Source organism: Microtus pennsylvanicus, chromosome 7 (assembly GCF_037038515.1).
Source record: "Microtus pennsylvanicus isolate mMicPen1 chromosome 7, mMicPen1.hap1, whole genome shotgun sequence".
In the NCBI taxonomy this organism is placed as follows: Eukaryota; Metazoa; Chordata; class Mammalia; order Rodentia; family Cricetidae; genus Microtus; species Microtus pennsylvanicus.
Genome location: NC_134585.1, coordinates 101,655,438 through 101,943,795, shown reverse-complemented (window position 1 = coordinate 101,943,795; position 288,358 = coordinate 101,655,438). Strand labels below are relative to the sequence as shown.

At 35.5% G+C, this 288,358-nt stretch overlaps 1 protein-coding gene across 1 annotated transcript; it reads left to right on the top strand.

Moving 5' to 3' along the window:
* Window positions 1-86,941: 86,941 nt before the first annotated feature.
* On the top strand, window positions 86,942-277,601 carry Olfm3 (olfactomedin 3). The gene is made up of 6 exons (XM_075981551.1): window positions 86,942-87,514; window positions 241,851-241,997; window positions 250,172-250,327; window positions 255,983-256,202; window positions 273,290-273,396; window positions 274,596-277,601. The coding sequence occupies exons 1-6, from the start codon at window positions 87,446-87,448 to the stop codon at window positions 275,271-275,273; spliced, it is 1,377 nt and encodes a 458-aa protein (XP_075837666.1). The 5' UTR covers window positions 86,942-87,445; the 3' UTR covers window positions 275,274-277,601.
* The last annotated feature ends 10,757 nt before the right edge of the window (window positions 277,602-288,358 follow it).

The following is a 288,358-nucleotide window of genomic DNA, read 5'->3' as shown; positions in this document are numbered from 1 at the left end:
TTGTATCACATTTGCTTTTCTGAGACATAAATGCTTTCTCAAGAAAAAATTTTACTTGACTGTCAGGATTCACCAGAACTTTAAGTTGTTCACAACCACAGTTCTGCATAATGTAGCTATGTTCATTGCTCTATTTTTAAAAAGTAAGACGAGAGATTAGTAAAAAGAAAAATGGGGCTTTCTGACTTATAACTTGTTCTATTTGACTTCTGACTTCTGAATTTCAAGGTAAGGCATTTACATAGTGACATCTAGCACAAATTTTCATTCAGTGAAGAATAAAGAAGGTAGTAATTTGAGATAGACATTGTCAAAAATCAATGTTTTTGAACTTTATATAATTTCCACTAATTAAGCCTCTCATTTCCTAGTCTATTCAATAAACTCGTGGTATTTTTGTGTTTTTCCATTATTCTTTGTTCTCACAGTCTTATAATTGGAACTTTTGAAAAGAAGCTAATAAGAAACTTCACAAAGCCAATTATCTCTCATGCTTTGATCATTGACATCACTACACAGTAGGGTTACTAGTTCACACTCTTGTTTCCTTTGTCTTGCTTTCTTTTCTTTCTCCTAAATATTAAGATTTAACTTCTTTTTTGAAAATATTCCTATTATTAATTTACTATGACATATAAAGTTTCATCATGGAAGGATTTAAAGAGTATCGCTTTTCCACCTTACCACATACTTCACTGAGAAAAAATAAAGCATTACTAAGACCCTATAATTAGATAGTTCAGGACAATGTGTTTATTCCTATAATAGCACAAAGAGATTTTGCTTGCAAAAATGAAAATTTATTATGTATTTAACTTAGGACCTACAAGGAGCAATCTAAACTCAGAGAATTTCTTTAAAGTGAGCCACACCTGCGGAGATGCAGACTGACTTGTTCTGCAATAGAGAGAGGACATCTATACTTACAGCTCATGTACAGTTTTCCTATGTACAGTTCAATCTGCAGCATAGGTTTGCGCAACTGACTAAAATTTGATTCTATGCATGAAAGTCATTTGTTATTTATTTATGGGGAAGAATCTTTATAAAACTTTCCTCTTGACATCAGGGAATGATCTCTTGTTTCTGTTGTGAGATACTCAATCAAAACATTAGATGTTATTTTCTTTGCTGGTTACTGATTCTTTAACTCAGTAGAAAAGAATGCGTCGAAGTGAGGTGTTTATAAATTCATTTATCAAACATTTACCTGAAATTAATTTTTATTTTATTATACCTCTTGACTACTCAAGAAGAGAATGTCCTAGCCTACCTCATTTATTCAGGTTCTATTAGTTATTTGTGCTCAGTGATCCTTTGCATGATAGCATCCCTTTGGTTATCTCCATTTTTTTGGTAGAGATATTTATTCTGTTTAGGTGAGATTGGGTTTTAGAAGTTTTGTGATCCCATAATCTATGAGTACTGGGTTAATATTGCCCACCCTAAGGCTGTTACATAGATTGGCCCTTTTAAACATAACTTAACAGTAATAAGTTTTTTGCATGATCTGAATGCAAAAATAAGTAAATTGTATCACTATTAGTAATGAATTATGACATGTCTGTTTTAATATTTATCAAATTATTTTCTTTATTTTTATATTATCTTCTCTTCAGAATAAATTTATTAAACAAATGTAAGAAGGCTTAATTTATGGTGCAAAAATTAAGGATTAAATAGTTTAAAAGTAGAAAAAACTAATTGAATTTTGGAACAGTAATTTCACTACATAAAATGCTATATTGCACAAAGTATTTTGCTCTAATGAATATTAGTAATTACTATCCATTAATTGTCTAATGTCTTGCAGATAGACCTTTGTTGACCTCATATTTGTGCTATAAATTAGACATTAGTATTTAAACCTTTGATACAAGTAAGCAGAAGAAGAAATAATTTGCATAAATCACCTCTTCACAGTTGGATTGCAACTGTGCACAGCTACTTAGCTACTCAATAAGATTCTGAAGTGAGAATTAAGAAACAAACAAATGATGTGAGAGCAGGAGAGAGATAATAACTGGCAGGGAGAACAGGAGAGTATATATGTGCAGATGATCAGAGTGTATTGTTATATGCAAATGTGAAAATGTCAGAATTAACCCACTATTCTGTATAATTAATATGCACAAGTAAAATAAGTTAACTTAAAAATAAGTTATTGCATTTAATTGCTGACTGAGTTTTCTGTCCTGCCTACTTCCCACAATTGTTAAGTCCCAAAGAAATCACACAGAGGTCTACATTACTTATAAACTGATTGGCTCATTAGCTCAGGCTTCTTATTAACTTTTATAACTTATATTAGCCCATTATTCTTGTCTGTGTTAGCCATGTGACTTGGTACCTTTTTCGGTGAGGCGGTCACATCTTGTTTCTTCTATGGCTGGGTCAGGACTGCACACCAAACTTTGCTCTCCCAAAATTCTCGTTTTCTCATTGACCCACCTCTACTGCCTGTCTGGTTTTAAATTTATTTAAAATGTATATTATATATTATATATAAATTAAATATAAATTATATTATATATAAACATATACCATTTATTTAAAATATAATTGGTAAAATACAGACTTTTGTCCCATATTTAATGAGAATAAATTTATTTTTATTTTAATTTACAGAACCATTTTTTTAAAATGTGTCAGGTCAGTCACGCTCCCGCTGGCCTTGGTGAGCTCCCAATAGATCAGCCCCACTGTCTCCGTGGGTGGGTGCACCCCTCGTGGTCCTGCCTTCCTTGCTCATGTTCTCCCTCCTTCTGTTCCTCATTGGGACCTTGGGAGCTCAGTCCAGTGCTCCAGTGTGGGTCTCTGTCTCTATCTCCATCCATCACCAGATGAAGGTTCTATTGTGATATGCAAGATATTCGTCAGTATTGCTCTAGGATAGGGTCATTTCAGGTTCCCTATCCTCAGCTGCCCAAGGAACTAACTGGGGACATCGCCTTGGGCTCCTGGGAGCCACTCTAGGTTCAAGTCTCTTGCCAACCCTAAGGTGGCTTCCTTAACTAAGATTTGTGCTTCCCTGCTCCCCTATCCAACCTTCCTAAAGCATGGGATAAAACCAGACTCTCTGAACATGGCGGACAATGAAGGCTGATGAGAAGCCAAGGACAATGGCATGGGGTTTTGATCCTACTTCATGTTCTGGCTTTGTGGGAGCCTAGCCAGTTTGGATGTTCACCTTCCTAGATATGGACGGAGCGGGGAGGACCTTGGACTTTCCACAGGGCAGGGAACCCTGACTGTTCTTTGGACTGGAAAGGGAGGGGGAGAGGAGTGGGGGGAGGGGGAGAAGGGTGGGAGGAGGGGGAGAGAAATGGGAGGCTAGGAGGAGGCGGATACTTTTTTTTTTCTTTTTCTCAATAAAAAAAATTAATTAAAAATAAAATAGAACCAACCATAAAAAATGTGTCAGGTCTTTGGGGATCTTTGTACAAAAGCTCTAGATTTGTTCAAATGATAGAGTAACTACTATGAATCTTAAATTTTTAATTTTTAGGAAATCTTAGAGCATGGTGTTTATCTCACTTAGTACTTAATAATTAATTAATATATGCAATAATAAAATTTATATTAATTATCTTCATAGCATTTTACATTGTTACTGACAATAATGTAGATACTGGATAAATGAGCAAAAAGCGTTTATTTTTCACACTCTCTTGTTTATATTACAGAAATATATAATCTCTGTATTTAATCAGTGAATTGAATTATAAGTCAAATAATTATACTAGGAAGGAGTTTATATGCCTCTTCTTTGACAAGGATCCAACACTTAGATTTCAGGATAAAAATCACAGTTTTGGGATATGACCAGACACAACAGGTTTAAACTTTTTAAAATGGCATATTGAGAATTTCACATGAACAAACAGAAAATGCAGATTGTCAGAGAAACAGGACTAAGTAGGACAAGCTTATATATTGTTGTAAATGTATATTATGCTATTTTATCCATTGTTGGACCTATGCAATACCACTTCATTCAACTTTATAATCAAAGATCACAAAGCCATCAGCATGGCCAAGAACAAGTGAAAAATGCATGGTGAGTGAGTCCCTGAAGAGATGTCTACTTTAGTCACACAACTGCCCTTATTTTTAAGTAGCTGCTGGGAAGGCCCAGATGTGACTATTCTCATTAGCTATTTCTCAATCTCCATTTCAAGAATCTCTTAGTCTGCAAAGAAGTCTCTCATAGTGAATATTTTTACATACCAAAAGGGGCCAGCGTCAATTTATTTATATAATAAACAAGTGTATCTGAAAGCATATCCTATGAGAACATAGTCATATCACAAAGTTATTGCAAATAAGTTCTGAGAAGCTACATGTGCTGTAGCTCCCAGTGATTGTAAATCTTTATTGATTTATTGTAAATATGCATTTACAAACAGAAATCTAAAATAGATAATGTCTATTTCATCCTATTTAATGAGCATTCTGTTGACTCCAAAGCTTTTTAAGTATTACTAAAAGATATGGAAAATTAAAAGTTATTAATATATGGTATATTAAAATATTTGGAATACTTTTATTTTGAAAAGACTTTGTCAAGATTGTAGGAAGAATTGAATACTCAATATTTAACAGATGTCTAATGTACTAACTAAAAGGTTCATTTAAGTATACTTCATTTGAAATACATATGAGTATATAGTGATAATTATGATGAATCAGAATTTTTCTTAAGAAAATATATAACTAATATTTTCTGCAGAATTCTCTAAAGGAACATAATTTTTCATTATGTAATTTTCTAAAAAAAATAAAATTTTCCAGATGGTTAATATATGTTTGCTGTATAAACATATAAGCTGTCAATAAATTAAAATTTTAATGAGAACACGTTTAGCTATATGCATACTTATTACTCACTTTGTTCATAATTACTGACTAAGAAAGATATTTTAATTGAGTTTAGAATGGATTTTGATTCCAAGTCCAAAGTGTCCGTTATAGATGAGGAAGAGAAGTCAAGCCTCACTTCTTACTCTTCATTTCATCATCTCAGAGTTTAAAGAACCATTTACAGGGGCTGGAGAGATGGCTCAAAGGTTAAGAGCATTGCCTGCTCTTCCAAGGGTCCTGAGTTCAATTCCCAGCAACCACATGGTGGCTCACAACCATCTGTAATGGAGTCTGGTGCCCTCTTCTAGCCTTCAGGCTTATACACAGACAGAATATTGTATACATAATAAATAAATAAAGATTTTTTTAAAACAAAGAACCATTTACAAATTGAAGTTTACACATTAGAGCACGCAAAGATAAGATGCATTCTGTTCAGGAGCACTTTACTACAATACTTTTCTGAATGGGGTGAATGAATCATAGTGAATGGATTAAAATTCAGGGAAAGCATTTAAAAATTCTGACAAGACATTCATATAGAGAGACCTATTATGATATGTCATACTGCCATAATTTATATGGTATGCATAATTTCATGAACATTTTCATAACATGCAGTGTTTCTTATCTAGGATTTAAACAAATTTAGAGACCAGAACCACAACATAATTATTTACTTACCCATTCAAACCCCATAAGGCTGCTGAGATAGTTAACTCTGTATTTAAAGATGCTTCTCACCAAGCCTGACAACCTGAGTTTGACACTGGAATCCACATAGTGGGAGAAGAGGATCAATTCCTCCTGGTTGTGTTCTGAACAGCCCTGTGTGGGGGCAGACAAATGACTGTGGGAGAGTGGAGAGTAGATGTCTCTGTCTCTCTCTCTCTCTGTCTCTCTCTCTGTCTCTCTGTCTCTCTGTCTCTCTCTCTCTCTGTGTGCATTCTCTCAGAAATATGTAATAAATAATTAAATAAATTTAAAAAACCATTTGAGTAACAAAAGTAGCACATTGGGTGCTCTCCCCAAATTCTTCCTCACAGCACTTCCTATCCCAGATATTAGAAAATGTAAGTATTGATATTTTATAGATGATGCCTCTCCTGAGGATGCAACTGGTCTGTTCTTTTTTGGATTTAATGACTAATAGGGTTGCAAAGATTGATTTTTTTCTTCAAAATTTGCTACTCCTCAATTTCAAACTTTATCATTCCATATCTCTATATAGGGTTAAATTAAATCTACTTCAATAACCGCTGCTCTACGCATTGAACCTGTCTCAAATTAAGCACACTTTCCTGTATTCAAAAATTACCTCCTAGGTCAGGCAGTGGTGTCACACGCCTTTAATTCCAGCACTCAGGAGGTAGAAGCAGGCGGATCTCTGTGAGTTCAAGGCCAGCCTGGTCTATAAAAGCTAGTTCCAGCACAGGCACCAAAGCTACACAGAGAAACCTTGTCTTGAAAAAAAAAAAAACCTACCTCCTAGATCACAACATCACCTCTCCATCTGTTTCCCTCAGAATACCTCTCAGAACAGGCCTGTATCTTAAGAGTTAATTATAGTCCTTTGTATGATAACTTTTAAAACACCATGTTATTCTGAACTATAATTGCCCACTTCTCACAGTTATATGTGCTTACTTTATTGTCATATATACTAAAAGAAATGAGGTAATCTTAACTGCTAAAGCTTTCTGTGATAAGTGAAAAGTAGGTATTTCCGTGGATGGGCTGTCAGTTATAAAAGCTGCACGAACAGATCCTTACAATTTTTCCTCAGTCTGTGATGCATCCTAGATAATTGAGGCTGTGGGCAATGACAATAAGATAATTACAGCTTATTTTTAGCACATATTTTCTGTAAGTGCTAGGGGCCATGTAATTAGAAGTGCCTGCAAAAAAAGCTTGGCAACTTACAGGAGGCATGAACTCAAAAACTCTTATGGAAATGTCTGTGAAAAAGTGGTACTTCACATGTTAGCAAAGATACACATTAAGCATTCTAATCATTTGAGACACAACTCAGTATTCCAAAATTGGGTAAACATAAACATAATTAAAACCTCAATAATTACAACAAAACTGTTTTATATAAACAAAGGCATGAAGAGTAAGGCAAACTCCAAAATCACACTCCCCTACCTGCAAATCATTCTTAATGAATAAGGACATATTTAGGGTTACACTTAGCATCTGGGAAGTGAGATGGGAAGAAAGGCCATTAGGTAAGCTTCCAAAAATACAATGGAAATTCAACACACTCATGATGCACATGGCAACACTGCAATATAAATGAAACAGATGCCTTGGCAAACCACTATTCTAAAATTTTAATCTATACTTACTGTCAATTCTAAATTTTTAAGATACTGTTAAGGAATCTCATAAAATTGTATAGATCTTAGTCTGCCCTTGCAATCATATTCATGACAGAATGCTTCACCAGAATGTAGATGTTAGATGCTGAATTTTCCTGTAAATTTTGGTGCTTCAAAATGATTTAACCTATAAAAGATTCCCACTTTCAGAGTAGCCACAGTTGCTGCTGCCTTTTATGTGCTTATAAAATTCTGTAGTATAAATGATACATTACACAGAAATACTATAGGCTGAGGTGACTGGAGGGATCTTCAAAGCAATGAAAAGCTTCCTTTTGTGGGTGTGAGGGAAAATAAGATTTAACATTAGTTTTGAAAATCACATAATCAAATGATCAATCTAATCAAATGAACTAGATTTGCCTTACTGTTTGACAAGATAATCTGCCATAGTGTGTCTGTCACTGCATCAATTTTTGCCTGTGGAAATGCAAGCAATTGCAATTATCTTTGAGCAAGAAATGTGCCATTTAAAAAAGAATCCAAATATTACGTTTTAAGGAAGAAAATCAATCTAATTTTTCAAAATTATTTATAAAAAATATTTTAAATAAAATTTTTTAAATAAATCAAAAATAATTTATCTCAAACCTGTAGTAAATTATAATATATAAAGCAGATATAGACAATATGTGAAAGAAAAAGTTATTTAGATTTTCAATATCTTTCTAATTAAGGTAAGAAATATATACAAACTATCAAATTTTTACATTTAAGCCAATTTGAAAGCATTTTTATATACCTAGAATTTATCATATCTTTTAACCTCAGGGGAAAAAAAGTCTGGGTAAAGCCTTTTTCATATAGTGGAATACACTTAAAATCTCAAAGTAAAAACTGCTTGTTAGAGAGATGTAATAGTAAAATATTGTGAAAAACCAAACATAAAACTACCAATCATGTATCGTGAAATCCCAAACAGACTGAAATCATTTTCTTATAGTTCTGAACTGTATTAAATTTAAGGATGTCTTATTACATTTCCAGTATGAATTTTGTCTCTCAGACGATAACAGTGATGATATTTAATATGGGAAGGTAAACCAAGCTTTAAAGTTGGACCTCACATTGAAAACACAATATTTACCTTTTCAGTTCTTTTTTTGATAAACTGTATCAAAAATAAAGCCATAAACACTAACGATATTTCACATAATCACCATTGGATAAATTGTGTCATTTTAATTTAACTTAATTATTTAGTCTTGGACAATTTAACAATATTTATTAAACAAGGTAAAAATGTTTATCTCTTAGGTTAGTTGAAGTGTGGAGAATATAGTGCACCAAAAGCAGCTTTCTAAGAAGTCAGTTCAGCTTTCAGATTATTAAAATTAATACACTATAGGTTGTCTATACAGCTTACATTCATAAATTCTCACAGTGAACTTATCCTACAAAAATGTGTTATCTTGGAAATTTTACCAAGATTTAGAAGAGTCACCACTGTTGCTTTTAAAAGAAGGCAATACCAACTGTGGCACTTACCTGCACATTTATTCTTCACAAGGAACTTGGAAACTGAGTTTGACAAATCCCCTGTGTCAGCCCTCAATAGAGTGCAGGCTGGATGGGACAGAAGAAAAGGATTTTACTAGTGACTACACTTTGCAAGTTCCTGATGCTCAAGCAATTCTTTCAGTGCCAGCTTAAGTTGCCTGCAGCTTCCCTAGCACCCAGGGTCTGTCCTGGCTGGTTTATAACCTGCAAGAGATTCCCAAGGCATGGAGATGAGACCAAGTAGGTCACTTCCTGTGGGTAAATTGTCCTTGCATCTAAAAGACATCAATTTCCATTACCATGACAAAATAAGAGCTATGTCATTCGTAGAACTCTCAACAAAGCTCTGAACCTTAGCTCTGGAGGCAAAGGCCATCACTGGGCACTCTATGTTAAACCATAAAGTAAGACCTACTCATTAGATCTGCCTATATATTTTTAGTTTTCTTTGCTTTATTCAATATGAATGTCTTACTGTTCAACTTGATTATTTATATTACACTATACAAAATTATCATTTTAGTATTATGCCTTCTTAACATGTAAAAACTATTTAATTTTCAGTGTATATCAGGTACTTCACATCAAATATTTTATCCTCAAGTATTCAATATCATTGCATGATTTTCAGGAAATTCGGGATCAACCTACCCCTCGACCCAGCAATACCACTCTTGGGAATATACCCAAGAGAGACCCTATCATACAACAAAAGTATATGCTCAACTATGTTCATAGCAGCATTGTTTGCAATAGCCAGAACCTGGAAACAACATAGATGCCCTTCAATGGAAGAATGGATGAAGAAAGTATGGAATATATACATATTACAGTACTACTCAGCAGTAAAAAACAAGGACTTCTTGAATTTTGCATAAAAATGGATGGAAATAGAAAACACTATCCTGAGTGAGGTAAGCCAGACACTAAAAGAGGAACATGGGATGTACTCACTCATATTTGGTTTCTAGCCATAAACAAAGGACATTGAGCTTATAATTCAAGATCCTAGAGAAGATAAATAAGGTGAATCCAAAGACAAACATATAGGCATCCTCCTGAATATTAACCTTCATCAGTCAATGAAAGGAGACAGAGACAGAGACCCACACTGGAGCACCGGACTGAAATCTCAAGGTCTAAATCAGGAGCAGAAGGAGAGAGAGCACTAGCAAGGAACTCAGGACAGCGAGGGGTGCACCCACACACTGAGACAATGGGGATGTTCTATCGGGAACCCTCTAAGGCCAGCTGGCCTGGGTCTGAAAAAGCATGGGATAAAACCGGACTTGCTGAACATAGCGGACAATGAGGACTACTGAGAACTCAAAAACAATAGCAATGGGTTTTTGATCCTACTGCACGTACTGGCTTTGGGGGAGCCTAGACAGTTTGGATGCTCACCTTACTAGACCAGGATATGAATTTCTTTAACAAGCATCAGATATTTTGCATGTAGATGCAATGTTAGAGTCTATCAAAATAAGTTAAAGTATTTAATCAAATATTTTGAAAAATTATATTGGATAAACCCAGAATAGGCCATATGTGAATAACTATAGCTTAAATTAGGAAAAATCATTAAACTTAAATAAAATATTATAAACTTCTCTGCTTATTCACGGAAACTACAATGTGCCCATTGTTGTCAAAGATCCCAGGGAGTTCAGAGTAAGAGAGAACATAGGATACAATGATGTTAGAATAAAGCAAAATGTGTAACGTTAAATAACATGCATGAAAGGGTGACAACCAACATGAGAAAGTACAGAAAAAGGAATCTTTATTCTGTTCATAAGAGAGTACAGCGAGAGGGATTCACACTGAGGCTTCTTCTGACGAAGGAATTTTAATGATGAGTTAGAAAATGGCTTAAAGTTATAGATAATATTGAACCAAGCTAAAAAGACACATAAGTGGGAAGTTAGCACCAGGCTGCGGTTTCTTGCTAGTCCCAGAATGGCTCCCTCAATCAAGATATCTCTTTCCTTCCTTTCATCTCTGTCCTTCTTCCTTCTCATCCATTCTGTTCCCTCAAGTTCTTCTCCTCTTTCCTTTTTTCCCCTCCTCTTCCCCTTCTGCCTGTCTTTCTCCCCAAACCTCCATGCTCCCAATTTTGATAGGTGATCTTGTCTATTTCTCTTTTTCCATGTGGATCTATGTATGTTTTTCTTGAGGTTCACCTTGTTAGTTAGCTTCTCTACGATCACGAACTATACGCTCAATATCATTTGCTTTTCAGCTAGTATCCACTTGTGAATGAGTACATACCATGCTCAACTTTCTGGGTCTGAGTTATGTCACTTAGGATGTTTTTTCTAGTTCTGTCCCTTTGCATGAAAATTTCAAGATGTCATTGTTTTTACAGCTGACTAGTTTTCTAATTTGTCCTTCTGAATGTGGATGAGAGTTGTATGGCTGGGGCACACTGTGGGGACACTGGTAGTGGCATCAGGATCTGTCCCTATTGCTTGGGAACCTATTCTCTTTGGATGGATTGTAGACGGACACTAAAAAGAAATCCCACACTAGCTCAGAATTGAGTATAATAAAGTGTTATTTATTTATGCGTAGACTCACAGATCAAAGTCCTCTGCATGGACAGGGAAAGGGAATTGAATCCAACAGCCAGAAGAGAAAGTGAGCACACACTTTAACATTTATAGTATAAGAGGCCACGCCCAAGTGGGCTGGTATCTTAAAGGCTACTGGCTGAAAGAGTTCCTACAGCAATGGATACCTCCATCAGCCTAGATATAGTAGGGAGGGATTTGGACCTTCCCCAAAGCAATGTGCCTCACCCACTATGAGGAGAAGATGGGGGGACATTTGAGTCAGTAGCTAGTTAGCACTGTGGTCTTTATAAAAGAAGGCAGGCATGAACACAGGAAAGCCCAAACAAGAGTTCACTTCAAGAAAAAAAAAATGAATGATATTTCTTAATATCTCAAGGCCAAGATAAAGTCAAATGTTCATGTTCAAAATATGTTTTACATGCTGAACACAGAGGAGGACACAGGGACTAGGCCACAAAGATGACTTTGATGTGAATTAGATATAGACTAGAATGAACTGAATATTTACCAGGAGACTAGACAGTGAAATAAAGTCTGAAAGAAGGAAAGATATTTTTGTATAGAAAAAAAAATGGAAGAATTTTCAGAAAAAGAATTGAAGAATGTGCTAACGTTGAAAATTAATAATTGACTTATTCACTGAGTCAAATGTGGATCCTGGAGTAATTCTCTAACACTGGTAAATGTGTACAATTTTGAACTTTCATTATCTCTGTAGAGAATGGTTCTTCAGAACTTACATATTCTAATTGGTGCTATTTGTATTTTTATATAAAGAACCTCTCCTTCTAATTATACTATAGGCATCTTGATAATTTAGGACTTGTTTGCAATTACTTGTGATATCATCAGTAACTCCACACTTTACTCTTAATGGTGCTTTGATGTTGATAGAATCCCACTAAAATAAACTGAGATAATATAAACTAACACTTAGCACATTGCCTGGCACAGAATCATTGTTCCATAGTTGTTACTTTCTCATTATTAAGTCTATAAATATTATTTCAAAGGCTAGATGAAGGGGATTAGCAAAAGCAATCAAGGCAATGACAATTTGGCTTCACTAAGAGTGAATTTTATGGTGCTATGCTAAATAAAAGCGTATCTTAAAGTAAAAAGAGTATTGAACCTGGAAATAGAATAAAATGTGTGGGTATTTACATGAGTTTTTTAAATTTTAAAACTATGCCATATACACATATTGGTATATACATTAGATATCAGCATGTATAAACTAATGTATATATGTATGCATTAACAATATATAAAGTTTGATATTCTTTATGACCTGACCTCATGATTCCCTTACAGAGCTACATGTTCAGCAAGTGCTTTGGTATTGACCTATAGACTCATATATTGTTTCTTCTAAAGTTATCATATTCAATATGTTCTCAAGGAGATCTAAATAGATCAGTGGGATGTTACAGGGAGTGTGGGCCCTTGTTCCAGCTGCCTGGTTAGCTTACATCTGAAATACAGAAATTGTATTCATTTAAATCACTGCCTGGCCCATTATATCTAGCCTCTTATTGGCTAACTCTTGATTTAACCTGTTTCTAATAATCTGTACATCACCACAAGGTCGTGGCTTGCTGAGAAAGATTCAGCCTGTCTGACCTGGCAGCTCCATGGTGGCTCTCTCTCTCTCTCTCTGCTTTCTTCCTCCCAGAATTCAGTTCTGTCTTCTCTGCCTACCTAAGTTCTGCCTACCAGGCCAAGCCGTTTCTTTATTGATTAACCAAGGAAAGCAAATCATAAACAGAAGGACTCCTAAAGCAGTGGGACAAAATAAAAGTAAAACTTAGACCTACATATGTTTGAAATATTAGTTTTAAGTAAACTTTATCCCCAAACAAATGGTAGAAGAATACACACATAATTATTCTGTATTTACTGAGATATTTTTATTTTATTTTCTCCAATGCACTAATTGTTTTCAAATAGCAAAGCTGAATTAGATAATCGTACTATTTTGCAATGTGTTCATTTTCTGATTGTGTGTCCATGAACATGGTCATATGTCTGTGAATATTTGCATGCATTGCATAGATCAAAGTGTTACTTTTTTTATTCTTTGCTAATATCATACATGGATATAATGAATTCTAAGACTTTCATCCATTCTATTCTTTTACTTTCCTCATTCTCTTGCTGAAGCCCTTCTTCTGAATAAGCCCCTTCACTACTCTCACATCTTCCTTTTGTTTGTACCTCTCTGAGTTTCATTTGTTTTGTTTGTACAAGTGAGGGTAGGAAATTAATTACTGCAATATAGGCAACTTACCAGTGGGTACAGCACTAAAGGATATAATATCCACCCCATAAATCATTAACTGTCAATAGCCCTTATTGGAGGTGTGGTGTTGCCTCATGGGAACCTGTCCGTCTATGATGGAATGAAAATGGGTCCAGCTGTGTGTGAGTCTCTTGAAAATAACCATACCTGAAAACATTTATGAGTACAAAGTCTTTATCATGCTCAAGAGACATGTGTTTGCTACACATCACCCTTCCTCTCTAGCTATTGTATTCTACCTGCTCCTATTTTTTCAATGCAACATAAATCATGTGGGGATAATACAGAGGATCCATTTAGAGCCTTCTCACTACCCTTTATTTCATATTTTGAAAAAAAAAACTGTTTCCCTCTTTTCATATTAAACATATGATGTTCCTTTTTTAATTATTTGAGCAGTTGTGTCATTAATTATTAAGCAAAATTTGTAGATTTTTTAAATGGAGAACAGAGAGAACAGATGACATGGCGATCAAAATTGATAAGAGCTGCACATGAATGTATCAATTTTATTTGATAATCACAACTTATACTCATAATGACTTTTACGAAATAGGAAAATGACAAGGAAGAATTCTCTGGGCCTGAATTATCAATTCTAAAGTTTGCCATGGATTCGATTTGTATGCATTAAGGAGTTTAGCTTTTCATACTAGTGTTTACAGTTCATAGGACAGGAAAGCTTGCATATTTACTTTCTTAGAGGTAATAATATTTGAACTCCTATCATTAAACTTTTCTAAAATTATAACATATAAAAATTTGTCCTACATGTGCATTGGTAACAACTTAATAGGCAACTGCATCAGAGAGGACTGATTTCTATCTCTCCAAAATAGTTGTCAAGATTAATATTATTGAGAAAAGTGTGCCCCAGATCATACATTCATGATAAATTTTGCATATTTTATGTTTTGAGATTATCTGCTATCTGTTTTCTCCATAGAAAAGCTGAGGATGAGAGATGTAAACTACACTTCCATTGATCACCAGATTTTAAATAAAATCCTTAGGTTAGAAATTAAAAAGGATTTCCCACTAAGCCACTACACAGAATTTCTAATAATGCATGAGTTTGATACTAGGGACTATGCCTTAAAAGTATAGTCAGTACAAGCTGATACTGGGAAATGGTGGAATATTTAAAAGGTGGGGCTTGTTAGGAGGAAAAGTCATTGTAGGAATGACTTTAAAGGACACATAAGACTTAGCACCTTCTTATTTCACTCTCTCTGCTCCTTATTAGCCATAGCTGAGCAATTTCTTCTCTCATACTCTTCCATAACTATGCATTCATTGCCTTGTTATATTCAAAGAAGAAACAAGCAAAAAGATGATCTCTAAAACATCTAAAACTGTACTCAGAACTAAACCCCTGGGCTAGGGAGAGATAGTAGGAAGGGACAATTTCAGATTGAGTATGAAGACATGAGTTCAAAGCCCTAGAACTCCTGTAAGGCTGATGGGGTTTGGGTGACCTTCTAGCACTATGCTGTGGGCACAGAGGACCACTGAGGTTTCAGACAGCATGCCTATCTTCAGGATTAATGAGGGTCACTGTTTCAAGGGAAGGTGGCAGAGAGAAACTGAGCAGAACATCTGATGTCGTTGTCTGACCTTTGCATTCCCACTCCTGCACACAGAGCTGCACACAAATACATGTACCACCACATTCACATGCATACACACCCACAAATACACATGCACATACATACAAAATAAGTAACCCCCTTTTCTTTATTGATTGTTTTGTCTCTTGCATTCATTACATTGATAGAGGTGAAGGTAGAAATTCAACCTCAGAAGAAAGGGTGAGGATTCAGATAGGAATCGACAGCACAAGCTCCTTCAGTATGCAGCATGCAGACACAGTAAGGGTCTCATAAACGATGCTTCGTATTTTAATATTGGAAAAGACAGAAACCACATCCACTTTCTCTCCCACTGGCTATTTCCTATTATTTTCAAAATTTCATGTTACCTTTCTAACACAAATAATGAAGACAAGAAGTTGCTAAAAATTAATTTTAGAAATTCCACAGGAACAAAATTGCTAAAAATGAAGGTAGAATGTCTGCGCTTCAAATAGACATGCTCTACTTTTATACATTTAACTTCTTACTATTTTTTGTCATTTGGTATAAAGAGTTTTGCTGCTTTAAAAAAAAATGAGACCACTGAACAGCGGAATCAGGAGGCTTTCAAGTGCCTTAGATCCATTTCTGTTCATGACCCTATTAGCTCATTGGAAAAATTCTGGGAGGGAACAGTGGCTCGGAAAAAAAAGAGGTCAAGCAGTGCACAGACATTGATAAAGTGCTTCTTATTTCAAGTAATAGCAAAGTGTAGCCTGTGAGGTCAGACAAGAGGGCTTCAAAGAGCAGTGGTGCCCACAGAAAGTGAATGGTTGCTTCGTGAAGTAAGTTGGTGGGACACCAGGAGTGCCTGTCCTAAGCTAACCTTTCCAACCACCATCGTAAAAAAAGGCATATATTCCATTAAATCATCACCAAAGGAAGAACATGTATTTTTAAAAACACAAAGATTCAAAAAACAAATACAAGTGCCTTATTTGCTACACATTTTACTTGTCTTTAAAATAAATGGACAAATAACTATAAGGCCTACTGAAACGTGAATGTCCATTCATAACTAAACTTCTTGTGTAATACTCATCATTTAAATTTCATTTGTGTTTTGGTGTTTTTCCTTGCATGTATGTCTGAGAATTTGTATTCCTGGTATGTAAGGAGGACAGCAGAGGACATCAGATTCCCTGGAACTGGAGTTACAAAGGCTGTGAGTAGTTTTGTGAGCACTGGGAATTGATACCAGGCCACTGGATGATCAGTAGTGCTCTTCAGTGCTGAAAAAAACTCCATTCCCTAACCTAACATATTTTTATGTCATTTATTTAGTGGATCCAAAACTTAGGGATGTTTTAGATATTTCCATTGTAATATCCATTATGAAACAGGGAGATATTATATTTAAGTGTTTAAAATCCACTTAACAATTTGTCTATTTTTTTACAAATTGGTATTTAAAGATTTCTTTAAACTAAAGTCAAATTAAATAACAAACTCTTACATTGTGCTTCAAAACTCAGGGTTTCCCTGCATTGTAAGGGCATGGGTAGATTTCTAGGGCAAGACTTGTATTATTATTTTGCCTGCATGCTGGATATTTGAGACAAGTGATAAGATACAGACACAAGAGAAAGAGGTGCTTCAGCTTATCACTGATGTGTTTATGTCTGGGGAAATATATATATATGGTCATAATTTCTTCAATAAGAATCCCTTAATCACATGTCTTTTTAAAATTTATTTATTTTTCTCTCATACAACTCATCTTTAGCACAGTTTCCCCTTCATTCCCTCCTCCCAGTCTCCTCTCCCCATACCTCCACTCTCCACCCAGATCCAAGCAACTTCATTTCCCTTCAAAAAAGGGCAGGCCTTCCGAGGACATCAACTAAATATGGCATTTCAAACTACAGTTAGACTAGAAACTCCCCTCATATTGAGGCTGATCAAGGCAATCCAGTAGGAGGTAAAGGGTCCCAAAAGCAGCCAAGAGAGTTAGAGATAGTCTCTGTTCCCACTAATGTAGACTCTCTAATTATTGACTTAGCCTCCATGAACCATGAATGATTTGCGATTTTTCTTTTGTTATTCTTGACTTTGACTCCCACAATTCTTTCTTCCCCCCTATTTCACAGGATTCCCTGATGCCCACCTACTGTTTGGAAGGGGTTCTTGCATCTTTTTCTATCAGTTGCTGGATGAAAACTTTCTGATGGCAAATAGCATAGGCATTAATCTATGAGTATATCGAATATCATTAGGAATCATTTCATTGACTTTTTCCCCAGTCATGCTTAGTCCTATCTTAGGTCTCCAGGCAATCCAGCTGCTTGTTCCTGGCCCTCCAAGCAGTGTCATGGGTAGACTTCCTCTCATGACATAGATCTCCAGCTGGACCACTTATTGGCTGGACACTTCCAGAATTTCTGTGCCTTCTTGTAGACAGGACAAATTGTAGGTCAAAGTATTTGTAGCTGGATTGGTGTCACAATTCTTCCACTGGACATCTTGCCTGGTTACAGGATCTTTAATCCCCTTTACTATGAGTCTTACTTATGGCAACCCTTGTACAGTCCTAAGGACTTCCACTGCACTAGGTTTTTACCTTCCCCAGAAATGCCACCCAATACCAATTGTCACACCCAGCACTCTCTCCCACCAGGTTCCCCTACCTAATCCCACCTGTTCACATCCCTACCTACCCCAGTCCATGCCCCAAATTTCTTCTATTTCCTCTTCCCAGAGAGGTTCATGAATCTCCCATGGAGCTCTCTTTGTTTCTTAGTCTATCTGGGTCTGTGGATTTTAGCATTATTATCCTTTACAGCTTAAACCCATTGATAAGTGATTAAATACCAAGTTTGTCTTTTAGGGTGTAAGTCACCTCAGTTAGGATGTAATTTCAAGTTGTAATTTATTTAAAAGCATTACAAAGAGAAGTCATGCCATGCAACAAGGCTCATATAGGAGGTTTATTGGAAGAGGAGAGAGAAGGGGGAACAGAGAAAGTAGAACAGGACAGAGACTGGTCCCTAGGGATAAGAGTGGAGGAGGAGGAAGAAAAGGAGGAGGAGGAGGAGGAAGAGAGAGAGAGAGAAAGAGAGAGAGAGAGAGAGAGAGAGAGAGAGAGAGAGAGAGAGAGAGAGAGAGAAGGGCGGTGGTGGAAAGGCCCACATTTTGAAAAAGAACTAGCACAAGGGATATTCTTACTGGCCGTAACTGAGGACATTTTCTATCTGAACCCTAAGGGCAGGCCAGTATATATGCTTGAATACAAATACTAACACTAGTAGCATCCATTTACCTTTAATTTCATGATTATTTTTAGCAGATGAGTATCATTACATTGTACCATATTTTCTTTATCCATTCTTTGGTCAAAGGAATCTGGGTTGTTTCCAGTTTCTGGCTATTATGTATAAATCCACTATGAACACAGTTGGACAAATGTCCTTATGGTACATTGAGCATCCTTTGGGAATATGCCTGAGATTGGTACAGCTGAGTCTTGATGTAGGTCAATTTCCAAATTTTGGAGAAACTATTATATTTATTTCTAAAGGGGCTATACAAATTCGCACTCCCACTAACAATGGGGGAAGTTCCCCTTGCTCCACGTTTTCACAAACATGAGATGTCACTTGTGTTTTTGATCATAACAATTCTGAAAGCTTTAAGACAGAATCTCAGAATCATTTTAATTTGCATTTCCCTGATGACAAACAATGACAGAAATTTCTTGAAGTGTCTCTTGGCTATTAGAGATTCTTCTGTTGAGTATTATATGTTTAGATCTGTATCTCATTTTTAATTGTATTATTTGGTTTGTTCATGTCTACATTCTCGAGTTTTTTATTTATTTTGGACATTAGCCCCCTGGTAGATATAGACTTGGTGAAAATCTTTTCCCATTCTCTGCACTGTCTTTTTGTCCTATTGATGATGTCCTTTGCCTTACAGAAGCCTTTCAGTTTCATGAGGTCCCATTTATTAATTGCTGATCTTAGTGCCTGTGCTATTGATGTTCTGGTCAGGAGGTTATTTCCTGTGCCAATGTGTTCAAAGCTATTCCTCACTTTGCCTTCTGTAAGGTTCAGTGTATCCGGTTATATATTCTGCTCATTGATCCACTTGGACGTGAGTTGTGTGCAGGGTGATACATATGGATGTATTTGTGTGTGTGTATGTGTGTGTATGTGATTCTGTTATTTTGATTTTGCTAGTGTGAGATTATTTATTCCCTGTGCTTTAATGGATTTAGTTAGCTATCTTGGGTTGGAATTTCTTTGTAATTTCTCCTGTAGGACAGAATTTGTGGATAGATACTGGTTAAATTTGACTTTGTCATGGAATATCTTGTTTTCTCCATCTGTGGTGAATAAAAGTTTTGCTGGGCATAGTAGTCTGGGATGGCATCTGAGTTTTTTTACAGTCTTTAGACATCAATTCAGGCCCTTCTGGTCTTTAGAGTCTGAATTGAGAAGTCAGGTATAATTCTAATATTTAAGTCTTTATATGTTACTTGGCCTTTTTCCCTGGCAGCCTTTAATAATCTTTCTTTGTTCTGTATGTTTAATATCTCAATATTATGTGGTGGGGGACTTTCTTTTCCAGTCCAATCTACCTGGTGTTCTATAGTTTCTTGTACTTTAACAAGCATGTCTTTCTTTAGGTTAGGACATTTTTTTCTATGATTTTGTTGAAAATATTTCCAGTGCCTTTAAGCAGGATATATTCTTCTATTCCTATTATTTTTAGGTGTGGTCTTGTCATAATGTCCAAGATTTTCTGGGTGTTAGATTTAATATTTGCTTTGACTAATGTACCAGTTTCTTCTATTGTATCTTCTTCATCTGAGATTCATTCATCCAGCTCCTCTATTCTGCTGATGTTGGTTCTGTTGGGAGTTCCTGTATGCTTACCCAGGTTTTCCATCTCCAGGATTCCCTCAGTTTGTCTTTTGTTTATTGCTTCTCTTTCCATTTTGGGGTCTTGATCAGTTTTATTCACTTCCCTCATCTGTTTTTATTTTCCTTGGTTTCATTAAGGTATTTATTTATTTTCTCCCATTATTTGTTTGTGTTTTCCTGTTTTTTAAAAAGGTATTTATTTACTTCCTCTAATTGTTTTGTTTTTGTTTTCCCAGATCTAAAGGTTTTATTCCAGTACTCGGATGTGGGTCATTGCCTCTGTTCCCATCTGTTGTTGGAGGAAGGTTCTATGGTGATATTTAAAATAATCATCAGTCTGACTACAGGGTGAGGTCAGTTCAGACACCCTCTCTTCTATTGCTTAGGGTCTTAGCTGGGGTCATCCCTGTGGGTTCTTGGGCATTTTTCAAGAGCCAGGTTTCTTGCTAACTCCATAATGGCTCCCTCAATCAAGATATCTCTTTCTGTGCTCTCATATCTGTCCTTCCTCCTTCTTGACTATCCCATTCCCTCAAGTTCTCCTCAACCCCACCTCTTCCCTTCCTTCTACCTCCCTCCCCCCTACTCCCAAATTTTTGTCTGATTCCAATTTCCAGGTAGGCTATGTATGTTATTCTTTGGGTTCACCTTATTACTTAGTTTCTTTAGGATCCTGAAATATAGGCTCATTGCCCTTTGTTTATTACTAGCATCCACTTATGAGTAAGTATATACCATTTTCCTTCTTTTGGGTCTGGGTTAACTCACTCAGGATAATGTTTTCTAAAGAGTAGAAGGAGTGAGAGTACGAGCAAGGAATTAAAGACCATGAGGGGGTCATCCACTGAGACAGTTTGCTTGAGCTAATGGGAGCTCACCAACTCCAACTGGACTGGGAGTGAATGAGCATAGGAACAACCTAGCCCCTCTGAAGGGGGTTGACAGCTGGGGCAGAGCCTGATAGTGACACTGGGATGTGTCTCTACTTGCATATACCAGCTTCATGGAATCCTATTCTCTTTGGAAGTAAACCTTGCTCAACCTAGATGTAGTAGGGAGGGCCTTGGACTTTCCACGGGGCGGGGTACATGGCTCTCCCTTAGGGTTGGAGGGGTGGGAGGAGGGTCTGTAGAGGGAGAGGGAGGGGACTGAGAGGAGTAGGGAAGGGAGTGGGAATTTGGATTGGTATTTTTTCAGTAATAAAAAATAAAGGTTTTATTAATTTCATTCTTAAGGAAATTACTCTGTCATCTTCATAAAGCTGTTTTTAAGGTCATTTCCTTATACTTCAGCCATGTTAAAATATTCTGGGCTTGCTGTAGTAGGATAGCTGGGCTCTGATGGTACCATATTGCCCTAGCTATTGTTGACTGAGTTTTTACCAAGGTGTCTTACCATCTGGTTTTCTTATGAATATAGGTCTAGGAACCAAATTCTGAGTCTGTTTTTGTTGGATGGGTGTGTTTTTCCTTGGTTACTATTTCTTTTTTGGTCTTCTGATCTTTGTGGTCTGTATTTCTGGTCTAGCATTAGTCTCAGTCAGAGTTGGGACTGAACTTTTGGTATCAAGTGTAGCCTGTGTTACCACAGGGAATCTATGTTCCTCTGACTGGTGTGGCCTGAACTTGAGTAGAGGGTATCCTGCCATGGAGAGGTAGGGTCATGGCAACAGGGACAGGCCATGTTAATGTGGGTCTTTAGGTTCTGAACTCAGGGAGTGGGAGTGTTCAGATAGGGCTGTACCTCTTCTGCCTGGCAGGGCCTACCTCTGAGAAGGGGATATCGACCTGGAGGTGGGGGTGAGGGCATGGTGGCAGGGGTTGCTTTGAAGTGAAATAGATCCCTGTGGAGTGGGACTTTGGGATCAGAACCAAGTGTGTGGGAAGGTTCCCAGTACAGGTGGGACTCCTATCTGTTTTGATTAGTCTAATTGCCTTTCTTTCTTTCTTTCTTTTTTCTTGCTTCCTTTTAACTTTCCAGTAGTAATTGTTTTCAAAGGGAAAATAATCTTAAAAGATTTGTTGTTATGAAGGTTTGAAGAACACACTTACATCCCTTTTGTCACATTGCCTCTAGAATTTCCCAGGCACTTTGTAAATAGTTGTACTTGTTACATATTTAATAAAATAGATAGGTCACAGATTAGGAAGGAACACTATCTAACAGGTCAGCATAAATATAAAATAATCCATATAAAAATAAAACTTTCATAGGGTTGCCAATTTGGCATCTATTAAGTAAGCAATGCTCAAGAGAATTAATAATTTTTAGGTGTAAAATTTTTTTGATACATATATTTTGGTAAGCTCAAAGGAGAATTTTTTTGTAAGAAGTTTTTATTGCATTTTTTTAAATAATTTCAAGTACTTTATTAAATCTATGATTTACTAATTTCTATGTCATTTAATGAGAGAGTAGAAAAGCAAAATATTTGTTTTGAAGAACTTCAGACATTTTTAGACAGGCAAACAGACAAAATTCTTCAATAAGATATAGAAATAGCAATAGCAAAGCAAGTATATGCTGTAGTTGACTATGTGATAAAGAAACAACGAAGTTAATTGAATTTAGCCACTTGGCAGCATCAATGCCAGGTTGCTTTCAAGTGGAAATCAAATGGATCTATTGGCTTCAAAAGAAATTAAAAAATCATGATAGTCAAACAAGCCACTGTCTGATGTTGCATGAACACACAGCAGCAGTGGGTATCTACAAAAGACTAGGTCTTTCGCCATTCTGCCAGAAACTGAAAAAGTACTCACAAAGTCTGGTTCTACCCCTTCCTGGGCAGCTATCGGCTGGGTTAGGGGTGAGCAGTTGCAGTATGTCTATGTATTGAATGAAGTGAAGACAGACACACTCATGAACAGTGAACTAAAGCTACTGTCTGAACATGTTTGTTAGCTACAGCACAGGTCTAGTTTCAGTCAGAGGACTCTGAAGACAAGCAGTTTTGGGATGTCAACATTTGGGGAAAAAAACAGTCTCTAGTCTTTTGAAATTCTGGTGAGCCCTTCATAAACACCAACGCACAGACTCTGGCCATTTTTCTTCATCATGACGAACACGGGCATCAGCTTCTCCAATTTCACATGGGCTTGGAATCCTAGCCAGGTAATGCCCATGTGAAAAGACATATTCACTCAAGGCATTACCCACTTGGAGTTTCCTCTGCACTCTACTATGGGGAGGGTCATTTTTTCAAGGAAGTAGACATTGGGGAACCTACTTTGAAGAAAAAGGGGTCTTGAAGGATCTGAAGGGGTTTACCAGAAGGTAATGAGTGAACATAATCACAACACATTATATAAGCATATGAAAATTACTAAAAGAATAATTGAAGTATTTCATATTCTATGTGATCTGAGGTTAGATTAATAAACCCACATCCAGGTGCTCAGAATGACTGCAATTCCAGTTCCAGGGGGATCTGACACTACAAATCTTCACAGGCCCTGTCTCAACACACAGATATACAAACATATACACACACAATTTAAAACAAATCTTTAAAATGATGAATGCATTTTAATATATATAATAAAGATGCATTCTGAAAAATTAAATGGAAATAAAAGGAATATCTATACTATTGTATTAGGTCTCTGTGTCTATCTCTAATTCTTCTACTTTTTTTCTTGGACTATTTTTCTTTTGTTTGTTTCTTCTTTTCTATTTGAATGTGTTAGTTATTATTTTGCCTAATGTATTTTATTATAATCCCTTAGAATTATTTTAGTTTTCTAATGAGAGACAGAAAGGGAGTTTATCCACTGGGAGTAGGAGGTGAAAAGGAACTGGGAGGATTCAAGAAATGGAAACCATAATCATGGTATATTAAATGAGAAAAAAATTAGTAAAAGTAAAAATTAAAATAAAATGTTCAATACTAATATTCCTTCTTTATATATAAAAATCTGTATATAAAAATACTCTTTGATTTCAACTTCTCTTTATGAATTCTCCATTCTTTCTCCAAAGATAGGTACTCATATCTACATTACTATTAATTGACTAATGACATGAAACAGTAGATATTGAAAAATCCTGATATTTTATGTGAAAGAGATATTACCAATTTAGAAAAGAATATCTCTATTTTCATGACAGAAATTTGTTATATTTTTACATTTACATTGTGCATGTGTCTTGGGGGGGGGGTTGACCATGTAGGGGTCCTAGGACAACTTGAGCAAATCAGGTCTTCCTTTTCTTCCTCCCTGTGGATTCTGGGATTTTCAGGTCACCCAACATGTCGTCAGGCATCTTCACCTTCAGTCCCACCTTGCCAGGCTCTAATCTTTTGTTCTTTAGTATAAAAAATAATTAAAGAAAGAGAAAATTTTTCATTCACATGTCATTTTACAATCTTGTTTTCATTTGCCATTATATTCTAAAAATTGCTGTCCCATTAAGTATGTCTTGACTATATGATTTTTAGTAACTTCTTAATACTCTGTTTTGTTTACTGAAGATTGGATTTGAGGCATCTCAAAACCGAGTTCACAGAGATCTTTCACAACACAGGCGGATAATCTGAGGCATTGATTTGTGGACACCTCAGTTCTGCCACAGCACAGCAGGTTTCTGATGACTTTAATATAACAAACAGCAGAGTGAGAAGAGACACTTTCTGTTTACCAGAATTCGTCCTCAGAAGATATAAGTGACTGGCGACCACTAGAAAGCCTGCACTATTTTTCTTATCATTGTAATTGTAGTCGTTTCACATTGCTTCCTACTCTTTTGATTTTAAAATTGGACAATTTTATAAACATTTAAAAGTATTTATTCAATATATCTTCAGTGTGGAATTCCCTAGGTGAGCATTTCTAAGGCAAGTTCGTATGGATTAATTTATATAATTATTATTTTGTTAAGATTTTAATAAAAATAACTTTGTATTATTTTATTTATTATTTCATATACCTTTTATTTGTTTGCTTGGTTATTGGCATAGGGACACTGGTAGCTTACAGTGGCTTTGAGCCCAATATGCAACTGAGAACAACCTTGAACTCTGGTTCTCTGGCCTCCTCCCAGAATTCTGGGATTATGAGTTGTCTTAGTTAGGGTTTCTATTGCTGGGAATAACCATCAAGACCACGACAACTCTTAAAAGTGGAAACATTTAATTGGGTGGTTTGCTTACAATTCAGAGGTTAAGTCTCTTATCATCGTGGTGGGACATGCCAGTGTACAGGGCAATATGGTACTAGAGAGGTAGCTGAGAGTTCTATATCTTGTACACGTGACAGAAAGAGAACTGTCTCACTAGGCATAATTTGAGCATAGATGAGACTTCAAAAGCCACCTCCACAATGACACAAATCCTTCAGCAAGACCACACCAACAAAGCCATACTTTCCAATAAAGTATTGGATACGCCCTTTGGGGACAGTTTCTTTCAAACCAACACATGAGTGTATACCCTCAAACTTTTTATACAGTGTTGGAGACGCAAGCAAGGTCCATGCATTCAGGATAAGCACTCTGCCCACTACATATCAAACCATATTTTTATTTAAAAATACAAATTCATACATTTGATATCCTCCAAATATCACCCACTCTCTGAGAGGAAAGCATAAAAATACCTAGAATGTGTTTAAAGTTTGTTCCCTTTAAAGATATTATATAAAATTGTCTACACCGCTAAAATAATATTCTTAGATGCTCTAATGATTGCACCAACGAGAATATTTGATTCTTATTTTACTGGAAGAGTAATCACGAAAACACACCTCATAACACATACTTTTTCTAATATCCATTTCCCTGGGAGATTCTAATCATATGCAATGACCAAACGAGGTTAGTATAGGAAGGCACAGGCAAAGCCTAGTGCAACAATAACTATAAAGTAGCCCATTATTGACAGAACTGTGTTTTAAAAACACTGAAGTGACTGCTGTTTAAAAACATGACTTTCGTTTCTTTTAAAATGGGCACAGCATAATTACTTGAGATCTTTAAATTGTCAATTTCTCAAGTGACATCTCACCAATCTTTCACATCAAATATGACCTTTGCTGTCCTCATGAGGTCAAATGCATTCACTTTAAGGCTTGAGTGTCCGTGATGCGAAGCTAATGTTCCCAGGAGCAAATCTCAATGAGAAAATTCACAAATCAGGTTTTCTTTTTATACTTCTTCAGCTGGTGTTGATTGCTGCCTTGAAAGATGCTTTTTGACCTTCTTGATTAGAGTCGATGATTGTTTTCAGAGGACGTAATGGAGTCTAATCTGGGAAATAGCTTAGAATTAGATAGCTGAGCCACATTTTTAATCTAAATGTGGTAAATTAACAGTTGTTCAACTTTTCATACATTTCCATCTCACAAGAAGAACTTCCACAAATTGCTTTTATTATCCAGTAATTTTTCTGACATTCAAATGCCTCTAGACTTAAAAGTCCCCTTTCCCAATTAGGGATGTCTTATTTCCATTAAAGGAGGATTTGAATATTAATTTCTGGTTTGGGATTCTGGACTTATGCTTAGAGACATCCTTGTAGCAAAAAAGTAGAATGGGTAAAATGAATAAAAGAAAATAAAATCCCAGATTCATATTCTGAAATTTGGCACTGAAATGTTCCAGTCGCTAGGGAGAAATGTTAGTGACTGTGGAGAGGAGGAACAGTGAGTTCTAGTCTTGCTGGGAGCTTCAGCTTTCCAGAGTCAAACAACAAACCCCATGCCCATTCTTCAGCAGGAACTTCTGTGGCATAGTCAAGGGGCAATTAAGTGAAATTAAGAAAAAAGAAGACCTGTAATATTTTCACATTGTCTAAATCTTTGTTTTACAAACTAACAGTAGGGAGCAGAGATACAACATTTTCTACCATTGCTATTATCAATTACTACACTAGAAATGATTTGTCCTGTAGAACACAAACAGAAAGAGTTCTTGACAAGGTTAAAAATCAAGGTTTGATTAGCTTAGCGTGGTATTTACTATGAGCCAAACAATTTTTAAAATCTAAAAATGATAGGTTTGTGTTACTGTAATATTTGCTTCAGAGAACAGGAAAGCAAGGTAAACTGTGTTATCTCGAATCTTGCTGATAGAGTCTAAACTATCAGGGTATTAGCGATCAGAAGAGACGTGCCTAACAGGAAGGTTAGTCTGTACTCTTATTTTCAAAATTACTAAAGAGAACTACAGGGAAGTAAATTGGACGTTATAGTTGAGAACAAAGATCCCCAGGAGGGAAAAAATGTTTTTGTTCCTTTCTATCTCAGGAAAACAAAACAAAACAATAGTTTAAATTTTCTCTTTAGAAAGGGGAAGAAACTTGTCTTTGCATGAAAAAGTTGTTTGTTTGGGGGGCTTGATTTGCTACCTGCTGCCAGACTGCTGGGATGAGGAACACCTGCAGTGTTTCCTGCTGCCTCATCTCTCCTTCTATTAACAGCACCACCCATCAAACAGAATCTGCAATATCCAGTGTGATTTCTACCTAAGACCTGGATAGAGGTGGGCAGTCCTTGGGCTTCCCACAGGTCAGGGAACCCTGATTGCTCTTCAAGCAGATTAGGGAGGGTGACTTGATCGGGGGAGGGGGAGGGAAATGGGAGGCGGTTGCGGGGAGGAGGCAGAAATCCTTAATAAATAAATAAATAAATAAATAAATAAATAATTAAAAAAAAAAAAAGAAAGCCACCTCTTCCTATTTGTCGGAAGTTCTTCCCACCTGAGTGTATTGCTTGGGAGATGAGGTAGCACTGTCCCATTATTTGACCTCCTGCTGACGCCCCTAGACTCCCTCAATGGGAATTAACAACACTACCATCCATGACATTGATAAAGAGAGACACAGAACAGATCGTGCCATGAACTGGATTAGAATATACACTCCTATCCTTCTCACATACTTTCTCAAGAAAGGCTATTTGTTTGTTTAATTGTTTGCTCATTTTTGAAGAGATAAACAAGAAATTTCTTCAAATGAAAAACAAATAATTCAATAAAAGTAGGACCTCATCATAAGTTATTAAAATAAAATATCAAATAGAGACTCCCTATAAAAATATAAAAAATATCATTTGGGGTAGCTATTTGTAACTAAATGCAAATATATTAAGCATAATTTAATCAGGTCATCATTTTTATAATGCATACCACACACCAGCAAACACACTAGTTTCACTGAGTATTTCATAAATTTCAAAACATTTGACTAATAAGACAACTTTCCCCAGTGGCAATAGCATTGAATGGCAATAAATTATTTTAAAAGAGTTGACATATGAATTTCTAGTGATGCCTTATGAATTATTTTCTTTTCTATCAATATTGTGCTTCTAGACCAAGTTCTGATGGAATTTTCTAGTGCACACAATTTAGTTTTGTTCTCTATTATTATTTCTTCCTTGAAAGTAGAAGGATAGTGGCTAATCTTCAGGCTTACGCTTCTCTCTGTCTCTCTGTCTCTCTTTCTGTCTCTCTCTCTCTGTCTCTCTGTCTCTCTCTCTCTCTCTCTCTCTCTCTCTCTCTCTCTCTCTTTCTCTCCATAACCTCCTCAAGTTCTACTATGGCCATAGTAGAAGGTTCTCTGATCACCAAGGAAAGTCAATCATTAAGATCTATACACACAAACAAATTATAAATGATTCTGTTATCTACAATGTAACTTGTAATAAATATTTTTCTATTTTGGAGATAAATTTTGTTATTTAAAATGATGAAATAATAGAAATAGTGGACTTGAATCTTTTTAACTTCTCTGACCTAATAAAACAAATGCCCATACTTTCAATTCTGTCTCTTTACTACTGTAGCTTGCATGTTAACTCTATTGTGTAGCTGCAAATTTAATACCAATGATTACCAAAGAAATCACCAATCACATCTATAATAATATGATATCAAGTGAAGGGCTGAAGCAGAAGGATTTAGTGTCCTAGGCTGGACTATTTAACAAGTCCGAAGTTAGCCTGGGCCTAAAGTGATAATTATCCCAAAACGGAGGGGGAGGAAAGGATAAGAAAGGAAAGTAGGAAGGACATTAGAAAAAAAAAGGCGGGAGAGGAGGAGAAAGAAGAAATATATGTAATTTCACTTGTAATAGTGATGCCACAGTAGTTTCTGATTAATACACTAACACCTTTATAGCAGGGATGAAATATCTCAAAACTGAAATTTTTAAAATCTCCCACTCAAGTTTGGCTTACACTTAGCTTCCCATCAACCATTCATGTCTCAGCCAAAAGACAAGATGTTGTCATTTTTCTCTTCACCTTCCTGGCCTCAATAACAATAAACCTAATAAGCTTCTGCTGTTTATAATTTACCATGTATGTGGCATTGTTTTATAGCAAGTCAAAATTAACACACACACCAGAAGCTTTTTAAATATGGTAGCTTTAAGAAAGAACTGTCTTAGTTCTTTCCTTTATGGAAGTAAATAATGCAACGCCCAAGTAAGCCATCTTATATCATTTTAATTTAACTGCATTCACATATGTAGAATACACTCATGCATATACGTATGTGTGTCTCTCTCTTTATATACTGACTTCTCACACAAATAAAAGACATTACATTCAAATAATTAAAATAGTTCTACTTTCTAACAGTTTTAAATATGTAGTTTTACATGTTTGCTCTAGTATCGACCTTATAAGAGAGTTAATAAAAGTTTGCCTTTAAATTTATAATTTATGGTAATTTAAAATTGTTTTAAAATATTCAGAATTGATGGTAATTAATGACAATCAATTAGATTTGTATCTCATAACACATCAGTATATGTAATAAATATCTTTGGTATTTGTTTATATGTGTGAGGCTATATGTATGTATGTTTCTGATTATGGTGTATATGTATATGGCATGTACCCACATGTACATATGAGTGAAGATATGAGGCTAGAGGAGAGTGTCACGTGTCCTGCTCCATAATTCTCAACCTAATTCCCTTGAAATGGGAGTGTCTCACTGAACTCTGGTCTTCATGCTTGCACAGAAAGATCTCTTAGCCATTGAATATTTTTTCTCATAATCAGTAAAATTATTTCAGAGACCATTGATAATAAATATAAATGTATACAAATAACAATGTAAATGTGATCTCTGCATTAACATTAAACTAGTTTACAGTTTAAATGCACTTATTTTTTTTTACATTGCCTTTAATTAAGATTAGAGAATCAAGTATAACCATTTAAAGAAGGATACATATGACACACATACACACACAAAATATTCTAAGATTTTGCAATGGACATGTTTATTTTGAAGGGAAATCTCGAAACTTTCTATATGGTATGGGTCAATAATAAAAAAAAATTAAAGTAGTAATATTATCAGAGAATAGTAATTTCACTAAATTTGTTTGATGGAATTGTATGAATGCAGAAAACACAGTTGTTGTATCTTGAATAGGTTCCAGGTTTGAATTCTAAGTTATCAGCTCCTGGTTCTTTCTTGAACTTATGTAGAGCCTTTGAGGATATGGAGCCTAGCTGGCTCCAGTAGGGGAGGAATGAGACTTTGAGAGTACAGTGCCCAGAGCCTCACTGTAGCTGTCTCTGCTTGCTCTCTGCCACCACGGGAAGAAATCCCAGTCAAAAATCCTGCCTTCAGGCCTTCTCTGCCAAGGTGAATTGAATTAAGAGTTTAAATAGACTTCCCCTCCTTTTACTGGTTTTATGGTTTTTTGATGCACACCATTAATAAAATTAACTAAAACAATGGCTGTAGTTGACAGAAGGACAAAGGAAGAAAAACTTCATCTAAAAATATACGTAGGAGATGACATCAAATGAGACAAGCATCTGAGACATAATCCAAGCTCTGGACCTATTATTGACACAAGGCACAAAGGGAGTTAAGAAAATGTTCATACAGGAAACGTAAGAATTACTATACACAGTTGTATGTGTGGGCACGTTACTAAATAGAAGCCTTAAAGCAATATTTGACTATTTCAAGGATATAATATATTGAACTCTGAGTTTATAAACTCCTTTTAACAAAAAACGTTTGTAAGTCAACATCTTTTAGGAGAATCAATTTTTTTTAACTATTGATTTTACAAAAGATATTTTGAAAAGTAAAAGAGCCATTGGAGATAGATGGCAGCGAGATAAAGCAGCAGGGTTAGAATAAAAAGTACACAATTATTCGGGGAATCTACAAGCATCTATCGAGGAAATAAAATCAAAGGGGACCTTGGGAGCTCAGTCCAGTGCTCCAGTGTGGGTCTCTGTCTCTATCTCCATCCATCTCCAGATGAAGGTTCTTCTTACTTAGCTTCTTTAGGATCACCAATTGTAGACTCCGTGTCCCTTATTTATGGCTAGAAACCAATTATGAGTGAGTACATCCCATATTCATCTTTTTGGGTCTAGGTTGCCTCACTCAGGATAGTGTTTTCTATTTCTATCCATTTGCATGCAAAATTCGAGAAGTCATTGTTTTTTACCACAGCGTAGTACTCTAATGTGTAGATATTCCACACTTTCTTCATCCATTCTTCCATTGAAAGGCATCTAGGTTGTTTCCAGGTTCTGGCTATTACAAATAATACTGCTATGAACATAGTTGAACAAATGCTCTTGTCATATGATAGGGCATCTCTTGGGTATATTCCCAGGAGTGGTATTGCTGAGTCCAGTGGTAGGTTGATCCCGAATTTCCTGAGAAACTGAGCTCCCAAGGTCCCAATGAGGAGCAGAAGGAGGGAGAACATGAGCAAAGAAGTCGGACCACCAGGGGTGCACCCACCCACTGAGACAGTGGAGCTGATCTATTGGGAGCTCACCAAGGCCAGCTGGACTGTGACTGAAAAAGCATGGGATAAAACCGGACTCTCTGAACATGGCGAACAATGAGGGCTGATGAGATGCCAAGGACAATGGCACGGGGTTTTGATCCTATGTAATGTGCTGGCTTTGTGGGAGCCGAGCCAGTTTGGATGTTCACCTTCCTAGAAATGGACGGAGGGCGGAGGACCTAGGACTTACCACAGGGCAGGGAACCCTGACTGCTCTTTGGACTGGAGAGGGAGGGGGAGAGGAGTGGGGGGAGGGGGAGAAGGGTGGGAGGAGGGGAAGAAGGCTGCGAGGAGGTGGAAACTTGTTTTTTTTCTACTTTTCTCAATAAAAAAAAATAAAAAAAATCAAAGGGGACTAACTGAATTTTTTCCTAGTAAAAAACTATGACTGACTTTTTATTTTTAAATTTTGTTTTGCTTTTTATTTGTTTGCTTTTTAGAGGGAGAAATGTCCTAGTTTTCTAGAGACTGAGGAGCTGAGGCTTGCAAATATGGATGCACATAAGGAGCTAAGGGATGAAAATAGCACCCTCCCTCAAGAGGAAGCCCTAGGTTGAGTTCAAAAGAAATGTGTAGAAATTATATCCTCTCTCCCATTCTTTTTTCCTGCTCTTCCTCCTAGTCCTACACTCTTTATTCCTCTGTCCTCCCTCTTCTTTCTCTTCCCTGTGTTTCTCTTTTCTATCATTTTTCTGTTGGTATATATTCATGATGGGTGCTGCTGGGGTTATGTAAAGTCATTTTCAAAGAACAAAATGAAGTCAGTTCTTCACATTCCCCATCAACCCACTACACTTTCCCCCTCTCTTTAAATAGTTCCTTGTTTTATCTGGACAGTTTCTCTTCCTATTTTATAGGCAATGTAATTTCTGATTCTATTACATAAAATCATACGTAATTTTATGTGTTTATATAAAATCCAGAAACCAAATATCAAAGGAATTGTTCAATACATATCTTTCTGAAGCTGACAATTTGCTTAATGATTATCTCACCTCTACTTTTTTGCAAACTACATAATTCCATTATTCTTTATGGCAGAGAAAAATCCATCGTGTACATACGTATGCACATATTTTTCATTAATTCCTCTATTCATGGACACCAAGATTGCTTCTATGTCTTATCTATTTTGAACATTGTGATACAATAAATGATACAATAAAGATTTATGTGCCAGGGTCTCTGCAAAATGTTGACCTAGAGTAGTAATTATCATATATATATATGGGTGGCATGTTTGAGCCATATGGTAGATCTATTGTTTAGCTTTCCAATGAATTCCCCTGCTAATTTGACTGTCAATGGCCTTGCTTACTTTCCATTTATGCTACATAAAGATTTCACGAGGATACGTCCATGTTAGTTGTCATTTTCTTTCTTCTTTCTTTTTGAATCCATAATTTTTAATATTTATACTCTTCTTATAAAAGACACCTAGAGTATTTGAATATAAAATATTATATGGCATATTTAGCAATGACAAAAGACACATTTTCTTGGTATCCCTCACTGGGATAAACTACTAAAATCTTTAGAAGCTCACTCAGCCTTTTCACACTCATTTATTTCTTAAACCAACAAATAAAAAAGAAATGACAAGCCCTATAATTTTTAATTATCAACATAAGTAATTTAACAGTTATTGAACACCAAGAAATTTAAAGGAATAGCTTTAAAGCTAGACACATACGTGTATAAGCACACAATGTGACGCTGTCTGGAAATTCCAAATAAATAATAATCCTGCAAGATCAATTTTCTAGCAGCCTCATAACAACTCTCAAGAAGTGAAAATAAACACCAGAAAGTCCAAAGCCAAGTGCCAGTACAGGACATCAACATGCGAAGTCACGAGGCATTGGGACTCCAGGATGGAATTTACAAATCAGTTTCTTCATGGAGAAAACAGTGTGTCCTGATGAATGTAGAGCATCTCTCTCTCTCATGAGACACATGTATCTCACTGTTGCTGTGGTCACACTTTCTGATAATTTAGAAATTCAAATTTATCTTCAGAGTTTATAGCTTGAGTGAAATTTGAAGACCGAGTTTAATTGCCTACAACAATCTCATTTTAGCTTAAAGATACAGAAAAATCTGCACGTACGGAAGAAAAGCGATTCTTATAATAAAAACACCCCCAAAGTCCTATTCCACCTTCTGAGTTGCCTTGCCCAGCCATGAGTTGCGGATATGTGCCTAGTTTTATTGTGTTTTGTTATGCCAAATTTAGTTGTGAACCCTGGGAAGCCTACTCTTTTTCTGAAGGGAACTGGAGGAGGAGTGGATCTGTGGGAAAGAGGAGTGGGGAGTGAACGATTGCTGGAAGGAGTGGAGAAAGGGGAAACTGCAGGCAGGAGGTACTGAAAACAAAAGTAAATAAATAAATACAAATTTAATTTTTTTTCTTCATAATCAACATTTCTATCCAGGTTCCACATTGAGAATTTGTTTTATCATGCCATTTTTTTTGTGAATTTACAGGGTTAACATCAGTTATTTCTGGAAATACTACCTTTGCACAAACTGCTTCTTTGAATGGTAAACACTGATAATTCATTAGTTTCTGTAAATAGGGATGATAGAGTATGCCTTAAACTGAAAAGTTTGCTCTCTTATGATGTGTGTTTTCATAACACATAGAGTTCCTGTCAGCCTCGTGGTAAAACCTCATTTCAGGCCTCCTGATAAGTCCCCCATCGATTCTCCAGGAAAACACAATCACAGGTAAACACAGGAAGGTGCTGCACTGCTTTCATTTTCATGCTACAGATAGAAACTCCATGATTATGCAGTTCAACTCCAACTAGAGAAGTTTGTCAAGAACTTCAGTCTGTTCTTTGGCTCAGTTTCTCTGCATCCATAAGATCTATTGAACGCACAAACTTGAGAGACTCTCTAAGTAGCATTCTTTATAATCTGTTGTACAAGTTCAGTGATAGGTTTAAAAGTTCCATTGAGTGTCACCCTACGTTCTTCTTTCCTGCCACTCTTAAGCAAAAACTAATTTAAGTTTGCCATAGTTGTTGTTTTCATATCTTAGCTCTTTTATACCATTGAACTCAATTTCATATCCAGAGCCATAATCAGACCCTTAAAATTTTTTCTCTAATATTTATGGAAGAGATGGTATATACAGTTCATCAGCTTACTTCTCTACATTCACGGACTCTTTGATGTGCATCTTGGCCACTGTCAAGTTCAAGGACCCTAAGGAGAGTTCATCATTGTAGAGGTAAAGCCTAGGGGCCACACTAACAGGGCTGAGTTGAAGGAGATTAGGCCTCAACATTCTCATTATGCCTTTACAACCCTTTCTGTTATGTTTCTTTTTGTTTGCTTGGTTTTTTTGTTGTTGTTTTGATGCAGAATTTCTCTGTGTAACTTTAGCTGTCCTTGGTTGTCCTAGAACTCACTTTGTTGAGCAGGCTGGCCACAAACTCAGAGAATCACCTGCCTCTACCTCCTGAGTGTTAGTATTAAAGGCATACACACCACAGCCTGGTTGTTATGTACTTAATGTAGTTTTAGCTGGTATTTCTTGATGGGTAGTGAACTTTTATATTTTCACATCGTTTATAAGATATCCTTCATTTTTGACAGCTGTCTCCTCTCTTTTAAGACCCACTTTAGTCAAGACAGTACTTATGCTTTTCTTGTCATTAATAAACTACATATTATGATATGACATGCAATTATTCTTTCTCTCAGCATCATTTGAATAAATTAAACATAACATAATCATTGAATTCTACAGGAAAACATGTCTTTCATTTACTTCGAATATTATTCCTCTTGTTTCTCTTGCTTCTTCCTTTGATTTTTTTAAATTAATTTATTTTTTCTCATCTATATTTTGTAGGTGAGCCAATTCATTTCAAGATATTAAATGTCACACAAGGGAGGCATACACTGTAGCTTAATGATAGTGTATTAACCTGGCATGTACAAAACCCTAGCTGTGCTTACCAGTATTGAGATAAATAAATGTAAAAAATAGATATATTTATATCTATCTGTGACCATATTTTTTAACTCCAAGCTTGGGCACAATATGCTAGTCTACAGAATAGTCATATCAAGTCCATTGGTATTCATACATTTCCTATTATGCAAAACACAAACAGTGTGTTTGAGTCTTACATGAATGACTTACTTCCTTTCGTAAACAGCACCAAGTCTAAAACCAACTGCTAAGCAAAATACTGGGATCATGATTAGTCGTTCAATCCTTTATTTCTCCACGGTCCTCTTGCAACCAATTAAAAAAAAATCTCTACCATATTTGAAAAACTGTCTACTAATTAATGTGCTATGCTATTTCATCACAATCTCATGTTTATATTTCTGTAATTTCTTCCTAGTTCTTGCTTTGCTAATGGTTTATACTGCACAACAGTCAGGCTGATCTTTGGAAAAATGTAAATTAGATTACATCTTTTCCAGCTGAATTTGGCATGAAATTCAGAGTTTACTTGTGAAGTATATGAAGCCACAGATCTGAGCTCCTGCCTGTTTCTAAGCTCATTTCCCACACTTTTTCTTCATTCATTGTGGTTCAGTATCAATGGTCTCCTTGGTTCTCTTCCAACTCACTTAGCCTAGTTCCAAATTGTGTGAACCAGAGCTTAACTGGTCCTCTTCGCACTTAGGTGATGTGGTATTCCCATCTGTATGCTGTGAATACCATTGGTTAATAAAGAAACTGCTTTGGGCCTATAGCAGAACTATAGGGGAACAGAGCTAGATGGGGAAACTAAACTGAATGCTGGGAGAAAGGAGGCAAAGTCAGAGTGAAGCCATGTACCCACACCAGAGCCAGAGAGAACTTTAGCTGGTAAGCCACAGACATGTGGCAATACACAGATTAATAGAAATGGGTTAAATTAATATGTAAGGGTTAACTAATAAGAAGTAGGAGCTAATGGGCCAAACAGTGTTTTATGTAATATAGTTTTTGTGTGATTATTCCACAGCTAAACAGCTGGGAACTAAGTGGTGGCATCAATACAACACTTGGACCTGAAACAAAACATTTTCTTTAAAAGACTTTCAGTGAGCAGGCTATCTACAGGGCCATGCCGTCTTTCTCTATTGCTCAGAACTATGTATTGCCATCTTAATGGCCAGTACTAGGCATCATGCATTTCTTTGAGTTCATTTTCTTTTAGATTATTTTTATTGTTTCTAGAATATGTACCTGAGAAAGCAAGTACTTTCCTAAATTTTGTTCAGAGTTTCAGCAGTAATTTTTAGCAGAATACCTCTCAAAATTTTTGTCTCAGGTTGGGAGTGTTGCTTTCTGGTAGAAAACTTGAGTAGCATACATTGTACATTGTGTTCTAAATCATTAACAAGGTAGATGAAATTATTATTTAATGTCTTGCAGAATATTTAAAACCTTGTTTTTCCAAAGTATATTCTTTGTTTTTTCTTAATAATTATCACCTTTGAGAATGTATCTTAAAGATCTAGATATTTCCTTCTACAATCAGATGAAGAATAATTTGAATTTGCAGAAAACTTTGTATAACCATTATCATAATTTAATTTAACTATAAAAGAATTTACCTCTAAATAATTTTTCACATGTAATTAAATTGTTTATTTTATACAGAGATTAAATTTTAAAATTTATATTATACACACAAATTTATACGTGGCTCATTTTCTTCTATATTTAATGATAATTTCCTTTAATATTTAGATTATTACTGAATTTTACATTTTATTCATATATGATGTCTACTTTGAAAATGAACCTATATTAGCCATGTAGAAGGTCATAGAAACTAGTTTACTTTATTTACGTGTTCTCCTCCATGGGTTCTTCATCAGCTTTATAGTACCAGGCATGAGTTCCATCCAATTCAGTGAGCTTTAGATCAAAGTAGACAGTTGTTGTTTGCCCACAAGATACAAGGGCTACTATTGAACTTTGTGGGGATCATGACATTCCTGTCATTGTCGTGATTCTCATGATATATAGCTGTGGAGGATGGCTGATATTTTTCTCCCATTTCACCTTGCTCTATGAAAGCTGGTCCTTTGGGAGGAAACTTTCAGGTCAATACAAACTTGATTTCTCCAAGTTCTGTGACCCACATATGTATTCTTTAAAAATAGAGTCTTATGCAATGTCCTGTGAGCCAACCAAGAACAGTAACAGTACTCTTTGTTGTTTAGGTGTTCTCTCTAACAACTTCAATATGCCTCCCTTCAATATTCACTAGAAAAATTCAACACTGACACCTTTAAAAAAAAAGCTTCATCTTATATACCAGTAGAGATATTCACAACTGCTCAAAATGAGGAGAATGTGTGACAGTGCCTATCCCCTAATAGAACATTTGTAACACAACACCTCATGGAATATCACAAAAGAAGTGAAAAAGATTGTAAGAGATTGAGGACCAGAGCAACTGCTACTTGATGGTTTCTTCTGGGAAATATGGTGATGTCTCTCCCGTGATGTCTCAACAGTTATGACTACCTGTACAAGACATAAAATGACCGCAAAACCCAACATGACAACTTGGATAAAGCAAAGTTACAAAAGGCCCCCACATGGGTAAAAATCTACAAGGAGAACACTTGACTTTTTGTTATCTGTTTGTTTTCCAAAGATAAGATTCCAGTAATAAGTAGTCAAGCCTAAACACTTGCAAATAGGAGTAGCACTAATTGAATTCAGAAGATGGGTGTGTGTGTGTGTGCGCGCGTGCACGCGCACACACATGCAAGCAAGGTCATGCATAAACAAGAGAGAGAGAAAAAGGGAGAGAGAGAGAGAGAGAGAGAGAGAGAGAGAGATAATTTAATACAAATATTTTTTAAAAATTTTCTTGGTTTTCTGAGACACGGTTTCTCTATGTAGCACTGGCTGCCCTGGAACTTGCTTTGTAGACCAGGCTGGCCATGAACTCACAGAGATCTGCCCGCCTCTGCCTCCTGAGTGCTGGGATTAAAGAAATGTACCACAACCACACAGGAAAAACAAACGTTTAAGAGGAAATGAATTCAAGAGAAGATGGTAGAGGTCCATGGAAGGAATTGAATGGTAAATGGAAAGTAAATGAAAATGAAAGAAAATAAAGTTTGCCAAACCATGAAATCCTCAAGTAAATAAGTAGCAAGGAGTAGAGTGATAGCTAAGCAATTAAAAGAATTGACTGCTCTTTCAGAGGAGGAATCAGGTTCAGTTCCCAGAGGCAAGATAGCAGATGACAACCACCTATAACTTCAGTTCCAGGGAATCTGGTGCCTTTTCCTGGCCTCCATAGGCACCAAGCACACACATGGTTCACAGACATACATGCAGGATAAGCAGTCAAACACATAAAATAAAAATCTGGAAAACTAAAAAGAAAAGATTTAGAAAAGAAACCTGTATTGAGCCTACTGTTTTAATAATATATATGTGTATATATAAAATTATACTAATATAACGTGATATATAAATATATATAATACATTTAATAATATATGTATATTATCTTAATTGTATATCAAAAGATTCCACGTTTTTTTTATGTGTTTCCCTATTCCTCCTATGCTTATAATAATCTCTACATAATTTGGTATTTGTCAAAATTTCATATAAATAAAATCGGTTAGTAAATTTTCTCTTATTTCAAGAAGGAGTTATTTTAAGACTTCCTAGCCTTTAGCATATCAGTTATAGCTAAAGAACAATCTACTGCACAAAAATACTTTTATTTTTAATTAGGATTATTGTAAGTGTGACAGATTTAACAGAACACAATGTGGTACATCTTTTTAAGTTGTGTTGTTTGTTTGCAAACTTTTTATTTTATTTACTCTTAACTTTAGAGCTAGTTGAAAACGATAACTAAATTTATTATTTTTTATATATTCATTGTATATTTTTGAAACGTTCTCATTTATATTTGTTACCTTACAATAAAAATGCAATGCATTTAATGAATTTTCTTTTCTATCTATAGTTCCTACCTCTTCCTTTGCATTAGTCAGTGTTTTATTCTGTGAAGAGACACCATGGTCATGGTATCAATCAGTAAATTGATAAGAAATTATTGTTTGCATATATTTATTAAATTTTGTAAAATATAACAAAATAAAATAATAAAATATTTTATTCTATTAAAAGTCTATAGGAAGACAGTTTGTTGTGAGACTGTGTCTCCTAAGAATGTCAGAAGCTATACCCATGAGTTTTCATCAACAGGACTGCTTAAATATGAGATTATCAATGACTACAGCAACAGACATACCAAAGTGCATGGGGAAAGATCTGTTTGCTTTCTACCAAAAGAACTACAAGCAACTACACAATCCTGAAAGTGGGAGAAACTCAATACCCAAGGAAGAACACATTAATTGGTTATCCAGTACCAAATGGTCGGAGCTGAAAATATACATACAAGCGATGTCTAAACAGAAGGTTGTAGAAGCACACACACACACACACACACACACACACACACACACAGAGCATATGCATTCACACACACAAAGTTTCAATCTTTTAGAGTGAAAACAATATAATTTTTAAAATAATGATTCTTTCAACCTTTTAAATGTCTAGGACAATAAGCGTAGTGACCATATTTCTTACTCTATTCACCTCTAATTGAATTGTGTGTAAAAAAGAAAAGGAAAAAAAAGTTTTCTGCATGGTATTGGTTCTGATTCCTGCAAACTGAATTTTCATGAAATGGGTATGGGAAGCTCCAAAACTCAGTGTTTCTATCACCTTTGGTTTGCTTGAAAGTAGTGTTAGGTAGAAATTTTCAGAACAGCTCTTTGGAATATTAGAGAAAACCAGTAAAAGAAACTTCTGTTTTCTCTTAACAAGAGAAAATGCCCACTTCAAAATTGATTCTGCGTCTTTTGTTCTGGAAAGCATTATTGATCTATCACCCATTTGGACTGAAACATTAAGTAGTGTTTTGTTAATCCAAATCATCTCTCTTTTAGAATATATCAGGCTTTCCTTTATTGTGCTATACTGAAGTCCAGTAAGTCTGACAAAATGTTAGAAATCAGACAAAACCAATTGTGTATTTCCCTGCTTGACACAAAGCCTTGCTGTGTTTTATCTGAAGCTGTCCTCAAGCATGTAATCATCCTACTGAGACTGTAGAAGATGCCTTATGAGAGAAGTCTGCCATAATGTCCAGCTAATATTCAATTTTGGTGCTATTGATTGAATTCCTCATGTGATATAACAAATTATAAATATTTGTCATTTTTATTCTTCAGTTAAACATTAAAAGTCAACCATGTTGTCTGAAATTTGCCTCCTAGCCCAATACTTTTAAGAACAATAAATGACTATTTTAAAGTGTTTTGGGATCTAGAAATTCTTTGCCTGGCAGAATGTCCATTTATAAATATTATTTTAACGTATTTTTTAATTTTGAGGTTACAGTCGAAATACAAGATTTCTCCCTTCCCTTTCCTCCTTCAACCACTCATATTCCCATTCCCACTCTCCTTCAAATTTATAGTCTTTTTCACTAATTGTTATTACATATCTATATGCTCAGTCTGGTTAGTGTAACATGGATGTGTGTTTCCAAGGCTGAAGGTTTGACAGTGACAACAAACATATGTGTTTTTAAAAATTATAGAAAAAATTCTTAAAATGTAATGCTGCAAAGAAAAATATGAGAAACAAAAATAACTTCTAGAACTTATTTTGAAAGTGCTGGTAATCAGAAGATGGTGATGTTCTCACTTCTGCCTAATGTTTTCCTTTATCTGTCCAAAGAACAGCATGGAATCAAGTCTGTTTGAAAAATAACTTTATATGACATTATATGTATCATTTCTATCTTGATAATCTGTGTTTCATATTCTTACAAAGTCTTTTATGATTTTATCTTATTTTCCTTTGTTCTTACTTTCAGAATTAAATTTCTGCTTTATCACTCAAAATAATGTGCATATTAAAATTTGGTATTGTGATTCAGTCAAATTAAATTTAAATAATGTATTCAAAACATTAAATAATCAGGTAACTAAGATATTCTAACAGGTTGTAATAATTTAAGAAGCAAGGCTATTCATATGTAATAGAAAAGTATGTTGTAATATAATATCTGAGTTCTACATAAATATGGTAAATGTTCCAAAAGTTGTAAATATCTAGGAAAATTATATAATATATATATAAACATTGGAGAAAGATTATGTGCATCTCTCTTAGAAATGTAAAAGTTTGCAGGTAACTCTACTGTTTACATATAGATATTCTTTGATCAATACTTTGCAAAGGATGAATTTACTACTATACGCTTCAAAATTATATATAATTTTTCTTTCATTCTATATTGTACATATATAACTTTCTTGTTTAGTTGTGTCTGGATAAGTCAAATGAAATTTTGTTTCAGCCATCAGAGAGGTCTCTTCGTTTGGAAACTGTATTTCTAATCTAAGATATTATTTCAAACTTTTTCTTTTTATTGGTGCTGTCCTAGCTAAACAGAGCCAGTTCCCACAGACCTTGCAACTCTTTATAATTTCCTCTTGTCTTTACTTTTGGAAGCTATCATAATTTTTCTTTATTTCTTGAAAAAGAAATTCATGGTAATATGATTAGCTAATTAGTAATAATTCAATGTGCTGGATTAACAGGGTGATGAACGGAGACTGGACGAGTAGTTACCTGGCAATTGGTCAAAGTGTTTTATCTTTTAAGACAATGCTCACATAAAAATGGCCTATAAATCAAAAAGGTCGGTTAGCAGTGGTGAGAAGATTTTTACAAAAGAAAATTGAATTAATGAGAAGGAGGTTTTTAATGACAGGGAGTCACACCATTACTGATATCTTCCTCTTAGGACAGCTGATATAATGTGTGTCACATGGGCCTTTCAGTGAGTTCCTTCAAAGAGAGTAATAATGACTCTCCCTGGAATGTCTTTATAACATATTATGAGTAAAGTACTTTAGTAGAGAGGCAAGCAATATACACCAAAATTTAAGACTAAAGTATCTTTACATATTTTGAAATAGTAAGATTTTAGTGTATATATTTATATACACACATATCCACATCACATATTTATACAAATGTGTATACATTTATAATTATATAAATTTAAAGTATATTTAATATAAATAATTATACATATACTAAAATTTATATACTTATATAAAATCATATATAATTCTAAGTAATAATATATAATATAATATATATTAGTACCAAAACACACACATAGCACAATTCTGTGTTGACTACTTTTCATCATTTGGATATAAATTAATTGATTTATCATTAAGGCAGTGATTTCTTTCTATGTTTTTCTATGATTTCTGTGATAGTGGGGAGATGCCCAATAACTAGATCTATGTTTAACATTTTTCTATAATAAAGGATTAATGTAAAATCATAAATGTAATATGCATATAAAATTTGACCTGTAAGAATGACCCTACAGCTCTCCCATACTTCAGTCTCCTTTGATATTAGGGAAATATCTTTCCTTTGAACTAAAATGGAAAAAACACTAGAAATACTTTGCATGGAAAGAACAAGATAAAATCACCTTTTTAGTAGTAGGTGTTTAGAACCAACACTCTTGAAAAGGACACTTTAAGGACCATTAGTGCCCTTGATCAATAGAACTAGGTATTTTTATGCTACTGGCCTGAAAATAAGAAATAATAAATTATGTCTTTTTATACATAAATAACTTTTACCCAATAAATAAATTTACAGGCTTGATATTAGAAATGGAGACATTTATTTCCATTTTTATAAGGCTTAAATCTGCAATTATCGCATGAAGAAGCTGACACAAAATGTGATTTCAAAGACAGTCGTCCTAGCAATAACCATGACTTAAATCTGCAAAGTGAAGTTCTGCATCATTACAATATTGGGAACATTTAGCATAAACTCATAAATCAATTCTAAAATTCAATGATCCTGAAATGTCTCTTCTTGACAGAGTAAGAAAGTATAATAGGTACTTTTTATGTAGATATATAACAATTTTATATTGATTAATATCACTTTTGATGGAGTTGTCAATCTTTCTTTACAAAATAACTTCTTGTAATAATGAATATAGTTAATATCATTGTCAGAATTCAAGACAGTACATTGAAAGGAAATGGGAATTGAACACAAATTATAAATTATAACCGTAGTCTCAGTAAACTTAAGTAGAACATTTACAGTCGCCACCTACTTCTAAGGTTGGCCATTTTTGGAAAATTTATAAAAGAAAAAATATTTTCATTAAGATGATTTTGTGTTTGTAGCAATCAAAATAATAAAACTGGAATAGAAAATTAATCTATAATGGTATGTATTTTAAATAAATACCTTTATTAAGAGCATACTCCATGCTTTGTATTCTGATCACATTTACCTCCAACTCCTTTGGAAGAAAACTATTGAAATTTTCAACAAGGGAACTATTTCCAAAATGTATTGAAAAAACCATCTTCTTTTGTTCTTATCTTCATTTTAATGTAGTTTTAGCATCCAGTAAACATAATGAATTAAAAGCAAAAGCTTCTGGAGCAAAGAAAAACCAGTCTCTATGTAGGCACTCTATGTAAGAAAGTCAACCAAGTCATAGTCTTTAAGTACAGGATATATTTTCAACTACTTGTTCCTTAGTTATTCTCTGTTGTCTTATAATATACCAAGATAAAACTGGGGAAAAACATGGGGTTATTATCAGAGCAACACAGTCGAGGGCTTTTAGCTTTTTGATTGGAAGGATTAGGTTCTTCTGTTTTTCCTCTATGCTATACTGACATTAATTTTGATTACCTGAAAGGTATGCTACACAGCCAATCTAGCTAATTGCAGTTCTAGAATATGCTTCTTTTAAAGTTAATTTTTGTGTATTTCACTTCTTTCAAAGAGAGTTACAAAATGGGTTATTTTGGAATTGACACAATTGCAGATCTTAGTAGATACCAAGTTCAGTCTTGACAGTGGCCGAAATGTGCAAAAGACTTTCTTTCTATTAAGCTCATAGTGTTTTGAGAGTAAAAGAAGTATTAAATAAGACCTGGATTGAAAATTTTAAATGATTTAATTTTTTATTCATTATTGATATTTTGAGCTCTACTTTTTTCTCTGCTTCCCTCCCTGCCTCGCCACTCCTGCCTTCAACCCTCCCCCAAGGTCCCCATGCTCCCAATTTACTCAGGAGATCTTGTCTTTTTCTACTTCCCATGTATATTAGATCTCAGAAGAATTGTTACGGTTTTTAGCAAATTCCACATCAGCTGTGAAATATAATAGCAGAGATTTCTGTTATTTTGGTCTGTGATTTCTATATTGTTTCCAAATAGAACTTGTATTAGTCCAAACAATAGATTTGGATTGACATCAACACTGCACGACCCACCTCCTAAGTCCCTTGCCTCTATTTGACTTCACCAAAATCAAAATTTTAGTTTGTCATCTTTTCTTAGATGTTAGTGAGGAGGAACCTCAGAGATAAATGGATATGAGTCTCCAAGTAATTATTTTACTTTTGAAGGAAATTAGTAATGGACTCAGGTGTGATTTTGTTGTATTGTACTCATAATTTAAAATAAAACTTATTTATATGCAATAAGATGTTTTATGTAACATAATGTTCTATACATTAATAAAGGCTAATTTCAATTTTAAGCAATTGGTGGAAAAAACATAATCCTTCTTTTGATATAAAGAAGAATATATTTCAAAAATCATTATTCCACTGACTTCACCCAGCAGCTCTCTTGATGTAGATAAGAATGTATGTCCTCATTGTGTATACTTTAGACATCACATAAAATATTTATAATGAAAAATGCCCCTCTAATTTTCCATAGTGTTTGAACATTTTCAGACAAATGTTTCATTTTGTATTGTAAAATGATCAATTTTCAGTGAAGTCAAAGCTTAAGTTTATGGAGGTATAGAAAATAAAAAGCAATTGGTACATTTATTTGTCAGTGTTAGAATTATGCTTAGGGTTTGACATGCTTCTAGGAGTAAGCTCTACCACTGAGCAACACTTGAAGCTGACAGTTACTACTACTGCTAAGGCTGAAGGAAAACCATACTTAAAGGGAAAAGAATTTTGGCACAGGACCCACATTTTTCCCAGCTGAAAATAAGGATGTTTAAGGAAGAATTCAGGAGTGTGAGATATGAATAACAAGCTGATAGCAGCTCATAGGACTGAGATAAGTAGATAGATGTTCACTACAACAGTAATTAGCTTTTGCAATGCATTTAGGTCATAGTTGATCAGACAGGAAATCTTGAAAAGAGACTGACATTTGATTAGTGAACTTTTGACAGCACAGAAATTGTTTCCTGCAGTATAGATATTGCCGTTTGGACTATGCTTGTGCTAACCTGTGACTAAGATTTGTGATCATCAGGAAACACATCTGTGAACTGAATTCTAGTAGCCATGAAGACACATTTCTGAAATGCTCTGTGGCAAAGTTTATTGCTGTTCTCAGCAAAGTGTGTGTTTCTGTGTCCACTTGTTCTGTCAGCAGAGAGCATTCTTATGTTTTCTAAAGTTTGTGAATATTTTGTACTAAATATTGGACTCTTATTATGTAGTAAAACAACGGAAGGATGGTAAATAATAGTGAGGTAATGAAGTAAAACTTCTTCACTGAATTTCATGAGTAGATTGCTCATTTCTAAACTCTAGACAGACGTTTACTGATTCTGGATGAAAAATAAAAGAGAGTCAATAAAGACATTTTAACCAGATCTTGTCTAGATTGGAATAGTTAAAGAAAACGTCAACAAACCAGTAAATAGCTCTTTAGGCTACTCCATCAGTAGAGCAGGCTGCAAAGCTGTAGAGGAAGAGTATCTTGGGGCAAGCTGTTGGTACATTGTATAGTTGTTACTTGTCTATAAATGGATCTTTTATGGCAATTTAATACCATTCTCTTTATAAAGTGAATAAATACTCATCTTTTACAATGTATGTAGTGTTATAAAGTATTACCCTTATTAAATATTCCCAGATTCTGGAATGATGATAATTTTATTACACCATGAAAGAATGTGACAGAGGTTTTAAAAAAAATCAAGTTAACACTGCAAGTTTTTCTCTTTTTTTGACATTATGATTCAAGTTCTACCAACACGATCTTTGAAGTTCTCACACATTCAGCCCATGGTCAATGTCTGCTTTAGCTATAAATTCTATGAGCTTTCCTTTCCTTCTTTTCTCCCAAGAACACGTTGGTTGGCATTTCTTGTAACCTTTAGATAAAATATTAATATATCATTGAATTCACATTTGCCTATTTTAAGGTTCACCCAGATCTGTTTCATTTGTGGATGTCCAGTTCAAGTAAGAAAAGAACCAATTACAACTCTCTTACAATAAGCTACATTTAAAAAAAGGTATTTAATATCTATTATCATATATAATATTAATTAAAAGTGATTTAATATCTCTAATACATCATAGGTTAAAAGGCTACTATTAAAACTATCGAAAAGGCAAAGGACACCAGCACTCTAAAAAGGTAACAGGCTACAGAAGAGTAAAAGATTTTTGCTAACTACACATATAATCAAATACAATATCTAAAAAATATGAAACACGCACCCAAAAAACAGACATCAAAAACCAAACAATTGGAGTATATCTAAGGAGAAAGTTCTCAAAAGATGAAATACAAGTGGCTAAATAGCACTTAAGGAAATGTTCAATATTTTTTGTCATCAGGAAAATGCAAATTAAAACTATTTTGAGAGCTTTTCTTACACTAGTCACAATAGTCAAGACCAATAAAACAAATAACAATAAATCAGATAATGTGGTACATTTACACTATTGAATATTCTACTGTTAAAAAGTGAAACATTGAAATTTTCAGGTAAATAGATTGATCTAGAAAAAAAAATCATTTTCAGTGACGTAATCACAAGTCAAAAAGACAAATAGTATGTATTTACTTATTGTGTATCAAGTGCTTTTTAAGTAGTCTGTAGTCTATATAACCTCAGATGTTAGTTTTAGAGTACAGGACTGAACAATGGATCTATCTAGAAAGTAGAAATTGATTATATAATTTTGTCCTTCACTATCCCTAACAACTTCATTTACCTTGATTCCATTTTCTTCCCCTTGATTCTAATGTTAAAGTAAACATATAATGAAGAAGGGGGAAATAATCCAGCAGAGCAGCCTGTAGGACAAACAGGGCCAAATAGGACATTACAGAGAAAAGAATTCCAGCACAATTTTTATCTGTTTAAGAAAAATGGGCTCATAGCCAGATAATGAAAAGATGGGTAGATATGCAATAAAATTGTAGAAAATGTTCATTGCAGAGTCAAGGTGATGATGATAATGGACATCTTTTATAATTTAGGTATGTTAAGTTGTTCTCATAAGAAAGGATAAATGACATCCAAGAACAAAAACTGGTTTTAACCTGACAAATTTATTATGGACAAAACCATGTTTTGCTAGACTTTCCTGATCATATAAATACTTCTATTGACACATTTTTAAAGAAACCATGTAAATATATTAATTATTGATGTGGGATTTTCCTCTGTATGCTGTGATTACCATTGATAACTAAGGGAACTGCTTTGGGCCTATAGCAGAGCTATAGGGAAACAGAGCTAAGTGGGAAAAACTAAATGCTGGGAGAAAGGAGGCAGAGTCAGGAAGAAGCCATGGAGCCACTGGAGACAAACATGCTGAAACTTTGCTGGTAGGCCATGACCTCGTGGTGATTCACACATTAATGGAGATACAATGAATTAAGATGTAAGAGTTAGCCAATAAGAAGCTAGAGCTAGTGAGCCAAGCAGTGATTTAAATAATACAGTTTCTTTGTGATTATTTCAGAGCTAAGCAGCCTGGAACTAACTATCAGCCTCCATTCAGCAAACTATATTTATGACTACAAATGAGAAATTGACCTACAGGGGAAAAAAAGACAAACTTTGTAGGCCAGCAAAGGTATGGAAGCATTGAAAGTTAAAAAGGAAAAGTTTCACACAGTCTTTGGGATTCTACTTCTTATAGTGGGTCACCTTGCCCAGCCTTAATATGTGTGGAAATGTTTAGTCTTACTGCAACTTGATAAGCCATGTTTTGTTGATAGACCTGCCTTTTGTTAAACAGAAGTGGTAGAGATGTGGTTTGAGGGATAGGATGGGGGGGGGTGTTGTAGGGCTGGGAGAAGAGGAGAGAGGGGAAGCTGTGGCCTGGATGTAAGATAGATAGATAGATAGATAGATAGATAGATAGATAGATAGATAGATAGATAGATAGATAGATAGATAGATAGATTTATTAATGATAAAAATGAAACAAAACAAAGAAACAAAAGTATTGAGCAAATCTAAAGTGATACGTAATAAGCTGTGGGTACTGTGGAAAGATAAACAACAAATATGTAAAAGGTGCAATATGGTAGGGATGGATGGATGAATGCAAAAATATGTAGCAAGAAAGAGGCAGGCATGCTTAGACCAGATAAGTAAAAGCAAATTTTATACAACATGATTAGAGGAGGTCACTGATTAAAGAGCTATCAAATTATGCAGAACTTTGAAGACAATACTAAGGAAATAAAATGCAATCCTTTGCCAAATGTGGTGAAAGTTACTCAAAATCCTAGTTACTGGGGATACCAAAGCAGAATGATTGTGTAATTCAGAAGTTAAAAGACCAAAATGGGAAACACAGTGAAACTCTGAGAAAAAGGAATGGAGGATTTAGAAAGGAGATGTGGAGAAATGTCCCCTGATATGATTTCCTTCATTGGCAAAATTGACTATATGCAAGTAAAGAGCTAAAATAAAAAAATATCTGAGTCTGTCTCACTATCATAAAAGATATACAATATGGTAGAGACAGAGGTCTTAGGCAGCACTCAAATAATGGGCATAATTAATGTGTTTAAATATAGTCTTGATATAATTAGCTCATAAAGTTAATGTAAACTTCAAAATAATGGACATAAAAAATAAATAATTTGGAGGAGAAAAGGAAAATGATTACTATTTTAAAACCATTCCTACAATAATATTGTTGTAGAAATATATAATATATATAATATTATTCACCATTCTCCAGTGAAGAAAATAAAGTTGAAACAAGTTAAGTGAAGAATTCAAGGCAAATTATGAGGGAAAGAACTGGTTTTTAAAAACACATGCCTAAGTCAGATAGATGTTTTACTTTCTGAAATGATGACCCTATGATAAAAGAAAACAAGCTTGGGAAACTGAGGTGAATGTCAGTCCAAAGCTCAGAATGAACCACAGCTTCTTACATTATTTTCTGTAGACACAGACTAATAAAAAATGGAACTGAGAAATATGGAGTTAGTGACCTCCTTTGTTTTGGATATAAAAGTCATTTATAATTATTTCCAAAACTAGTCAAGTTCAATCTGAAACACTAACAAATATAAATTAGCATCTTCAAAAGGTACATTATCCTGATGAATGAATAGCCCAGTGGAGACTGATACACCATATGAACTTAATGCTTGCCAGGTCTTCAGTCAGGTAACCACACTGATTCGACAGGAAAAAGAATACCTCACACTTTCTACATTAGTCTATAGACTCTACATTTTAATGAAAGACAATACTTTAATGAGCTATTGATCATTTCATAAAGAGGAGAATCTCCATGGGATTTGCATCATTCAATTTATTGATATGAGGAGAATAGCAAGAACTCAATCCACTTGTTTGTAAATAGGACATTGGAGGTTTACAGTTTGCTTTCTTTTCTAAATTCATTTACATTCCGGGTTCCCTATTATTTCCAAGGGAACACTACATAGAACAGAATAGAAATCCTAGAAAGGAAAACCAGTCTAGCTCTACACTATCTGGAGAGATATATGACCACAAATGTCCTCATTTTGGGGCTGATGATCTTGTGACTTTAGAGATTCCACAGACTAATTTTGGGAAAAAATGAGATAAGAATTCACAGAAGAAAGCTGAATATAAAAATTACTATGAAATACATTTGACAAGCATCTGTTCTGTCATAGAAAATATGGCATGCATTAACAAACTATTGCATGAACAGATATGTGCAAATGGTATCTTTTCATTAATATGTGATAGTTTAATGAATTTAAACATGATCAAGAATAATGAAAATTCTTGAGTTAATTGCAATGTGCCATTAAAGAAATGTAGCTAAAACAATAAAGGAATTTAGGAGTGGATCTTTTCCCAACTATTCAGAGGACAGGTAGCATTCCTCAAAGATAATGAGTTGATATCCGGTGACTGAAAGTGAATTAAGTGATTAAGTAAAATATAAAGTAAGATCTTGGCAGTGCAAAATCCTTCTTTAATGACTCACCCGAGACTCTGGGGGGTAAAATCATGGTAAAGCCCATTGTACATTTCCTTACTGAAAGGAAGTCTAAATGAATGTCTCTAAAAGTGAGTCCAGATAACACGAAATAGCTTTTATATTATGATTCAGTTTCTTCCATAATTAGTCATTTATTCTTGTGTCTTCTAATGGAACATATATAATATTTACTTTGAATAGGATCCACACAGACTTGACGTTTGTTCATTAACATAATAACTAATGCTTGTTTTTTTAAAAAAGCTGTACAATCATTTTTATCACATATTTCTCCATAGTAGTAACAGAAATCTCTAAAATGACATACATTCTATAGGAATTTTAGAGTTATTTTACCATAACATGTGTCTGTTTCCCCATGCATGTGTTTAATGTTACAAATAAAATGTGAAGACAACCCTCTCCAAATATTCTTTTTTCAGATTCCATCAAATTTATACACCCCACCACAGAAAATAATTCCTTCTTATCAGTCTGCCCTTGTCATCATTGGTCACTTGAAACATTCTTAGCTGTGAGAATAAAGAAGTGATTATCTTCTTTTTTTTTTTGAGAAATTGTGGTAAATTTTTTTAGGAGCAATATGATCCAAAATTTCAGTCCTATCAGAAAGGAACATCTCTATAGATCTGATACTAGCTTTCTTAGTATGTTTTCCACTGTGATAACAAAGTACACTAGACTGGCTAATTTATAAAAGCTGGAAACTTGAATGTATTTGATTAGAGGTTGGAAATTCCAAGAGCAAAGTGTTGGTAAGTTGAGTTGTCTTATGAGGGGCTGATTTGCTTTGACACTGCCTCTTCTAGAGCAGTGGTTCTTAGCCTATGGGTTGCGACCACTTTGGTAGTCAAATATTCCTATCACAGGGGTTGTATGTCAGATATCCTACATTTCTGATATATACATTATGATTTCTAACAGTGTCAAATTTACAGTTCTGAAGTAGCAACAAAATTATTTCATTGTGTGTGGGGGGTGTCACCACACATGAAGAAGCATATTAAACGTTACAGTATTAGAAACATTGAGAATCACTGCTGTAGAGAGAAGGAATGTACATCCTCATGTGACTTAAGTGGAAGGACAATGTCACCTAATGCTGCCTAAACTCCAGAATCTAACTGATTCCTCAACAGTCAGAACAACCCCTGGCACCATGGATGTCTCATTAAGAGCAATGTGATTTGGTGTTACTATCAAAGTTGCAACCAAATCAGAAGCAGGAAAACTAGGGAATAGAAAAGTACAAGCAGAAGTGTTGGGAAGGAGAATGTTTACTACACTACTAACTAAAGTCCTGTCCACAGGAATATTGTGGGGTTTAATGGCAGGTCCTTTATTTTGTGGAAGTGACAAATGGATCACAATTATTATCCTGGTGCATTTGTAAAACACAGTGAAGCTGTCCGCAAGAAAGCTCGTACTTTCTCAGATTTTAAAGCAATTTATATGGGACATTTCTAGTTGATTGATAGGATGAACAGTTCCATCCATAATTTTATAGCTAATGGTGTGGTGAGTTATATATAGGAGCAATTAAAGAGGATAAAATGTTCAGATAGAATTAGATGCCTTGAGTGATCTTCTGATTCAGAATGATTTTCTTACCTAGACATTTCAGAGTATTCACAAAATTTCAGACATTACCTTCATGAGCACTGCCTGCTTTTGAGTTTAACATTTGAATTAAAAAAAAAACAGATGTAGAACTATAGTCTTCTTTGAAGGAGAAAAGAATGAACCTTGCTTAAGAACATGGTCCTTTCATACCCTTCCCAAAGTAACAAAAAATATGGACTTCATCCAGCAGACGAATCTGATATTACTTCTATGGGGAGGCTTGAGAAAAATGTAGAGAAAACTGACTAAAATTGCTGCCTCAATTTATTACCTCAATGTTGGGCAGTGCTGGTGCAATTGAGGGACAGAGGCAGGTAGATCTCTTTGGATCTTTGAGCTGTTACACAGAGAAACTCTTGTCTTGAGAAAACACAAACAAAAAGCAAAAATTATTGCTTCGATGCTGAATGCCAAAGGAAGAATTTTTGAACAATGTATGGGGACAGGAAAATAAGTGTTCACGAGCCGATGTAGCCTCTAGAAACAATTCCAAAGTTATTCCAAAAGACTACAGTGCCACTTACAGTGCAGGGAACGGGTGAACGAAAACCTGCATATTAAACTCTCTGTGTGTAAGAAATGTTTTCTAAGTACCACCTGCCTTCAGGTGGCATGTGGATATAAACTGTGTACAAGCCAGTTTCAGGCACGTTTTGTGAAAGCGAAGAAACCTAGCATTTCATGACACTTCTCACTCCATATTTAACACAGAAGGACTCTGAAATGAATGCCATGTGCATGACACTATTAACTAATGGCTGTTTCTTTTACTGGCTGTCCTTACATATACTCTCTATTTTCCTGTTAGCACAATGCTGGCTCATGGTTTCTTTTAAATGGGGATGCTAATGGAGCTCCCACAATGGCTGCAATTGGTCCTATGAATTTCGTGCTCTGTAAATCATGCTGCCAATGTCGCTCTCCCCAATCATTCTGGTCTGTGAATATAATGGATGGAGGTTTTCACACAGTATTGCAAGGCTTCATCGTTCCTTTTATGTGGCCACCAAATCCACTGCACGTAAAGAAACCCTTTCTCGCTAAGCTCAAGTTTCTCTAGGGTGATTGATGCTTGTCTATTCTTTAGAGGTTCCCTTGGGGTCTTAAATTCTTTCAAGATTAATTTTTGATAGCTGAGATTTAAATCTATATGATTCACATTGCATTTGTGATAGTAAAATTTCACAGTACTTTTGTTAACTCACTTCTTTCTTAGGCTTCCCCTAGCTACATCCCTGTGTGAAATTCCTGCTTCAATGTGGGTCACCTGATATGTGTTAGGAGGGAGTGGAGAACAGCCTTCCCCAGGGCCTTTGAACCAGATTTTCTCTCTGAGGTGCTTTGCAACCCTTTCTGTCGGTGCTATTCAGATTAGTGTTCCAAAATGAGGTCCCTGGGACATTCCATCTGTGAGGCTTCCCTGATCAGAAGCAGACTACCTCTCCATTCTGACCCACAGGGAATGGTATGAGCCATAGAAATGACCCTTCAAAATAGGATGAGAATAAAGACATTTAATTCCTGTGCCAGTAAACTCAGATTAATTAATACTTTTTCCCTTAATGTACAGTTCTATCTTTGGTTTCTAAAGACTTGCTGCCTGTCTTTCATTTTAAAGATACAGTCACACTAAGTAGGTACGACAGGCCTTAAATATGGTGATCCTCCTGACTCTGCTTGCTGTATTCTGAGATAAGACATTCTTTCATGTTAGAAAATGGAAGATTTATGCCCTTTACCCACAAAAATTCAGATACTTACTGTAGCCCTACCTCAAAGAGATGAAAGGATAGATAGATAGATAGATAGATAGATAGATAGATAGATAGATAGATGATAGATAATAAATAGATAGAAGATAGATAGATAGATAGATAGATAGATAGATAGATAGATAGATAGATAGATAGATAGATAGATAGATAAACAGATAAGTTTTGAGCACGGAATCAGGTGTTAAGAGACGTGTCGAAACAGGACTATTCTACTCAGTTTCAGACATTTCTTTTTTCTGCATCCAGTAGTAGACATTTGTTTTGTCATTTTTACTTTGTTCATCTCTATGCTTGATTTGAAAATATTATAATTGCTGTATCAGGAATTTGCTTATTTTTCTGCTGTATCTATTGTGTTTCAACCCCACCTGTACTGGTGTTTTATTTTTACTTTATAAATAAGGCCTGCCTGAAAACCAGAAGATAAAGTTAAGCCATTAAAGCTGGGCAGTGGTGGCACACACCTTTAATCCCAGGATATTGGAGACGGAGACAGGGGCGATGGATCTCTGTGAGTTCAAGGCCATCCTGGACTACACAAGATCAATTCAGAAAAGGATTCAGGTGGTGCTGACTCGTTACATACTTCTAATCCCAGGACTAGAAAGAAATATAAGGTGGGATGAGACAGGAACAAGTTTTCTTTCAGTCTGAGGATTTCCTAGAAGAAAGAGTTCTCTAGTGGCATGGCTGTTTTGCTTTTCTGATCTTCAGATTGAACTCCAATATCTGTCTCTGGGTTGTTGCTATCATGTTACACCCATCATATTTTATTTATTTATTTATTTATTTATTTATTTATTTATTTATTTATTTAAGATTTCTGTCTCTTCCCCGCCACCGCCTCCCATTTCCCTCCCCCTCTCCCTCCCCCAATCAAGTCCTCCCTCGTCATCCCAAAGAAAAAACCTGGGACCGGACTCGCTGAACATAGAGGACAATGAGGACCACTGAGAACTCAAGAACAATTGCACTGGGTTTTGATCCTACTGCACATACTGGCTTTGGGGGAGCCTAGGCAGTTTGGATGTTCACCTTACTAGACCTGGATGGAGGTGGGCGGTCCTTGGACTTCCCACAGGGCAGGGAACCTTCATATTTTTTATTTCAAATACTGTACTTGTTCATTTCCAGAAACTCAATTTCCATCTTTATTTTTCTGAAAATTTCTCCTTTTATTCAGTTGTTTAATTTCTAAGCATATGAAACTCACGATATCTCTTCTACTGCTCCACTGTTATGGGTCTAGTTTTCCTTCATCATACCCATTTCTGTATCTGTTTCTACTGATTCCAATTAACCCTACATGTGATTCTTCCCCTCTTGGGATTTGTCACAGCTATAAATTTAGCAATTCTTAATAGTGCATTTCTTTGAATATTTCTGGGTTTTCCAATGTATCACAGATTGCTCGTAATCAACTTGAGTCCATTTTAGGCTTTTTTCCCAACTTCAGCAAAGCAATTTCAGGCTTGCACTCCACATAGGGCATGTGTATCGGCCTCTAAATTTACAGATAATCTGAATGTGTAAGGAGCTGTATCATGAGGTGCTCATAGTGTAGCTATTAGGAAAAGCTCCGCTGGTTTCATAAATATCGGAGAGATGTGTTATACCAGACTCCCAGAAAACCCTGCTACAGACCTGCTACCACTTCTTTCTGTTTGGTTCTCAGCTCAACTAATTTGTCCCTTTCCATCCTGATTCTGCCTGCTTCATTAGAGCCTTCCAGGCTTGGGTCCTCCATCCTCACAATGTTGAATGTACACTGCTTTTAAGAAGGAAGTTGAACCTTGTATTTATGTGTCAATCTTTGCTAGAACAGTCTAATTTGACACATACTCAATCTCCAGGAAGCATAATTCCCGAAAACAGGTGTGTAGCACGATTATTAAAAACTCAGAGACAAATATTGGGGTTTCTACTTGAAGATCAGAAAAGCAAAACAACCAGCAATTAACTCTAAGTCTGAAATGCAGATCCTGCCTCCAGGAATCTCAGAATGAGACTAAGAGTTGTCTCTTTTTGTCTTATATTTCTCTCTAGGGCTGAGATTAAAGGTGTGCACCACTACTACCCAGTTTCTATGACAAACTAGTGCAGCTGCTGGGATTAAAAGTGTGTGTCACTACTGCCTGGTCTGTAAGGCTGGCCAGTGGGGCTCCTTTATGTTCTGAGCTTCAGGAAAGAATTATTTATTAAAATACAAAAAAAACATGAGTGGGTCAATAGGCATTCATTTCTCACCATGACATAAAGCAGGAATTCTACTCATAGTCTTTTATACAAAACAATACTGTGAAACACTAGTGATGTTACACTGATTAAATTTTTGAAAAGCCTGTGTCTATATACGATGATCCTCCATGTTGTGGCTTAGATTTCTCATGGGGAATTATTGTAAGAATACATGAAAGGAAAACTCGAAGAGAAAACAGGCAGAGAGAGGAAAGATATGTATGAGGGGGGAAATAAACAGATTAAAGATAACCATTAGCATTCGCTTACCTATTTTTTAAAAGTCAACATGTTCTCCACATTCTCAACACATGCTTCAGGAGAGAAAAAAATGAACAGAAAGAAGAAGCGTGGCATACTAGGGGTAAGAAGGAAGAACATTTGAAGTCAGTTTTGTTTCATTTGTCAGAGAAAGGTATAAAAAATGTGTGTTATGTTTCAAGAATTTCAAACCTTAATATGCAAAAGTTTTTAGCCTGTCAAATGTGTGGTACCCAGAGTAAATACAGTGGTGCTATTGACCATGCTCCCCTTCTAGTTCATAATTTATGAGCTATTCTTTCCTCTGGATGACAGTTTCTAACTTGTCAAGTCCTGATCACAATTCTATTTCCTTTCCAAACCTCAAACATCAAAGGCAGAAGTAAATCATAATGAATAAAAGAGATTTAGAAATGGATCCAGAATACCACAAACTGCCATACTAAATTTACAAAATGACATGTATCTTTATTGAATATAGTTCAATTCTGAAATATATTAGAACAATAAGACAATGAGTTTACACGTTTTAAAAAAGCTACACAATTAAAAGATTTTTGTATTTAGTAATTTTAATATTATTTCTATAATGGTAATTATAAAAATGATAAAAACATATCACACAAATTGTGCAGAAATAACTTAAAATATACACCTGTGTATACAAATTGTTATATTAATTATTCTACCAGAATATTGAATTTATTACTTTATATAAATTTCAAGCGATCCCAGAACCTTTTATAAAGATGTACTAAATCACACACAGCCCACATATTAGCCCAACCATCACAATTTTTTTGATTATTCAATATTCTTTCCTTAATAAGATGCATGGAGTGGAGAAAGAATGAAGTTGACATCTGCACAGAGAGACAATGTAAAGTATTTTGGTAAAAAGCTTTATGTTTATATGTCAAGTCTTTTTAGCCATTCACAATTTAAATTTCAAAAGAATTTCTTCAGAGTCTCTTCACACTACTGTGTGTTGATTTTCAGCCTTGTCTGTAAATTTGCAGCTTTTATTTAAAGCAAACTCCTTGAGGTATTCCTTTAAATCTATATGGGAAAAAAAGAATTATGGGTACTACTTTGTCTACTGATTGCATTCAATTCAGTTCAATACAGATTTTAATTTAGCACTTACCAGCTGCTTTAATATATTTTCTTAGGAATACCATACCTAAAGTTAAGGACATAATTTAAAAATAAAGAAGAAACAGCCATTTTGGAAATCAGTATAGTGATTTCTCAGAAAACTGGAAATCAACCTACCTCAGGATCCAGCATTACCACTCTTGCGCATATACCCAGAAGATGCTCAATCATACTGCAAAGGCATTTGTTCAACTATGTTCATAGCAGCATTATTGGTAATAGCCAGAACCTGGAAACAACCCAGATGCCCCTCAACCCGAGAATGGATAAAGAAAAGGGGGCACATTTACACATTAGAGTACTACTCAGTGGTTTAAAAAAAATGACATCTTAAATTTTGCCTGCAAATAGATGTAATTAGAAAACACTGTTTTGAGTGTGTAACCCCAGACCCAAAAAGAAGAATATGGTATGTTCTTACTCATAAGTGGATTCTAGCTATAAACAAAGAATATTGAGCCTATAGTGCATGATCCTAGAGAAGCTTAGTAATAAAATGAACCCTAAGAAATCATGTATAGATCCAAGTGGAAACGGACACGATTGCCTGATAAAATTGGGAGCATAGGAGTGGGGGAAAGAAGTGAGGGTGGAAGGAGATGAGGAGATGAGAAGGGGGGATGAGGAGAATTTGAGAAAATGGGACAATCGAGAAGGAGGAAGGACGGAGATGAGAGCAAGAAAGAGATAGCTTGAATGAGGGAACCATTATAGAGTTAGCAAGAAACCTGACTCTAGAGAAATTCCCAGGAATCCTGATGGGTGATTCCAGCTAAGATTCTAAGCAATAGAAGAGAGGGAGCCCAATCTTAACTTGCTCTGTAGTCAGACTGATGGTCACCATAGAACCTTCATCCAGCAACTGATGGAAACAGAGGCAGAGACCCGCAGTGGAGTGCTGGACTGAGCTCACAAAGTACAGTTGAAGAGTGGGAGGAATGAAAATATGAGCAAAGAATTCAAGACCATGATGGGTACACCCACTGAATAGTCTACCTGAGCTAATGGGAGTTCATTAACTCCAGCCAGTTTGGGAAGGAACAAGTATAGACCAAACTAGTGCCTCAAAATGTGGTTGAAGTTGCATGGCTGAGGCAGACTGAGGGGCCCCACGCAGTGGCACCAGAATTTATTTCTACTGCATATTCTGGCTTTATGGGAACCTATTCTCTTTTGCTGATACCTTGCTCAGCCTAGATACAGTAGGAGGGCTTTGAACCATCCCCAAAGCAATGTTCCTTACCCTCTCTGAGGATTGGATGGGGTTGGAGTGGGAGGATAAGTGGAGGGAATAGGAGGTAGGGAGGATGTGGGAACTTGGATGGTGTGTGAAAAACAATAGTTTGTTTTCTTTTTTTTTTTAAGAAAAGTATAGAAAAAAAGATAAAGAAAAAAAGCAAAAGGAAAAAGAAAGAAGACACTACTCTTCCTGAAGAAAAAATATTTTCTATGCATTATGGTAATGATCTGTCCAATATTCAAGTTTTATTGGGCATCAATATCAATTAAAATTAATTACTGATTGATTCTATATACCAGCTAGTTTAAATAATACACATAGTTAAAAGTATTCAAAATAATTATTCCCTGCATAATCGTGTGGATGTGACTATGAAGCTAAATAGTACCGAGAGAACTACCAGCAGAGTCCATAAGGAAATTTCAAATGCTAACGTTTCATATTCACATATGTTTTACTTACTATATTTTGAGATAAGATCTCCTGTAATTAATACTGGTCTTGAACTTTAGCACTCCTCTTATCTCAGCCTCCCTAGTACCAGAAATACACCCAGCTTTGGTTTTACAAAGACAAACGGCATAAACAGCAGGAACAACCGGGAAGGCAAAGCATGTGTAATCGAGCAATGGTAACACAGACACAACGGTAGACAATACATTGAGTAGAAGCACAGTTCTCACTTGTATAAAGCAAATGATGAGCAAGTGAGAGTTTCCTTAAATTGACAAAACCTTTCAAAAACAAAGTTAGAAGCAAATGCTTGAAGTTATAAAAATTTACATGTAACAAAAAATATATAAATGATTTCAAGAAAGAAGATATATGCTAGAAAAGATTATTGGTTTTCTTTCTTTTTTAAGCACTGGTTAGCTTCATTATTGTATTTTTCTGGTTATCTTCTGCTACCATTCAACCCACCATTTAACAGCTATGTGTCTTTGTAAAAATATTATTACTTTGCAAACTCCTAACAATTAAATTTGGGGACTGGAGAAATGGTTAAATGATTAAGGGTGCTTGGTATATTCCTAGCACAAATCTGGAAGCTAACAGTCCTCTGTAACTCAAGTTCCTGGTGATTCAATGGCCTCTATAAGGCCTCTACATGTACTGTATATATGTTAGGCACAAACAAGATTAAATCTAGATGAGAATTGTGTGTGTGTGTGTGTGTGTGTGTATGTTTTCTTTTAAGGATTCCATTCCTGGTGTGGGAGGTATTTCTGTCTATGTATTGCTTTTATTGGTTAATGAATAAAGAACTGCTTTGAGCCGATTGCAAAGGCAGAACAGAGATAGGTGGGAAAAGCTAGAGTGAATGCTGAGAAAAAGAAGGGCAAAGTCAGGGAGCCACCATGGAGCCGCTGCCAGAGTCAAACATGCTGAAGCTTTAGCCTGTAAGTCACAGCCTTGTAGTGATATATATATATATATATATATATATATATATATATATATATATATGGATTAAATTAATATGTAAGAGTTAGCTAACAAAAAGCTAGAGCTAAGGGGCCAAACAATGATTTAATTAATTTAGTTTATGTGTAGTTATTGTGTAGTTATTTTGGTTCTGGGCAGCAGGTGCTAACAAGCAGATCACCCCAACACATTTCCACAGTGCATTGCTAGTCTTTTGGGCCTCTTTCCAGTAACTCTATGTCCTGATACTCTGTTTCTAAACGTTTGCTGTATTTAGAGTCCACCAGTATTTCAATAAGAGTATCATTAGATGATAAACGTTTTCATGTGTGATGGAATGGCAACTGTGACATTCTCAGTCAAAACCTGTAGCAGCTATTCCATGTTTGTTTAATTACAACAAATATCTCAAAATAGATTACAATATATTCTCAGTACAAGTTTGTTTTTTTTTAAAACTCTCTTAATGTCCATATCAGGCTGAGAGTATATCTCAATGGTAGGATACAAATGCAGAATATTCATGGTCCTGAGTTTCATCTCTAGCACTGAGCAATAGAAGAGTGAAAGTTCAATCTTTATCCAACATTAAATACTAAATAAAGGATTTTATAATAAAGAAAATATTTCCATATAAACTGAAATTTAATTTTTGCTGCTGTAAAGTGTGTGCTGAATTTTTGTGGCATGTGTCTAACTGAAACCATAGTGATTAAGGCAGACTGGGTTTTCTTGATAAAATAGAATAGATTTTATTTTCTATAACTCTTCGATCACCTTAAGAGAGTAGGGATCAGGGTGAACAGTACTGGGGGAGACAAAGTTCTCAACTTGCTTTTAAATCTCATCATTCAAGGGCCACCAAATATCCAGGTTGGTTTGTTTCAGCTTAAGTAGTTCTTTACTACTGATGAAACCTGAGTTACCATGGTGATGTGCCTGATTATAACTTTACACCATCACTACTTTGAGAATAATCTGGTATAGGTTTCCATAGTATGTCAGAGGCAGTCAAATACAAAGACAATAATGCTTCATTGGTGCATATTAGCCTTTGTTCATCTCACAGTGCACATCAAAAAGTAATGAGTATTTTGAGATCAGAAAGAATGAACATGACTCTGTATTTTCTACAAATCAGTTTATTTTCCAAAAGACTTTATCATTTAGTTTATATTCATCACAGAGAAAATATTCCTCCCCAGTGCTTTGCTTGCCCTTTCTTTTCTAAAGGCAAATGAAAACTAATGACACAGGGGAAAAGGGCTTCTTGCTGCAGAGGACAAAATTCAGTACCACTGGCAAACAACATGCCTGAAAAACTTGAAAATATGTGAATAAATTTCAGTGCACCCACTTTTATTTATTCTAAAATATAATGGAAAATGCTAATATCCATTTTGCATAGTGTTAGTTTGGCATATTATTTAAAACTGTAGCAAATGAAAAATGGTTTAATAGTGAATAATAAATGTGTGACTAGGCAAAACATATTGTAAAGGCATTAGCACATATCATGCAAAATATATAATACATCATATTTTAAAATTTGTTTGAATGGTAGATAATGTAATGTTATTTAGAAAGTATGTCACAGTCTCTGGATCAGAACTTTAATCTCAATTATCAATACTTAGCATGGCGATATTGAATGGATACATTGTTTGGTTTCTCTGTATCTTAGATTTATTGTCTATAAAATAAAGGGGAAAAATCTAGTCTCCATTTCCACAGTGTGTCAGAAACATGGTCAACAAATAATCCTATGACTTTTCATTGGTAATTATTAGTCCTATTGCTTAAAATGCAATTTTTTATGTCACCAAATGTAGAAAAATCCTGCTGGTGCCCTGCTGCATATTTTAGCGTTACTGACTAGCATTCATTATCAAAATCCTCTAGCTACAAACCCTCCTACCTTCCACAGTGACCTGTTTATAAGATACATTGGAAACAGTAGTAGCAAAAGTGTTTTGCAAGTAACCACCACTTGGTTGGATTCTAGGCACACTCCTTTAGGTAGAACCGGTACCTGAATGGACACAAACTCCCATCCCTAAGAAGCTACTCGCAATTGATACCTGCTGGGAAATGGAAAATCAGTTTTTTCCTATTGAGTTTCACTAAGAATACCAACTATCTAATAAGGTAGGTTGTATGTGGGAGTAGTTGACAAAAACAAAATGTACTTCGTGTTTTGTTTTTTTTCTTTGTGTGTGTGTGTTCTTTCTGCTTATTTGCTTCTTCTCGATTGCTTTGTTTTAAGAGAAAGGAAAGAACATAAAATTGGAGAGGTGATTAAATATAATCATATCATATTTTATGAAAAAATTGAAAATTAAGACACACAAATTATACCTACATCTCCATGTAAGATAAATATGCTAACTACAAATGGTACATTAGCATAACTGAACTTCATAAATTGTAATCACTTTGAGTAGGAAGACAGTAACACAATAATGTGTCAAATGATACACACAATGAGAGATTCCTAACACATTGTTGTTAGTCAAAAAATAGCAAAGCGCTTGAGAAAAATAAAACACGAAACCAAAATTTAGAATTCTGGTAATATTGAAATAGAGAAAAGCAAGATGTAATAAAAGAAGCACTGAGCACAGTGTTCTAACTTAATGTGCCTGCGGTGGGATTTGTTGATTTTTATTTATGTGTATTTTATTTATTAGCTTGTGTTAAATATTCTATGACACTAAAAACATTAAAAAAAACAAAAATAAGTAGGAAAAGCAAAATTTTGCTACACAAGTAGCGACAATTAGAGTGATAATATGAGAGGCTGAATTGCCGTGTGTGTGTGTGTGTGTGTGTGTGTTGACTCTGAAGTTATAGTATATATTAGGAGACTTAATTTTTCTACCAGCCCCCAGGTTAGCTTCTTTCTTTCTCCCAAGAAACTTCTTTTGTGTTTAGAAGAACACCCCTATTATATGTGTGTATTTTTTATCCTGGGAGTAATTATCCAGCCCCTTTGCTCAGTCAGCAAGGCTGTATAAGAGGAATAGGAAGCAGGCTGTTCTACACAGATCATGAATTAATCCCCTTGTCTTTACCCACTACAGGATTAAGAAGAAGAAGAACTTCCTCAGCGAAAATGAGAAAATTTGGTTTCCTCTTCCAGCCTGTGGGTCATTCTCCATTCTCTCGAGTCTTCATCCCTTCAAACATTTTTGCACCTCTTATCTTGCATTTTTCCACTGACTCTTTTCTTTGGAACCTGTGTCCCTTACATTATACATTATTTTAAAAAGGTCACCAAAGTCTGCATGTTTAAAGGAGCAATAGAGGAGACAAGCAGTAAATAAATATGTTCATTCTGCTATCTTGAACCAGGTGCCATAATCATTTTCCAGTAAAAAAACAAATATACAAATAAAAGTCTCTCTCTCTCTCTCTCTCTCTCTCTCTCTCTCTCTCTCTCTCTCTCTCTCTCTCTCTCTCTTTCACACACACACACACACACACACACACACACACACGGGAGGGAGGCATACTCTGTGGTAGAGAGAGAGACACACACAAAAATATAAAAACATGCATACATAAATACATACAGACAGACAGCAGATAGAGAAAGAGTTGAATCTAATTGAATTTCATTTTACTCTTTGTTAAACTGCTTTTTGTCTCGTTCGAGTACTGGAGAACTGATCATGTACAATAGCAATTTGCTCATGATTAGAGAAAAATAATGCCATTGGGGGATGACTTTGAGGTCAAAAGCATTCACCGATTTTTCAAAGGATACAAAATTTTGGGTTTTGTTTCTTTTCAACGCCTATTTCCTATAGCTGCAGCTTCAGGAATTCCCACTCTCTTTCCTGGTTTCCTGGTTTCCATGGCCACTGCACTCACAGGGACAAACAGGGACAAACCCACACAGAGACAGGACCACGAGCATCATGAACACTGCATCACGGCCACTGCCACTGCTCAAGCAAAAATAATAAAATAGCTAAATAGAGATATTGAGAAATGTTTGTTCTAATTTCTTAAATCAGTCACTCAAATGGCATATTTCTTGGTTTTATTTAAAGAGTATCATTATAAAGACAACATATAATGAAAACCCGAGCATTCATAAATGCCAGAGAATGGGAAAATGTCCAAACCAAGTTTACCCAAGACCTGAGATCACTGAATGAACAGAACGGGTTACAACTGATAGGTTAAATCGGGATTAATTTTCAAGGAAGTAGTTCTATTTCAGATAAATTGCTTTGCATCTGAGCATCAGGATATCTCACAGATAAACTACACAAAGTGAGAATTGGATGAGATTCATGCCCATAAAAACATAAAATGTCAGAGAATGAAATGACATTGATATCGGATATTTTTATGTTTATCTTCTAAATTAATTGAAAACTCTTCTTTTATAATTAATTAAATTTATTTATTTATTTTGCATCCTGATGACTGTCATCCTCCCCTATTGTCTCCATCCCATTGCCCCTCTGCTGCCCTCCCCAATCTACTCTTCCTTTTTTCCTGTTCAGAAAAAGGGAGGCTTTTCATGTGTATCAACAAAGTATGGCATATCATTTTGAGGTAGGAAAAAGTATTTCCCCTTGTTTTAGGGCCGGGAAGACCACCCAGTATAAAGACTGGGTTCTCAAAAGCCAGCCAGAGTTAGAGATAGCACCTGCTCTCGCTGTTATGAATCTCACAAAATAGACCAAGCTACATATTCAAAGGGCTTAGGTCAGTCCCATGCATGTTCCCTGATTGTTGGTCTCATGCATACTTCCTGGTGGTCAGTTTAGACTCTGTAAGCTCCTATGAGCCTATGTTAGTTGATTCTGTGAATTTCCTTCTTGTAATGTCCTTGACCTGTATGGCTCCTATAATCATTCCTCCCTCTCTTCAGCTGTAGATCTCTGAATCTGCTTTCATCAATTACTGGATAGAGTCTCTGTGATGACAATTGGGGTGAACACCAGTTTATGTGTATAGCAAAATACCATTAGATATCATTACACTGACTTTCTTTATCCCCAGTAACGTCTGGTTCTATCTTAGGTCTCTGAATCATCCAGTCTCTGAGTATTGGTACTTCAGGCAATGTCAGAGGTGAACCCACTCTCCTGGCATGGATCTAAGACTGGACCAGTCATTGGTGAACCACTTCCACAATATCTATGGCACCCTTAGCTGGGATCATCCTTATAGATTCCTGGAGTTTCCCTTGTACCAGTTTGATCCCCACAGATGGCAAAATGATCTCCATTTCCAGTCATTTCTTTCAGCACTCTCCCTTTCCTTCCACCCTTCAACCTGATCCCTCATGTATCCATCCTGACCCAACCCTATCCACCTACAAAACCTATTCTATTTCCCCTCCCAAAGGGAATCAATCATGCATTCTCCTTTAGGGCCTCCTTGTTACCTGTACTCTCTGGGCCTGTGGATTTTTAGCATAGTTATTCTTTACAGCTAATATACACTTTTAAGTGAGTACATACCATGTTTGTTTTCAGAAATAGAGTCTTACCAGGTAGTTATAGTGTATAAGCAAGGAACTGCCAATAGATTGTGTTGGCTGGAAATCTCTGTGGCCGCAATGAACAGTAATTTAGAGAAAGCTATCCAATATTTTATACTGGGATGTTTCATTTAGTAAATCATATCTTCTGAGCACAATGTTTTTTCTACAAATTCCTAAATTACTTCATTTTATAGCTGAGTTTTATTACATTCGGTATTTGTACTTTTTCTCATGCATTCACCTGTTTATGGACATCTAAGTTGATTTCTTTCTCAAGCTAATATGAGTGCAGCAATGAATATGGATACACAAGTTTTCTCTGTAGTAGAATAAAAAAATCCTTAGACTGTATACTCAGGAGAGGTATACTTGGAACATATGGGAATTTTATTTCTAGTTTATTTAGGAAACCTTCATACTGGTTTCTAAATTGGTTGAACTAATATACACTTTCACCAATAGTGTATCCAAGTTCCCCTTTTACCACATTTACACAAGAATTTGTTGTCATTTGCATTGATGATGAATATTCTGACCCAGGTGAGCTGGAATCCTATAATAGCTTTAATTCGCATTTCCCTGATGGTTAAAGATGCTGAACACTTTGCAAAGTGTTTTTTGGCCATCTACATTTCTTCATTTGGGAATTTTTTGTTTGCTTCAATAATCCATTCTTAAAATTGTGTTGTTTAGTTTAACTTGTTCTTTGTGTATTCTGGACACTAATCCTTTATCAGATTTTTATCTAGAAAAGATTTTAGTCAATTATATGCATTTTCTATTTGCCTGCTTCAAAGTTTCTCCCGCTATACCAAATGTTTTTAAGTTTCCTGATATATCACTTGTATATTGATGGCATTCTTTACTGTGCAATTGGAATCTTATTCAGAAAAATTATTCTATGTGCATAGAAATTGAAGCGTACTCCCTTTTCCCCATTAAGTACTTTCAGGGTATTTGGTTCTTTGGTGAGGTCATTGATTCTTTTGGAGTTTTCTACAAAGTAAGAGCTGGTTCCAGTTTCATTTTTCTTCATGTTGAAATCCAGTTTTCTCAGAACCATTTGGTGAAAATGCTCTATTTTTTTCAATGTATGTATACTGGTTAAAGATAAAAAGACGATAGATAGATAGATAGATAGATAGATAGATAGATAGATAGATAGATAGATATAGAGATGGAGAACAGTAGTTGCATGAAATTATTATATTCTACCTTTAATAATGTTCTATTTATTTATATGTCTGATTTTGTGCCAATCTTGTTTTAATATTGTGACTGGTGTATAATTTGAAATAATACACACTGATTGCTTCTGCAGTACACCTTATATTCAGATTGCTTTGGCTCTCCTTTCTTTTTGATGCCTCCATATGTATTTTTGTTTATATTTTTCTGTCAGTCTTTAGGATTTTCATTGTGATTACAAGGACTATGGAAATAGCTTTTGGTAGGATAGTCATTTTCTTCAATATTAATTCTTCTAATTTATGAGCATTGGAGCTTTCTATCTTCTAATGTCTTATGTTTCCTGATTCCTTATTTAGCTTGATTTCTAGTAATTTTACTTCGTTATATTTATTGTGAATGGGAGAATTTTACTGATTTCCTTTTCCATCTGATAGCCATTGGCATAGGAAGTCTACTGGTTTTTGCTTGTTACTTTTTTCTATCAAGCCACTTTGTTCTAATTATTTAGCAGTTCCAAAAGTTTTAGTATTTCCTACGTATAGAATTTGATCATCTTCAAATAAATACTTTTACTTCTTTTCTTATTTATATTCCTTTTGTTTTCAACTTTTATGGTATTGCTCTAGCTAAGACTTCACACATACTATTGAAAATGTGTGGATAGTATAGGCATCATTGTTTTGTACAGACAGCAATCGGAGCTCTTTGAGGTTTTCTCCATGTAACATGATGTTTAATATGTTTATCACAAATAACTTCTATTATATTGAGGTATGTTCCTTTCATACCTATCATCTCCATGGCTTTTTTCATAAAAATACACTGGATTTTGTCAAAAGCTTTTTTCTGTGTCTAGTAAAATGATCACTTGTATCTATTTTGTGATGAATAACATTTACTGTTTTGCATACATTTTATCATGTTTGCATTTTGGTAATCCAACTGACCTGCTCATGATGAATGATCTTTTTTTTTTTTTTGGTTTCTCGAGACAGGGTTTCTCTGTAGCTTTGGTGCCCATCCCGGAACTAGCTCTTGTAGACCAGGCTGGCCTCGAACTCCCAGAGAACCGCCTGCCTCTGCCTCCCGAGTGCTGGGATTAAAGGCGTGCACCACCACTGCCCAGCTGATGAATGATCTTTTAAATAAGAGCTTGAATTCAGTTTTCCAGTGTTTAGTTGTAAATTTTTACATCTATCTTCATCAAGAAAAATAGGCTGAAATTTTTATTTTGTTTTTCTACCTGGTTTTGCTAGCAATATAATATTAGATTTTTAACCTCCTGTTCTTTTCTATTCATGAAACAATTTGTGTAGCATTGCTGTTAATTCTTCTTTAGTGCCATGCTATACTTTTGCAATAAATCCATCTGGTTCTGAGTTTGATCAGTTGTGAGATTATTTATTGCTACTTAAATCTTGTCACTGGCTATGGGTCAGTTTAAATTCTATATTTCATATTGGTTTAATTTGGGTATATTGCATATATATAGGAAATTTTCTATTTCTTAAATTATTTCAGTTTCACAGAGTCCTTGTTTTGAAACTGTGTTATGTTAATATCTACCCCAATAACTGCCAAGTTATGTGAGATTCCGCAGTGTATAGTGTGAATATGTCTTATTACCATTGGTTAATAAAGAAGCTATTTTGGTCTATGGCAGGACAGAATATAGCTAAGTGGAAAAACTAAACTGAAAGCAGGGAGAAAGAAGGCAGATTCAGGTAGATGACATGTAGTTACTGAAAGAGATAGATGCTAGAACATTACTGGCACACCACGGCCTTGTGGCAAAACATAGATGAATAGAAATGGGTTGATTGAAGATATAAGAGCTAGCTAGAAATATGTCTGAGCCATTGGCCAAACTGTGTTGTAATTAATATAGTTTCCTTGTGATTATTTAGATCTAGATGGACAGGAAGCAAAAGAACAGTCTCCATCTACAAAATGGCACCCAATGTTCAGCTGCTTTGGCTTATGGCAGGGCAGAATATACTAGTGGACAAACTAAACTGAATACAGGAATTGTAGTAATTTGAGCGGCGGGGCTGCATCCCCAACACCCCGGCTGCCTGGCTAGCTTATGCCCCAAAATAACAACACACAAACTGTATTCATTTAAACACTGCTTGGCCCATTTCTATCTAGCCTCTTCTAGGCTAACTCTCGCAGCTGGACTAGCCCATTTCTAATATTCTATGTAGTACAGCTAGGTGCGCTTACCGGGAAGATTCTAGCCTATGTCCATCCTGGGTCAGAGCTTCATCGCGTGTGTCTGCCCAGGAGAGGAGAGGATGGCGTCTCTCAGGCGTCTGCCCCCAAGAGGAGAGCTGTCGAGTCTCTGAGCTCACTTCCTCTTCCTCCCAGCATTCGGTTCTGTTTACTCCACCCACTTATGTTCTAAGCTATGAGGGCCAGCCAAGCAGTTTCTTTATTGCTTAACCAATGAAATCAACAGATTGATATATGACACTCCCACATCAAGGAATAAAAAAGGTAGACTCAGGCAGACACTATGTAACCGCCAAAGGAGATAGATGCCAGAATATTACTGGTAAACCACAGCCTCATAATGATTTAAAGATTAATAGAAATGGGTTAATTTAAAATGTAAGAGATAACTAGAAATATACCTGAGCTATTGGCCAATCCATGTTGTAATTGGTATAGTTTCTGTGTAATTATTCAAGTCTGGGTAGCCAGGAAATGAAAGAACAGTCTCTGTTTACAGCCAAGCATTTGTAATTTCATTTATTTGTCTAGTCTCTCCTTTTCTTTGAGTCAATTTATCTAAGGCTTTATCAGTCTTACTCATCTTTTAAAAGAACCAATTATTTGTTTCATTTATTCTCATTTATTTATTGTTTTATTTTTATTTTTTTCTTTCCATTTACTAATTATGGTTTGGATTCTTTTTCTGAGGCTTTTGGGTATATCACTATTACTTTGAGAAGTCTCAAACTTTTTGAGGCAAAGTCTTAGTGATATAATCCTTCCTAAAATGACATCCTTCATATGCTCCATAGATTTTAGTAAGTTATATTTTCACTCTTACTCAATTATAGGAAGTTTTTATTTTCTTCTTGACTTCTTCAGTGACCCAGTTTTTATTCACCAGTGTATTGTTTATTCTCTATGATATTATATACTTTCTGTAGTTTTTATTGGAGCTGATACATAGAATACATTTTCACAAGTATAGTGATTTGCTTTTTGCCATAATATGTGATCAGTTTTGAAAACTGTTTCATGTGTTGATGAAAAGAGTATTTATTCCTCAGTATCTGAGTGTAATATTCTGTAATATGTATTACCGTCATTTGATTTTTTGATGTCATTTAACTCAAGTGTTTCAATGTATCACTCCTTATACTAAAGGAATGGTAAACAGGGCTCGCTTCGGGATGCTACAGTGAAGACTATCCCAAAGTCTTTAAGGTTGCTTGCACACTTACATTCCTTACTTTCTAAAAGCCTAAATCACCTTCTTGCTCACTTCAGATTGTTGTCATTGTCATATTCTAGTGTCTATGTGCTTCCCATGCCCCACTTTAACTTCAAAGCAAATAACAGTGGCAAAAGTCTTTTTATACCTGGTCCCTCTATCCTTGCTAAAGTCTCCCAAGATCTAGATGACCAGCAGAGGCCAAAATCCCCAGCAGTGATAGATAATTACAAGCAAATTCATATGAAGCAAGCATCTACTTTTTTTTAAAAAAAAAGCATCTCAATTTCTTAGTTGTCTGCACTAATAATTTTAGTTCGTCTGTTTATTATTCATATTCCAAAACTCCCCATTCACTCTTCTTGCATTAAAGTGTTTCTTACTTTACATTTTATTCATATACCTTTTTGGTCAGAAGTTGCTTTTATATCTATTCTAAAATGTTTAATTGCTTGCAATTGTTAAAAAATATAGACTAGTCTTTCAAAGATTATTTAGATGCTCTTACTATTTCCATAATTTGTGGGTAAAATTTCAGGGAATTAATAGACAATGTCATAATAAGTTAATCTAATATTAACTAAGAGATTTTTACGTGCCATCCTCAATTTCCAATCTGTGACCTTGTTATTTCTTTTCTCAATGCTATGCTAATTTCACACCTCCCCCCCGAAAAGAAAGGTTGTTTGTTTTTTGTGACAAGCATACCTTTAAAAATGCTTGGTAATTTTTCTACATATTTGGGGTTTTATTTCTTACATCATCACCATGAAATATATGCCTTCAATCTTTTAACCAAACAATTATATAACATTCTCATTTTCTATCAAGAACACAGGTTTTATCACATTTGAATTGCTAAAAACATTTATGCTAATCACTCACTTGACAAATACATATTATGTTTCATTGGTTCATCTGAGGCTTTTACAGAGCATCCTTTTAGCTTTTCACATGCAGTGAGATTCTCTACTCAAAAATAAAATTATTGTTGGCTTACATATTGGACACAGCCATTATAATTTAATTGAAATTACAGTTATATTGAATTTGATCATATTGAATCAAATTGTAATAGGAAATGGAGAGTTCTCTATTGTTCTTTGATTTTTTACAAAACAAAATCATCAGTCCAGGGTAATTATGACAAAGGCACCCTAAGGAGATGATACTCAATTATTTATAAAATTTGGATAAATGAATACATGATTTGCTCTGGAACTTATTCATATAGCAACATGGTGGAAATTTAAAATAATCATCTGAAAGATAAAATGTATTTTATGAAATATATTGGGAATATTATAAAAACCTTTAAATTTACTGAGCATCAGAACAATGAAATAATTGAAGTATTTTGCATTTTGAAAAGGCTATTTACTCAAATATATTGATATGACATATATGTGCTTCCTCATATGCTGATAATCCTGTTTCTCCAAATGACATAAACACTTAGTCATCCATCTCATATAAGAATTACACACATTGAAAAATTATCCAAATGTTAAGAAAAATAAAAGTATGAATCACACAGGTAAGTATTTCAACCTGGAAACAATAATTCTGAGTGAGGTACCCCAAGCTCATAAAGACAAACACCATGTTTTCTCTCATGTGTGTAATGTATTGAGTCTTCAGATAGCTGAATTCCATATGGAATACCCACCTAGGTGAAGAAATTCATAAGTGGTGGATTTTAAGGTAGTGAAAATTGAAAATAATCATACACAGAGTTAAGAATGAATGAAGAAAAGAAAGAGTTAAATAGGGTAATGGATAAGATGGCAGAATAGAGTAGATAATACAGAGATAGAACCTAACACTAAAGGCATTTTGAAAAAGTTGTATAGAATTCTAATATAATAGAAGCTTCCTAAATATACATATACACTTACATTAAAAGAGTTTTAATAGAGTTACTCAACAAGGCTCCTACTAGACACCACAGATCAACAAATAACAAATTCATTAATAGTAGTGAGATTTTTTTTGTGGGGGGGAGCTTTTGGTCACTAGGTCCTATAGACAGCCCTAAACATTACAGACTATTCCCAATGGTCTTTGTTTCTAAAAAGAACTTGACAATAAGACTCCATTGCTTAGGTCGTCACATACTTGAGTCAAAGAATATAGAGAAATAAAGCTGGTATGCACTTGGGACTGTCGTGCCTGATGGCTAGCTTTCATAGTGCTGGAAGGTGCTATGCTACCAGAGGAGGAAAAATAGTCACCAATGTTACCCAGCGATGAACCTTGCAAGTTATCACAGCTACCTGCCTGAGAAGATAGTCCCAATAATGTAATAGTGACACAAACATTATGGGAGTAATCAACAACTTTCGTATTGGATTTAATGCCAGTTCCACTATTTGTAATTGATATCTGGCATCAATATGAGCCAAGAATATGTGACTGAATGAGTCGTAGACCTAGGAAAGAAAATATTATTTTTAGTCTGCTAAATAAATCTATCAATTGACTTCTGATGGTTCATCATTTCTGTATAGATTCTTGCATTTCTCAGTTCTTCTAAGGAAAGCTCCTATTTGGAAAATATGTTGATTAACATAGAGAACTACTAGGCAAACAGAAAGAATATGGGACTAAGAAAAATCTACCCTTAAACAGGACATCTATATCACACCCTCCCTTCTCAAGGCTCATTTGCAGATAGGGAGTGGGAATATTTTAAGAGTTCAAGCTTGTAGATGGTTTAAAAGAAATAGTATTTCCTAGACATATCAGGGAAGTTGCACATATTACTTCACAGCAATTGAACCAGCATGCAAAATAGCTGTAGAATTTCAAGGCAGACTATGTCCAAGCATGAAAAGGAGTGGTGGGTATGAGGTCCCATCACTACAGAGGAGCTACTGGCAATTGATAGCTGCTGAGATCTGGAGAATTAGTTTGAGTTAAAGGTGTGGCCCTGATGGGTTCACTATACTCCACAATGATTCTCAACTTGTGAGCCACACATTTCAAATATCCTACATATTAGATATTTACATTGCAATTCATAACAGTAACAAAATTAAATTTACAAAGTATCAATGAAATAATTTTATGGCTGGAGTTCACCACAACATGTGATTAAAGTATCACAGATTTAGAAAAGTTGAAAACCACTGCTCCAGTGGGTAGCTACATGTATAGATAGCATTAAATACACTTGATTGGTTAGGGAAAAATACGCAAATTTGGATAGAAGCAATGGATAACCTGGGAGGAGGTGAATGAGGGAATCAATATGATTTAACCTTGCATGAAATAATAAAGAAAAATTTAAAAATAGGAAAAAATTCACATACAATACTCATACATATTACTTATGACAATTATTTTTAAATAATGTTTGCATACTAATCCCAATTCCTCCTCTTTCCCCTCTTCCCCCTTCCCCGACTTTTCCCCCATCTCACTCCCCATTCATTCCTCAGAGAGGGGGAGGCCTCCCATATTTTATGGCTTTGCTTCATTCAATCCAAGTACTTTTTGTCATTTAAATATATCTTTTTGCAAAATATTTTAGTGTAATTACTCAGTAATACAAGTGTGTCCTTTTCACAGCAATGAGTGAGTATGTAATGTGAATCCGTAGTGAGATAAGTCAAGGTCCACAAGATGTTTAATGAGGAGACAGAAAAATAAAATCAAGAGAAATGAGATGAATGAGTTTTTATATGGCAGTATTTGAGGAGTAGGGGCATCCCTGAATTTGTGAAGTCCTGAGTATATGTTGTCATGAGACAGTCTATCAAGGCCCAAAGTCTTAGGACATGAAAAATTGCCAAGACATTCCTTCCAAAGGTGAGGCTCAGAGGGATAGTAAGCCTTCCCTTTAGTCTGTGTGGGGATGGCCACGGTGTATGCCGAAAATGCCCTCTGCAGCTTTTTTATCCTGAATATTTACAGCCCAAGCACTGCTTCCCTGTAAAGACTGCTCCACTGATTTAACTAAACCTAACTCCTCTGCTGAGCTGTATGCAATAACCCCAACTCCCTGTTCAACTGTATATAACAAACCTGAGGTGCTGCAGCTTCCCTATCATAGAGCCCAACTGACAGATCTCAGCTGTCCTGTGTCCCTGTGTTTGTCTTTTTCTCACACCCTCACCAGCCCTTTCTGGCCAATCCCTGAAGCCACACAAGGATACAGCAGTAGAGAGCATAGGCAGACTGCAACACTTGCTGTCTTCAAGTATGTGCAGTTGTTTCCTCCAAATTAACCTGTTAAGCATCTTTAAAATTCATGTGTAAACTTTAAAACATGATTGAAAACAAAAATTGAAAATTTAAAACATGATTGAAAACAAAATTGAAAAGTTTCTCTACTCGTAAGGTGTATCACAACCATTATTCGGCAAATAAATTGAAAAATTTAAAAGGCGCGCATTGTATTCATAGAGTATTCATAGAGCTATGTGGAAACATTTTGATAAATATTACTTTCCAAAAAGGCTAATCAGTCATAAAAATCAACACTTTTAAAATCAAAGAAAATACTAAACTATCTACTTGATTGAAAATATTCAAAGAAATACAAGGAAATATTTATTACTGTCAAACTGATAATTCTATTAAAATATTGACACATTTTAGTAAATACAGTTAGTCACTTGGTGATCTTATATTCATATTTATTACACTTAAAAATTAGATATAAGGCGAGTTTGCCAGAAGATAGAAGTTGACACCAATAATGTAGGTGTACTATCATTTGAGGGATTAATTAATACATGAATATTAAACATTTCATTTCAAACTCTCTAACATAGAAAAAAATAAAAATACCTGTACTCTTAAAAATGCTCTGGTTTTATATGGGAAAATAAAATATCAAGGATATTTTAATGCTTCACAAAATTTTAGGAACATTATTTGATAAATATATTTTTAATTTTCTGTTTGCCATTCATTTTTATCCATGTAGCCTCCTGAATAAATTATTTACTTGCTCAGAATTTTTACATAACCATAGTAATTATTTAAATCCTTTTACATATTCTCAGTTTGGCCAATAACATGGTATTGATAAAGCCTCTAGTATCAGTTAGAGACAGCATTATTACTCTTTGAAACTTTTCTGTTTTTTTTATGAGGATATTCTTGGCCCATTTTCTACCTTTAGAAAGAGTTCTAGAATTTATAGTTATTCCACTGAACCTAAAATTATAAGAGCATAAATGTATGTATATGTCATTATGATTATAATTTTGCATACCCAAATATATGTTTGTATATGATGCATTAGTTACTTTTTAAAAAATACATTTTTTTTTGCATTGCTGTTCCAAATTTCAGAATGAGTAAGAATCCAATCCTTATTAGTCAGAGGCTCCCAACAGAACTCTAAAGAAGGATTAAATTACAAAAATAAGAAATCGAAATTTTATCTGGCTAAATACAACATAGATAAAAATAGCAGGTTATTTGTAAGACAGTCAAAAGTTGGAAGAATTGAAGTATGAAAAGAGGACAGGAGACATGCAGATAAGAGCATAGAAACCAAACAAAGGAAGCCTGAGCCATGGAGGGCAGTGAAGCACCATGGCCAGACAGAACCCGCATTCAAAAAAGACTTTTCTTGTTCTGAAAACACCATAAAGTAAAGATCTGCATTCCACTCAGGTGAAGATACATCTTGGGGGTTAGCAGGTACCCTGAAAATAAAAGAAACTTAGCCATTTGGAAAAACTGATTATTTAGACTACAGAGTATTTGAACCTCCTTAGAAGACAGAAACTGGTATGCAAATTCATCAGTTTATTACCTGAAAAAAAGTACCACCCTTTCAAAAATCCATAAAGTTTACACTATATATCACATTTAAAATGCTTACATCCCATGTATGTAAGGAGGTAGGAAAATGCACCTCTTGCCTTGAGAAAATTAGCAAATTCAAACAGACTAAAGTATGTTGAATGGAATAGAGTTACCACAGCTCTGTTCACGTCGCTCAATAGGAAGACTTGTAACCACATAAAACTGGATCTCTAGGTGATCAAACTCTTCTGATAGCATCTACATGAACACTCATACATACATACACACACACACACACACACACACACACACACACACACCATAAGCATGTATACACACATACTCTCTCTCAAACACACCACATACATATAAAAATAAAAGCTTTTTGAAGTAGCATAAATAAAATATTCACTTCAGATATATTTCTGTGTGTTTTTCTTTCTTTCTTACCCATTTAGGACTCCACCTACATCAGAAACAGAAACACAATGTGTACTTGACGGTAACCCATACATCTTAGCAAAATCATCTGTTTTTAGATTTCATTCATTTTTCTACATGCAGTACATATTTCCCCAGGAGTTCACATGACATAATCATCCCCCAGGTAATCTAAGTAGATAAATTACTGAGCTGTTTGCATTTTAGTAGAGAGAATAAACTTTGTTGAATCTAGACTGCAGCTTCCCTACAAAGAGCAGCCGAACTGCTTTTCTTGTGTCCTTTGGAGTCCCTTATCTTTTCCGTGGTAATTTCAGTGGGTATCTGAAACCCAGTATATCTTTGCCTCTTGAGTCTCATTTGACTGTGTGGAAAAAAGATAAATTCTTTCTGTGACTATTCAGTCTATCTGATTGTCCTGCGACATTGTTGATAATCAGAATTTGTTCAGATACTTAAGATGGGAAATCAGCTGTTTTCTACTCTACTGAAATTCATTTTGTTATCCAACCTCTGCTGATCTCTTTTCTCGACTCAAATTTTAACCTAGCCCATCCCTGTCTCCCACTATGAGCGAATAGGCCCAAATAGAGTTGTATACTACCTATGAGATTTTGAATTCCCATATCAGAATAAAATAGTTATTTCCCCTCTTAATAGAAATAGGTTCTTTTCTAATATACTATATCCTGATTACACTCCAAGTCTCCCCAGCTCCCATCTCAGCCAGTTCCACAACCTTTCTGTCTCTCCTTGGGAAAGAACTGGATTCTAAGAAATAACAACAACACATGATGAAATAAACTATAATACGCTATCACAAACACCATCACATTGAATTTGCACAAGGAAAATAAACCAAAGGAACAGAACCCGTACAGAAGGCACAAGAATCTGAGACCCCTGTGTTCACACACTAAGGAGACCTGTGAAAGTAATAACCTGAAAGTTATAACATATATGCAGAAGATCTGGTGCAGGTCTGTGTCAGCCCTGGTTTGATGCTTCAGTCTCCGTGAGTCCACGTGACATTTGCTCAGTTCATTTACGAGGCCTTGTTCTCTTCTTGTCCTCCATTCCCTCTGGCTCTTACATACACCCACCTCTATTACTCAGAGGTCCCTGATATCTGAGAGTTGGAATTTAATGGAGACATTCCATTAAGCTGTTCCAAAGTTTCTCTATGTAATGTCTGGCTGTCTCTGTATTTGTTCCAATATGCTGCAGGAAGAAACTTCTATGGCTGAATAAAGTATATACTAATTTAGGAGTAGAGAAGAATATCATTAGGATTCAACCTACTGTTACTTTTTTTTATAGCAGTAGTATTTGGCTTTATCTCTAGGCTATCTAGTCTCTGGTTCTTGGCCATTCAAGCACTGTTAGATATGAGCTCTGTCTTGTAGAATGGTGCTTAAGTTTAATCGGACATTCTGGTGGGTTACCCTCAAAAGCATTGAGTCACAATTGCCCATGCGTATTTCTTGCAGGATCACGAACTTTTGTGGCTGAGGTGATGTTTATGTTCCTCTGTTGGTAGCATGAAAAGTGTGTTCCCATACCAAAGTTGCTAGAATGTAGAGGTGCAGGTTCTATGTAGGCAGCAGCTTGACGTCTCCATGTTCAATGAGTTATTCGTTTGTTTTCTTTTGCAGTTGGGCAGTGCTGTAAGTGTGTGGAGAGCAACCTATTCTCTTGAAAACAGCATAGATTGTTTGGGGATTTTCTCAGGACCTCGGTGGCCAATAACTCAATTGAATGTTAGCCAGTTCCAGCACGCTACGTTTCACCTGGTGAAAAAATACGGCAAACAGGGCTCTATATCCGTCATTATTTGGAGAATTCGTTAGGATCAATTTCATATATTTTAGTAAATTTCCACTATTTTATGTTTCTATACCACCCATCAAATGCCTTTCCTATCTGTTTCTTCTGTCATTCCCCTCTCAACCTCGCCTCCTCCTTTCTCCCTGATCCTCATGTTTCTGTTTCCCCATTCTCCAATCCATGCATAAAATTAATTCTATTCCCCCTTCAAGGGAGATCTATGTGTACCCCTCTAGTCCCTTCCTCTATACCTAACATAATGGTCTGTCTCTTTAAGAGACAAGCCCCGCCCATTCCCCCCTTCAGCAGAGACTAGCATATTTAGCCTCAGCTTCCAGCCTGCTCTCTGCCTGTCTCTTTAGAAGAGGTGATTGTGGTCTCCTCTCCTGTCCCACATCTCTCTTCTCTCTCTGTTTCTCTCCCCCTTTCCTCTGTTTCTCTCTCTCTCTCTCTCTCTCTCTCTCTCTCTCTCTCTCTCTCTCTCTCTCTCTCTCTCTCTCTCTCCCCCACCCCACCCCGGTTCCCTTATTTCCATAACCCACTAAATAAATACTCACTCTGCATGGTGTGCCTATCCATCTCAGCCTCTCACCGGATATGGCTCTTCATGGGGCTGATTGCCCCTCTGACCCACCGAGGTCTCTCACCGCCTGCCTCTCACCAGCCTGGGAGCCACAGAGACCTCAAGTGGTAGGTCTGGCTGCCCCTCGTAGCCAGCTGCTGCCCTCCTGGGAACCACGCTGCAGCGTTTTATCTAAGCCATTTCTCCTAAGCTTTCTGGGTCTTCAAACTGTAGCTTTATTTTCATCTATTTAGTGGCATCATGAAATGTAGAGGCTCTATTTGTAATCTAACTCTGTCTCTCATTAGCCATGCCTACCTAAATTAAAAGAGAGAGTTTTTAATCTTTCTTCAAATATATAAGGTTTAAGTTCCCTTGTCTCACAAATTGTTATGATATATAAATGTAATTATCATTCAACCATCAATATTTTACTTAGTAACATCTTTAGGTAGCATGATGATGGTTGTAAAAAGAGATGTAAAATATACATTTCTTAATATTCAAGTATTCCAGAGCTAGTGAGTAAAATGGGGATTAAGAGCCATGATTGCAATGAACAGTGGTAAATGCCACAGGAAAAGGAGGAATTATATGTCAGAGACAAGGCTGTATTAAAAACCTGGAAAGAGATTGGCAGTGAATTGAAATGTGAAGTCAAATAAAGACAATAAGAAAAGAAACTGAAAGAAGAAAGTGTTGTTTATAAAGATGCTGTGGAGAAGATACATGGTGTTTGGGAAGAGTTATAAGTAAATCAGTAGAGCTGGAATATTTTCATCTAGCAATTAGTGAGCTGATTCCAGGGAGACCAGAGTCCACACACATAACCTGTGTTTTGTGCTAAGGGACTTACATTTTTGCCATTGAGTCAATGGGGAGCCACTAAAGGATTCAGAAGGATCAGATTTGCATTCGGAAAGAACCTCTGCATTCTTATTAAACACTCAGCTGCGATTATATAAATGATCATCTCTTTGCTGAACCTGAATTCATGGATTTGCAAAGATTAAAGTTAATTAGAAAAAGACCCATAGCATAGTCTCATTAGCTTAAGAACTTACCAGTCACATTTCTACCTTCTGACTAAATCATAAAGAACTGGACATTAAACTCTATGAGCCATTAGAAGTCACTGCAAATTCCTGCTGTCACTCCGTCAGGCCTTGTGGTCTACAGCAAAGTTCAACACACTTCATCATTTGCTAGTACTTCTACAATACCATGCTGTGAATTTCTCCAAAATAATCTTTATCAAGAGAATATTGTAGGGTGGAAAGGAACACTATTGCTGGGAAGATCAGAGTGGTCGATAAAAAAAGTAAGTTTGTAGTGGGGCTATAAATTCATTTCGTATAATCTTGTTTCACTAATTTGTTAAATCAATGACATTGTTTTCATAGCCCAATTAAAAAATTATTGTCAAATTTCATTGGCTTTAATTAGTATGCCATCCTGATATAAAATAAAATAATATTAGGTTTACCATGTCAGCTTTGCATAAACTTCCACTGATTGTTACCTGGTGTCTATAGTCATGAAGTTTTGTCTAAGCTGACAGATGGTTTGTTCCAGTAGTGTTGAAAGAGCTCTGTTAAAAATGTCCATTGTGTAACCCCAAATGTTTTTTGAGCTCCATTGTACAAACTATAAATCATCAACCAGCTTTGTCTTTTCCTTGTCTGGTGGTAATTCTAATAATTTCCAATGAGTACTTAAATGTAATTACAAAAGTATTTTGAAAAAGAAGATATATATACTGCTTATGGAAATGTAACTTAATCTAGCTACTGAGAAAACAGAATGGAAGTTCTTCAAAACACTAAAATTAGTCCCTCCCTATGGCCCAGTTAAACCCCTGCCGAGCATTTACCCAAAGGGCACTAGGTCATCATAGTCCAGAAATGTTTGCATAACAACATTTACTGCAACAATTCAGAATAGCTGAGTCAGGACCCAAACTAGGTATCTATAAACAAAGAAATAGATAAAGACTTCATACATTTACACAATGGATTTTTTCATCCATGAACTGAATTAAATTATGTCATTTTGATGGAAAATGGTTATAGCTTGATATTATCATAAGAATCTAATAAAGTCAGCCTCAGAAATACAAATTTTGCATGTTTTCTCTTACTTGTTGATCTTTCCCTTAGTACATATAAAATCATGTAAAAATATGATATGAAACTATACATGAAACTGTCAGAAACAAAAGAAACTAAAGGATGAAGAGGGTAAGAAAGGGGAAATTGGAAATTTGGGGGGCATGTGTTCAAACCATATTTTCTAGCAACCACAGCATGCTTATAACTCTCTACCATACACTGTGGAAATAAGCCAATTTCTTTGGAAAGGAATTTAATGACCTTAACATAAATGATTTAGGATTTCCATTAGTGAAAATGTTTGTGCTGTTTACAAGAGGACATTATGAAGAACAAATGCCTTGTGCCTGGTGAAATGGCTCGGAGTGCAAAAGTTCTACTTATACAAACCCTATTGCCTGAATTCAAGCAGAGGATCCCATATTAGAAGAGAAAATTTACCTCACAGAGTTGTGCTCTGACCTCCACAAATAGACCCAAACTCACACAAACACAGTATAACTGCCCCTACACACACACACACACACACAAATAACAATTAAAATAAAGTAAAAAAAAAGAAAATTAATTCTTATAGTAAGAGACTGGCTGAAATTTGGATACAGATATCAGTTTGATTTTATCTCATTAATCGAGTATTTAAAAATACATTAATAACTTCATTCTTGGATAATCTGTTTTCACCTCTAATGGTGTTGAAAACCAATCCTAGGGCCTTGAATATGCTGAGGAGGCTATGTTACTGGGCCATACGCCAAGCTTAGGACCTTGACTTCCTCACTAACTGCTACCCTCTACCACAGGTTATCTTTTCTTTGTGTTTTAAAGACACTATCTAAATTTTTCAACTTTACAAAAGGAAATATACAAAGAGAGTAATTAATAGATTGTATAAAAACAAAAATTCAACAACAAAATGATTAAATATTATTTTTTTCATTTTATGTTGCTAACTAAATATGCCATTTCTATCTTCTTTGACTTTCAGGCCTCTCTACAATAGGGAAAATCATGTCTCAAACTCATACAGTAGAGGTACAATGTTGGCTTGAAATACTGATTTTGAGGTGCCTAGAGGAAATTAATCAGTGGCATCTAGCAAACATTGCATATGTAAATACTGTATATTAAGTAATTGGAAAATTATCTCATTCATTTATTTAATCACCAAACATTGTTGATAAGTGACACCCAAATGCAAGACACTGCTCTGGATGCTTGAACTCAAAAGATGCTTCCCAGAATATAATCTAATAAAGAAATAAACTGAGGGCAGTAGTGGCGCACGCCTTTAATCCCAGCACTCAGGAGGCAGAGGGAGGCGGAGTTTGAGGCCAGCCTGGTCTACATGAGCTAGTTCCGGGACAGACACCAAAGCTACAGAGAAACCCTGTCTCGAAAAACCAAAAAAAAAAAAAAAAAAAAAGAAAAGAAAAGAAAAGAAATAAGCCATATAATAATTAGTAGATATAGCAGCAATAAATTAATAGATAATTATCAGATTCTTAATTTAGAACAGTTACAATCTGTGGAGGATTAGATGGAAATAGTTTAAAAATAAACAATGAAAACTATTATCTAAAGAAGTGACTAGAAGAGCAGAAAAAATAAGAAAAAAAAGCGGTGGGACCTTAGGAATTAAGTCAACAGCAATTTTCACTTATATAATGAATGTTAAAAGAAAATGTTGACAGGTTTGTCCTATCTTTCAATAATTCTCATTTTTATTTAAACATAATGAAATCTCTCAATGTTAGTAAACAAATGAAACCAAAACAGTATGGGGTTTTTCTTTAGTACACTAAGACATATTTAAAATATGAAGATATCATAAAAAATATGTAAGAGATATACCATAGCCTCTCATTCAAACAATACTGAAATATTTAAAATGGTTTTTAATGAATTATGCAAATAAGGATTTCCTTTATAATATCAAGTACACACATTTTATTACTTTCAATTATTCTTAGTATTACCTATGCATACAACTTTATTTTTGAAACTAACACTTTTAATGCTACTAAATAAAGTTATTGTAATGCTGTATAGATTTCAAAATAAATTATGTCTATTTTTGGCATAACAGGCTAATATTCTGAGGTATTTACAAGAATATAATATGTTGGAGGAGGTTGCTTTTTCATTTTCTGGTCACCAAGACTCCCAAAATAAACACACAGAAACTATATTATATAAATCACTGTTTGGTCAATCACTTTAGTGTATTGCTAGCTAGATCTTATATCTTAAATTAACCCATTTCTATTATTTTCTCCTTGCAAGTTTCTGGCTGGCAGCTCATGTCTTTCTAGTCTGGCAGCGCAATGCTTCTCCTTGACTCTGCCTACTCTCTCTCTAATATATCTCCTCCAGCCTGGCTAAATTGTGTAAAGCCATTGGCTGAAGAAAGTAGCTTATTTATTAACCAATAAAAGCAACATATATACAGGAGGACTTCCCACACCAATAATATTTTCATGCATCTACTTAAATTTCAGGATTTATTAACATTAAAATTGACATATTTTGTTAATATTTTGGAATATGTTTTAAGGTGACAGTAGTTATTAATCTGAAATCACAAGACACTTCTGAAATAAAGTAGACACTTCTTTCCTATAATTGAATGATTCTTTAGATGAACTAAGGTAAAACAAAATACAAAGCACTTCGTGGACTTTTCCCCTTACACAAGAAATACTCCATGGATGACTATGTACAGATGCATTGCACGGTATGAACTCAGTGTCATTAAACTAATTGTATGGAAGTGTGATAAGTATTTGACACAAAACAAATGACTAAGTAAAAGGCATAGAAGTCTACTTGGAGGAAAAAGCAATTGCGCTGTTTTATTTTAGCAGGGAGCCAGAGGGAGGTAGGGAGCTTGTGGATTTCTGTTGCTTTGTTTAGAGCTCTGTTGTACCGTGGCAGGTTTAGTACAGCTTTGATTTATTACTGAATTTGATTGTTCTCTACAAATGACTGAGTTTCTCTTGAAGAAGTGTGCTGTAAGGATGCTCTGATCATCTGTTTTCATTTGTAATATAATTACCCCACAGTACTTAGTTTAGAGCCCTAGACATCATCATCCCTCCCTATCAGTTCTATCTGGCAAGCGTTCCCGCACTTAGTTTTATAAAGCCTGTGTTACAAATGCTACCCCAATGCTGAAAAATGCAAAAAATACAGAGCTACAAGGGCAAATGTCCACACAGAACTCTTGTCCCAATTATTAATACAGTGAACCTAAACTCAAAGTATTTTATTTCTACAAAAAGAAATGTTGCTACAAGAATACCTTTTGATCTTGAAATTTACAATGTATAATGATGTTTCATCATATAAAGTAGATATTTTATGGTATTTAGGAAGAGAAAATTTATCTAAATACAAGTAGTACAATTATTGTTATCTAATCAGTATTACATGTACTTGCAGACTACATAAAAAAAATAAACGTTCTGCCAACCATCACATCTTGATAAAAGTTTTGAATCTTCAGTCTCACAGAGGATTTTACATTGCTGAGAATAAGAATTCTAACTCTTATATATGAATTTCTAAAAAAAAAAACCTTTTTATAATACCATGTTAATAATAGAATGGAAATAGGTTTTCTTTAAAGATGTAAATTTAAAAAACAGCTATAAAGATTCTCTAGAAAGTTATCCCAAAGTGTGTGGGCACAACGGCAGTTTCAAGATAAATACTTTCAATTTTTCATGCAAAAATGAATTGTAAATTATAAATGTGACTTTGATTGTTGGGTTGTAATTAATTAAGTAAATAATTACTAAGTAATTTTACCCCTTCTCTATTATTCTGTGGTCACTTCAAATGCACAATCCATTCCTTTGTAATGAAATTTTGAGATGTAGTTTGCTTTCTGTTATCTACATTCTGTAAAAAAAAGAATCAAAATAGTTAATACACAAGTGCAGAATGAATAATAACTTGATGAAAGAGAGACTATGATAAGAAACTTTCATAATTATACCTGTCTAAACATTTTTTTTCTTTTTTTTTTTTGAGACAGAGTTTCTCTGTAGCTTTTTGGTTCCTGTCCTGGAACTAGCTCTCCTAGACCAGGCTGGCCTCGAACTCACAGAGATCCTCCTGCCTCTGCCTCCCGAGTGCTGGGATTAAAGGCGTGCGCCACCACCGCCTGGCCCCTGTCTAAACATTGAAATCCTAATGGTTATGCTTATATTGAAAATAATGGCGTTGCTTAAGTGAAAATTTAGAGGCAAATTTTGTACACAATATGCATCTGATACCTCAACCAATTTCTCTGCTTAATGTGAAAATACACATAAGCAAGGCCATAGCTCTGGTTTGCATACCATAGCTCTTAGGAAACATTGCTTCTTATAAAAATAATAAAAGCTGCAGTATGCTGATTTTATGAAAACATTTTTTTCTAGTGGATGTCAAATTCTTTCCATTTGTTTATCTCACTGAGGACATTTGCATTGTTTGAGTTTCAGAGAAATAATGTTGTCTGAGTGCGGTCATGTTTCAGTGTGAGCGAAGACTCCTTGCTCTTCGTTGCTGCCTAGTCTCCCCACTCCCAACCCAGGACTCCTTTCTGGAAAACAAAAAAACCAGTTTGATTAGTTCAAAACTTAGAAATCACTTACTCTGTAACACCATTGTGTACCCACATGAAATTTTCTTCAGATACAAGCACAGATCAAGTTGACCAGGAGACTAGATTTCAGGGATGAATAGGGAGAGATCAGTTGAGGGGACTAATGGAGTATATCTGTACTAAAAGAAACTACAAAGGCACGTCATTTATTTCTACAATGTATTTTCAGACTTGCAGAATTCCCCCTAAATAAGTGTACACTGCTTTACCCAAATCATTTTCCAATTAAGTGTCCATCAGTGGCTATACATATCTCTGAACAACCAAATGAGTCTATAAAACATGTGCCTTGAATAGAAAAACCAAACCAAACCAAAGCCAAAAGAACATTGTCAGTCTAGTTGCAAACTTTATCTAAAGCACCAATTGGAAATCGAGTCCTCTATCAATGACAGAAGGTTCCAGTGTGGTGCCTGTTTCATAATACTGTGTACAGCTGACTCTCTGCAGCTCAAGTTGCCAGCAAAGCCTGAACTGGAGCGTGAGAGTCCTTTGGTTAACAAATTCCCGCAAAATACTCCCCCACCTACAAAACCCCAGGAGCTGTAGTGATGTCATATCCGTTGCTCAGGTCTCCACACCTCTCAGCAGTTACTCCTTTTATCTTCTTGGGTCAAAACTTTTGAGGTGGGCTGGATAGCTAGCAAAAGGGGAGAGGGTAGACCGGGGCGCACCAGGTGGAGGCGCTTCAGCACCTCGGCCAGCGCCCGCTGCAGCGGGTCCCAGCCTTCTGTGCTCCCCGACTCCCGACTCCCCACTCTGAGATGCCTGCGGAATGATCGCCCCCCAGGGCGGCTGCTGCTGCTGCCTCTGCTGCTTCTGCCGTCGCTGCCTCTGCCTCTACTCTGCTCTGACTGGCAGGCAGAAAGTGCAACTGACGTGGGAAAGGTCTCCGCAGTGAGTGGAGTGGCTACATAAAACAGAGTAAAGAGAGGCAAAAACCCACATCAGAATGCAGGCGAGGTCCAGCCTTCTCAACCTCCTTCTTCTATCTTTACTTGCCGGATTAGATCCTTCCAAGGTAGGGGCAATATTTTGACTTGTTTGAAATAAATGTGCAAAATGTAATGACTTGATGAAGATGGGGGCAAAATGTCCAGTACTGCATGGGGGACTTCTTTCGGCTACCCTGTGGTGCCTGGTGCATCCACAGTGCTCTAAAGATAACAAGGTGAACTACCAGAGGGCTAGCTAGCTTCTTAAGGTAGAGTCCTGCTGTGAAGTGGGGGAGGAGGGACCGGAGGCGATAATGTATATGTGTAGCGGGCAATGCGGTTCTCCGGGGAATTTAGCTTATTCGCTGTCCAGCTGCTTAATGCTCTCTTCTGAAGTAGGACGGGCCATCCGAGGGAGTTTGCAGTAGAAACAATGCAGTTTATACGCCTGTGTTAGATGGTGAGCGGTCTCTTTGTTGAAAGCAGGGAAGCGTTTCCAGCTGATGCTGGTCAATAATATTCCTATCGCAGACGTGCTGCGGTTTGTGTCCAAAACATTGGGGAGGCTGCTTGTAACCCAAGGCAGAGCAGCAAAGCTACACTATCTGCATGGCTAAAAGACATTGCTGCTGCGAGAGGGACTTCGTGTTTCCTTCCTTTTACTGAGGAAAATAGGGAATCCCAAGGAAGTTCTGGTGATCCTTGTTGAGACGGGAAGAGAGAAGCCTCTTAAACTAAGGAGAGCAATAGAAAGGATGAGTTACGATATAGCTGTGGAACTCTGTAAATTATCCAGCAAGGAAAGTGAACGCTCAGCTCCTCTGGTACAAAGCAGAGATGGATGGAAGCATGTTTTCAGCGATGTGTGAGGAAAACCTTAATGATAAAGGCTGGTCATTTCTGAGAGGGAATCATTCTAAGAAATGCATAGTTCTCTAGAGTCAGAGAAAAGGCAGCTGATAGAGAAAGGGAAGAAAAGCATTTTTCTTTCCGTACTTAGCTGGTGGCCAGCACTGTGATGGGAGTGGGAAAATTATGCCGTATTATAAATGCATTTAGTGCTGTGTTTTGAGTCTTGTAAAGTTATTTTATTGGCTGGCATTGTCTGTTTAATTAAAACAATGGACTATAACTAAGATATAACCAACTACAATCTATCATTGTGACTGTGACATTTCAAAGCCTAACCTAATATATGGTATAGAATTATAGTGGTATAATAATACTGCAGGGTTTTCATATTTGGAGAGATCTGAGGAAAATAAAACAATTTCATTTTCAACCTATAGTTGTCCTGAAGCTGACATTCTGAAAGCTTCAAACAACATGTGAGAGCCATCTTAATAAGCCTAATGTCACATTGCGTTTACTAAGGTATAGCTGTAAAACATTTTACACCTGATAAGACGTCACCACTCTGTTTATGTATTTTTTTATTCTTTCCCTTTATGCTCCTGCACCTATAGTGACATATTCTATTCTGACTTTCAAGTGATACTGGCTAAAACTTGCGACTACATGTTCTCATCTATTTAATTGTGAATGCCTTGCAAAAGTATACTTTTAAGAACACAGTTAATAAATTAGTACTGAATAAGTTCCTGAACTTAACATGGGCTATGGCTTTTCTTAAGAATTTGGAAGGGCAAGTTCTTATTGACTGCTTATCTGATGGACTGAATATGACTAGAATCTTTATTGTAAAAATACCATCTTTGTCAGCAGTTAGTTCTTAATATTATGCTAAATAAAGAGATGACTTCCTCAAATAAACACCTTCTTTTGTTAATTTCATCTTTGTTATTTTTTTATAAAATTTCTGATTATACAGTGTTTAAAACTTTCTGATTAGGTCACTGGCAAACTCTGAATGCCGTAGAGTTGAGAAACTCATTCACTTTACAAACTGTTCTCAGCATCCAGATGTTTCCAGACAGCATTCAAAGACGTCTTCATGATATTTTGCTCTATATTTACATGAAATAACAGAGAATATTAAAAATTCTGTACCAAGTAATTCAATATATGAATGTTTTGGATTCATAGACAAAATATCACTTTTATGGAAGTGAATAGAGCCTAATTTTATGTTTATAAAGTGTATTTGCTTACCAAGCTTTATAAAACAGAACATTTCAAAAAGTAGCATTGTGCCCTCAAAATAACTGTCAATCAGCCTACAGAGTAAACATTTTCTCAACGGTGGTTCGGCTCCGTTCAGTTAAGCTTAGAGTTCTCAAGTTCAGAACTGTGAAAAGTTGCCTTTGATGTTTGGGAACATACAGACATTTCTTAAGAAATATAATGGAAATAGAAAATCTAACCTGCTTCTTTTCATATGCGTGGAACACTAGAGCAACATAAATTTCAAGAATGAATTTCCTTTCTTTGATGCTCAACCATCTTATAAATTATGTTTTGATTGTAAATATAAATATAACCATGTATGGGTACAGAGAAATGGCAAAGGAGAAGATCTCTAGAATTCAAAAGTATTTTAAGGTATACGATTCTATCTACATCAGATATCACCATTCTAAATCTCTGCCTGTTTTCTTGTTTAATTATTAAGAAAATAATAACTTGCTATTGCTACTACCAAATTTCATCTTATGAAAGACTATATAATGTTCGCATCTATGGATTCCCCTTCCCCTGCTGCAATCGGGGTTTATCTGTCTTAATTATAGTCTATAAACTGCCTAGATATCCCCATATTATAGTAAATTACTTGGAAACAAATTTTATTACTATTTAAAATGTTTGAACATCTATATTCATAGAATAAACTCCACTTTCAGCATGTACTCAATTTCTTTCTTCTCATTTAATGCATTACAAAATTGGAAAGATTAGTAGTTACTTGCCAAAGAAAGGCAATTCACCACTAATTAATTATTTGTATTTTTATATAGAAATATTGATTTTTTTCTCAGAAAATTCATTTGAATTATGTGTTCTTAATTAAAGTCTAATTAACAAGCTCCAAGATCATTTTAGAAAAAAAATATAAACTCAAAAGCATATGAGATTACTTATTTTAAGAGATGTCAATCAATTCCATGGTGATGAAAAATCGGAATCATAGGCAATATGCCACACTGTCAAAAAAACAGTACAATCTTAAAACAGAGCAGTGTACAAATTGACTTAATTTTCAGTTTCTTCGACACAGCAGCATGTCTGGGTAGGAAATTCCTGACAATGGCTGCTAGGTGGCATCTCTGTGCTTTTAAAGTGAAGGCATTGAGTTCAGTAATAACCTTGATAGGAGAGTGGGCTTCTTTATTCTTTTACAAAAAAAAAAACTTCAACAGATCATCATTTGAACATTATAGTAAAACACAATCCCCATGAATCAGAGCACAGAGTGTTCTCCTCTGTAGTGCTGAGCCATAAAGATGGGACAAAGTCAATATTTCAGGGTAGGCTGCAAACAGGGTGTTTATACTCAAGTCCCACTTGAGGAACAGCTCAAAAAAGGTGAAATGAACATGTCTCCACAGTGCTGAGACTTGTCTACTGTAAGGACATGATAATTATAGTATGAACATTTTTTGCAAAATGTCTTACTAAGAGAACATTGCTTGAACTGAGGGTGCACTCTTCTCAACTTAAAAAATTATGCTCTGAACTTAGCTCCGTAAAGCTGGTTCGCATCGCAGGCACAAACTATAACTATGATTCAGCACTAATCCCCGCACCAAACTATTTTGTTCCAGCCAAGAAAGCATAGACAGAATTCCTGCCCTAAATAAGAGAATTGCAAGAAAGCAATATGAGTGTGATGGAAATGAAAGGAATTTCAATAGTTATATTGGTAAATGTCTCAAAATACCCATTCAAATGATCACCCTAAATTAGAACAGTACAAAGATCAATGGTATTTGGCAAGATTATATAGATTCACACCAGTACCCCTGCAATAATAAATAACTAGTGTTCAAGGTAGCCCTTCTATATTTGAAAAAGAAAATAAATCTCTCTGTTCTCACTTTGTCTAAGTCGTCTGTTACCTAATTGAACTTTTACTTTGGAAAAGTAAATATTATTTCCCATTCTTCTTTCAGGAAAGTTGAAAAGGTTACAGCGGCACTGATTTCCTTTATTTTTCTTTAAAAAGTGTGTTTCCTGAATCTTTGCAACTGATTCTTGTGTGATTACTACTCACTAACAGAAGAAAACTCTTGGGTCCGTTATTTCTGTTTCTGGCTTTTCTCTTGATATGTATCACTTTTCATGACACTGTGAAAAGCATGATACCAGGGCCCTTAATATGAAATCGTTAGGCAGTCTTATGTGTGTGCATGTGTATGTTGCACGTGCATGTGTACATTCATGTTCATATAAATACGGACAGATACACATGAAATATGCATGCAGGCATATGTGTGTTTGTACCTGTGTGGAGATCTTAATGTAGAGGTCTTCCTCGACCTTGTTTTACTTTTTTTTTACTTAAGGGGGGTTTCTTACTGAAATCCAAGCTTGCTGATTTGACTTTTCCCAAAAGACTTCCTGTCTCTACCTTCAGAATGTTCTGAGATTATTGGCACCCAAGAGGCCCAACACATGACGATCAGGACACTGAGTCTGACTCTTACATGGTTAATTCTTTATGAACTTAGATATCTTCCTAGCTTCATATTCTCAAAACCTTTTTGTTACACCATACAATAACTCTCTCATTCTACCATAATGTTTGATACTTCATCAAAATTTAATCATTTTCTTTATGGGTTATACTTAGTGAGATCCCAACATTAGAAGGCCTGAGGATAAACCTCTAAAATAATAGCACGCTATTTCTACTCTTGTAATTGGAATTCAGAGCCTCCAATTGGTTGATCTCTACACCACAGTCCTGTTCTCCTATCCCCTCATATGTGAAATATGGTTTATGACTTCTTTGTCGTCACCTATCCATCAAACCTGACAGGATCATTTACCTGTCTACTGATGCCGAAGGCCAACATTTCCTACTTCAAGAAAAAATGTGTTATTTATTGAAACATTCTCTTTGAAAAGCAAAGTGAAAACTTATTTCCTCTCTAAAGAGATTTCTTCTCACTGAAGAGAGGTGGGAGGTATGTGAGGGGTCCACACCAAAGCTCATAGTCTGTAGCAGATTCTCCCAAGCTAAAACATGTCCAAGAATTTTCTAAAGTCTGGAAATATTTAGAAAAACACCTCAATTTTTATAATAAGAAAATATGTCAGGAAACTGGATAAAATTGCACACGGTATAATAAGGCATTCCACCTGACTAACTTAAGTGTTAATTAACCAAAATTTTACCTAAAAGCAATCAAAACTTAATTGGCAGTAGTGAAGCTAAGAGAAGAGATTCAAAATCAAACTGCTGTCTTGATAGTTGATGTAATGTTACATTGGGTCATTGAGATGATCTGTTAATTGGAATATATGAATAATCATTCCCGGTTGGTCTTAAAGTGTTCCAGTAAGAGCAAAGGGTCTTTAAACACTACCCTTGTTTAAATTCAAAAACATGGTTGAGATATGGTCGCTGATCATTTTAAAACAACAAAAAGTAGTATTTTGTCAACTCGGTGTATGACACTTCTCAGTTAAAACCTTAGAAATTGTTTTTTGATACAAAAACAATTTGATATGGTTGTAATATTTATTTAAAATTTTATTTGCTGCTTTCTCAAAAAAATTTTGCTGCTTGCTGTACAGTACATTGAAGTTAAAACATTTATAAAATAACTTTTAAAATACAATTTTTAGGAGGTGGAGAGGTGATTCAGTGACAAAGAATACTTACTGTGCTAATATGAGGACCTGATTTGAATGTTCAGAACCCATATCAAATTCAACATAACTAAACATGCCTGGAAACTCAGCTCTACATGAACACAGTCGGACTCAATGTGGCCATGCCAACTCAAGCATGCTGTCCAAGACGGGGCAAACTTTTGGGTTCATTGTTGGCATGTCTCAAAGTAATTAATCAGAAAGCAGTAGTCTGGACGCTACATGGGCACATGTGGCCAAGGACACACACACACACACACACACACACACACACACACAGAGAGAGAGAGAGAGAGAGAGAGAGAGAGAGAGAGAGAGGCAGATAGGCAGACAGACAGACAGACAGAGACAGAGAGACTTACTGCAAAGACACAAAATATGTAGTTTTAAATTACATTTCTCATCTAGTATGAAATCAGATAAGTATCGTGAAATCACAAGAATTGTCTTTTAATTCTTCAACATTAAACTTGCCCATGGTCAATTAACTAGGCTATAGCTCATACCTATAACTAATATCATGGCAATGGAACTTCCAGAATAACTAATAACATTAAAATATATGAAGATACATTTAAACTGTAATATTACCTGCAAATATTATAATTCTGCCAATGGACCTTTAATCAAAATTAAAACCCTTTTGCCTCATACATTAAAAACTCAGAATCATTCAGAGTATCTCTCATGCCCCTCTTCCCTTGCTGTTACCCTTTCTCAACTTTCAGAAATGTTAAATTTATGAAAAGTTCCTCAAAGCCAGCCTACAGTTCTTGTGAAAATTCCAATTGAAACCCATCATGCAGAAATCTACATTTATACTTATTCCCAACAAAATGCAAACGGTTCCTTAATTTCAAAAATAATTCAAAGTACTTAGGCTAATTGTGAGCAGATCACAAACAAACTGGATATACAAACTCAAATTTAACCTATATGTGACACTGCTTTGTACCCAGTGTACAAATTATAGGTTTGCATGACTATACACAGCGTGGCACCCATAAAGTAATTAAAATTCTGTGATAGTCCAATGCAACATTTAAAAAAAAAAGAGATGAGGAAAGGAATTTTTGTCATTTTCTGAATCTCAAAATGTTCAAGGCAAGAAGGCCATGGAAAAAGGACCACATTTACGTGGAGAATTGCTTTGTAGACTTTTTTTCTGTCTTCCTTTGTATTTATTTGTATTCTTAGTTACTTTTTATAAGATTTTTACAAAGTTCTTGGCATCATCTTGCCTCTTGTATTTTGTAATAGCATGTATATGGGTGTTGTTCATCAAACAGTAAATTCATCCGAGGAATTTATGACTCCATTCCTTTCTTCTAACCCAACTTACATAAATTATATGAAGAACAACAAATACATAAAAGCAACTGAATAATATTGCTGATAGAATTTGTTCATTGGTGTAGGAGGGCCTTCCACTTATGTGTTGCTTTCATTGGTTAATGAATAAAGAAACTGCCTTGTCATGTTGATAGGACAGAACTTAGGTAGGTGGGGGAAACTAAATGGCATGCTGGGAGAAAGGAGGCAGAGTTAGAGAGATGCCATGGATCTTCCAGAGACAGATGCTGGGATTTTTACCCCCTAAGCCACTGCCACGTGGCAATATATAGTTTAATAAAAATTGGTTAAATTAAGATATAAGAATTAGCCAATAAGAAACTAGAGCTAATGGACCAAGCAGTGATTTAATTAATACAGTTTCTATGTGGTTATTTCGGGGCTAAGCTAGCCAGGCAGTTGGGATGAACAAGCGGTCTCTCCTTGCAATAGTTCATAAAGAAGGAGTATTAAAAAGATAATATTAGTTTAAATTGTTTGCACATTGTGCAATAATGATGTTTACATGACCTCAACTACTTGTGATAGAATGTGACAGGCATAGAACTAGCATAAATTTAGCTCTCTAGAAAGCATCATGCAATTTTAATGTCATTAACAATAGCTTCCAAACACTGTTGAAATAATTTTAAGAAATTTTGTTGTTAAGCATGGTGGAAAATGTATGTTATCCCCAACACTCAGAGTGATGGGAAACAGCATCTCGAGTTCTACACTAGCCTGGTATTATGTAGCCAGGTCCTGTCTCAAACAACCTCAATTCACCTGGCACAACAATAAAATTAAAATGTTTCCTAAGAATGTATATCTCTTCTTTTTTCCAAAACAAGGTGCTGCAATGCGTTCAAGCCAGATCTTTTGTCACTATCAAAGCAAACCTCCAGGAGAACAAAAATAAGTTCAGTGAAGAAACTGCAAACTGTGGTTCTCATGCTTTGCCCCTTCCAAAAAGAACTTCCTTTTCTCCCGTATGTCAAGATTTTATATAAATTAAATATGCAGCTCAAATATAACATTTTCTATAAAGTCTTGTGTGGTATTCCACTTGAAAAAGAAGTAATCCAAATAAAGTAACATTAAAAAGAGTGCTTTATCTCCCTCAAAATCTATAGCCATGGACATTATGTCTATCACAGAATAGCGACAGGAGAATAGGAATTAGAATGGATCTTTTTTCTCTCCCAAATTTACATAACAATTTCCAATGAGTCTTTAAAAATATTTATACAGCATTTATTGCTATTTTATGTTACAATTGTATCTCTTTTGTTAAGTAATAAGATGTTTATTATATTATGTATCTTTTACTCTGTGTGTGTGGTATTGGGGGTGGTGTGTGTGTAAGGAGGGGCGATGTGTGTGTGTGGTGTGGTGTGTGTGTGGTGTGGTGCGTATATGGGGGGTGATGTGTGTGTGTGATGTGGTGTGTATGTGAAGGGTGGTGTGTGTGTGTGTGCTTGTGCACAAACCAGAGATCTTCTTGGTGTTTTCTTCAATCACTACCCACCTTATTTTTATTGAGAGAGATGTCTCATAGTAACTGTATCTCACTCATTTGACTTAACTAGACTGGTTGACAGGCATACTTGAGGGGTCCTCCTGGTTCTGTCTCCCCTGAACTTCCATTCCCTGCATTTTAGAGTTCTGGTTAATGGTGATGTAACTCATATCCTTCGACTTCCATGGCAAATCCATTATAGACTAAGCAAAAGCCATCCTCTGAATCCTTCCCGTCCAAACCCTTAGGGCAGCCTCTGCGCTCTATGTCTTCGCCACTCTTTTGTCCTGTACTAGCTAATAACTATCTCAGCCCGTTATCCATATATTAAGTACTTATTGAATGAATAAATAAATATATAAAATAACAAATTCAGAACATAATCCAAGAACGGAGTGAGAAGAATTCTTAGTCTTTATGAGAAAACTGTAAGAAAAGAAGACAAGAGTCTTGTAACCTCAGTTTCTCCAAAAAACCAGAATTGTTCTCAGGATGTGTTTTTGTGCCACTGCCAGGGGATGTAGATAGAAGTGAGTATACTTCAGTTATTCATTACAACTCACTATTGTTATTTGTTTATATGCCTTTATGGAAAAGCATGTTTTTGCAATGTGCAGTTTGCCCTTGTGAGTACACATTACTCATGTGACTCCTCTTAGCCCTCAGAGTATAAAGTGTCTGATTCTCTGAATAAAGTTGGCTATTAAATGAGACTTTAATCCTCATTTACAGGCTCCATTCTTCCAGGCCCCACCACCTCTGGAGTAGTCAACAAGGGAATAGTTCAATTCTTTAAAATTGTTTGAAATGTAGCTGTGTCCTCTATTTAATAAATTCTCCCACTAGATAAGTTACAAAGGATGGGGGCAAGACTGATCGTAGGACTTTTATTTTAAAGCCTTTAAAATTTTGTATCAGCTTATTTTGACTAATGCTGAAAAGCATCTCTGTAATTTTTTTTTTATCAATCTTCACTCCCAGCTGAACATCTTAGCACAGGCTCTCTGGAATGAGGCAGACTGCATGATCTCATGGCTTTTTCCTCCCTGTTTCACATGCCTTAATGTCAAGGTTTACATATCTACTTTTCCTTATATGGTTTTCTTGTTTTAAAATGTCCATTTTCTTTATCTATGTTTATAAATCTAAATATTTTATATCTAAACAAATGTGTGTGTGCACATGTGTGTATGTGTGTGTGTTTCTCATAGCTATTTTTTGGTTATATAATGTCTTAACTTTGTTTAATAAGCCAGCACATTACTTATTGCTTCAAAAATCTAGTCTTTTGAAATGCTTCTCAAGATCTATGATCATAAGGACCTACATGGCATTATGTAATGTAAGACAAGGCTTCTTTAATCTTACTATTTGAGGTTAGCACGACTCTATAGCATAATAGCTAATTATTAAAGAAATAGGTACAGTAATGTGTATATAACTCACTTATATCAGATAAAGTAAGCTTTTTCATTAATTCTGTAGGTGAAAATGCCCTGAAAAGATATGCCAGTAATAAAGTTGTTTAAACATCACAAAAAAAAAAGCCAGTTATCTAGATAACCCAAGGAGGGGCATGAATTGAATAGGCAGTCCTTTTAATTTTTCCAACTAAGTTGAAGATGATTAAGAAACATTATCCCAGGATGATTTAAATAGCAGTACTAGAGGGAGCAATTCCAGATGTCAGGAATTCTTCAAATAGAGAGTCTGTATTCAAAGTGTTGATGCACTGGTAACAAAATGCCACCGGTGAAATATTACCTTACAGAAGATGCCATCACTTCTGGGAATGATCTACCTCTATTGATGTGTAGGGAATTGCATATCTGGAACTAGCAGCAGAGGTTAATATTTTCACACCTAATGTGTTTCAAGACACACTGACTAGATCTTAGCAATATGACTGCCATTCAGAACAAACTGAAACCTTACCTGGCTCAAAACTCACTAAAAATTTAATTATTATAATACAGGCAATGTTGCAGAAATATTCTACAGACAGACAGGGGTAGACTAAAGTGACTTCAGTTTGGTTATCAAATATATTATAGCATTCAGTGATAAGTTTGAAGAAATATACATAGTTGAAAAGCTCATCCCAAATATAGAGCTCTTACTATACCTAGAACAATGGCAATGGGTTTTTGATCCTACTGCACGTACTGGCTTTGTGGGAGCCTAGGCAGTTTGGATGCTCACCTTACTAGACCTGGATGGAGGTGGGTTGTCCTTGGACTTCCCACAAGGCAGGGAACCCTGATTGCTCTTTGAGCTGATGAGGGAGGGGGACCGGGGGGGGGAGAGGGAAATGGGAAGCGGTGGTGGGAAAGAGACAGAAATCTTTAATAAATAAATTAATTAATTAAAAAAATTCCCAAAGAACTAATAAAACAATTTAAAAAGAAAAAAAAACTGGAGAGAAAATAGCTGAAGATAAAAAATTGAGTCAATAAAGGAAGCCAGGTGTTTTATTCATGGTGTCTTTTTTTTTAGTGAAATCCCATCACAAATTTCTTGTCAATCAAAGCAAGGCAAGTCCACAGGTGTAAGTATCTGACCTAAAGTGAAAACAAAAACTTAATAAAATAATGTAATTATAAAACAGTACAGCAGAGAAATAAAAGCAATCAGGATTAAATACAAATGAAATAAGTGGTGCCTGTGGTAATATTTGAAGCCCATAATCCCAGCACCTGGAGCATTGGCGCTGGAAGACTGATAGGAGAATCAGGCCTGCCTGGGTTACCAGGTGACCTCCATCCAGGTCAACTGTGGCAATAGGATAAAGGAAATTAAAAGGGGGGAGGGAAAGATGATTTTAGGGAAAGTGTTTGTTTATATTTAGTGATGGCTTGAAGCTTGAAACCCTCAGAAGTGTATACAGGTACAAACACCCCAATAATATCTACTTCCTTGTACCAACACTGTGCATTCACATATTATTATAGACATTAATCTGAGACATGGCTGCTTCTCACTTCCTTTCAATATTCACCTTTGTAGTAAAGTTTTCATAGTTCAATTAATTCATAATGCTTCCTAGTAAGAAGAATAGAAGACAGAAGAAATATTCATTATTAAGGACATTTTCTCTTCCTTATTTGCACCTTGATTTGCAAAGAATGAAACTCAAAACACTGAATTACATCCTGTCCATTTGTACATAATCATATTGATAAAGTTACAGTTTTCCTCTCTCAAGAGGTTCAATCAAATTATTATTAATTCTGCATATAAAATGGAGACAATGGAAGAGAGCAACCATATCAAATCAGAGAATTGCATACATTGACAGGAAACAGGAAAGTTTATGTGGAATGGAACAATGTGAAATTAGTAGTATGGAAAGCTAGGGCCTGAAACTACATCTAGAACACTCTAAGAATCTTGTTTTGGGAAATCTCTGAATGGCTTACTGTTTCAGTTTCCTAAAATACTAAATGTGCACAATGAATAGCAAAATGCCATTCTTAATACACTAATAAGTATTACTTCTCAGTATTCAGTTCATTATTCTACTCTCCTTTTGCTTCAGTCTTACAGATTATTTAAATGAAAACTAAAGACTTATATTTGCAAAAAAACATAATTAGTCTATTACAAAATCTTTATAGATTTACTATATATGAATAATTATAGACACAAAAATATTAACAAATGAGACATCAAGCTATGTTATATATTTGAATCTAATTCAATGTCTTTCGCTTTCATCGCCTCTTGAAAATTCAGTTGGAAGAGGAATGAGTAAGTGTCATAATGTTTCTACTGTCTTCATATACCAAAGTCAAAACAAAATGATTCATCTATAAGGAAACAGGGAGAACAGTATTCAAAAAGGGCTCTGATAAAGGCTCTTACCACATAATCCTCAATACTTGAGTTTGAAACCCAAGTACTCAAAGTAGAAAGGAAGAACCAACTCCTGAAAGCCTTCCTCTGATTTCCACATGGGTGTGCACTCTCACACACGGGCAGAGGCTCACAAAAATATAAATAATAATATACAAACCAGAATCCTCTCCTGTCAAATATTCACCCTCTTTCTGTCTATGTTACGCATATAAGGAAATGAGGCTTTATCCAAGATACCCAATTTGCTTTTAGTCAGATATAATTAGAAAGTCCATATTATTTGTGCTGTTGATATTTGCATGATTATAGAGTCATCCACTGGAACATGGTCAATCTACCAAGAAACACATCTTCAAAGAAAATTAATTCTCTCTCCCATAGTGTAATATTGACTGGCTTCATCTGCCTCATGCAGACAATCACAAATTCTTTGTATTCACCATGGCAGCAGCTCTATCAACTCCTTAGCACATTTTGACCTGGTACTTCCCAAGTGCTAAGGAACCCATTCTCTTTGGATGGAAACCTTGCTCAGCCTAGAAATAGTAAGAAAGGCCTTGGCCCTTCCCCAAAGTAATGTGCCTTATCCTCTCTGAGGAGTGGATGGGGGATGGGATGGGGAGGAAAGTGAAGCAAAAGGGAGGAAGGGAGGGAGTGGGAACTGGGATTGGTATGTAAAATAAAAAAGATACCTTCGTTTCTTCCTTAAAAACATAAATTTAGGATCAAAAACCCATTGCCATTGTTCTTGGGTTCTCTGTAGTCCTCATTGTCCACTATGTTCAGCGAGTCCGGTTTTATCCCATGCTTTTTCAGACCCAGCTGGCCTTGGGGAGTTCCCGATAGAACATCCTCATTGGGTTTTTGATCCTACTGCACGTACTGGCTTTGGGGGAGCCTAGGCAGTTTGGATGCTCACCTTACTAGATCTGGATGGAGGTGGGTGGTCCTTGGACTTCACACAGGTCAGGGAACCTTGATTGCTCTTTGGGCTGATGAGGGAGGGGGACTTGATGGGGGGAGGGGGATGGAAATGGGAGGCGGTGGAGGGGAGGAGGCAGAAATCTTTAATAAATAAATAAATTAAAAAAAAGAAAATATGGGAAAGAAAAAAATAAAAAAGCAAAAAAACCCATAAAATTAAAAAATATAAAAAGCAAACAAAAATAAACCCAATTTTAAAAAAGAACTGAGTGATTTGCATTTGATTTTTTGCTGATAAAGAAGTTTTCAAAGCATTTGATGATAAGTGTTGTTTCAATTATCTCAACTATTTTCAATGGATATGAAAGTGAAGAGGCAACTTATGACTCAGTACTAGAATGACTATGACTTCTTCATCTTCCACGTGTTAGTGAAAATGTGATGAACAAAAGTAATGGCAGGCTTTGAAAGTCATTTGTTTGGGGCGAAATGGATGTGTTATATAGACCATATACAAGCAGTTTGGGGGAACTTCTTAGTCACATTCTAGAAGTGTGGACAGGCTTCTCTCTTTATTATCATCAAAGAAAACATTTTCAGCTTAGCTTATGCAATCTTAAATCCTTTTTTAAAATATTAATTTTAAAAGTATTTAAGTTGCTGCTAAAGATGGCTAAGTTGTAAAGAGGACTTGCTTCCTCTTCAGAGGACTCTCCTGGTGACTCTCAAACATTTTTAACTATAACTCCAGTTCCACAGGACTCTTATGACTTCCATGAGATTGTATGTATGTTATGTATGTACATACATCCAGGCAAAACACGCATGTTTCTAAAATTAAAATAAATATATCTTTTAAAAATATAAAGCAAAGAAAGCCATCATTCTATAAATCAGTGATGCAAAATGATTTCACTTAAAACAAGGGATAGACAATTTTTACCCTGAAATAATTTTTAAACAAATACTCATGGAGACCTCTGTTTTAGGAATTAAGAAATTTTTTCAAAGGTGTTATAATTGCTAAATCTTACATCCCATCTCCTTTTCTACTGTAGGATTATCATAAGTTTATGTGTACTTGAACTGGACAATGCATTTTATGACAGAGTATTGTATAGGACACAAGGAGAGTATAGGATCATGGATGATTTCCTATGGGAAGAGATACCTAAAGAAAAAAACCTAGAAAATGAAGATAGGAATATCTAGTGCATCAAAGGGAAATTGCATGTAGGAAGTCATAGCAGACTAAAATTCCATGTGAAGGAATGAATCCTTTTCTATGTGAATAGAGTTCTGTTATTCCTAACTATGTCAGAGACAGACGTTGATGCAGATGGAAAGGAAGAGAACTTATAGAGACAATAAATGGCAGAGAAATGATTATCTAAAGTATTCAAGACAAGATCTACATCATATAAAAACATCTTTGAGAAGTTTAATTATCTTAACTTCAAACAAAATCGGAAATCAAATAAACGGGACACAATTTAGTTATGCTATTTGGAGTACTCAGAAAAAAAACAAAACTAATGTATAAATGACATATATATGTGTGGAAGAGACAGAGAGAGAGAAAAAAATGTAAGACAGAGGATACAATGACAGCGGCAGATTTACTCTAAGGAATTTGCTTATGGGATTATGGAAGCCCAACATTCTCTGTTGGCAAAAATGAAGACACTGGCAAGGTGCCAGTGTAGTCCCCATGCAAAACCTCAGATTCCAGATATGGGGAGAGACAGGGTTTTAGTTTTATTTGAAGGTAGAAAGAGCTGAAGATCAGCTCAAAGTAGTCTGGAAGTTCCAATTATCACTTGGCACACTTGTTCTAATAGACCTTCAACACATCAAGTGTGATCAATCCACATTTAGGAGGACAAGGTTTAATATCAGATCTATTACTCAAAATGATACTCTTATCTAGAAGCAGCCACAAAGACTCGTTTAAGATAATGTCTCACAAAATATCTGCAATCTACTTCTAAGTATAGTACATAAAGTAACTATGAGACTAGTAATGTGAAACTTTATCCCTACACTTATACAACCAAGTGTGCCTGTAATAGCCACTTGCTGCATTCCTAACTAGCTAGTTTTGGGTTCACCTACCTTTTTTGGCCATCAAAAATTTGTTTCTCTTACCTTAGTATATCTGTCAGCCCTTTGAGATTGTTACTATCTGCTCCATCCAAATCCTGAAAGTTGGGTTTTCATGACATTCTCTGCTGGAGTGTAGGGCCGTGCTCTGCGTCTTCACAACAAAATGTAACACAGCTGTTTAAAGTGTTACTCAGAGCAGAATAAATGGTTCAATGATTAAGATCATGTACTGTTCTTGGAAAGGACCACAGTTTTTCTCACAGTGTTGTACACATATACATACAATACATATATAGACAGACAGTCAGATAGATAGATGTGTGTATGTAAAATATTATCAAATTCTTAAAGGCATCATATATCTCATTGTGACAAATAAAGGATTTACTCTACTCCTATCTAGTTACAAGATAGTTCTATTAAATCAGCCTTAAGTTTGTTATCACCTAAAGTTTGGTTCTGGCAGCAGGTTGATTTTAGATTCTATATACAATTTAATAATCTTGTTGGTTTATCTTAAACTAAAAGAAAATTATTTATTTTGACTTTTACTCAATTCTCATATGTATTAACTTTAAAAGTTCTTCTATATCTCAAAAATGACAAAATATTCTATTGTAACATCAAAATTAAGTTTCAGTACTTCAAGCCACACAAAATAAACTGGTGTGTCATAGGAGAAAATAACAACGAGGGGAACAAGCTTGCTCTACAATTTTGTCACCTCTCTCCAGTTTCACAACTGTACAACCAGGTCCCAGGAGTCAATGGTTTGGTGTTATTTTAGGTTGTCTGACATGTGTCTGGTAGCACTAATATTTAAGAACACAGCATTAATTAACAAAACACAAATGGTTGTCTCTGCCGAAACAATTAAAGTCGTTAAAAATAAATCTGAGAAAGAGCAAATGTATATGAGATATTAGTGCCTTGTATGGTGGACAAACAAAAGTATAAAAAGCAAAGATACATTTTATGTTAAAAAACAAATGATCAGAATGGACTTCATAGTGAATTTGATACTTTAGCAAAGAACGAGAAAGATGTACAAAGATGAGTATGAAGCAACTTTTCAGAACAGAAAAATATTTAAGTACAAATTCAGTGAAGCACAAGTGCCTATGGCATCTTTAAGGAGCGACAAGAAATCTAGAAAACATCAACTGAATCTGCAAAGAGGGCTTTCAAGAACAGAGAAGAAAGATTTGACTGCTCAACAAGGCGGATGCCTGAAGGGGACTTTAAGGATTCTGAACTAAACTGGAAGATATCCAGAGGGGTTTAAGCTTGAATGTTGCATGGTATAATGAACATGTCAAAAGAAGCTTCTTACTTGCTGTGAATATGGTTTAATTTGCATAGCAAGGAAGGAGGGAGGAATGCAATGACTACATAAATATGGAAGCTAGCAATGAAATCCGTCAATCAACTCTGACTTTTATGACTTGGATAATAAGAAAGAAATATCTTTCTTGAGTTTGGAAATGTTGGTAGAGGAGCTAATTGATCCGGTTGTGGACATGTAGGTCTGATCTGAAAAGACTTTAGAACTCAGTAGAAGCCCTTATCTCAATAATTAATAATTAACACATTTCTCCTGAGGACAGGAACAAGTGGAAAAAATAGACATAAAAAAATAAACCTTCCTGGTAGGTCTTCTGTGCAGAGAAAAAGAAATAGAATATATCTAAAGACTATTCTATGAAATGAAAAGTTGATTTTGTTTGAACTCTTAAACGGAACAGATAATATCATGCTAAAACAATGGCAGAAATGAGTGTTTATTTTTCTGTGGGGACATAGAGGCTTCCTCCATGGGAACAGGTAGGGAAAGCATGAAGTATAAATTAGGCTGAAAGCTTAGTAGAGGGCAGGCGGACACAAGTAAATGATCCTGTAACTCTTCATTTTCTCAGAGAAATAACCAGCTCGTTGAGTAGCCACGGATGTGAATGAGTTATCATTACAGAAATGAAAGAGTGACCTGAAAACTGGAACCTGCATGGCATCCACACTGAAGTATCCATGTGTATGGAAAGACAAGCTTGGATTTTCGCCCGTATCTAGCTGTTTTTCTCACTGACATCATGCAGAGGCGCATGTAGCCAAGTTCTCTCTTGATGTGTAAAAATGAACAGAACCACTAACTGGACAAAATCCAGCACCTTTTTTAAGAAACGGAAGGTGAATCATTCTTCTGCCCTTTGCTTTGGGCCAAATATATACTAGATGGCCAGGGACATCATACTGAAAGGATGGCCCCTCTGTGAGGTCTTTGGAAGTAGACACTAGTATAGAAGAAAGGCATTGTTGACAATGGCTAGGTTATGTATTTTAAACATCTTGTCAAAATATTAGGCAAAAAATATTTTATGAGGGACATTTTTAAACCAATAGAAGAAAACTGCAGTCAGCTGTTGTGGACTGTAACAATCCAACAGCCAAGATAACTCTCTACCACCAAGCCTGCACAAGAGTTCACTTTTTCTTCCTTCATAAATCTCATGGCAAAAATTAAAATCTAATTTTACCTTATTATATTAATGGAAATAAATTTGAGGCTCGTTATAATTAATGATTTATTTCTGTTCTAGCATATGCCTAAGGAAACGGGACTTACATATGGCTCTTAATCTATTATATGATGTCTTTCTAATTAAATACCAAATACAAAAAAAAATAAAAATGTTAAACTTGTTTTAAAAGAATATAGCTCACTGGGGGATGGCTTTGTAAAGAAATAAGAGGAATATGTAAGATAATAAAATTGGTCAAGAATCAGAAAACAGAAAAATTAAATTTTTTAACTCTCAGTAGCACAAATAAATATTTAGTGTTAAAGAACAAAAGATTATGGAATGCTTGGCCCTAAATAGGATATCTACATCATGCAACTTCTTCTCAAGAAATGTGAAGAGGGGGTAAGAAGACTGTTGTAAGAATGGAGGCAGAGGATGATTACATGAAAGCAATGCTTTCCAGACACAATACAATAGTTGCCCATGTGAACTCATGGAGGTGATTAAAGCATGCACAAGACTCAGGCATGTTCAAGCAAGACAAAAGGTTCAAGCCAGCAAAGGAAGGGAAGATAGGCAAAAAGTTTCAATTTTAGCTTAGGAGTTACTGACAAAGGCATATGGAGAGAATCAGTTTTCTTCAATGGAATGATCCCTGGGAGGGAAATCACAATGCTATGGAAGGCCCTAAATCTAAGAGTATATAGGCCAAGCAAGTTAGAGTTGGTGGGTTTAAAAAAAGAAAAAAAAGATAAAAAGGTTGCATGGGTAGGAAAATTAAACCTTGGGTGGGTGAATATGCACCAAATATATTGAATTAACAAGATTTGTAAATAAGTAAGAAAAGTTAGAATTTGAAGTCAATAACTAATAAACAAAACTTTCAGCAGACAAAGTGACAACGAGTAAAGTTAATAAAGAGTATGAATTGCAGAAAATATATAGACACAGCTGGGTTATCTCCTAGTATGCTAATTCAAAAAATCTTTTTTATATAATAAAAAATAAAAAAAAATATTAGAATTAATAAGGATAGTTAGGATATTTTATAAACTATATGTAACTACCAAATCATCAAACTAATGAAGTAAGCATGGATAATTTAAAATAGTTTCCCAAGTGATTTAACTTCCTGTGGCAATCTTGTTAACATCAATGAGGTCCGCACCCTTCTTTTCTTGCTATTTTATGACAGGAAAATATAATCTTTAACCTCTGTCACAGATATTATATGGCCCACAAGATATGAAATTGCGATAAATAAAATTGCTTGTTTGAAACTGCAATAAATAACATGTCTCATTTGAAGTCCCCTACTTTTATCCAAATAACACATTTTAACTGAAAAAGAATGCAGCCTTCATGGGGTCACGAGGTAGTTAACTAATGTTTTATTTATTTATATTTATTTTTTAACCAATCTTTTTTTTTATTTGACATACCAATTCCAGGTGTCTGTCCCTCCCCTCCTCCAGCTCTCCCCACCTTCCCCCACCCTACCACCATCTACTCCTCAGAGAGGCTGAGGCTGGGATCAAGGTGCTCAGCTCAGTGATTAGCTACAGATCTCTGCATCTGACTCCATCAATTACTGGATGAAGATTCTATGATGACAGTTAAGGGATTCATCTATCTGATTACAAGGAAAGGGCAATTAATGCACCCTCTCCACTAGTGTTTAGATTCTTAGCTGGGGTCATCCTTGTGGATTCCTGGGAATGTCCCTAGTGAGGTTTCTCACTAACCACATAATGACTCCCTCTACCAAGATATCTCTTTCTTGCTTTCCCTCACTGACCTTTCTCCAGCTTGATTTTCCTGATCTTTCATGTTCTCTGCCCTCCTCCCTTGCTTCTCTCTCCACTGCCCTTTCACCTTCAAACCTTACTCCAAGCTCCCAGTTTACTCGTGAGATCTTCTTTCCCCTTTCCAGAGAGAATCCATGTATGTCTCTCCTAGGGTTCTCCTTGTTTCCTGATTTCTGTGCGGTGGTGAGGATCCTCCTTATTTTCTGATTTCTCTGTGGTGGTAGACTGGTTATCATTTTCTTTGTGTATTATATCCACTTATGAGCTGGAGGGAGTACAAACTCATACAGCCACTTTGGAAACCCGTATGGCAATGTCTCAGAGAATTGGGAATCAACCTATTTCAAGACCCAGCAATACCACTCTGGAGTATATACCCAAAGTATGCACAATCCTACAAGGAAGACATTTATGCAATTATGTTCATAACTGCATTATTCATAATAGCCAGAACTGGAAACAACCTAAATGGCCCTCAACTGAAGAATGAAAAAAAGAAAATGTAGTACATTTACACAATGGAGTTCAACTCAGCAGTAAAAAACAACGGCATCTTGAAATTTGCAGGCAAATAGATGCAACCAGAAAAAAAAAATCGTGAGTGAGGTAACTAACATCTTAAAATGTTCCGTCTACCTATGCAAGCAGCCACTTGCTTTTCAGTAAATTAATATTATATATGTGGCTTATATCATATATTCTACTGTTTAATTGATACACTAAGTTTATAACTGATATTAATTTTTCAAGTAATGTTTAATCTAACTTTTGAGAACTTCATATATGAGTACTGCAGTTACATCATTCTCTCCTCATCTATTCCCTGATTTTCTTATGTTATCCCTCCCACTCTTCAAATTCATGACTTTTAATTTTTTTGAAATCACAAATTCCATAAATAATTTTACTTAAAAACATTATAGATCTCAAATCATATATTAAACACCAATGTCTTCCAATGACCAACCTGGTAGATGTTCTTTATATGTAATAAGTAAGCAGAGTTTGAGAGATGGGGGAAAAAGAAAAATAACACACAGATTAGAATCTTCCACATATTTTTGTTTGAATCAAAATCAGCACCAGTGAGTTAACAAAGAACTGGTTCTTTTTTTTTTTCTTTTCTTTTTTATTCTCAGTGGAGCAAACAGCAGCAGGCAAACACTGCCATTTTATAAAATACTAATAGTGATCAAAGACAAGCAAGTAATTTTGAGAAGTTGACATTAAGCAGGTGAAGACTGTATTTTCCCATGCAGGGAAGTCTCAGAGGTGGATCAAACCCTTGTCCACACCTCTGACAAAGGAGCATTTCCTGACAGTAGGGAGAGCAAGACAAGTCAGTCCTGGGAGTGAGATTGTTGGGATAATAGCTCAGGCAACTGCAGCTGCTGTGGAGGGCATTCTGGGCCACTGAACATTTGTGGGCTCAGAGTCACACTGGAGAGACAAGCTTGTGGCTGAGCCATGAGCTGTGTGTGGGCAAGATAACAATCTGAAAGCAACAGAAGCTAGCAACTTAAGGGCACTGAGCTCAAATTAGAGAAGCCAGAGAGAGAGAGATAGAGAGAGAGAGAGAGAGAGAGAGAGAGAGAGAGAGAGAGAGAGAGAGAGAGAGAGAGAGAGAGGTTAAGTGAGCTAGGCAAAAGCCTACTGGGAAAGTTTTTGCTCTTGACCTGCCAAACTGGACCCATATTAACATTTTCCAAAATCGCTAACACCTGCTGTACTAGGAACCCTGACTCAGAGGAACTTCTACACCTGATATTCCATGCAAACTCTAAAACTATACTCTGTGAGTTCGAGACCAGCCTGGTCTACAAGAGCTAGTTCCAGGACAGGCTCCAAAACCACAGAGAAACCCTGTCTCGAAAAACCAAAAATAAATAAATAAATAAATAAATAAATAAATAAATAAATAAATAAATAAAACAAACTAAACTATGAAAAATCCATAAGAAAGATGAGTTGGTGGGCTGAGTCATATCTCGGACCTATGAAACAATGAAATGAACCCTACACAAGCTCACATCAGAAGCTGAACTGTCTACTAAATCAAGATCCTAAACAGAATCCATAGTATACAAGATACATGCTATTCAGCACTGCAGCCCTCAAAGGACAGACAGAATTGTCTGAGAATAAACAGGAATTCAAAATGAAGAAGACAAAAGCCATCAATAATAAGGAACTGAGAATTCCATGTTGAACATTGTAGAACTGGATATTAAAATATTTCATAAACTTTACAGTATCCAGATAGTGCATTTATATAACTTGTGGGGCCGGGGCTGTTATATGGGGATTAATATGATTCCATTGCTGTTAATATCTCTTTCCACCTACATGGATTATTTAATATTTATTATATACATTGTGAATCCTCTAATTACACTTAACTAAAAAAGTCATTATTTCACCAAAACACCAGAGGATATTTTCTCTAGTTTTGGCTTTTTTTTTTCTTGTAGCTCTTTGAAAAAATTACCATACAGTTCTTAATTCTTCATTGCTTTTAACAACAAAAACAGTGAATTATCTCAAGCTTTTCTTCTATATATAATTCACCTTTTTTCTAATATTGAACAAATTATATTAACCCATACTCATGTTTAATAAGTTACTTTGCTGTACATGACATTCACATTTCAAAGAGAAAAAGTTTCCTAAATTTGTGTTGTTTTCTGTAACTGCTACTTAGTTATTTTCCTTAGAGTCGTCTTTTTTCGCATGATGTTTTATATTTATACAACACTGAAGCCATATTTTTCCTTATTTGTAATTGTTATATATCTTTATATATGTACACACCACACACACACACACACACACACACACACACACACACACACATATATATATATATATATGACCACAACCTGCTGAGATCATTTATTTTTCCTCATATATCTTTAGAGCTGACCTTTTAGGATTGACTAGCCTATCAGGAGCCACATTCCTGAGGAAGACTAATTCTTCCTCATTGGTTAACTGTTAATTGCCTCCAATTTTTCCTCAAGGAGTAGAGCCTTGCGCACATCCCCCTGTCTACATTATCATGTCAATCAGTGCTATCAGCTTTAGGCCTTGTATAGGCAAAGATGCTGTTTCCATTTCCTGGGTGTACTTTCCCTGCCATACATAGAAGACTGTCTGACAGGAGATGTCCCATACTGGTCCTCCGGCTCTTACATTCTTTTTGGCCTCCTCTTCTGCACTGTCCTCTGGGTCTTGGTTTAAGGATTGTGTTGTAGAGATATCAGTGGACTGGGTACTCCAGTCAGGTGTTCTCCTCATTTTGACCAGTTGTGGCTTTGTGTGATGATTTCCATCTGCTGAAGAAAAGAAGTTGCTTTGGTGCAGGGTGAGAGATGCTCTTATCTGTAAGAATGGATGCATATTAAGAATGGAGCTAGAACTTACACTGGTTTAGTTAAGCAGCAATAATAGGTTTTCTACTAGGGCCTATGGCCTCACTGTAGCTGTGAGCTAGATTTGCAATACCAGGCATTAATTCCCTCCTACTAAGCAAGACATATCCAGCTAATCTTATTCATCATTCCCTAAGTCCTGGCATGTGTTGTGAGAAAGGACACTTTCCTTTTGTACCTTCTCTCTGCATCGAACCCCTTATCATAATGTTTCATGTACCTGGCCTATCTTTTAAAATGCTGCTGTTCAAAGTGGTTCCAGTGGGAATAAAAAGAGAAAACACAAATGGTAGCTTGAAGCAGGATATGGGGTTTACTTCACAGTATATCGATAACTAAAAAGACAACAAGATAACCAGTGGTTTTCCTTAAGTGTTGAAAAAAAAAGAATAGTAAAAGGAGGCAATTATAAATCTTGTCTTTAGGCATGGATTATCTCCTATCTCTTGAATACCACTTCTGGTTTATACATAAAGTATGAGAGAAATGGGTAGCAAATGGCCCCCTAGGTCTCCCAGTACAAAGTGTATTTCAGTACAGCGTCCGCTTTGCTGAGGGCACATTGAGCTCAGTTCTCTTACATATGTGACTTTGATTTGTTTAGATCCTCTGTGTTGTTCCTGAACTAATGGCCCCTTGGTGTTTGTTCAGACTCATAGTGCACATTCAGGGAAAACACACTTCTGGACAGATCTAAATTTCAGTTTATTTGGTCAAAGAAGGCAGAGGTTAATTTTAAGTGATTGGAATAGTGTGATCAGTTAGTTACTAAGTCTGAGAATTTTCCTGTTACATTTATGTTTTCAGCCTCAGCAAATGGTTTGATTGTGTCTCACAAGTGAATCTTTTTGATGAGATTTTTTTTTAATTCGGCTGTTTTAATAGAGAATGTTGATTTTACCTCTAGTACATTGCTAAGACACATAGATACAGACTACAGTTCAAATTCTCAGAGGGTCTAATGTTAGTTTTGTTATTTGCTACATTTACTGAAAGCATTCCTACTAGTGAATTACTCAGGACAAGTTACTGTTTGTTTTGCGTTTGCTGTTAGCATTTACTTTTTATAATTATTTTTATAAATTTTAATTATAATGTAATTATCTCACTGAATCGTCTCTTTTCCTTTTTCCATTTTTCCATTTTCCCTCTCTCCAACTTCTTCCACGCCTCCTTCTCAGAGAAAGTTTTAAAAGCGTATGTCAAAAATGTTTGCACATGAACTAAGGATCTCAATTACAATGTTCTATCTTCCATCTTCTATATTCTTAATACAATATTCTTTTTTCGTTAAAATATACACTTTTGTTCTTTAAGTTTTAAAAATTAAAACATAATTATGTCTCCCCAAATCTTGTCACCCTCTTTGCTTCCTTTCAAATTCATGACCTTATTTTTCTATTAGAGATACAGTGTTATGATTATATATATACATGCATGTAAAAATAAATATATAGACACAACTTGTTGTGTTTTTTAGTATTCTTTATTTATTAGTCTCATAACAAGTAAGTCTATTAGTGAAATTTAAGTGTCTCAGGAAGTAATTAAAAGTAAAAATGCTTTTCTTTTATGGAATAAGACACATGATGAAGGTCACAGTTTTCAAATTTAGAGTCTATAGAATATGTAAAATATAGCGCACACTTAAAAATCTATCATATGAAGCTTTAATTATTTTTAATTAGCTTTAGAATCTTCAGAAATTACTAACCCTTTGATACTTTGATAGTTATATACAAATCAGGAAAGTAGGAAATCTGTGGAAGGTATATGGGATAGAATTTCCTGGCAGTTGCTGGAACACTGAATGACAAATATAACCAAAAAGAACTAACAGCAATATTAGCCAGTATGGCAATTCTACAATTATCATTAGAGTTTGTACCTCAGCATATCCATTCAATCCTAGGCTGGCATTTCCATAAGTCCTCTCCACTGGGTAGTAGAGTGTGGGTGCAGCTAAATATTAGTAACGTCTGTCTTGTCCTGGGCTTCTATCCAGTGGCCAGATGGTCACTGCAGTCCACCTGCTTACATGGGGTGCTTTGGCAGACAGAGCCCGATCAGGGCTCCTTAAGTGGACTTTAAACACAAAAGAGGACCATTTATAATTATCTAATTATGTCTTACGTAAATTTATCTTAAAATATCAATGAAACTGTAACCAACCCAAATAACTGTTATTTATTAATACTAATTGAATCCTGTATTTTAACACTGGGAGCTTTTATCGTTCATTTGTTTGTTTGGTTTGGTTTAGTTTTCTTTAGGTTTTTGTATCTTAAGTTTGTTTACCAACCCCTGTTAATCATTTTCAAAGCACTTGAAAGTTTTCAGTGAGGTTTAATAATGACTACTTAACAGCAGCTGTGCTTTGGTTGGCTTACAGCAGACTTTTTAAATCTTCCCTTTCCATCCTTTCCCTTTGCTTCTTAGCTTTTATGCTTTTTTTTTTTTAAAAAAATCTCCCTCTGCCCGTGTATTGCAGGTGTCTTTTCCTTGCCTTTCTCATGTACTCTTCTAGATATATTATCCTCGTTCACAGAGCTGAGCTGCTGCTCCGAGCTTTGCCATCTCCTTCGGGAAGCTAAGATCTGTACGGCAATCCCAATTCCTTTGGAAATCTCCAAGCATTTTACTGTGTTGCAGGCAACACCCATGAAATGTTCACATCTAATGGCGGTGGTCACTTGCATTTCTAAGTGGCATTTTCTTTGCTAAAATTAGACTCATTTTATCCTTAGCAAACTATTGATATTTTGAGTAGAACAAAAGGCTGCCTATGAGTCAGAGAGTCACCGAAAAACCTGCTTACTAACCACAAAGCAAATCATTTCCTACATCCCAAAACCTGCTTTACCAACAACAACAGTGTGTGTGTGTGTGGGGGGGGGCATATATATTTTATATTCTTGAACTCTTTATTTTGTTTTTTAACGTTTGTACATAATTTTTCATGTCTGGATGTTGTATTTCTATAATGTTGAACAGTTACATCCAACTGTATTTTTGAAACCCCAAATCATGTTTGTTGTCATCTCGATAATTATGTACCATTCACATGACTATGTAGGAGTAGCACTCTGTCACTTCCAATGTTAACCTAAATATTATCTGACAATCTCTGCATCACAATGTCCAAACAGCAACTGCCTGCACAGGAGAAACCTGGATAGGGAGTTAATTTCAGTTAATGAAATGCTTTGTTTCCCATTGAGCAGGGGGAATTACTTGACTTGTTTCCATCTGTAATGCAAGTCTCTTCACAGAGTAGGTGTTGATGGCCCCATATTGGCTTCCTGTTGGATGAGTCAAGTCATAATCAACAAGAAAACAAGGGCCCTGATGTTGCCATTGAGAAACTACCTTCCTGACGTTGTCCACAGGGAAATCAGTACCATAAATAGTAACAAAAGATACACCTGGAAAGCAGAAGGTGTTTTCATGCTCATTTTTTTTTAAATTTAATTTTCTCTTCTTATAGAGACTTTGATCCAAAATTACATGATGAGCAGATCTGTCTCAAGGAAATTCAATTATACTTCTGATATTGGAACAAATTAAAGATAGATAGATAATAGATAGATGAAATCTATTAATATGATAGACACGGATAGATAGCAAAACAGCATAGCATTTGAAAATTATCAAGAGCCGGGCGGTGGTGGCGCACGCCTTTAATCCCAGCACTCGGGAGGCAGAGGCAGGCGGATCTCTGTGAGTTCGAGGCCAGCCTGGTCTACAGAGCTAGTTCCAGGACAGGCTCCAAAGCCACAGAGAAACCCTGTCTCGAAAAAACCAAAAAAAAAAAATGAAAATTATCAAGAGACTTCGGAGCATATGATGAATTCAGTTGTGCAGCATTATATACAGTAAACCCTAAGAATTGGGTTAAAGCAGAGGTTCTCAACCTATGGGTCAGGATCCCCTTTCACAGGGGTCGCCTAAAGCCACTGACAAACACAGATATTTACATTATGATCCCTAACAACAGCAAAATTACAGTTATGAAGAAACAACAAAAATCATTTTAGGGTTGGTGTCAGCACAACTTGAGTAACTGTATTAAATGGTCACAGCATTAGGAAGTTTGAGAACCACTGGTTTGAAGTAATGCCTTCCATCAAGAAACCTAATAAAAGCAGAATATATTAATAGGACATAATTAGTGTCTTTTATACTGAAAAAGCTTTGGTAACAGCTCACAATGGTATGTAATTATTAAAGTAAAACAATATTCCAACACCCTTTAATAAGAAGTGAATTACGATGGTGTGATTGTGTTAGTAACCAAAGCTCTATCAAGCTGGGGGATGATGCCAAAATATTTACAGTCTAGTTATCACTTTTGCAAATAATTAGCTATTTAGCCGGTTGACTTTAGACAATATGCTGTGTACAAAACAATCAAAACTCCAGCAAATCTTTCCACCCACTTATTAATCTGTGCACTTGGGAGCTACCTACACATGTGGAAATGCTAATCGTAGGCAAATAAACATGAAATAGAATCTTAGCAGTGGGTTAAAATGTTTAACAATAATGGATTATTTTGACAAATAGTGCTGTGTTTCTATTCTGTGTTAGTCACTAAATTAATAAGATATCTTTGAGATGAGCAATGATAAAAGCCAACTATTAAAGAGTCAAAAATAACAAATATATTACTTGAAACTGATTGGAACAGAATTAAGCAAACAATCAAAGAAAACCTGTGATCTTGTAAAGGTGGATAGAGACTGATTTCAAAATCCCTCAGAAAATGTAAAAGGTAAATCAAGACTGTTTCCCATCTGCTCATAATTTATACCTTGAATAATAAAATTTCTTCAGACTCTGTCCAGAAATTCATATGAGATCCTTTACAATACAATTCTCTCTTCATATAATTGCTTTGTGGTTCTTGTAGTGATATCAAAAGATATGCTAGTGCCAAACATTTTGTTACTTTTTGAACAATACCTTTTAAACTTCTGAGGGTCCTGTGATGACTAGCTTCCCATGTCAATCTTACTAAGCTAAAGGGATGCCCAAATTGCTGGTGAAGCATTTCTGGGTGTGTCTGTGAGGGTGCTCCAGAAGATATTGTCATTTGTGTTGTAAACTGAGGCAAGAAGATCTAGTCTTACCAGTGTATGTTAACTTCAAACTCATTCAGCCTGAGTAGAAGAAAACAATGAAGAAAATATATCTTCTCTTCCTATCAATTGCCCCCAGTAATCTGAGTTGCTGCTCCATTTTCTCAGTCCTCAAGTGTCAGATACAAAGATCTAGTAGAAATCAACCACTTAGTTTTAAACCTTCAACATCAGAGTAAATTAAGCCACCAGCTTCCATAGGGTTCTATTTTTAAGATGGCACAATGAATATCATCTGGACCTCTATAATTGTATGAGCCAATGCATGATAAATTCTCTCTCTCTGTGTGTTTCTCTCTCTGTTTCTCTCTGTGTGTCTCTGTCTCTCTCTGTCTCTCTCTCTCTCTGTCTCTCTCTCTTACACAAACACACACACATGTAATCAATTGATTCTGTATTCTTATTTCTCTGGAGAATCATGACTAATACAGACCCACAAATTTTGTTTTTATTTTTAAAAGGAAAACCCTTTACTAGAATGTGACCCAACTATTCCACTCCTGGGTATACACCCAGAGGAACTACATAGCCTACCATAGAGATATTCGTGTGTCTATGTTTGTTGTTTCTCTATATCATATAGCAAGAAAGTGGAAACAACATAAGAGCAGGTAATAATAAATATGGCACATTTATTAAATGGAATATTATCCAGCTCTAAAAATGAAATCACATTTTTTAAAGAAAATGCATAGATTAAGAATGTATAATGCCTAGCAACACCATCCAAACACACATACAAGAAAAGCAAGAAAGTACAGTGCATGTTCTCTCTCCAACTCAGATAACACACACACACACACACACACAAACAATGAAAGGAAAGTGGTTATGGATTAGAGGGGCAGAGAAAGAAAGGGATTACATGAGAGGTGGAAAAAGAAAGAGGGAAATAATGTAATTATAACTTAATATTATAAAAGAGTAATAAGATAGTTACTATATAAAACCCTTAGTGAACTTCCTGGCTTCAGAATGGCCTTTCTAATTTCATAGAAATTCGTAGGAATATAGAAGGTTTGGAACTAAGCAAGTGTTTGAATACTTGCCTTGATCTAGTTGTGTGATATTTACATGAATTCAGTTTTATTTTTGCTCAAATATTTAAAGAGCATTATTTTCAGTTATATCTACATGTATGTGATTCACTTGCAAAACTCTCAAAACCAGAAATTGTATCCTGTTTGTTTGTTCTCAACTTCCTGACAAGAAGCATTTGGTATTTCTGAGGTGGTTGTTGAATGATTTTAGATCTATAGATTTAGAAACTCTCAGTTTAGAGCAAACATGTCTAAAGGCAATACAGCATGTAACTTCCTACACAAATGAAAAGGTATAAGCTTTTAAACACAGAGATAGATAGCTTCAGAAAATAGGCTTAGCTAATACAATGTATATATTACAATAACAATTAAATACAGCATTATTTTTATAATTATACATTTTCACTGTTAAGATCCAAGCTTGGGAATATACCAGAGAGGACTTCAGGACACTGGGATTCTAGCCATGATCCATCACATTGCTTAACACAGTAATCCTTCCTGCACTATGTGAATTTCATCTGAAAATTAAGGAGCTGGACTCACCCTTCTGAAAACATTTACACAGTAGTGCCCTAATGTCTAATCTGAAGAATTACCAGAGGGAGATGGCAGGCATTTCACCCAGACAAAATTAATCTGCTAGAGAATGCTATTGATCACACAGCAGGAGAGGAGCCTCTTTGACTGAGTAATCAATGCACTCAAGATTTTGCCTCTGAAATCTATGAAGCTAGCAGCATTATCATCAGGACATTTTGTCTTCAAAAGGCATAGGATTCAACATGAGGTCACCCTTAGAAATAACAAAAGGCAGTTTTCCATTGGAAGGAAACAACTGCCCAAGAAACAGCAGGTACCACGTTGTCATTATGTTCTCAACAGAATAAGAAAATTGTAAAATGAAATGTTGGTGATTGGAAACAAATTTCACATTGAATTTTAAAAAGTACTCATTATGGGCCTGTGGGAGAAAAGTGGAATGCTGTTGTTAGGTTTTACAATGTGAGTTTAATCCCTGCAACCCCATGGTAGAAGGAAAGAACCCTCCGTTTGCCTTGTGATGTCCAGAAGCATACAATGGCACATGCATGCACGCACACACACAAAGTAAAAATAAAAAAAAAAATATTTGTTGAAAGTATTATGATGTAGGTGTAGATCTGAGAAGAGAAGAATAAACTTAAATAAATACTCGCAAATACTAGGGACTGATGAGAGAGCTAAGTAGTTATGAACTAATATTGTTACTTGTAGCTTATCTGATTTAGGTCCCAGCTCCAGGAAGAAGACAGGTAGCTAAGAGTCACCTCTAAGTCTAGCAGTGTCTAAGTCAGACACTGCACTCACATGTGTCAGCCCACACACAGACTCACATAGATGCACGTAACTACAAGTATAAACTTATCACTATAGACTCCAATGTTAATGTTTAAAACATTTCTTCATAGTTAATTTTCTATTTATATTTTTGCATGAATATATTAATTAAGCAAAGTGTGTTTGTGTGTAAACCAAATGTGTAAGTTTTAAATTGCTTAAAGCAGAAGTATATTAAATTAGGACTCTGTTGGCAAATCAAGTATTTAAAAAAAAGATATCTATGAATTTATATTTGGAATTCTCCACTCATGCACAACAGCTTGCCCGATAGTTACAATAAATATTAAAATAGTTAAATGTAATACAAGCAAATAGATTTTTCTGTCTGCTGTAGTTTCTTAAACACTTTCATGTCTTGCTAAATTTTTATCTGATCAGACTTCCAAAGAGCGTTAGTACTGACAAAACCATATGCATTCCAGTTGAATCATTTATCATTTCAGTTTAGGTTTTCTGAACATCACCTGGTTATTAAAAATGTAGTCTAGTTATAAAGTACATGTGAATAATAATGCCTCTCTCTCTTTTGAAGATAAGATTCTTTTTGTTGCCAGACATTTGTACATTAAGATCTAACATTCTAAAATCTTCACAAATATTTGCTCTCACATTAGGTAAAATTTAAAAAAAACAGTCAAAATGAAATGTAGTAATATTTGGTTTGTATTTTAATAAATAAAACTTGCCTGAAGATCAGAGTGTAAAACAGCCAAGCTACTAGAAGAGTCTTATCCCTGCCAAAGCTGGGCGACTGCAGACTGGGCTCTGAACCTCATTTTCCTCCTGTCCTATATTCCTCTCTAGTGCTGGGATTAAAAGTGTGCACCACCACCTCCCTGCCTCTGTGACTAACTACTGTGACTACTAAGATTAAAGGTGTGTGCCACCACTGCCTGATCTGTATGGGTGACCAATGTGACTGTTTTACTCTCTGATCTTCAGGCAAGCTTTATTTATTAAAATACAAATGAAAAATCAATACAGTGAAACCCTTATGGCCATCTTAAATCTTCATGCAAAAGTTATCTTAAATCCCTCTCTTATCTTAAAAACCACATCCAAGTAATCATTAGTCTACCCATTTGCACTGTTAATATGATATAATCCTGTCTCTCCCCTGAAATCTTGTTTTACAGTTTTGGCTCAGAACCTCATGTGCACAGCCCAGAACAATTGATGTCTCCTGTCGCCTCTGCTATATTTCCAGAGCACCATCAGTTTCTGATTTACAGTAGTTCACCTCCAGATCCTTAGACTTTATGATGGTGAGAAAGCATTATGCATTCTGTGAAAACCCTGCTGGGAATTAGAATTTAGTCTTATCCCAGAAGTAACAAAATGGATTCTTTCTGACAAAGATGGGCTGTGAAGCAAGAGTTCTCAGTTAGCTATGTGACCACAGTTCATCCAACTTGTGCAGTAGACACTTTGACTAAACACTGGCGTGAGGCAGGTTAGGTGTCCTAAATGTACTATTTATGATATTTACAAGCTACAATTGGTTGACACAATGTGAGTAACATCCATTACTAAGTCAAGCATCCTCTACATTGTCGCCACCGCTGTCGGCAAAATCCTCCTAACCATTACTGAAAATGCAATTATCTCAGAATCAAAGGCTCCAGAATATTTTGCTGCCTCACAAGATGGAAACTCCTACATAGGGTGTAAAAAGCCTTTTATAAACTGTTTGTACTTTGCTCACTATGCATCACTCTGCTGCCTCATGCCTTAAATTCAGCAGCGCAGTGACTTAAAATTCAAAATGTGGTGCTTCTGTCCTGCCTCTTTATATTACTTGCATTGCTCTTCTTGATAATGGGACTACACCTCTGCTCTATTATTCTTCCCTGAAAACTCCCACTGTGTTTCAGCTCTACCTGTTCGTTTTGCATGAAATTTAATCCAGTAGTAAATGGAGCATGGGGATCTCTTTCTTTTGGGGAGGAAATCACTGTCATGTTATTTTTTAAATTTTTTTCTTACTTATGTTTATAATTCTTACTTATGTTTATAATTCTTTTCCAATTAGAATGTGTCTATCTTTAAGATATGAAACAGACCTCTGACTTCATTATTTAGCTCTCCAGAATCTGGCAGAAATCCCAAAAGGAAGCATGCACTTAGTAAAGATTCATTATGTGTTAGAAAAGGAGGGAGAATAGAAGGAACAGAGACAAAGAAGAAATAGAAGAGAGGGAATAATAAAGAAGCGATTCTATCAGAGTAGTGTTATGTAAGCCATTTGTCTTAATTTTCTCCCTCCTCTTCTCCTAACCCTAATATTTTTCTTAACTATCTTCAAAACACTAAGTACAGTCTTGAAATTGATAAGAAAAGGAATCTCCCCACAAAATGACAATGTATTGATTTAGAGTGTAAGAGAAGATAGAGAGGGAAGCGACTTCCTGGTAGGAGTAATGAGTCCTTGTTCACATTTAAATAACTGCTATGATGTGGAATATCTTTTTCTGAACCTTCTGCCCTGAAACTGATTTTCATTCTGACTATCATACTCCCTCTAGGGTCCCTTTTCCCAATGAACACACAGACATTTCTTAGACATGGTACCAAGGGGAAAGAGAAAAACCAACCAACCAAAACAGAAAGGCATATGCAGAAAAGATCAGTAGTAAAAACATCTCACAGATTGATATACATATGTATAAAGAAGTAGGAAACGCAATCTATCATGTTAGAGCTAGATGCCTATTATTTGAATCTGAACAAGAAAGGAAAGAGATGGGTGACTTAAGTGAAAAATAAAGCCTTGAGAAAACTGTTATCCTTTAAAAAAAAAAAGTTAGTCTTTGACAGTATCAAGAAACTACTGTTTTATTTTGTTTTGTTCCTTTTTTTTTGTTCACACAAAGGTGGCGATTATTCAATCATGTGATATCTTTCTTACTAGTATATAATCACTGGGAAACTTAAATCACTTCTAAGCGAAATCACTTTGTCTGAAATAATTTCTAGGATTCACAGTTGAATTTGGTTAGAAAAGATATCACAAGGGAATGTAAGAGTGTAATATGTGGGCAGGCATGACTTTTACTTTACTTTTATTTTTGGCTTTTCCTTTCAGCAGTCTTAAACTAGGAGGAGTTGGAAGCGCTTTAGATGATGATATGGGAGTTTATGCTGCTAGCTTTCTGTCAAGTTGGCATCAGCCAGAGTCATCTGGAGAGAGGGAACCTCTATTAAAAAAATGCCTCTACCAGATTGGACTATAGGCAAGTCAGTGTAGTATTTTCTTGATGGATTCATCAGGAAGGGCCCAATTCACCTTGAGCGGTGCCATTCCTGGGAAGGTAGTTCTGGCTTGCAAGAAAGCAAGCTGAGCAAGGCATGAAGAGCAATACTGAAAGCAGGGTTTTGCTTTAATTTCGGCCTCCAGGCTCCTACCCTGACTTTTTTCAGTGATGGATTGTCACTTAGAAGTGCAAGATAAAAAAAAAATTCTTTCTTCCCCGAGTTGTTACTGATTTACCACATCAATAAAGAAGTAAAGTAATACCAAGATCTAAAACAATTTCTTTTTTGTTTGTTTTCCTCAATAAAAAGAAAGGAAATCCTCTTTTCTCCAGTAAAAGTTGCTTTACTCAGTGACATCCTATTTCTAAGATCCACAGTTAAAATTACCTACACAGGGCTGGAGAGATGGCTCAGAGGTTAAGAGCACTGAATGCTCTTCCAGAGGTCCTGAGTTCAATTCCCAGCAACCACATGATGGCTCACAACCATCTGTAATGAGATCTGGCTCCCTCTTCTGGTATGTGGGAAGCAGAATGTTGTACACATAATAAATAAATTAATTTAAAATAAAATAAAATTACCTACACATTAGTTCTGCTATTGATTGACTATAATTCTCTGGATTAATTACATTATTTCTATGAAATTATGTCCTTTGAGTTCCAAGCAACTGTTGGGGAAATGTCCTAACATAATTCTTTATGATATGAAGTTTTTCCCAGTATGATTAAAGCAATTGAAAGAAGGGATAAAAGATCCTTTCTTTGCCAAATGTGTAGTGGAACTATTAGCTCATAGTAATAGAGGCTTCAAAATTGCTTGAAATTATTATATTCTGTTACTTCCAATACCAGGGCTCAATGATAACTAAAACAGATACCATGTTTTTTTTTCTTTGCCTTACTGAAACCAAGATATCACAGAACAACTGCTAAATGAACAAATTGAGGATCAGAATTTAGCTCAACAGGAGAACAGATTCTTATCAGGAGGGAAGTAATGAATTCATTTTTGAATTCATTCACCCATCACCAACAACCACACACAAACACAAAAAAATAACGAGGTGGTTTTTTGGTTTCCTCGTACCTGAGGCACATGAAAAGAAAGATATGGAGCACTCAATATGCTCCATCCAAATCAGCAGCAGCCAATCTTTAAAGTAAAGAATTTCTTGTTTGAAGTGGGGAAGAACAATGCTCTTGAGACTTTTTTCTCTCATTGGGCTGCCTTATCTAGCAACAATTTCACTTTGTCTTATTGTATCTTGTTCTGTCCTGTCTGGCTCTCATTTCTTGGAGGTCTGTTGTTTTCTGAAGAGAAAATGGAGCTGAAGAGGATCTGGGGGAGAGGAGATGTGGGGTATGAGCTGGGAGGAGTGCAGGGGGCCAACTGTGGTTGGTATGTGTGATATGAGAGGATATATTTTCAAAAGGAAAGAATGAGAGCAGCTGCACAAAGCTAAAGAATGTTGCTCCAACCAAGCCTCTCTGAAGGGGGCTGAAAGCTGGGGCAGACAGAGGGGCCACTGATAGCGGCACTGGAATATACCAGCTTCATGGGATTCTATTTTCTTTGGTGTAAACCTTGCTCAACTTAGATGTACTAGGGAGGTCCTTGGACTTTCCACAGGGCGTGGTGCATGGCACTCCCTTAGGGTTGGAGGGGTGGAAGGAGGGTCTGCTGAGGGAGAGGGAGGGGATTGGGAGGAGGGAAGGGAGGAAGAATTTGGATTGGTAAATTTTTAAGTAATCGAAAAGAGGGAAAATGGGGAAATACATCAAATATTTAAAATATTAAAAAAAGAATCCTGCTCCAAAGAATGTACTATCCTCCCAGATTCTTTGAGGGAAAGGTAATCAGACTTATTGAGTCCTATATCTTCATAGATGCCAGAATGAAGAAACACTAAACTGGCTGGGAAGGAGCTTGATCCAATACCAGTTTCACAATTACATACCAGCCTTCAGTCTACTTCTGCTTCCTGTGGACATGTTATTTTATTTCCATGGCATGTCCTTGAGATGGGGATACATATTTCTCATTTCCTTTTCTTCTCTGGCCAGAACAGAAGTGTTAAAGCACTGTGTTGGGAGCCAGTGGATCCAAAGGTGGAAACTGTATGTGACGAACAGAGACAGACCTCTCTGTTAGGAGCTGTAGACGACTGATTTTTATTTTTTACTATTACATAATGGAAAAATAAACTCTACCTTCCTTAAACCATTATCTTTATTTTACTTATATATTCTCTTTTGTATTCAACGCTAAAATTGCAATCTATTAAAAGAAAGGAGGTAAAAAATATGATCAGTTTATGGAAGCCGTCATTTGAGGAGATTGTCAAAATTAAAAGTAACATTGCTAGAATTTTAAATAGATAATCTCTTTCCACATAAGCTTTTTAATAAGCGGATCATATACATTTAGTTAGATCAAGCCTAATAATCACTATCTTGGAAAAACAAAAATAAAAAATTCAAAGAAATTTAATAGACAAAGTATTCACTCAAATATAAAACTGTCATGAAAGATCATCAAGAAAGGGAATAATTGCTTGTGGCGTAAGGAAGCAGCTAAACCCCAAGGTTGCAGAAAGAAATTAACACTACCTACCTAGAAAGTGAGGTCCCACTGAGATAGGCTCATCATTGAGACTTTTGGTAAAGACCAAAAGTGAAATATGTAATATATATATATATATATATACTTTGCTGTTCTTTAGTCATTGCTGTCCTACCACTACCTCCCAGTGGACAAATCCAATGCAAAGTTGATGGCCATCCTCCTTCTTCCCAATCACATTGCATGGAATGAGGGCTTGATTATAGCAGAGTAAATGTTATCAATAAAAATATGTCATTTGAACTAATGATAATATAAATTAAATTGATTCAATGGACAATGTTGTAACTTCTCTCCAGAATTAGATGTCTGTGGTGCTCGGTTTGATACCCAATGACTCTAAACTCCACATAAAGACTCAGGACATCTGGGCTTCCACATGTGTACCAGATGGTGTGGGATGCTCAAAGATCTGGATAGCTAATTTTATAGAGTAACTACATCTAATAGGAGTTTTATATTGAAACCTCTGACATTCTTTGCAAAGCAGTTGTATTGGTAATTCTGCTTATAATAAATGCTTGAATTAATAGCTAATTCTCCAGAAATTTATGTTTTGAATATCATCCTTCAAAATACTTGCTTTATTCTGCAGCTCTTAATTGTACAGTCTTCACTCTTTTGAAACATAGCTCTCCCCTAAAAGGAATTCTGATTAACCTAGGTATTTAAATATCATATTGTTCACTCAAGAAATTTGAAGATTTTTTCCCAAAAAACACTCTTTACCAAATCTCAAGGAAATTCTCATTGCTATTCTAGCCCAGAAACCACACCTCAGTCTCCTGAAAGCTGGCCTCCCCAGTCAGTTTTCTCTGCTTTTAAACTTTATCATGATTCGTAGAGGTATTTCAGTATTTTCCCCCTTTTAGCCAGACACAGATTTGAGTTTCTTTTATTAATTTGTTGTTGTAGAAACCTTTATTTGTACGTTACCCACTTGATAGCCACACCCTCATGCAAACGAAAATGGGTTTTGAAATTCTACCTCTTGTCAGGTTTGCCTTTCATCTGATTCAGTTTCTACTTTCTGCCCTTGGTTGCTACTAACTTCTGTAAAACTGAGACACATTTTATCTCAGTATGCTGGCACACTGATGCTTCTGTACTGGCTTTTACTTGATTTCATTCAGAGTTAAACCAGTACCTAAAGAAAAAAGATTCACCTCCAGTGGAGGATAAATATAAATGGAGGTGGAGCTTTGTGTACAGATCACGCGATCCCAAAAAATCATACAGAATCTTAATTACAAATTGTTTGACCTATTGATCAAACTTATTGCTAACTAGCTCCTACATTTAAATTAACCCATTTCTGTTAATCTACGTGTTACTACATGATTTATGGCTTTACCTGTGGTCTAGTACATCTTGCTGCCTGGCAGGTACTGGGCATCTCCTTGTATCCACTCCTCCTCCTCTGAGTCCTCAGTTTGATTGTCCCTCCTAATAGTATCCTGACTTGTCATAGGCCAAAAGAGCTTTATTATCAACCAAAGAGAAACACGGATGGATTCACAGGGAAGAGCAGGACTATCACACAATAGGCAACGTTTTCAGGGTCTTCCCTTCCTCAGACAGAGGGACAGCATCTTAGAAGCAAGCTTAAGCAACCATTTCAATTTTTTCATGTAAAAATAAAAAAAGGAAGGTTGCAATATTGGTAAATGTACATTCAATGGTTGATATATCTTACCAATGAAACGCGAGGATTTCTTGATTAATATTTAAAACATATTGCACTTATAATGAATGAATTTTCTCTTTTATTTTCACTTATAAATTCATGAAAATATACCCTATTTTCAACCTGTTTTTCTCCTTAGAAGTTATCAAACAAGTATATGCTAACCATCAATTACAGATTCTCAACACGGCATATAAACATCCTATGATAATGTTTTGATTCTTGCCTTTCCCATCTACCATAAGGCACTGAAATTTTCAAGGTTTTTTAACATCCCATTTTTTTACATCTTCATGTTTTGGTACTAGCTTATCCCTTGAAAATTCTTGCCACAAAATTTTCTCATGCACATTTATAACCACCATGAACGTCTTTGATCTGATTCAAGAATCAGGTAGGCTCTTTCCTAAATACTTGGCAACTGCCAGCTGAATGGAAAATAAAAATGAATCAAAGGCCGAACTTTAGGTTGTGAAAGTTAAAACGCTACTATGGACACAATTTGTTTATCTGCCTTGACTATTATTAAACAGTCAGTTATTATTGCATTCTCATGGTCTAGCCACTGCCCTACTAATTGGCAAGGTAAGAGAAGCAAGACGATTCTGTGTTTTCTAGAACACAGCATCCTGGGTGGGATGGACACATTTCCACATCAATTTACAATGAGTTTCGTAGCTGTACATTGTTAGTTATTTGGGTTTTAATAATATTTAGGAAATATTATTTCTAAAAATGAACAGAAAAGTCAATGGGAAAATTTGTAGCCATTCTAGGTTTTTGTTAAAAAAAAAAAAAACTGTGAAGGTTAGAGAAATTGCCCAATGGTTAGGCATGGTTCCTGCTATTGTAAAACACCCCTGTCGATAGTTCACAGCAACATGTAATTCTAGAGGATGCCCATATGCCTTATCTGACTTCCCCAGGTAACCTAGTCTTATGACATACCCACACATAGATAAATAGATAAATATACATGCACATATGTAAATGCCAAATTTAAATATCTTTAAAAAGGAAAAAAATGAAATAAGGCTATGCAGACAAGAAATTAACCTCAGCATTTCAAATATAACACCTCTGGAATTGTATACTCTAGCTTTTTTGTTTTTTGGGGTTTTTTTTTTGGTTTTCTTTTGGTAAGGTATATATTATTTTTCTTTTTAAAAATATATTATATCTTACTATTGACTTTCTGGTGAACTTCTTGCCCATTATCTTGGATCATTTCCTAAGTTATAGATTTCAGTCCAAAAAAAATAGCTTGGTTATTTTGCAACCTATCAAGAAAGTATGCTTTTTTTTTTGATGGTTTTATAAAGCATGATGGGAGAGAAAGAAAGGGGGATTTGAATTTTTAGGAAGTTCTGCTTTCAGGGAATTTAGTTTATCTAATTTAGATTTAAATCTCAAAGTTATAGTATACTTAGAAGGTAGAGAGGGGATGAGGAACTGTGGTTGGAAAGTAAGATTAGTAAAAAAATTTTAAAAAACTCATTCTATGGTATTGTTGAAGAGGAAATCAGAAAATGAACATCAGCTGTGAAATTCTATCTACTGTAGCTTTCGATGCTACCGTTAGAGAATTCAGAGCACCTCTGGAAATTGCATTCCAATAGCAAATCTAAGACTAAGGAAGTGGAGAAATGGTGAGCCATGGCTCCAAATACAAGATTTACTGAGCAGCACAGTGTACAATATATATTTTCTTGAATGTATGGTGTGAGTCTCATGACCAATGTAGTTGACATACCCATCAACCTGCATTCACATTTGTTCCTAGTGGCTATATTTGAAATATACAGTCTTAGCATTTCCGAAGTGTATTGTTTTTAAACATTTTTCAATTGAAATAGAATTACATTACTTCCTTTCACTCACTTTCTCACTTTTTCCCATACAACCACTCTTAACTACCCTCCCTCCAAACCCTCCCACAACCCTTCTCAAGCTGACAAATTCTTATCTTTGATTATTATTTAAAAAAAACATACATGTGTATGTGTGTGTTTGTATATGCGTGCACACACACATATATACAACCTACTGAGACTGTCTTTGTTGGTGGTTCATCTATGGTTTCAAGGATAATTAATTGTAATTAATTAAATAAATAATTAAATAAAAATAATTTTAAAATAAGAGCATTTAAGTGATTATTCTTATACTATTAAAGAGTGAAACAAATTATCACTTTTCCTCAACAGTGCACTTTAATACAAAATATATTACAGCTAGCAAATTGTTCTAGTTCTACAGATGTGCTCTTCATCACTAGCATGACTGCACACAGTTATCTAAAATATGATGGTATAAAGCTACTATATCATGAAGAAAATTTACAAGAAAGCCAATCTTGTGATCAACTTAGCCTCAACTATACAGTGCAGTGTTACAGACTGCATGAAACAGCACAGACTTTATAATAAGTGTGTGAATAGGACAAAACATCAGACATTGTTAACTTGTTTCTCAAGTGAAACAAGATCAATGACGCCAGCTATCTCTACCACTTGACTGTGACAGAAATAACCACAAACATAGTGGAAAAAACAGGTATATTACACTCCAAAAATTCCCCATATCACTGTAATGTAAGGCCCGAAATAATCACACAAAAACTGTATTACTGCTTGGCCCATTAGCTCTAGCTTCTTATTGGCTAACTCTTATATCTTAATTTAACCCATCTCCAATAATCTCTGATCACCATGAGGTCGTGGCCTATCAGCAAAGATTTACTACATCTGTCTCCAGCAGGGGCTCCGTGGCTTCTCTCTGACTCTGCCTCCTTTCTCCCAGCATTCAGTTTCATTTTCCCTACCTACCTAAGTTCTGCCCTGCTACAGGTCCGAGCAGTTTCTTTATTGATTCATGGTAATCACAGCATACAGAGGGAAATCCCACATCACTGTAAAGTGTCAATTATTTTCTAAATCAAATTAAAATTCCCATGCTAAAAAGTTAGCATACATAATCAACATGTAGTGAGATCTATCTTTACAAAGTAAAGTAAATCGGTTTTGTTTTGTTTTTCATATTCCAGCAAACTTCTAGAAGAGTTCCTGAAAATAGGGTAATATACTACCACCTGAAAATCTGAGGAAGAAATCGACTTCTGAAGTTCTCACCAGTGCCTTTCTCTGAATGTTACTCCAATAGTTCATTCATTCAGACACATAAATCATTCCATAGTCACTGCTTCCCTTCCTGCTGTGGGCTGGCATTTTCCTCTGGTTGTCATTTAAATGCGTGCATTATGCTGCCACCTACTCTTTCTCCTGGGGGTATTTCCTGAATTAAATACACTGAGGGAAAAAGGAATGTCTATGGTTTCTCTAATTCCCATTCTTGCTTCCTTAACATTCCCTGATATATGATACTCAGAGCTGGTGATTTGTCAATTTTAATAGTCTCTAACCTTTTAAGAGCCACAGTGCAATCCCATCACTCCCTAATTATTCAGTCTCATCCCATGGAGACCAATTCATGTAACATTTCATCATTTCAATTCTCTTAACTCTCAAGAAAGAAAGGGAACGTACGTGTGACTCATTAGCTTATCTTTTATTTCAGTGGCCGTTGCATGGCACCTTAACCAACTGCATGTATTATGATTTTAAGCATAATAACAATACAATTATTAAAAGCTACATTTATAAAATTTTATAAAATTCATAAAAACTTCCAAATAAATAAAAACATTACATACCCAAACTATCCAGCCCAGACCCAAAATCTACACAACTTAAAAATTTCTCAAATATATTTTCATAAGATCATGTTACCATTTTTTTTGTTTTTAAACCACTTCCTCCAGTTTTAATTTAATCTGATTTTCCATTTATTTGGAAGGTAAAGGCGCTTTTCATTGTGTATTCAATGTGCCGTGTAGCCTGTGTACTGTCCTTTTGTTTTATGTAGTTTAGCTTTGTTTTCCTTTTAGATTTTTGAAGACAACATTTCGCTGTGTAGCAGGGAACCTGTCCTGAAACTCCCTCTGTAGCCCAGGCTGGCTTTGAACTCACAGAGATCTACTCACCTCTTCTTCCCAAGTGCTGAGATTAAAGGTGCTTGCCACCACCACCAGGCCCCTTGTTGTTTCTTAATTTACTCTTCCCTACCCACCCACACACCTTTGACTTTTTGCTTCCTTTGATACTCTGGTAAAGTACATTAAATGAACATTCATGCTATGTGTTCTTTTTTTAATAATTAATAATAATTATATTTATTTACACATACACAGTCAAGACATGAGATAGAATATGTGTCATGTTTAAGTGTATGGGCCACTTTCTTTTTTTTCTTTTTTCTTTCTTTCTTTCTTTCTTTCTTTCTTTCTTTCTTTCTTTCTTTCTTTCTTTCTTTCTTTCTTTATTTATTAAAGATTTCTGCCTCTTCTCCGCCACCGCCTCCCATTTCCCTCCCCCTCCCTGAATCAAGTCCCCCTCCCTCATCAGCCCAAAGAGCAATCAGGGTTCCCTGCCCTATGGGAAGTCCAAGGACCACCCACCTCCATCCAGGTCTAGTAAGGTGAGCATCCAAACTGCCTAGGCTCCCACAAAGCCAGTACGTGCAGTAGGATCAAAAACCCATTGCCATTGTTCTTGGATTCTCAGTAATCCTCATTGTCCACTATGTTCAGCAAGTCCGGTTTTATCCTAGGCTTTTTCAGACCCAGGCCAGCTAGCCTTGGGGAGTTCCCGATAGAACATCCCCATTGTCTCAGTGTGTGGGTGCACCCCTCGCGGTCCTGAGTTCCTTGCTCATGCTTTCTCTCCTTCTGTCCTGATTTGGACCTTGAGATTTTTGTCCGGTGCTCCAATGTGGGTCTCTGTCTCTGTCTCCTTTCATCGCCTGATGAAGGTTAATATTCAGGAGGATGCCTATTTGTTTTTCTTTGGGTTCTCCTTCTTATTTAGCTTCTCTAGGATCACTAATTATAGGCTCAATGTCCTTTATTTATGGCTAGAAACCAAATATGAGTGAGGACATCCCATGTTCCTCTTTTTGGGTCTGGCTTACCTCACTCAGGATAGTGTTTTCTATTTCCATCCATTTGCATACAAAATTCAAGAAGTCCTTGTTTTTTACTGCTGAGTAGTACTCTAATATGTATATATTCCATACTTTCTTCATCCATTCTTCCATTGAAGGGCATCTAGGTTGTTTCCAGGTTCTGGCTATTACAAACAATGCTGCTATGAACATAGTAGAGCATATACTTTTGTTTGTCTTTAAATGTCTTCTCTTTTTCAACAGGCAAACCTGTCAATAAAAGACACTTCACTAAATCAGAGAAAATCCCCAAGTATGGAACTGGGTAACTATTATTATCAGATGACATACCTGATTGTTGGCATCAGACAGCAATTAGTACCAGGGCCATCCTTTAAATGCCTGCATGCATAAATATATCATCAATATTTCTGAGATTGCCTACTGAGAATAATGAACCATTCTAAGAAGATCCCCAAAATGCCAGATTGTTTATAAGATACATTTGGGCATCCAAAGCCACAGGACATTTTCACAGACTCCGTCAACAATAGATCACATAATTGAATCTAGCTGTTTGTCAACATAATTTTGTTATCATGAGACAGTAGGTCAAATCATGACCTGGAGGATTATCAGAAACTGAAGGAAGGGATAGAATTCTCTTCTCAGATCTGTGAAACACAGGGAAACTTTACTCTCTTGACTTTATTCCTCTCATAAGGAACCATTAGCTAACCTTCAGTGCTCTGTGAAGTTTAATACCTCTGATTATTTACACATGCTGTTCAATTAGGAACAATATTGCTCGATATACTTGAAAGAAGGTTCCTTATGATATCTGTTACAGTTTTCTCTTCAGGAACTTTAGAATCACCCATTCAGTGAACTGTTTTCTTCCACATAATCTCATGGCATTTATTCCTACTTCTAGTCTGTCTGTCTGTCTGAACAATGATTGGAAAGGTGGCATCGTTTTAGCCATCTTTGTTGTTAGCTCTAAGCCCAGTATTATCAATTGACAACAGTAACCATTAACAAATACTTAATTCAAATATAGTAATATTCTTTTTAAGTAGCTAACTAGCTGATTAATTAATTAGCTGTGTTTATTGGTTGTAATTTGAGCTATAAGCCAACATTCATAAAAATTACTTTGCATCTCCCCTGAATAACTTAAATTTAATATGCTCAAATAAAAATTCATGGATATCTAGTTTGTAGCATTAACATAAACTTTTTTGATATTTTATTTTCTAGTGAATATTTGCATTCTTTCATTTGTTCAAAACAGAAACATTAAAATCAGCTGATTCCAGGTCATTTACTGTTTCCCATAAAATTTTATTTAAGTATTTTATTTTACTTCCTGAATATTCTTAATCTTTTTATCCCCTGTCCCTCTACCTCACCATCTTAGTATGAACTACCAGACCTATTGGTGAGCTTACAGATACAAGTTAAAGAAGAAAAGTAGAAAGCAAGGGGAAAATGAGTGGCATTATAAGGTCTTAATTAATAAGGTATAATAAAATAGGGCAAGATGTTAAACAGTCACAGAATCTCCATTCAATTAGGACAAGATATGAAATTTTGAGAGTTGACTGGACATTGTGGTCCATGCCTAGACTTGCATGTATTCAAGAGTCCAGTCAAGAAGGAAGTATCCAGGCCAGCCTAGGAAATCTAGTAAGATCCAATGTCAAGAAAATAAATAAACAGTTTTGATACTCTCGGTGACCATATGCTTGCATAAAATATTTGCGGCTCTAGGCTCAATTCCTCATACATGGATGAAAGAGGAGGAGATAGAATGAGAGATAAACTTGGAATCTAAAATTACATCCATCACAGACATCCCAAATATACCATTCAATTGAAAACTGGAAGTGCTTTTCCTTGTTTAGTATGTCTGTGAACTCTGAGCACCATTGTGAGACAAACTGCTGTTGAGAGACAGAGAGAGACTCTTGTGTGTTGTGAGAACAACAACAAAAATTACTGCTGGGTACTTTCTCAATTGAGTTTTCTTGTAAGGATTTGTCTTCAATATTGACTAGCCCTCTCATCAGCAATGTGAAATGAAGATTTCTCTTTGCCCATCAGTAGTCTAAACATGTATAATCTCCGATGAGGATCATCTTCGCCAATGGGGAAGGGAGAGAGATAAAGCATGAAATGCTGTACTGTTTGTAAGGATCAGATATAAGAGCACAGCATTGTGCTAACCAAAGAGAGGAGGAAAATGTTCTCTCTCCTCCTGGTATTAGTTCCTGTAGGTTGTGTTTGGGGAGGTATTTTCAAGAGCAATTGCATTATTGGCTTTGCTAAATTACCAAAATAGACATTTGACCAACCATGAAGGTTCATGTGAAGCACCTGAGTGTCCATATTGATATTAGTTAACCTGTGTGCCTAAAGACTCCAATATTTCAAAGGCAGTTGTGTGTGGTGTGTGTGTACACACACACACACACACACACACACACACACACACACACACACACATATTAACACAGGGAATGTACTTTCCTGGAAAAAGTACTGAGAAAAAAAACACAATGATTACATAGTAAAGAGAAAATATACGTTCCATAAGAAGAAAATTTGAGATTAGTATTTCAAGCCCCAAAATATAATGTAAAACAGCTAAAGTTTTGAAGGTCAAGAGAAAAAGTAATATAGTTGACACCAAAAATCTTATGCCTCCAAGCATTAGAATGAAGGTGAATTAGGAAACTGACCAGCATAGAATGCAGATGCAAATGCAAAAAGGCTGGATATAGTACATTAGAATTTAAATTCCATTTTATGAGCTAATGGAAAGTTTAAATATATTTCATTTTAAGTAAGATCACTATGGCAACACCATGAAGTATAAGACTAGTAACAGAAAAGAAAAATATTATAAAAATGGTACTTTTTAACAAGTGGAATTATGTTGAAAGGAGAGATGGCAGAAAGTAAAAAGAATCAAAAAGCAAAATTACCAGTTTGGTGACTAGTACTGTGTGAACTGAAAACATAAGACAAGTATCTTTGAAATAAAGAATAGAAGAAGAAATAGATTAGAAATGTGCTGGTGAAGAGATATTGTAAGGTTTAATTTGGTACCTACATTTATGTGAGCCACCTGATATATGTCCTGTGAACTGTATTCCAAGATTCTTTAGGGATAGTACATGATTTTAGCTTTTGAGCCACCTAAGTGTTTTAAGAACCTGGGGCATGTTTGAGAAGCAATTAAATGTATTATATTGAGTTTGAAACTTAAAATGATGACCTGACAGATATCAACATATTGGAGGTGGTTGAAAATGTTTAATAAATGAGGAAATGTACATGCATAAATGTAGAAATGAAAAACGAAATATAAAAACCCAACCCTGTTACTACTGATGGACAGATGAGTAGAAAATTTCAGCAAACAAGACTGAGCACCAGGGATCACAAAGATAAAGGACAGTCAGAATTCACTCTTAAACAGTAATAGTAAAGAAAAACAATAAATAGATTCAGAGCCTTAATAATGGTCTCATGAAGTATGTGTAACAGTCAGATAATGTTTGAAAAGCAAAAGCAGCTATTAAACACTGTGATCACAGTTATTAGAAACTTTAGTGTTCCTATTGTACAGCAATGACAAGTTAAAAAAAAACCTAAGTGTCTTCTAAAACATTGAAACCTTTCTTGTTTTTTTCTTTTTTTTTTTTTGTGTGTGTGTGTGGGTTATTGCTGTTGTTCTCTTGTTTTTTTGTTTGTTCTAGACATGGTTTCTCGGTAAATTTGGAACCTGTCCTGGAATTTAGCTCTTGTAGACCAGCCTGGCATCAAATTCATAAAGAACTCCTTGCCTCTGTCTCCTGAGTGCTGGGATTAAAGGCGTGGACCACCAACACCTGGCAAAATCTTGCTTGTACGAAGAACTATAAATATATTATTATTATTTGAGTTACAAATGACCAGATTAATAGTACTTTCTTTAAAATACATTATATGTTCTGAATAGGTTAATCTTGTCCTTTTATTTATTGTTCAGCAACAAGAGATCTCTGACTCCTATCGCAATTTAACAATTATTTTTCTCTTTTGTGAACTCAGTAGAAATTAGGTGTCACCACAGAAAAACAATCTGATATTTTTATTTTGCAACCTGAGGTTTAAACATAAATTTTGCAGGTCAAAATTAATCGGATAGAGATTTTATAAAGTCCTAATCTTTCGAAATGGTCTCTAAAATCATAGAACTGGTTCGATCTCAGTCATCTCCAGCATTAAAATATAGGTTTATATTTTTTTAAAAGAACACCATATTACCCAGATCACAGTATTCTGACCGCAAGCATGTCTGGTAGAAAGGAAATCCCCATAAGGGGTCAGTTTTCATAATAGACATACACAGCTTCCTGAAAGTGCTCCGAGCGCTACCCATTGACTCACAGCCGATAAAACGCTTTCAGTTTGTAATGACCTCCGCCACCATTCCTCTGTGCTTAGAACAAAACGGGCAGATAAGTGTGCTCATTGAGAAAACGACACAGAATCAGTCTTTAGAGACACTCCTGTTTCTCTTTGCTTTTAGGCAATCCTCACATATGTCCCATACATGAAGTTCAAAGTACAGTTGTTTTTAGTCAGCGCTATTATCGATAGTGAGGGTGAGATCTTTTAAGGAAATCTATAAAATCCTCAAGAAATACTATAAGTTTAAATTAAAGAATTATGGTACATGTTCATTGCAAATAAGAGACAATGTATCCTATAACAAAAAATAAAACAAAATTAGCTGATTCAACAAAATACTTATTATTTTGTAATTCTTTATACATACATTTATCTTCTGTACTATGAAATTTTACACTTTTTATTTCTATTTTTTCCTAAAATAAACATTCCCTATAGGAGAAATTATACCTTGCTATACTAAATTTGATGTAAATCTTACAATAAAAATTGACAGCATAATACATTTAACTCTATAACACATACTAGAAAAGGAGCCTTCTTTTGGAAATAATTCTACTAAAATGAATGAACAATTTGGTCAGTTCTTAATTATAAAAGAAATAGTAATGTCTTCAAAACAAATTTTAATTGAATAACCTAAAGATCATTTAAAATTTATATTGAAATATATATTTTAATACTTGCAATCAAATATGAACAGGTATCCTAGGAATAAAATCTCAATTGGATGTAAAATATTAACACTGTAATTGATGCAGATAAAACCAGAAAAATCCAAATAACTGAACCATTGCATTTATATCTTGTCTAAGAAACTCTCCTTCTTTTCCCTCAAGGCTTTCTCTAAAGCCTCTTTCTGTAGCTCAGCATCTGAGCAGGTTGTTTTGTCACATGTACCATATTTGTGACACTTTCATTTACTTTTTATATTTAAGTTAAATCTTCTTTATGCGATACTAAACTGTAAAAATTATACATACTGACAAGATATCATGCACAATGGACTATGGTCATCATATAACTTTCAAATCAAGTTAAACATATTTATGTCCTCAATGGTTATCAAGTATTTATGGTGAAAATAACTACACCCTTGCTTCCATTTTTAAAGCACAAAAAAACATTATTATAATCTTCGGTCACTCTATGGTTAAATATGATACATCAGCATTTATAACCCTCATACAACTGTAGCTTATTATCCATTGAATAGTCTTTCGTCTCCAAAAATCTCTGACTTATGTTTGGTTCTATGGAACTGAAATGGGGCTACATGTGCGGTTCCTAGAACATTCTGGCTCTGATGTAACCCACTCTTGTGGCTCACAAATTGGAGAGAAATAAAATCCTAGGTCAGTATCTGTTGCCAAGGAGCATCAGCTGGACTTAATTGAGTACCTGCTCTATAAACCAGATCAAATGGCCTGGCCCTCTTAAAAGTTCTGAAAATAGGATGAATCATGTTGTTTGGAGAAACGCAAAGATCTGTTTCCTTCTAAACTTTAACTAATTCATTGTAAATTAGTAGTGCAGATGTCCAAAGAGAGCCAAAATATTATAGAAGTCTAGAGCAGGAGACTGCAGACTTTCCGCTAAGGACCAGATACTGAAGGCCTTAGGATTTGTAGCTATAGAGCATCTCTCACTATTCCTGATTTCCCCTGCTGGAGCAGAAGAGCAGAACAAATATACAAGTAACAGCTAAGCAAGATTTTGTTCTAACATATTTCATTTTAAAACCTGGAAGATGGCTGAGCCACAAACCACAGTTGGTCAATTTCTGTCCCAGAAAATTAATGTCCAGTATTTATATAGCAAAAGAATCAGATGTGATATACCATTTTCTAATAGCACATGAAAAACTTCAAACAAACATTTTTAGCATTGTGTTGTGTTATGCTGTGGGATAATGGCTTTACCCTGCAAATATTTGTTTCTTATACTTGTTTAATAAAATGCGTATTGGTCAGTAGCGAGGCAGGAAGTATAGGTTGGATGACCAGGCAGGAAGTAGAATGGGGCAACGAGAACAGGAGAATTCTGGGAAGAGGAAAGGGCAGTCTGCCGTCGTCATCCAGACACAGAGGAAGCAAGTATGACTGCCTCACCTGAAAAGGTACCAAGCCACGTGGCTAAACAGACAAGAATAATGGGTAAAAGTAAGATTTAAGAATTAGTTACTAAGAAGCCTGAGCTAACAGGCCAATCAGTTTATAATTAATGTAGACCTCTGTATGTTTGTTTGGGGACTGAACAGCTGCAGGACTGGGCCTACAGGCCATCATCTCGGTGTGCTATTTATGAAAACATTATTACAATGCATAACACTTGCTTTAAAAACTGAAAGTTGACATGAATGTCTTTGATCTTTGCTGCTGCCTAAAGCCATGTTGATGTCCATAGGTCGGGCTATGCAAGAGACCATATTGGTGTCCTTGGCCTATGTTGCCACTGATGGTTATGATGGTGTTTGAGGCACTTACTGTGACAGTGGATTGTGTTGTTGTCTGTGGTTTGTACTGCTAGGGAGACCATGCTGAGGTCCACTGGGATTTTGGCCATACTCCAGTGAGTATAAGGGCACAACACAAATTGAACTTGTTTCTCTCTCTCTCTCTCTGTCTCTCTCTCTCTGTCTCTCTCTCTCTCTCTCTCTCTCTCTCTCTCTCTCTCTCTCTCTCCCTCTCTCTCTTTTTGTTTTTCTTTTATGGGGGTGTCATTAGGGTAGGGGGCAGACATGGGAGTACTGGGAAGTGAATGTGATTGTGGTTTATAATATGAAATTATCAAATATTCAATAAAACATTATGTAATAAAAAGAAAAAACAGAAGGCTAAAGGGGTGACTCAGTGATTAAAAACCCTTACTGCTCTTCCAGCGGGCACAGGTATGACATTCTTTATCTATAGGGCAGCCCATAACCTTCTATAGTTCCCATTCCAGGGAATCTGAACACTTACCTCTGAGGGCACCAGCATGTGCATGGTATACAGACATACATGCAGATAAAACACTTATTCACACTAAATAAACAAACAAATAAACAAATAACTGTCTTAAGAAATTGTTCATATTTAACATTTATAGTACCCTTCAGTTTTGAATACACACTAGCCAGGAGCTAACATCCACTATTGACTGGAGACTATTACATTGAATTCTGAAGCTAGATTATGAAATAGATTATGAAAGTAGTCAATTTTCTATGTTCCTAGGGCCTAGAGTTTTTCAGTTACATAATTTTCCAAAAGACATCCTCAAATATAATGCTGGAAACCCCTTCTCACAAAAAGCTTTAACCTAATCTTTGAGGAAATAAATCAATGTGTGACTAGCGATGAATGCTAACTGGTAACTGGATAGATCATCCCTCACTGCCTGTTTTATTCAGCTTCATATTTTTATTATTTTCTATAAAGATTTGAAAGAAAAAATGATTGGTTGGATATGTTCATTTTGCAGTTTCCCTGCGTACCTTTTCTTATTCTTTCCACAGAGATACTCAAAAAATATTATTGATCAGCCCTCAATGTATATATAGTCATTATGTTTACCATATATTCATGAAAATGTTTGAGTTCCTTTTAAATAAATCTTCAAAATGTGATAGTCAGTATATTATCATCTATTCACAAAATGCCTCGCGTGGCTCTAATATAAGTCGTTAACTCTAACACAGAACATTCAAATATCAGGAAACTTAAAACTTGAAATGACCGTGTAAATTAGTCAAGAAAAAAATGACACACAAATAAGTTGGTCATGGAAAAGAAGAGGAAGCCACTCCTCTTGCTGTCTTTAGAGAAGCGATCTTTCTGAATCCTAGTCCTCAAAGCTTCTGTTTCTGTGAAAATTAAAAGAGCTGTTTGGATAGGAACTACTAATCAAAAGTGTTAGTAGAAAATTAAAAAGATCAAGTAAAAAAGGGAAAACACAAAGAGAAGGGAAAAACACTTCTAGGAATGAGAATTTTATTTAAGATTTTTTTTTATTTTTTAGATTCTTTGGAAAACTTTAAATGTTTGCACATTTTAGTTTTACTTAAAAAAATGGTTACCCCAATCTACTATCCTTTTTTTTCAGTTGACAAACTGCCTGTTTCTTAAGGACAGAATAAGAAACTATCGTCTCAACCAAACTTAGGTATTCTGTCAGTAAGGCAGTTTTTGACTGTATGGAGAAACAAAAGCTGAATTTTGATAATTTTGCTGACTCAGACCCTGACTGTGCCCTTATTTTAAAACTAGAAGATGATGTAATTTATGATTTGGAAAGAAACCTTTTTATTGATGCAGAATATTTCAAGATTTATCAAGAATAGAGTGTGTTTGCAGAGGAAATGACACCTTTGAAATCTTGAATATGGCTGACCTTTCAGGTTTTTTTTTCACTTCCTCAAGATAAATGGCTACAGAGTGACTAAGTGTTGAAGAGGGGAAAAAAAGCAATAGAAGTCCTTAGAATTCTGAAACATTTACAGACAGTAGATCATCCTCTTTTACTTTTGGAACCCTTGGCAATGTCAGATCAATATGATGATTACTTTAAACTAATCATGAATGATTCAATAAGTCAGTCTAGTATCTTATGAGATCTAAATGGCATACAGCCAGAGGATCAAAATAAGAAAGATGCATTGTATTTCTTTATGTATATTTGCTGAAGTGTAGGTTAAAGCCTCCCTTTCCCTTATAGAATAGTATTGCATTAAAAGCTTATAAAAAGCCATAAATACACAGCATCCAAACTTACTATTTCAGAATTTATTCTTTTACTCAACTGATGCAATGTAGTGACAATTATCCGTGTAGCGTGTTCCACTGTCTCATTTTAAGTAGATGCTGCAAGTTAGATTTCCTTTTGTAATTTGAATACAGAGACTTAAATAACTTGGTTCAAGGGTGCACTAAGTTGAGGACCTAGAATTCATTTCTTTCTCCAATCAATAAACACTTATTGGCTTCATTTCCTGACCTTTCCACTTTTCTAAGCAGTCAACAAAATGGGCAATGTTCTTATTCCTCTGGGAGATTCAAGTAGGCAGATATATATATATATATATATATATATATATATATATATATATATATATATATTCCTAACAAAATGGATATGGGGCGGACAAGTCATCTTTAAAGGTGAAAATTGTAGTTAGTGTGTGATTTTATCCCTTAAGGTTGTGACTGGTTTCTGTGAAAATGGCATTTGAGTGGAAATGTGAAGGAATCAAGACGAGTGTTCTAAGGGGAAGAAAGGCAAAAACTTTTGGATGAATTTGTTTTCGTGTGAGAACAAGAAAAGGCAGCAAGCTTGGAGAAACTGTGAGGATGTTCTGGGCTAGGAGATTCTTTAGGGCAGAACTCCAGACGACCTTGAAAACTGTAAAACGTGAGATTAAATCAATATACATTACAAGCATCCAGTTGTTTGCGACAGAGAAGTGATTTTCGTAATCCAAATTTCAGTTATACAAACAATACCTTGATTTCCTTGTAAGCCATAAAAAATACATAAAACATGGGTAGGTACCAAACAATCAGAAGCAAGGGCTGAAGAAATGTCTCAACATTTGCACTTTTTGAAGAGGAACTGAGCTCCATTCCCAGAATCTACATGGTAGCTAAGAACCAACTGTAATTCTAGTTACAAGAAATTAGACACCATCTTTTGTCTTTTATAAGGTACCAGGTAAATATGTAGAGTACAGATATATATGCAGGCAAACACTTATACATATGTAGATAAATAAATATTTTTAAAAGCAAAGATATATGTTAATGCAGGAATTTCTGGACCAGCATAAGTCACTATGTGTAAGTGTTTGCAAGGAGTATAAATAGATTTCATGGAAATGAGATGACTTGTGGGAACCTCAACATGTGTATGATATGTTTAGATTTATATGATTGAATAAAGTCATGTTTCTACTTGGAAACACTGAGTAAGAATTGACAATATGTTTTCACGGCCTCAGGATTGAGTACTGCAACATTCAGATGGCAAAAAGATGAGAAAAAGTGGAAAAGAAGGTTGGGAAAGAATGAGTAGTTGAATTCGAGGGAGCAAAATGAATGATGTCCTAGAAAGCACAATGGAATTACAAAAATTAAAATGACAAAATTCTGAGTGTTTAGAATGAACCCACAATTTAGATAATGTTATAATAGTAGTGTTGTTAAAGGCTATGAAAATAAAATAAAATAAGGGAGTGAATTACAAAAAGTTTTATAAACATATTACATTAGGAAGTAGAATTAGATTATACGCCTTTCTACATTCACTTCCTACATACGCAATATTATAACGGCAGTATTTTTATTTGTTTCACTATTGTTGAAATACATACACACATAGTCGCATAACTACTGAGATAAAAGTCATATTTTCTTTACACTGATGCTAATCAAGGACTTGAAATGTGTATTCAGATGAAGGAAAAATAGGTGTTTTGGCACTGAGTTATTTAGACCTCACCATGATGAAACAGACCGAAGACATGCACACAGACACATACCAGTGTAATTAAGGAAAACAAAGACAACTCTAAAGTGAAATGTGAGCGTTGAAAGTTAGGAAAAGTCATGAATTATTTGCAAAAACATTTATTTAACACTAACTAAGATTCCGTAAGGCAAAATCTCCAAATCTTTTATAACTCAAGTCCTAATGATGGGGATGAAAATTAGAAGAACAAATCTTCACAAATGTCCCTAATATTTCTTGAAATATTTTAAAAATATTCATTTATTTTACATGTATGCCTGTATGTATGTGTTCCATGTGAATGCCAATAGACTTCAGAAGAGGGCTTCAGATAGGATTGAACCATCATGTGGGTGCTGGGAATCCACTGTGGGTCCTATCAAGTGCTCTTAACCTCTGAGCCATCTCTCCAGTACCCTAACTCAAGTATAAAGGAGAATAAAAGAAAACAGATCTATTTATTGTATTAGCTAGTATTTAATTTCTTTAAAGGATAAATAAATAACAGAAATAAATTTATTAAAAAAATCATCTAGTAAGTTCATTTAACCAACACCATATACTATTGAAGGTAAGTGAATTGATTCTAAAAGAATTATTCTAATAAGGATAATTCTAAAAGAAGGTAAATGAAATAATTCTAAAAAAATTTTAAACTCAGTATCTTCAATTACATGACAATGAAAAACAGAAATGATAAAGTCTGTCTATGTTGGATTATATGTTTAGTCTTTGTTCCAATTTTGTGTTTCCTTTGAATGTATTAATACTTTAAAATTTTGCATGCTCCATATTTTAGTACTCTTGTTTGTCACTTTTAAACATCAGTTATCATTTGGTTTCCATATGACTCTCCAGACCTGTTGCAAAAATTCCACAAGGATCCAGATACACCAGTACAATACCTACTGAAAACAATGGAATTATTTAAATCAACAAGTTTAATTTCTCCTTATGACTTTCATATCAGATAATAAAAGAAATATTTTAAGCAGATAGAGCTTTCTAGTCATTAATATGGATGATAGGCATTCTTAAGGTAATTCATAAGAACTAAAAGTCTCTACCTTAGAGAATATACTTAAAAATAAGACTTTAATATTTTAAGAAAGTCTACCAAAATATTAGTATGTTGAGGACAAATGAGGTCTTGGGAATGTGTGGTTCTGAGATAGATACTAAACTGTGACTTCTGCACGTAAAAGTTAAGTTCTCTTGTATAATTAATATAGAACAAGTACGCTTTAATTAATATATCAGAACAGCTAGATTTTACATATAACTATAGCCAATACACCTGTTTTTTATAGAATCATCATAAATATCCTTTCTGCCTTATCATTATTTTTTAGTTGTACAAAACAATAGGTTTCATCATGACATTTCAGACATGTATATAGTATATACTAATCATCTTCAATCATTTAATATCATATCCTTCACCCTCTGTCACTGTTAGTTAGCCTATCTCTACTTTCACTCAGTATCACTCTTATATTTAAATTCTATCTTACGGTACCATAATTCAGCACATGAATGTGTTTGGAACACTTTATGACATATAGGGATGTGTACTTTATCTCTGCAATTTGAGGTTTTTATAACAGTACTGAAACTGTGCATTATTAAATATTAAATACAACAATAAATAAATATTCAAATGACTGTATAACTAGAAATGTACAGCCTATTGAAGGAACACCAGTTTTTAATCTTTGTAACTTTTCCACTCAAATTTTGTCAACTCTTAAAAACACAGGTTGAATAACATTGTCAAATAATTTTCTCTCTTTAAAAAAGGGCTTTAGATAACTTATTAATTTGTAATTTGGTTTACTTAAAGATATAAAACCAATAAACTTTTATTATCAGTTTTCTTAGCAATGTTTCAAATTGTTTTATAAAAACTACATTCTTTTGTTACTGGCATTTTCAAAAGAACAAGGACAACAGTTAACCTTCACATTTTAAAGTTTGCTAAGTATCATCTATGTAATGAATGTAATTTTCATGCAGTGATAAGATCTGTGATGGTAATAGTTGTGGATAATTTAAAATTATTATATATGACTTTTTAAAGTTATTATATACTTACATTTTAATTTTCATTATTGAGGCAGGGCATAACCCCATAAAAATGCCCAACCTGTTTACAATAAAGACCTTCTGTATCAGAAACTCCCTGAGTCTATGCCATTGCTTCTGCGTCTTTTCATTCCCTGCCCCATGGGAAATGGGGACCACACAATAGGCAGCAGCAACAAGCTCAAAAATATTACAAGTTATGTCTAAATTTATTTCATATTATATATGATAAATATAGTTGTTTCTTAGTAATATGAATAATATCTTTTAAATAATGTTGTTTTGAAATTACTTTTGCATTATTAAGAGATGATGAAAGAAACAATGATTTTTATCTCAGTCTAAAACTAATAGTATTTGACATAAATATGTTATATTCATGAAGTTTTAGTAAATATAACCAGATATGATATTACTAAACATACTACTACTACTAATAATAATAATAATAGTAATAATGATAATAATAATAATAATTCTCTTTGTAACACTCCAGTAAAAATATATTTTGGAAGTTCTTTGACAAAGATATAGATTTAAATTAAGTGATGTTCATAGGGATGCATACATAGATATCTACATACATACATTCTTGTTTCAGTTAATAAGCTATTACAGGTACAATGTATAGATGTCACATTTACATGTTACAATAGTAGACAACAATACATCTAGAATAACATCTTTCTTAGCTCAGAACAGTTTAGTATGTTAGAATCGTCACACTACTCTCATACTCAGGCACAGTCCTTATGATGTAATGGTCTCTGAGGAATAAGATGTTACACAAGAACTTATTTCTCTGCTCAACTGATATTTACTTAAGTTCTTGCGTCAGGAAGTGTTAATTACAGACAGCAAGGAGCCTATCATAGACTTCTCTAAAAGAATTGTTTTGAAGCAAATAATCAGGAGGGGAAGAGACTGAAACCCAGGAAGGGAGGAAGATGTTAGACCCAAGAGAGTCTCAACCAATTAATATGAACTCATCCAAACTATTGAAAAATTTGTGTTACTTAAACCAAATGATTATGAAGTTTTATCATATCTTCAGACTATCATCCCAGCACCAGATCTACAATTAAGTGAATCCTTCGAAACAGCAACCACGTTTGGTTGACCAGTAGGGCATTTCAATGCCACATTGTACAGTTAAGGTGTAAGACACTAGAACACAGAAGGGACTTAACACTTTCATATGTTATTAAGCTCTGGCATTTACAGATCATTTCACTCAAAAGTCCTATATAAACAGTGAGAGTGGTAAATAATTGTCTGCAGTAGTTACTGTTTTTAACCAAAGAGGAGGCTGTAATCTAATTTCTGAAAGGCCGAAAGGTCATTCTTCATTTTCTCTTTGTTCTTACAAGAACAAAGCAAGGATAACAGTATAGCTTCTCCTATTGCAATTCTATTATTCAAAGATCACTCTCCAGTAATTTATTCATTAACTCTGGGCGAAAAATAATTTGAAAGTCCTCATACTGTATAGCATGCATCAAAGAACAGTGCAGCCTAGAACTACCAATCACGACAGCCAATTGTCTAGTCATAATTGAAAATATCCTAAAAGGTTCATAAAATAACAGAACTATAAAGCACGTTTCAAATATCAGCAAGATAGATACGTCAGTAAGAATAAGAAAACAGGAAATGTATTTTAGCAGCAAATACAAAATACAAAAAAAATACAAATACAAAAAAGTAATTGTATAGAAAACATTGCTCTACAGTAAACGGAAATTATTAATAACAGCAAAGAACTCTAGATGTAATAGCATAATCAAAAAATTAAAAACCTTAAGATGTTTCATTTGAATATGAATGTACTAACTGTACATAATTGTTGAATTACCTCATATACTACTTATCAACTGTGACACTTGAGACATGCAGAATATACCTGAATATTCTAGGTGTGTTTCTAAATGAATTCTGCATTGGTATATTTGTGCATATTTATATAGTCTTCTAAAGAATGATTACCACTTGCTTTAGATTCTCGAATATGCACCACGCTAACACTATTAACATAAAATAAATTATCCAGTCATAGCTAAGCAGAGCCCAACTATTTGACTAATAGTCCATGTGCTCTCATCTCTTCCAACCCTCTGTCCTTTCAACCAAATCAGGATACAGATAGCTTTTAAAATAGTAATAAATAAAGCCAGGTGATTGTCTCACACACCTTTAATTCCAGCTCTCAGGAGGCAGTTGCGGGTGGATCTCTGTGAGTTTAAGGCCAGGCTGGTCTAAAGAGTGAGTTCCAGGACAGCCAGGACTACACAGAGAAGTCCTGTATGTAAAACCAAAAATGAACAATCAAATAGAAATTAGTAGTAAATAAGATGATGACTATGAATCTGATCTGAAGATTAGAAATATCTGACCAACGTTAATTTTACCTCCATATTCTTTACAGTGAAGTAGAATATCATTGGTCTGTCCTCTGAGAAATGTCTCCAGGAGTCCAGAAATCTGGAGTAGCTGATGTCAGAGGCTTAGGGCTTCTTAGCATCTGTTACATAATATTCCAGTGTAGAAAACCCTTAACCTCATGTTACATTTTCTGATAAGGGAAGAAATTTTACCACATTTTTGTTTTTTCACCATTTCTGAACTTTCATTCTTTTAATACTTCATCAATAGGTTCTTGTATAAATCAGTCTAATAACAAATTGCTTAGAATTGATCATCTATGTCTCTTTCATAAACATCAATGAGGCCTTTATGACGTTGCTAACTTCAAATAAGACAATTTTCTCCCAGTTCTAACTCTTACATTCTTTTCATGGTAGCACATCACCAGGAGACCCCAGTGAGAAGCTAACACTTACTAATTTCATCTGGAAAAATAACATCTTTATTATGCTTACTATGTACCCCATCCAGAGACTACTTTGCACCTCTCTTCCCTCCCCCACTCTCCCCCTATTTCCCCTCCTCCCCTCTCCTCCTCTTTTCTCCTCTTCTCTCTCCTTTGCTTTCCTCCTTCTCCTCTTCCTCTCTTTTTCTATGTCTTTTTCTTTGTCTCTCTGTCTGCTTCTTTCTGTCTGTCTGTCCCTTTCTCTGCCTCTCTGTCTCTATCACTTTTCCTTTTTACTCTCTCTCTGCTTCATAGTCAGTTCCTTCTCACATTTATTTAGTGGTATGAAAACCTTTCTGAGTCATCAGTTGTTTTTTAAAAAGATGTAACTGTATCCGAATATCAACCCATTTCATTCTTTTTATTTCCTTCTATGTATCTTCCTGTTCATCCATCTAACTACATGTCCATTATCTGTCTACTTTTGTGGAGCAGCAAATCACAGGGGAAATGAGAGGAGAGGTATATAGAGGAAAGGAAAGGAGAGAAGAGGAGAGGAGAGGAGAGATTTCTACTATAAAACTAATCCATATACCACTAACCCAAGAATGGTATGGCTCTATAACGTTCTTAAAAATAAGTAACACACTAGAAATGAAAGTTCTGTTTATTCTATGTCATGAACTCATTTATTGCCAAGTCTCGTGATTTCTGTCTAGATAGAAATGACTTTGTACAAGTTATTTCAAAACTTCGGAGAGTAGCATTCATATACATACATTCACTTTTTCTGACTCTTTTCCTTTGGACGAGTTAAGATCCTGAATCGTGAATAGAAGCATTGAGAGTTAATCAGATTTTTACTTAGTCCATTATTTACTTTATAGTGTGTTAGGAATTTATTTTTGTGACTGTTAATAAGCTAAATAAAATTATATTTTGGAAATAATGCAGGATGTATAAAAAGAAGAAATGGCATACTATGTCAACATGAAGTTTGACCATCCAAATACATAAAACAACTTAGCACCAATACAGAACAGAACAGTAACTTCAAGTTTTATGTTTCAATTCACCTGAAGACCTACCTCTGGGAGCTCTCTACTGCTTAAGGAAACTCATTTTTTATCAGTCTACTGTTGTAGAATATTCGAGTACACTGCGTGAAGAAGGGTCACTGTGATTGGTTCAGTAAAACACTAACCATCCAATAGCTAGGCAGGAGGTATAGACAGGACTTCTGAACAGAGAGAACTCCAGGAAGAAGGAAAGCCGAGTCTCCAGATGAACACAGAGGGAGAAAGACATTCAGGTGGAGAAGTAAAATCCATGAGCCGCATGGCAACACGTAGATGAATAGAAATGGGTTAACAAATTATTAGAGCTAAAGGGACAAGCCTAAGCTATAGGCCAGGCTTCATAATTAATACGTCTCTTTGTTGTTTTTTGTGAGCTGTCAGACCAAAGAAAAATCCAACTACAGTCTATTTGATGATCTCAGGGTTGCTTCTCTCTGAGTTTTCCTTCTGAAATAACTGGTACTGAGCCTCCTGTCCTGTTATGTGGCAGCCTTTCACCATGACAACAAATATTCTGTGACTACTGAATTTTTCATCTCTCTCAACTGTCCCAGATAATTGCAGCAATGTCATCCTGCTCATAAAAAAAACATTCAAGTATGTTAAGAAGTCTTCCAAAATATGTAATTTGGATTTAAAAAGTGCAGTATGCAAAAAAAAAAAGTGCAGTATGCTTAATCACTAATGAGCAATGCACACATTTTTTGGATGAACACTTGAATGAATAAGCATTTTCAACCTCTGAAAAAAACTGTGCCTGTTATTTGCTTCCCTGTATGAAATCATTTCTTCATGCAGTTTTCATTTGTAGTGAATGAGAAAAAAAATAAACAGAATAAGCGACATGAAATTAACTTCTTTGTCACAAAAGTCACTAAAGATTTAATATCTAAATTGAAGAAGTTCTCTTTACCAGGATAGAGTTATAAATGCTATTTGAAATTCCTTGTTTTCTAAAGAATATTTTAAGCATTGCTAGGATTTTATAAAATGAGGCCAACTTTGGCATTATAAGAGGCAATGAAATTAGGACTGTGGAACAAACCAGAACCACCCGCATCACCAATCTCTCCACAAAAACTCCAGGTGGGCAGGAAATTCATCCCAGATAGAGAAATGAGCCATCTGGGGTTTTTCCTGGTCCATGTGTGGATTCTCAGCATGGGAGCATGCTTTGGGTGAATACTTGATAGAGACACTCCAATTCCTTTGAGTCTCAGGGGAACTTGTTACCAGTGCCTAAGCAGAGGCAACATCAAAATCTGACAGGGTGGGGCTAGTAAGAGGGACTAGCAATTACGCACTGGGGAGCAACTTCCAAAGCAGAGAGGAGGGACAGCAAAAACCCCAATAATCTTTAGCCTAGATGGCCAGAGCTCCATTCTTTAACACAAACAACAAAGCCTAGTTGCACAACATAAAGAACAGTTGTGTTGAGGATAATTATGGAAACAAGAACAGGCAAGTCATCATCTAGTGTCCACAAAAAGTCTGAGTGACAAGCAAGGCCATCAGAAAACATATTGAAGGCAAGCAAAAGCAGCTCAAGGGAAGGAATGTCAGTGGTCATTCAAGGATTCACTTGCTTCAGGGAAATAAGAAGGCTAATGGGTTCCCAGTGATAACTTGCTTAGAAATAGAGACGTGAAGAAAGGTTAAGAGGCTGTGAGGTGACTTGATAGTTAAAGGCACTTGCAGCCAAGTCTGACCATCAGGATTCAATCCCTGGAATCTACGTGGGAGATGGAGAGATTGATGCCTGCAAGTTGACCTCCAAACTTTATGTATGCACTGTGTATGCACACATATACAAATACATACAATGAGTACATATAAATGTAAAGAAATTTAAAGAGTTCTTTTCCCTTTTGGCTATATTTAGATATAGATTTTGCCAGAAATATCTTACTAGCAAGGTTTATGTAAATAGCAATCAATGTAAATGTATTCAGTGAAATTAAAAGCCAAATAGTATACTTTACTTGGGAATTATAGCAATGATAACGAAGACTAAATATTAGGAAGCACAATACACTGAGGAGTGTTGGAGTGATTTGTTAAATATTAGTAATGAAAGAAATCCTGCATTTATTGCTTCATCTCATGAGGTAAATCAAAGAAAATATTTAAATGTATTTATGAAATATTTAGTTAGTAATTCCTAAGTGCCAAATAAAGATCAAGAAGGTCAGGGACCATCAAGCTCCCCCTTCAAGACTTTACATAATAGTAGGGAGAAACAGACACAAAGAAGTAAGCAACCAAAGTGTATGATATGTACTATGAGTATCACTTTGCAGAAAGAGAATATAACCAAGAAAGACCAGATATTGTTTAGCTGTTGAGAATTCAAGATATACCCATAATAAGGAAACATTTAAAATGTGAACAAGAAAAAGTGAAGTCTTCATTTATCTGAGATGCAGTCTTCCTAGTAGAGCCTAGGGAAGAAAAAGTCACTACAAATGGTTCTCCTTCTGTTTTAGGAACAGCAAAATCATGTTAACTATAATAGCTAGGTTAGGGATACAAAGGTAAGAAACGATTCCTGGATATCAGTGGGTAGTTGAAAGTATGTAGTCCCTGTATGATTAGAGGTTACTCTGGGTGGGACAGTCCCCACTAAAAACAAACAAATACTTAAATTTCATGATAGAGATGTGACCAGGGAAGAGGAATAGAGACAAATGTTAAGTATTATTCCTTAAACGACCAACCTCTCCACCATTGCAATAATTTCAATCAGACCAAATTAGACCAAATTAGAAAATGCCCATGTTTAATGGCTGCCAGCACCCCTGGGTGGCCCCTCAGGAAAACATGGAGAGGGAGACAGAGAACCAAAAGACCACAGGAAACCAGCAGGAGACCATGTGTTCATTCTCTGGGGGGCAGGTTAAATAGCCTGTGGGAATGATCTTGACCTTCCCTCAGGAAAGGTCACCCTTAGCAGGCTTTCTAAGAGGTAGAGTTTGGTCCTAGGCAACTCCCAGGGGAGGGAGCTTGGAATGGAGTTTTTTCACCCAACATTCCAAAACTGGATGCCAGGGGGCTGAGGTGAAGCCCTCTAACTAAATAACAAGTACCTCTTATATATGAAAATGTAGGAAATATTTGAAAGGATTTAAAACTATAACTATGGTTTGGTGGAAAGTGTTATGAAGTGTTTATAAAGTTCAGGAAAAAATGATAACATTGGTAACTTTGAAATTATAAAATAAGCTATATATGCAATTTCTTGAAAACATTTTTTGAATGTATGAGTGTCTTACCTGCATGTATATATGTATATTACATACTTGGTGCTTACAAAGGCTAGACTATTTTAAACTGAAGAAAATTTGAGTTCCAGATAATTGTGGCATGATATGTGGATGCTGGGAACTGAACCAAGTTTTCTGCAAGAGCAGCAGGTGCTCTTGACCACTGGGCCATCTCTCCAAATTCAACATGCATTTGATATTATTGCTCTGCCTTGAAATAAAATACAAGAAAACAGTTATGTTTAGTTCAACAAGAATAAAACAAATTTTGTTAATGAATTTTCAAATATTATGATTATACTAGTTAAGAATAAAAGAAAATATACAGAGTCCCAGCAGAAAGGAGTAACATAAGCTAACATGAATTAATAATATGAATTGAGTTAAAAACACATTAGGAATCTTCTCATGTCTTCCAGGGATTATAAATAAAAGGACAAAGAAAGATCTTGTTCTGAAAAGGTCACTGCTTCATGACCTTGATATTTCAGTTCAGAAGATGTTTTCATTATATCACCTATATACCATGCATTATATTAGATGATAAGGGCACATCTATGTGAAAAAGGGAAGCCATGTGCAAGCTACTAATTGTCAATGATATATTTTTTGTTTATGGAATTAAGCTTTTCAAATGTCCTTTATCACACAACAGTTTAACATTTAACGAATAGTTATGCCGAGTTTTATACTGAAAAAACATGGGACATATTTGTGAATAAAGGTTGTAAAATTATAAATATTCCATTGTCAGGAATGCTCATTTAATATCTTATGCTACTTACTAGCTAATGCTGAATAAAAGTTGCCTCTGTGTGCTTTATATGCTCCATGTTCCTATGATTAATGCAGAATAATAATAGAATCTAGTATTTTACTAACAGTGATATGTATTTCCAAATAAAGAATTTGTATTGAGTGGATATTTCACAAACACTACTCAATATCAATGTCATTATCATAATACAAATTTTAAACCACCCAAATCTTTTCATGACCAATAAGCTGAATAAAAATTCTAAAGCAATTTACTAATATTATATGCAACATAAAGTGTCCTCTTATCCATTTTTTCATCTACTCATTCAGTTTTATATTTGAATAGTTATTATAATCCCATCACTGTGAAAATACCCTGTTTCCTTCAGATTTAATAAATAAGATTTTTTTCTCTTCAACCCTCACATTCTTCTTCTAGAACAGCACATGATTTTACATATAATTAAAGGTTAAAGTAAATACAGAATACTTAGCATAAAAGATGATGGAAAATTATATATTGTCTCCTGACTCCTGGTGTCAGAAGAAAGAGTTTGAGAAATTACAGTGAGGATGAGCAGGAAAAAGAATCTTAAAAGGTGACATCAAAATGAAACAAAAATAACAAGAAAAACAACAAATCCTCCAAAGGAAGAAAATAGGGAAGAAATTAAATTTTTGATGATAAAACTGATTACACATTATTGTTTCATTTCTTATATTATATACACAAACATGTTCCATAACATTCCCTCACTTGAATCAACTCTGATTTCCCAAATGATTTAGACAAAGTCAATAATAATAATAATAATAATAGACTCTTAGCTACAATGTGCTTAACTATGGAGGAAAAAAATTCTAGGAAATGTGCTCAAATAATTGATGACATATGAAATACTTTTATAATATAAATAGAAATAAAAACTCAAACAAACCAGAATAAACAAAACAAAACAAGAAAAGGTGATAAACTTACGGCCTAGGAGTAAAGTGAACAAAGACTCAGAAATTTGTTAACAGTATAAAAGATTTTATATATGCAGTTCATTGTAATTGTACAAATCATACTTCTTTGAAAATTATAGTACAAGTTTAAAATGGATTTTTTTAAAATTTTAAAGGCTCACATTTTCTGGAGATATAAGGTTTTGTTATAAAATTAAATATAGGATCATATATATATACTATATATTATATATACAATTGTATATATGTATATATACACACACATACACACACAATATAACTCCTATATTATATTCTTGGTAAATTGAAACACTTTACATAGTTTCTCCTTTACTATACTCAGTGGCTTCCATTAAGAAATAGATTTAAAATATGAAATCCCTGATCCTGCACTTAACTAATAATCACATTTTCTTAGATTTGAGTGTAAAGCAATTATAAAGCAGCTCATTTATATCTGAGTAATATAAAAATATAGATTTCATAAGGAAAAATTTTCAGGTAATTTCTGATTCTTCATCATGAAATAAAAAAGCAACGGAAAACTTCAGTTAATAGCAAAGTAAATGCCAGGTGGTGGTGGTGCATGCCTTTAATCCCAGCACTTGGGAGGCAGGTGCAAGTAGATCTCTGATTTCAAGGCCAGCCTGGTATAAAGAACGAGGGCCAGGACAGGCTCCAAAGTTACGCAGTGAAACCCTGTCTCAGGGGAAAAAGAAGGAAGGAAGGAAGGAAGGAAGGAAGGAAGGAAGGAAGGAAGGAAGGAAGGAAGGAAGGAAGGAAGGAAGGAAGGAAGGAAGGAATATAAAAACAAAATTGAACAAAAAGAGCAAAGTAAAGGGTAAAGAGTAATTGCTAGTCAGCCAGTCACCATCACTCTAAATACCTCCACTCACTGACTGCTCATCACTAAGGGACTTTTATTTTAATTTTGCTTATGGAAACAGAACTCTCAGTTCAGAGCACTAATCTTTTGCTTGATAATTGTTTGATTTGCTCAGCAAATATTTATTAAGTGTTGCTTTTTGTCCTCATGCACAGTGCAAAGCAATAGAGATATCAGACTTAGCAAACTTCTTCAGGTTTACTGTTGAAGCTCCCTGATGCAAAGGCTACCTGGAAGGGTGCCCATGGTTTGTTTCCATTGTGATGTCAAAAGCTAATAAAGTTAATCTTCAGCTAAAAGTCAGGGTAAATCCTGTGCTGTAGAGGCATGGGTAATACAGCGAGTCAAGCTTAAGTGGGATTTCATGAGGAACAACAGTTGTTTCTTTCTGTTTTTGTTTGTGATATGTGAATTCAGAGTGGTTGATTGTGACAGCATCCATGTTGTGACACCTGATGGGGGAGGGTTTGGATGGGGCTTGTATCTTAATAGGACAGGACAGACCATTACAATCAATCTAACCTAGAACAACAAATTATAATAAGACTAGACTCCTCCCCTTATATCAAGGCTGGAAGAGGCAAACCAGTGGAAGGGAAAGGGTCTGAAGAGCAGACAAAGAGTCAGAGATTCTCCTACTCCCATTGTTACGGTTACCACGAGACCACCAACCTGCACAACCATAAGGTATACGCAGAGAACTTAGCTCCGATTCACACAGGCTCTGTGATTGTCATGTCAGTCACTGTGAGCCCCTCCAAGCACTGCTCAGTTGATTTTGTAAACTGTGTTCTTCAGCTGTGCTCTGCCAATCTTGCTCTTACTATCCTTTCTCCCTCTCTTTGGCAGGATTCTCAAAGCTAATGGTTGACTGTGGATCTCTGCATCTGATCTGCTCCCAATAGTTTCTGGATGATGTTTCTCTAATGACTATTGGGCTAAGCTCCAGTCTATGAGTATAGCAGAATATCAATAGAAATCATTTCATTGACTTTTTGTTTTGTTTTGTTTTGTTTTGGGACAGCTATGTTTGGTTCTATCCTGAATCTCTGGGTTATCCAGCCCCTAGTTTTTGGACAGCCAGGCAGTGTCAGTCATGAACTATTTCTTGAGGCATGGGTCTCAAGTTGGATCAATTATTGATTGGTCTCTCCCAAAAGTTCTATGCCACCATTATCCCAGCTCATCTTTCAGGGAGGACAAATTGTAGGCTGAAGGTATTCTGGCTGGATTTATGTTCCAATTCTACCACTAGAAGCCTCCCAACCAAAATAAGCCCAGGGCCAGATGGTTTTAATGCAAAGTTCTACTAGACTTGCAAAGAAGAGCTAATATATCACTCTTCAAATTATTCTACAAAATAGAAACAAAAGGAGCATTGCCAAATTCATTTCATGAGACCATAGTCACCCTGTTGTACAACTGACACAAAGATCCAACAAAGAAAGAGAATTTTAGACCAATTTCCTTCATGAAAATTGATGCAAAAATACTCAATAAAATACTTTCTAACCAAATAAAAGAACATATCAAAAAGACCATCCACCATGGTCAAGTAGGCTTCATTCCAGAAATGCAGAGATAGTTCAACATATAAAAATTCTTAATGTAATTCACCATATAACAAATTAAAAGAAAATCCCCACTTGATCATCTCATTAGATGCTGAAAAAGTTTCTGTCAAAATCCAACACCCCTTCATGATAAAAGTCTTGTAGAGATCAGGGATACAAAGAACATACTTAAATATAATAAAGGCAATTTACAGAAAGCCCGTAGTCAATATTAAATTAAATGGAGAGAAACTTAAAAGAAATTCCACTAAAATAGGGAAAAAGACAAGACTGTGCACTCTCTCCATATATATTCAATATGAATAGTTCTTGAAGTTCTAGCGAGAGTAATAAGGAGATCAAGGGGATACAAATTGAAAAGGAAGAAATCAAAATATCACTATTCACAAAAGATATGGTATTGGTATATGGTATCATATTGCTTATGATACAATACACAATCCTAAAAAGTCTACCAGGGAACTCCTACAGCTAATAAATACTTTCAGTGAAAATGATGGATGAAAGATTAACTTAAAAAATCAATAGCCCTTCTATATACAAATGATAAATGGGCTGAGAAAGGAATTAGGGAAACAACGCTCTTGGAAATAGTCACAAATAATACAACATATCTGAGGGTATCTCTAGCCAAGCAAATGATAATAAATGTTTAAAAAGATTTATCAAATGCAAAATAAAAGTTCCAGGCTTAGAGACTGATTAACTGGTCACAATTTACTAAGTATAAGATTTTCAAAGAAGTAATAACAACCTGATATGGTTGTTCCCTCAGCTGTATAATGGAATATACACAAAAATCAGAGAGTAGTTATGACAAAGATAAAGTATATTTATGCACAGCTCTTAAGCACCCAGCATGCCCAGCAAATGCTTACTATCTCACTGGATGTTCTCTGAAATGGTTAGCAACCTGAGAGTCAAAATTAAAATTTTTGTCTCAAGATTGTGTTTAAAATGTATACTACTGGAAGGGCTGGGGTTGCACTCTTGAGGTCCTTGACTAAGGAAGCTGTCGGGCTTCATAGTAGGAAGCTGTTTAGAAAGGCAAAACAAAAGTTTATAAAAGGAAAACATCTGATACTTTTGAGTACGATGGTGGTCTTACTAAGTGAAAACTACCTGAAGGCAGTGAGAGCAGCTCCCCTGACCTCCAAATAGGGCGGATTCCAGGAGGAATCACAAGAACTGAACAGTAGAAAAAAAAAATATAGGATGTACACAAAGGAAAAATTTAGCATCAGTTTTTGATTATAGAAGCTTTGAAATCAATCAAAACAAACAAACAAACAAAACATTCTTTCTTCTTTCACATATATTACATGCAAAATAATCTAAGCCATGTCTATTTTCTGTTCTCCAGAGTAGAGGGTAATCTTATTGGGCCATGTGAGAAAAAAAAAATAAATAAACTTATCTCCAGTTGATAACTTACCACTTTTGAGAAGAAGAAATTTCTGTATTTTGGTTCTATTTATTTTACTATCCAATAAGCTTCTAAAGGATTCTTGAGCCTATTTCCTAGACACTTCAAGCAGATTGGAAATTTTTATTAGAAGGTCTTGCAGAGCCTTTTCTACAAGGTCTACTGGGGCACAAATCAAAAACTGGGTGGATTTTGAAGAACAGGCACAATCTTCCAATTTTCCCCAAAACTGTGTTCAATGTGGCTATCAGTGCCTTTATTTCATTTTCTCTGTGAAGTCTCACTGTGGCTATCGTGTGTATTCTGTCTCTGGGTAATAATGCAGAAATGCATGAACTGTTATTATGTTTGTGATGGAGACAAAAAGAAAGGGAGAGATGCACTAGGTCATACTTAATGAAGACAAACCTTCCCCAGTAGCTCTGCCATAGTCTAGGAGAAAGTGCCAGATTCCTATGAGTTGGACCTATAGGTGGTTGTGAGCTATCAAATATACGGCCATGTACAGAATGGAAGTCCCATGCAAGAGTTGTACATGCTATTACCCCACAAAGCCAACTTTTCAACCTGAGCAGTCTAAAAATGAAATAGAAATAGCATATTTTATTTTTGTTGAGGTAATTTGATGAAAGAAATTCATGAAAGTGGTCTGGAATCAAAATACTTCTTAATGCAACTAAAATATGCTTTGCATGCAGCTTTTTTGCGTTTGTATATTTCACAATTAATAACAATGCGTAATTACAAAGCAAACACCACTGTGTATGCAAACCCCTGAGATGCTACAATATGCATCTTCCCACTAGTGTAAATGATTCCTTTAGGTCCTATTATTTTGATAATCCCTTTCAAAGCTAACACAGAATTGATAGCCTCATATAAAAATGCTGGAACCTGGCTCAGCCACTTACACCACTGGGACAATTATTCAAATGTTACTAAGTTTTTTTCATTTTCTCAACTGTAAAGTAAGACGTGCAATGACAATCTTCTCCAAGAGAATCATCTGGAGCCCCACTAAGGTGTATCGATTCCTCTTTAAGGCTCGGGTCTAACCTACAAGGTCTTTTGATCTTTATACATGCTAAGCTTCTTGCCCACTCCCTACTCCTCATGCTGTATACATGGAGAGATGGGTAAACATCGGATAGTAAATAACTATCAGATCAGAATTGGTGAGCTTCTCTGTGAAGAGCTCACGCACAAAACAACACAGCAGCAGATTCTCTTACTATTGCTCTGTAGATGTGAAGGCTTAAACACCGAAAGGTCAAATACTAGAAAGTGGCAGGCCAGGATTAAAAAACCTCAGCTGTATATATATTTTTTTTCACTCAGACATGCAGACTTCCTCTTGATGTCAGTTCCCATTAGAAAACTCTTGGAACATTTCATTCATTGCCTGTGGCCAGGACTGTAATTCCTACCTTTAGTGTGAGATGTCAGTAATTGCCTTATCCGTGGACTCTGATGAAGATTCACTGGAGACAAACTCACTCACTACTGACCTTTGTGTGTGAATGCATACTCTCTAGTTGAATAAACAAATGTAGAAGTGAGAATTGTATTTTTCTAAGGATGTGGCAATCATTTTGGAGTTATTTTAAGTGTAGCTCCATTTCTGACAAAGAACAAAATTAAATGGTCCAAGCATGAAGACTGTGTGCCCTCTATAGAAAATTCAATGTTATTTCATTCCCTTATTTTTAAACAGGTTCTGTACAAATGTCATTTTTCTTTCTTGTATACAAGTTTCCACAAAATTATTATAAATTACAAAGCAGCTTCAATAAATTTATCATACAAAAAGATATTCTTTACATATTCTTTATGGTTTACAAATACATTTAATATAAGACCTTAAAATCTTTAGAATAAACTAAGCAAGGAAATATTATAAAAACAATTATGTAAAAAATAATGTGGAGAATTCTGCTTCCTCTTACTTTCTGATAATTTGGGATGTTTCAAACAAATTTCATTTGACAGAATGTTTGAAATGAACCATTCTGACCTCCACACATAGTGTTTCCAATTTGATTTTATAGAGCCCTAAATGGTTTCCTAAGTTATTTTTAATTCATGTGAATTACCTGGATAGGAGGTCCATTAACTTTCATTACACTGTCTAGGGAGCCTGCTAGGTGGCAGGTTTCCAAACTCCTAAAGCCTGAGGGGTTCAGACAGATGAGGGACTGTCAGTGACTGGAGAGAAAAGAGAAAAGCATTCCTCCATCGCTCTCTCTGCATTCAGATGAACCCAGCCGTGGGTCCCTAATCCTCTAACACTAGAGAATCAGAATTAAGAAAAACAAGTAACACAAAAGTTTTTTGTTTGTTCATATGTTTGTTTGTTTTTCAAAATGTCTCTGTCTAGAGTGCGTAGTTTGGTGGGGTTTGCCATTGCTCTAATGCTTCCTGATTTCACCTGTCCAAATGTAGCAAAGTAATGAAAAGATAGTTACGCTGGGAGTGCTCATGACATTTTACAGTGCCACAATGATTGAATACCTGCTTAGTTAAGAAGTTTTACCTGCTCAGTCGCTACTACTAGGAATCCATCACTAATGAGTTCAGGCCCATATATCATAGCAAGAGAGCATGCGACAGTTTGAGTACAACCTGAGGCCTAGCATTTCAGTATTTTATTCTAATTTCCAGAGAATTTCCCAGGGTGTGAAGCCTCCTTGTATAGAAGGAAATACCAGCAAATGAAGCCACAGAAACAATGGGTAGTGTGTAATAAATTTATAAAATAAAACATGCCCAATAGACAATATGCTTAGATTTGAATCTGAGTCTCAGGCCAGTCATCCATCGTAACCTTGTAACAGACACTATAAAATCTCTAGACCTCCCTCAATAAAAAAGAAGTTGCCCTGTGTCCTGCCCTGTGTAGTTTTCTTTTAGATGAATTAAAATTTTAAATGTATATAGTAGAGCTAATCATTTGGTATTAGATAACCAATTGTGCTCCTCCCTGCAGAAGATTATTTCTCACATTCTCCTTGATAACCTTTATTTACAATTAACATAAAGAACGAGCATGTTGTATTTATCTTTATGAACACATACCCATGTATGGACATAAGAGATAATTAAAGGAGGCTGTAAATTTCATCAAGAGCAAGGGGGTACATGAGAGGGATTTGAGGGACAAAAGGGAAGGGGAGGAGTAAAGCAATTTTATTATAATCTCAATAAAATAGACACTATTATTTCAAAAACTGTACATATGGGCTGGAAAATGAGATCACGAAGACTAGAGTCAGGGTCCCAGCAGCCATGTAACAAACCAAGCACCTAATGCAGGCCTGTAATCCTACCTTCCAGGTGTAGCATGCAAATGAAGGTTGATGGAACTTGCAGTTTCCCAGCCTTCTAGAGAAAATATGAGCACCACGTTCAGGGAGAGATCCTGCCTCAGAGGGGTATATGGAGTGTGATAGAGAATGACACCCAACACCCTCTTTTTCCTTTGCTGTACATGAACAGAGCAATGAGTCCTCACACGTGTATATTCACACACGCAGAGAAAACCACATAAATAAATTTTAAATTGTATATATAACTGCCAGCCACATAATTGGTCTCCATAATGTATTAGTTGTTACTGACTTTAAAACACATCATACTTTTAGAATTCTTCTGCCTATAGACACCATAATAAATGATACCCTAAAATTCTAGGTCTCAGTGACTTTCACTAGATCATCTATGCTGTGGAGGGAAAAGTGATTATGAATTTAAGCAAAAGAAAGCATATCCTATGAAGCATTCCTGAATAGATTTTCCAGTAAAACTTTTTTCCAACGGAAGGCAAGGGCTCAGATGAGTGAGGCTCTTTTCCTCTTACTTTGAAAACGCAGATAAAATATATTCTCATGAACAACAACAAATGCCTAGAATCCTGTGAAAAGAACTAGGATAGTAAACTCAACATGCTTCTTTTCATGATATCCCCTAACAAGTCACTACATTTCCAGAGGAAGGCACTTGGTGGTGGTAGCAAACATGCCTTTTTCTGTGACAATGGCCAAAGTGGTTAGCACTGCAGATATTCCCACACTGAGTGAAGACCTTACATACCCTCTAAAAATAGTCTTTAAATTAGTTGTCATCGATTCCTTACTACTCTTATGTATTCATAAAAATTATCAAATGTTTTCTCTGATGGAAGCTTTGGGAGACATGACTGCAAACAATGTAGAAACAGCGCCTGTGTTAGTGGAGTTTCTACTTCATTACCCTAGTCTATGTTGACATACTACTAATATTTAGTTTACTTTTTGCATTTTTTATTGTGTGTAGATCATGAAGCATACATAGAAAACAGGACATTTTGCAGAACTTGTCTCTCTCCTTCTACTATGTGTGTCTCAAGGTTCAACTCAGGTCTTCACACTTCAAGCTATCTCACTCATTATTACACCGAATTTTAAAAGGCTTCTCTAAAGATGTTTATGGTTTTATATAAAATGCAAAAATATAAAATAGAAAGAAAAATAATCTCTTAGGATATTTTCTGCAATTTATCACCATAAATTAGCCATTTTTACAATATATATCAATAATTTTTCACTATGCATCTATACATAAATATATGTGCATGTTCTTTTGAAAAATGTGATGGCAAATATTCTAGTGTTCAGCATAATGATTAATAATAATATAGGTCCTGAATTAAGTAGAATTTAAAATGAAGGTTACTCATCATGTACCAAGTTATAGTCAGGAAAGAAAAGCAAATTCTGCTTGGTAGAGTGACAATACTGAACAATAACGCACCGCATACTTCACATGTGCTAAAAGAATGCTCTCAGTCATTTATTTTCTCAAAAAGAATAAAAATATTTAAGAATATATATGCTTATCTTAATTTTAGCATTACGCAATGTATACATCTACAAAATTGCAAACTGCATCCTATAACTACATGTAAGTTTTATGTGTCAGTTGAAAAGAGGAAATTAAAAATAAAATGAAGGGGATTAAGTGCAAACTTAAGGCTTTAGAAAAGCCAAGTAGCCAGCCCTCAGAGACTCATGAAAGAGAAATTTCCACAGAACTGCCAGCTTTAACCTGATTATCCTCTCACCAAATACCCGCTATTCTTCACATCTTAAAAGGTAGGCTGACTTCATCAGTCGTGGCTTCACAGGGAAACTTTTGAGTGGCATGAAAAGTCTTCCTCCATGCTGGAAGATGGCTTTGGCTGGATTATTTTTGAAAGAAGGATCAAGAAATGTTATAGATTAATAGGAAGGTGCTTCTTTTTTATCTCATTCAAAAATATGAAAGACAAGTGAAAATCATTTCAGGGGGAAAATGCCGCTTTATAGCAATCCATTTCAGGCAGCCTTTACTTCTTGTCTCGCAATCCCTTTCTAGGGCTAACAGCATTGGGTATAGAACATTGCCATTCACAATCCCTTCTCCTTTCATAGGATGGCAAAGTGGCTATCTGGAAAAAATAATTTCCACTCTTTCTTAGAAATAAAAATAATTTCAAAAAAAAGAATCTCAATCTACGTTTCTCTGTGGTGCTCTTCGAGCCTAGGCAAGACTGAGTCTTTCCTTTCGGCAGGCAAAAGTGGTTGGACTTTTTCCTCAATTCCTTTAATACTGGTACAAGTTTTAGCAATTTAATACTATTATCAAAGAACTTCCTTCCAGAAATAAACTAGGAATACCAAATGCATTCTGAAATCTTAGAAAGATTCATTGCATTCTTGTTTTTTAATGTTCTGTATTATTTGAGATATAATTGTCTCCCATACATGAAGCAAACAACTATGCTTATAATCCACCATTTTAACTTTGTGTACTCATGAATACATTGGTAAAAAGTCATCACAACTTAGACTTCTGGTTTAATAAGTAATGAAACTCAAAAACTGATTAGAAAGAAACTCAAGACTTAAACAGGCCAGTTACCTGAGAGTTGTTTACTATACTTCATTCAGATCCATTGACCAAACTGAAATCTTTAGCATTAATTCTGAGCTACAATAATTTTTTCCAAACTCACAAGGAAGATTAATTTTACATCTGCAGAAGAATTTTATGTTACTGCAGGGATCTTCTGACTACACCAATCACACCTGTGGGTGTGAATCTGTCAAGAACTTCAATAGATACAGCGATGACTTAAATAAATAGAAATGGCTTAGGTGAATGAACTATATTGTAAAAGCTAAGAACTTTAAGATATAATCAGCATGGTAACGTCATTGAGATAGACTACCCTATCAGATACACATTAGATACTAGATACAGATCATCACTGAATCAGTCCCATCTCTATTGCTAGAGAAAGAGAATAAATGGGCAAGTAGTTCAGAGACATTAAAGTGTCACAAGGCGTTCATCAATACGCTACTCCTTAATAGCACACTACAATATATTCATGAAATTCTTCGAAGCATCCCCTAAATTCCACTTCATTCCCTGCTATTTTCTCTGACTAGTCTCCGACTCACATCTCTGCAATACTGAGATGTAATTAGCATAATCATTAATTGTTTCCCAAGCATCTTCCATAGTGTTGGTCACATCTAGGAATTTATTTCCCTATATTCTAACCTGCCATAGGCCAGCTTCTTTATTAACCAATGGTAATCAAACATATTCACAGCATACAGAGGAGAATCCAACATGCAACAGTGAGAGAAATAGTCTTCCCCAGGGAAGAGCTTGCTAATTAGGTTATCCAATATTGATCTACGTTTATCTACCGCCACTTAAACCCTATGCCACACAACCACAGGACTATTCTGTCCTTTTCCCAAGCAGTTCATTCTTTATAATATCCTGTGATGCAGCCTGATTCCCTGCGTCCTCCGTTCTTCATGCAAAACAAGTACTCAGCACAGACTGGATCATGTCCTACTTTGTGCCCCTCAAACATTCACAGCCGTAAGACATTATATCCATTTTCCTATGGTCTGCATCATTCCACACATATCTATATCATGCTTTTCCTTTTATTGTCATATATAAATTGATTTCTGAGTTCCTGTATCTTATATTTTCTTATCACATTATTTAATCCACTTAGGAATAGAAAAATACCTCTTGAATTTGGAGGAAGACTTATTTGTTTTGAACTTTGACGTGATTGGAAATGTCAAAATAAAACAGACAGGAATTTAAAAATGACCCACCATGTAAATTTGTTTTACAGGCCTAAGAAGTAAACTTTTGAATGTGGATGGAAAAGTATAACCACATCTCTGAATTTACTTTGAAAGGCATATTACCTGAACTTGAAAAAAATAAAGCAAATGAAAACTGTTAATAAAACCAACTCTATCCCACAAAGATATGTAAAGTTATCACACAAATGGAGATCTGATAAAATACAGTTTATTATCCTAAATGAAAACTTCGGTAATGGTATTTTGAGTATTGTAACACAATGCAACTACATATTAGCCTCTATGACACTCTTGTCTTGATATTTCTTTGCTAATATTATTTTAATAATGAAAACAAGTGATCTGCTTGTTATCAAATGAAAAAAAATAGAAAAATAAAAGCTTTAGGAAGTACTGATTCCTCTATAGGTTGTATATGGTATTATGCAAAGGCTTCAAAAAACCATTTTAGTAATTGCTTCAAAATTAATAAAAATCAAGTACTTTTCAGTTTAAGTACAGCAAGGGTTATTAGCTTTCTAAGCTCAAGATAATTAATAATGATGCATCAAATATTCTTGATAGGAGGTATATGATTTCTCTTTTGTAGGTAATAGAAATAGTTTTTGCTTCGGTTCTACACAACTGTTTACTATACTTTGGTTCTGTGTAGGCCTTAAGGGTAGTGTGAACATTACAAAAACCATGTGGAAAGCTGTGATCCTCAGCAATTATACTCAGCAGTCATATAGTCTGTTCAGTGTTTGTATTATTACATTTGTATTTTTGAGTGAATTAAAGGAAAGGATAATTTTAAAATATTCATAAATACGTTGAACTAAAATATTTCAGAATAAAGCCACCAGGATAACACAACTGCAGGCTACATGTGAAAGAGAGCAGGGACAGGTATGTGATAGGATTTGCTCAGAGGATAGAGAAGGGCAAAATGTTATAACCAAAACACCATCCCCAAAATAAACTAAGTAATAATGAAATCATGGAGGATACACAATCTCAAAGCAAACTCATTGAGTTTCTGCTTTTATACTCTCTCTACTACCTCTCCCTGCTTTGTTCTCTGAGCTTTAGGTGCAGGCGCTGCTTTGAGGATGCATTTGTTGGGACTGGGCTCTACAGCTCAGCATTTTGATAGAGTTCACTGTGAGACTGTCTATCCTAGTAATGCCAGCAGCTATTATTAAGTCTCCCCAGCATGACTACCTAAATATGAGCTCAACAAAGACAACAGTAGAAATGATAAATAGGCTTGGCAAAGACCATGAAGCCACAATATTATACAAAGAACCACAGGCAACTAAAAAATTCTGAGGGTGGGAGAGATAACCTTTCCCAGAGATAGGGCAAAAACAAATGACCAGACCAGGTTATATTTAGGAATGCATTCATTTGTGTGTGTGTGTGTGTGTGTGTTGTGTGTATACACATATATTCCTGTAAAAATAATTAATTTAAAAACAGGGCATATACTTGAAAGAGAGCAATAAGAGGTATTGAAGGCTTAGAATGAAGAAAAGGGCAGGAGAAATGCAATTATATCTCAAAAGATAAAAGTAATAATAAAATAAACCTGTAACTGTATCTGCTTAAATATGGTATCTCTGTAAATTCCATTAGGAAATCACAGGAAGTAAATGTGATGTTATCCAGATCAGTAAAATGTTTCAGAAACTTTGATCTTTTGGACAATTGACTCATTTTTTTCTCTTTATTTTTGTGCATATGTGAGAAACATATCTTATTTTTGAGATTTAAATAGGCCATTTTCCTTGGCTTACTAATTACATGAACCTTTAAACAGATTTTATTCACTTTCATCATTCTCAGCCCCACTAGTAAAGTAAGGCTAAGAATACACTTGCAACATCAGTGTTTCTAGCATGCCCAGATTTTAACAAAGCAAAAGTGTTTTCAAATCCCCATTGTTCGAAAATGCAAGGGAAAAAATAAGTAACCGGATTGAGATTATAAATATACAGGTTTAAAAAGATGTGACACTGGAGAATCTTAAAATATTTATGTATTCTACCAGATCTCCACATACGATATTCAGGAGCAAATATTCCAAAGCATAAGAGTACTCTCACTGGAAGTAGATTCTTCTGAAAATTTTAAAAATTACCATTCTTTGGGGCAATCAGGTTCAAGTCAGTCATCTTAAAGAAACATGCCTAAAAAATAAAAAGCATTACCTGCTATTTCCTTTTCTCCAGAATATGCTTATACAGAATCCACTAGGCTTCCTGCCTAAGCCACAAAGCATCTAGTCAGATGACATAGATATTAACTAAATTTGGGCTCCACGAACTTTACTAATTTAGTTACTTTCTATCTGTGACATCTGCTTAAGTCAGCTTCTCTTATATTACTCTTTAAATATAGTAACTATAGTTCTTATTTAATTTTACAGCATTGATTAAGAGCACTGCTGTTAGATCCATGATTATGTGTGATATAGCACTGTAAAGAATATTCCAGCAAATAATACATTGTCAGGGGGTGATGTGGTACTACAGGCATTTTAATAACCCTTACTCCATGGAAGGTTCTTTTTTTAAAATAAGAAAATCCAGAATGGAATTCATAAGAATAGTTGGTTATGAGCAGATTCATACAAAGAAAGAACAAATAAATGCATTTGTCAGGACAATGGAAGAAAACTATAATGGGAGACAAACATGACCCGCCTGCTTCAATCTCAGCCAGCTTTGGTAGGCAGAGCCATGAGATGATGTTCCTGATTGTCAGTCTTATGACACAGTTGTTTTATACTGACAGTGAAATCAGCTGATGAATGAACACATGCTCTGAATAGACTGGCTCTTGATGAGCATATATATATTGAAAAAATCCTTATGTTTTACTTATTAAGTACAGCAAAGACCAAACAGTTTCCATGGACCAAGTGACTTTAGAGATGAAGGAATGAGGCAAAGCATCATTGCATCTTTTCTAAGGAGCACAAATGACAGTAAATGGATTCTGTGTTCCCCTCCAGGAAGTCTGACTTTAGAGACCATGTCCTTCCCTTGTATTAGAAATTTAGTGAATACTCCATAACTCATAATTTTCATTTGATTGCCAGTTCTCATAGAGTTTTGTAGAGATGAAATCCAATAACTTCTTTTATGTATTTACCATGGTCAACAAGTACTATCTGAAATGCTTCTCCATCAAGAATTCATTTAACTGTGGCTGATAGATTTTTAAAGAGTATTTGTTGCATTACTCATCTCAAATGGAAATGCATATTGGTTTTGCCTGCCCACTAAGCATCTCTGAGAGCTCCACAACTGTCCTACTCAAAGCAGGCTAGAGTAAGGTTCCTTCAAAGATGCCACGTTTTTATTGAAAATAGACTCTTCTCTCCCATCCCAGGCACAATTTCTCCTCCTTCCACTCTAAACCCATCCAGCCTTATTCAAGATCTACTAATCTCTGTTTCCCTTCAGAAAAGAAAAAAAAAACCTCAAAGAAACATTAACAAAACAAGATATAATAAGAAAAGGAAAAAGCTCTCATATCAGGGCTAGAAAAGGCAACTCAATAGGAGGAACCGAGTCCCAAGAGCAGGCAAAAACGTCAGAGAAATGCACACTCCCACTGTTAGTAGTCCCACAAAACACCTAGCAAGCAGGTATAACGTACATGAAGAAGGCATAGTGCAATCTCATGCAGGTCCCATGTTTACCTTTTCATTAATGGGTTGGAGATATGGCTCAGCCACTGAAGGCTAGGTTTACAATCAAAACTATAAAAGATGCTACTTTTAACTACACTTTCCTCCTATGATTTCTCTATCCACTGCCCAGTAAAAATTCATATATGAAGGAGAGGCAAATACTTGCAGCATCCTTTGTTCTTCCAAATAATTCTCTTGGTATCTGGACTACTGATCTTATTTGTCCAAATGAAATATTTCACATTTACATCTAAAAGTCTCTCTATAGAAAAAAGGGTTATAGCTACCTCTCTTAAGAGAGGCTAATGGCATTTAAGTTACATAAAAATATGTATATATATACGTACATAATAATAAAGATAAAATTGGACTTACAAAAACATGTTATTAATAATTTATGACTTATTCACATAATATAAAATATATGAAGACATTTAATTATTATATATTTCACTCTAATTGAAGCATCTTTGATAACAAAAAAAAGCAGTAAGAATATCTGCATATGGATAATACACATGTGGAAAAATCCAATGAATGAAAGAGAGGGTAAGTTGTATGAATAACTAATTTTCACATAGTACTATGCAATAGAAATACTACAGATACAAGAAAGCAAACTTTTGAGAAAAAAAAGTTTGAGTGTGTTTAGAAATTTAAATTACCTTATAAAACCAATAGGTTGGTGTCAAATAGAATCCACCTATTAGATGTTGGCAGAAGTTGGACTGTCAACAAGGAAATGGTCCCTGGTGTTTACAGAAACACAGGAGCAACTTTGTTTTGGCTGTTGCAAAAGTTCATTCATGGATAGAAATGTACCTGAGGTTAGCTGGTAAATGAACAGAAAGGCACCTGATTTCATATCTCTAATCCCCATCACAAGAACCCTCACTGGAAAACTCCATCAAGCTGCTAACAACCTGCTATTACGAAGTCTGTATATCTCCATGGACCCTGCTGATGACCAAGAACAGAAAAATAAACAGACTCTTTTGTTAGCCTTATGTTCTCTGAGAGGAAGAGGAAGATTTGACTAGAATTTACGTCATATTAAGTTTCGGGTTAGATATGCTCAACCATTGCATAAACCGCGAGAAGCATATGGAAAACCAAATGATTGTTATAGAACAACTTAAAGTTTATTGAATGACATAATGGTTGAAATTTCTTTAAAATTTAGTATCTCATTGCTGTAACATCTAGTTACAGTTCTATCACACTTGACTTGGCCTCCTGAAAGCAGGACTTTTGAAATAAAACAAAAGTAAATTTAAATAATTGACATGTCAATAATCTTAATATTTGCACGTGCTTCAGTTAACACACTCAGTCCATTATCAATTAATTTGCTTCCTTGTTTTGAAACTTAACATGGAAATATTCTTCTTGCTTATATTACTTAATATGTTAAGCTTTGAACTTCATAATTTTCCAGCAAACATTTAAACTATTTTTAATATGAATAGATTCAGATTGCCATTATGAGGGCTGTAGAGATGACTCAGTGGTTACTTGTTACGCCTTTGGCCTCCACAGACATATCAAACACAGATCCAGTGCACATCAATACATGCAGGCAAACACTCATGCATATAAAATAAAAATTAATATAGAGAATAGAAATTAGGATACAAATATCTTCAAAAATAGTAATAAATAAAGCCAGGAGGCAGTCTCACACACCTTTAATTTCCAGCTCTCAGAGGCAGGGATCTCTGTTAGTTTAAGTCCAGGCTGGTCTAAAAAGTGAGTTCCAGGACAGCCAGGGCTACACAGAGAAGCCCTGTATGTAAAACCAAACCAAACAAACAAATAGAAATTAGTAGTAAATTAGATGGTGACTATGAATCTGGTCTGTAGAAATATCTGGCCAATGTGAATTTTATCTCGATATTATTCACAGTGAAGTAGAATTTTATTGCTTTGTTCATTTAACTGAATAATAGTAACAGACTTTCCTCTGTGCCTGTGACCTAGAACCTCAGGTTCTTAGCCAATTTATCACTGTCATGTATGGGTTCCACATCATGGAGTCAGCCTTCAATAAAAAGAAAAAAATGTGGGCTTGGTTATTGAAGCTACAGTTCTTTCCAGCCTTGTCTCTCTATTTTTTGCAGATCCCTAGAGTAACCATATAGGTGGTAGTTGCTCAATGAACAATTGTTGAATTTCTTTAGAAAAATAATTAATATTTAAACAGCGTACCAAAATCAGAATACTAATTATTTTAAAAGTCTGTGCAGAAAGAATCCTTAAAGGGAAGAACAGTGAAATGTGAGATTTGCCATCAACATTCTTCCCAGAATAAATGAGTTTATGAACACAAACAAAATCATTGTGGGTAATTATAAATTATGCCATCATTCTTACTCAAAACAATGTTCCTTATACTGTCTCAACATCAGAAGAATTTTATTATTTGATTTCTGCAACTTTTATACATGAGCTATAAAATTGTATGCTTTCAGTAATGAGAGCAGTAATTCAGTAATTTATTCTTTCTTTAAAATTTCATAAATGGTGACTACTATATGTAAACTATGGTATTGCTTATTACTTTATTTTGTGATGAAGTATCAAAGAAAAGGGAAAATGATAGTTTATCTATTAAAATACATTTAAATAGCTTCCCTTATTATAAAAAACATTTGTGACTATATTCTCATTAAGCACACTCCTGACATATAACAGGAAATTATAACTAAAGGAAAATATCCAACTTTTATTTTGTTTTTGAGATAGGAACTCACTTGGTAGCGCTGGTTGTTTAGGAACTCACCCTGTAGACTGGACTTGTCTCAACCTTCCAGAAATCCACCTGCCTCTGCCTCCAGAGTGCTGGGATTAAATATGTGCATCGCTACACCTGACCCCATTTTTGTATTTTACAAGGAATATGAATCTTTTTGTTGAGCTTAGCAAATCAGTGAGTTATTGGGGTTGATTATCGGAGAATGGGGAGGAGCTACTTACAGGCACAGAAATAACTCAACGTCAACTTTATCATGAAATGCCCATGATGACAGCCCATGAAAGCTGAAAACCAAGGGTGCACTGCACACTCTGCAGACAGGTAAACAGGTTGGAGAGTATCCATACCAGGCAGCTCAGTTGTTATGATTTTTATGGGTAGTTTGACTTCTCTGATTCTTGCAGGCAGATTGGGTGGTATACCTCTTTTAGATAGTGCAGTTGATTGCAGGGTGTTCTAGGTATCCCTGTTTGTCTGAGAGTGTCTTTCAGCAGTTCTTACTGCTCACACATGCTTTAGGAGGAAATGTCTAGTAAATCTTACCAATATCAGGGACTTCTTGAAGCCTTGAGTTGTTTATTTTCTAAGCTTCAATGTGCATTTTTTAAATATGTTCTGGTTTGTGGTTTCTGCAGCCCTAAACTTCAATATAAATTTGTTTTTAGTTCAGTGGGGATTTGTGTCATAGCAATATTAAGAATGAAAGGCCTACCTCGATGATTTACAGAATAGCTTAATGGATCCATGATTATAGCAATATAATTTATGAACTGTTTTACCTTAAGACTTTCTCTTTTTTACGTAAATAAGCTCAATATGTTGCTTAGTAACTGGATTATAATAGGAACATAATAATAAACCAATTACTCAGAATCTCAAATAATTATAGAAATTATTCAATGCTAAGTGTTTGGTTATAAAAAGGTATGTGTTTAGTTATGACAGTCAATTAATACAAAAACCAGCCTTTTTTCTTTTCCATATAACCCCCCCCAAAAAAAAATCCCACAAAATAAAAACAGAATAATGGTACTTTGAAACTGGAAGAACTTTCAATCAAGCCTTCAATTTTTTTTTCTTTTTTCTTTTTTCGGTTTTTCGAGACAGTGTTTCTCTGTGGCTTTGGAGCCTGTCCTGGAACTAGCTCTGTAGACCAATTTTATTTCATCCACTCATTCTTCTAAGACAGGAAGTTTACTTGTGTTTTTGAAAAGTACTGTTAATGGCAACAAAATTAAATGTTCATCCAACCAGAATGCTAAGCATGCAACCCATCTCTCCTGGTAATATTAATTTTCTGAGGTCATATTCAAAGCTATAAAAATGAATAGAATTGTACTTACTTTGTGGAGAAGGTATGAAGATTAAATGAAGTGGTATTTAAAGGAAAGAGTTTGGTCTTGGGAACAAAACAGATCTAAGGTAAAAGTGAATTTCTTCACTGTTGCGGACTTTTGTGTCTTCACCTGGAAAATGTAGAGGACAAAAAGAAGTCTTTAAGGCTTCATTTTTTTGGTTTTTTTTTTTCGAGACAGGGTTTCTCTGTAGCTTTGGTGCCTGTCCCGAAACTAGCTCTTATAGACCAGGCTGGCCTCGAACTCCCAGAGATCCGCCTGCCTCTGCCTCCCGAGTGCCTCCCGAAGGCTTAGATTTGATCACATTCATCATGCACTCTTTCTCTTATCTTCTGTACAAACCATCACATCACCCACTCCCAAATTTTGGACTCCTTAAAGGTAAGCTAGACAAATTAAATAACACAATGTACATGCAGAGAGCACAGAAATGTATTAGGAATGAGAATTAAAAATTCAGAAATCTTAAAGAAATGTTTTGTACATGCTTTAGTACCTTTTTACTTGGAAAGGTTCCTGCTGTGAAAACTGTAGTCCTCAGCTCTTTTACTGACTCCGTCACTTCTGTCTATATGAGTCAGTTTCTGCGCGGACATAAAGACCATAGTGCAAGGCTGTCTCTGAGTTGCTGAAAGAATTAAATGAGACAATCCAAATGCAAGCTCTTTGAAATCTACAAAGTGGGTTATTAATAGCTGTGCTAACACTCATAATAATTTTTAAAACTAAAGATAAATCTGGCTAATTCAATGGTGACTCTTCCTACTGAGGACATTATAGTGATCTATTTTGGGGGATAGAAAGTTCCCAATGATTTGGCAAGTATCTCGATACGAACTTCTGAAAGGATGCCAATTCTGGAATATCCTCAGCACGATGTGCTTTCCAGCTCTGTTCTACCTTGTGAGGAGAATCATTTCTTTATTTTAGCATTCATCTATTTCTCCATGTTTTGAACCTTTGCCAGCTTATTTCTTGGAGGTGATTTTAACTCCCTCAGATCCAACAGAGGGATTATTTATTGTGCTCTAGCTCCATTAAATAATTAACATTGCCTTTAAGGTGGCAAGTGCCAGTTTTTAAAATAATTATGAATTTTAGGATAATATTCTTCATTATTTCATTTACTCCTCTTTACTATGAAATAACAGCACTGTCATGTGGTTTATATTGTTTTTTTTTAATTACAGATCAAATGCTATGGACATTGCAAAGTAGAAATGACCTACAATAATTTTAAAACACTAAGCTTTTCATATTATTTTATATGTAATAACACAAGCTTAAATAAAGAACACACGAAAAAAATCAAATGATTTTTATCTTGAGAGCATAATGCTGCTAATGTACATAAAATACTGATGTTTTCTTAGATACTTGGAGGATAAAATCTTATTAAACAACAGCTGACTAATCAAAGGCAGAGAATAAGTCTCGCTAAATTCTGAGTTTGAGGCTGAATCACACCACCGAGCTTAACCATGTTAGATGAGTCATTACCATCTGTGACGTCAGTGTGCAACTTGTGACATCAGTGTGCTACCATGTTGTATATAATAAGGTCAGTTATATTCTGGTTCTGTTTTAAAAGACTAGTGTTTATTTTATTTCACTTTTTATTTTTCAAACATAGAAAATAATGCGATGAGTTGCATTATAGAATTTTTAGTCATTTATTTTCTTCTTATTGATTATTCTCCTTCTTGCAGCTCCCCTTCATCTCCTCTTTAGCCCAGTTCTCCTTTCATGTCACATTTTTACTATTATTCATTGTTATCCCTTTAATATCTCTTCCTCACTACCATCATATGGATTCTAGGTTCACCACATGCACTCACGTGTGCGCACACACTCACACACACACACAAACATGCTCCACATTTTAGCTAATGAGAAATGTCACCATCCACACAGATGTTCAAGTATCTCTATGGTAGGATACAACTATTTCTGTATATATTCTAGATTTTTATAGCTGGGTCATGTGATAGTTCTATTTGACATTTTATTTTTTTAGAAATACCCATGATTTTATGATAGCTGTTGCAGTTTACACCCCAAATAGCTGCATTCTTCTTTCTCATATCACTGCATGCATGTATGTATTGGTCGTTTCTCTTGATGGTAGTCACTCCTGTTGGGGTGGGATGAGGCCTGAAACAACTTAATACACATTTCTGAGACGGATATAGAATTAAATATTTTTAAAATACTTATGGAAATATTCTGTTTCTGCTTTTGAGAAGAGAAAACTCGGGTTTTCGGTCCGCTTATTTATTAGATGATTTAGTTATTTGGTGTTTAGTATTTACAGTTCTTTATACTCTCTCTATACTGATCTCCATCATAGTTGGAAAGGATTCCTTCTGGTTTTGCAAAATGTTTAATTATTCTCATGATTGTTTCCTTTGGATCACTCTTCTCATTTAACTTGGTCCTAGTTGTCGATTTTAGAGCTATTAAGTCCTTCTCAGAGAGCCCAAGCCTATGTCTCAGTCTTGAAAATTTTGCCTTGTTTTTCTCTATCAGTTTCAGCTTTGCACTTCTCATGTTAAGATCTCTGATCTATTTTGAACTGATTTTCCTCACAGGATGGAAGATATGGGTTTAATTTCATTCTCACGTATGTGGATATGCCCTTTTCCCCAGAATCATTTGTTGAAGAGGCTGCTTTTTTTCTCTAATTATACCTTGTCGGAATTAGATGGCTGTAACCATGCAAGTTTATTTCTGAGTCCTGTGCTCTACACCTTTGATCCTTGTCTTTCAATGCTCCAGTACCACGCTGTCTCTTTCCTTGTGATTCTATCGTATTATTTGTGGTCAAGTATTGTGATAACTCCAACATTGTTATTTCTTGTTGGTATTGTTTTTGCTATTCACTGCTTATTATGATTCTATGGGAATTTTTAGCTTGTTTCTATGTCTGGAAATTGGAATTTTTATGGCTATTGTGCTGAGACTGTAGACTTCATTCAACAATATAGCTATTCTAGCAGTATAGTTTTTCCAAACAATGAATGTGCAGGTATTTCTATTTTCTATTACCTTCTTCAAATTTTATTCAGTTTTTTTTTTTTAATTTTCATTGTTAGTGTCTTTTCGCTCCTTGGTTAAGCATATTTGTAGGACCTATTTTTGATTTATTGTTGTTACTGCTGTATTTGCTTAATCTACATTAAATTGGGTATTTTTCCATAGTTTTTTTGAGTTTCTTAGCGAGTTTTAATATAGAAATGCAAATAATGTTTATATGCTGATGTGTGTTCTCATAATTTGCTGAAAGATCTGTTTTCTTGTGAAGTCTTTAGAGCTTTAAGAATGACCATTGATTACAAATGCAAATAGCAATAATTTGAGTTTACTATATATTTATATAACTTTTATTTTTTCATCTTGCTTTATTCTTCTATATAATACTTTAAACAGGATATTGAATGAGAGTCAAGACAGTGGGCACCCCTGCTTTATATTTACAAATACATATATATATATATATATAGATATGTGTGTGTATTAATTAATATCATGTATGTGTGTATTTATATATTAATTATATATATTAATAAAGTGCTCCTTTTTCTCACTTTGGATAATTTTTCCAATACATTAGTCATATGATGTGGGAATTCCCCTCTGTATGCTGTGAATACTGTTGGTTAATAAAGAAACTGCTTTGAGCCTACAGCAGAGCTAAAAGGAAACAGAGTTAGGCAAGGAAAACAAAACTAAATGCTGGGAGGAAGAAGGACAAAGTCCCAGCAAATTTTTCACAGGCTTCGAAAGAACAGTACTCAACTTCATATAGAAAAGCAAAAAACCCAGGATAGCCAAAACAATCCTGTACAATAAAAGAACTTCTGGAAGCCTCACAATCCCCGACTTCGAACTCTACTACAGAGCTACAGTAGTGAAAACAGCCTGGTATTGGCATAAGAACAGACAGGAGGCCCAATGGAACAAAATCAAAGACCCGAATGTTAATCGACACAAGTTTGAATACCCGATTTTTAACAAAGAAGCAAAAGAAAATTTAAATGGAAAAAAGAAAGCATATTTAACAAATGGTGCTAGCATAACTGGATATCAACATGTAGAAGAATGAAAATAGACCCGTATCTATCACCATGCACAAAACTGAAGTCCAATAGGATCAAAGACCTCAACATAAAGCCAGCCACACTGAACCTAATAGAAGAGAAAATGGAAAGTACACTTGAATGCATTGGCACAGGAGACCACTTCCTAAATATAACCCCAACAACAGAAACACTGAGAAAAACAATTAATAAATGGGACCTCCTAAAACTGAAAAGCTTCTGTAAATCAAAGGACATGGTCAACAAGACAAAACGACAGCATACAGAATGGGAAAAGATCTCACTAACCCCACATCAGACAGGTCTGGTCTCCAAAATATATAAAGAGGTCAAGAAATTGGTTATCAAAAGAACAAATAATCCAATAAAAAAGATGGATTACAGACCTAAACAGAAAACTTTCAAAAGAGGAATCTATAATGGCTGAAAGACACTTAAGGAAATGCTCAACATCCTTAGTCAGCAGAGAAATGCAAATCAAAACAACTCTGAGATTACATCTTATACCTGTAAGAATGGCCAAGATCAAAAACACTGATGACATCTTATGCTGAAGCGGTTGTGGAATAAATGAAACAATCCTGCATTGCTGGTCAGAGTGCAAGCTGGTACAACTTCTGTGAATATCAGTATGGCGATTTCTCAGAAAATTAGGAAACAATCGTCCTCAAGACCCAGCAATACCCCAAGGATGCTCAATGGTACCACAAAGACTTTTGCTCAACTATGTTCATAGCAGCATTGTTTTTCATAGCCATGTTGCAGGGAGGGCTGCTTGTTTGGTTCCCCAGTGTTGGAGGAGAGAGCTGCTTGTTGGTTCCTGCTGCCCAGTTCCCAGCCGCCTGGCTAGTTAGCCCTGAAATAATCACACAGAAACTATATTAATTAAAACACTGTTTGGCCCATTAGCTCTAGCTTCTTATTGGCTAACTCTTACATCAATATAACCCATTTCTATTAATCTGTATTTCACCATGTGGCAGTGTCTTACCATCAAAGATTCGGCATGTCTGACTCTGGCAGCTCCATAGTGTCTCTCTGACTCTGCCTTCTTCCTCCCAGCATTCCGTCCAGTCCTTTCCACCTACCTAATTTCTGCCCTATTAACAGGCCAAGGCAGTTTCTTTATTTATTAATGGTAATCACAGCTCACAGAGAGAACTCCCACATCCTAGCCAGGACCTCGAAATAGTCTTATTTATAAGCTGAGAATTTGAGAAGTTCAGATCATTTATTTTGGTACATGTTTTAAATTTTATATCCTTGATTCATGGAAGCAACGTCCCATTTCCAAGAAGTGAAATCTTTCTTATAAAAATTCTTAGCCTTTTGTCTACTGTGATACTTTATGGCTCAAATTATTTAATATAGAATTAGTAACCTCAAGCTATGCTGATATAGCGTACTCTTAACCTTTCAATTAAAATGTCTGATGCAGAAAATCAATAACTGTAGTTATACAATCTGTAGCCTTTCATAAAAGAGAAGATGGTGCAATTATGACTAAGCCAGATATGTAATTATTTCTTTATATCCTGGCTAAAGTTAGAAAGCTAAACTTGGAGTGCTGCTGTAGAAGTTGTTTGCTTCTTAAATACTCTCAAGACTATTCACATGAGAAGGCTTTCCTGCTAATTAAAGTTATTTCCTTGAAATTTCACACCATTTATAGTTACCAGTAGGGACGACTTTAAAGAAAATAGTTGAAAGTGAAATTTAACATTGTAGCTCATTTATCTCTTTTGGTTGAGTTTCCTTTCTGTGTGTGTGTTTTTATTTATTTATTTATTTGTGTGTGTGTGTGTGTTTATATACCTAGTTTTGTTATTTTAAAACTATTTCTCTCACGTGGTGGACAACTTGCACACTTTTTAATAGATTAACATAATAATTTCCAAATTTGTATTGGAAAGATCATGAAGGTCTCATAAAAACACCTAATTGTAAACAAAGCTATTGTAGACTGTCAGAAAGTCTGTGGGTAGAAGGTACCACCTAGATGTTCTTCAAATCACACCAAGTTAAAAGATACCACATGCTACATACGTCATGTGTGTAGTGTGGTCCCTTGTACACACTTGTATATGTCTTCTCAATCTGTGCCTGTCTCCCTCCAGCCAACACATGAAGCCCTGCTGCTTCTGCTGTGTGTGAAATGTATACTCTAAATTTTTGATTAAGAGATGTTCAGCACCTTGTTTTTCATCATTAAATATTGGTCTCATCACGTTTAAAGTAGAAATACATTCATCACACGAGACTGTTGTAAAGATTCAGTGAGTAGCACAAGGGAATTCATATTCCATCAATCTTCTGACAAGTCATGTATTGACTCATGTTTCCCATTGATTAATATTTGTAAACTCCTTCCAGGTGGACATGTGTGAGGCCAAATAGCCTTGCAGATTCCCATAGCCAAAAGATAACTCCTAAAGGTCAGGTGGTACAGCCAAGAAAATAATATACATGCATAACCATATAGATTAATTCCAAAGCAATAAATAGAATAAATGTGATGTTCAAAGACTGTTAGCCATAGCCAAGAATGTTTAGAAAACAAGATTCCCTGGCTGAGGATCTACCATGCCTTATTGCATAGACCTCAGTACCTGTGGCACCTTTAAGATTAACAACTTACATACTTAATGTGAAAAATACAATTTGGACATTAAGTCCGGCACAGCATTTTCTTATTATCCAGTGAAGAGATATCAGAGCTTGAAGTTATAAAGCAGCTAAAAGGAGTAATTTAATTGTTATAATATGCATGTGACTACTCCAAAAAAGTGCCCTGACTCACATAAATATATCTCCTCTTCAAGACAAAATGATGTTTTCTTGTGCCAACTTCTTAAGTTCAAATAGCAGTTGTTGTCCTAAAAACCACAAATCTGGTTAAAACAGGGTACCTCTTTAAAGTATAAACACAGAGCTTTCTAACTTTACTTCTCTTCTTCCAGGTGTTAATGTTACAGAGGAGCCCACACCATCAGCATCCCTAAAGTAAAACCCTTTTCCATGGCTAACAACAGGTCTAAAACCCTAATGTTCCACTCAATTCTTTTACCACCAACCAATATTTTCATCCTCAACTCTGTCTAGACTTGAATGCTATTTTGCTGGATAAATTTTCTTTCAAAAATACTATTATCATTCTTTGTCTGAATAAATATTTCATTCTAACTTTCTACCACTTATACCTCCTATCTTTTATTATCTCTCCAAATATATTTCTTCTAAGTTGCTGGAGATCATGACTTTACTGTTGAGATATTTGCTTCAGTTTTATTCAAAGGATACCAACTATGTCCCCCAGTAAATCACTGGCATGTTTTATATTATCTCTATTCACAAGGAAGCTCTGCATGAAAAAATAATGAGGTTCATAAAATATTACCATTGCAAATGTCTGTGCCATTGTTCTGTTTTCCTTTCAAACACCTTAACACTATAATGCCAATAGCTCTGCAAAATCAACATGCATTTTTGATGGTGAAAAATACTCACTAGAGTTGTAAACTCCCCAAAGGCCTTTCTGAATCTTAGTTTTTACTAATTGTCCCATTTTGGAATGTTTAAACACAGCCTTTATGTAGTTTAGAAATGTGGTGATTTTTATCAGGGATTTGGGCATAACTACATTCACTCTTCAAAAAGAATTTTAAAGTACTAATTCTGAAATTGTGCTATATTAAGGTCTGTACAAAGAGAATTATTTAAACATGAACCTAATCCCTAAGGACTTCACCATCAAAGAAAACACTAGCAAGCAAAATTATATAAAAAGACTTTTAAAATACTAACCAGAGCAAAAGGCAGGAAAAATGACACAGCAAAGCGTGGTTTAAAGTTTAGTTTTTATATTTTGTTGTTTATGTCATTTGAGGACATAAAGTTGCATTTATCCCATTTATAATATCCCTTGAGAATGTCATTTTCATTTTTTTATATTGGCTTTTTTCCTCTCTTTCTCTCCTTCCTTCCTTCCTTCCTTCCTTCCTTCTTTCCTTCCTTCCTTCCTTCCTTCGTTATTGCTCCCCCTCTTTCTTTCATTCTTAACTCTTCCTGCTTCCAGTAACTTGAAGCAGTAATTCTACTGCTTCATGTTTTCTGTGGCATTGCCTTCTCAACTGTGTCTGTCACCTTCTGAATCTCTTAGAAGAATTGTCCTTTTTTCTTTTTTGTTGTTTTTATTGAGCTATATATTTTTCTCTGCTCTTCTCCCTTCCTCCCTTGTCACTTTCTACTATCCCCCATGATCCCCATACTTCCAATTTACTCAGAAGATCTTGTCTTTTTCTACTTCCCATGTACATTACATCCATGTAAGTCTCTCTTAGGGGTCATCTTTGTTGTCTAGATTCTCTGTTATTGTGAATTGTAGACTGTTTTTGGGTTTTATTTTGCTTTATGTCTAAAAGTCACTTATGAGTGAGCACATAGGATATTTGTCTTTCAATGTCTGGGTTATCTCACTCAATATGATGTTTTCTAGATCCATTAATTTGCAAACAAATTTCAAGATGTCATTTTTTCTGCTGTGTAGTACTCCATTGTAAGAATGAAAATATTTATCCATTCTTCAATTGAGGGGCATCTAGGTTGTTTCTAGGTTCTGGCTAGGACAAACAATGCTGCTATAAACATAGTTGAGCACCTGTCCTTGTGGTATGATTGAGCATTCTTTGCTATAGATGACTGATTTGGGAAAAGTGGTATTTCTGGGACTTGAGTTATACTGATTTCCAAAGTGGCTGAACCAGTTTGTACATCCACCAGAAATGTAGGAGTGTTCCCTTTACCACACACCCTCTCCAATCTAAGCCGTCATCAGTGTATTTGATCTTGGCCATTCAGACAGATGGAAGTTGAAATCTCAGAGTTGAAATTTAGATTGTATCTGAATATGGGGTCAACACAGCCAAAGATATTTAAAATTATAATTTCAAAGGTTTCGTAGATGGGAATATTTTTTTGGAAGCCACCATTAAGTTCAAACAACCACTCCTATTCTAGGATCTGATCTTGTTTTATGTCTCAATGTGACAAGCAAAAAAATCTCCAAAAATATTCAGAACTCATTCAGATGAGCCCTATTTCCTCAGTGAGAGCCCTATAGTCTACAGGTTGCTTATCTATACTCTCCCTTTTCAATGAAAATTACAAGATGATTTATGGTCTCTTAACAAACCATTTATATGTCCCACTGTTGTTTATTTTTTTATCAGAATTCTTTATCTTCTGCATTTTAAGCTGTAGATAATTTTTATGATATTTATATACAGAAAAAATAAGAACAATTAGGACATTGTGACAGGATATAATTCTATCATTTTCCAAATCAGGTTATCTATACTTTCTCTAATTTATTTTCATAGCTATGAAATTAAAATAGAAATTTGTGAAACAAGACCTGACTTTGAACCTAGAACATGCAAGGAGAAAAGAAAGAGAACCAGTAGCAATTAAGGGGGCAAATCTCTTTATGAGTAGAACACAACTGTATTAGAGTGATACATTTTTGATCATTTCTATTTGTTGAGAAAAACAATTCTAAGTGAATTAATGTATAAATATTAAATCTCATCATCCCACAAAACACTTTTCAACTAGAATATTTGGGCTGGTGCATAAAAGAGAATTTAAAAGTGGGTAGAATATTTCTAAATACCCAACTACCTTCTTCCTTTTGCCAAAGGAGTCATTTGAACTCATAACACTTAACCAGAAGACTCTCCAGGTTGACCAGACACTTTCCCTCTTGTCCGTAGAAGTTAGTGTTATAACAAACAGTACCTAAAGCAGCTTCCATTACTAATGTCAATGATATGTGATCCAGAATAGAAACTTCCAATGTAGTGTTTACGAGTTTGAAGCAGGAAGTTTGCTGCTATTTTGAGGCTGACCTGAGCTACATAGTGAGTTCTAGAATTCTAGATCAGCTTTTCTAGAGAACGAGACCCTGTATGAAGGTTAAAGAGAAAGACAGAGACAGAGGAAGAGACATAAAGAAGGACACACAGAGAAAGACACAGACACAGAGACAGACACACATAGAAAGACAGAGGAGGAGAAGGAAAGCACATACCAGGAGAAGGAAGGAGGAAGAGAGGGAGATATGAAGCAAGGAAGAAAACAGAAGAGGTAGAGGGTATAAAGGAATTCAGAGAAGGGAAGGGATGGAAACAAAAAGTAAGAGAGGGGAGGCAGGGAAGGAAGGGAAAGAGAAACCTTAAAAGCAATGATTAGAAAAATGTGATTTGTCTCTGATACACATGTGTGCTCACCTGGTAGCGTAGGTTGCTTCTACAATTCTGCTTGTTAATCCATAGCAATAAATATGAAGACCAAAATGACATGAATTACTTTTCCCTGTAGTCTGTGCAGGCAACACCAAGTAAGCGCAAGCAGTTAACAGAATGATGTGTAGTTTGAAACCCAGTGTCCCATAGTCAGTCTTTAATATGATCTAATGCAATTTAATATCTTTAAATATATCATTGCTATTGAGATTATTTCTCACTTTGGCATGTATAAAGAATCTTAACAATGAATGTTGACTGGAGTGTCTCTGTGTGTGTGTGTGTTAAATATATTCAGTGTAGAGGTAAAAAACTGAAAATCGCTTTGTATTTCCTTCCTTCCTCACATTGACTATGTAATTATCTCAATCAGCTTATTATTTTTAAAATGACTTTATTTCATTTATCTATCTATCTATTATCTATTCTGTGTATGGTATGTATGGGTGTGAGAGCACTTGTGGAGATCACAGAGAAACTTGTAAGAGTGGGCTTTCTCCCTCCACCATGTAGGAGCTAGGTTTTAACTCAGGTCACCACATTTGGTTGGAAACACACTTATCACTGAACAATCTTACAAGCCTCAGCTTTTGATTGAAATTCAATGTAAAATTAAAACCAAAAGAGGTTCTCAAATTTTCAGTTGCTACAATAAGATCTTGTGCCAAATAGCTAAAACTGCCTTTTAGCTCAATTTCTACAATTTACTTTGCTAAAGAAAACTGAGCATCTTTTCCTTCAAAATTGTGAGTTTAAAATATAAAGAGTAGGAAATGTGAATACGAAAATAATTACAACCTTACTTTAATTGCAAACAACATGTGTATAAGCATCTGTGTTTATGTATGTGCACTTATATGGATTGTAATTTTCAGATATAAATGACTGCATATGGTCATGTGTTGAATAAGGATAGAAAAATCATCTAGGTAGAACATTGCTGGGTTAATGTCTTAACTGTGACAACACCATACAGTATACTTACACAAACACAGTTAAGAGCCTACTATAAATCTCAATTATGTGAGATATAGTTGTCTATCTATATTTATACCTGATCCATTGATTTTTAAGGCCATGGTCAACAAAATCAAATGAGATTAAATCAAGCAGAGGTAAAAAGAATACCACCAATGATACAGAAACATGAATTTATGAGAATGCTGTCAGCATAATACAACTCATTGTTATAGAGTAAAGATACTTTTAAATAGGTATATTTATATATTCATGTGAATATGAGTATGTGTGTATGTGGTTATGCGTGAAGGCCTGAGGTCAATGTTGGGGAACCTAACTCCAACTTATTTATTTATTTATTTATTGGTTTTTTTTTTTTTTGAGACAGGGTTTCTCTGTAGCTTTGGAGCCTATCCTGGAACTAGCTTTTGTCGACCAGGCTGGCCTCGAACTCAAAGAGATCTGCTTGCCTCTGCCTCCCGAATGCTGGGATTAGAGGCATGTGCCACCACTGCCCGGTTCCCAACTTATTTTTTAAGACAAGTCTCTCATTGAGCCTAAAACTTGTCAATTCATTCAGATTGGCTAAATAAAATGCCTTGGGGGTCTTGTCTCAACTTTTCCAGTTCTAAAATTACAAAGGTATGTCTCCATAGGTAGTAATTTCAATGAATGCTGGAAAACTAAACTAAAATCCTCAAGCTTGCAAGCAAGCTCTTAGTCAAATTAGCCATGTCCCCAATTCTAATGACTCCTTTTAAAATCTTTTTAAAAATATATTTTAATTGAAATAGGATTGCTTTCCCCTTTCCACCTTGTTGCAAGGAGAGGGTCCCTTGTTTGTCCTGGTCACCCAGCTAACTTATACCCTAAATAGCCACACAGAAACTGGATTAATTAAAACACTGCTTGGCCATTAGCTCTAACTTATTATTTTTACTATGGCTAACTCTTACATATTAGTTTAACCCATTGCCATTAATCTGTATATCGCCACATGGCAGTGGCTTACTGGAGATTCTAACCGACATCCGCCTCAGGCAGAATATCCATGGCTTCTCTGTCTCTGCCTTTCTTCCTTCCAGCATTCAGTTCTGTTTTCTCCACCTATCTAAGTTCCACCCTATCAACTAGGCCAAGGCAGTTTCTTTGTTCATTAACCAATGACAGCAACACACAAACAGAAGGAACTCCTACATTACCTCCCTTTCCTTCATCTGCCTATTTCAGGTACCTTCCCTGTAATCCCTCATATGTTTGCTTTCATATTAATAGCCTAGTTTTTTATTTTTGGTGTAACAGAGATATATGAAATATGCACAAATATATAAATGAAAGATGAGCCTATTTTTCTTGACAAACCCTGACATTTTTTGAAATTAAGATTTACATTTTAAAATAATAAAAAGTATATTATATGACAGGCCTTGTTAAACTTCTTCCAATAGTTACCCCATATACCAAAAGAAAAAATATTTTAAAGCAGTTATTTGGGTTGGCTAATCAGGTAAAGGTACTTACTCCAAAGTCTGGCAGACTGAACTTGATCTCCAGGTTTGACGGTCACCTGGAAAAACTAGTAAACCAACTTCTTCAAGTTGCCTTTGATGTCCACACATACCATTATTCACTCTACATATAATTTTGCCATTTATTAAAGGCAAAGGCAAGTTTTCATACTCATGAGAGGGGCATGTTTGTTTATTTTCATGTAAAGAATTAAATCTTGGTTCAATATTTGGTACTGTGGGATGTAACGCCATTTTCAGAGTTGATTGATATTTTGGTTTTGTAATTTTTGATGCTGAAATGCTGCTTCACATAAATCGCACAAAACAGCAGAAGTGCGTTCAAAGCTATTTCAGAAATGGTTGGAAATCCTTTCCTAATTCCAAGCCAAAATTTATTTAAGACCATTTCAATGAAACTCTCCAGTCTGAAACTTAAAGAGCAGTTTCTGGTGAACAAACATTCCAAGACAATACAGATATGTTCATTTCCTGTATGTTAAGTGGGAAAATATTAAAGTCTATATTTCACGAATAAGCCATCATATTCTTATAAAAACAAGAAGCTTTGGATGTCCAGCAAACGACTGCAATTCCTGACACATAGTAATCTCTAATCTAAGTCAGGATGCTTCCTGCAGCATCTGGCAGCTGGGTAAGGCATAAGAGCATGCCCAGTGCAGTGTGCATGCCATGTGCCCACAACCAAGGCTGCAGTCAGGCCACAAAAACAGAGTGAGCACATCCTGAAACAGTTCAGGTTCATTATGTATTAATTTTTAAAGCAGCGTTTTTGAGTTATTTTCTGGCCATTGTCCGTTTATTCACAATTTACTGTTGCCACAGTTTGACCAGTCCCCTCATTTAGTTATGCAGCCCCACGTAGGGTCACAGGCCAAAGTTTAGGAAGCTGTAGTAATACCTCCATAAAGCAAAAAGAAATAGTCAATAACATAATATTCAGGTATTATGTAGCATACATAACTGTACATGTTTATTTTCATATGACTGGGAAAGCAGTAAGCTTTTTACTCCAACACTGCCACAGGCAGGCAATGCGTTTCACTCTGATCTGATGGCAGCTGCGCTACCATTAGGCCAAGGGAATTTCCATTTGTACTCTAAAATTAGGAGGCTATTATTACATATGTGCCTAATTGTTGACAAAACATTATTAAAATATTATAAAGATATGTCATATTTAAATCTGGTCACCAGGAAGAATGAAGACATTTAAAAACCAGTGGCTGTATCTATCAGTCACATATACCAATGATTATGGCAATTTTCCACCTCATCTGCCAAAATCTTAGCTTTTATCAAGAGGGCTGTGCCGTATCCGTCTGCGATCCATTATTTCTTGCTTCAGGAGGCTCATTTTACTCCAGCATCCTGGGCACTCAGAGGCCTGACATTCTTCTATAGTTTCCCTGTTTGGTTTTAAACCATTGCAGGGCTACCTTTAAAGGAGAAAACATTATTATGCTAGAATTAAAGGATGCTAGTTCTAGACCCAGCTTTTGGTTTCTTATCTTTCCTGGACATGTGAGTAATCGCATGTACCTAGGGTTTCTTACACATCTACAAAAGGCAGTAAAGATAAATTGCCTCTAGGATCTCCATTTTAACTTAAAGCTTCCTATGCAGGTACAGTATGACGTGTCATTTGTCTTCAAATATTTGAAATGTTTCACTACTTCTAATCCTTGGATTAAACAAAGGTTCCTATTATTTGTAAATACGTGGGTATTGCAACTCGGGAATTCAGCAAATATGTAAAAGTCACGTGTGTCATAACAACAGATAATTAAAATGAGGCAGCAGGGCTCTAAAGTCCTTTCCATCAGAGTCTGGGGCTGGCTTATAACATGATCTGTGCGTTTACCTCCAACTTCTAGGCCAAAGGGTAGCTTTTTCTTACCTGGCTCCTCAAGCAAGGAAATACTGCATACAGTATGTTTTCTGATCTCCTCACTAAATAGAGACACAATTGGGTGAGTTTCTACTGTCCTTCACTGGCTGTTAGTCATTGGAACAGGTAGTGAACGAAAATGAAGCTCACAAAGAATTAACTTTAGGAGAATAGAAGCAACCTCGCCACACCAGAAGCCACTGATTCAAATCAGGTGCAAATTATTTTCAGATATGAATTACTCATCAAACCTAAACATAACTTTGGACCAACTGTTAAGTTTTGCATAGATTCTTGCTATGGACTTTAAGTGCCTTGAAAGTCTCTACTGCACTATTGTAGTGACAATTGACAATCACCATTCTGAAAGCCACCGTGGTCATAGTTTTAAAAGCCCTCTCTCATTTGGAATGTAGAAATGAAGGGTTTAGATTCTGTTTACATCTTGAAAACCAGCTGGCAGCTTGACGATAGTGCCACACTGAGAAATTCGCTTATAATTGTTCTTAAATCGACAGGGGAACCCTTACAGAGCAAACAGCAGGGTCCTTTCATATAGTAAATAGATGAAAAAAAAAAACCTCTTTGAGCAATATAGCATAGGCATGTGTGAGTTAACAGTTTCCCTCACCCAGTCTGGATGCAGAGTATTAAATCACAGTTGGCCCACTTCCATAACGGAGAGAATCTTAAGTTACATTCTTACTCAGTGGCAGCTTTTAATGAGATTTTGATATTCCGGGAAGTTTAGTTGAGTCGATTGCAATCCAATGAAAGCTTCATTGGCTACAGATCACTCACTGCTCCAACAGAAGGGAGGTGTTCTCTTCCACTGTTGCGTTCATTGTGCAGTAAGGAAGGATACATGGAGATGTAAAGTTAAAGAAGGAGGCAAGGATTGGGCACATACTTGTGGCAAACAAGATGGTACTGATGAGTGCATGACAATCAAATTTCTCGTTGTCACAAATTCTAGATAGCTTTTATCTTACCCAAGAGGAAGATAAATTGACAAGCACTTCCTTAGGCTTTCCTATATTCTATCTTCTCTTCTGTTCAGACTCCGAGTTTCATTTGTGTCCTACTATGTACCGAAAAGAGCCTATTTGAGACATTACCTAAGCATTAGTGCTGGCCCTGGATAAACAAACATGGAGAAAGAGAAGTTGTTATAGCAACTTCACGGTTTCCAGGTCACTGATTTCCAAAAATGTGATGATCATTTTTAATGGAAAGTAGATAAGTGGCCTGCCTTGGTTTTATTTTCATTAATTTTCACTTTCTAAGAAGTAATTCCAATAAGAAAATGAGATGTGTTGCAATCACTGAATTATGTTGCTGGCCACTAGGTTTTGCATTTCTGGCCAATTTTGGTATGCTGCAGATTTTATGTAATTATCTACTATTAATCCAAATGTCAAAATATTTCAACTTTCCTCCTCCCATAAAAAAATCAGTATATTCTGAATTACTTAAAGATTAGCAAACTCATTTTCACTCATTCTTCCCAAAACTTTGTAAACCATCTCCAACTCAGGGTAGACAGCAGCTGTATCTTCAGAAATAACAAATCCATTTCCCTCTGTTCTTACACACAGATAAACGTTACACATTACTTCTTGCTAGTTCTTAAAATAAAGTCAAGATTTTTGTTTCCTTCCTGTCTGACATGATTAGTTTTGAAGTTCTGTTCCAATCTGCTCTAATCATGACTTCTCTCATCTTCAAGCACTCAAGAAAATTTCCTTCTAGCTTCTTTCACTTTATTTTGATCATCTTAAAAAGTTTCTTTAAGTTAAGTGTGTGAGGGTAGATTTATTATATAAAGAACTATGACTGGGCAGACAAGCAAAAAAATACAACTGCCCACATTTTCTAGTAAATAATAATAGTTTGTCACTTGAGGATAGATAATGACCACTGCAATCTGGAAACAATTGAAGTAAAGAATAGTTTTGAAAAGTTAAGGTTTGGGGACTGGTAAAATAGTCCAGGAGGTAAAAGTGTTTGCTAACAAGCCTTATAACCTGAGTTTGATCACCAGGGTCACATTATGTGTTGATGATAGCTGGCGACCATACACTGGCCTCTGCCTTCCACACTGTGCACCTGCATCCACAATAATCTTTATACACATAATCATCTTTTAAATATTTAGAAAAAACATTAAGCTTTGTTGAAATTAAGACATAGCCTGTTCCTGTGTTCACATTGTTCTCAAAACCAATGCAATCCTAATTTAGAAAGGGAGTGAAGTGTCTATCATCAAACTAGCATATGAAACACTATTCTTAATTGTAATTAGACCTTTATTTCTAGATGGTAACTATGCTCCTATTGCATTTCATTAGTAATGAAAACAATTTATACAAGCATAAGTATTAATATTATGAAATAGTATGCTTAAAATATATTTTGTTTGAGGCTCTTTGGGAATCGAATTTCCTTCAGAAACACACACACACACACAGACACACTTATATATACATTTTCACAGAGCAGTTTTAAAATGTGTTCTTCCTTAAGCACGCCAAAAGTCAGAGATTCTAAAATAGAAGTTGAAAACATTAAGTGATTAGGCATCAGGAATAACAAACGAGATTATGAAGTAGCAAGAGCAAACTTCATTGCATAAAATCTGAAGTCAACATCATCTGCTTATCAAGTCAGAAGTTAACCTGCTACACTGGCTGACACCTTTGTGTCTTTGGCCTCACGTTCCTTAGTTTCCTGATGGCAGTGACCCCACCTCAATTATATCTTCGTCACATTCAACCTTTTATGTCAGGCTGTACCAGGATTAATTAACCTTTGAATGTGCTATGATTACCACAGTGACACCTGCTTTTGAAGCCATGAAAACCTCACGGTGTATTTCCCTATATTCCCATACATAATAACTTTCTTTGTGCTAGTGAGGCTGTGAATGTACTTGTCCTCTCTATAGCCAGTTAGCCATTCCCCCACAAGTATCCCTTCTTTTCCTCTCTAGATTGAACTCTATTGTCAGTCATTTCAAATTGATATCTACGTTCACATTAGATTTTTCTCCACTTTGTGCTTCAAAAATATTGGCCTTATAACTTCTAGATTTCTCTAGGAGCTTCTTGATTTGATTCTGCTGGAAGTTACAAGACCTTACTAAATGTGATGCCTTCCCAAGTAAAATTTCAAGCAAATCATTACTGCTTCTAGGAGACTCGCTTTACATCCTAGACTGTGATAAGTCCTTGGTCCCAACATGGTCACATCACGATCTCATACACTGACCATGGTAACCTACAGCATGAGCCATGGAGGCAGAAATAGGTTGCATTCTGAAAACTGTCTCTCACTGGAAACTTGAACAGTTCCATTCCCTAAAAATTCAATTTCTTACATTGAATTTTTAAATTAGGATCTTTTACTATGCTCACTCCATAGAGCTCTTCAAAAGTTTTAATGAGTTCATACATGTAAATCGCTAAGCTGGGTCCTGGCAAGTAATAGCCCTTAAACAAACACTAGTCTTTTTTTTTTTCATTGATTACTACAATTAAAACCAACCAACTGGTGTTTCTTTAACACACTGCTTATTCCTGGAACTTCCCTTTCTCTTGTTGTATATATGATGACGGATGATTTCTTGCAAACATTCCTCTTTCAATAGTGGTTTTGGCCTTGCCTATCCTAAATTTTCATATTCTTCTTAGTTTCATTTACATTCAGCACCAACACCCCTCTCTCTCATAGTCCCTTTACTTTGGGGTGAAAAATTCCCAATTTATTCATTTCCTCTCTTTGCATCTACTATTTCAAGCTTCTACACCATCTGTCCCCTACTTTGCTGCCAAAGTTATAGAAATAGATCATCTTATGATGCCTCCACTTTCTCAGAATTTCTTACTTCTCAAATTTAAGCCTACTGTCAAAGCTCAGTCTGGGCTTATTATATAAAATGGGTGTGTTGGTTATTGTATTGAAAACAGTCTCCAATATAACTTTGAAGCTTTTGTCTCAAACCTGCTGCTGACATACTAGTTAATAGGCAACACCCTTCGCACAGTCTCTCCCCTTCCTTCCATAAGACCCAATTCATCCACCACTCTTCTTTATAAACATGTCTTGACCATTTACGGTACTGGATTCTCTTTCTCTGTCAGTCTTTCAATAGAAATGTTTCTTGTCAAAATGGCTTGTAGTTTTACTTTATCTCCCCTCTAGTAGCTGATTATTTTATTCATTCTGAAGATTTTGATTCTTCTTTCATGAATCTCAAGCAATAATTATTATCTCACTCTAGAACTTCTAAGTTTAAAATCAGTTAAGGTATGGCACCTTCGTTTTTTTTTTATCTTTAATACTTTCAAATAACTAAGAAACCAAAAAATTTAACAAGCATAGTACTTTCCAATTGACTTTCCATATTTGTTAGGTGTCACTCTCGTCACATTTGAGATGTGCAACTCAGCTTTAACATCTCTCTGTCCATGTGCCCCACAACTGCATGCATATCATGGCTTCTAATCATAGCGGTCTTTACACATCCAAATCCTGTCACCCACTCTTGCGTCATTATAACTCAGAATGGAAATGTTACAATAGCCTCTTAGTTCAGTTTCTTCCTTCTAAATCTGCTCAATTGTTGGCCTTTGATGTTGCTGATCATATAGTTGGCTGTCTCTAAGATGTCGGTAGGCTCACTACCTCCACATCTTTATTCCGGTACACTCATTCTTACGTCTTCATTTGGGAGTATCCATCAGCACATATTTTATATCAGCTTCCCCAGCTCCATTCAGACTGCTCTTTCTTTGCCAAATGTTTGCCACATTTTCTACAAGATTTTTGTTGATGTTTTTCTTTTTTTGTTTTCCTGTTATATTTACTACTTTGTCTTACAATAAAACTTTGTGCATTTTTCAAGAGCCCACTCAAATATAAATTTCCAAAGAGTTATCCAAGTTTTTTACAGTTGCTATAACAACTATTTAATTAGCATGTTCTAAACAATGCAAGCCTCTAATGGCAATACTTGTCTTGCCCAATATTCATCTAAACCCTTGTATGAAGTGAAGATATTTTATCTTGTTTTTCTTTGTATTTTTTATACTATTTATTAGGATTTAGTAAAAACAACAAATTGAGCTGTGGAAATGAACTTATACATAATAATGCAATCAAATTTAAATAGAATTAAGGTCTTAGAAACACCAATAAGTGTCATAACCAACCTTTGCATTTCAAGACATTTTTAAAATATGATTAACAAACTGTTTAAACTTAGGCATCAGCTTATGTAGAAAACTTCTAACATTTACTAACTCTATTTAGTTCACATTCTAGAATGACTTTCAAATAGATTTATTTCAACTTTCATCTCCAAAAAATTTTTGCCTCTAATACTGATGGCCAATGCTACATTTATCATCTTATTAACCAGGATATTTGAAAGTGACATAATTAAAAACTGACTACAGTCTTTTTTCTCTTCCTTCCCTTTTACCTACTCTTACTACCCTTCTAATTTGAGGAGTGATTGTACCTAGCACGATGTAGGTTGTGCTAGGAAACATCTACCAGTCAAGGACTAAACTTCTTTTGTCCAATTATTAGCTGAGAAACAGCACCTTCAGTCTAAAAACCGCAGAGGCTCTGGACACTGCCAAAGAAGGTCTTTCCTCAGGCATGCATTATGTGATCAAAACCCCATTCCCGAGCATAGAATTTTAGAGACATTGAGACAGAGGCACTCACCTGAACTGAGCCCAAATTCTTTGATGCAGAAACTGATACAAGAAATATTTGCTTTTGAAACCAAAATGTTTTTGATACAGGCATGATTCCCTACATTTTGAGCACTGAAGACATTGTTCTCTTACAAACTGAAGTTTTGTGGCAATCATGATAGAGACAGTTCATAGGTGTCCATTTCCAATTAGTATGTGTTCTCTCTCCGACTTACATTGAAAAATCTCAACATATTACAACTTATAATTATCATAACTATTATATAATGATCAGTGATAATTTGATGTTTTATAATTGGAGGAGGCAGTTTCATGAACCGTGGCTGTGTAGACAGAAACCATAATAAATGTTGGCTATGTTCTGACTGGTTGAAGATGGCAGGTGAGACTGTCTTGCCTAGAGTATCTTCTCACTGACTATCTGCTCACTTTTTCATTCCTTTGCCTTCAACTTTCCTATTCCCAAGCAAATCAGTGTTGAAACAGTGCTCTCTAAGTATACAAGTGAAAGGAATTGCCTTATGGTTCCCATTTTGTTTAAATGCAAAAAACAAATTGAGACTGGTGAAAAATAAAGACAAACCAATCTGCAAACCAAAGGCCTTTTATAGCAAACAGTCAAGATCTGAATTCTTGCTAGCATTTAATCAGAATGCAAATGAAAAGCTCTTGAAGGAAATTAAATTTTTGACTTTAGTCAATGCATGAGTGATTAAGAAAGAAATAAAGGAAGAAATAAAGAGAGGAAGGGAGAGATGGAGGGAAGATGGAAGGAAGGCACTGAGCAACATGCTTTGAAGAAAGTTTTAGTGGTCTGGAAATAAAATCAAGCGAACCATTCCCTTAAGCCACAGCCAAATCCAGAAAGAAAAAAAAATGTCTTTTCAATTCTGTGAAGATTGGAACAGGTGGAAAGCTTCAGGCAGAGTGTTTGAGCTAACGGAGGTTGACTTCCGACACATACAGTGGGGAAAATTGTCTTTAAAATGTAAAAAATCTAGAGTGAGGTAACAAGTGTTGATTTCAAAGCTACAAAGAGTTATCCAGAATACCCAGTAAGTGTGATTGAGGTAAATGGCTACACAAAGAGCAGATTTTCATGTAAGATTCCATGTAAGACTGTCATGTCTAGAAGGATACAGTGACTGATTTTCAGCTTCAAGGGACAGGCAAAGCACACTGTGGCAGTTGAATGCAGTTGCTAATTTTAGGTTGGAGTGACAGTCCCTGTCTAGGAATCAGGGGATCCTTCAGAATTATAACAAATCTCTTGTTACAATAAACAAATGCCACATCTTATAAGAGAATATAAAATGTGGTTTTTCTGAACATTTTAAGCCTGCTTTGAGACTTAAAAATCAGAACTATTTAATAAAGCCAAATCATATCTTTCAAAATAATGTTACTTTGCAAGTAGTTATCAGCATACCTGATGAAGATAGATGATACAATTGTGTTAGTTATTTTTTTCCTGTTACCGTGACAAATTATCCAACAAAAGCAGAGAATTGTGTACTTCAGCTAAAAGTTAAGTGTTCAGTCTGCCTGAGAGATCAGCCATCATAGATGTTGATATTATTTTTTATGCTTATTAAAACAACACCCATGTTCAGGACAAGAATCCTAATGTAATTTAGACCTTCAGATCTTACTATGTAAAAAACATATTCATAAGGGTGTCAGTGTTATAAGTTAACAAAAATGTCTGGAGAGAATTCACTGGCCTAAACGTTAATAATATTCATGATTTAATAGAGGGAGTCAGAATATCAGCACTAATAGGAATGAAAGAAACCAATTCTCATTCTTACATGTGACTTTGAGACATTTAGAATTCAGGAAAAACAGTGACTGCAAATGTGGAGAGAGAGAACTAGAATTAAACATGTAGCCTAAATATGTGATAAACTTAATTCAACGTCATGATATAATTTTATGGAATGAAGAATATGAGAAATAATTTTGACTGTCAACTTGTTGGCATCAGCACTCACTAAGAAAACAAACATTTAAGCATATTTATAGGAGAGTTTTTAGATTGGATTGGTTGAAGTTATAAAACGCTTCCTATGTGGGCAGCACTTCTCCATAGGTCTGGGTATGGGAACAAATCAAAAGGAGAAAAGGTGGCAAGCACAGTATCCTCTGCGAGTACAATGCAACCTACTCCTTCATGGTCCTGACACCATGCTCTCTCTGATGTGATGAACTGGAGCCACAAATTGTGAGTTGAAATTAACCCTTCCTTCTTTCTGGTTTTTCTTTTGTCAATGATTTTGTCAGAGTGATAATAAAATTGAACACAAGGAGTCATATCTTGTGGATGTACATAAATAAATGAACAAATAGTTCCTTGAGATAGAGTCTATTCCTATGGAAAGTTCTCTGCACAACATTGAAATAAGAAAACGATTCAGAATCCTGAGGTAAAGTAAGTTGTTGAAGCAACAAGATAGTCTGGGAGACCAGACTCTAACTTAGAAAAGACAATCTATAGTGTGTAAAACTCAATCACATGGAAATATATGTTACAGAGATGTCCTTTCTATAAAGAAGCGGTCAATGATTTAAATATTGTTGCTTTTGTTTTGTTGTTTTATGAAATCACATAGACACTTTCATTTTTCTCTGACTACCACCCTAATCAGTCAGCAGATTCTAGGACCAAGGCAAGATCCTCTCACAGCAAAGAGATCGCAGCTCACTGAAGACTCATTGATCATTAGTAGCTTTAGCAATAGAATATTTTTAGTGAATTATATGATAGGCTTCAGTGCAAGATGTAATACCATACTGAATACACTACAGTGAATTGGAAACCATTTAATGAATATGGTGAAATGAAAAACGTCAGGAGACTTTCTTTATTGCAATAGTCTCTTTGTTTGCTGTGGTCAGAAATGGAGATCATAGTAGCTTCAAGTTAAATCTGTATCACTAGCAATCCTTTTTCTCTTCTAATATTTTATGGAACCTGTGTAAATATTTGCTGCCATCTAACTTCAGCCTTTCTGAGAAGCAAATACTGAGTGACAAAAAACTTCCTTAAATTAGCTGGGCAGTGGTGACACATGCCTTTAATCCCAGCTCATTGGAAGCAGAGGCAGGCAGATCTCTGTGAGTTCAAGTCCAGCCTAGTCTACAAGAGCTAGTTCCAGGACAGGCTCCAAAATAATTTGTCAAATTACTGAGAATATTCATCTAAATGGGGAAAAATGAAGTCAGTCTGCCATTTAGAATCATAGTCCCTCACAGTAACCAGAAAAAAATTTGAATGATTTCACAAACAAAACTGCTATTTGCTGTGTGTATTATGAATCAGCCCAACATCAAATCCTGCATCTGCCAGTTAGTAGAATATGACCTTGGGTGAGTTCTTAACCTTATAAATCTTGGTTTCCTAATCAACTGGAATGAATTTATATTATTCACCTCAAGAGGCTTTTTAAAGATTAAGTGCATTAATATTTCAAAGCAACTGGCAAAATGTTCTACCAATAGTTAGCAAAAGGCAGCTGTCTTGATTAAGGCTCCTGAAAGACATTCTGAAAAAGAAGATTCTTATTCATAAACCTTGAAGATCAGACGCAATGTTCCGCTTTGCCTGTGCTCTGCTCGCTAGCTGACATAGGTCACAGCTACTTCCTTAATACAATTATATTGGACCCTGACCTTTATAAGTCAGGAAGAAATATAAAGTTTAGAATTGTCACAAAACATTTGAAAAGATTCATTTTTTTAAGGTTTTGTTTACTCATTAGAGGTTTGTCAAGTTGTAGAAAAAACTCACAAGGTTTTCTCTAGAATACAGCAAGGCCAATGCACATAAAATTGTTACTAATTTTTTAGATTTAAATTACCTAATCCTCTATTTTCCTGAAATTATCATTTAAAACTTGTATTATATTGGGAAAACTTCAAGCAACTATTTTTTTTTATTATCCTCCATCTGTTTCTGCCTTTTCTCTTTGTATGAGGTCCTTTCTTTATAAACTATAAGCAGAAGGTGGAACGTCCAATGTGTGAGGATACCGTTCTCCAAGTAGAATCACACCAAGGAACTAGTGCAATGTTTCTCAACTTTAAAGCTCCTTCCAACGAAGGAAGTGAGACAACACATTGAATTCTATGTTATATATAATGCTTGTTTCCTATATTTGCTGTTTAAGAAAAAAAAAGTCTAAAACTGAAAGTATGAGCTAACATCTTCATCTCTAATCCATTTTTTTTTTTTGAGACAGTGTTTCTCTGTAGCTTTGGAGTCTGTCCTGGAACTAGCTCCGTAGACCAGCCTGGCCTCGAACTCTCAGAAATCCCCCTGTGTCTGCCTCCCGAGTGCTGAGATCAAGGTGTGAGCCATCATCTCCTGGCTAACATCCCTAGTCTTTTTAATCTAAGGACATTATTACTTATCGACAAATGTTAGCGGTGAATGTATATATATATATATATATATGTGTGTGTGTGTGTGTGTGTGTGTGTGTGTGTACATGTATATACTTGCATATACATGTATGATATACATGTATATGTGTGCATATATGCATATATATTTATTATCTTATATATTATTTTGTATTCTATTCCACTGTAGTACCTGCAGCTTCTCACAGCCTAATAAATTCATTTAATAACCTCATAGTTGTGAACTGACAGAATTTGTAAAGCACAGCTCTGGCGCTACCCTGAGAAGTGTCTTGACAATAATCAAAAATGTGACTCAGTTCTGATGGAGATAGTTTACAATAAAATGTAAAATAATTTTAAAGCTATTGTTAATGTATTAGATTTATATATAATCCTTTAAAATGTGAATGAAAAGCTTATTTTAATGGAAGTCAACATGGAATAATACATTAGCTTATGGTAAAACATGCACATATAATTTAAATAGAAATTTCATCAGAGTGGGTTGCTATGCAAAATGTCTCAGCAACTAAAATGGAAGTTCAGGTTTCTAGTAGAATTCAAAAGGAACAAGACAATAGATTCCTAACTCAGATAGAGAAATTTATTTAAGTACAGGGATAAAATGGAACAAGTAATAACTCCATTAATTGAGGATATAAATAACTGCTATATAACTCGTACAGGCATATGATAATTCTCAGAAAAGGACCCACATGAATTCGAGTACATTTGTCTCCTTTAATCACTTTTGCCCTAGCTGAGCTGAGGCACACCTTTAATCCCAGCACTAGGGAGGTGGATATAGGAGCAATTACCGCTGGACAGAGAGATGAATAGAAAAGGGAAGAGACAGAAACTCACTGGAGAGTGTGCAGTCTGAGGTTTGATAGAGATACAAGACAGGATGAGGATCACTCCTTCGGTATGAGCATTGGTAGAAGTAAAAGGTTTCTCCAGTGGCTTACTGTTCTGCTTCTCTGATCTTCAGTATTAATACCCCCCCCCCAAAATAGAAAGAACTGTTCATTCTCCAATCACTTCCATACTTGGCTGTTCTCTTTTTGGAAGAGGGACAGTTGAGTGTAGTTTTCCTTTCTACATCCTCATTTTTGAACCGAAGGCCCATTTTGGGTGTTTGTACATTATATGTAATTTTTCATCTACATTTAAGGCAAATTTTTTCAAGTAGGGTAAGGACACATTTAGATATATTGGCTATGCCCCATATTATTAGTATTGGTATTAGTATGGAATTTTAATTAACAAATATATAAAGTGATCAAATTATAGTTAGGTAGATACAAAATCTTTGTGTTTGGAAGTGTGTACTATCATTGTAAAAGGAATCATTGGCACAATTTTAGTATTCCGTACTTCACAGAACTTGTTGCTAAACTATAATATTGTATTGCCAATACTGGCACAGGTTTATTTCTATACAAAAGTAATAATCAATCAAAGCAACAATTTTATAACAAGTATTTTAGGTTTTCAAAAAATAGACCATTTCTTTGACTAACTGTGTTGCTATAGTATGCCTTCATATATCCACACCACCCACCTTCTAACCCTCCCCCATGACCCCTCAAACACATGTCATTCACAATGTCATATCCTCTTTTGTTTTATTTTTTGCTAATAAATTTTAAGTCCTCACTGCTCTCACGAAAGACCTGAGTTCAATTTCCAGCACCCACACTTGGGAACCCATGCTCACACACGACTCAAAGCTCTCTGCCACATGGTCTCCATGAGGGGTAGCTCACACATGCGTATACAAACAGTAGCCACAGAATAGTAGAGACTCATTGCAGAGAAGGTCCCATTCCTCCTCAGCAGAGTCATAGAAAATATGAAACATGAATGTTTGTGAAATTGAAAGTCTAAATAGTATTAAAATGCTTTATTGTATTTATTAAATCATTATTTCAAATTTAAAAATCCACGCTTAATTTTACATTCCATAGTACAAATAAAGGCAAATTTGAGATTCAGGGAGAAATATGTATTCATACCAATTTGGTCATATTCAGCATTTATATCTTTAAATGTAGATAATTTCATTTAGTCTGAACACAGTAAAATAAAACTGCATGTTATAACTTTTAAGGAATTAGTTTTCCTAATACATATGAAATTTTAAATACTGGTAAGGAATATTAAATTAGGTAGTTCTGCGTATCCTCTTCAGAGTCATTCACCACCATTTGTAGTAAAGAATTATTTTTGGCTGGGTTATAGCCAAAAATAAGTGACAAGCTTGTTGTACAACTGTGAGGACCTGAGTTCAAGGTGCAGAATCCATGCATAAAGGTGGATGTGATGGCCTGCTCTGGTGAAGTTGGTACTGTGAAGCTGGAGACTAGAACATCTCTAGAATTTGTTGAGCAGGAACCAAGCCTATTTGTTGATCTCTAACTCAGAGAGGGACTCCATTGCAAAACCAAAATGTATAGACCTAAGTGGTAGTGCCCAAGGTTGATTTCTGCCCTTTGAAGGCATATGTATAAATATTTGCACACAGTCACATGTATGTGTATCACACATATAAACATGTAAGAACATATACACCCACACAAATGGACATCATCTTTGTTCTGTTAAAAACAACTGACACTAATATAGATTATCTGATGTATATAAATATTGGTTTCTATGATTTATCACATCATAAAATCATGGAGTGGATTTGTGAATCTAGGTGGAGAAAATACAAATTCACCTAAATATATATTTACTATAAATATGTATTTAAAATATACACTTGTTATAAGAAACAATAGTTAGTAGTTCATGAATATTTGTGTTCTTTTTTTAAAACTTATTATTCATCAAGAAATAACTATTAGCCAGGCGGTGGTGGCGCACGTCTTTAATCCCAGCACTCGGGAGGCAGAGGCAGGCGGATCTCTGTGAGTTCGAGACCAGCCTGGTCTACAAGAGCTAGTTCCAGGACAGGCTCCAAAACCACAGAGAAACCCTGTCTCGAAAAAAACCAAAAAAATAAAAAAAAAGAAATAACTATTATGTTATTTATATATTATCTTTTTCTGTTTGCAGGAACAATTGGTAACGTACATTATTATTTCTTATAAAATTATTGACCACTTTGAAAATTCCCCCTTTGAATCTCTGCAAAGGATTTAAATTGCTTTTTTTTTTAACACAACCAAGTAGACACTGTAAATTTTGCATGCTAAATTAATTATTCATGAAGTGGATTAACTAATACACATTTAAAGTCTCTAGAGAAATCCCCCTAACCCCTGAAGGAGAGCTGAAAAAAATGCTCTTTCATACTGAGAACTGTGCAGGGTGCTGACATTAGCTCAGCCAGAGGAATTATGAGGATAAATTAGTTAAATTACTCTGAAAATAATATGTAAGGAATAGTTTACTTGAACAAAGGTCATTCTTCTTAAATCTGATTCACAGATTATTCAAATATTTAGTAAGCCTAAAATTATTTTACTTTATATAAAGATGGAAAGATTAAAGCTACCAAGTAGAAAGTAGAAATTTTTGTTTTTAAGATTAATTGGTTCTACCTGTGTTGATCTGTAGTGTTATCTTGTTTGTTTAACCAGCCTTTATTTTCTTGAGTAAAGAAAATCAGGATCTCCAACTTTTTGAACTGTGCTTTTACAGCAACTTACAGAGCGAATCAAAGAGGTTTTTTTTATTTTCCATAATTCAAGAGTTTCTGTACTTTGTCACAAACAAAATAAGACTGGTGAAATATTAAGTTGCTTAAATTCAATTAAATAGGCTCATAGGTTAAATGTGTGAAATAGGCAAGATTCCTAAAGAATGAGCCCAAAATATTGTATTATGGTATTTTCTTTGGATTTTCATATATTCTTTAGAAGATACATAAATAAAATGAATATTAATATTTAAAAAGGTGGAAGCTATAGAAAAGTTTATTAAAAAAACTCAACACTAGCAAAATTTGATCTTGATACTTCCTGCAAAATGTTTCCTTCCATGTATGTACGAGTGTGAGAATGTGTATAAGAGCTTAGCTCTACATGGCTGACTGAGCCTTAAGCCTTATTGGAAGCTGACTGAATCTTAAGCCTTATTGGAAGGAAGCAGTGACTACTCTTGCCTTTCTTGATTACCTCACTACTTCTTTTCATTAATTTTTTTTTAGTATCCACATATATAATCTTTAAGACTGCAATAGTAACTTGCCTGGAAAACTTTCTTTAATATTTATGTCTGATTTAGTTATGGTGTGTCATGGGTTTTCATGTTTACTCTACGTGCTTTCCAAACTATCATAATATGATTTCTGAATCATGGAGTTAAACCTTCAAATCATGTAAAAAGATAAGCTATTTGAGATTACGAATCTAGTTATTTAAATACTAGATACAGATAGACAAAACCATTTTCTTTTGTCTAACCTGTGACTCTCAAGATAAATATATGAAAGCATTTCAAATTTACTTTCATTGAGAGGGTTTACACTAGTGTGTATAGACATTAAATATCCATATTTCTTATTTATTATTCCATTAGATTCTTCAAGATATTAATATAGAAATCTAAAATTTTTAAATATGAAGAACTTAAAATATTTTTCTTTGTCATAGATGGGCACAATTTCTTTTCCCCAATGTATTGTTTGTAGATTTCCTCTATTGATTGCATTTTGTTGTCATAGTAAAGTTTTAATGGGACTTAAATCACTACTTTTTCACTCCATTTTTTTTTTTGTGGTTTTTTGAGACAGGGTTTCTCTGTGGTTTTGGAGCCTGTCCTGGAACTAGCTCTTGTAGACCAGGCTGGTCTCGAACTCACAGAGATCTGCCTGCCTCTGCCTCCCGAGTGCTGGGATTAAAGGCGTGCGCCATCACCGCCCGGCCACTCCATGTTTTTTTATCTTATTACATCACCTAGTAGGTCATAAAAATATTCAATCTAAAGCATTATAATTTATTTTATGTAACTCAAGATTTTCTGCAGGCAGTTTACAATAGATATAAATTAATCTATTGCACTACATTAACTTTGCTAAGAATAAATCATAAAATATTTAATCCATACTCCTCTGCAAGAAATTTTGCAATTGAGAGTAAAATTCTACAATCAAGAGATCTACCAAAGAGAAAATATACATATGATATTTTGTAGCGGCGTAAACGAATGCAGACAGTTTGTAAAAATATATATAGTTTTAATGTAGAAATAGACTTACAGAACCACCGTTCCCGCAGAGACTAGGAAAGTAAAAGCGACAGCTCGGAGCACGCTCGCCAAATTTATAGGCAGACATTAGCCCGAGGCGAACACGCCCCCTAAGGGGCGGGACTTATCCCTACAATATTTATCTTATGATACTTAGAGGCTGCTGTGACATTTAATACAGTTTTGCTGAATCAATTGAAACTGATTAAAAAATGAAGTCCCTTTATTAACTAGTAAAGATATTTGCCCTGAGTCTTTTTTATTGCATTATAACAAACAAGCCACACCTAAATTTTGTGCTTTCATAAATTTATTTTATCGCATAGGTCTAAGTGTTATCGGGTTTTATGTGAAGGTATATGCACAAAGTTTAATTAGTTACACTCAGAGGGTACTGGGATCAACCTGTATGACTTCCTTAAGCATCTGACTCCTAGCTGGAGTACTTGTAAGCCTCAGCAACTGGTTTCCCCAAGCCAAACGTCTGTGTTCATGTGCTCACTTCTGTTTCCAATTTAGTTGAATTTATTTCTAGTTCTGGGATTCAGGCAGGTGTGAAATGCCAAGTCTTTATTTGATATATGGACCATCTTCACTATCTACCTTCATGCCAGCTTCCTGTCTTTCCAAGACTTCTATGATCATCACATATTTAAGCTAAAAAGTTCTTTTAAGCAACTTAAAACTGAAAACTCAAGTCCTTAAGTTTTTCTGCTTCACTTTCATATTTCTGTCACAGGCTTTTTGTCTTTCCTCTCCATCACCTCTCTTTAAGTTCAGTTCCAAACGTCAGCCTAGAAAGAATTCTTCTTATTTTGAATACACTTGGGAAGGAAAACTAACATGTCCCACTTAGTACAGTTGAGGAATCATTTGCTCATTTCTCAAGTTTAGCTTCAGCTTAAATGTTATCAACTGGAGTGCTTTGATGATTACTTTTTGCAAGACTCTAGTTTTTAAATAGCCTTTGCTTTTGTCTTTGGTATCTGTATATAAATAGAGGGGAAATGCTATGATCATTCTAATTACTCTAGGACCAAAAATCAGAAGCTATGTTATTAAGGTACGAGTAGTGAAATATGGAAACTGTGAACATAAAAAAGAAAATTGTAAAAAATAAAATAATAAAATAAAAAAAAAGAAAATTGTAAAAGGAAGAAGGCAAAAAGAAATTAGAACATGGAGAATTTTAGGCTCCAGGAAAAACGTGGATAGACATAGGAAAGATATCTAAGAAGTCAAGAAAAATAGTCTTCTAGACAATCACTGATGCTGGAAAAAAAAAGCATCAATAAATGTAGGCTACCTACTTGTTTATAATAATTCTGGTGATAATTAGATATCCCAACAATCAAAAAAGACAATATAATGAAGAGAAAAGAAGAAAAATAATAGGCTTTTTTACCGCCCTTTGGAAGGTTAAATGTCCTTTCCCTTTTTGCTAGTCCCTTGCCATATACATGTGTTGTGGAATAATACTTTTGTACACTGCAAAGATTTGCCACTCATATAGTTTATTAAAATTTTGATTGGCCAGTAGTGAGGCAAGAAGTATAGGTGGGGCAACCTTACTAAGAGAATTATGGGAAGATGAAAGACAGTCCATCAACAGCCATACACAGAGGAAGCAAAATGAGAATGCCCTACTGAGCAAAAGATACCAAGTCATGTGGCTAATCATAGATAAGAATTATGGGTTAATTTAAGTTTAAGAGGTAGTTAGTAATAAGCCTGAACAGTAGGCCAAACAGTTTATAATTAATATAAGCCTCTGTGTATTTCTTTGCGACTGAACTGCTATGGGACTGGATGAAACAGAAACTTCTGTCTACATATATATGAGAAAGATATTTATGACATATGGATAAATAAATAAAACATATATACTGAATGTAATAAATGTATGAACATTGTTGCTCTTTCTGCATGCAACCTATAACTAACTCTAAAAATATAGATACTTGAGATGCAAAAATATAATTATATAATTACATTTCTCCTCTTATTAATTTGCTGCTCTAGCCAATATAAAGTGATAACAGACAGTTAAAATAAAGTTTCACTTAACAGAGATGGAAATAGGCATGTTTTTGTAAGTCAACATCCCAAAATTTGTAATTGAGCATTGTTAAGATTATTAGAAGCTTTTATCTGACACTTGTTAAAGAAGATGGGTTACTGAATACATGATAGAGTATACTCTTCTGACCACATAGAAGTCAGGTAGCTCATAGCACAGTGCTGAATGCCTCAACTTATTTTTGTGACTACATTATTGTAGTTTTTATTAAAAGTCAAAACAAAAAAATCTACTCTCACCTTTGCAATAAATAAAGCTAGTAAATGTTGTCAACATTCAGTGTTCATTCCAGATAGGTTCTCTGTAATCAAGGCGCAAACAATAACCACAGCTTTATTTTTTAATTGCAAAGATTTCATACATTCTCTGTCCTAGTACACTGATAACAGCCTCCAAGGCTCTCTGTGGAGTAGAACATGCAACAGCAAAGAACCGCAGGCTCATTTGGCCCTCACTGCTTCTGTCTTTGGTAACTTCCTTCAAGACCCCAGATAAAGAAACAATTACTAAATTCCAGACACAAGAAGCCTATCCAGAAAGTGCTAGACATTTTCTTTGGAAGAGATCTGCATTAAAAACATAATATCAAAATGGAGAAACTTGACAACAGAAGCTTCATTTTCCCGTCTGCAAACACAATTTGAGATTCTGAACCATCCGTGATGGTTAGTGTGTCACATCAAGTGCAAGGCGTAGGTTAGTGTCAGGGAAATACTATCTGTGATGGTGGGTTCCTTCACCTTTCTCCTTTGTCCTGAGTAACTAGTGTCTATGTTTTTATACTGTATCTTGTTATCTTAGATAAAGAAAACAAAAACCAACTACAACAAAGGAACCATCTATTAGGTGAATTTTAAGTTCCTCCACAACTTATAAATGATTAGCAGGTAATTTTGGCCCTGTGATAGTTTCTATAGAAACATGCTCCAGATAATTAATATTTTATGAATACTGTTGTGTTAGTCTAAAACCAGTACCCATTTCCCCCCTTTACATTATATTTCTTATTTCTTAAAGGGCCAGGACAGATGTGAGCGCTGTTAAAAACATTAACAGAAAGATATATGGCCTTCAGTTTCGTTTGTGAAGAGCTGTTGCTTACTCTAGTTTCTGTAGAAGCAGTGAATCATCAGAGGCACTTCACAGCTGCACCATCCCTGGCAGAGATCCCTGCTTTGCTGCCCTTGTCAGCCATTAATAGTGCTGTCTCCTGGCAACTGTGGTCAGTGTCATCCAGCCCTGTCTAGGGGTTTGGATGCTATCTTCTGCTGAAAACATGAAGTACATGTCAAACACATAGCCAGCCCTCTCACTGTGTTTCTACAAGCCCTGCCAGCTGTATTCAACTGGTGACAATGCAGATAGGGTAGCCTTCTAGTTTTCATGGGGTCTCACAGAGGCAAGCAATGCTATCCCTTAGACAGACACAGCTCCAGGATAAGGCCACTGTACTGATTGCATTTGCACAGACATACAACTTTTTTCATGGCATCTTCAGTCATTTCAGTATAAAATACATTTTATATATGTATATATGTGTAAACAAAGTATTTATAACTATAATATATACATATATGTATACATAAATATGCATATGTAACAACATATATGTTTATTGTAACAACAATAAGGTTTAAAACAATATAATGCTATTTTGCTGATACTAACAAGCATAATTTAGATACGATATTTCTGAAAATTAGATTAGCAACAAATATGTATATGTGTAATATATATATATAATATATATATTATATATATATATATTACAGTGGCCTTCCTAAAAGTATTTATCTTAATATTGCATTTTCTACTAACATTTTTGTATACATGTGCATAAATAGTTAATGTTCTCACATATATACATATATGATTCACATATTATATATATTCATATGCCATATATCACTTAACTATCTTTCATGCTTAGCATATGAAACTAACGAAATTGTTTTGTCTAGTATGAATTTTCCTGATATTTAAGGAAACTTGCAATCAATGAGAACCCATTTAGTAGGTTTTCCACATAAGCAACAGAATGTGAATATAAACTTTAGATGAAATTCATAAACACAGAGGAGATTTTTGACAGTGGATGGTCTGAGGCCTACAGCTGCTCTCTGTAAAGTGCCATATTTTAAAAGATGGCAGAAAGAATTTTGTCAGATTTTCAAAAAAAGGGCTACAATAACATATATTTCTTTTAGATAAAAAACAATTTAGTGGAAACTTTGGTTTTAGGGCTTTTAAAGGCTCGTTACAGATGCATGAAGTGCCTTCTTAGTCTGGAAATATTTAGGAAACTTATCAAATACATTTACCAAGTAATCTTTTCTCAGCTTTCTGAAAAGTTTCCCAAATACACTATAAAAAATGGCTATTCATAAGGCTTTCTATTGAAAGAAATTTCTATCAGCCCATAGTTAAATCCAGATTTTATACAAATACACTTTTGTTATGTAAGTTAGCAATGCTGCAGCCATGATAAAAGATAAATGAAAAAGATTTGGAACCAAGACTCAATATACTATATCAAAAGGCAAAATAACTCATTAAATACAAGTTGGACTTACAAAATAGCTTCATATCAAAAGTCATAGCATTTCAGAAGAAAAGATAAAATAGTAAGAGCTTAGCATCGTATAATTTAGCATACATCAAAGCAGCTAAAATCTGGAACTGAAATATTGTGATTTTAAAGAATAGGTCCCCATTTGTGTGAAGGGCAGATGTGATCAAAGACAGGAAGAACTGTGGATTAAATAGGAAATCCATCAATCAAACTATGCTGTGAGTCAGGAGCATGCCCAGGATACACCGCAAAACTGCTGCTGACAGGAAGCTAACGTGATTAATTCATAAGCGCCAAGTCACATTTTTTTCTGGCTTTTACACAAAACAAGTTTCTCATTAGTCTTTGACAAAAGAATCCAATGGGATTTGATGCTATTCTCTGGAGAAATGTCACAGTTCTCTGTGACTTCATTAGAATCTCAATGCTAAATATATATATTTTATACAATGCTATCCCATATCCAGTTTGATCTTATTGGTAGATTCTTTATTACACTAACAACCATTGATGATTAATATTTCAACCCAGATATTTCAGACACATATTTTTCATTTTATTTGGCTCCTCTGAGAGGCAACAGTTACTGATTAAAGTTGGAGAAGACATACCCAAAAATTATTTCTATAACTGAGGTATATTAATTGAACTACAGCTGATCATCCTAAAGCATACGGAATCATACTTAAGCAAATTCTGCATCACCTTTTCAGGACAGTGGTGGTCTTGTGTTCTAAAGGTACATTGCGACATTTTTACCAAAGCATTGACCCAGAGGATGCATTGCTGCTCTAAGGCAAGCTTACACACAAGGGCCACCAGCACCTGTACAGGTGAATTCTTGCCTTCCTTATATCAACCCTCATAATGCCAAAAGTCATTGATCTGGAAGAAGCATCTCATGTGACACTATTGCTCATTGTTGAAGTAAATGTAGGATACACGTTTAGCAGCTATTGGGATACAGTTTCACATTGATGAGGTGGTTTAGTATTTTGACTGAACATACATAAATATCCATGTACTTTTGCGCCCAGAATTAAAAATTAGCATTGTCTTCCTATGGCATTGAAGAAATTCCATAGACAACACCCTGCTAAAGGTAACGCAAGTGTACCAACCATAGCATCGATGCGTAGCACCTAATTCTGCAAAATGTAGCCCATGCCTATTAACATAATAATGTGGTATATGAAATCCTCTACGACACCTTTTTTTTTTCAGAAACATTACCAAAATTTCTCTCATGGTGCCTCTTCTAAGGCATAAAATCTAAGTTTGAGTCTTCCCAAAGACTCCTACATTTCTCCCCATCTTCTGTAAACTGCACTAGAATGAAAACCATGGTGTCCCACTTGAGTTAATCTAAGGCTTGCATGAGGGAGGGCACTTAATTCAATCCCACTATGCCCATGAAGTTCTCTGTGCTCTATTTGGATAGCACTATATCAAAATCAAGACTATCTTCTATGAATATTTTATGCCACCATTATCAAATTGCAAATCCTTATCCAGTACACGCTGAGGGATTCTGAAAACAATACAAAATTTTTATTACAATGATATTAAACATCAACTTAGCTTAATGAAAAATGTATAAATATAATCTAAAGAATATTTCACTAAAGTTCAGTGCTAAATGTCATGTAATCAACTAATTTACATTCAAATGCTAAACAAAATGGCATGCTAGTAAGCCTGTATATATAAAATTTATCATTATCACTTAATAAAAATAGTATATTTTGAATAAAACAGATTTTTACTATTCATTCTGAATATTAAAAATGTTAAGAAATCATTTTCTCACACTCATTAAAATATACAAAGTCATCATTATGCTGCTACTGTGTCCTACATAATTTTTTGATATACAATTCCTTGAAAAATTATTTTTTGATACATAATTCAAATAAAACCAGATAATATTTGATCAGAACAAAATGTATCTTCTGTACTTTCATCTTTTGGTCTCAGACTTGGAAATTAAAGTTGAATGGGTTAAACATGGCCAAGATGGCACACACCTTTAATTTCAGCACTCAGGAGGCAGAGGCAGGTAGATTTCTATGAGTTTGAGGCTAGCATGGGCTTCAGAGCTAGTTCCAGGACAGACAAAGCTACACAGAGAAACCCTGTCTCAAAAATGATAGCAACAACAAAAGATGAATGAATTCTAACCAGATTCAGGTGATCTTTGGGAGTGGGAAGAAAGTAGATGGAGAGACATCTGGTTTTCTACACAGCACAAAACACTGATGGTGATATTATTGGACAACTATTTAAAATTAATGACAAGCTAGAGACTATAATGTTTTGGTCCAGCTCCAGTAGGTTTCAGATCATCAACAAATACAAAATATCAAGGTGATGTAATATTACTTTCAATTTTGTAACCACCTACACATGGAATAATTAATTTTATGTATGTTACTGCTTTCTTCACAAAATTTCCTTATGTAAACTTTCTTTTCACTCAAATTAATTCTGTGAAGGATTCACTCACCAACAAGTATATTACAAATATTGAATAAGAAGGTTGTGTTCTCTTTTTTTTCTTGATAATCTTAAGATTTAACACAAGTTAACACATCTAAGAAATGAGTGGACTTCTATAAGAATCTAGAAAATTATACATCTGTCATTCATCTCACAAAAAACCAACACCACTACAATACAATACGAAGGCAGGCACACGATTCAGTATTCCTTACAGCTGAAACTAAAATCCAGGATAAATGGTTTTGTTGTAAGTGGCTGCTTGTTTGTTCCTGGCCACCCACACTAGCTTACACCCGAAATAATCACACCGAAATTGTATTAATTAAATCACTGCTTGGCCCTTTTACTCGAGGCTCTTATTGGCTAACTCTCACATCTTGATTCAACCCATTTCTATTAATCTGTATATCGCCACATGCAGTGGCTTACTGGGAAAAATTCTAACCATCATGTGTCTAAGGCAGAGGATCCATGGTGTCTCTCCTACTCTGCCTTTCTTCCTCCCAGCATTCAGTTCTGTCTTTCCACCTACCCAAGTCCTGCCCTGTCAAAAGGCCAAGGCAGTTTCTTTATTCATTAACCAATGAAAGCAACACATAAACACAAGAACCTTCTACACCATGGTTCTCTACAATTTTAGCCCTACAAATTTCAAGTAAGGTGACAAGATAATCTGAGCACAGGAAATATGAAAAAGTCCAACATGCTAAGTGAATGATAATCTAACTTAAAGTTCAATTGCAAAAATTACTTCTAACTTTAGTCAAGTGTAAACGCGCTTCTGTCTAAAAACAACTATGTACTGGGTTGAGAACAGAGCGAAATCTGCTTAACAGACACAGAAAACGTCTGTGTATAACAATTATGACATGAGTCTTTCTTCAGACTTAGAGATAATGACAACTTTAAAAGTATTTGGGAGGGTGAGGGCTGTGGAGTGGCCAGAAGTCATCATTTCCAAGAGAGCACTCTTTGCCTGATGCTTTGACATTTACATTATGGAAGAGGGAACTTGAAAAGGCAACTATCACTTGGCATCACTGTCTTCTACCATTTGCCAACTCCCTCCACTTCCCTAGGTGCCCAGGGTGGCCCCAAGCATGTGGTTTCCATTGTAAGGAGACAGTTGCAGAAAAATATTCATGAAATAAATATTTATGAATGGTCCCAATCTTCATTTTAAGTATAAGAGGAAATTAAATTTGAAAGAGTGAACCTTAGGAATTACTGATCTGAGGCATCATCTCTTAACTATTTACTATTGTGCTGTGTTACTTCTCATATCCTTTTCATCTGAAGTAAGGTAAATAAATTAAGAGAGCAAACCTGAATCTGCCAAAGAATTCTAATCAGTTCTCTCTTAGCGGAACAAACCAGTCAGCTATGAAAGCAGCTCGCCCACCTTTTACCATATCTCCTCCTAACAAAGCTAAATTGTGTTATTATTTAACTGAAACCTAGTTTGTGGTTACTGATTTTCATGAAGGTATTGAAATCTTTCCTGGAAATTGTTTCATATTTCCCACAGCCATTCTAACTAGATGCCTGAGACATAAGCATGAAAAACTATGACATTTTCAGTTTTGTTTGTTTACATACATTTACGGAGCTTTTTCTCTGGCTTTAACATGGGGAGAGTACTCTGGTGACAAACCAAAACTATTTAAAATAATTTGTTAACAATATGCATACACTTTATATCCATTCATTTAACCCATTGTATGTCTTAAATATGTTTTCTTAATTAAAAAAAATCATGGTAAGAGTAGCATTCAGCACTCTGAAATGTGACTGTTCTCATTTACTCCTTCTGGTTTACATGTATTTGTCCTGCTATTCTTGATGAAATTGTATATTGATGTGGTACACTTTTTGCAATTAATGAACAAATACTGATGTAGCATTAACTAAAACCTACAGTTGACAATGTAGTTCACTATCAGTGTGGTGTATTCCATCCAGTCTGAATAAAATATAATGTGTATAAACACCATTACAGCATCATAGAAAATAGTTTGAGAGCCTTAATAGAGATGCATTTAATTGCTTTTTCAGATAATTTATAATCATCTAAGTCCCCTGCCTGCTAGGCTAGGAGAGATTGCTTAAAAATTGTGCTGTACACAGAGGCATCCCATTTTTCTTCATTCACTGTGAATTTAATGAATTTCATAAACTAATTTCTTTAAATGGATTTTGCTCAGAACTACAGGGTCAGAAATAATTGAGCTAAATGAAATTGTTAGTCATGAAGGTGTCCCTAACTCAGAGGGTCTATTTTCTAAATAAGAGGAACTGGAATTGACAGTTCTACAATGACTGTGAGTATAAAGTTTATCTTTATTTATGTCACTGTGGAAAGTTTCAAACAGGACAATTGGCTGTAGTAAGGAGGCTGCTTGTTCGTTTCCTGGCTGTCCAGACTCTGGAAATAATCACACAGAAACTATATTACTTAAATAATTATCTCTAGCTTCTTATTGGCTAACCTTTATATCTTAATTTAACCCATTTCTATTAATCTGTGTATATCCACATGACTGTGGCTTACTGGGTAATGTTCCCTCTGGTGTGTGACTCTGGAGGGGCTACATGGCTTCTCCCTGACTCTGCCTCCTTTCTCCCAGCATGCCGTTTAGTTTTCCCCACCTACCTAAGTTCTGCCATATTAACAGGCCCAGGCGGTTTCTTTATTCACCAATTGTATTCACAGAATACAGAGGTGAATCCCACATCAATTGGTAGCTACATAGGAAGGAAACATAAGATCTGTATTCCTATTTATTGAAGTTAGACTGTTCCCCTTTACATTCAATACCTCACAGGCTGTCAAAACATGGAAGAATACTTATATTTGTAGCATACTGTGGTATCCTGGATGAGGTAGTTCATGTGACTGAACTTCTCATTTGAACATATTAAAGAATTATTTGTCTCATTTAAATTCCACAACGGTCAAATTATTTTTATTTAGCTTATTTCAAAATCATCAACATTGCTCCTCTTACTGGACTTTGGGAGTTCAGCCCAGTGCTCCACTGTGTGTCTCTGTCTCTGTTTCCAACAGTTGCTGGATGAGGTTCTATTGTGACCATTAAGATATTCATCAATCTGACTACATGGCAAGGCCAGTTCAGTCATCCTCTCCTTTATTGCTTAGAGTCTTAGCTGGGGTCATCTTTGTGGATTTCTGAGAATTTCTATAGTACCAAGTGTCTTCTAGCCCCATAATGGCTCCCTCGATCAAAATATCTCTTTCCTTGCTTTCATCTCTGTCCTTTTTTCACCTCGACTATCCTATTCCCTCCCTCTTCCCCCCTTTCCCTCCTTTTTCCCCTCCATCCCCATGCTCCCAATCTTGTCAGGTGATTGAGTGTTTAGAGTATTTAGATGATACAATTCAGAATTTCACAAACAGAACTGCTAAAATTGTATTATATCTGTTCAATGTAGCGCCATAAAACACAACCACTTTAGTATAAATGAATGCAGCACAATTCTAAATGGCATTCATTTATACTAACGTGGTTGTACTTTATGGCGATACATCTCTTAATCTCAAAGTGTTTAAGCAACATGTCTCCCCAAAGCACCCATCACCTTGTGGTAAATTAAGTTTCTCTTTTTAAAAGATTCTGAAAATCAATACTTTTTTCCTTCATGTTTTCCTAGGATTTGTTTTGCATCAATTTATTATCCTACTGAAAAATAGTAGAGTAACTACTCTAGTAAAAATGATAGAGAAAACTCGGGAGGCAGAGGCAGGCGGATCTCTGTGAGTTCGAGACCAGCCTGGTCTACAAGAGCTAGTTCCAGGACAGGCTCCAAAACCACAGAGAAACCCTGTCTCGAAAAACCAAAAAAAAAAAAAAAAAAAGATAGAGAAAGGATTTGGAATTTGTATTAATATCAGAATGTTCATTTTAAGCATTAAGGTATAGTAATATGATAAAAAAAATCATACTCATCTTATTTTGTCTGGTTTGTTGATACCAAGTTAAAGTTTCTTAACAAAGTAATTATTCATCATTTAGCTTGGAAAAAATCTCACCTCCCAAGAAATGAGAACAGTTGAGATCTTGAGGAGAGATAAACAAGTAAGTGCTACAGACAGTATTTTTAAAAAGTGAAAAGTAAACTGTTATTACCAACAAATCTCCTCTAAGAAAAAGTGCTTAACACCTAACTTCTGGCAGACATACTTACTTAAGCTGACGTACATCAGCAAAATAGTGAAAATTGTTGGAAAACTTCTAACAGTGAAAACAACCCAAAGACTGACAAAATTGACCAAAGCCCGTCTCACATATAGTTGAATTCATATGAGTTTGACCAGGGTCTCTTGCAGAAATGGGATTTAACAATGCCATCACCTGAGGATGAATTCATGAGCTACTAAATCCCTAAAACTAGAGATCCGCTTCTAGCCTCCTCTATCTGTACCTGTGTGTGCTTCTGCTCCTATGATCTCAAATTCACACCATCTCTCAAGTTCTATCTGTGACAACTCCCATTTTCCTTCTTTAGTTCTTAGGTGTATGTGCACTTCTCATGAGTGATTAAATCTCTACCTCCCACTCCACCACCCTTTCAAGTCTCTAGCCCACATTTCTCAGAGGAAACAGTTACACTTGGCTATTGATTTCTTCACGTCCTTTACAATAATTTTCTAGCTTTTGAAAATACTTCTGCTCACTTATTGTCATGTACATATTACTGATTACAAATCCACTCTCAACTCAACTACTGAATTCTTGACTAAAATAAACAAAGGAATGAAGAGGATTATGCCACTATCATAAAAATCTTTGAGGCACACTTAATGTCAGTCACTTCAATTTGCATATACTCAAGATTCTTTACATATCATTTCAAATCTCTACCTTCCTTCCAATGAATCTGAAAATCTCATTTACGAACACTCTGAGAACATTGAGTTTCTCACTTTCTGTCTCTGTGCTCTCGGAACTGATGTTTCCATCTCTAGAACCATCCCATCATTTTCAGATATCAAAAATGAGAGGTGAAATTTCATTTCTCTTATACATTTTATAACTACTCTGCATAAAGCAAGTTCTTTCTTTTGAGAATCCTGAAGAAGAATTTCTTCTTCTAAGCATAAAACTTTCCTTACTATTTTGTCCATGAAGAATTCCAGTGTTCAGTGTGCTGCTCAAGCTCTTCTCAAAACCGGCAGAAATATTCTGGTTTTTCTTTTCTTTTTTCTTTTTTTTTTTTCATTGCTGCTAAAAATCACAGCATGCTCTACTGAGCTCTAACTACAGCTATAAAATGATTGTAATGTAGATTATGTTTTTTACATATGCTTAGTATTTAGCAATGCATGTGCACCTATGCTTTTTATGCATTGTCTTCAATGTTTCTCTAGGCTTTGGTGGGATACTTATGCCATGTTGCAGTTATGGCTATAGCAAGACAACTTGAAGGAGTCTATTCTTTCCTTCTACCACACAGCTTCTGGAGATTGGTACTCTTTTCCTGTTGGTAGCAAACTCCTTTTTCTCCAAAGCCATCTTCCTGCCCCTTTTTGAGGATTTTTGAGGGAAAGTCAGATTCTGCACTTCAACATGGCCAAACATTTGCTATGTAGCTGAAGATGCTCAAAGTTCACTGTAAACTTTGTGTCTTTAAATCCTGAGTGTGGGAACTAGAGGTGTCAGCTATATGCCAAGCTTAAGCCAGTGATCTTTAAAAATAAGTTGCCATTTAGATGCAATTTCCTTAGTATGATACAGGTTTTATGTGTTTTGTTTTGCTCTGTTGTTCTTGAGTGGCATATCTATGGGGATGTTTAACTATTTTAGGATCTGTGTCTATTTTAGTGTTTTTGTCAACTGATCGGCTGTCAACTCTTAGGATGATGGCAAATCCTTCTTCAGAAGATGTAAACCAAACCCGCACATTTTAAACACATGTTACTGTGAGAAAACAAGAAAAACAACCTTATTATCTTTTATTTTGTATATATTGCCATACACAGTGAAAGTGACTGATAATCAGGAGCTTTGTCATGAAGCAAAATATTTGAATTTTATTTTTTATGGTTGTTTCTTCTGACTGAACAACAATGGCAAAATAGTGCATGCATTTTATTTTTCTATCTGAGGTTTATAGATAAGTTACAATAAATTAAGGAACATGATTCATTCATTCATAAAGCATATTCATTCATTTGTGAATCCATTTAAAAACACTGATTTCCAACAGGCGTTTGGTACTGTAATTTTATTTTAATTAAAAGGGCACAAATTAAAAGGATATATAACAATTGACAAACACAAAAATAATTACAAAGTAATGTGACTTACATTAACCAGGTAGATATAAGAAATACAAGATCAAGATCAGTATTTCTTTATAGGATCAGAAAAAAAAGAAATACTGGGTGTGCCATTAAAGTAACCTGGCAAATTTTTGTATTGTAAATATTTTGACTCAGCACATGTGGCTCAAACTACTTTGAATGAATATGATCATTTTTACTTAAATCTCCAAATGAACTCAAATGAAAGAAAGAAAAAACTCTCTTATCCTTCCCTTATTAGGAAAAAGGCGAAAAGTTGTAGAAATCCATAGCTGAATTTTCTTGCGGAAGCAGTCTACTAATATTTGTGAGAAACAAGTAATTTTTAAGGGCATAGACATCAGATGTATATGATCCGGTTTGAGTTAATTTGAGACAGAAAGAAATGAATAAGAAGCTGAGCACCAGGCAAAGAGTTCAGTGAATTACCAAAAAGTTCTCATCCTGGCATCATGAGGCAAATATGTTTTGGGTAGCTAATCTGAAACTGGGTAATTTTCCACATACACTCTCGATGATGCCAACAGGGGAACATGACACCAGCAATCACTGCCTAGCACTTTAACTGCAAACATGCTTGGGGATAATCATAAGAGACAAGCATGAATATGATGTTGATGAAATATAGAACATTGTACAGGTAATTAACAACATCCTTGGGGCTATTGGTGTCTCCAAGGCTTTGCAAATTTCCAGGTGCAACAAAATAATATCTACATGGTGAGGCAATTGGTTTATAATTAACAAAAAATATTTTCATAATTATTATCGAACTACACTCTACTTATTCAGAAAATTACTCCCCAAATGAGATGGGTATGTTAAAATAAATATCAGGTCATGGTTGTTTTTTTTTTAATTTATTTATTTATTAAAGATTTCTGTCTCTTCCCCACCACTGCTTCCCATTTCCCTCCCCCTCCCCTAATCAAGTCCCCCTCCCTCATCAGCCCAAAGAGCAATCAGGGTTCCCTGCCCTGTAGGAAGTCCAAGGACCCCCCACCTCCATCCAGGTCTAGTAAGGTGAGCATCCAAACTGCCTAGGCTCCCCCAAAGCCAGTACGTGCAGTAGGATCAAAAACCCACTGCGATTGTTCTTGAGTTCTCACTAGTCCTCATTGTCCGCTATGTTCAGCAAGTCCGGTTTTATCCCAGGCTTTTTCAGACCCAGGCCAGCTGGCCTTGGTAAGTTCCCGATAGAACATCCCCATTGTCTCAGTGTGTGGGTGCACCCCTCGCAGGTCATGGTTTTAAATGTTAATCTATGTCAGACATTGCACTAAACATTTATTTCATCTGGCCGGTTACCCCTTAGTAACTCACAGAGTAACTATGAGGCATGTTCTTCATTCCTCCAGGAAACATAAAGTAGTTGAGATATTTGCGAACTCTTCAGCCATGAATCACTATGTCATTTAGGAATCCATAACCATGGCCCTCATGTGTTTCTGTCAACAGAGCATGAAAGCATCACAGCTAGGAATCATGTTCTAGTGTGGATTTACTCTAGCGACATGCAGTGTCTGTTAAGGAAGGTAACAATCCTTCAGGAATGTTCTCCCTAGGACAATAACTGTGGCAGTAAGAGAATGGCACCCTTGGAATGTTCAAGTGGCTGTTGAATTTAGATTAGTCATAAGATTTTAATATTGTAAAGCCTTCAGTTCTAATTTAATATGATTAGGTAGAAAAAAAACCTCTCTATTACATAAATCAGAGAGTCAATATTTTTATATTTTGTACTACTGTGGTCCATATTTTCTTAAATTTAATCAGTGCTAGTTATTCATCATTAAGATAAGTTTCATGATATGAATTGATCATAAAAGTCTGTTTGTTATACTGCAATGCAAAACTCATAAGAGCATACGAAATGAAATTTTGTCTAAGTGTTCCATCTTAATGTTGTCTCCGCCTGATGATAGTAGTACAGACTAGCAGCTCCGCATTGTCTATGTCTGCAATGAGCTAAAAATTCATATCACCATTCGTTTTATTATTTATCTATTATTTGTATTTTATAGAAAATTATATTAGATAAATTTAATATATTATGTATGTTATTTCGCCTTGATTTTCTGCTGACACAATGTTTAATAAAAACTCAAATACATATATTTTCAAGCACATGCAAAAAGCTTGAAGTTAATTAAGCCAAATTTCTTTAGCAAGTCTTGGCAATAATAAAAGAAAAAATAATTTTATTTATTTGGATAAATGAGTGATCATTACACATTGCATTTCAATTATCATATATCTTGCAGAAATTATCCCAAATGCTTGAATTAAAACAGTATGAAAATACGTATGTTTATTTGCATAATTAGATAAATTTATTAAGTACTATTAAATATCCTTTAATTTCCCATCTTCATTTATTACTACTTTTAATTAGCACTAGTCAGATCTTACATTGCAAATTACATTCTCAATATGCTCTACAAGTTAACAAACTATCATTTTATGAAAGCAAGTTTTAAATTAAGATATTAGTAACTATAAACTGTGTGCACAATGTATTTTACACTTTTTAGTACCTATTTATTCAATATAATTATAGTATTTAAACAATAGTATTGGGAATAACTTATTTTCTTAAAATACAGAATGGATACATTTAGAGAAATTTCATTCAATTCCAAAACATCATAAAGTTGTATTTATTCTAAATGTAAATGATTCTGTTGGCTGAGATGGAGCCATGATCTTGGTGCTGAAGAGTTGGCATAGCAGCTAAGAACACCTGATGCTTTGGAAGAAGACCTTGGTTTGGTTCCCAGTAACCTTATGAAAGCTCATGACTGTTCATAACTCCAGTTCTAGGGGACCCAATGCCAGTGCCCTCCCATTTCTCCAATTGCACAAGACAAGCACATGGCATATATAGGTATATGGTGTCAAAAATACAAAAAAGATTTTTTTTCAAATTTAATGATTTAATTACAGGAGATCTATAACATTTTGGAGTTATAAATAGGTACAATGTATTTACTTATATTAACCAAAAATCATGTTTTCACAAATACTTTTAGTTGAAGAAACAACTTTCTAGATATCAAAGACATTTAATTTCATCTGTATTTTTAAAATACAAAATGAATGGTCCTTAAAACTGTGCATGCTGATAAAAATCTCTCCATCAGTGAAACACAAGGTTTTCACTCCCTGTGTTTTGGACGGCAAGCAGCTTTATTGCATTGACTGTCTTACCAAATCTATTAGACTAAGTTCTTTGAGAAATTAAGCATTTGATCAAATAGAGGTGTTACATTCATCTTAAATGTATTAATGAAAATCTCTTTCTTTTCCTTTTAAATTAAATCAAGTACAGATAAATAGTATCTAATCTCAGGTTGCATCATTCCTGCTCACTATCCTTGGACTAGCCCACTCATAGACAAAAAGTCAGAAACCTACAGTTCAGATAAAGCAAACTCATGGGATAATACCAAATGAGATGCGTTAGAGCTAAGATATCTGGGAACAGAAATGAAGGGCATAGGGAGAATTATTTGTATTATTCACCTTCTGAAGTTTGTCAGCTTTAAAGATCCAGGAATGTGAGACAAGGATGCCATCTTGTCAGTCACTAAATTGTCATCTTTAATCAGGAATATTGACATCTCTAACAAAGATGGCCGCAAATCTTGAAGTAATGTTAGAAGGTTAAGAGGACCTCATCTTCACTAAACTCTCTCTACTATAGCAAATGCATATCCATAAGAGAACCTTGTGCTTTCCTAAACCAAGCATCACAGTCAAGAAAAGCCATAGGAATATGAGGTGTGGATATAATCTAATTATAATAATTATATCCACTCAAGGATATAATCTAATCAATACAATGTGATGCTACAATTAAATCACTCACAGATCACAAGTAAAGAATTTTAGTATATAATTCTAAATATGAAGAAAGGTTGAGGCTTGCTAGGTAGAATCTCATATGGAGATAGTTGCGCTTTAGAAACAAGAGTGGAGGGAAAAAAAAGAGTGGAGGAAGCAAGGGGACTGTGTTACATAAACAAACCAGCCATGTGCATGAGTACATTGAGCCCAAAACAAGGTCAGATGCATTAACCCTGTGCAAGTACTAGGCTGGCTACAATAAGCTCTCATAGTACACTCTGCTTATGTTTACATAGGTGTAAAATTTTAATGATTTGGAAACTATGCATTGAAAAACATAAATTTATGTACACAAGCATCACTTTCCAGTCAGTCAATTGTGTATGAACAGGCTGAGCATACTTGACACTGTCAGCAGAGCAGGCAAAAAAAAAAAAAAAAGAGAGTGCTGAATCTGAAACTGAGTCCACAGCCCGAGAGCATAACACACACAATGCTGGTGATCTCTTAACTGTGCTTTTCAGAGTCTCAATCACTTCTTAAACAGTTGCTCAGACATCCATTCTCTGAGACATTGACCTTTGCGAGCATCAACTGCTGCTTGGGGAATCCTGGTGGAGTAAATATTTAATGAGATGTAAAACTATCAAGAATCTTCAGTCATTGTGCATGGCGACAAGACTATTTTAACCAACTAAAGCATGAAATATATGTTATCATAACGGAAAGCAGCTGGACTTTTTATTAACAGGCAGCCTTTGTCCCGAAAGAAGAGGCATGTTTCCTCGGTGTTAATTAGAACTAATTACCTAGGTGAGAGTGGTGTATTGGAATCGTAGGGATTGCTATTAACCCTACAGAAGTGAATGCGCATCGCCATGTTAATGAACTTGTATCCTTACCTGAATCAGATTGGTCAGATGAATCTCCGGAGTGTGTTCTGAGCATTGCAATCATGTCTAATGGTAATGGGTATGACGAGAATAACCAGAATGCGTAAAACTTTAAAGTATCTCATCAGAAATAGTCAAAATAGTCAAAATCATGAATTCCTTCACAGAAACAGATACGTTTAAATATCTTGACACCTAAAGGGTGATTATAGGAGAGAGAGAAATGTAACTCCTGGGTGGTCCACCAGAAAGAATGGTTGGGGCAAAGAGAGGCAGATGAATGCAATAAGGGCATGCTTATGAGTGGAAATGTCCAATAGCCAAGCATTAAATTGCATAGTATTGAGCTTTGTTAACATGAAAAGTATTCAAGTTGAAAATTAAAGTATCAGAGATGTCACAAAGAGCATTCAGTATAACATAAAATCTTTACTGGATAGCCAGCTTTTAAGCCCCAATCTGATAGAAATTTCTCCTCATCTTTTGGGAACAGCAGCTGGGTCCTATAATGTTTCTCCATGCCCCTTTGGGTATGGGAGTGTCCTTAAATTCAGTTGCAGGTGAAAACCAGGAGCTCATAAAAGGCACAATTATAGGTTGCACTCCAAGCCTCCTAACTAGATAACATTCCTGGTGAAATGTGGTCAGCGAATCTTTATTACCAAAAGCAGAAATGGTTGAGCTTTAGCTAAACCACCGTGCAAAGCATGGGGTTCCTAAGGTCCAACCCTTTACTAGCTGGTTAGGTATTAGAAATTGTGCTTTGAACTATGCAACGACTCAGCAGTGCCCCCTTATAAAACAATTTTCTCATGGGCTTTTATTTAAGTGAAAGGACAGCTAGATAATAAGAACAATAACAACGCTTGCCGGTGAGATAGGTATAGAGCCCAGCACATTGTATGCCTCACCCCACCTCGTTTGTACAAGAAGCCTATGAGGTTAACCTCTACATAACTGCTATTGTCACTTTATCAGAGGATGGAGAACCAAGGTACTTTGTTCTCTAAAATCACAGACTATTAGAAACTTTGCCTTTTGAAACCGGATCAGTAAAAATGGAATAGCCCACTTTTGCCTGGAGGATTTGAGTCACTTTGACACCAAGAAGCAGCCTCAATTTTCAACCCAGGTGCACAGCTTCAGATAAGGGTTTTTCAGACACAATATTCAACATTTATCTTAACTTTGTAGTTGCCAAGGAAACAGAAACCAGCGTCCACTTTGCAACTCAGACCTGACGTTAAATGCTTCACATAGAGCATTGCTCATTTTGAGCACTATCAAGAGTCTGTTTTAACCACTGTCAAGACACATTTTCCCCACAGCCATGTTTTCAGTTTTGTTTCTTCTTTAGTTTGGGAGCAGACTTTCTGGTACCTCTGCAGTGCTGTAATGTCTGATGTAAGAAGTTCATAACACTCCACTTAGATCATGTCTTACACCTCATCTGTTTTTCTCTTAATTCCTACCCAAGCACTGACACCACTGCCCAACTGGTCGACTGTCATTCTCCCACTTTGATTATCCATCTATATTTACTTTGTTGCTTCTAAGTGATCTTTGTCTAGCAAATCTATCAGGTATCATTCCTTGAATTAGCTGGTTTTGTGTTGTAGTGATATATACAAGGCAGTTACAATTCATAGTTTCAGAGAATCCAGCCCAAGGACAATGTGTGCACACCCTTGGAACTCTAGTAATGGTGCAAGACAACAATGGCAGGAAGGTCTTGATGGAACAGATTCTTTCTCATGATGATTGAGGAAGCATTAAAGAGACAGGATGGACCACGTCCTCACAGGGTCCTCTTCCAGGATGCAAACCTATAGAGTTTGCATCACCAGAATCTATCAAAAGGGTTGCAGAAGTAACAGTGTATCTCAGCAAGTGCAGCATTGCTATAGTAACAAAAAACAAAAACAAAAAGAAAAGGAGAATCCTGGAAGATCATAAGCTAGCTAACTCTAGTTGTAGGTGTTGACAAAGAAGATATATTGTCTCAACAAGGTGTCAGGGGAAGATAAATAACTGAACTTGTTTTCTGATCCATTCACTAGTGCTTTAGTACATGCCTTCACATATGCTCACACATACACACAAAGACAAAACAAAAATAAATATTGTTAATATTATAATTTTCATCATAGTAAGTTGATGACCCAAAATAAGGCTTAACATGTTTAATTCATTGGTGCCCTTAACAGAAACTGAAACATAGTTCTATAAATGGTTTTCTGGCAATAGGAAGCAATGCACAGTTAAGCTGTAAAACTTGAAGATTAAAAAGTAGTAAGAATAAGACATTAAAAAATTAAAACAACTTATATAAAGATAGGCAACCATTGTCAAAAAGGTTACCCCTTATTAGTTATTGGTCAATTGACTTCTCTATGTCACCATCATGCTGTGAGATGAGTATTCACAAAAGGGACTTGTTTTTGAGTCAGGTTACTTGGAAATCCAAAGAGAAACTCCAACATAAGCTCACCCAGTTGCATCTGTATGGCATTGTGATAGCTGCCTGGTCTTAACAAGTTTGATGAACTTTTGCAAAACTATACAAGTCTCATTATACTTCCAAAGATGACATGTCTGACTCACTCCAAGCTCAGATTTGTAGAAATTCTTATTTAACTGTGTTTACCTACCCAGAGTTTCAAATCACAAAGCCACCTTGACTACACATATTGATGAAGGGCCAATAATGATAGGCACTATAACTGGAGCCAATACACAAAACCAACTCAGCAGAGCTCCTGCTATTTATGCGAATTTGATAAATGCAGTTACAAATGTAATTCCCTTTTTCATTTTCATGTTTGGGGTTGTTTATGACCGTCCACTTTTGGTTCCTACTAAACACACATTTCAAATCTCCATGAGGGAGATAAGCTTTATGAAACAACTTGTAACAACTTTTCAGAAAATTGCACACTCGAAGATCCAATTTTGTTCTTTCACGCTTGCCCTGAAACAGTCCCCTTTCTGATCACCAGGCAATTTCTCACGCTCTTTGAGATTTCTCTTCCCAAGCAATTTTTTTTTTCAGATATGCTTTTGGCAATAGTTTAACACTGGATTCTGCCCTGGTGAGTTAGGTGAATTAGAAAAATTTGAAATTAGAATCCAATGAAAATGAGGCAGAGATTAAATCCTTACCTGAGAGCCAGTGTCTCCCTGGTGAGAGCTTTGCTCTGTCCTGTTATTCCAAGATAAATCCACTAAGAGAAGAGTTGCTGCTTTTAATATCTTCTGTGCTCACCTGAGAGAATGGTGATAGCTGAACCACAGTGCTTTTCCCCAATAATTTTAATTATTTTCAAAACAAAAAAATTTAAATCTAGCATGAGTTATAATATTGTTCTTTAAACTTCGGTCGTGTCGAGAAGATACATTTCTTGGAACATATTCTCTGCTTAGAATTACACTACTACTTAGAATGCAACTACACATTCTAATTCTGGCTTTTCATTTCTTTGCTCTGTGAACTTACTTAAGGTGACTGATTGTCCCTTGGTGCTTTGTTTCTTATTGATAATTTAGTTACATTAGTAGTCACATTCCATAGGGGTTGCATGTGCAGATTACATAGAACAGTGACCAGCAGGATTAAATTGGAAGGCTTTAAGGGAAACCTTTTGCCATGAGTTTGTTCCCTGTAGCTTCTGGAATAATATCCTTAGATACAGAGCATCCTAAAAAGATGAATATTTTGCATGCATGTCCAAAGTTAAAATTTCAAACACTTTAAAAAGATAAATCTTTTTGTTTGTTTTGTTTTTTGGTTGTGTTTTTTTGTTTGTTTGTTTGTTTGTTTCTTCAAGACAGGGGTACTCTTTAGCTTTGGAGCCTGTCCTGGAACTAACTCTTGTAGACCTTGCTGGGCTCCAACTCACAGAGATCTGCCTGCCTTTTTCTACCAAGTGCTGGGATCAAAGACACGTGCCAGCACTGCCCACCTAGAAGATAAATCTTTATATAGACAATTTTCTATAAATGTTATGGCCCTTGATACTTTATCTCACATAAAAAAATAAAATAAAAAAGATACCTATGTCCTTTCTTTCTCCAAGTTGTACTAAAGAAACAGCTTAAAGTTTTCCTTGGCATGCCTATGAAAAAAAACTTGATTTATAGCTTATCACCCTGTGGTAAGTGTGTTAATTCAACAGAATATTTTACTCTCACAAATTCCAAAGGGTTGGAGGCTCCCTGACAGCTCAAGCTACACATGAGGAAACTGTGCCTGGAGAGGTTTAACAATAGGAACACAGATTGGAAATAGATTTGAGTGTGCCACTCTGTTAGGGAAAGGACTTAATTCACATAAATGTCCTCATCTCCCAAATGAAGAACCTAAGACCCAGAGCAAGAAAGTGGCAACCAAGGGTCTCTCTGTTACATCATTCTGTCTTCCATTTCCTTCTACCTTAATTTGAATTTATATTTTCCTCACTTTTTAATTCTGTATACAAAGCCATAATAATATTTTTAAGCACCAGAATATGTTTCTCCCTCACACACCAATGTTCTTCTTTGAAGTAGCAACTGCAGCTGCCAGAGGAGGATCCCCTGGGCTTATAGAGCGGCAGTCAATTCCACAGATGAAGGCAAAGAGGCAAATTCCCTTCCCTAAAGATCCACACTAATGTTTTCCATCTAAATTCATTCTTTCCTTACAAAGTGGTATTGAAACAACACTGAAATTTTAAGGAAGGAAGAGCAATGGGTGACCTTCTAGCTGCAAAATATTTCCTTTGACTGGTATCAAGGTATGGCTTTCTGGGAGCAAAGTGTGGCCTCTGGTTGGTTGTTAAAGATGGCTTTTAGTAACAAGTGTGGCCTCTGGTTTTCAATGACAAATATGAATTAGACTGAGATGATTAAACACAGTTCTATTTCCAATTCATTTTTCTATTTCTCTTCACTATTATAGCTTGCATATTTAAGATATACATGATATTGTGGAAGATATATAGATGATAAATTTCTTTTATTTGCTTGCTTGCTTGTTTTCAAATAATTGACCATTTCAATAACCCACAGTTTTTTCCATTTTCACTATGGTAGAGGAAACTTGAAAGGTCAAAGGCCTTAGAGTAAATTGTCCTTACACTTAGTTATGGCTTTGGTTTCAGAGTCCAGCCTTGACAAGTTCATAAGTTCTAGGGTAGGGAAATGAGGGTTTGAAATGTTCAACAATCTACCGCCATACCACCCTGAAGGCACCCCATCTCGTCTGATCTCAGAAGCAAAGCAGTGTCAGGCCTGGTTAGTACTTGGATGGGAGAAATGTTCAACAGAACACACAGAGTTACAAAAGAAATAGAGAAACATAAGTTAGTACAGAAAGAAACTCAGTGAAAACTGAATATTGAATCTACACACGTTTATTTTTCATACACTTTTATATGCCAATATAAAAGGGGTGGAAGAAGGCAAAAAAAACTGTTTTAACATGACACAAAGAACAACCAGAATAGTTACTTACTTCAGTACTAGAGACATCAAGCCATTATTTCCTGAGTAAAGTATTTTGATATTTTGGTCAGGATATACAGCAAATATACCCCAACTGAGTATCCTGTAAGCAGCCACTTCCTATGTCAAACCTCCTATTTTAAAATGAAGGAGCTGGAATAGGCTTGAATGTTCTGACCTTTGGTCAGGTTGGAGTGGAACCACCTCTATGATCTTAAGTCAAGATTTCTTGTTTGTAGCTTCAACTATTGTCAACAACTTTGAAAGACTGAAAATAAGTTCAAACTCTCTGACCTTTAGTCAAGGTGGAAAAGACTCACACCTGTGTGCCTCCAAAATTTTAAAAACTTGAGGCTTATCAGCAGAAAATAGAACAAGAGTTGGGACTAGTACTTTTTGAATTGAAACAAAATTGCTTGCTTTCTTAATCTGTAAACTGGAAGAAGAAAAAATAGCACTTGCAACTAATGTTTGATTCTTTAACCATCATAAACACACAAAACACACCTTATTCATTACAAGACACATGCAAAGTATAATACTTAAATATTTTATATTGGTTTGGTTTTGTAATGATAGACTTTACTGTGAATTAATTCTAAAATGATCTCATTTTAAAACAAAATGCTAAGGTACTAACCTATTTTCACATTTAGTAATATTTTATTCAGAATGAACTATATGCCTGACACTTTCCAGTACACTGGGAATTACCCAAAAATGTAAGAAATGTGATGGTATCTCTGCCCTCAAGGATACTGGTTTACAGAGGAGAAAACAGAAAATAATTAATCAGAAGAAATACATAGTACTTAACTAGCGTCTACAGAGAGAGAGAAAATAGAAAGAGAGTGAAGCAAGCAAGCAATCAGGAGGAATAAGAAGATAGTATGGCCATAAGGAGCTAATTTTTGTACAGAAAACAAAAAGCAGGTGAGGCAGTAATAGGAAGAATGCATCTCAGCAGAGAAAAAGAAAGGAAAAGACCACGAGATAGAAGATAACCTTGCAAGAAACAAAATGTCAGTTAATAGATGTAAGAGAATATTTTATATAAAACTTTCCTGTTCAAACTATTTACTGTAACTCCAACAGAAATCTAATTGGGTTTTAGCAGAATAATACCATCCACATTATAACTTAACAGGATTATTTTGATTAATAAATTATAATAAGTGAATGGAGTGACTTTAGATCAAAGTTGATCTTGTAATAACCCCAATGAGAGACCATGTGATTTTAAGGAGAATGGTAGCTGTGTAAGAGGTCCAGTTCTAGGTCCAGTTCTTGGAAGGTAGAAACTAGGTTGTCAATAAAACTGTCAAGAAATATATGGAGAAATAGTTACAGTTGAAAATGGAAAAATTAATTGATGTCTTCTGCAATCTCATGCATATTTCTAACATATTCTGGTCATTCTCCTTTCCTCAGCCTCTATTTTCATCATTCCACATTCACCAACCACCTTTCCTCCCCCATCATGTCCTCATTTTCCTTTTCACGTGTTGTTGCTTTGAGACTCACTGGGTTTAACCAGGGCTGTGCGCAGGAGCGCAAGTGGGGAACTATCTATTGAAAGATGAGTCGTTCATCACTGGTTACACAACTGTGGACGATGAGTTCACAGACATGCCAGCTAACTAAAATGGTAAAGGTTACAGAAATGGATACATAAGAATAGCATTGTTGTTTATTTGGGAAAGTGTTTTTGTTGTTATTGTTGTTCCTTTAGTTTTGTTTGCTCAGGTTTGGGGAGCCATATGAAGAGCTTGTTTATAACATGCTCAATTAAAGATGCCTATTAAACACTGAAAGTGGAGATGTCAAGTAGATAATTGGAAATGCAAGTCTGAATTGATAGGAGAGGTCTTTGAGGAAGAAATGAATTTGGGAGTCATTAGCATATAGATGAGGAAGAATCAACAAAGGCAATAAAAAGAGAGGTCAGGAAGTTGGAGGAAAACTAGGTGAGCTGTATTCTGTAAGTCAAGTGAAGAAATCATTTCAAGGAGAGAAAAGTAATATTGATGAAAGTCAAGGAAGTTGAAGTCTGAAATTTGACGTCTAGAATTAGCAATGTGGGATCTGAGCCTTGAAATGGGTAGAATTCATGCTATATTGTGTTGATGCAACAAGAGAAAAATGTTAACATTATATCTGATTAGGAAGACAGAAATTGAAGATGATGAATGGAATTAGTTATCTTCAGAAGATACACTAGTAAAGATAAGAGAGAAAGAAATTACTGGAGAAAAACTAGGCTCTAGATTTTTTTTTTAAATGTTCATGAAGTAGCTCAGTGATAGAGCACTTGTCTAGTTTGAATAGGCTGTCGGTTTGCTTACCCTTCACTGAAGAAGTTCATATATAAATTAAGAGATGCGAAATAATTCTTGTCTGTATCTAGGAATGAGCCATTAAGAACAAAAAAAATACTGATTTTGGAAAAAGAGGAATTAAAATAGTTTCCTTTAAGATCTTGGTCCAAACACTGGTCCAAGACTGGACTATCAACACTGTCCAGGAACTTGTGAGAAATAAAAATTATTTTGCTCTTGCTACAGCTAAATCAGAACCTGCTGTTGGTACCTAGGAATCTGGACCTTAGCAAGTGGCTGAGAGATTATGACTGTAAACTGAAAGGTAATGAATGACTTCATGAAATTGGGAAGGTCAGTTTAATGTAGGAGCACAGGAATGTATCTTTGACACAGGAGATGCTCATGCAACTCTACGGAATTATTTTGTAACTGGTATTTTCAGCATTTGAAGAATCACATTCAGTCCTTCTCTTCTACATGGTGCTCAGATATTAGGAACTTGATGGCGCTCAGGAAAGTTGTATTGTTTTCTTCAACAATGGTGACTGAAATATATGACTGTGTGTCTGAAAAGCTCAACTCAGTCTGCGAAGTTATATTACCGTGATTCTTTAAACAGCATTGTCCATTCAACTGCTCTTTTCAGCCAGTCCCAATGTTATCATTCCATACAAACCACAGGCATATGTATTGAAAGCGTGACATGTTACAAACACTGGCAAATGTCTTCTTTATTCCAGTCCTTTGAATTCCCATTCCACACAGCCCTTCTCCATTTTACAGAGTTGAATATGTAGATTCAGAGGATTAATGTCATCTCACTAGCACTAAAAGTGCCTTTTAGTACTGCAGTAAAGAAAGGGCTGCTTCTAGGCCTGATGCCATAGCCCTTTGCATCTTAAGTCTTCTATTTGATGCTTTTCATATTCCAATTTAACTTGCTTATCCCTTGTCATTTATCAAGTCCATTCTAGTTTGGTTCTTATTTTTTAGCCAATCAACATGTACTTTTCATATCTGCTTAGGCTATAGTTCCCAGAAACACACACATAGATTCATGCAAGCATGTATGCATGCATGCACGTGCTTACACACACACACACACACACACACACACACACACACAATAGCACCCAATGGTCCCAAAATTAGGAAACATATTTTGAGAATTAAAGCAATACTAAACGTTTACATTACAAATCAAAGGAAAAGCTTCTAGTGATAAAGCATGCCAGTGTTATATGATATTGGCTATAAGTCTTTCCCTTAAAATAGATTTACTTATTAATTATTTATTATATAGTTCTTTCATTAAACACTCTCTGAAATAATAAGACAGGCTACCATTTGAAAAACTAATGAATAAACATATTAGTCAATAGATTTCAGCATTCCATGCACCATAATTTTTGGTTCTAGATTTTATAGTTATTGATTTGCTATGAGATGATAAAAAGAAAATAAATCTGTAGTTAGGTTGTATTTTCTGTGAGATGGTTGCGCTGGAAATTATACTTCCTATTTATATGAACTAGAGAACATTGTGTTTGTTAACTTTTAATGACGTGCATAAGTAATAAATTTAATGGTTATCTTTAATTAAAGTCAAAATAAAACCCCAAGTAGTTTTAAGACTGTGATTCACTAACTATTACATTTTTTTTAAGTCTGCAATCTTCACACAATATACAGGTTGTACGACCTGAATAATTAACTCTTTCCTGAAATTCAGATGTGGACTCATCGCCGTCCTGTAATTCTCTGTAACACAGGTGACTCACATTGGGTGTGGGACAAGAAATTCAATCTTGTTCCAAAAGCCTTGATCCTGTCTCTATTTCTCATCCTGATGAATCATGCCCATCTTCCCATTCAAACCTAGGATTGCTGGTGGACAATTTTCCTTCACATCTCTCATCTGTTGCATCAACTAAGGACTGCCACAAATCCAGTAAAATCCTTATCAATGCCACTGAGAGTTTCTTCTTCTGGTATCTCACCATCTCTCTCCTAAGCAATGGGACTATCACTCTAAGTGACTTTTCCTTGTCTCCCATTCTGATTGTTCTCTGTGCAGCTTCTGCGTATCTACCCTGAATCCTAAACATGCCAGTTGTATTTCACCACATGAAAGTAATGGCATCATGGCTTTGCCTTAAACCATAGCATTGCATACTAGATAAAATTTAAATATATTTGGGTGGTCCTGAAGTCTTGGATCTGACTACAGTTCCTGTTTCTTGATGCAGTTCTGCCTATATATTCATTATCACTCACACTGTGCTGTGGAAATTCTAAAACCAGGGGGTTTCTTCTCTTAAACACAAGTTGCTAACTTCTACACAGAAAAAAAAACTAGCCTCCATTTAAAAACTAGAACTAACTTTTAAAATGGAAATAACTTTAATAGGTAATGAGAGTACTGCAAACTATTTAGGTCTTTGTAAATTGAAGTTATTTTAATTTCTTACAATTAATAATCATTATAATTTGAGCTTTTCTACTTCACTGTGGGCAATTAAACCTCTTGTAATAACAACATATTTCAGCTTTTATACTGTTCATAAACATGACTGAATCATACACTTGGACTATTGTTGTTTCTCAGTATGCAGGTTCACTTATTTGCATCTCTGGGAAATTGAAAGGAGCATTCCATTTGTGTTCCTTTTGTTATTTTCCCCTTTCTTTGTAATGTGCAAATAAGAGCCCATTCTTCTGTGATATTCAATCCTATATTCTTCTAAAGATGTTATTATTTTGTTGACTGATAGTTCATTAATGAGTACAATTACCATCTGCCACATTGCTTCTTAAATTATCCCATAATTGCATGTGTATTAATTTTCAATTGTGGATATTAAGCTTTGCTAAAATTACCCTCTCCTTTATTAAAGCTGGTTGAGTTCCAGGTGTATTTTCAAAACATTTAGATTTCCAGAGTTACTTTGTAGTCTTACATTGTAAGACAGTAGCACTAATGTAAAATTTCACACTGCTTCCCTTGACTGCTATTTCTTGCTACTTTGTACATAGACAGATTGCTTAATCCTTATTGATCTCTCAGATGGCATGGTTTTTGAAGGACAAAAAGAAATAGTGCTTGGTTTTCTGGGTGTGATTTTTAAAACATAAAGGCAAAAGGAAATCATTTGGATAAATTTTAAAGAGAAAGGAATATTAACTAGACTCCAAGCTAATAGATTCAAGGAACATTTCAAGACTTAGCATCTACCCCACTTTAAAGTTTCTTGGGGGTAAAGCAGACACAGGCTTTAAATAAGTATCTATTTCAACTTTATTAAACATTGTGTTTGTCCTGATAATACTGTTGAAATACGTACACACACACACCCACCCACACCCACACACACACACACACACACACATTTAGCTAAAAATATTACATACAACAAAGAGAATTAGCCTAAGGAATAACAATGATGTTTTTCTTTTCTCTGACTCAATTCTTTCCATTTTATCTTAGTTCCTCCCTATTTTCTCTAATGTACTTTTTCATTTTTATTTTAAAATGCATAAACGGATCAAAAGAATGCAGTGGTTTCTAATTTGTCCCACCCAGAACCTGAGATTGAGATGTAACCTGTTTATCATATCTACAGAAAGAATATCACAAAACTCCACATACTATTTGAATTTCAGAGCTGGAGAGGGCCTCAGCCTGAAAGGATGCATTTTATAGGAAACACTAAAACTAAAGAAGTTTATGTCACCAGTCTGACTCGCTGCTGACAAGTAGGGAACAACAAGCAGATTCTCACAATTCCTGCACCCATTTTTAATAGATCACACATTCTTGCGGGTCACGGTTTTCACGCACTGTTCTGTGCGACTTCACAAAGTGAAAATAAAGCTAATGAGGTCTGAAGAAGGACCGAGAAGCTCCAAAGGAGAGTGGAAAGCGTGGGCTCTCAATGGCTAAACTAGAAATAAAGAATGCCAGCAACACAAGTTTCCCCTGAAGGATGACTCTTCTGTCTGTTGGGGTGTGAGGGTGTAAGGTGCCTAGGGGCGACATTCACACCCACAGTAGCTGCTAATCTTTGCCTGTGGTTTTAAAGTGAGGACATTCATTTTGGGCTGCTGTTTGAACAAGTGATCTCCTGTTCGCTCTGCATGATCATCTTGGAAATTACTCAGACTTTTTTCATGCCCCTCTGAAGGCACTCTGGTCTTGCCCAGAGAAATCTGTATAAATTAAGTTTGGCGTTTGAAATGTGCACTTTGGCAGAACCCCATTTAGAGGCTTTCAACTTTGCTATGAATGATAAAGAAAAACTGATTATACACAAAACCCAGAGGAGACGACTTTGTTCACAGAATCAGTGCAGTGGGGCTGGAAAAGCTCACCTTCTCCTGTCCTCCAACCTCTCTCTGCTCTGAGCATTAGGAGGAACCAAACCCTAGCAAGAATATTTTGTTTGTCTTGCAAAGTGTCCTAGAAAGGTGGAAAAGGAAGGCAAGGCACTTGCCATGAGGGTGGGGGAAGGAGGTTTCAGATCTGCCTGGTGATTAGAGCTGGGCTGTTGATCTCCTTTCATGCTGTAGATGTGGCTGGCTGCAGTCACGCCTCCCGCTGCCAGCCAGGCTCCGGGCTCCTAATCAGTCACTATGAAAACTCATTAGCTCCACAGCAATGAGTGCTCCACTGCTGAAGCTTGGCGCTGTGCTCAGCACCATGGCAATGATCTCAAACTGGATGTCCCAAACTCTCCCATCCCTGGTAGGACTGAACACCACGAGGCTGTCGGCTCCAGATACCTTAGTAAGTCACTCTCTTGGGTTTGGCCGTCTTGGGACGTGGGGTGTATTAAAATAGTGGGCGTTGTAAATTTCAAAGACTGGGAGTCTGCTGCTCTCTTCATTGGTGGACTTCAAAGGTAGAATATCTGTGTGATAACTCTACTCTATGGATATTTATGAAGACTTTAAAGTTATACCAAGAAACAAGGGAGAGGGGATTGCTACGGAATTAGCTATATATATATAAAAAAAAAGAAGGCTGGTCTTATTAAATTCTTAGGAATTTTATGTTTTAACCAAATTAACGAGATCTGGAAGGATTCCTTACTATGCTTTGGTTCTAACTATTTTATTTGGTGTGCTGTCTGAAACCTTTGTAAATTTTCCTACAGAATAAACTATAGAGAATATTCTTCTTAATCTGTTTTTACCACAACAGGCTCTTCTTTTGGAATGCAATGCCTATGACAATTTCTAATTAATTCAGGCAGAGAAGTCAACACCTTTTAAGCATAAATGAATTATAAAACGACCTCAGCAAATTAACGCTGGCCAAAGAGATATTTTAAACAACTAAAGACTGTGAACCACAGAAAACAAACCCAATAAAAACTTCTTCTTTCTGTATTATTTAGTATTCCATACAGAAATTTCCTGGCATAAATCCATCTTATATAGTCTTCATCTATATAAAATTAATAAGTCTTAATCCTTAACATATTTTAGTAAAGCTTTCTCTAGTATTTTGAAATTAGGTGTGTTTAACCATAGTCTTAAATATTTTAAGAAAAATATAAATTAGTAGTTTTACAGATGAAAATGTAAATTTTCAAATAAAAGACATATTCTAAAAATTGTCCTGCTATCAAAAAAATGTAATATTTGAAGTTTCTATCTTGTACATCATTGTAGTGGAACATGCCAAAGAGAGAAGCCCTCCATTATAAGTATTGTTTGTAGCTTCTAATAATAACTTATCAATCAATGAACAATTAACCGTATACTCTGACTGAATTACATAATTTGCCAGTTTATCCCAGTGTGGCAAACACCAGCAAAGTCCATGAGATTCAGAAATGACCTACCTTCCCCATCTTACTTCTCGAGAGTCCTTCATGGCACTTTAGCTCCTTTTGGGTGGAGTCTCTCCATAACCTGCCTAGCAAGGCCTAGCAGCAGAGTTGTCAAGATTTACAGCCATACAGACAGAATATGTAGTTAATGCACATTTATACAACAAAATTTTTAGTTATTTAATAATTACTGAGCCAACTGTTTCCAAAGTTCAAGGTTTTCTATTTTAAAAAAACACAGTTGTCTAATTAGCTCTCTTAGAAAGATGATTGTTAACATCTTATAGTGAGTTATATATCAAATTTGACATATTAACTATGGGGTATAGACTCTTTTGTATGTATAGGCACCAACTTATATGTTTTCTACTGTTATTAAATGAAGAGAATCAAATTTCCAAGAGTCATACTTTTCTCTTTAAGAATTGTAAATATGCTCTTAAGTTTAAAGTGAATGATGACTGGTTGAGAATTTGTCTATCAAATATGAATTATTGTTGTAAATGTGGGTACATCCAAGTATATCAGTTCTTTGTCTGTTCCTCCATGGCAAACAAAAGCAAACAGAAAAGTGTATAGAATTCTAAATGTCTCATATGGCTCATCTTCACACATCAGTAAATGGTATTCTAATATTTTCTGAAATGAAGAAATATTAGATTATAAACCTATTTCATCTTATTTGATTCTTTAGTGAGAGCTAATGTCTATTGCTTAATTATTCAAGCTGATTGTTCGTACCTTAGAATCTCCATGATAGAGAATGGAGGGAATCAGTACATCTTTAGAGAAATAAAAAATGTTGATGCGGGGAGGTTATATCAGAACTTTGCACCTACCTGGCCTGGCTGTGTTCACAATATTGTTTATTTATTTATTCACTCACTTCTTTACACTGTAAATCAATTCTTAGACAATATGTGCAGAATATTTTTTTCAATTAAAACTGGAAAGGAAATGCAATGTGTGAAAGAGGTTATAGTTCAAATCTCTGGCAGGAGGAAACACTTGCTGGGCTTCTACCATCTGCTTGCTTCCCACACAATCAAACCCTTGCCCCAGTGAAGACACTGTACAGAAACCTAGAGCTCTGGATTTTAATCTGAGTTCTGAATGAGATAATCAACCATCCACACTCTACAATGGGACAGCTGACTCAAAGTATGCACAAACCCAATGGGATTTCTATAGTAACCATATAGAACCAAACCATAAGACCACACTTCTGCCCAGTGTAACGTGTCTCCGGGATCTCACCTGCTAGTCCTTAGCCTTCACGGCTTCAAGTGTCTATAGAGTTCACACTGCCTTGCTCAAACTGTTTCTCATATTCCTAGACTTTTCTCTGTTTATCTCTTTCCTGCACACCTACATCCTCACAATTTAAAGTATGTTTACTCATCTCCTTGACCTCACAGAGTAAGAAAAAAAGCTAAGTAGAACAACTTTATATCTACCATTCTTAAAGTTATTGCAATAAAGAAGAAAAGAAACTCCTAAACGGCATTATAGACATCGAGGGAGAGGTAAAGGGATTTTCTGACCAGGAAGTTCCCCCCCTATCACTTTCAAATAATTCCAGAAGAGATAACTACTTCTGTTTTCACATAGCTTTCTCTCAAGATAATTCATTAGATGAAGGAGATACACTTCTTCGGTACAGTACGCACAGCTAAATGTTGTGGGTCAGCTGTCTTATCAGTCTTACCCTTCTGTGTTCTGCCTCTATGTTAATCAACATGAATGAGATTAACCTGCAACTTTGTAGAAATCACACACATACACATGCACACACCCACACATACATAAGTCTCAACTGTGGTTCATGATTGCACGTCATTATAACAGAAGAAACAAAACAAAATGCAGAGCTTTGTAAATATTATCACAGTTTCTCTTAAAAAAAAAAAGACAATGGTTTCAAATGACCTGAAAATGAAGCAAGAAAGTATGAGTTTGAAATGTTAGGAGACAATTAAATGGGCTTGAGCAGGTGCCTACAAAGTAGGAAGTGTGTGATTGTTTCAAGAGTTCAGGGAGGTTTCCAGTTCACAGGATTTTGCCTACCAGGAACTAATTAAATATAACCAATTAAATACAGCTCTTTAAGTCATGAAGTCCCTCTTGTTTTTCTTTAAATAGTAATACCACTCTTAATTTTCTTGCTTGAGATATTTTTCTTCACACTGGAGTGGATCCATGGCCTTTGGAGAAGCTGGGTGAGTCTGCCTCAGGTCTCTGAAGGCTCAGGCCCCCTCTGGCACATCTCTCTGATGAAAAGTCACTTCCCCTGGATGCTGAGCTTCTGAAAAAAGAATCCCTCTCCTTGTGGAAACTTTACCAAGAATAACCTGGAAAAGAGCAATTAAAAAAGCAGAGAGTGTTCAGCAGATACTGTTCTCAAACAGCCAGCCCTACTGCTGTGTGAGGAAGGGGCCTTGAAGGGACCTATGGGCATAAGTCGTTTGTTTGTTATGCTACAGTTTCAGACATCTATCTGGCTTCTCCTCATAGGCAACTACTCTGATACATTGTCAGCTTAAAGTTCTAGAATACTATGAAATACAGCGCCAGTAATCCTCCAAGGAGCTTACCCTAAAATAACAAATGTGGTTTTATATTTAGAATGATAATGTGTAGTTTTATCAGCTATTGTTGATAAGGGGGTGTTTGGGGTTTGTTCATTTTGGGGTGGTAAGGAAGGAGCCCAGAGCCATGTACATGTTACTATTCGTCACACCACCTTTTTTATTTTTTATCTGACTTTTCAAGCTTCCAAAATATGACATCTGTTATGTGATGGGACAAATAAAACAAATTAATGGAAGATGATTGAAAGCTCAAAACAGCAGATCATGAGAGTAACAGAAAATATGGTCATTGTCTTTTCATAGAAGCATCATCCAAAGAATGGGAGTAGAGTTATTCTTATTTGACTGTCTGAAGCAAGTAGAGACAAATGGGAACATTTCCAAAGAGAGAAAATTTCAAGTCCTAAGCTCCAGTTTCCCACAGTGGGAGGGCTGCACTTCAAACACTTGAGTTCTTATCATGCAGAGGACAAACAGAAGCACAAAGACATCTGCATGAAATTTCACTGGATAGAAAGGAAGTAATGAAATAAAACTTGTATGGACCTTCCCAACTCTCAACTCATCGGGATTTACAAGCAACAGAGACAGAGTCGACCACCCTAAAACTGATATTTTTGCTGTTTCTATTGTTGGTTTTATTTTCATGGATAAAGGTTTTGTTTCCCACCTTAAAGCCTGGAGGTTTCCTTGAATGAAGAATACTTATTATTTCAGTCCCAAAGATTCTTATAATAGCAAGAAATCTTCCACTGAGTGACATCTTTATTAACACATTCTCCACAGCATAGCTTCCAGCGTGATCTCTCAACCTCTTTTTAATTCTTGCCCTCACATTTTCCCTTTCTTTTCAACCAAAACGATTAATATGCTCCTCCTCACCTCACTATCTGGAACCAGATGCATCCTTAGATAAGACTTTTGTGGGAGTTTTCATCATTCAGATAGCATCATTTTGAAATCTAGGTTTTGATGGAGGGATGTTTTTCTACTTTACATCTCTATAGGAGCTCACGCCTACTAGGTCAGCTAGAGTTCCTGGATAGGGGATCCTCGAGGTCAAAGAAAAGTCAGAAGAAACAGAAGACAGGATAGAATCAGGAGGTCTGTCTGGTCATGCTGAAGCAGCCAATCAGCCCCGAGTTTACTTTAGAGTTTTCTTATACAAAAGCAGAACAAAGCACAGCACAGACGATCAGTCAGTATCTAACCCCAATAACATTCCTGTCCTCGACTGAGCAGCCTCCTTTCCAACATGTATTTGCTGCCCGGAAGCACCCTTACTTTCTGCCCTGATGTTCCTAAGGTTTGTCTTCAGAAGTATACTGTCTGCTATATACAGTGTTCTTTTCTCACCGGCTAAATCAGAAGTCTCTCATAACCCTCAAGGTTATAGGAAAAAGCAGAGCAGGCATGATTGAACTCAAATGACTTCTTTTGAATCATTAAATCAGAAATTACTCCAGATGGAAACTGAGTCACACATGGGCTCCCACTTATCTCCCATGTCAGACCCCACTTTTTGTATTTTGATCCCTCATTTCTTTCTTCCTTGGTATTTTTTGTGTGTGTGTGTGTGTGAAATACCTACAAACTGAACATGAGAAGCAAAATCTATCAATATTCAACCAGCCAACTTACTTTTATTCAAAGGTGTAGGATTCTTCTCTTGGTCTTCTATGTTGCCTGGGCCCTGGGAATGACTGCAGTCCCTTTTGTGGGAGTAGTGTATTTGCCCTTACCTTGCTGCTTCTCTGGGGTCACGGTGATCACATTTCCACAAAAGGTAATGCCCTTGCCTGCTGAGAATCAGCTGCTGGGGGATATGTTTCCTCTACAGTCCTGCATTGGACTGCCAGTACAGGAAAATAGATGGTCTCTTTGTAGAGTATGAACGTAGAGAACTCTGGGTTGGAAGTTGCCGAAAGCGTACACTTTTGTACTAAATGGTGACTTGGAAAAAAATGCTCTATGTTCTTTACTTGTGGCTTCCTTGTAAACTAAAACACTGTTTCTATGGGCAATTGGTTTCAAAGAAATGAATGCAATTACAAGAGAAGGGATTCTATAAGGAAACCCTACTGAAATGCAATGTATTTTGATCTTCTTTTCCTGCTTCTCAGGATAGATCTTTTCTAACACAAATCTCCGTGGTTCAGGAGAATTCTCAGGTGGTATCTTTATGTTTCTAAAGCATAGATCTGCAATTAAACTACAATCAAAGAACTCAGACCACATCCAACTGTTAAATGATTGTTTTAATTCTCTTATTTAGTGCATCCTTAAATATTCATGAGCGTTGTAATATTAAAAACTGCTAAATAGTTCATTTAGTTCTTCTAATTAACACAAAAAGTTCAAAGAAAGCTGCATCAGTAAAGGTTGCTCTGTGTGGGTGCTGTGGGCCATTCATGATCAACTGTATTCACTTTCCAGGTCCAACCACTGTGCTCCACCATAGTACAGATAGATGCTGCCTTGGGGTAGCAGCATCTTGTATTAAGGGAAACTGAAATAATTGAGAGTTCAATACGGTGCTAAAGCTTCATGTTCTGTGATCAGACTGTGCATGCTCATGCCCTAATTTTATTGATTATTCCCGGTATGTCTATGGAAAAACTTCTATTTGTTCTGAGGTTGATCAGAATGGTATCAGCGAGACCTCAAAAATATCAAGATATTAAGGGACAATAAGTTACACAATTCTCCCCAGAGCAGCTAGAGATCCACAAATGCTTGATCTTCCTGGTACACGAGTTTTACTGACATTTGAATAATTGTTATTATAAGTCAGAATTGGAGCAGGCCTTTTGTCCTGGGTATCCAAAAATATCTAAATATGTCCTTCCCCCTGAGATCACAGTTGGTATTATTTTGGTTGTCTATTCATTGCTTGTTGGGAACCCTAAAAGAGAGGGCTAGAAATACTTACAAAGTGTCTCTGTTTGTCACTGTCCCAAATACAGGGGTTTGCATCAAAACCTATAGAAGTCCTAGGCACTTTGGTTTTCTTAACACAAAGGTGAAATTTTTATACTTCAGATCATTCAAAGTACTGCAGTCCAGAAGGGCATGGCTCTTCAGTGATTCTTAGAAGAAGACAATTGAAGGTATTAATATGACTTGTGTCTTTACTGCTGTTAAGCAGGAGGTTCCAAGAAACACTAAATGAAAACCAAACTCTGCTCACCCTTCCCATTTATGTCAACAACAGAGAATGACCACCACATGACCCTGTGTGACAAGCTGCACTGTAGGCAGAGACACAGCCAATGACATCGATATAAATGCTGACAGCCTTAATAATCACTGTTTGCACTGCTGTTAAAATATTTTAATATGATAATTGGATGGTCCTGCTCATTTGTCCAAAAGCTGAGTTTATTCTGGAGCCATGCTTTAATTTTCTGGCTTATTTCAGATTTGTGATCAACGTTACAAGAAGCCCAAAAGGCCTTTGTCCAGAGAAATTAACCCCAAGCCATTGCTCAGCTTAAGCCTTCAGTTAAATGATAAAACTACTTCACTAAGTCATTTCTATTTTCATCCTATGGACCATCTTTGAATGTTTCTTTTATAACTAAAACCGATAACCTACTTCTAGTTAATATATTACTTAATTTTAGCAATATATTTTTCTAAGTTAAAAAAACTTAATTTTAGCAATATATTTTTCTAAGAGCATCTTCTTTTTCTTTAACTGGATTTCAGGAACAAGAGCTAGAAAAGATTGGTAATATATAAAAAGAGAGGTTGTATTAAGAAGTCAATCTACTCAGGAATAAAAAATAGTATAGGAATTATCTTTTAAAAAAATCAGTTAAACCGGGCGGTGGTGGCGCACACCTTTAATCCCAGTACTTGGGAGGCAGAGGCAGGCGGATCTCTGTGAGTTCGAGACCAGCCTGGTCTACAAGAGCTAGTTCCAGGACAGGCTCCAAAACCACAGAGAAACCCTGTCTCGAAAAACCAAAAATAAAAAAAAAATCAGTTAACTATGAAGAGACTAAAAGACAGGTCTGTTGGCATATTCTTTTCATTAAAAGGTGAAGACAAGGCTCATGATATCTTTATGGGCTTTCTGAGTTTATAGTTTACTCTTCTTCCAATATAGGTTAACAAGGCACCCTGTGGATTGGCTTTTTGTATGAGATGACATGGTCTATGGCAGGAATTGTTAGGGCATTAGACTTGGCATCTTCACCCCATTCTGTGAAAAACAATAACAGTGGTAGCACTTCCTGCTCCTTTGTTGATTCGTTTAATGGTTGTGTCATTAAGTCAGTGGAGGCGAACTGCTGGAATCCACGAAGGCATCATTGTTCTTCAGTTCAGGAAATACTCAAAGAAAAGCTCAATGAGAGAAGAAACATAAATGCTCTGAGCAACAGGACAATGGATGCCTGGAAAGTGCACCGAGCCATTCTCAAAACTTCTCTTCTGCAATAGAGTAAGAATTACGGTAGAAAATTGAAACACCCAATATTGTTAACAGAGACATCTCCAGGTTATGCAGCTTCAAGTCTAGTCATGGAAAGAGTTTTCCACTAGCATAGAATGAAGAAATGTGTCTTCTGTGTATATTATTTGAAAATCAACAGAGGTTTGTCTTGAAAAAGAAGACAATAGTGAGAAAAATCGAAGGATGGCAATCTTTGCCCTTGATTATGTGTGTGTGTGTGTGTGTGTGTGTGTATGAAAGATAGGAAAATTTCACATTTTTATACAGAATAAGCCAATTGTAGTATGAATGGCAGTACTATATGAACATTCAATGTCTGATGAAAAGATGAATATACCAGGCACTAGAAACCAACTTTGCTATAGTTTGGAGAGTCCAAGAGGTAAAACTGTCAGTGTAAACAGGAAGCAGATTGTAACAGAACTGAGTTGCTACTTTTTAAGCCAGGAGTCCAGGGATTAAGAGTGTAAGATGTAGGTTTTTCAGAAGATAACTGGGGGCTTTATTTCAGAATATCAGACATGCATAATGATCAGGAAAGTATTACTGTCAATTACATTCCTCCTGTGAAGAAAAAGTAGCATGTCTAATGTAGAAAGACCAGGATGGTATGAGGAAGTGGAAGGTAGCAGTGCCTAAACATGGGAGTTCAAATCACAAACTGCACAAGGCATGAAAAGTAACGTGAGATCTACAGACAGTAAATAGTGAAGAATCCAAGACCACAAAACTCATTAGTGATGCCTGTAAGAAGGTGAAACAAAATGAAGTTGCTACCAATACAAATTGCTTATCTTCTTTTCTCTTCCAACTTCAAAGAAACAAAGGCTAGGGAAGTACCTGAGCAGGTAAACCGATTGCTATACAGTCATGATGACCAGAATTTGATCTTCAGCACTAACATAGAAAACAACTATCAGAGAAGCTGAGATTAACAGATCACTAAGGTGGGCTGGCCAGGCAGCTTTGAGGCATTCCAGACCAGTGAGAGAACCTGTCTCAAACACAAGGTGTAGAGATCCTGAGGACGCCAGAGGCTGTTAGAACTACATACACACATACATACACTCACAAAACAGCAGCAGCAACAACAAAAAAATTTGAACCAGAAAAATAGAAAACCTCTTTTAAAAATAATAATAAAAGTTTTCCTTATGATACTTCAAATCTGTCTTCTCTTTACCTATAGTGAAAGTCTGTTTTGTGTTTGCTATTGGTCTTCCCTAGACTCAGATTAGCCCCAAAGAAGGGTGGCAAGTGTACAGCTCAGCGCAGGACCCTGACGGGCGATGCATTTGCACAGTGGTGGCTCCAGAACAAAATCTCTGTTCCCGAGATGCCAAAAGCAGGCAGCTCCGCCAGCTGCTGGAGAAGGTACGTGACTTGTGTCCCCTTTGTATATTTTCATTAAAATCTTTCTTTATTAGGCAGCAACTCTGATTAATGAGTATCATGTAGTTGTACTGGTTTTAGCTCTCTTTTAACACCAACCTTTCTTGTTCTTTCAAAGGGGTGTCTCAAGTTTCTGGCTGAATCATTCCATATCTGTGGTTTCCTTACCTTTCATAATCTTTTTTATTTCTTAAGACAGGCTCTCTACAAGACATCTTAATATCCAGTCAGTTTCTCTCTTCCAGGGTTCAGGAAGCAGGGAGTGTTCTTCCGATGCTCAGAATTCAGCCTCGGCTCTAAGACTCACACAAATCTCTTTGAGCTCATACATTAGACTGTTATTAACCATCTTGCTAGGAAGTTAAAATAATGGCATGAAATGCAAGCTATCTAGACAGATAATGAATAATTCCAAGTGTTTATCTTCATTTTCTAAACCATTCCTTTGAACATTAAGCTCTTCAGTTCCATTCAATGGCATTCTCTCCATAATTTACTTAAACTGGATCCATAACAATCAAATGCAGAATGCCCTTGATTTGTTCCCTTTTACAGATGAGAGTCAGCTCATGAAAGGTTGTTTATGTGTACTTTGGAGGGGGAAAGCCAATGAATGGTTCTTTCAACCATCCCCATTCAGACTTGCGTGATGCAGGGTTCTTGAATACAGGAGGACAGCTGGGGTGGTCAGAGCGAGGCAAGGATGACAACATGTTTGAATTTTAAGAATCACGGAAAGAAAGAGATGAATTAAAAAGTGTGTGTTACAGAGGACACCTTGTTCTCCACTTCACTCGGTGTCGTATCATTTTCATGATTACACGCACACCCCAGACACTAAATTGGAAGTTTTCACATGAGATTGAGATAGCTGGGGAAAATGTAAGCACTTAGCTTGATAATATAAACAAACATTCACAATCTCAAGCCAAGCTACCCCAACTTTCTTTTATCTGTCATAAAGTTTCCTCTGGGAGCATCATTTAGAAATTCTTTGATTTTAAACAAGATTTTAAAAAGCTGGCTTTCCTGCTTTTATATAAAACTTAGTCTGTTTCTCTTTTCCCTCTCCTTGGAGCTATCATTATCATGTCTCTTTTATCAAGCCTCCTTTTATCGTGAGATTCCATTCTCCCTGCCCTCAACAAGAGTAGGTGCCATTTTTATTAAAATCTCTGACTGTTAGAAATTATTATAAGCATATTATGATTATTTTAGTGGCATTGATTTCTAGTCTTGATTATCTTTTTTAAGAATTCAAATATACTGCTTAGTTACCAGGGAAATTAATTTTGGTAGAAGATGGTTTAACCTTTTAAATACATTTTTTTCCTCTTCTATAAAATTGTATTTCTACTCAGATTACTGATATTCTGCCCAGCCATTTTACTTCTACATAAAGTGCACAAGATTTCGTTAGATAGTATAACTTCATATTGTGTTAGTATCAATCAGTACAGCATTACATAAACAAAACCACACACATTATTGCTTCAAGAGCCACTTAAAATTTCAATAAAATGTGACTGCTGGGAAGTAGATCATTCTATATGCTGGAACACAAATGCCTGTAAGAGATAGAATGAAATTATTGTTTCCATTTTTACTGTTTTTGCTTTAGGATTATTTTTATTAATTAATGTACCCATTTATTTTACATTCCAACAGGAGTTTCCAGTCCCTCCTCCCCCTCCATTCCCTTGCCTAACCTATCCCCCACCCACCCCTCCTCTGTTTGTGTTCAGAAAGGGGCAGGCCTTCCATTGGTGTCAACAAAGCATTCCAAATCAAGTTGCCTAAGGGATAAGCTCCTCCCCTTTTATTAACGCAGGAAAAGGCAACCCAGTAAGAGGAAAAGGGTCCCAAAAGCCAGCCAAAGCATTGGGGATAGCCCCTAACTCCCACTACTGGGAGTCCCACAAATAAACCAGGCTACACAACTGTCGCACATATGTAGAGGGGCTAAGTCATTCCCACTCAGGCTCCCTGGCTGTGAATTCAATCTCTCTAAGCTCCTATTGGTTGTTTCTGTGTGTTCCCTTGTAACGTCCTTGACCCACAGCTTGTCCAATCCTTCCTCCCTCCCTTCAGCCAATGCTGAGCTGTGGATCTCTGCATCCATTTCCATCAGAAGGTCTCTCATGACAATTAGGTTTTTCAACATTCTATGAGTATAGCAGAATATCATTAGGCATCAACTTGTTGACATTTTTTCTCCAATAGCATTTGGCTCTATCCTAAGTCCCTGGGACATCCAGTCTCTGGGTCCTAGCCCTCCAAACAGTGTTCAGAGTGGGTTTATCTTAGATGGTATGAGTCTAAGGCTGGACTAGTCTTTGATCACTCCCACGATCTCCATGCCAACCTTACCCTCTGGTACACCCACAGGCGGGACAGACTGAAGGTCAAAGGTTGTGTAGCTGGTTCAGCCTCCCAGTTCCTCTACTGAAAGTCCAGGCAGGTCAGAGGAAATGGTCATTTCAGAATAAGCACCCACCGTTGTTAGAATTCTTAGCTGTGGTGATTCTTGTAGCTACCGGGGAGTTTCCTTTGTGAAGAAAGACGCTTAAAAGAAATTCCACATTAGCTCAGAACTGAGAAATAGACGGTTATTTATTTAGGGGTAGCCTCACAAATCAGAATCCTCTGCTGGAATGAAGATCAGAAACCGAATCCTGCAGCCAGAAAAGAGAGCCGGTGCATGCTCTACATTGGCATTACCCCCGCCCCAGTGGGTGGGTAACTACTGGCTGGAGGACTTCCTACAGCACCTTTGCACCACATTTTTACCCAAATCCCAAATGACCCCCCGTTCCAGTCATCTCTTTCAGTAGGTTCTCCATCATCCACCTCCAACCCAACCCCACAAGTTTTCATTTCCACCTTACCCCAATCCACCCATGAAATCTCTATTATTTCTCTATCTTCAAGAGATCCACTTTGTGCCTTCCTTGTTACTTAGCGTCTCTGGGTCTGAGGATTATGGCATGGTAATCCCTTACTTAACAGCTAATATCCACTTATATATATGAGTAAATACCATGCTTCTCTTTCAGGGTCTGTATTATCTCAATCGGGGTCATTTTTTTTTTTCTAGTTTTATCCATCTACCTTCAAATGTCATGATGTCATTTTAAATAGCTGAATAATAATTTATTGTTCAAATGTACCACATTTTCTTTATCCATTCTTCATTTGAGTGGCATTTAGGCTGTTTCCAGGTTCTGGCTATTGTGAATAATGCTTCTGTGAACATAGTTGAGCAAGTGTCCTTGTGAAATGATTGAGCACCATTTGGGTACATGCTCAACTGTGGTATAGCTGGGTCTTGAGGTAGGTCAATTCCCAATTTTCTGTGAAACAACCAGATTGATTTTCAGAGTGGCTATATAAGCTTCACTCCCCCTAGCAGTAGGGGAGGGCTCCTTTTACTCCGCGTTCTTTATAGCATAAGCTATCATTTGTGGTTTTGATCTTAGCTATTCTGACAGGTGTAAGACAGAATCTCAGAGTTGTTTTGACTTGCAGTTCCCTGATGGCTAAGAAAGTTGAACATTTTTTTAAGTGTATCTTGGGATTATTCTGTTTAGAATTCTCGGTTCAAATATTTATCCCATTTTAAATTGGATTATTTGGGGGATTTTTTTGGCTTTTGTTTAAATGTATAGTTGTTTAAGTTCTTTACATCCATTCAATCCTTACACAAGACATGGTTTATTTTCTAAACTAATATAAAAATAATCTTTTCCTCTCTGGGTCTTTCAATGTGCTTTACTCAATAACCTGTAGAAATATATCAGGTTGCTTCCACCTGGTTTTTATGCCATCCAGCACATCACTAGTGGTCTCAACACGTATTAAGGGATGCTATCACTGTCTGATACACAAATAAATAAATGTTACTGAATATTTGAAAAATACAGCAGATTTAATAGCCTAGGTCTGAATGTACAAGAAACAAATTTGTTGGCCTAAAATCTTACTGTTAGCTGCATAGTTTTGGGGTATTACTACAGGTGTTCTACATTTCTAGGTCAGTATCTTCTAACATATAGTTTCATACTGGGATGTGGACAACATTTTCACCAATTAAATCAATTCAAGGACACTATACATAGTACTTCACCTTGAAGATTTCATGAGCAGTGTAACACCATACTTCCTGTAAAGTCCCACAGCGAAGAAACTCCTGTTCTTTTCATTAAACCAAAGCTAGACAAGCATATTGAGTCATGCGGATTTGTTTGTTTGCTTACAAAGCCATCTGAGTAACTGGGAGTAAAATTCATTTGATTAAGTTCATTCATAACGATCTCATACATTTTATTCACAAAAACAATCAGTACAAATAGTTTTAAAAAGGATTTTCAGAGATGGGAGAGAATGACTTTGCCGAAAACTATAAAAGTCTGTTAGGTAGAAATTCATAGTTGTTGCAAATATCTAGAAAAAAAAACAACTTATAAGAGGAAGAATTTATTTTGACTCATGGTTTTAGAGGGTTTGTTTCACTGTTACTTAGGTCTCTTGTTCCCTGGCTATTATAAGGCAAAACGTCATGAATAGAACAATGCAGTGGAGTGAATTAACAGATGGAAAGCAGGGAGAGGGGACATTGAAACAGTATAGACATGAGACAGCTCTTGATGATATACATCTAGAAACTTAACTTCCTCCAGCTAGGCCCTACCTCTACGTTTTCAGAATAATGCTATCATCTAAAACCCAAACCCTGTAGGAGCCGTCTGATGTTCAAAACATGACTGAATTCCAAGCAAATATAAAATGTTGAACTGCAGAATGGCTTCTTAGAGAAGCAGAGTATAAAAAGATGGATAGTTGACAGGTCTGCTTCCTATGAGTCACTCAATGGAGAGCCCGTGCCTGTTTCATCAGGAGGCTTGCTGAAATGATGCTCTATCAATACGAGGAAGTTCTTCCTAGGAAACGCTAAAGGCAACACAGAATCAAATCCTGTCCATTTAGACACCTGTAATGCTACACCATACACCAGATATAGTCCTGCAATTGTTCAAGGTTGTACAATATAGATGATCCCAACCAAGTTTCAAAAAGAAATTTTCTCATTTCATTTTCCCATAACACAAATTAAGTTGAAAATTTAAATGTGAAGTCTGAGTAAAATGTAAAGTAAGGGGCACTATTCTAATTCTATTCAGAATATTTCCTCTTGCACATAATCTTCTAACCGTGTGGAATATGGTCAGGTGTAGCAAACCCATAGGAGAATATCAGCCATGCTAATGACGGGTTCCTTCACAGACTGTTACATATTTAAATAGGTAGCCAGCTTCTTTAATGCAAATGCTTTTTTTTATTCATGCTGAACTCTAAATGAGGTTAGAAAATTACTTTGAAAGCAATGCTTTTATCCATGATGAAGTTTCCATGAGTACAGTGTCATCTCTAATTTTGTACTGCACTAAAAATTTTTATATGAAGCTTCCTGAATATAATAATAATTTGAAATTAAGAAATATTTGTAGCCGTATACTTCTGTGTCTGGCAGTTATAGGGAGAGAAAAACTCTTCCTGAAGTAGTAAGATCCTAATTACCATTATACTATTAGAAACCCAAGCTGGGCGGTGGTGGCGCACGCCTTTAATCCCAGAACTCGGGAGGCAGAGGCAGGCGGATCTCTGTGAGTTCGAGACCAGCCTGGTCGATAGAGCTAGTTCCAGGACAGGCTCCAAAGCCACAAAGCCACAGAGAAACCCTGTCTCGAAAAAGCAAAAAAAAAAAAAAAAAGAAAAAAAAGAAAGAAAGAAAGAAAAGAAAAGAAACCCAAGATGATTTTTATTCAGAAAATGTTTATTGGGCACTTCTTCTGTATCTGGTTCTGTGTAACATCTTGAAAGTAAAAGACGTAAGAGAGCCTCTGATGAGGATCGCAGACCAAGGGCCCTTTGCTGACATTGTCCAAGCACACACTGCAAAATGATTTTTAATGTAAGCCAGACTGTGACATGCCTAAAACAGACAGGATAGACATAGGGGAGAACTAAGGATCAAGACAAAAGAGGAGAAGGAGGAAAGAAAATTGACTTGTCTGACAAGAGGTAAGACCTGAGGCAAGTCAGGGCAGCAGAGCCCACTGGCGTTTTTAGGATGACAGTTGTGAGGTATGCATCAGTTAGGGTCTCTTTGCAGCTAACTGGTGTGTGCAATAGGCTTTGTAACTTTACCTGATGGAAAAATCTACCTCTGAACAATCATCCATTGTACTTCACTATTTTTTAAACGAAACTAACTTTTTGCTAATTTCCAACTGATACATATTTACTTAAAAATAAAGGAAAAGACATTCACATGTTAAAACAAAGCAATAATTGCAACTGTATCACCTTTTTTTGTGCCCATTCTTCGGTACAATGACTTATGAATACTATTTAATCAAAATAGATTTATTGATATACCATATACATTCATGTTTGCCTAGATGTCTTTCCTCTTTCAGAAATTTAATGTGAACACCTAATTTTTCCATTACATTTCTTTGTGATTTTTTTCTTTTTCTCAATATATTTTATTATCTTTTGCATGTGTGACTGTATCTGATTTATGATAAAGATTGAATTCTGTACCCAAATTGCGTTTACCTCTTAGGAAAACCCGCGATGACCAGTGCATGCTCATGATTTAAAGTCAGCTGTAGAAATCACTTGGGAATCTTGATAAATACTCATACTAATTAAGAGTCTTCTGGGTAGTTTTGGAGTACTGATTTCTGACAAGCTCCTGCGTGAAGACAAAGCTGTGCTCTGAAGACAGTTCTGAAGTACCAGACGGATAGAGATCCATCTTAATCTTTAGAATAAGTTATACTTAGACTATTCTTTATTCAAATGCTTCCCTCTCTTAGAGGCTTCCTTTAGTTTTCAGGTTTTTGTTAAGACAAAAACTAAAGCAGTGATTCTTTCATTTCTGCACTCTTTCTAGGTCACCTTTTTTCTACTTCGAAACTGCCTGGGGCTCAATGAACCTGGGCCAGTGCCACCAGCTTAACGTGTTTCTACCTATCTGTAAGGCACTTCGTGCTGTTGCCATTTCCCAAGTCCCTCAAACATAAGCTATGCAACTTAGAAGGTGTTCCAACACCGCCAGCACTTGTCCTGGTCAACTCAGAGTACTTTAAAACAATCATCACAATGTTACTGCAGTGAAATCAGCATGAGTTGATATCAGGCTCAATGAGCTCATCTGGAGGGAATCCAGACTCCCATGTTTTGGAATAAAGAACTGAGAAGAGACAGGGAGAGAGTTTGGTAGGAAGAGAAATGTTTTCAAGAAAGGAAGTGAGTTGGGTTAGTGTGAAGAGTGGGAATTCAGTACCTATGTGTCTTACCGAACAAAGGATACAGGCTTTTATGCTACACACCCTGGGCTTTTTGGAGGCATTTGCATTTTGGGCTCATTTGCACCTGTATAGGATTTCTTACACATATTCTGTGATGCTTAGCTTTACAAAATAGTTCATGCACTGTGTGTGTCTGTCCTTAGCATTTTAAACCTCCATCCTGGGATGTGTGCTAGTATTATCACAAACAATAGACATGCTTTAGACAGTTTGAAGACGTTCTGCACCTGCTGGGATGGTGGAATTCAGTGATGGAGAATGAGCACACCCAGTCTTTCTCTCTGCCAAGTGGTTTATTCTATAAACTTTTTTTTTATGAAGTCTCCTTTTCACTCTCTACCTTGTTCTTTTGCCTAACAATGATTGAACTCTAACTCTGTTGAACCCATCACTACCATACACTGTTGCTAACGACTCCTGACATTTCAGAGGTAAGAAACAGCATTTTCAGACACATTTTATCTTAACATGCATCACCTTGGGGTATTCTAACCTTCTGAAGCCTTGGAATAAAACCAATTTTAACTTTTTTCTAAATCTACTATCTTCTTGCATTTTTTTGCCATTTCTAATGATACATGTCCATTTATAATAAAATGTATAAGTAATTTTCTTTGGCTGAATAATTTGAATGTAAGTAATCTTGTGACAGGCAAACATGCATTTATAGATTTGGCACTTCTGTTCTTCATGCTAATACCATTTTTGATATGTTAGTAGAGATTTCATGTATATGTAGACAGAGACTAATATACAACCAATGACTTTGTTTGACAGGTGCAGAATATGTCCCAATCTATAGAAGTCTTAAACTTGAGAACTCAGAGAGATTTTCAGTATGTCTTAAAAATGGAAACCCAAATGAAAGGGCTGAAGGCCAAGTTTCGGCAAATTGAAGATGATCGCAAGACACTAATGACCAAGCATTTTCAGGTAGGTGCGAGTCCTGAAATCTTGTCAGTTCAGTGCGTGGTGCAGCTAGCATGCCATTCAGCAGAAAATAACTATGCCTTGGCCCATGTGTTAAGGTGTCACTGGGGAGTGAACTGTCTTGTCAGTAAAAAATGGCCATTAGCAGCCAGAAACAAATAGAAAACTATTTTTTTTAAAAAAAAAAGGTGCCCCCACTCTGAGGAATGTGGAGTTTCTGGGTATATTTACATGTGCTTTACAATCTAGGACAAAGGGATATCTCCAGGAAAATCAATAATTAAATCACCAAAGTTCTTTCAAATGAGTCTATGCTCTGTTGAAATGGAAACTGTGAAGGGTGTAAATTATTAAAGGAAGCAATAATAAAAGGATCTTTTTAAAAAAACATTTATTTGTTATGTATAAAGTATTCTGCGTACACACCAAAAGAGGGCACCAGATCTCATTATACATGGTTGTGAGCCACCATGTGGTTGCTAGGAATTGAACTCAGGACCTCTGGAAGAGCAGCCAGTGCTTTTAACCTCTGAGCCATCTCTCCAGCCCAATAAAAGAATTTTTTTTAAAAAGTATTTATTTATTTAATTTATTATGTATACAGTGTTTTGCCTGCACCTAGGTAGAAGAGGACACCAGATCTCTTTACAGATGGTGTGAGCCGTCATGTGGTTGCTGGAAATTGAACTCAGGACCTCCAGAAGAGCAGCTAGCGTTCTTAATCTCTGAGCCATCTCTTGAGCCCCTGATAAAGGGATTTTTAAAAGAATAGTTTTAAAGTTTATATAAACAAGTTCCTTTTTCGAGATTCCAAGTGATTTAATGCCAATTGCCTAGGAACTAGAAATGGAAAAAATGTGCTGAGCATGCTGTGAAGTCTTTATTAAAGATACACTACAAAGTCACTTATTTCAAAAGTTTCTTGGTCTGATAATGACACTTGAGCTGCTATTAAAATAATTTTTCTGTCTTAAAAAACCATTAATGTTCTTTATATGTAGCATCTTTTTCCCTGCTGTCAATTAGACATTAAAGTTCAATCCTAGTATAAAAGGAACGACTTGAATTTAAGCTTGCCGTCGAGGGTTTTGAGCATTTTGGAGACACAGAGAATTAGTCAGAGACAAACAGCATCCTTACCAGGTACATTTTAATGTGATAGAAATCATCATGCTTTGGAACATTCTCTGTAGCCTCTAGAATCTAAGAACGGAGGTACAGATGACAGACAACAATACATAATCAGTTTCAGAAGAAGAAAACAAGGATACAAAAGTTGACAAAATTTACGAGAGCAAAAGTTAACGTGATTGATTTATGGAATTTGAACTGAAGAGAGACTTAAAGCCAGAAGAAAGAGAAACAAGTTAGAGCGAGTCCCTGGAGACACAATGCAATTGAATATTATAGGAAATAAAACGTTGAGTTGGATGAACAGAAAACTATGGGTAAATGATAAACAGAAAGAAAAGGATTGAGAGTAAGGAATCCATGTCAACCAGAATTCATTGAGCACATATACTCTGTGAGGCAGGGCCAGGCCCTTCTTAGAGGAATGAAACTCCAGTTGTTCCCATGCAAAAAGAAAAAAAAAAGTAAGAGGAAACAGACTGTACTCAAACAAGGCATCAGCACCATTTAAGAGGGCAAAGAGAAGAGCTATTCATTTGTCCGCAAAGATCTGCTGAAGAATTAGGAAACTTTTTCCATCTAAATTTTTGAATGATCATTTTGTCTGTGTTTCAGTCTTCTTCACCACAAGGGCAGAATTCTGACTGCCTCACTTTTTTTTTTAAATTTTTATTATTATTATTATTTAATTTATTTATTTATTAAAGATTTCTGTCTCTTCTCCCCCCACCGCCTCCCATTTCCCTCCCCTCCCCTAATTAGGTCCCCCCCCATCAGCCCGAAGAGCAATCAGGGTTCCCTGTTGTGGATGCTTAATCTTTACCTTGGAAAATTACTTTTTATTTAATGAGATATTTTGTTCAGTCCATTTGTAAATAAAGCAACCATACTTAAACAATAAAAAAAAAAGAATTAGGAAACTTAACAGTGTTCTATAGTGGTACTTCATTTGTATTTTAACAAATAAAGCTTGCCTGAGGATCAGAAAAGTAAAACAGCCACACTGGCCAGCCTTATAGACCAAGCAGCAATGACAAACACCTTTAATCCTTGTAGACACAATGACAGACACCTTTACTTCCAGTAGTCAAAGTAGTTTGCCATAGAAACCAGGCAGTAGTGGTGCATGCCCTTAATCCCTGAACTATAAAACTATAAAAGAGCATTATAAAACAGGAGGAGACAGCTCTCAGTCTCATTCCTAGAGGCAGGATCATCATTTCAGACTGAGGTAGAGGTAAGAGCCAGTGACTGGCTCTATTACTTTTCTGATCCTCAGGCAAGCTATGTTTATTAAAATACAAATGAAATTCCACTACAGTGTTTAAGAAAACATGCTGCTATGATTTCCTCTCTGAGATATTAAATTGCAGAAGGAATCTAAAAATTCACAGAATTCCAGTGTCCACTTTCAATGCTCAGGATTGGAGGGTAGAAGGTTGAGCAACAATGTGAACCTCAAGTTGTGTTGTTATCAAAGAACAAGGCTGTAAATACTAAGTGGAAGAGAGAAATCATTCCAGAAAGGATAGCAACAAGAGGACATGCTGCATGTCAGGATACAAAGAACTGAAGACAATGGTGAACCAAGGAACCATAAAAACTTCCCTTGGTTAGCAGAACTGGGGATGAAGATGCAGAAAACAAAGAAATAAATTTAAGAGAACAACTCCCAAACCAAAAAAATAATTGTCCTAGTGTATAGATTTTATTTTGCTTAACAAAATCCATAATGTCAATAATAAAATTGAATTTTCAGGAAGTACCACCTGATTGTGATTTTGATTTTTCACAGTTCACGTAATCAAAGAATATGTTGGAAATGCCAAAATCTAAATACCAGTAATCATAACAATAATCATTTTTTCTGAACATACATATCCACAGCAAAGTTTGAAGCACTTTAATATATTTATTGATTTAATCATAATACCAATCCTGTGAGACAAGCATTGTTTTGATGTTTTTAATCCCTAGCAAATGAATTGATACACAAACTATGAGCAGATTTTCTAGCATCTCATTGAAGCTTTAGATCAATAAACTTTAGTTTCTTGAACTGATGAACTAATTCTCCAAATTAAAATTAGAGTAAAGGGACTGCAGAGTTGGAGTAGTTAGTTAATTACTTACAGTATGAGAATAAGGACTTGATATCAGATCCCCGGCATACATGAAAAGGGTTGGGGGATGCGCACCTGTATCCCCAGCATTGGCAAGCCACAGCAGACATCTCTTGAAGCTTGTTTGCTGGTTTAACATAGTAGGTGAGCTCCCGGTTCCATAGAGAGATCCTATTTTGGGAAATAAAAACATAAGCATAGGATGGTTGAGGAAGACATTTGACATCAATGTCTGGCCCTCACAAAGATATGTATACACACACACAGAGTCACAAACATGTACACCCTCACATGTCCACATACTTACACACACATTACACATGGAAACATACAATATGCCAATATGCACACCAATACACATACCCACAGCCCCAACCTCATGAGCTCACCCTCTCTGCACCCAAATCAGAGCAATAATTAAGAGTTTCAGCACATGCTTGTGGAAGTCATTTCTTTATGGAGTAACATCATACATCACATTTCCCTCTAGGTACTGAGAAATCATATACTAGAAGTTAAACATTCTAAAACCAAGTTTACGTTGAAAATTACTCTATAAAAAAAACTCTCTTCTGCTGCAAATTTTTCATCTGATGATAAACACTGTTAACTTTTCCTTATATGGTCTTTCAGGAGGAAAGCTATGTTAACCATCATAGTGAGGTGAATTTCTTTTGGCAAGATATTCTGGTTCTTACCAGATCTACATACTAGAAAGTAAACTAGAATGTGATGGTTGGTATATTTTTATATATTTATCAGGGCCTTCTAATAAAAGTCCAAAGTTTCAAAACTGATTGTAAAAAGTCTAGTAATTTTGAAAAGGTTAAAAAAAAACTTTGTGCTTTATCAAAGAAAAGAAACTTTCAAAACTTTGACATCAGATTGTTCTTCTGAATACACCCACTGGTAGAATGAAAACCTTTCATTGTGGCTGTTATTATAATTTGCAGCAAATGGTATGAGCAAAACGGTTATCATTAAAATTCTAATGAAACAATTGTGTCTCCCTTTAGGGATACTGAAAGATGCTTAAACTAATAGGCTTCTTTCAAGATGAGCCCTGAAATGAGCAACAATCTGCAGTTCTGCCTTTTGACTGCAATAGTTATGAATCTTTCTCATTACTATGATTCTTTATCTTCCCGTTCAATGTGTACATGTAGACAGAGTCAAAGATTTCCAGATTTATAGAGAATATAAAAATCCCTCTACAAGAAACACTAACCCATTAATTAGGGCAACAACAGGAGTTTCTGCTATTCGAATGTATTCACAGTAATAACATTTTCTAAATGTAATTTTAAAATGTGATTCTTAGCTCCTTAAATAATTACAAAGTATGGCTTCTGACAGCACCTATGGGTTATTCTCAAATGGTCCTAAATTTGGAGCTCCTTCAGTTGATTTTATCATCTGCAGTAAATTCACAGTTGAATTAAACTCCTGCAATACTTTTGTTGTCCACAACTCCCAAGTAAAGGGACAGAAGTATGGGTGACAAGGGCAGAAGTTGCCGGTGATGCTGCAGTTGTGGTCCAGTCCCGTGACGACTAGGAATGGAGGACATTGACTGATAACATATACTGCTTGTTTGCTTGACAAAAATCAGTGTATAAATATTGAACAGTTCTGGGTAGCTGCTCCAAGATATGCACCTTGTTCCCTTAAGGAGTTAATTCACTACATGGGTGGGTAAGCAATTCTGCCTTCGGTAATGTCACCTAAATTAACTATGCTATAAGACAAATAGAGACAGAGTGTGGCTAATAATTCAAAATGGAAACAGCAGCATATATCTCCTCAATCGTTCTGAAGTTTTATATGATTTATCATATGGCTGAGCGTACTGTCTAATGAAGTTGTCTTAAGATGGATATTTCAAAGGATACAGAACACCTGAGCACAAATAAAAGACAAAGGAGTACAAGTCCATGGCCAGAAACGGTCGTAAGTTCAAGGAGAAAGCTGATCTGGAATGTAAATTTTTCCTTTATGTAGTTCTATGGTATGGATAGTCAGTAGTTAGATAATTCATTTTCACTGTCTTCTCATAGGATGTTTGTTCTGTTTCCATTCCACCATTCAATACATCATTGGAGAAAAGAAACATGTCTCTGTTTCCTAACTAGATGATACATTGGTTACTTTATAAAAACTAACAGAAAGTAAGACAATACAAAGACCGCGATTGCTATGATAAGAAGGTTTTTCTAACTATGATAAGAATCAATTTATTTCACATGGCCACTTGCATTATCAAAACCTACCTGACATCAACCAAAAATATAATCAATGAAGAACTCTGAAGATCTTTCAATGAGCTCAATTACATGTCATATGCAACACAGATGTTTTTTTCTTTTATAAATGACTCTTGAAAACATTCTGCTGCTTTCCACAGGAACTGAAAGAGAAAATGGATGAGCTACTGCCTCTGATCCCTGTGTTGGAGCAGTACAAAACAGACGCAAAGCTCATCACACAGTTTAAGGAGGAAATTCGGAATCTGTCCTCAGTCCTCACCGGGATTCAGGAGGAAATCGGTGCCTATGACTATGAAGAACTCCACCAACGGGTCCTCAGTTTGGAAACCAGACTGCGTGACTGCATGAAAAAGCTAAGTGAGTAGAGTTTGTTCAGTTGCTCAAGTCATGAGCTTCAGTTTCCTTAAAGACTTTGTCCTAAAATTGAAGGAATTTATAGTGAAGGGCCTAGTTATAGGGGGTCAGACCAGAGTTACAAGATCAAGTGTCCTGTAGTCATTTAAGCATGGCTAAGAACTGTTGTTTAAGTTTCTGCCATGTCAAGGTTCTGGATTTCAGATAACTAGTCTGCTGAAAATAAGCAACTGTGTTAGCTACAAATGTTTCTTTTCTTTTCTTTGTGTTCATTTATTTACTTTTCAGCCCTGGAAATCAAACCCAGAACAATTTATGTGTTGAATTTAACTCCTCTGATACATGTACTCTGACAGTCCATAGACTAAAAGTATCATACAGTAACATCTGTATTTATCTCTCTTACATAATAAGATATTTGACTTAACTGAGATGTACCTATAAAACACAAAAAGCACAGCAGTGCCTTAGTAGCTGTGAGGAACTGGTTCAGAGTCGTCCCTCACAAATACCAAGTTTACAATTGTTAAATCCCTTTGTATAAAGCAATATGGTACTTAACTGTAGTTTATAAATTCTATCACATATATTTCATGTAACTCCTTTATTCTTTATAAAACCCAATGCAGTCCAAATGCAATGTATATAGGATTTGGGTGAAAATGACAAGAAAATTTGTCTGCACATGTTTATTGCAGATCATATTATTTTCAAAATGTTTTTATTCCTGGTTGGTTGAACTTGAAAATATGAAACCCGTGAAAATAAAGAGCAGGCTGTAGTTCTACTATTTCATGAATTCTTTCCAGTTGTCTGGAGTCATTGTCTCCTAGTCACTAGCATAACGACCAGTGTCCAAACTGATGGGGTTTGTCTCAGAAGTAATGGGATTTTTGTTCTTCCCACTATTTAGAACAATTAACCATTTAGCATCACCGAACAGAGAAGTTTTAAACAAAGAATCTAAATTGTAGATAGAAGATAGATATACAATAAATGATAAATGTATAGATATGTGATAGATAGAAGATAGATAGATAGATAGATAGATAGATAGATAGATAGATAGATAGAAAGATAGAAAGAAAGATAGGTAGATATGGATAGATAGATAGATAGATAGATAGATAGATAGATAGATGATAGATAGATAGATAGATGATAGATAGATAGATAGATAGATAGATAGATAGATAGATAGATAGATAGGGCAGGCAGGCAGAGAAAAAGAGATATAGATATATGGTAGAAGCATACATGTGTAGATGGTAGATGATAGATAAATAGATATCATATCATGTGTGTGTATGTACAGAGAAACAGGAACTAAAGTAAATAATATCACTGTGCTAGGGTTTGATTAAAATAAGTTTGACTTTAATATCTACATTTCTTGGTATTGGTATAAGTTGGTTGACTTCATCTCTGAGAATCATTTAATTTCATAATCATCATTATCTTTCAAACCAGAATATTAAAGTGTCAGACCATAAACTCTTGGGATGGATGAAAAACAGAATTAATTAACAACAGGACCATTAGCACAAAGGATAGAGGGGGACACTTCATGAGTTCAATATTCCAAAGAATCTAATATCAACTTGCTATAACTTTCAGAAAGACACACACACACACACACACACACACACACACACACAGAGAGAGAGAGAGAGAGAGAGAGAGAGAGAGAGAGAGAGAGAGACGGAGACAGAGAAAGAGACACAGAGAGAGAGAGACAGAGAGGATTTCAATCTAGTATAAAGAGCAAGAAGGCTCATTCATCACTAGCATCTTCAGTCTTCACAAAAGCCTCTCAACACACAGCTGATTAGCAGAGGCTAGATATGAACTGGGGACTGAGAATCAAATTTCAACAATTGTGAATGCATTTCCCTCAATTTTCTTCCCCAGTGGAGTTAGTTTTAAGTAAAATGTCACAGGGCACAGCACATAAATCTGAAGATTGAAAATTAAACCAGCTTCCCTGCCTTCGAGGACCTTCCCAAACAGTAAACAAGGGAATCACAAGTCCTGCAGACTACAAAGGCAATATTCAGTTTATTTCTATGGAAGAATTAAAGGTTTGCAGAGAGTAGAAACTAGACAAAGCTTCCACAGCAATGCACCCTTGTGGCCTGACTGAAATACAATGATGTTTTTTTCCAAAGTATTTCACTTTCTCCTCTGTGAGACTGAATAGAATAAAGTCCCCTGCGCCTAATTAAATCATATCAGATTTCACGACATGAAGAATATAATTATATGCTTGTGAAAATTTGCCTGATAAAGTGTGGCTAAAACTCTTACACACCCCCTGAGATCACCAACAGATATTTGATAGAGATTATAACCAGGCTTGCCCCCTTCCCTATCCCTACCCCACCCCATTCCCTCTTGCTATTTTAGGGCAATGATTTGGTGCCCTCTAGTGAAACAAGGGATGCATATTTTTTACTAAATCAACCATTTGAGGTCAAGGTGATGAGACCTGTCTAACTATATGTTATGGTGAATTTCTTTCTTAAAATGGAAATCAAACTTTCTATGTGTCAGTAGACAAATATGAATACCAAAAATGTGATATGTGCTGGCCCTTTGTTGGGTATTTGAAGAGACAAGAAGTGCAAAAGAACAACTCTCTGAGGAAAACAATCCCATCTTTAAGCAAGACTCGCAAGCACATAAATAGGTAATTGCAGCAAAACTGGGTGCCTACTGCTTGAAACGCAGTATACCAACTGGTTCACATATTTGTTTTAATCCCTCAAAGAACTCTGTGCTTGGCATTAGTACTGGCGATTTAAGAAACACACAAAAATTATTAAACTTCCATAGATTTTAAAGGTTATAGCAACTTTAAGCCCACATCGTTCTTAAATTAAAATCAGATTTCTTTCCTATACATGATATCTTCTTTACCCCAAAACAACTTTACCATTTATGTTAAGCATAAACAAATTACAGAAGAAAGAACATTAAAGGAGTCAATGGCATTTTCCACATACCATGTAATGAAACCTTCGTTGAGAGTATAAATTTATCAACTATGTGCATGTATTTAAATATATGCCCAAGGGAGGCATTTATTTATATTTACTCCTTTTGTAAAACTATTTTTAATAGCAGATTGTTTAGGTAGCTCAGGAAATATAATTTATTGATTAAAACTACCATGCATGCATGCATCCATCCATCCATCCATCAATTGTTGTGGCCCAGAAAGAAGCGTGAGAGACTTATCCGCTGAAGCTCACTTCTCCACATGGTCACCACATTTTCTTACTCCTTCTTTACACATTTCTCCAAACTGCCACTTTCTGCATCCTCATTTCCACCAGCCTAATCCAGAGCATTATTCACCGTGTTTCAGTCGGAATCTGCAATGGGTACCCCCCGCCCCTTACTACCTGTTCAGTTTTAACTGAACACAGACCTTCTCTGTGGCTTTCAGTATTCATTCTAATCTTTCCCAAGCACCAGTTGGGGCATCTTACAGTTGTGTTTCAAGCATTTACCTTTAAAACTAATCCAAACACTTCTGCACGATGTAAGCTGGTGATATGTTTACTACATTATTTCCCTCTCCTTCACAGTCCTCAGCAAGCACCACCTTCTGCCCCAATGTCTGACCATCTATCTTTCACTTCCCATTTTGCCTATTTCAACCCTCTATGACATTTAATTTCTTTACTTTTCCCTGAAGCATTCTTCTTACTTAACTGCTGAAACCCTAACACTTATCACTGTGCACACAAGACACCATCTCTCTTGAACAGCCGTACCTGATTGGCCCTGCAAGGATTTGCATTCTTTTGGGATTGTTCCACCAACTTTTTCTTCACTTCCTACAACACTAAGCTTATTCCTCCATTTTACATGGAAAATGCATTGCTTTCGTGGTGTATGTGTGTGTTTGTATGTTATAAGGGTGTTGTTCCTGCACTGAAACGACCGCCCTTGCCTTGCTTTAGTTAAGACTTGGAGACATGCATGAAAAATCTCAAACACAGTATGGAAAGCCAATTTCTACAAATGCTTGAAGGATTTTATTTTTAAAATAATTTTCTTTTAACTCATATAATAAATATGGTGTGTGCATTTGTGAGTGTGTGTGTATTGGGTGTACATGAGTGTATGTGTAGTGTGTGTACGTGAGTATACATGCCATGTATATGTGTAGGGTGTGTACTTGAGTGTATGTGTTGTGTATGTATGTACATGTGCCTGGTTTGTGTGTGGATGTGTATGGTATACATGTATTTTTCAGAAAACATTTGAGGAAAAGCAGATTACAAAATACAGCATGGGTTTTTGTATTGTGTTTTATTGACTTTTGTTCTTTCCACAATAGCAATTTCAATACTTCATTGGAAAATATGGAATAGTTTACTCTATAGACACCAAACATCTCAGAAGCTGTGATAATTAAAGAAAAGTTCAACTCTGGCTCCCTGGTGTGGAAAAGTGAGATTTAATCAGAAATCCATGGACAATTTTGGAGGATATATCTCCAGATTAAATGGAAACAATCCCTAATAGGTTACTTAAAGTCATTTGCTAGACTATGTCACACACGCACACCCAAAGTTTTAAGTTGTATCATAAAATGTCTCTGATTTCCACCCCATGCACTTGAGGCTATTTCTTCTATAATTTTAGACTGCATTTTTTTTTAGCCATGGTTTTCAGTAATTAATCACCTTTACTACTTCACTATAAATATAGTAAATGAGCAAGAAGGCTCATTCATCATTAGCGTTCTTCATTCTTCACAGAAGTCTCTCAACACACAGCTGATTAGCAGAGGCTAGAAATGAACTGGGGACTGAGAATCAAATTTCAACAACTGTGAATGCGTTTCCCTCAATTTTCTTCCCCAGCGGAGTTAGTTTTAAGTAAAATGTCATAGAGCACAGCACGTAAATCTGAAGATTGAAACATAAACCACTATCATTAATCTTCCGTATATTTATATGCTCTTAAATTGTAACTAAATTTAAATCTCTTAAGGACACAACTATATTCCCAGAAGACAGTACAAATTTCTAAATTATCTGGGATTTTATTACATTAGTGTCCATTTAGTTTTAAGTTTAAACTGGCTTCTCCTTTAAGATATACTCCTAATTCAAATTTTTATTAGGAAACATAAATGGAAGAATCAAAGTAATTTCTCTAATGTCTAGGAAAGTAAAATTGTGTTTTGTAAAAAAAGATGATTTCTTAGATACACATGTAATTGCTGTTATTGCACCAGAAGCACAGTGTTACTATCCTTATCCTGTCCATAGCAGTATAAATGATAAGACTTGATAGAAAGATAAAATTTAAATAATTTAAGTTGACTTTACAGGGCTCCCAAAGTTTGGGGGAGATAAACTTTTTATAGGAGTTTTAATAGATTGTACAATCAAATCATATGTGTTTATTATTACGTGAGTTCTCTATTGGCCTTAAGAAAGACAGACATAATTGTATCTCCATAGATATATTTACTGCTCTATCTAAATTATATGAATGGGTTTGACCCAAGGATCCAAAGCCAGAAGCTATTAAAATAAGGTATAATAAAGCACTTTCATATGCTAAGGAAATAAAAGGACAGATATGTTTTATGTGTCAATAATCCAAACAACTTCCTCAAGCTGCATCCTAAATTCGGCCATTTCCTCAACTAGTGGTTGATAATGGTGGGTGGTAACTGACGGTCAGAAAGAAATGCATAAATGTCATCAGAGAAATAAAATGGCCACTTTCCTCAATAACCTACTCAGTATATTTTCTGAATATGCAGATGTTATCAATGCTGATACTTGCATGGGTCTGAAGGCAGAGGAGAGGAGCAGGCAACATCAATGATGCAAGACTCCACCCCCTTTTGTTGCCATGCACCTTTGTGGGGATATTTGTCTCACAGGCATTTGGGGAAATTATCTTTCCTGAATTACTTCCTTTGTCCTCTAGAAAGTGAGAGTAAAATGAGAAAGACGATGATTCACTTCGACAAAATCTAGTTCGGGGAAGGCATGAAACAAAAATGAGTGTCACTGTTTGTTTGTTTTCTCAATGCTTCCGTTTCTTTAGAATGTGGAGATGCCTGTGTTTTCTTGACACCAAAGCCCACAAAATTGTAACTGGGAAAGCAGCCAGTTTCATAAATATGTGCCGATTAAATTCCACTGATTTCATTTCACAAGATAAACTTTAGCTTAGGAAATCAATGACCAATTTAAAGGAAATTTCTCCTAGAAAGTAATCAACACCAAGAGGTCTTTCATGGCTGTTTGCCTGCTGGGGATGTCTATCCGATGCTAACAGCATGGTAATACCCATCACATGGGCACAGGGGTGACTTGTATTTTATTTATTTTTTGTTGGATGGACCATGACCACAGATACCACTTTCTCCTCATCAATATCAAAGATTTTTGATCTCTAATAAATTCAAAGCCCCCTGACCCTAGAATATAACAGTTAGACATTAGAACTTGGATTTTATAAACAAAGAAAGCCCTCTTCAGCAAGCAAGTGCATTATCTGTCATTATACAATGATTTAAGCATGTGACCTGTATGAAAGACAAGACTTGATAATGTCTGCTTTTCTGTTCTAAGTATATAGGGAGAGTCTTTATTTCTTTATTTGCTTTTAATTAATGCACATATTCACAAAAGGGTAAATGAAAGCATGATTACTCATAGAGACTAAACGAATGATTATTATCTACTTGTGGACTCCATTTATTTTATAATCATGTTTTATAACATTCGTTACTCCCTGTCTACCAGATGGTCCCTATATATACACCTGACTTTACCAAATGACAGCAGAAATATAATTCTTGTGACCTCATGTTTCCCTGCCTCTCCTTTCCTCCCTCCCTCTTTTTCCTTAAAAGGAACATCTGTTGCTGTCATTTGGTTTAATAGTGATTTTCAAATTAACTCCGATCCAAATTATGGTTCATCACTTTCTACATAAGCTTTGTGATCATTAATGATTTCTTTCCACTAAATACTATAGATACTTCTTTGAAAATGTCTTGTTAGCCATAAAGATGGTATTCTCCATAGGACAGGACCAGTATTCTGAAGAACTCTTTGCTTGGTCTAGTGGTGCCTTGCTAAAGAAAACAACACATTCTCTTGGAATAATTTAGACCAACAGTGAACCCAATTCTCATCTTATTTCCATTTCTCTTCCTTCTGTCCCTAACAAGGGGCTTTGCCCTATATTGAATCGACAGCAGAAAAAGTATTATGTAAGAATGGAATGAGAAATCTCTTGTTTATATTTTTAAAGTAGTATATAGGGAAAATCTTTACTGACCTTAAAATAAAACACTCAAAAATGCAAGTAGGTATTACCAAATAATTGTCACATGTTTTTTTTTTCAACATTTATAGTTGGTAATTCTTTTCTAGGTTGCTTTCAATCTCAAGGCTACTTTTAACAAACAAATAGCACAAAACACACACACACACACTTACACACACACAAAATTCTGGGCCAGGGGCATGGAGGAGTATAGGAATATATAATATAAGACTGAAACTATACATTTATCTTAGCTTCTTTACATGGATTTATTAAAGAGTCTTTAAGTAGGCCGAACATACTAGGAAAACAGATTGAGGACAAGTTTTAAAGGTCTCAAGGCATATTAGTAACTCAAATGCATGACTGGGCCAAAGTTCAGCTTCTGAAGGCAAGAATTATTTTCAGAAAAAACTAACTCCCATATAAAGCAGTTAAAAGAATACATCGTCCAATAATCACTGGTTAAGATGCTAAGCCAAAAGAAACATAAAAAGACTAAATTTTAAGAGACAATTTGGCCAAAGTTAGCAAAACCAGCTCATGATTGAGCTGATTCTTAGGACCAAGAGGAGTGGGGAATGTGGGACCCTCACCCCGTATTCTCAAAGGGGCAAGAAGAAATTTCCTAGCAGAATGTTTTCCCAGGAAGATAGTGGCCTTCCCCTTTCCCACCCAGGAGATTCCAAGCACAAGGTCACTTAGCTCAGCCCAGTCAGCCACCTGGTACAGGCTGATAAAGATGGCTTAACTCAAGAACAGTGGCCTTGCTCTAAAAACAAGGAAAACCCTAACTTAACAAAATGAAAGGGAGCAAAAGTCCTTGTACCCATGCCAAAGCATCTTCAAAGATTCTCTTTGTAGTTATGCCTTTAAAAGCTTACCCCACAGAAGAGATAAAACTCCTCTCTACCTTGTTGTAATGGGGATGAAGATGAGTTCCAAACATGTTTGTATTATGCTGATTAAACGTTGTTTATTACAGTCAAAAGAAACTACTCCCACAACTGGGAGTTCATAATATTATATATTTTCCCACAATACAGATAGCTCCTTCCAGAACTCCACTGCATGGTCCTCTAGATGCTTATTTGTAGAGTTCTGTTGAGCAGGACTTTCTTTGTGTGTGCCCCTCACGATGCTAATACATCCTAGGATGTTCACTATTATCACCATACTCACAAAAGTCAAAACTGTTTCTCACTGGGGCATCTGCTCTCTTCATGGATGTGCTTTCTCCCCAGATACTACGTCAGACCACGCACAGCTTAAAATCACCTTTGCCTGAATCCTGACGTTCTTTCTCTCTTCTTCCTCTTCCTGCCTTGACTCTTTATCTGAGTAGATGGCCCTAAAGACTGCCCAAGTGAGAAAGCCATAAATTTCCATGCTGCATTAGATCATTCTTCATTTATTTTTATTTTCCATCTTCCCATCTAAACCAAAGTCTGTTCCTATCAACTTCACCTTTAAAATCAGACACCCAAATAGAACCAATTTCCTGTCTCTACCCCTGCTTTATATTCCTCACTCAATGTGATAGCTTGTAGAGAATGCTTCTCCCTTCTCTTCAATCCTTCTGTAATCTATTTTCCATAAAAAATATTTTTCTTTAAAAATTGTAGTTCACATCTGTTTTGAATTCCTAATGTTCCCTTTTAAACTTCTGTGATTTTATATCATAATTACAAAAATAAAATAAAATGTTCACATCGGTTTTTACAACTTTAATGATATTGGCTGTTCTTCTATCAGTCTTAGATCCATGGCAGGAACACATGAAACAGTTAATATGTCTAATGTATCTGTGTACTGAATACTTTTCTAAATACTTTGCATGTGTTTCTTATTTAATCTTTTCAACTGAGCTCTGAAAGATATTTGATTACTACTGTTACCTATGAGACAACAAGAGGTTAAGAAATTTCTCAGGGTCCTAAAAAAGTAAGGATATAATCCAAATCAAAATCCAGATGGTATCTTTAACCTACAGCTTGTTACACACCATTTTAAAATCCTACATTTCCCAAGCTGGCCTTTCACATCTTTAAACCACTAAATGGCTAATGTGCTAACTAAACTAAAACCTTAAGTAATCTTCACATCAAAACATGAGCCAAAAGGTGATTTTAAGCTAGAAGTCTTCCTTCTCTATCTAGGTGGAGTCTGAATTTTTGAATACACGCACTTATTTGAGATTAGCAGACTTAAAGGCATGTAAAAATTCAGCTATACGTTACTTCAAGTGTGCCTCATAGATTAATAATACAAAATTAGTTTACTCAAGATACATGTCCCCAGATGAGAAATTCTAGTGGATTCAGGTCAAACAAGGGAAGACAGAGCCAAATATTGTCCATTGTGTGTCATTGGAAAGATAGGAAACAGTGAGTAGATGCTGAACAGGCAAGTCGATGATGGAGAAACCATAACCCAGAGAGGACTGGAAGGCAAAGAACAAGCTTCATCAGTGTTCATGGGATCTTCCACGGTCAAAGAATAGATCTGAAGTATCTTTCTTTGAAGGCACAGCTCACACACTATCACCTATGCATATTGAAAATAATTTTCATACAACTAAAATGTCTAAGAAAACTAATATTTTAAAAATTTTCAAAATTAACTTGATTTTCCTATGTAATGGCGAATGAATTTTCCTCAGACAATTTGTTAAAATAATAAGAGCAGATTATACACTTGCTTTTAGCTAAAGGCTAAGAAGTGATCAAACAGACATTATTATATCTCTTAAAAGATATGGTCAGGAATAGAATGAGAACTCCTGAGAAATACATTTCTAAAAAGCCATGTGCAGGAATACAGTGTGATAACTCATTAGAAATATAAGTCTAATCAAATTATCTTCTTTATGATTTTAAAATGTTAATTACAAAATGACTAGATCCTTGCTACCTTTCTCTTTCCTCCCTCTAAACCTTCTAACGTCTCATCCCACCTGTCCCTCTCATGTTAGCCTTGCTTACTATACTGACACATACATTTATATATATATATATATATATATATATATATATATATATATATATATATATATATATGCAACCAGTTGAGTCCATTTAGTGTTGTTTGTATGTGTGTGATTTCAGGACAGACCATTTGACAATGCATATCCAATTAGGCACTCATCTTGGGGAAGACTAATTCTCTCTCTTTCAGTAGCCATTAGTTATCTGTAGTTATTTATGGAGTCTGATGAGACTTCCCCTTCCATGTCTGTTGGTGTTTTTCTAGTTTTGGTCTTGCTTATGCAATCCTATTGATGATGTTAGCATGGGTGTAGTTTCCTTATCTTTACTCTTTCTAGGAAACACAATATTACAGGAAAACTCCTGGTCCTCTGGCTCTTATAATCTTTCCATATCAGTCTCATGATGTTCTCGGAACCCTAAGTATAGGAATGTTTTTATAGCTATATTGGGACTGGGGACTGTACAATCTGTTGTTCTTTGCATTTTAATCATTTGTAGTTTTCCTCGATTGTCTTTTTATGTTGGCACATGATGCTGCTTTGATGAGAGGTGATAGGGCATTTATCTACCGGTATATGGAAAAGTGTTTTGAAAGCAACTAGTAATTAAGCCGGTCTTGTAAATTGGTAGTAGTAAGTTCTACTCTAAAATCTATAACCTCATTACCCCCAGAGACTGACTAGGTTTCTAGGATCAGGCATGATTTCCTTCCTGCTGAGGCCTTGGAAAAATTATAGAGCTGTTGGTTACCAAGAAGATATGCACATTCAGGAACATCTTACCATGCTGGTCATTGCTGTGATTTCTGGGTATCAGCTAGGTAGGACAATTGACTGCTTCTCTCCATTGGCACTTTGCATAGCACTTCTGATTCTATGAAAAGTAGTCCTGAGGGAAGAGGCTTTCAGGTCACATTCAGTCAATATATTTCTAATCCTATGGTCAAACTACATGGTATCTTCAGCAACAGGAACTTATCTTCTACCTCTAAGAGGCACCATGGAAAATAGCAATATGCTGCATTGTGTGGAGAGGCTCTTGGACACCCCTGACCAACAGCTCACACTGTGAAATCTCACACGTGCTGCTGGGTTTTTGTTAGATGTGGCATAGCTTCATTTAAGCTATTTGTCTGGGTATACAATACACTTATGTATATTATATGTAAATTTAGTTAGTATAAAATAATACTAACCCTTAAGGCTTTTGAAACAATCTCGGTGTTATTTAGATTCTCCTGTTCCTTCGATATATCCTCCATCCTTTTCTGTGACTCTGTCTCTCCTTCTATATAGTCTTTCTCCCCATTTTTCATCTTTTAAAAATTATTACACTTGCTGTTATAGAAAATATGTGTGTAGTAATCTCCCGGGTACACGCGATGAAGCTCCGACCCAGGATGGACATAGGCTAGAATCTTCCCGGTAAGCGCACCTGGGGTGCTACACACCTTTTTAGAAATGGGCTAGTCCAGGTGCGAGAGTTAGCCGAGAAGAGGCTAGATATAATGGGCCAAGCAGTATTTAAGTGAATACAATTTGTGTGTTGTTATTTCGGGGCATAACCTAGTCAGGCGGCCGGGGTGCTGGGGACGCAGCCCCGCCATTCCTACTACATATGTGAATAAATGTTATAATTCATAGTATTCCCGTTTTTGGAAGTTTAAAGATGTAAAGAAAGAGAACTTGCTAAGTCATCTGTAAAATTGAACTGGAAGTTAAAAATATTCAGTTTTGGTCTAAGCCTCACACTCAAAATATCAAAGTGCAGGTTTCTCACAAGTTTCATTTCTTCAATCTGTGACCCTTTCTTGTTTCTATCCATTTTCTAGCTATGCATGGGACATAAAACCTGGAAATGATCTTTCAACAGGCAATGTATAAATGCAGTTTTTTAAACTTTTCCAATCTGGTGACTATGAGGTTTTTATAACCACTTTAACAATTTAAATTACAATTTAAATATTACACACATATGGCAAAAATAGTATGCTTAATTTTTTTTAAAGAGTTAGAATGGAAACCAACGGTCTCTTTTGGTTCCTTTCCCCAGAGTTTAACCCATTTAACAGTTTAATTTTAGGGCATAGTATTGGTTGCAACAGCATTTTGAATAATAAATTTATTTTCTACTTTTTAGGTCAACCACAGATATCATTTGATGACATCCTATTTTGTTAGCTGAAAAATTAGATAACATCTCCTTCTTGGGTTTCTTTTCTTCATATCTCTACCTAGTATGCTTTTATGACAACTCAGGAATATTTACGAAAGTCAAACTATTTTTGGTTTCAAGACAGAGATTTTTAATCTTCAATTGAGAAATATTTTGTAATTATACGTGTTTTTAAAATGGAGACAGTCATTCTCCTATACTCCATCTATTCTCCCAGTTGTATTTCTTAACAATATGAACTTTATCTCTTTTTGCTATCACTAGGCAAATTTTGCCTTTTCTAAAATCAGAGAACAAAGCTAAGTGATAAAATTAAACATAAGTCCTTTCTCTATAAATCTAATACTATAATATCTGGGACATTAAATAAAATATACTTTAATATATATCCATAAATCAGATGGAATAGTGCATACCTTTAATCCCAGCATTGGGGAAAAAAGTCATGGGGATCTCTGTGTGTACAAGGCCAGCCTGATCTATGTAGTGAATTCCAGGCCAATAAGACACAAAGTCTCAAAAAGTTAAAAATTAAGTCATTATCTTCACCTATTCATATATTTTTCTGAAAGTCGCAATCTTATGCTGGAAAGATCCCTCAGCAGTTAAAAATACTTGTTACTCTTACAAAGGACACAGGTTTAGTTCTCAACACTCAGTGCTGGTTCACAACCATTTGTAGCTCTGGTTCCTGGGAATCCCATGTCCTGTTCTGGCTTCTGGAGATGCTTCACCTATGGTGCATACATATATGCCAACAAACGCCCAAACATTTAAAGTAAATATATCTTTTCTTAAAATCCAAGTCTATCTAAAGATCAAATCCACTTATCACTTTTAAAAAAAAAATGTTAACTGATATTATAATCTTCAAATTGAGCATGGTGGTAATATGATGTCTACACACACATATGCATATGTGTGATGTTTAAATCATATTAAACATACCTGTATCTGTAAACATCTGTATCATTTTCAGGGTGGCTGTATTAATTTACATTTCCACAAACATAATATGAGTCCTTCTCTTAGAGTTGTCTGTTCTGGAAGCTTTCTCAAAGTCTCCTGCTCGGTAGTTCTCATCACACAAGAAGTCATTGCTTTCCTTGCCTGGCTTCCTTCTCTGTTCAGTTAATAACTTGTACACTGGAATATGTCTTCAAATAAATTTTTAAGAAAACTGTACAGAAAATAGAGTTCTGAAATGGTGCACATCATGGCACCAAAGATCATGCATTGTTTTACTTGGGTATTTTTTCTTCAGTACAAAGGCCTGAGTCCTTATTGCAATCCAGGACTCAATGTGATGTTAAAAACCTCAATTGCAATCTAATTCCTACTTGTTTACATGTAAGCAGCTTGAATGTCTTTTTCTTAATTATCTTACTTTTCACAGTAATTTTATTACAGGTACTTGAGCAAATTTGTTTACTTTCTCCTACTCTTTCTGTGTCTCTTCCTATTCTTCTTACTTAGACACTTGAACCAATACTCTGTGTCTCATTTCTCCTCCCCCTTTTTCAGTGTTAACATTTTTCAGTTTGGGGAAAATGCTTTTAATCTTACACCTGTTTTTGTAAAATGGAACCATAGTTTTCATTTAGTAATAAATTTCTTAAGTTGTTTTCTCATTGCCTAAATGTTAAGTACATAAGTGTCTAAAGGGGGAAGGGTCTCATGTACTCTCTGCATTGTCTTTTATCAGAATACTGTCTTTTAATATCTTATTGTTTTTACCACAATTTTAAAGCTATTTTTGTTATCTATGAACTTTACAATTTTGAGCAATAATCTCCTCGATCACTTAAGTATTTACGTAAAGCTTGACACTTTTTTTCTTGGGCCTCCCAAATTTACATTATCCACTTTAAGTCTGACACACAGTTTTGCAGGTGTGATGACTTGATTTGGAGCCCTACGTCTAGAGAATAAAATGGAATCAATTACTCTTAACACTCTTTCAGTAGTGCCAATGCTTTCAGTTTGCCAGAACACACCAAACGCACCAAATGTTCTCTCTGTACCTTTCTGACTCCATATTTCACTTTTCAATGTAATGTTAATGCCGCTCCTTCAACCATAATCTCCTCTGCAGAAGCTGACACATCTCGTTCCAAATCTTGCATGACTGCTCTCTATCATCTGTGCCTTTGAGGGATTTGTTGAAAGTTCTCTACAAGTAGCTCTTTGTACTTTTCCCCTGTATTTGGGATTAAACAAATCCAATGCTATACTCCACTGTAGTTTTATTGAAATCAGAAAATAGAAGAGTTAAAAGCAGATATTAGTCCATCATTTCAAGCCAGAATTCTTTTCCATCTTTCAGGGAAAAGAAAACACACATAAATAGTTCTGTGGTTTAATTGGAGAAAGGAATATCTTTTTATTTCAATCCCTGTACACTGGAAATTTTCATTGTCTTTTCATATGTTCATTTATAAATGTTTATGTGTCACATCATTAAACATCACTTTGACAAACTATATATTCATATCATCTACTCAACTAGGTCTATTCAAAATACATTGTCATTTCTTTACTTCAGATGGATACTATTTTGCTCATATGCTTTTATGTGTTGAAAACAATTTGAACTGCCATATTCCAAGTAGTCTTAAGTCAAGCTATGTGATGATAGATAGATAGATAGATAGATAGATAGATAGATAGATAGATAGATAGATAGATAGATAGATGGATATAGATAGGGATATCTATCTCATGAATCACTAGTACTGTCTTGATAAACTGAGCCTTAGAAATCTTAAAAATGATAAACTTAACAGAGCTGATAGCACATATAATTCCTTTCAAAGAAAGTAGGACAGGATTGCAATTCAGGTATCCTAAAATGTTAGAGATTATAGAATGTGTACTTACTGAAGCAATAACAAAACAAAACACGTTCATATGCTTCATCTTCCCAACTAGGCATCTTGGTACCCTGCCAATTACAAATTATTCTTATGAGGCACATACAGAGAGTCAAAATAAGCTCCAAGCTAGATTGCTTTTGTCCATAATTTGCCTTGAGCATTTCTTCTTTTCATCCAAAGACATAGGTGCAAACGGCAATGAACTAGACATTTATCAATTTTTACATTAGCCAGATGATGATAGAAAAATATGCAATAAGATGACAAAAAATTGAAAAAAAATTTAATAATCAGATAGGAAGGCTATTTCTTTGTTTGACCAAAGTTAAATATTTATAGGCAAATTGTTTTTGAAAATGTGTATGATAAATTATTTCTAAATTCTATTTAAAAATTCATAAAAAATGTTTGCCCTTTGGTTCTGGCATTTATGAAACCTCAGCTCCTTAAGACATATCCACAGCCAACATGACTACATATATAAATATTAGTATGGATATTTAATATGTATATATATACATATATTTTTCATGAAATTAATATTGTTCACTGTACTTTGGGTTCCTGACACTTTCATTATAGTTTCTCTGGAAGTCTGAAAACCTGAGATAATCAGGTTTTGTTCTTTGCATGTCAATGCATGCTCTATCAAGCCCTTTTATCTGTATATTGGACCCGTCAAAATTCTACAACTTTCAGGGAGTCTATGATTGAATTCACACTCTTGTGTTATAAAATCCAACATTTTAATGGAAAAATAAATGTGTATGATAAATTGCTTCTAAATTCTTCTATTTAAAAATCCATAAAAATATTTGCTCTTTGGTTCTGGTTCTGGCATTTATAAAACCTCAGTTGCTTAAGACATATGCACAGCCAACATGACTACATATATAAATATAAATATTAGTATAGGTATTAAATATATACATATATTTTCATGAAATTAATATTGTTCATTAAACATTAAAATAGTCTTCAGTGTTCTATCTAAGTTTATATGCTTTCAATGACCATAAAACATAAGAAAAGGTGAGAGATGTAGGTGGCTGATAATCAAACAAACATGACTGGTACCGGTAGGACCAAGTATGTGTTTGAAGCTTTTGCCTACACTTGGGACTCCTTTCCTCCTATTAGGTTACCTTGACCAACCTCCCAAAGAGGACTTTCAGTTTGTCTTATTGTATCTTGTCTTTTTCCTGTTCAGCTTGGAGGCCTATTGTTTTCTGAAAGTGGAGAGAGAATGGATCTGGGGAAGATGGGAGCTGCAGGGAACTCGGAAGGGTGGAGGGCGGGAATTGTGATCGCAATGTAGTGTGTGAGAGAAGAACCAATTTCCAATTAAAAAGGAGTGTCTTTCAATGAAAATAAAGTCTTAAAATGAAAAACAAAAAGAAAGTAACCAACGCTTACAACAATTTTACTTAGAATAAATAAGGACTAATTGATATAATGATAATGACTTTTCTTCTTTATTTCTTCTCAGGTCATATGAACCATTTTTCCTATAGTATTATACTTTACATAAAGAGCATTGAAATAACAAGTCATGGCTCCTTTGAGCAGTTAAATACATTATAGTCAGCATGATGCTCATTCATTCAGAACATGTGACATTCATTTCATGGACTTACTAGGCCTTATATCCCTCCCTTTGCTTTCTTCTGAGTTTGTGTATTAGACTCATTAACCGCTTTCAACCAACATGTTTATGTTCCTCTAATTTCAGCATGTGGCAAACTGATGAAAATCACAGGCCCCATCACAGTCAAGACATCTGGAACACGATTTGGTGCTTGGATGACAGACCCCTTAGCATCTGAAAAACATAACAGAGTATGTTGCTTCTATCAGTGCTTTTGCTTATAATTATGTTTCTCCTATACTATTCCTCCCAGGCTATTCCTTTTGTTCATGATATAGGTTATGATGTAAAGAGCTTGATTTCTTGATATTTTTCACTTAAAACTGTTGATACATCTAACTTGTGGAACAAACCTATTTTAGTGATTTGTTCTGACAATTCTTCAGTGTACTGTAGGCTAGTTGTTATTGAATTTAGTCTTCGCTTATGCTTGAAATGTATGAATCATGTTCATATACAATTTCCTTAATATTCCATAAGAAATACGATCTTTATATTAAAAAACCCTGAGCACTGAGTAATGAACCAATTTATTATGTAAATCATTATATTACTGGAGAGAATTGTAAAAGAAATACAACGGAAACAAGTGAGGGTGTTTTTATAGGTTTACAATATCTGTATTATGCAATTAAATATAATAATAACTTACTACGGTCCTACTAAGTAATGAATTAATTATGAATTAAGGTTCTTAATAGTCATATTCAAAGGAGGGTTTTTATTAAATTAATGCAATGGTCTCACTAAAATCTCCAAGAAAATCCAATAAATAATGGACACTAGAAGATTCTGTGATAACCACAAGGTAACCACATAGGTTTGGCATGTAAAATAAAAGAGACATGTTTTTAGAGCATGTGCAGGACAAAGATAAAGCCTTAAAGTTGTTACATCAGCAGATTTTCTTTGGAATAACATGTGATGGGTTTGGCCAGCAATAGGCACTAACTAGCCAGAAATAAAATAAAGAGAAAACAAGTTAATTTGATGGCAGCAAAATCAGCTTTTTTTATACAAATATTCTTTTCTTAAAAATTAATATATCTATGTGTGTTTCCATGTCACATATATAGAGAAGTCAGAGGAACACTGTGATTCTTGATTTCTACTATTTGGATCAGGGGATGGAATTCAGCTTGTTAGTCTTTTTTTTTTTTTCAGCTTGTTAGTCTTGACAGCATCTTTACCTCCTGAGTTGTTTTGCTGACCCTCCATACAATATCTTTACAAGGTCTTGTAATGTTATCACATTTGAATGGGTTATAAGTAAGAGCATTTGGCATCCAAAATTTGAAACTTTGTAACTATCTTTATTTTAAAATTTTTGTGAAAAACCAGAATTTAATCACTCCATTTGATTCTCTTGTTTTTTTCCCCTTATTTTCAGGTCTGGTATATGGACAGTTACACTAACAATAAAATAGTCCGTGAATACAAGTCCATTGCAGACTTTGTCAGTGGAGCTGAATCAAGGACATACAACCTTCCTTTCAAGTGGGCAGGAACTAACCATGTTGTCTACAACGGCTCACTCTATTTTAACAAGTATCAGAGTAATATCATCATCAAATACAGCTTTGATTTAGGGAGAGTGTTAGCCCAGAGAAGCCTGGAGTATGCTGGTTTTCACAATGTATACCCCTACACGTGGGGTGGATTCTCGGACATTGACCTCATGGCTGATGAAATTGGGCTGTGGGCTGTGTATGCAACTAACCAAAATGCAGGCAATATTGTCATCAGCCAGCTTAATCAAGACACCTTGGAGGTGATGAAGAGCTGGAGCACCGGCTATCCCAAGAGAAGTGCAGGGGAATCCTTCATGATCTGTGGGACTCTGTATGTCACAAATTCTCACTTAACTGGAGCCAAAGTGTATTATTCCTATTCCACAAAAACTTCCACATATGAGTACACAGACATCCCCTTCCATAACCAATACTTTCACATATCCATGCTTGACTACAATGCTAGAGATAGAGCTCTTTATGCCTGGAACAATGGCCACCAGGTCCTGTTCAATGTTACCCTGTTCCACATCATTAAGACTGAAGATGACACATAGGCAAATGTCATTTATTTTTATCTATCTACACTGTCATTCATGATAAACTCTATAGGAATCTTTCTGTGTTTATATTTTTCTCCTTGAATGACTTGTCATCATTTCTCCAAAGCAAAGTATTTTATTGTATATTTGGAGTTTCAAAAAGTGTTTGTCTAAGTTAATGTGTTAGAAACACATCTTAACTCCTAAACTTACAGGGCCTATCATGCCCTTGTCATGCAAAGCACTAAAAAGAGTTTAAGTGGCTAGAGTCATAGTTTTGCAAAAGATTAATGGTCTGCCTTGTATTAGAATCAGACTAATGGTGGCTTAAATGCATGAATGTCTTCTTTTCTGAACTGTAATTTTTTTACTGTCTCTTGCTCTGTCTACATTCAGAAATATTTTCATAGGAATTAAGGTAAAAGAAAAGCACTTTCCTCGCATTTATTTCTACAAAAAAGATTTAAAGAGTTTATTTATATGGAAAATACTATCAATCATGTTGCTGTTACCACATTCTCAGATGCGGTGCTGTGCAATCATTTCTGAATCCCTTGCTGACATTTTTTGGCAGTATGTATTTCTATCAGTGTAACCACCATCGTACAATTGTATTTCTTCACTTCTATGAAAGTAACATTTTTTTATAAAGTGCACTAAAATTTAGTCTCAGTAATTATTCAAGTGTGATCGAGAAAGATCATCTTGGCTTACCCCTTCACATAAGTATTATAAACTTTAAAAAAAATTAAACCAGGTATCCTATACAGACTCTTTGTTTAGTACCAAGTTTATTCTACTATTGGCTCACCAATCCAATGTAGTGATATTATTTTTCCAAGAAGTATCCCACATAATCGTTTGAAAAGTGTGCAGCTGTGTTATAAAGACTGCATTTGATTCTATTCATTTATCATATTAGTGTTGTTATAGTACATATATATTAGTATTTTAACATATTTTGCATACAACTTTCAATAATTCCATTTCTTATATAATATTAAACACATGGAGATTATTAAGGAACGAAAATTTGAGTATTTTTTTTCTATATTAAAATCATAAACCATGGAGAGTTAATGGCAAGCTTGTACAAAAAAATGATAAAAAGAATTGGGAGTTTTCTTTGGTTTCAAATGTATAACCAAGTCAGAAAATTTAAAATGCAATCCCTAAATACCTTGCCTCTCAATATGCTCAAAGTTAAAGAATCTAAAAAGCAAAACTTTGATAACATTTATGTTACTAATTCCACAGAACATAAAATCAATAAATATTGAACATGCAAATCAGTTTAGAAGTTCTTTCCCTATGTTCCAAAGAACTCCTCTAAGGCACTTTTATGTGAACTAAATAAGGGTGTATTTTAATTTTCTAAAAATATATATTAAAATAAATATCATATAACCTAGTGTAAAATTTTTGTCCTCTAGAATATCACATTTTAAAAATAAGCATATGGTGATTCAGACAAAGCACTCCATAAACAGATAATGATGTTCAGAGTAATTCGTTTTAAATTCTGCAATTGCAGAGTTGCTCTCAAATATCCCATCAAAATTGGAGAATATAATTACTCAATCTTGAAATTCAAGATTGAAGGAGTAGCTAATTTTTGTTCATGAAGCATAAACATGATCTCATGGGCACTCTGTGTTTGTTAATAATGGTGACTTCTCATCACAAACATTTACCAAAGTCCCCATCCACAAATAAGAGTCGGGAAATATAGGAGATTCATTTGTCATACTACACATATTATAATGTAAGCAGTTCCTACTTCATATAGCAATTTGTATAAGATAAAACTTCATGCCAGTTTTAGAAATGAATCAATTTTTAGGCAGACAATCTCTAATAGGAACCATTCTTATTATGTTATGTGGTATCACATACATTTAAAATATGGATGATCATGGCTTATTTGTGAAGTGTGCAACTTGTACAGAGCCCTCTTGTTTTCTATGTATGGTTTCATCACCTATCCAATACTTAGTGTATGTGCTGCTAGAGCAAGCTAAGATTTTATTGTCACTAGAAGTGGGGTAACATGCGCTTAAAATATGACTTGCATTAAACATTTGCAGTTTATGAGCATTTCCTTAATAAATTATGTTCAGTTTTGTGCCTGAAATAAATAAGAACTTAATCACTGTTTCCTTTTTAATCTTCAGCAAATAAAGTAATTTTATGAGAAAAATAATGGTTATTTTAAAATCATCTTTAGACTCCAAGCAGTACAGAGATCTAAACTCAGAAATTCTATGTCTGAAAGTGAACTATGTAACTGGTAGCTTCTAAATTAATCCTATCATTAAAGTACTTCGTGTCATTCAAATAATATATCCGTGATCAGGTTGTGGTGGTGTGTTATTTGTATTTGTGGACCTTGAATCACAAGGCTCTTTAATTGCATCTGAATTTATCTAGGAGTTTGGATAACGGTGAACTTCCATTGTGTTAACAATGTGTAGGAATAAAAGAGAAAGAAAAAACAGATGCAATCTGTGCAGAGAAAATAAATAATTAGTCATGCTTTATCACAAATCCAGTAGCTCCAGCTGTTATCACTATTGTCCTCTCATTTCTTTATAATGGAAAGCACTCTTGGTGATGAAAACTTAAGAAAATATTAACTTCTTATTGATGTTTACTTTTAATTAAAGAAAAAACAAACAGAACCATGTCTTCGAGTTTGAAAGCCACTGCTGCCAAATTTCTGAGTAGAACTTTTACAATCAGAGTGATGATTCCTGAAATATGATCCTACAAATCTGTGAATGTCTTAACATCAAAACAATAAAAATTTCCCCTAGTAAGAAGAGTATTAAAACTACTAGTTCTGAAGTTTGAATCTCCTAAAAGAAAAACATCTGAATTAAAAGTAGCATTACCTCTTCACCTTCAGATCACAGACTGTTTGTTTTGGAAATGTTATATAAGAATACATTTGGGAGAAAAATAAAAAGTATACCTTCAAGTTAGTTCAGTTACCAAAAATGTAGCCATTGTAGAGTTTCAAAAGGCCACACCTTACAGAAAAAGGTTAGTTTAAAGAAAACAATCAAAAATTGCATCTTGCTGACTTAAGTATAATCGCAAATTCTTTATTACACATACAAATTTTCTGTGACATTATCAAACAACATTCAATGTGAACGTCAACTTCGCCATCACCTCATACATGGACCATAAGAGAAGGCTATATAGCAAAGCATGGGTGTCAGATTTAGCTCCTGTTCATATTTTAGCACCCATTCAAACTGTTGTAGTATTTCTGAGAGACGTACAAAGGTCATTTCTTGTTCCTATAGTACTGATATTTGAAATCCCTCTAACCAATTCCTCTCTGACACCCATGACATACCCCTCCCAACTTCTTAGCTTTTTTCTGCCTTTATTATAATCCACTGGAACAGATTAGAGCTACCACTATGCACATGAGTGTATGGTTCCATCCAAGAAGCATGGAAAGCTGACTCTGGGTCACACCACTGAAGAAAACTAAATCTCCGATCCATAGCATTGGTTTGTGTCAACAAGGATTAATTTCCTTTTTGAAGTTAGTTAACTATGTTCTGGTATGGTGAATTTCATTCCAAGACAAAAAAAAAAACAGGGAGGAGTTTAAAGGGAGTCACATTAATACCCATTTTTATTAGTTTTTTTCATACCATTTATTCTGATATTTCTTTCTCAGCTCCTCTCAGCTCCTCCCTACTTCCCCACCCACCCGACTCCATGCCCTTTTTCTCTATCTCTTTTTAGAAAGCAAACAAATAAATAAAACAGACAATAGTATAATAAAAAAGAAAAAACACAAACACACTGTTTTCAGCAGAACAGACAGAACCTTAACAAAGGGCTTGTACTACTCCGTCAAAAGAGGTGAAGAAGGGCCAGGAAGGATGGCTCAGCCGTTAAAGGCTAGGCTCACAACCAAAATTATAAAAGAGGTGAAGAAGCCACATTGGTGAGTCACATTTTATGGCCTGCTTCTTAGCTATCGTTCCAAAGGCTGCTGCTTAAGAAACCCAATGGTCACTAGTCAGTCAATCATTCTAAAATGGAGCATCGGCCAATACGTTGTAAGTAACATCAGTGAAGGACAGGACATCCCTTTATAAAGTACAAGAAAGCATTGCACAAATTAGAAGACTTATTCAAAAATTATGCCAATTGGCGTGTCTTTGATAGCATTTCTATTTTCTGTAAAAAAAAAAATTAATGTTACCAGTAGTCTTTCAAGGCTGTCCTTTCAAGCTTGAGTTTGTAAGCGACTCCTGGGGAATCTAGCATGAAAGCACAGGTGAACTTAATTTGACAGAGATAACAAATCACAAACCCTCTTCCCACCTCTAAGGAAAGAACCTTATTCTTAAATACTTTTAAACAGTTTTTATTTTACGCTATTATTCCCAAGAAGCACTTTGTTGTTTAAAACAAAGTATGGAAACCACTTAAATATGTGGTCCCCAAGGTTTCTTTCAGCTCTGACTTTCAAGTGTTGTGTATTTCTAAAAGATCAATAAAGGCTGTGCATGAACAGGGATTCAGATGCTTGTGTAGCTCAGCCTGAAGGGAAAACACCAGAGGGAAGAGAGAAATGAAAGACAAAGCTTGCTTACACAGTTTCCAAAAGTTTCCAATCAATTGCTTAAGAGTAACCTGTATTATGTTAAAACAAGGGCCAACATTTCAAATTATTGTACTATTTACCTAAAATCTACCTGTGCTTCTTCTTCCTCTAACACAGAAACTTAAGGTTCCTTTTGAGGCTCCATGGTTAAGAATGCCTGATAGTCTCCCAGAGCACCAAGGTTTGATTCCCAGCACCCACAAGATTGTTAACACATGGCTCTAATTCTAGTTCAGGGGATCAAACAGCTCTGATCTCCATTAGCACCAGGCACACACATGTTACACATACTCACAAGACATCAATTAACCTACAATAAAACAAGTAATAATTTTTACCCAACATTGCGTTTATGAACTCAGTTTCTCTTATCATATTGGATGTCGAAGAAATCAGATTACATAACCAGCTTTAGAGCTACTGTCTACCTAACTGATGCCTTATACAAATGCTCAGGTAAATTCAAGGAAGCACACCTATAAATGCATTCATGTCTTTTCTAACAGATTCACTAGGGGATAAAACTCTAATATCTTGGGAGTTTATGCAACTCTCCAACATCCTCAGCACATATACAATCAGGTTTCATTTTTCCGCAATGATCCTTTTTGCCTGTGGCATATATATATACATATATATAATATTTTATATATAATATATAATACATATATACATAAGATCATATATAATTATATAATTAAACACATGTATAATTTATATATACATTATATTATACATATAAAATATATATATTTATATATTTTGTCACCTGTGCTTGTGCCCTAAAGGGATGCTTTGGTTTTGCTCTTTTTAGGCAGCTTTCCTTACTGTCCCCTTAGCTATGCAATTTGCTCCCTCTTTGCGATGGTGCTGTCCCATCACCTTGTAACTTGGTTCTTCCATAGCATTATTACAATAACATTGGTTTACTTATCTCTCTCCCACCCTACACTGAGTTTCCTGTTGTCAAAAGTAACGTCCACATTGGCATATTATCCCTGGTAAATTAAAGATTCTCTATGTTGCGCCCTTGATCAGACGAACCATATTTTACACAAAAGATCACCATTCAAAAGTAAGCAACAGCAGAGTCAGACAAACGTACAAGGATATAATGGGTTTTCTCTCTGCAGGAGTCTTTAGTGATTTTGGTGAAATGACTGAGGGAAAGGACCCGCTCACAAGATGATAAAACAGACACAAAATCATTGCCCCTTCCCTGCATGGTTCAAATTATTATCTCTCCACATTTCCGTGAGCTGTTTTGTTAGACCAAAGTCTGCCAGAGGTGTCTAATGATGCTATAAAATCTTATGACACAAGCTGTATGTTTGAACTGATATTTCAGGATAGCGGTTCATATGGGGTATGTTGATCTGAAAGAATAATACAGTTTCCTTGGGTTTTAAGAAACAACAAGCAAGTCTCCTTTACAGACTCCCCAAATGGAATCTGAGTTTTTGTTGCCATATCAATAAGTTGAGGCTTATATTTCTGCTTGGAGCTTCTAACTTTTCTGCAACTTTCTTGAGCCTGATTTTGAAATATACCCAGTGAAAACATCCTGAAACCTTAATAACACAGTGTCACCAAAACAAGGGGGATTTGCAAAATATGCTAGATTAGAATGATTAAATAGGAAGTTAAAAAAAACTAGAATTATAAAATAAAGCTTTCAAATAAGGATTTAAAAATACAAAATCCAGGTTTACATACAGTCAGTGGCTAGCTGAGAGGATCTAGTCCTTTGATCAGAATATATTTTTAGGTGTAATCAGGAAATGTCAATAATTACCCAATATATGAGCTTTTAGTTTATTATGAAAAATGAGGGGCAATGAAACTCTTTTGAGTTTTGCAATTGCTGGAAAGTGACTAAGTCTGTTGTGAATTTTGGGAGAGCAGGATGTAGCCACTGCCCACTTGTGAGAAACTCCTGTTTCTCATTCCTCACTATCTAATATTCAGGCTTTCTTTCTTTCTTTTTTTTTTTCTTTTTTTCCTTTACTGATCACTTTGACAAATCCATTCAACTAGATTTGTCAGTGAGACTAAGTTCCACACCATTGAACCCGATTATTTGGGTAGTTTTCATACTGCCAAATAATAACACAGAACACACCATCCTAACATAGATCACAGCTGTCTTACAATTTTAGGTGTCCACAATGTAGTGTTTTTCCTTGCCAAATATCTGTGGGATAAAAGTATGAGGTAACCCACTGCTAATGATTATTTTAAAGTGAGAACTTAATGCCCAATGTTTATTTTCCTCTTTAAATTTGATATGGCTTTGGCTAGTCTAGGTTTATGTCCATAATAGGCTTGAATATTTCTTGAAACAGGGTGGTCCTATAGCATAGTAAAATAAATGACAAATCTTACGTCTCCAATGACACATGTGAAATGGCTGAGGTCTTTTGGCTGGGAAAGGATAACAATGGGACATTATGCTTATTGTAAGGCTTCCCACAAATACCGCCACCACTTGGCTATTATTGACAGCAATAGCAGCAAAACTAAGCTAATGACGGGAGGAAAGCACATAATGTCTTCTTTCACGTCTGTTGTCATCATAATTATTTCCTTCACTCCGATAGCAGAGATTAGTGTTTTCAAAATTCTGGCTGAACTTTTCTTTCCTTCCCATAATTGTGTCTGTGGAGCCATAACAGGAGAATAAACCACTGAGAGACAAATTTGTCTCCCCTCTAATCAGAACTAACACGAATATTTCCTGCCATTTCTTTTGTCCCCCTTGTCAGGATTTTAGTGCTCTACTTTTATCGCCAGGCTGTTTAGCCCTTCTGTTCGGATGGCTAGCAGGCAATGGGAAATTCCTTATTTTTCCCTGAGAGAGATAAAGATTCACAATATAGAGTCAGCATTTCCCTAAAAATCATCCACATCTGTTGCGGTAATAAGTAACTCCTTTAAAGCATCCCCCAGGCAGTCTGCAGAGCAGCGTCAACCCCCAATGCTTCAGCCAGGAAAATAAAGCAAATGCCTTGCAGGAGAGATGAACTGATGTAAAGTAAGAGAGGAGAGTTGGCGAGAAAGTGCGTCAAGTCTTCAGTGTTGTAAACAACGTTGGCACTGAGTCTGATTAAGTGAGATGTATTGGGCCATTTGCCCACAGTCCTATTCCATTTCAGGGCTGTTTTCCCTAAATGCCACGGAAGTGCCATGGCTTTATAGAAGAAGTGAAGTCCTGCAGGTTATCTTCTATCCTAAATCCTGTGTTTCCTTATCGACTTCCTAAATTCCTAAGATATATCAAGCCTTCAATGCATGTTGACATTATGAGGTGAGATTTTTTTTTGTACTACTTGAATCGCAGAACCATAGAAGTTGTACAATCTCATTTTACCCACCACTTAGAGACAGTCAAGTGTCCAGACCACAAAATGGAACCCTTGGGAAAGCCTCGGTGAGTTGAAATCCACAGCAGGGAGAGAGAGTGATGATTTCCCCTTTCGGGCCCTTCACAGCAGGCTGTGTTGAGATGGGTTCACTCTTACAGAATATAATTTATAAAATGACTGACACCAAGTCCCTCAGTTGTCAAAATCTATGAGTCCACCTGAATGAGATGCAGGTTTTTGTAAGCACAAGAAATAACAACAACAACAAAGCCAAATTCCCAGGTCTTTACCAGGTGTATTAAACAATGCTACTCCTTAACTGAGAGAGTCAGTTCAAGATGAGGTCCTGGTTGCTAAAAATATTTTTCTCTCTTCTTCTCTGTGTCTCATATTAAGAGGAGGCAAGGAAACTCTACATGTTCCTGGCAGAGATGTTTGGCTCTTCCTGCACAGCTTGTTCAGGCTGACGTCATTAGGTCTAACTTAACTCACTCTATTATCCTAAAAAGTTAGACTTTCTCTTCCAGACTTCTGGTCCTCTAAGAAAATTCTCTAGTGGAGAAAACTGATCATCAAAATGTCCTATCCTCCTAAACAAGATACTCAGGGTTTCTCTCTACTCACCCTGACTGAAACCTCAGTATAGTTATTAGATCTAAAACATAACTTACTAGAGAGCTGTTTGGCAGACATTTGCCCGCTGTTTTAGCAAAAAGAAAAAAGGAGGATGGCTGACACAAAATGAACAAGTCCTTCTAAACCAGCATAAGCAAAGCTCATATGAACTCATGGAGTATGAAGCAGCATGCCCAGGGCCTGCGCAGGTCCGTACCAGGTCATCTGTGCACGTTATGGCTTCTAGTCTAGTGTTTTTATGGGATTTGTGAGTGTACAATGGGTCTCCAATTCTTTCGCTTCTCTTGAGTTTTTCCCCTCTGTTTATTTGTCTTCTACAAATCTAACGAGATAGTTTTATTTTGTCTCATTATGCTTTACTTAGTGTATGCTATGATTATCCCTTAGAAGCCTGTTTGTTTCCTCATGAGAGACAGAAAAGAAGTGGATCCAGATGGGAGCGGAGGTAGAAAAGAACCAAGAGGTGTAGGGGGAGAGAAAAAAAGTTATTATGATATAATATGTGAGGGCCAAAACTATTTTCAATAAAGCGATTTCAATAAAAGAAATGTGCTATTATTTGGATACTTTTGAGTTGACAGGTAAACATTTAAGCAAAATGTAGAGACTCTCTATACATCTCCTCTGTTAGCCAAATGTACTAATCACCTGAGATGGCGTTATTACAAAGACAAGAGGTTAGTTTGGGCTCACAATTCTGGAAGTTTCTGTCTGTGGCTGATTGACCCAATAACTTTTAAACCCATGGTGAGGCAGCTCATTGTGATGGACAAACACACTATAAAATTGTTCACCTAAGGACTGGACACAGAAGAGAAGAAGCAGAAGAGGCTGGGTTCCCCATGATCTCAGGCCTCCCCACAGATTACACCTCTAATGTTCCTGCTGGCCATAAAACCATACTAGGAGACAACTTATCAACACATAGGTCTCTGAGAACAGTTCAAATAGAAACTCTATGTTTTGTTTTCTCCCCATATGTGTAGCCAGCTCCTCCGCTTTATCAGTATCCTGATTAGGCAGATCTATGCTTTGCAACTGGTAAATCAACATTGACACATTACCATCTGCCAAAGTTAGGTTAACTCCACAAATGTGGACAAGCATGCAGTCGCATGCATCCATTGTTATACTACTTTACAGAGAAATGTTACTGCCCTGTAAATGCCCTTGCTCCTTTCCCATTCCCAACCCTGGCTTTCACAGTGGCTATAGTTGTGCATTTTATATGTCATAGAGTTGGGATAGGAAGTCTGACTCCCTTCACTTAGCAATATGCATTTAAATTCCCTGCACTTTATTTTATGGCTTATTTAATAGTCTATTTTGTTCCAGTGATGAAGGACAATCCATTGTCTAAATCTAACTGTGTCTTTTAACTCTTTATCTATTTTCTCACTCACTAAAGTATGTTGCATTCACTCTCCAGTTTTCCAGTTATAGACAAAGTTCTGTAAGCCTGTGTGCAGATATTTTTGTGTGTAGGCATATATTTTCTCTTCCTTCGAATAATCAGCAAGGGGTAAAATTGCTGAACTGCTTGACAAGAATGTTGAGATTTGTGAGAAACTGAGCTGGTAAATTATGAATTCCCACCAGCACTGGATTAGAGTTCTGATGTTCCTAATCCTCACTAGCATGGCTTTAGTCAGTGTTGTGAATTTGGGTCACTGTATTAATGATAATAACTCATTGTTGTTTCTGGTTTTTGTTTGGTTTTGAAGTTACTATATAGCCCTAGCTGCCATCAGAGTCACTATATAGGTGAATCAGACCTCAGACTTGCAGTATGCACAGATCTCTGCCTCTGAGTTTCCATTGCTGTTTCAACTTGATTTCTCTAACAATGATATGGACCATATTTATATACTTTCTTAACATTCACACTTTCTTCGGTAATGCGTCTTTTTAAAATCTCTGATACATTTCTAGTTTAGGTATGAATGCTCTTAATGCTAATCTTTAACATTTCTTTCTATATTTGGATTAAGTCATTTATCTAATATTCCCTCCACAAATATTTACTCTCAGGCTTTAAAGTGATTTTTCAATATATTTTTTTCACTATCTTGACAATGCCCTACACAACACAGAGCTTTTTTAAGTGTTGAACTCTACCTTAGTAATGATTCCCTTGTTGACTTGTGCCTTTACTGTTAAAACCAAACATCCTTGCCAATCCCAAAGGCATACTGATTTCCCCCTAGATTCTCTTATGGGAGTATTGTAGTTCTGCATTTCATGTTTGGATCTATCTTCCAGGTTGGTGAAACAAGAAAGCCTATGGCTATTAATTTCCTGATGTGATGTCCAGCTGTCTCAGCCCAACTCGTTGAAAGCCCTCACTATTTCATAGCACTGTCTTACTCCTTGCCAAAAAGTAGCTAACTATATTTACGTATTTCTCTTGTTTCATTCATTCTGTTCTCAAGAACCCCTCACCACAGACCCTGATTTCTTGGCTCCATTCTGAAGCCTACAGCAGCACTGGTTTTGTAGTTTCTGAGGAGACTGTAAAGAGTAATTGGAGCTTAAAACCTGAATCCAAGGGAAACTCGAATCTCCCTGAATGGCCCTTTCAGAAAGCAACTGTTTTCTCTCCAGATTGCCCTATGCCTAAAAGTGTGCTTAAGTCCTTTCTGCTGGTTCACCATTCCCAATGTCTGTTGACTGAAAATCAGCATCAATTCATTCATTCCCAACATTAGACACCACTATTCATCCCACTGATACAAAGAATCCTTGGTAGACCTATCACCATCCCTGTCTCATCATCTCTCTTCCCAACACTATTGTAAATAATAATCCACTACTGGGCTTATTGGTTTCTTTACCTCATGTTTCTCAGCAGCCCTCCGGGATTCTTTGCAGCAAGAATGTAATGCTGCAAAGTTTTTACCTTGTAGGAACATTCTTTAGATTAAATTATTTTCCATTATTTATGCTATTTTTAATTATGTATCTGTCTCTCTGTCTGTCTGTCTGTCTCTCTCTCTCTCTCTCTCTTTCTCTCTCTCTCTCTCTCTCTCTCTCTCTCTCTCTCTCTCTCTCTCTCTCTGTGTGTGTGTGTGTGTGTGTGTGTGTGTGTGTGTGTGTGTGTGTGTGGCTAGGACAGAGGGAGAAGAGGAGAAAAAGAGAACGCATAACTATAGAAGTATAGAGAACTTAAAGACCTGAATAAGGTCTCAGGTCTGCTGGGACTGCCTGACATGGGAGCTAAGAATTGAGTTAGTTGAACTGGGATGCTCTTAACAGTGAACCATCTCTTTAGCCCATAGTAGTAACTAGAACTTTTCCTTCTCAGAGACGTTAACCTCCTTGTTTGCTAATGGAAACTTTCCCCAGGAAACCCATATCTTCCTTATCAATAGCACTAGGAAATTTTGTTGTTATTGTTATTTATTTCTTTTGTTTGTGTTTCAACAAAAAGCATACTAAGCCTTTCACCAGGAAAGCAATCATAGGATTAAAACAGTTACATGGTAATGATATAAGAAATCTCATTTCTGATACAGATTATAAAATCAATCCCATTTCTTTTGTCTTTAAGTATTAGAATTTTTATATCTGAATGATTTGGAGCAACCAAATCTTATTTCACAGGTTAAATTATTTGTTGTTACCAAATAATTAAAGTTTGCCCCAATTAATTGTAAAGAGCTTTGACCTGTTGCCCTGCATATCACACAACACGAGGAAGGATTTCTTAGGCAATTAGTCACTTTTCCAATTAACATAAATGTGTTTCAATCATCATATTGCATACAGGATAAGGAGAAATGACTTCAGTAATTGTCCTTTGCATTTCTATAGCAACTTTCATTTGAGAACTTCAAAGCACTAATTTAATTAAACCGCCGAATGTTCTCCGTGAAGTAGGTGTTAATATTTCCATTTGACAAAGACGTAAATGAAGTCACAGAAAGATTAACTCATTTGCCTTGAGCCACAGAGCACATTAGTAGGGGAGGTCAGAAAGAGCTCCAAAGTCTCAGAGAGGCACGCTCTATACTTTAGAACAAGAGCCTCTTCTGTCTGCTCTCTCTTGATGTCACATGAACTAGACTGTGACCTGAATTTGGAACAATGGAGATTTAATTCTGTATAAACTGGAAGAGTTTGAAGTGTACATTTTTCAAGGCCACTTTCTATCTTTTACTCTCGTCTCATTTTCTGGTATGGTATTTATTTGGGGCAATTTCTTGGTGATATTTTCTACCATTTTTATTTAAACACTTTATATATATATATATATAATGTATATATACATATATATTCTCATTTTTGTAGAATTGGATAGCCTAATCCCAGGAAGCAAGGCTGTTTGCTTTTAATTAAGGGAAGAATTGTACATCAAAGTTTCCTGGGAAATTTTCAGACTCTCTACCTAATCTTTTCTTAATGAAATGGATATGCTGGTTATTCTGTTTGCCCTAGTCACGGTACATGTTGTACATGCA

Coding starts and splice junctions, on each gene's coding strand:
- Olfm3 (XM_075981551.1), top strand. CDS start 87,446: ATGCAGGCGAGGTCCAGCCTTCTCAACCTCCTTCTTCTATCTTTACTT. Junction 241,998..250,171: donor TCCGCCAGCTGCTGGAGAAG/GTACGTGACTTG, acceptor TTTGTTTGACAG/GTGCAGAATATGTCCCAATC. Junction 250,328..255,982: donor TAATGACCAAGCATTTTCAG/GTAGGTGCGAGT, acceptor TGCTTTCCACAG/GAACTGAAAGAGAAAATGGA.